The 260,425-nt window shown below is 38.2% G+C and overlaps 1 protein-coding gene and 2 long non-coding RNA genes across 15 annotated transcripts; 1 reads left to right on the top strand and 2 right to left on the bottom strand.

Moving 5' to 3' along the window:
• Positions 1 to 82,520: 82,520 nt before the first annotated feature.
• LOC137862404 (uncharacterized) lies at positions 82,521 to 86,341 on the bottom strand. Its single transcript, XR_011100241.1, has 3 exons — positions 86,229 to 86,341; positions 85,982 to 86,099; positions 82,521 to 83,583 (listed from the first exon to the last, which is right to left on the bottom strand). It is a non-coding gene; the product is annotated as an uncharacterized lncRNA (long non-coding RNA).
• On the top strand, positions 83,399 to 228,238 carry LOC137862403 (contactin-6-like). 13 transcript variants are annotated; one of them, XM_068694462.1, is made up of 24 exons: positions 83,399 to 83,528; positions 111,283 to 111,417; positions 137,038 to 137,164; positions 145,686 to 145,810; positions 161,636 to 161,731; positions 169,336 to 169,539; positions 171,001 to 171,103; positions 179,174 to 179,358; positions 181,841 to 181,977; positions 185,244 to 185,373; positions 186,339 to 186,489; positions 202,006 to 202,133; positions 207,427 to 207,602; positions 207,943 to 208,060; positions 208,877 to 209,035; positions 209,128 to 209,277; positions 212,183 to 212,253; positions 215,030 to 215,264; positions 215,816 to 215,931; positions 217,251 to 217,437; positions 220,449 to 220,561; positions 221,944 to 222,112; positions 222,811 to 222,946; positions 223,461 to 228,231. In XM_068694462.1, exons 2-23 carry the CDS (start codon positions 111,363 to 111,365, stop codon positions 222,909 to 222,911), a joined length of 3,036 nt encoding a protein of 1,011 aa, XP_068550563.1. In that variant the 5' UTR covers positions 83,399 to 83,528; positions 111,283 to 111,362; the 3' UTR covers positions 222,912 to 222,946; positions 223,461 to 228,231. The 13 variants fall into 13 exon arrangements, with proteins under 13 accessions (XP_068550563.1, XP_068550561.1, XP_068550562.1 ...); XM_068694460.1 differs by having other exon boundaries at positions 145,635 to 145,810; XM_068694461.1 differs by having other exon boundaries at positions 145,635 to 145,810; positions 181,841 to 181,982; positions 185,249 to 185,373.
• LOC137862405 (uncharacterized) lies at positions 148,729 to 156,345 on the bottom strand. The gene is made up of 3 exons (XR_011100242.1): positions 156,111 to 156,345; positions 151,720 to 151,855; positions 148,729 to 150,926 (listed from the first exon to the last, which is right to left on the bottom strand). It is a non-coding gene; the product is annotated as an uncharacterized lncRNA (long non-coding RNA).
• Positions 228,239 to 260,425: the final 32,187 nt, after the last annotated feature.

Raw genomic sequence — 260,425 nt, 5'->3', positions numbered from 1 at the left:
AAACTAAAATAAAAATAGATCAGTTTTATTATTTTTTTAAATGAAGTCTAGGGCCACTGCTCAGGCATATTCCTTGAGCTGCAGGTGAGAGGTGGGAAGGCACAAGATAATGCAGAGGGTTGAGCCACAGGGTACTGAAAGAAATTATGAGGACAACTACTTCTTATGCAGCACTCCTCAGGCAGAGCTGGGTTAGTGGGATGGCTGGTTACAGTAGAAACGTTGTGCTTTTTTTGTTTTTCTTCTGAAGTATGCACAACCCCTCCAGTCTTTGAGTTCACCCACACACCTGGGAGCTCACTGGGGAAGTTTCTGCTTTGCTCTGAAGAGGAAGGCAACTGAGGGCTGCCTGGCTCCAGCTCTCACAATGCAGATGAGGCTTTGTACCCCTCCAAGTCCAGCAGCACCTACATGATGAACATCTCCTCCAGCAATCAGTGATCTCCCTCCAAAACCCCATGAAGTAACCTAAAATGTGTATGTGTGCAAATACAAGTCAGCAGCAAGTTGTCCCCAAAGCCTCCACAAACAGCATGGCGTCTTCAGCCATCAGCCCTGCCATCATGCACAGAAACAAACAGCAAATCGCACGGCTTCGGAAGAAGAAAAATAGCAAGGGCTCCCTTGGCAGCAATAAATAAATAAATAAATGTTTTGTGATTTTGTTCTAATGCCTGGGTTATTAGTATTTCACTGCAGTCAGAGACATGAGGTGTCCGGTGAGGGGGTGTTGCTGCTGTGATGCCACGGGCTGCAGGCTGGCGGCAGCTCTCTTGGGGGGGGGGGGGGCTGAAATGGGGACATAAAGAGGGGAGGGTCCTGCTACAGGGCTGCCCTGCCACAGCCACTGCTATCCAAAATCACGCTGTCCAAAAGCACAGCCTGCTCAGTGGAGAAGGCCTGCAGGCCTCAGCACTGCTCCACAGCACGCAGGCCCGGCCCACGAGGGCTTGCCCAGGTGACTGGGCTGGGCCTGGTGCCTGCCACCATTCCCTCAGCCACAGCACACCCCAAATGGCCTCAGTTCTCTGAAACCTGCCCTGTCACCCTATTCAGAGGCAGATCTAGCTGAGGGAGCAGATATTTGTGAGAACCTCCTTTATGAACATAGGAGCAGGAAGGTTTTATTGTATGTGTGCTAAATGGGAGCCCTGGCCCACCCCTGTGCTCACTGCAGTCGCAGGGTTCCTGTCATGAACCAGGTATTTTGGAGCATGACCATATTAAAGAAGGTGGCTGCTTTCATTTAAATAGCAGACAATGTTTATATCTTCCATACTCCTAAGTATTTTAAAAAGTTTATTTGCCTTGAAAAGATTCAAATATTTCTTTTCCAGATCACATCCTAATGAAGAATGTAATAGGTATACAAAGGTGCTGTTAATAGTAACCTTACTTCTCCACTTCTTTTCTGTGTAAAAGAACAGAAATTCTGGAAGGCTGGGCAAGGAAAATGCCCATTGCCTGCAGTCAGGACACTTAACCTCTCTGCGGATTATTTCTAAACTTGTGTCTAGTGGTCTGCTCTGAAAATGAGCATTACTTAATGCAGTTTTGCAGGTAATTGGAGGAGACAAACCTTTCCCGTTTTCTGCTTTTCCTTCTCCGAGAGCTGAGCATGTGTCTGCTTTTATCAGCCACCTCACCCCAACAAGCAGCCCACAGAGATGTGGCTAGGCTGAAGGTGAAGCCTCTGGGGAAACTCATACCTGCTCTTTCCCTTCCTCTAACAACTTGTATTTCTTTTGCTATTGAGCTCTTCACTTTCAGCGTCTCCTTCTTCATCAGATCTACCTTCATAAGCTTTTATATCCTATCAGGATGGAAGGAAAAAAAATACAACGAAGTCAGCTTTTCAGGCTCATCTAAGCCTATGTTCAAGTGCGTGCCTTTCTGCTAAGTGCTACATGCTGTATTTTTGAATATCTGAATGGATTTTGGCCTGCAGCTGGGTTAAGCTTCTAGGGAGAGAGTGCAAATGAGCAAGAACACTTTTCTGGAAAGGAAAAATGAAAAAAAAAAAACCTCCCAATAGGAAGAGAGGTGGGCAGCTGCTATGGCAGGGCTGTCCCTGGCATGGACATTTGCAGCAGGGCCCTCCCAAGGACAGATCCAGAAATCACCCTCGGTCACTAATGTATAATATATCAGGGCAGACGTGACATGACTAGTGTTAACTCAGGCCACTAAAAGGAGAAAATATATATATTCACTTTTTTTTTTTTTTTTTTTTTTTTTCCCTAAATCTGTTGGAGCTAGAGGTTCTACCTAATTTTAATAAGTAAATTTGCTAAATAGTTAAAAACAGAGCACAGAAATGAGATTACCTGAAACATGGCTGGCATTCTGTTGCAATCATTTCTTAAATGATATGTGGAATACTCAAGGTCCAATCTCTTCTACTGTAACGGAGCCTGTATTTGAGTCTGGTTCTTCAGCAACCTTTTGTTCCTGAATATTTTGGGAGGATTCACCCTTTCTGACCAGAGGTTCCACTCCATACTGATGAATGCCCAGAAAAATAGCTGCAGGAAAGGAGTGTTCTTCCTTCAGAAATAGTTCACACCAAGAGAATTGCTGTCTTTCTCTTTACTTCTCACTGCCTCTAACAAGGTGAATAAGGGATAACAAAAGTTTAAATATCTGGAGATCAGCCTCTGATGTTCTCATTTTATTTTCACAATATTCTTTGATTTAAAAAAAAATAAATTAGAAAGGTGGAAAAAAAAAAAAGAATGGAAAAAACTTCACCTATCTCAGCTCTTCAAATTTCATGCATCAATAGAAGCTTCACAGAAGACCTTTCATTTTCAGAAAAATACAAATTAATGTTCAAATCTTTCACTTCCTTTGTTGGGACAGATGAAATGACATTTTGTCAGTTACATATGCAAATAGGTGCAATGAATTGTTTGAATTCGTGATCATCTTGAGAGTAAGTGCTACTGACATTGAACTTGCAATAAGGTATAAAAAAAAAAAAAAAAAAAAAAAAACTCTGGGATAGCAAAAACAATTTTTTTTTCCTTCACGTACAAGCTGTGCCTTTGATCCCAGCAGACAACCTTAGTATATAGAAAAAGAAAAAAAAAAAAAGCTTTAAATTTTTTTACTCAGACCAATGGTGTTAAGACAGAAAGAAAAGGGCTCACTTAGAAACTTGTTGTGTATTAAATTCACAAGTCTAAAGGCAAACATGCCTTTAGCTTCATACTGAGCAGAACGTGCTCTTGGTTCTTTGGCATTTATCACACATTTGACAGTGAAAGAACTACTGAATCACAATTAGGGAGAAGATTTCCCAAGGTCCAGACATTTTAAGCATTTTTTTCTCAACTCCATGCTTATTCAAACTTTATTAAGAATTTTAGATAGGGCTTTTCCTCTAAAGTGGGTCACAGAATGTCTGAGGGTCTGAAAACCTCTTGGTACCAGAATACCAAAGGTTAGAGCCAACTCTTCTATTTCCCTGAGCATTTCCGTTGTCCCCTAATCATAAACCTGTCATTCAACACACGGATATTAGAGTGTGGAAAAACTGAAGCTAAAGGTCAGATCTAGCAGATGAAATGTCTGCTAGCAAGGTGCATTTGTGGAATTGGATTCCTTCCCAAGTGTCATGATGTAGATTAGGAGTAAACCCCTTGAAATCAAGAGACTAAGAGCAGTCTCCAGTTGATGTTGGTAGGATTTGGTTCCACTGCCTCTGTGCATGGAGACAGGACCACGGTGAGCAATACAAAGGTTGAAAAAATAGATTATTTTATTATTCAACAAGATGTAAACATTGATTCCTGCCTGAATGCTTTAATCTTTCTCTCTAAAAGCCTCTTTGTAGGGCTTTCATGACTCAGTTACTTGCTTATAGTGTTAACTAGGCAATGTATTTTCACCAGTGGCATAGCTGAAGCAATATATTTAACACCTTCCATGTAGACTTGTGATACCGTGATTGGTAACATTTCTAGAATGTGATATTGCATAGTCTTTAGATTTCATCCCTCACTGCATATGCTACTTCTCAAACTGAGTAAAGGAAAAATGCTCAGATCAAGCTAGTGAGATCTGTGATTCACATAAATTCGCTTTTATGGGCATTCTGCCAAAGATGTATCTGCAGTCGGGTGATGCAAATAGCTGACTCAGTAGAAACTGAAACTTTGCGAAGTTTTTCTTAGAATTAAAATATTGTGGGAACAAAGAAGTAGCAGATACTGGACTGAAGACTGGGTTTAGCTTCATTTAACCTAACTTCATCCATTTACAAGTTTTGAGCTTAAATTACTCATACTTGCTTCCTTTATAGTCAATGTGAAAGTCTTCTCCCAGGAATAAGATAGAAATAAACCATCCAGAGTCATTATAAGATAGAAAAGTGATTTGTCTGTTAAAATGCTTGACTACCTTCCTCCTGAGCAGGGTAAGGCTTGGACACTGAGTCCCCATCTAATGAATTCAGTGTATTAGGTTCTTTTACAGTGATTTACAACAGGAGCTGGTTTTTCTTTCACCTTTCCTGGCATAAATCTGGATTAACTTCATTTAAATCATTGACAGAACAGCAATTGCTACAATTGAGTACTTTTTGATAGTTAATAAATAATTTTCAAAATGAAAATACGTTAAATGGCACCACATCTAACACAAGAGAACTTACAACTTTAGATTTTGAATACTTAACTGTTTTACCTGGGGGAAAACAACAACAACAACAACCAAACAAACACGTTTCAGATAAATTTAAGTATTTTTAGTATATGCATATGAAAATCAGAATTTCTATTCAGCAGGGAATTATGAAAAGCTAGTATTTTTTCACATTCTAGTCAAAACTGCTGAAGCAGCAGCATACTTTCACAGATGCCACATCTTTATTAAGAATTTAATTTAATTAACAGTTTTAATTAAAAATTCCACTGTTTGGCTAACTGAATGTGAGATAGCTGGAATGATGAAAAATGATACCAATAAATAATTTTAGAACGCAATAAGGCTTCCATGGAACATGCACTGAGAAATTTCTAGGCAATCTCTGTAATTGGGGCACTCTTTCCCAGTGCATTATAGTGACTGTTATTATACATCCTTCTAGGTACCCTCTTCTACAGGAGATAGATCTACAAAATTCCCAGGAAAAAAAAAAAAAAAAAAAAAAAGTTAATTACAACAATTACAACTTTGACACAGAGAAATAGTGATCATTTTTTTTTAATGCATTTAGACAATTATAATTGGGGGTAGTTTCAAGACTGATTTTTGATAAGTGAGGCTCTGTCTAACCCTGTCAAACTTGTGACATACTCAGCATGCCAATGACCAGCTTAACCTTCCAAATTTATTCATAGCACTACATCATACATCAAAATACTTCTTCCTAGAAGTATTTTTCCCACTCATATTTTTCTTGCACAAAATTCTCCGTGGATAAAATTCCTTTTCCAATAATGTGTATAGTGTGGTTTCAACAAATGAAAAACAAACAAAAACCTGTTTTTTTCTGCTATTGGCATCACACTCCTCTCTCACCTCCTATGCTCTTGAACTCATGGCTTGACTGACTACTAATTTATTTATTTTTTTTACATTATACACAGTCTATACTTTTCTCAATGAAATGTGACCTACTTATTGAGTGTCCCATCTTATCCATCTAACAGCGAGTTATGTTTGTTGTGACAGAGAGTACAGTTTGGAACTGTCAGTCGTGTGTGTAGCGGGAGAAAGAATTTTGGAGGAAAGTCTTCACCTGCATTTACCAGTGGTAAAACTCAAACTGCTTATGGAAGCATAAGTAGAGTTTGATCACAGCATGTCATTTGGGTCAAATTCCATTACCAATATTCACATAGAAGATTATTCCTCTGCAAGAAGCTCCTGTGAGATCAAATTAAATCTTTTAATATTGATATTACAAGTTTGAATATAACTATTTCTTTGAGGTAATGCACAGAAGAGTGAAAGACAGAAACTTTCCTCTTCCATAGGCAGGTACCTTGTAGGATGGGAAGAAAAGCTTTGTTTTGATTAATCCAGATGGATGGAGACCAGTAGTAGGAGCCGTGAAGAAAGGTTATGGTATCTCCAGTATTGCCAAGTCTTTGATTGCAGGTTTCAAGCTTCTGAAATCACAATATATGTTTCAAAATTGCATATACTGATTTCAGTATTTGTTTTGTTGTATTTCAGATTCACTTGCTTTACACGTTGAAAATTCTGTTCATAGGATAAGATTAAAAACCTACAGCTTTTAAATTGTCCAAAATTGTCCTATCTGTTATCTTCAGCATATGCTGCAGAAGCTTTCTTATCATATGGAAAGAGTGAGGAAAATAAACTGGCACTGTGAAACAGTGAGGGGGAATTAGTATATCCTGCAGGGTCATTTTCTTCAGTTAATATCTTTTATTATGCCAGCAGAGTGATTCTTTTGCATACTTTACTTTCATTAAAGCTGGGCAATCTACAGTGCAATGCTGCAACACTGGTTTTCTTCCAATGAAGAACAAAACCACTGTCACTCTGCATAAGGGATTGGAGCTGTCCCAGAGGCTCCCTGACTGTGTCCTTGTAGGGTCTGGGTGTGCTGGCCACGATAGCACAGGAGCCTGGAGTCTCAGCTGCAGAGGAGTCACAAACTTGCAAGTCTTCAATAGAGTTTACAGAAACTTCAGTAAAAGTATACCTGTATAAACAGTTGAAGTTTGTCCAATTAATAAATTACTCCCTAAAAAATAAAAGTAAAATACAATAAAATAAAATAAAATAAAATAAAATAAAATAAAATAAAATAAAATAAAATAAAATAAAATAAAATAAAATAAAATAAAATAAAATAAAATAATAAAATATTACAGTGTTTTTGTTTTCAAAATAAAATAACATCAAATAAAATTACCTCACTGTAATTTGTACTGGCAAAGACCTCTGCACTGATCTCTACTCCCTGGTGGAGAATATGTGCTGTTTGTCTACATGGTGATGTAGGTGGACAAACAAAAGTAGAGTGTGATTAACTGTGTTCTGAATAGATCCTGAAGACCCTTAATGATAAAATGAAAGTACTGGGTTGGAAACTTCTGAAATTTGAAGATCTTCACACCTGAGAAGACTTCACACCAGTCTCTTTACCCTGAGACTGAATCTAAATTTAGCAGCATTGCTTTGAGAGAAATTATGTCATTACCTGTATTTCTCTTTCAAACGTATACTTGTCTTGCTAATGTAAATGAATCCCTCATGCACTGTTTCTTGGAAAACATATTCTCCTGAGTTACAGAACTCTGTCTGCCTCCCAAAATAGTTATTTTCTTTCTTTTCTACAGTGAATAGATAATATACATCATCAAAGCAAATTGCTTTTTCATTGAATAAGAATACTGAATCATCAAAATGAGGCACCGTAGTGATGAGTGTCATTAAAACAAAGGCTGTTGACAGACAAGGTCAAAGAAAAGCTTCCATATTAAAAGTCAGCTGCCTTTATGAGAAGCTACTTTTCATATTTGGCCATATATACACATTATATTTCCTGGTAAAACTTTTGGACAGCCAGGAAAAATGTAGGGTAAATTCTCAGTAAGAGGATAAGAAATATGTAGAGGTAACTCATATTCCTATGATGTGTATTTCTCCACCTCCAGAAGTGCAACCTACACTTATGTAGTACAGATGTTGGTACTATGCTTATTATATTCTCATTGACATCCTATTTGTAATGAGACCACGTATTTTTTTTTTCATAGAATTTGATTCAGCTTAGCTTCCAAATACATTTTGTCAATATTAATGTTCAGAGTATATTGCCATCATTACTTAATGTATTACAAGCTCTTGAAAGGAAACCTATTATTCTTCATGAAGAAAAATTTCCAATGGGGAAATTGTATCCCAACTCTAAATATGGGAGATGGACAGTCATATGATATGGGAAATACATCCTCCCATAATTGTCCCATAATTTCAGTAATGATTCTGTGTTTCATTTTCTTTCCGATATTTTTCTTTTTCTTTACCCGAATTTATTTTTGGTTTCAGTCTATGTTTCTATGTTAATATGTACGTGTATGTGTTTGTAAAAGGCAACTGTTGATTCAATAAATATTCACATAGATGAACAAACATGTCAAACAATAAACTGTCATTTGCAATTCAAAACTGTATTGAAATTAAGAATAGATGCATCAGTAGCATGTTCAATTTTGATGTAACATTTTAAAGAAATGTTTTTAAAATCTTATCATGGTAAAAAAAAATGTGGGGGTTTAGAACAGATTTGTTTCTTATTAACTGGACTATAATTTATTATTATTATTATTATTGACCACTGTTCAATTTGAATGGAATTTATCAAGCCAGGGATAATATGCTTTGGCTTCTGCACAAGTAAGACCTAAGGTTGTCTATGTACACGCACGGTGCAAATGGGGTAACAAAAGACAATCAACTTTTGAAGCTGGAAAGGTCTGAAAATGGTGTTTCAAATACATCTCAAGAATCTCTCTGAAGCAAGCACCATACAACTACGTTATGAGAAGCAATTTTGAAAATGTATCCTCGTTGATTAGTAGTGTTACAGAACATGAGAATTCATTATAAAAGAATCTCTTTACCTTGCATATGCAGATCTTTGTCAGTATTGAAAATTTGTGAAGACATACAGAAAAATCTAAAGGTGATTAAAGCCAGACTAGAAGCAATATAAATAGCCCTTCTTGAAAATGATTTTCTTTTACTACAAATCATTCATATCAGAATGGAGAAGATGGCTTATGAGAAATCTTGACATGAAAAGTCATGCTACTCTGCACATTTCTCCATAAAGAAAATAAAGATCAAGCAATGCAATTAACTCTCTTGTGAATGCAGTTAAATCATTTGATTTAAAGGTGGAATCCTCTGCTGGTTCCTGATGGATCAATAGTTAACAACATGACACCAGTATGATTTAGAAAGATTATGCTTCCAAATAATTATGTCCTGTGTACTAGTGAATGGTTAAAAAAAGGATCAAGATATAGTAGTGTGCTTGATGTTTATAAATATTTCAAATGACAACAAAACGGATTGTGGTCCTGAATCTTCAAAATAAAGATATTTATTAACCTTTAAGTAACTGGCAATGTTTTTATTTTATTTTTTTTCAAAGCTTTGTTGCTGATTTTTTATTTTTATTTTGTTTTTACTTTACCACTTTCATATCAAAGCTTTTATTGACTATCAGACTATCATTACCCCGTTCAGGAACTGAACTCTACCACCACCACGTAGCTATTTACTGTCATTCAAAATCTCAGGTGCTACAATCTACAAAAGCTTCATAACGAAGGTTGAATCCCATTTCTGTAACAGTCATGATTAGAAAATTGAAGGATGATTTACACAGGTGGCCCAGCATGCCACTCTCGTCAGGTCTGATCTGAAAGATTTGGGCTGTATGAGCAGCTTCCTGTCCTTGGGCTGATGAGGAATCCTTCACTCCACTGACATTAGGACATGATTTTGAGACGGGAACTGTGTGATGCCTAATCAGCTTGGAATGAAGTGCTGAGGTTTGACTGTACCCATCTGGGTATATATGCAGCCTTGAAACTACTGTTGAATCTGGCACAGGAAAGAATGTCTGGTTTATAAATGTAAATGGCATGGTAATGTTAATCAGTCAAGAAAAAGCTTGGGTGTTTCTGGTGTTCCGTGTTTTAATAGGGTAAGATATTTCATTCACTGCAGAAAGAAAGAAACAGGCAGCAAGAACATATGGAATTAATCTGAATTTTTGCAGCATCATTCACTGTATAGATGTTAGTTTGTCACAAGTCGAGTCTCTCTCATCAGTGCACATGCACTCAGAAAAGCCTCCTGACAGCTTCCTGGGGCACTGTTAGCCTCAGTTATAGGGGAAACAACTACTCTTCACCACTGTTTATTTCCTAATAAAGTAAAACTGTAGTTTTATCATCTCCTCTTTCTCCCCTGGTCAATTTTAATTCCAGATTGTATTCACTGTCTGTTTGTTTTCATGTATTATTAATATCTTCTTTCATTTGCCATCACAAAGATAGACAAGTATATATGGTACATTAATCAAAACAAATAAACAGAAAGAAGTACCCAAGCTCATCTTTGTTTACTCATTAAAAATACAGAATGAGAACTGACTGCGAATGAGATTTGCCTGTTGGTATAAGAGTAGTGACAAAAATAAATAAATAAATAAATAAGTAAGTAAGAAGAAAAAAAAAAAAAAAAGAGAGACAAGAAAAGGATTTGCTGCATGTGCAGAAAATAACACTCCTGTGAATCACAGAGGCTGTGTAGGACTGCACCTGAGGAGATTTTATATCACAATCTTTGATCGTTTGATTTCTGAGCTTTCGTTTTCTTCAAGGATTTCTACAGAAAGCAAAACAAAACTCTAAAATTTGCCAAAGGCCATTTTCTTTTATTATTCATAAGTGGTAGATATTACTAACGATGGCTTCATAAAGTGAAAAAGTTTTCTCAGTCCCATCTGTGTAGTAACGTTTTATGAGAGATATATTACACGCATTTACCTGGTATTGAAAAAACTGCAACATAACCTTAAAATTCACTTATCAGCGGGGCGGAGGGTGGGAAGGGGGGAGAGAGAGAGAAAAAAAAAAAAAAAAGCCATAATAAGCAGCATTTGGGAGGAAGGGAAAAGGGAGGTTGAGAGGAAATGTATAGACATCCCTGTCCAGGGGATACTCATTATACACATGCTCCATCTTAATTCAAGTCATCTAGCACAACTCCATCACATATATCCACAAGGGCCAAGAAATACGTATTCTGCTCGCCTTGGTTTATATCCAGAACAAATCTATTTCACAGAGCTAAGTGTTGCTGGCTGGTCTGGGAATATTTGTTAAATGGCTATAATGTGATACAGTTAAGTTATTTACCACTTGTGACTGGTGAGAAAATTGAGGCTTTTCATAATGTTACGTTTCTACAGAAAAGGAAAAATAAATAAATAAATAAATTCTTTAGGTCTTCTTTGACGTTCTGTATTTTTCATAGGGTAAAAAAGATGCATTAGCATGCCTTTAATGTCATCCGGAAGGGTATGAAGGCTAAGTTACTCATGTGGGAGTGGCTATACAAATATCGATAGCTGCCAATGACCAGCTAACAACACTGGTAAACCATCCATGACCAAATCTTTCCAGAAGGGCCAGAAAACCCACTTGTTCATGTAGTTTATAGCAAAATGTTTTGCTTTCCCTTCAGCTAATCAGCAGTGTCAGAATGGGATCCAGTGTTTATTAATGCAAGATCTCTCCTCAGCCTCACTGTTTGTTGGCCTCTACATTTCACCAGAAAAAAAAAATAAGGTAAACAAATAAACAACAATAAAAAAGAATTTCACTCCCCATAGACATGAGAACACTAAACCACATTATTTCACAGGATACTGCCAGACCCTAAGCATCCACTGCATACCATCATGAACATTTAACGCCATATTAGTACCTCACCTTTCCAGCTAGTAGTATTTTTAGGCCTGATGTGTACACTTAGTGCTTTACTGGTATTGCTTTGTGAATAAAGGCATGCATCAATACACCAATGTCTGCTTAGGCCTTACCACCCCCGTTTTACCCTCGCTCAATGCCTGCTCACATAGTTTGTTTCAATTCATCAAACCAGAAGAGGTGGTAGCAGGTTAAACACTTCTCTAACAAAATGGTTTCCTCTCCTGCAGAATATTGTGTCTTTAACAATATTGCTGTAGTTATGCAGCTTACCCCAGCCAACTGTTAGTATGGTTTTATGCAAATGTCAAAAAATCAAAAATCACACTTAATCCCACAGTCATCATGCCACATTGGGAAACAGCAGCCTGCAGCCTTTTTTCTTTTTTTTTTTTTTTTTCTTGTTTTTAATGGAAGCTTTAAAAGTACTGAATATTTTATCTTATTTATCTGATAATTCACATTTCATCCAGAGAATTTAAGCAGCCGAGATGAAACCAGGGATGTGTCATAAAACAGAATGACATTTTCCCCACTTGCTTCATTTAGGACAGTATATCTGGTACCTCCAACTGCTGCAGCGATCACAGAAGTACTGCAAGCCAGTTTTTACCATCTGTAGGTTGCTGTCACCTTCCCCTTCAGGACACGGGACTGAGCCCAGACCGCAGCAGAGCTGCTGCAGGTGGAGGGGAGCAGTGGTGCCTGGCTGACCCCAACCTGTGAAACCTTCAAGGAAGAGATGTGCAAGATCACTGTGAGGTTTGAAAGGCCACTTTAAAACATTTGAGGCATGTCGAGTACCTGGGTACAAAAAGCAGAATTACTCGTTGTGTTTGGTTAATCAAGCAAAAGCTTTTCTGCAACCTAACACTGTCAGAGGCAGGGATAGTGGTCGGCAAAGGCAGGAAGAAATCACAGGTTTCACCTTTTGAGATAAATTGATTTAGAACAGCAGCAGGCTTGAACTATGATGTTAGTTGTTATGGAGAACTACAGCTAAGCAACCTTTTAATAGAAGATACTGGTATTTTTGACAGAGATCTCCTAGGCTGGTTTGCTCTTACAAAACTACGTGTGATGGCTTCACACGAGTTGACCAAAGCAGGAGAGTAAAGTCAAAAACTGAGAGAATAAAACAGGTCAAGTATTCGTGCCTTGACTGAGAAACAGTGCTTTAATGAGAGAGAACTTTACCAAAGCTCCCGTTTTCTCAATCTGACACTGAAAACAACAGCAGCCTGGCAGCCTGGAAAAGCTTTGAGAGCCAAGTGGAGAAAGCTTAAGGGTCATTTCAAGTCTTCTCTGCAGGGAATGCCAAGGGAATGATTGAATTGCATAACTGGCTGAGCCGAAATGAAAGACGGTTCTTTTGATGAAGAATGCTTTCTGTTGGTTCCCCTATGGGTGACTTGCCCTGCAGATGTAAGTTGTACATACTCCGTTCTCTGCTGAAAGCCATTGACGTGAAAAATCAGCTTTATGTCCGTGATATTCAGAACAAAACCTTTTTCTTTCTTTCTTTTTTTTTTTTTTTTCTTTCCACAAATTGGTGAAAAAATTAAGTAGATGTTGCAACATGAGGCTCCAAAAGGCTAGAAAATACATGGACCACAAGCAAGCTTTATGAATGATCCATTTCTTCGATTTTGGAGCTTCATACAAGTGAGCTAATCTTGAAGACTTTTTATGCCAGAAATCTGTTTGCAAAATGGATAAGAGAAAATCATTGTCTTCAGCTTGAGCAGTTTACCACGTCCCAGTTTAATACCTTCAATCTATTGGTTAAAAACAGTTCTATCCATCTAGCCCTCTCACCCATTTACATACTAAAGATTCCTTCTAAAAGTTAATATTTCTGCTTCAGTTTACCGTTGGCTGTGTGAAAGAACTGAAATGCTCACAATGGTGGAGTCCGAGCATGAAGAGAGTGAAGGGAAACAAATAGATGAGACATGGGAACATAGAGCAAATATCTAGATTCACATTTTCACAAAAAAAAAAAAAAAAAAAAAAAAGCACACAGAGGCTAGCCATAACATGATTAAAAGTTCAGCACAAAAAAAAAAAAAAAAAAAAAAAAAAAAAAAAAAAAATTCCACACCGTTCTCAGAAGACAGAAACACTAGGATTCAGGTAGCCAGCACACCCTTGCTTTGGTAGCCGTGCTGGACACACAGCGATACCATCAGTAATGATATTCTCATCTTTCTTTTCTACCGAGTCTTCAAGCACACACATAAAGGAGCCACAAAACTCACTTCAGGCTGTGTAGTGAAGGCCTAGAGCGCTTTGCTGATGTTTCAGTGAAGTTTGCAGAAATGGAAAAGAGGAGGATTTTAGGAGGGAGGTTGTTTCTGTGAGGAAGGCAGCTGAAGGAGTACAAAATAACTGTGCGATGATGAGTAAATCACTGAAACTAAGTTTTGAAAGATGGCCTCCGATTACATATTCTATATTGCATGTGTTCCCAGCTTGATCTCTCTGGTCATATTTCAGAAAAACGGAGCAAGTGAAGCAGATTAAAATTATTCCCAGAGCCCTTGGAAACGCTAAGCACTCTCAAAAATCTTGCCATACACCTTCTGAGCTGGCAATTTGAATTAGAGCATATTTTTGCCATTGATGTCCAAATATTGTGCCTGAGACTCTAACTGCAAAAGTGAATAATGCAACATGCCCCCGCCCACCGCACCTTTCCTGAATGATATGAGGGATGGTGCCATCCCAAATTGCTGTAAAACTGTCAGAAAGATGATGAAAAAAATAACAATTCTGCATTTGGAGTTAGATTACAAATTGCACAAGGTCTGCAGCCACAGATTAGAGTGAGTAGCTGTTAATTTTATGAGCCCTGTCCCTTGTGTTCACTGACTGAAGCAGAAGCCTGCATGAAATACAGTGTGTGCACAAGGCACCGGGTATTTACTGCTGACAGTAATGCTGACAGGAAAGACTTCAGAAACTTTGCAGGCTCTGAGTGCTTCTCTGAAACATTAAACTACTTCAGTAGAAAGTAATACATAATATACCCCAAGGAATTTCTCTTGATATGAACACTGGTAGCTTCAAATTTTTGTTTCAGTAAAACTGTTGGTTAAGTCAAACGTAACTAGTTGTATTTGCTTTGGCTTTTTTACATAAGAGGATGCTGCTAAAGCTTAGTTAATACTAACTGATTGACCAGCTAATGCTGTTAATACAGCTGGCAGCTGGGATGCAGGTCTGCTATGATTTGGGGTTTAGTATAAAACACTGAACAAGGTTGGAAATGAACTAGATGATTAATGCTGTTTCTCTGGACTGAACACTATAGGAAAAAAAAAAAAAAAGGAAAGGGGAAAATAGAAAGGAAAAATGGAAAAAAAATGGAAAATGGAAAAGAGAAAAAGTGAAGGGAGAAAAGGGGAAAGAAGAAAAAGGAAGGGGAAAAGGGAAAATAAAATAAGGAAAAAAAGAAAAGGAAAGAAGAAAAAAGGGTCAAGGGAAAAAAGGTCAAAGGGTAAAAGGGAAAGAAGAGGGAAAAGGGGGAAAAGTTAAAGGGAAAAGTTAAAAAAAAAAGGGGGGGGGGAGGGGAAAGGGAAAAGGAAAAGGGGGAAAGGGAGAAAGGGGAAAATGAATTGCGGAAAAAAAAAAAAAAAAAAAGAGAGAGAGAGAGAAGGAAAAAGGAAAGGAGGAAAAGGAAAGGGGAAAAAAAAAAAAAAAGGAAAAGGAAAAAAAAAAAAAAAAAAAAAAAAAAACAACGAAAATGAAAACGAAAAGGAAAAGGGAAAAAGGAAAAGTGAAGAAGGACACAAGAACGCCCCCCACTACTTCACAGGAAGGCCCCGGTTGTCACCCGCTCCGTCCCCCCGGGGCTCTCCCCGCAGCCCGCCCGGCCCCGGCCCCTCCCGGCGGCCGCCAGGGGGCGGCGCAGCCCCGGCAAGCGGCGGCTGGGGGCGGGCGGCGGGGGGGGGCTCCGGCTCCGGCTCCGGCTCCTGCTCCGGGCCCGACCCCACTCAGGCTTTCTCCCGGGCCCTGTCTCGGGCCTCTCCGTTTCGGCCAGGCCCAGAGCCGCGGTCGCTAATCCTATTAGCAGCTTCCGCCTTTATTACCTGTAATTAACTGCGGCCGTTTACGGCGTGAAGTGTGTGAGATAACAAGAGCTGGAAACTGGTTAAATCCTGCCTTGCATCTACTGCCTTTGACAAGGGGGAAAGCATTTGTGCTTTGCGTGTGCTTTTTTTTCCCCTTTTCATACATTTCAGACTCATTTCAGACTCTTAAATGTATTTAACAAAGCGTTACATAAACACGCTGAGAACCCCCTGAGCCCCCGGCCAGACAGCTAATGAGGACGGTTTTGTTTCTTACTTCCTTTGACTTCACGAGGGACTTGGAGATGAATCCAAACAGCACGGGCAGACACCACATCTATCAGAAATTTCTCAATATTCATGAGCGTTTGCTTACATGGCTCCAGCCTGCAGATTGCTTATTAGCTTTGCTGACATAAATACAGTTATGGTGGGGTTTGTTTTTGTTGGTGGTTTTCTGATATTTTTTTTTTTTATTATTTTTAAGTGAATAGCCTGGGTGGAAAAACAACAGTATAATTAAAACAAAACAGGACATGTAAGTGTTGTAAACAAAAGGACTGGTGATCTTCTTCATACAAATCTTCACTGAGCTGCCATCTGTTCATTATAACAAGCTTATACTTCTTGAGTATCCACCGTCATTTTAATTTCTGTGTAACACTGAATAAAACAAAGGGAAATTAATTTCTGCATCTCCATGAAGTTCTTTCCTCACAGAAATATCTTTTTACCCCCATTCTGCCTGTCTCAGCCCCCATGGGGTTGAGGTGCAGACTTCCAGTGGGACAGCCTCCTCCAAGCCTGAGCTGTCCCCATACCCTAAACTCACCACAGCTCTACCCAGCATCAGCACTAAGCAAAACCCTACCTCAGAGCAGCTTCATCCCCTTCCATGCCAAATATTGCCTTGCTCCTCCTGTTCCTACCCTTGGTCTAGACCCAGAGAAGCTTTCACTGAACTGTCTCAGACCATCCTCTGTCTTGGTCCTCGGTTCAGTAGCCAAACTGTCTCACCTCCTCTTTCTGTTCTATGTCTGGGATTTTGGTTCCACACCTAGGTGTCGTCCTAATCCTACCTTGCAGTCCCTGTCACTCACTACAGCTCTGCCTGGCTCTGCAGCTGCCGTGCGACTACAGCCCAAGATCACCTCAACCACATCCCTGATCACAGGACTGCTGCCTGCTTCCAAAGGAATACAGTCCAGTTTCAGACTGTACCTCAGCTCTTAACACTGTCCCAATTTAGTCACCCAGAAGCATCACCCAGCCTCACCCCGTTCCCACCTGGATCCCCAACTTCACCCGCTAACTGCAGCCAAAACAACCATCCTTGTAACTGCAGCCTTTTTTATCATCCACTTTGCTTTCACATTACCAAAGCCTTTGGGTCATAGCCAAATGCTTTAATGTTATGCTTTAATTTAAGGCTTTAATTCCAGCATTACTGTGGAACAATATTCTGTAATCTCTATATTTCTCTGACCTCAGTTACTTACAGGAGTTAAAGCTTATAAAATGTGATACAATTTCTTTTTAGCTGATGATCTCTGACTGGAGCAGGTGGGAGGTCATGGTCTGAGTCTTTTTTCACATGGTTTACTGTTGATAAAATTGGATGCTTTTTAAATCAGAAGCAGCAGTTAATAGACACAGGCACTGTATTACGTCCCTAGTACTGTGCCTATATACCTATATTATCTGTAGGTAAGATAAAAGGCTAGTATCCGAGAATTGTTCAACAGCCATGAGATCTCTTTTATCCCTAGAAAAATAGGATGCAGACTGAATTAGAATAATCATGGTTAAAGGACTCTTCTGCTTTTTAAGACAAGGTCAAGATACAACTTGTCAATGCAAGGAGTGCACAATAGGCTTGACTGCAAATCAGAAATTTACTAATAAACAGATAATTACATTGAAAATTCCTTGAAGATCAGGTTAAGACTCCCCATGACAGTAACTGTTCCTAATTAAATTGAACAAGTTGAATGCATTTTGCAATGACAGTAAGAAAAATTAGAATCTTATCTTATATCCAGGAACTGTCCCGGGCTGTGCAAGATGTCAGAGAAAGGAAAGCACAAGGTTTGCTGCATAGCAAACAAGAGGGTTCCTCGTCCTTCGATTTTGGTGTGGGTCATTCTGCTCCCGTTGAAGAAATATTACATAGAAAGATTCCCCTGGGCAGTGGGTCAACACTGCAGGCCTGTCTTTGCTCTAAACAACCCAGAAGAAAGGATTTATTTGATGTTTGGAAGCCAAGGATTGAGAAAACCTGCTGCCCGAGGTCTTCTTTCTTCCATAGGCACTGAATAACCTTTTGGATATCTTCAGCTGAATGAATCTTGCTTGAAGTAACAATTAAATTATGCAGCTGCTGTCCCGTTGGAGGCTGGCTTTATATCTCGTGTCCCTTGTGCAGATTTGCAGTGAATGTCTTACCGCAGGTGTTTTTCCAGGCTGAGAAGACGTTAGAGGCAGCCAACCTCCCGTGACCCAGCCTCAGAGGCCCCGTGTTTTTGCACTGTTTTCAAAGGGCTTTGGAGTAGGGAACCGCATGGAAATGTTTGGCTTACCAGTCTACTTCCAGTTCTTCCCTAAGGAGCTCAGTGGAAGGATAGAAATTCTCCTCAGCAAGCCAGGAGAAAATAACTGAAAAGCAAAAGACTCTGAGGAATAAGAGGTTGCTTTCTGTGAACTAAAACTTCTTTGGAAATTTTGGAAAGTGTGGGTAGACTTGGCTCAGGCTGCTTTTTTCTTTGGAGAACAAGAAATTCAGCCACTTCCACACCTGGGTAATTGAGCTGTTGGTGTCTGGCTGAAGAGGCCAGAGGGGAATTTGCTCAGTGGCAAAACCTGGTGACTACTGACTGTTAATGTTCCTCTAAAATGAGCCCACAGTACAGTTCCTAAGGCTCACGCATTAAATAACAGAACTTACACCACATTATACTGCAGAATTTGGAGGAAGGAGATTTTTTATTTTTTTTTCTTAACGAGATAGACTCCTCCACAATCAAGCGACCATCAGATATATAAAAGAGACAAGGGGTACAGAAACATAGGTGGCAAAGCGCAGAAGGTGACTGACTCTTTGGGAACAAGGTGCACCGCCTGTGATAACGTATCCCATCAGAGAGACAGGCTTCAGGTTGAACACCTCACCCAGTTTGATATAGATGAGGTGAAGGGCACACTACCGGCTGCCTTCTAAAAGGAAAGCATGTTAACAGCAGGTCTGAAGACAAATCCTTGCTAAGCACAAGAAGCTTCTGTTGAGCACAGACGCATTTGCCACGCGATGTAAAATTTCCTGGACAGTAAATATAATTCTAAAAGTTTCGCATGTCACTGTGAGAGTGGGGAAGCAATGTTAAGCTTTTGGGTCTCTGCTAAGGGGCCCTGCTTTCCCTGAAAGCCCCGATTCCCTGCCATCTGGGGATCTCTGTCCACTGAGTATCTTGGAGGAAAATGGAGAGTATTCTATGCTCCTGGTGCAAAGTCCTGCTTGAAACTAGGCAAAAGAGAACATGAAGAAAAGATGTGTAAATTATCAAGTAAATGCATCGACACTAAAAACCATTCTGCCAATGCCGTTTGTCACTTTACACTGAATTTAATTACAGTTAAGAATTTAATTACGATTTTTCTGTTATCCCACTATCTGGTTTTCCCACTTCTTATTTTTTTACTTGACTGATCGTTTTGTTGTTGCACTGATGTTCTCTTTATACTCTGGACTTCAAACAGCTTCATGCCCTAGGGATGATAAATACTTTTAGGCTTGATTACATGTAATGATGGATGCCTCCGTTGCAGGTAGAGGAGGTGGGGAGGGCGATCTCTTACTGTGCCCGTTGCCTTCCTCTGCCAAGCAGGTTTCCTAACGGCAGCTGCCTGACCAGCGCTCACACCTACCTGATCCTTGAACAGTGAAATGTTATTAATTAATGACTTGTTTTCCAATAGTGACTTCTACCATATATTTTGCACACCACAGAGATCTGGCGCGAGTGGATTAACTATCATTTCAGAAGAGACCTGAGTGCCATCTGTTTTTCCTGGCACCAGTGTTACTTGGGAGGTTAGAAAGGTTGAGTACCAAATATTTTCTGGTCCACTTTTCTCTAAATCATTGTCAAAAAAAAAATGATAAGTTTTGAAACACTCTGCAGCCTTATTTCTCTCTTAGAGCACACACGCAGAGGTTACATGTACTTTTCCACACCATGATCTTACGCATTTTTTTCTGTTGTCTGACAAAATCCGTATGTTCCAGGCTCAGACCATCTGTCATTCTCGATTCTTTTGCACAAAAGTTTTTGATGCATTTCTCTCCTGATTGATTTCTTCTATAATTTCACAGGGGGGCATTTGACAGAAGGAGTTTTCACACCCCACCACCCCAAGGTAATGTGCATTCACAAGGCTCCTCTGCAACAAAAGACTGGATGAATAGCTAGCCTTCAGGTCTTAAGCAGAGCTCTTTTCACTTTTCTTCTCTTTTCCCCCTCAAGAACTCCAAGAAAAGTATTTGTTTGCACCCCTGGAAAGCAGTACAGCAGCAAAGGAGTTGTTTGCTACAACTCAGAATTAGTAGTCCCTTGCCAAAACCAAGATAAAGTTAAATTAAAATTTTAATTAAAAGTTAAGCAACAGTGTTTAAAACTACAACCCTCATCTTCACAGGGCTTTGAAAGGACTAGACTCAAGTGGACTAGCTAACAAATATTGTAGATGCTGGAGACCTTTTACAACAGAGCCGTGGGATGCACGTTGGCATAAGCCTTAAGTACCAAGTCTCATGTTTGCTCTCACTCCTTGAACACAGACTTATAAATGACTTTCTCTTTGCTGGCTGACAAGCAGTAGCAACAGAAGTTCAGGGTGTGTTTCAAATGGGAAGAAGACTGTAGAAGTTTGTTTTGTCTTCTAGTAAGTGTTATGGCTGGTTTAAAATAACTATTTCTTATTCTGTATGTTGGTAAAATCATAAAAAGGTTCCAGCACTCCAAGTCAATTGATTGTATTAAAAATTAATGAACTGTGTTGCTGCTAACTTTACCAGCTACTTATGACACAGTTCTTCATCAAAGTTGTCCTCTGCAACAAAAGGATGCAGAAGGTTCTAAGAACAAGGGTTGAAGGGTTTGCATTTTTGTAGAACATGACAATGACAAAATCAAACCCAAGATGATATTTCCAGGGAAAAAGAATGATTATTGGGAAAAAAAAAATAAAAATAAAAATAAAAAAACATTTTAACAAAATGTTCCATAAAGAAAGACATCACTGTTACTGGGGATCTTGAAATGCAAGTGCTTCTCTATGGAAACTTCTTGGTTAGGCTTTCTCCCATGTTCCAGCATACAGAGAAAAGATTTTGCAATAAAAGTCTAATGGGTGAAATGAAGCATGGCAGGTGCAGGGCAGCCAGCCCTAATCTGCATTGGAAGTGGAGACTTGGGAACACATAACCAGGATTTCCAAAATCTGCAATTTCATACCTAAACTAAAACTCTCTGCTGGAATAGTCATTCATGGAGGGAGAACAGGACTTTTTTTTTTTTTTTTCTTGTTTTCCAAATCGTACTTTTTTCCCCACCACAATTTTTCTGTGATTTTCATTTAGTCAAAAGCTAAGATATGAAATTAATTTGAAGGGAAAACATTTAACAAACCCTTCAGTCAGGGTTTTATCGTAGGAAACACACTCATAAAAACACCCAAGAATATGCATTCCTTTCGTGCTGACTACCAGAAAAAGAAGAACCCTGCCTCTAATGCTATAAAAACCAACACCAAGCCTAAATCCTAAAATTTTTTCAAAACATTTTTCAAAAGAGATGTTTTCAAAAAGGAAGTTGAAGTCATATCATGATCCAAATCCAAACTTCTCCAAAGTCAGAACTTAATGTCTACCTTTAGGTCCATTACACAGCAGTAGCGTGTGAAGCCAAGATGTGGAAATCCATCTGCAACTCACTGAAACAGAAGCCATGAATATGGACAAAGTGGATCTGATGTTTCCATGCAAGCCTACCTCTAGTTTCCACGGGTAGCAATTTTGCAGACCCAAGTAATGGAGAGCCTGATTGTACCTCTCCAGAGCAATTGCTGCTAAGAGCAATTGACTGAACCCCACTGTCTCCACATTGTCGTATTTTGCTCTGATTTTCTGCAGCTGCTCTGTAAAAAGTGTGTTTCAGTGTCATCAGCCTCTGAAAAAGGCTGGGCTGTGTGCAGTGCTTGCCAATACTGTCTGACAGCTGCTGTTCACGGGTCTTCAAGTAAACAATGCTCCATATCTGTAATTCTTGACAGCCTGCTCTGCTGCCTTGTACAAAGAGTTGGTCTTTTTTCTCTTGACTGTAATATATATATATACTCACACACACACACACTATTAAACAAATAATTCTCTTGTGTATTCTGCTTCACATTATTCACATTTAGAGGGAATCCAATTCTGTATTTGTTTTCTTGAGCTGTAGCTTCTCTAACTAAAAGGGATTCGTGGTGTCCCTGGGAAGCTTCAGTATTCAGCATTGCTGGACACATATTTTAGGTAAAAGCAACATTTTATTCAATATTGTTTTTCCCTTTTAGGACATTTAAACAGTGGGGGTTTTGTTTGTTTCTTCTTAATTTTCAGGCAAGTGTTTCCTAAATGTTTGTCCCATTACAGGAGTAATTGCACTATAAACACACATTTGGGGAGAACTTGGTACCTGGCATCAGGTCAAGCAGCAGGGAAGAAATTGATTTATTAGAAGTTTGAAAATTATAATGATTTCATACTTTTATCTCACCAAGATTTCTTAGGGAGAGGAAAATCCATTCTGCTAATCCACTTTTAGTTGCTCGCAGCATTTAACATGCACAGTTTGCAGAGTCTGTGGCACACATTAGGAACACCAGCTCATAACTGGCATCCCGGATGGGTGCAATTTCTGTTTCGTCATCATTCCAGCATTATTTATTTTTTAAACCATTAATAAATGTGTTCAGTTTTTCTTTCAAGAATTATGATCATGTTTTTCTTCACTGGAGGCTTACCCTTGGTTTCTGCTGTGTTGCCTTAGATGGCTCACTGTGATCTGCACCCAAAACTGGTGCTGGTGCAATGGATAGGCAGAACATGAACTATACCTCACCCAGGTCTCCACTTTCTATTGCAAAAAGAAAATCTATCAGAAAGAGATATGAGGAGTTTTAGGAAAGAATGAGGGTAAGGCAAAAACTTTTTTTTTCCTCTCTCTCTCTTTTTTTTTTTTTTTTTCCCCAAATATGATACGATACTCTTAAATCAGGACTATTCTCACTACTTGCAGAAATTGCTCTAAGCTTGCCCTCAGACCCATTTGCAGAGGTTTTGAGAAGTCATGATTTTACTGATCTCAGCGAAAGCTGTATTTTTCAACTAAAACCAAAACAAAATATACACACAGTCCTTAACTTACTGTGATAGTGTATTAAAGGTCACAGGCAGTTAAAGAATTGTTCCAGGAAAAATATTATGGATGCTGCTTTGTAAGGAGACAGGGAGACTTTCCATAGATTTAGTTTCTGATAATGTCAGAGATGATCTGCATTTACTTGGACAAACCACTTAGAACAAATTTCATGAGTTATTAGGCATGTTAAGATGCTGATAAGTGCCTAATGGGATTTTTGAAGGAACCCAAGTGAGACAAAAATATATCCTGCCATGGTCTAATTTCCTAATTTTTCAAAGCAGTGAAAAAAAAAAGGTTAGGAGTACCATCAACTACGCACTGTTCAGCCTGTCTGTGCAAATTTACCTAACAACATTTATTAATAAATAAATAAATAAATAAATGCATTTCTGAGCTGGTTTAATGCTGATAACTGAGAAGTGTTGCTTCAGTGCATAGTTTGCATTGCTCCTAACCTCATGTAGCCTTATGTATCATGTGAGTCTTGGTATTTTCTTGCAGTGAATATGCATGGGATTTTTCATGCAATAGCAATAATCAAATAACAGCCTCTTATAAAATAAATTATATTGTATTTGTTCATTACTCATCTTAGCTTCAGTCTCTGCAGAAGAGAAATTCTTGACTCTGAAAGATGATCTCCAAAAGAGAATTAATAGTCCTTAAATCTTTCATTTTGACCTTCTGTGATTTCTAGCAAGAAAGAACATGGAATATGAACACAGCATAAACCTTCCCAGACCAAAAAGAAATAACATGTGACTAATTAAGGAACACTAAAAATTATGTTAGTAACATTTCAAAATTACAGTCCATTAATTTCTGTTAGAACTACGTATTTCCATGTTAAATAAATGAAATCCTCATAATTAACATTATTTCAGTACAGGAGGACTTATAATATATCATGCATGATTATATGTCTGATTAGTTCTGTGTGACATTAACAGTTCAGAGGATAATTTATGATTTTCTCTATCAAAAAGGAAACCAAACTAGTATATATAGGGAATTGTTGAAAGTAAACTCATGATCTGAATTTGAAACAATCTACATTATTTATTGGGAATAATGAAGGAAGGAATGAAGTTTTTGGCTGTTTCTCTACTAGCAGTTGAATTTCCATTGGTTTATCTCTATGTCCCCCAAACTAAAGCTGGCTGGATCTCTCTCTGAACCTAATTTATTATTCCTAAATTCCTGCAGTTGTATGCCAGTGATATGGTGTTCATTTTAATGCAGCAGAATGGCAAATCCCGTTATTTTTAGGTACATTTCTCTAGTGCTACCACCACCAAGATATCCAAGTTCCTCAGTAGTCCCAGAGATGTTAAAATTAAAACATAAAATAAATTATGGACTTCATATACCAGGAAGTTTGTACCATACATAGGATGATTGTTACGTGATTGTTATGCACTGTGAGAGCTCAGGAACAGCCAGATGCAACTCTTCAGTGAAGTGTAGAAGACAACTAATGTCAGATAGGAGGTACCTTGACTGTACAACTTTGAGGTTTTCTTCTAAATCAAAGAGAATTTTTGAAAACGGTTCATCACTAACAAATCAGTAATACAACACACACACAGAAAGTCCCTGGCTGACTATTTGCCAAAGGAAGTACTTCTCCAAGGCCATCCTTCTCACCTCAGTTGCTCTCTATACGTGGGTCCCATCTCACAGTAACCAGTTTTCTGATATGGACAGACCTGCTCTGTAAGTTACTAGCACTGATTCATTTTTATTTTTTTTCCTTCATCTTCATTAAAATTAATAAAAAAACCATGCGTTAACAATATTATCTCCACTTCAGACATGGGCTTTAGCTTTGCAGCTCTAACTGGAGCTAATAGGGTTTGTACTGTTTTAGCCTCCCTGTACTGGAGGGTCAAATAGCGGCATGTACACAGGGAACAGACCTGAGTTCAAGTTTAATCATAAGTATTTGCCTCTGGTTTAATTAACAGGGTCCAGTTCTGAGCTCCCAGAAATGCCGTCTGAACCATCAGCAAAATTATTTTCTCTGACATCAAATTCTGCTGTTGATCCCTGTGAACTGACTTTTTAGTATGTTCACCACATGCGGAGCCATACCCAAGCCAGAGCAGCAGGGCACAGCAGAGGAAAGATTTGTAAATGCCCAAAGAAAGTATCTGGTCTTCCTATTATTTTTATCCACTAACATTTTGCTTATTACTTCTGTTTGTTGCAGACTGAATGGCTTTAAACAACTTTAAGGGGATTTTGTAGTGTTCCATGAACGTACAGTGACATATTTAAGACCCACTAATTCCCTTTTATATAACCTGCACCGTGCAAACAATGGAACTGCACTTCAGTATAAAATCTTTGAATAGGACCAAGATGTCATTTCTGTGCTGAGAGCTTCCTTTCCTATGGTTATGGGCATTTATACTCTTTTTTTTTTTTTTTTTTTTTTTTTTCTGTTTCTATTAAGCTTCAGACTAAGCTCTAACCAGCCTATCTCAGAGATATTAAATCAGATAATTCAGCTTTGCAATTTATGCTCAATTACGTGGGTACCCAAAGAACATCCACGTCTGTGTTCTCTCTCTCAAAGAGAACTCCAGAGAACCTGGAGACCTAAAAGCTCCAGAGTTTTATTCAGGTAATATAAAATCTATCTGGAAAAACTACATAAGTTGTATTTTGCTCTAAATTGTCTGCAGGTTTAAGGTCAGTGCTTTTGAAGAAAATATATCAGAAAGCGTTGTTATGGAAGTCTTGAAATTTTTACCTGGTGTCCCCCCGGAGGAAGAAGATACATGTACATGCAGAATTTCAAGACAACGTATTGGGAACATGGAGAAGAATAGAATGTAATAAAATCTTAAAACTCAGTATACAGTCAAAGAGTCTGTGCTTCAAGTAACATTCAAGTAATCATCATTACCTAATGGTTCCGCCAGAACAGCAAAGCATCCACAAGGTTTGAAATTGCAAAGTCATGAGAAAAAGATTTTAACCTAAAAGTGTACACATTTCTGCATCTTCCAGTCAGCAGGAAGAACAAAACTAATTTATGTTTACAATCACTCAGTTTGATTAAAAAGTCATACTTCAACAACTCTAAAGATGCATTTTCTGAACATCCTCCTTTCCATTCAATTAATTCCAAATGATATTTGTCCAGAAAATGTAGAGCATGTTTAACGGCAATAGAGATAATGCTAAAGCAAGCAATCCGTGGTTAAAACTTGGTCTCACTTCTGTCAGCATTCTTGCAAGAACATTACACCTTGGTTTCCTCATTAATATTGTTCTGCATTAGCCTAATGTAAAACTAAGTAATGTGTCAGGCAGCAGAAATGAGCATGCAAACATAAAGCATTTTACATATGGTAGATTTGAAATGACCTTCTGCGTTTCACTTACCATAAAATCAGTGATTTTCAGCACTAAGACTTAGCCGTGTTCTTAAATGGTGAGCATCATCTGGAAAAATGACTGCTCTTAGAGTCAGAACACACAGGAACAGGGACTGGGGCTGAGAGTAAGGACACTGGTTCTATTTCCACTTGTGCCAGTGATTTATTTCGTGGTTAAATCACATCAACTCAGCCATGACCAACATCACATGTTGCCACTAATGCTAGGAGAACAGGTGTGGATCTCTTCTGTCTCAGTTTTCCAGGCTGCTAAAACAGAGTAAATGGTACTTAAGCTTTATTTGAAAAATGGGGGTTAAAACTATACAAAGTTCTGTGCAAAGTTATTGAGAAGTGGGTATTCCCAGCAAAACCAAAGGGCAGCACTGTACTGGGTCCACCACAAGCACATGAATGTGTTGGATTGCCTTCACACTAAAAATGTATGCTTCATGCCTGTGACTCTCTGACAAAGAACCCAGACCAATAAGACTTGAAGGATGTAGATGGGTGATTCTGATCCATTTTCCATATTTTCCTCAGGACATTCTGTTGGCCATAAGACAGTCAAAAAGCTGTCCTCAAATTTCAAGCACTGCTAGCACAGAGTACTTCAGTCTGGGGAGCATCCTCCATGAACACTTTCCAGGTCGACAGTCAATCGGGGTGAGGACAGCCCCTGACAAGGGAGAAGCTGTGATAGCACTTCAGAAAGGAAAACATGGAGAGGAAGAGGGTGTCTGTAGCTGCTGAGAGTGGTTCTACCACCTCTCAACAATGCAGGAGATGAGCAGAGAGTTTAGCCTAAGGAGTGGCTCTTAACACCTATTTATTCCAGTGCTTCACCACCCTTCCCCTTAGAAAGGGTTTCTTGACATCCTGCAGAGTATTGATCGCCTTTCCAACATTTCCAGGGTTTAGCTAGAAATGGAGCAACATAAAAAAATACCCATTTTAATTTAAACTGTTTGCACCCTTGAGCCTTTTTCCTGGGCAAGGGCTAGGCAGGACTTTTACTGCCCACATGAGCAGTTTCCAGTCTCCTACAAGGATGCTAAAAACCATGCAAATAATTAAACAGTGCAATTGAGCATTTAATATCACACCTGCAAAGTTTGTTAGCCATGAAAATTTATAGTTTAATAATGTAATATGGGTTCAGTCTAATGTGTAAAATACAGCACTGCAATGGAAACAACTGTAAATTTTCGTAGGCAACAAACTTTGCAGGTGGGGTATTTCATGCTCAGTTGCACCAGTTAATTATTTCCATGGTTGTTGTGATCCCAACAGAAGATCATGAAACAGACCATCTCTAAAAATGAAATTATTATGTTTAAGATCATGAAACTGTAACCTTTAGTGGTCCCATTACGGCTAAAAATGTACTTTAGGAATATGACAGAAATCCCAGTAGAATCAAAGTAAATTGCTTTCAGATTTTGATGTCAACAAAAAATATGAATTCATGTCCAGAAGGAAGATTGTAAAAGGAGGAAAAGGATACTCGAGGTTGATGTTCAGCTCAATTTACATGATTCCAGGTCGTAAATCACTGTATCTACCAGCTTCATCTTATTAAGCTTTGTTTCCCTCTTTAATTTTGGTAAAACCTCTTATTCTGGTGTAGACTTACTAGGGGTTTTAGCTCTAGCCTCTCCTCTGACAAACCCCAAGTACACCCATCATGCCATAAAATAGTTTGTATGAGAAAGAAAATGATTGATTCAAAGGCCATTGAAATCAATAGAAGTTTTTCCATTGGCTTGAATCATTTTTGGATCAGGCCTCACTATTTTCAGGATCAGAATCTGGCTTCTTCCACAGTGAAAACATTTATCAGAGTGCAATTTTTCATCTCTGTGTTCAAGCGGCGACTGGTCTGGAATCTGAACTTTGATATCTGCTCCGACAGAAGAGCAAGCCCTGCCAACACCTTCGGTTTACAAATCACTGTCAAGCTGTCAAACCAATCAGGAATTCAAAACACCTAAGACCTTTTAAATGCTGCCAGTGTTCTGTCATGAAATATATTTAAATATTATGAAGCTTTCAGATTCAATGTCATTTCTCATAGTGAAGTGTTACAAGGAATTTCTAATTAGTGTATTCTATTATTCTTCATTTACTGAAACTACAAAAGCCACCATCTTTTAAACCCAACTCTATTATTCTGATTCTAGCTAGAAAAGAAAGGCTTTTACCATGGTGACCATGACAGTTTGCAGACCTTTAGATAAGACCTGATGCCAGGGCTTTCCCTTACGGACTAAAAAGCTAACTAGCTTTCTCAAACGGGTCTTTGAAGTGGATGAGAGAATATTAGCAAGCCACAAAAATGTATCTGCTTCTGTACCTAAGGATAAACACAGATGAGAGGAAATCCATATCACTTAGGATCAAGGATCCTGGTAAAACAGATTTTGGTCTGATCCTGCCAGAGACTGTGTGAAGCTGCTGTAATCTGCACCACCCAAAGCTGTCGGAAGGATGCAGAAACCCGTAAGAGTGACCAGAGCCACCTAACCACGAGCACAAATAAAAACTAAGGTGAGCTTTGTAATGGGGGGGAGGAGGGGGGAGGTTTCTGTGCACCCACGGCTCTGCGGGGAAGCATTTGGTTGCTGAATCCTCACAGAGCAGCTGGAGAAGGGATCTATATTTATGAAGAAGGGCATTGGGGCCTCTGCTATCATGGATGGTAAGGTGCTGAAAGGGCGTGAGAGTCAACAAAGAAAAGGAGTTTGAAACCATGATGCTGGTGACAGAGAGGTATTCCTGATTTAGACAAGAGTCAACAAAATGCCCGTCCACAGGGGAACCAGGTGGGGGAACAGTGTCACTTAAATGACGTGCAGAGCTGATCGCTTCTGGCCTGCTGGTTTCTGTAAGAACAGAATTAAGGTCACGTTCTGCTACAAGTAAATATGAGCGTCAGGTCCAGGCATACTAGAACATACTATTTTACATGGATAATGAACACTTGGGTAACCTAAGCAAATCTTATCTCAATACATTTCATGTAGACAAAAGTGAAGCCCTAACTCAAATTTTACTTTTAGTTAGTTGTGTTCTCATCAGCTTCAACATTTGAAGAGGTATTTGTCTGAGTAGCAACTAAGCAAAAGCCAGCAGGAGCTAAGGAAATAGAAAATAAAACAAATTGCCTTAGTAAAGTCAAGGTGAATGTTTGCCCCTTAGAGCTGTCCACTGGTGTCTATTTGTCTAACATAGTGTGTAGTGTTAGCCATTATATTTGCTGCCACATTCAGCTCCAATGGTAATTGCATTTCAGGGTTTGGTGATATAGTATGATCCATGATGTATCCTTGGTGATATACTGTGATCCAGGATTATAGATGAAACACCTTGTAGAAAGCACTTCAGCAAGTACTCAACTTTAAAACCTGGAGGTTTTTCATCAGGAAGTTGGGCTGGAGTTTACAGCTGTGTAGTACACATGGACATGCAGTGGTACATAGCTTCAGGAAGGTCTACAAAAATCCAGAGGTAGGTAAGTCTCATACTTCAGAGATGAAACACTAACACCACTGAAGTCATTAGGAATTTTACAATTGGTTATAGTTGGACCAAGACTGCACCCCTAACTCTTTTGCAGCTTTTGAAAATATCAGAAATGAGGGTATCACAGGATATTATGAAAGGAGATTTACGAGAGTCACAAAATAATCATCCATGTCAATTAAGTTGTTTCCCCTGGAAATTTCTTGACTGATTCTGCAGTAATAAATCTTGCATATGGAGGGAAATTGGCACACTCTCCAGCAGAACCATCCTGCTGTGTCATTGCTGGACTTCAAAGAAACAAAGGACGTGTAAAATATCTGCCTGGTGATCCATGCTGATGTCATTTTTCTAGGTTATGTCAGAGGTCAGCGTTTCACAGGCTCTGTTATATTCATCAAAGACATTTCTGAGGATTGAACTTTTTTTTTTTTTTTTAAGAAAAATGGGAAAAGCTGTTTCTCAGTTGTTCTCATTCCCTCTCTTCACTCTGAACTTTTGAAGTTCTAATAATGGAACAAAATTTGTAATTACCATCAAGTTAGTTAGTACGTGCTGATTTCTGAAAAGCTACTGGGATGGCCTGACAGCAGCAGAGCACTGATCAGTGGTTCACACCAGAATTAAACTGAGGTCTCCCAGCACCAACTATGCTGTAATTACTCCAGCCATCAAGCCTGTCAATGCTTTTAATGTCCCGAATTGAGAAAGACAATCAAGTCTCATTGTCACCTCTATTTTAGTTAAGGTTAAGACTGTAGAGAAGGTTTTTTTTATTATTATTATTATTTTCCCTCTGGTTTGTCAAAAAAAGTCTGTTTTTAACATTTCTAACTGTGCTAAAGTAAGGAAGATTTTCTGTTCACTCTCATTCGGGGATTAGAGTAAGGATAGATTTTTCTAGAAACCCATCAAAACACTCAGTTGCCCAAAACTGTATGAGATAAAATAAGTCATCCTATTCACTTTTCTTGAATCGCAGGCTGGAGGTTTTCATTCAGTTAAAACTTCCATTATCTCCTCCTGGCTGTACCTCCTGCTGTCTTGTGTTGTTCCACTTTTACTATGGATTTTCTCCAATGCAAAAAAATAAAAATAAAAAAAAATAAAAAATTGATACAAAATGCAGTATTTTTTTTTAAGTAGAAGATTTTGCCTCTACCACCAAAGCAGCAAATGGAAGAAAGTCACAGTAATGTCTATACTTGACAGGAACAGTTTGAAAACATTTTTTTATACTGAACTTTAGTGGAAGAAAGTATTACCAAAGTTTTACAGAAAAACTTCCCAAAATATCCTTAAAACCTCTTAGAAAAAAATTCTTTATTCTTTGTTTTCTTTGTGCTAATTTCTTCCTTCCCTCCCCCCACCCCTTTTTTAACAATTTCTGACATGGCATAGTTGCAACAGTACAAAATGTAATAGGGATATATGCAAATCATTTTACTGTGGCATGACACATCAGAGAGGACATAATTGCCAGAAATGTTCCTTAGTTTTATAAAAATAATGAAAAGATAATGATAACAAAGTCACCAATGGGCTGTTCCTACTTGGTGGAAATGTTTATCTTTCCAGGTCTGCACTTCCCAGCCATATTGCTATGAAACAGCTTGACTTTAACATTGGAGATGGGGAAAAATCAATCAATCAATCAATAAAGCTAAATACTTAATGCAGCAATAGTTTCCAATATTTTTCATTAGTCCACCACCTCTTCTCTGTTGCTTGCATTCGTCTGATCCCCCAGTAACAGACACAGGCTGCTCATCTTACTTTGAGGTAGACTCTTCCAAAATGTCAAGCTGCTCAATTTTAATAAAGTAGCCCATCATAGCTTTTTTTCCACTATCCTAGGGTGTATGGAAAAGGAAAAGTAGGGTAACTACTTGAACATGGCTGCCAAGATCTAAAGGGGATATTGTAGTCACTGAGTTATTCATTGAGCTCCAGCAAAGATCTGTTTCTCAACGTTGTTTCAGGACCTTAAAGTTATTTCTGAAGAAAAGCTTAGAGTGCTGTACTATGAGCCTTTTTTTTTTTTTTCCTGCTTTAATAAATTACTATTTTACACACATACATGGAAACAAAACACATTTCAGCAAAAAGTCCATGATTGATTTTAACAGCTGTGCCCCATAGCAGTGAACTGAACCCGGTGATTTTATTAGTGGAGATACTGGACAATCATTTTTTATATGATGTGATCGTGTCTACAGCCTTCCTGCATTATTTTAATATCAAACACATTCTGAGAAACCAGGCCCTGCAGAGCCTAATTATAAATGAATCCCGGCTCCACAAGAGATGCTCTATGCCCTGTACAGATAAATAGGGAGCTGCCTTTCTGCAGTAGCAGAGTGCACAACCTGAGGATGACACTTGCTGCTAATGAAACAGAATATGCTGGCTCCAAGCCTTCCTCCTGCTACGCAAGTGAACAAAGACATAATAAGGCACAAGGAAATTCTGCGCTCATTGCAAGATGCCAGGGGCACTTCTAGCTGGGATAAGGAGTGTATCGTAAATAAAGATGCCCAGTGGGACTACCTGTTTCCACTTTTCTGTTGATGGGCATGCCTGTATTCTTGCTGCCTCTTCTTATGGTTTCCACACCGAAAATTGCCAACTACTCTGAGGATACTGAAGAGCTGACCTTAAAATTTGCTAGAGATTGAAAGGTTAAATTTTACGCCCTTTTTCATATTTGGAACTGCATTTCATAGCAGCTGAGTGAGGAGAAAATGCAAGCATGATGTAATTTTAATTATTTCTGGTAATTAGAAAGAGAGAGCACAAATGAAGCTACATAACATCCTTTATTTAATGTCTTCGAAGACAAAGACTGTGCTTCTGGTCTCTTTCTAGTACTGTAGCATCTGCGCTTCAGATGAGAAATCCTTAAAATAGCTTATCACATTATGCTCCCCCCAATTCAGAGTGATGAAGGGCATGATTATACTGTATGCAACAAAACTGCGTATTTCAGATATACATCCCACTCCTCCTTATCCTGCAACACGTCTCTCTGAAATCAACAGAACCGGCTCGCAGTGCAGGGCAATCCCTGGGGGTGAGATCATTCAGTCCCCACCACATTTTGGGCTACTGGAATTAATTCTTCCATAGTTACCTTTCCAAGTAAGGAGATGAAATCCTGATTAAAACCCTGCAACACATTATGAGAGAGAGAATTAGACAGACGTCTGTAGTTCTGGGTATATTAAAATTTGTACCATCTCAATTAATTTGAGTCAAAACACTTAAGAAGTTACTAATGCAGAAACTACAAGTTTAAAACGGGGGTGATTGATTGTCCCAAAGCTTCCCACTTACTACGAGGTTTTGGCAAAAGTATTTTTGTTCCAGAATCGCAACAGTTACATTGGAGACAGCTAAACAGAAGGTGCAGATTACCTTAAGCAAGTATTACGTAGATTAAAAGGGGGGGAGTTATTTGCTTTAGATTAATAGCATGAGTCATTGTCCTTCTTAGCTATTCAGTTTTGACTCATTGCAGAGCAGAGGTCAGCTGAGGCAGCCAGTGAGCAGCAAACAAACCAACATCCGCTGTTTATGTAATAATTAATCTGAAAAGTGACAAAGCAGGCTAACAGGCTTACAATATGATGCTGGTTTCATTTGCAAAAAAAAAAAAAAAAAGTATTTTTAAGCACGATTTATTCACCAACCCCCCAAAGACTCATCTTAAAATAAATGCTGTGAGTGAATAACGTTAGCAGTCTTACACTGTGATGGGAAAGTCTGTGGCTATCAGAGACCCCATTCCCACCTTGCTGCATAGCCACCCAGCACAATTTTGGCTTTCAGTGAGGACAGGAGACCTCTTCACTTCTGCTTGCAGAGCACAAGTGGGAAACCTACCACAGTTGACCCTTGCAAAGCCATTCATGCTGAAACCCAATTATAACCATTTAGATATTGCATTGCTATGACAGCTGATGAATTAAAAAGGACTTCCTTTACTGCCTCACCAGTAATTAGCTTGTGCCAAAGGAAAAAAAAAAAAAAAAAGGAAAGAAAGGAAGAAAAAAAAAAGATGAAAAAGCTGGTACCAGGGTATGCTGAGCAGTTGCTTACAGGAGGATGATAGTGAACACAAAGGCAGACTTATCCTTGCCTCAGTATCTTCCCAGAAGTACTATCAATAGCCACACCAGCTTTTCTCTACCAAAAACTTTAACTTCTCCCTCTGTAAAGCAGCTCTGCACCCAGCCCATATTATACAAATCATCAGCATTGCAAAACTTAATAAATTGAAACAATATATTCTAAGTAGCTAAAAAAATAAAAAAAGACATATATGACACATTTTGTTAGCTATTCTATCTTTTTTAATTAAAAAAGTTAATTGTCAAAACTATTGAACTTGCATTCTGCAGGATGCGCTCAGTGATACTCAGATTTATGATGCCTTTCACACAGCATTTAGCTTTGCACCTATCGCAGAGGATAGGTGGCTTTGGCTGTAAAGCATCTTCCATCCTGAAAGACTCGCACTTAATCAGCTACTTAAATATCACCGCCTCTCAGATGAAATGAAGTCTGTGCTCAACAAGCATAAAGCAACACAACAATTTACAGCCCAGTTCTACAACAGATTTACACATAAATAAAATAAATGGGATCTGTAGGAGTGCAACCCTGGCTTCTCAAGATGATTTGGAAGCTTAGAGGGTCTTTACGTACATTCTAATATAATTTTTTTTTGTGAAATAAAACAGATTATTTTTTAACTTCCATGTAGCTAAACAAACAAGATGGGGGACAGATGCAGTATTGACTTTACCATATGCACAAAGGTAAAAAATGCAGATACATCCGTCCATTAGGATTTTATATTGCAGTACCAATTTCAAGTTAGCCATTTTGCACATTCTTCGGTCATAGCCATCAAACCTGGCAAAGAAGTTACAGCCTTCGGAATTTCAGATGTTCCTCAGAGATGTTTCACATAAAAGAAGATAAGACTACAGCCTAACTAGCTCAGGAAACACAAGCAAGTATCTGAGAGAAAGTGGTGTGGGCAGACCTGGCTGGGGCAGCCCTCACAGGATGGATCCAGGAGCAAGGGGAGCAGCAGGGGCCACTGACTGTAAACTTTTCCTTGCATTAAATTGCAAGTCAAGGTCCCAACAGGATCAGACACTCTTTTTTTTCTCCCCTTTCCAGGTACCTCTTTCGTGCCTGGTTGCTCCTAAACTCGCATTGCTGATCTTGTTGTGTAGTTCTTTTAAAAAGTTCTGCAGCATCCACCGTCTGACTCAGGCAATGCAACTTCTTAAGAAGAAAGAAAAAGCTGGATAGTTTAAGCAAAGGATATCACTGGGGATAACCCCATCTCCTGCCAGCACAGACAGTACCAGAGCCAAGCACTCCTTCAGAAAAAAAAAAAATAATAAAAAAAATAGGGGTTAGAGGAGAGTGAAAATCCAACCACATCTTAAAGAAGCCTCACTCCTGCTGAGGATGTTGCAGCTATGAAGACCGAGAGTCTTGAATTTTATTTTTTTAAAAACAGTTTGAGTTTTGCAGGATAAAATCCACAATTCTGAAGGAAATAAGTGAAGTATTATGGAAGTTTTTTTTTTTTTTTTAATATATTATTTTTATTAATAAAAAGAAAAAAGCACAAGAATTGGTGCTAGACAGAGCAGCAACTTTGGGTGAGTCCTCTCACTGAATTGTGGGAGTAGCAATTGGACGGTAATTGCTAATGCTGCTAATTACTGTTTGCAACAGTTTTATCAATATCTGAAACAAAAACAATAATGACGATAAAAGTTTTATTTACCAGGATTTTATTATTTCTGAACATAAAACATGGGGCAGGACATCAGACCAAATTGGTTGTTAGCAGTTTATAGGGCCATGTAAGGATTTCAGGTGCTCATATAATCAAGACTTAAATTGGTAGCATCTTTTTTTTTTTTTTTTTTTTCCAGCAGGATGTGAGCAATTAAATAGAAGAATTAATGCTCTTTTTGTGATTGCCAACAAAATTGCCTTCAGCCTGGTGGAGTTCAGCCCCCTGCTGCCTTGTGAGGCAGGCTGCAGCCCCAGCCACCTCCACCCCAAGGAAGAAGCCATGAAGTGGGCACCCAATGCCTCATCAAGCTTCCCAAGGACCTTCTCCAGAAGCTGTTAATTAAACATTTGAAGAGTCTGACCTTCAGGGCTGAATCAGGGAGCAATCTGCATGCATCAAATACAAATCAGCTGAGGTTCTGATCTCTGCAAAGCTGGTGGCAGGTTTATGATGTATAGACATGCCACATGTGCTTGTAGCATGGTATAGTTTTGTTCATAATTTTTGTATGTGTTAGTGCCAATAGTAAGACATTAACCCTTATGTATTGTGTAGTATTCATGTTCTCTTTGAACAGATGAGAAAAATAAATATTTCTAGTTGTCACTGTATGCTTCTTAAAACCTCTGCGCCCAGCAGAAATGGTCACAGAGTTTCTGTACAGACCTCTTCCCAAACTCACACTTCTTCTACTATTCCTAACTTTTTTTACTGTTTACTCTTTATTATTTTTCCAAGCCTTTAAAGTATTTTTTTTTTTCCCAGTAGAAGGTGTAATGCTGCAATGCACTTAGAGGGCTGTTCCAGCATTAGAGTTCTCTGCCTCAAACTCCACATCGAGCCGGTGCCAGGGTCCAGCAATAACCTGCTGGAGTGACCAAGAAGGTCAGTCTGGTGGACACAACATCGGTTATAATGAAAAAAACAAAACAAAACAAAACAAAACAAAACAAACAAAAAAAAAAAATATATATATTTTTTTGTGAAGCAGCAAGGCAAACCAGCTGTTTCCAGAAAGGACCCTGTGACTCAGACCATAGTGGTGGGATTGCTGCCATTGCCTCCTGTGGACTCTTATGCAGATTCCCCAGTTTATGTCAATCAAAAGTCAGGGTGTCCTTCCATCTGCAAACAGTGTGATCATTGCCTGGAGCAACGCGATGATAAACAATGCAAAACTTTGTGTTTCTGTCACAACCTAGTCCCCAGGGGACAGATTGCCATCTCATACATCCAGGTGGCTCCACTGAAGCTGGCTTTACCTCCTCCACGGCCAGCCAGAAGACTGGCAGGAGCGCACCTCACCTGGAGGGTACAAATCCTGCCTGATTGTGTATCTTATCTCTCCAGAGCAGATGCTTCTCTTTATCTCTGTTTGCACAATTTTCAGTATGACAGGGACCTGTTCCTGGTCAGGACCTTGAAGCACAACAATACTCCAAGTATAGGACAGGATGGAAAGAAAGAGAATATATACAACCAACTTTGGGGTCTTAGACCAAGGTATATGAGAAACAAAGGTTTAGCATCAAGGAAAATGTAACTGTGGGTCAAGGAAATCCTTCTAATAAATAAAAATCATAGATTTTAATAACAAATACAATGAGAGATGTGAGGCCTTCCTTTGCAGTAGCACCAAAGACATCAGAAGTCTTCCTAAAATGCTGTTTTACACAAAGTAAGATTTAGAGATGCATCATCTTAAGAGCAGCCAGCAAATCACTAAATAGCACTGACCTCCTGCCACCCATGCCTGCACTGGCCTTTGAAAAGGAAAAACCTGGATCTGCCTTTTGAGAGATTGCTGCTCTTTAAATGGCTGCTAAATTATGTGATTAAGTTCAGACAATATGCTAAAATGTTTAATTTAGCAGTCATCTCACAGCATATTAATTAAGGCTTTTGGTCAGTTTTTCTCCCTCTAAGAGCCTGAGTTGTAAGACAGGTAAATTAAGTCCCTCGTGAAACTCAACTTTCAGTGACCTGTTCTGGCAAGCCTCCCCGCTGACAATGCTCCTGAAGGCCTACCACAACCTTAGAGATAGCAAACACTGGGTATCAGCACCTGGCCTGCTTGATTAACATCTCCACATGCCCCTCGTGCCATGCATGACCAACGTCAGAGCGCTGAGATATTTCACAAGCACATGGGGGGGCTGATAGCGAGGGCGGCTCCCAGCAGGTGCCACCTGATGGCACAGGGTAGGCCAGGCTCCTGTCACAGGAGCTGGGTCACTGTGTCCTGGGCTGGACTGCCTTCTTCCCTGGCCAGAAATCAGATTATCCAACTGCTCCCGAGCACCAGTGTCACCTCGAAAAGTGCAGGAGTTGCCCTCAAGTTTCCAGGATGCTCTTGCAAGTATTGCAAAGTAAAGCTGCTAAATAGTTGAGACTTCTTCCCCTCTTCTCCTCATTTTAAAAATTCAGTGATATTTGTATTAAATTCATCTTTGCGGGGTGTTACACTAGTCTCTTACTCAGCATATCAACAGTGGGTTTTCTTGCATCTCATCATTTCCATATGACAAGCAGAGTCTTTCAGAATACGTTTCAGTCTTTGATTAAATTTGTCAGACTACCTGCCACCAGGGAAGAGGCTGGCTAGGAGGACCAGATCAACTAATTCACCATCATCTGCTCCACTATGCCTGAAGCTGCTTGGCCACAAAGGGATGAGCAACCCAGGAAGCACTAGTTTGCAGTCAGAGACTGCTCTGATGGAGATCAGGAGTTGGAAACTTCACAAAGTGAGAATCTGGAATTCAGTAAATAGGCTAAATTCCCAACTAACAGGGAATTCTGGGTTCTTTAGGTTGGCTTTGACAGATTTGTGCATTTGCAGCTGTGATTTTTGAAACAAGAAATCTGCCAGTGATTTCTCCTAGGTAGCAGAGCTTGTCCCTGACTCATTTGTACTTCTGTTTGGAAATCCTCTGCTCATTGTGTGAGACTCCCTGGGTCTCCACCAAGGCTGATTAATTACCCCACACTGGGGAGCAGGCAGCGATAAGCTTTTTTGAAGATGAGTGTTAATGTGTTTTCTTGGTTTCAACCACCCTTAGTCAGCCTGGGTCACTAAATTAATCTGCATTAAACATTCACTCTTATGGTCACAATTTCATCATCCATTTAAAGAAAGAGAGCCCTAATAACAAAGCAGTTAATCCTACAGTTCTTCACCTCCTCAGACCTCTCCCAGACAATTCAGCAGAATCCTTATTAGTGCAGTATGTGTCTGCTGGGAGGTGGCTTAATTCATATATCTGCATTGCCACACCGAGTGAGGTAACTGTGGGGGTTTTCTCCCTCTCCAGGAAGATGTGAGGAAGTGAGAAATAATATTGTGAGAAATAATTCCCTTCTCTTTTTTTGTTCATGTCCACTTCATTGCCACAAAGAGGATTGCTGGTTAATATACAGAATAATATATATATATATAAAATCAAATATTTTGTTTTTTAAAAAATAACAAAAAAACAGACTGTTCACTTTACATCTCTGTAGCTGTTCTTTGGAGTGTGTTTCCATGGAGTAAGTGGTTGTAAATACTGGGTTTTCAGCCTAGAGTATAATAAAAAGCATCTTGCTGTGGTAGACTGGGTGCTAGGTGCTATAAAATAAGGATTAGCTAAAATGAGATCTTTGGGTGTGAATACAATCACCGTGTTGCTCTAGAGTCACATATTAAAATATTTTAATTTTGAAATTATTCTGTGTGAGACACTGACATTGTCAAAGTCAGGTGTCCTATTTCAGGAGGATTGAGAGGTTTCAGCTTGGAAGGCTGTTGCCTAATAAACTGTTGAGTCTTCTGTCATTTTATAAGAATAGGGGGAAATGGGTGCAAGCAAGAATCCAAAGCCTGAATGTGTTATCTTGTCTGTTAACAGGCCCTTCTTGCTTCAGTGTTTTGGCAATTTTATACATTCAGAAAGGGTTTCATTCAACAAAACCGGAAGGAAAAATAAAGCTAAACATTATATTTTGTTTCCAAAATACATTTTGGTTTAAATCCTGGATTAAGCCTACTTCAGGGACTGAACGAAAATGAAGTTCAGAATCCATAATCAGCGTGGAATGCAACTGATGGGGACCAAATAAAAGAAACTTATTTAAGAAACATTAAAATCCCATACTTCACCCCGTGAGGCAAGAGATACCATGAGTGGCACTCCTGACCCTGCTGACAGGCATTGCCTGTTGTGCTCCTTCCTATTTCTTACCTGCAAATCAATATTGCATCCTCGCTTCTGCCAGTGCAAGCACACACGTGGAACAGAACTTTTTTCCATGCCATTAGTTGCCCACCTGCTCTATTTACCAATATAACGGCTGCATCCTTGATTTTCAGTAAGTGGATATTCCTCTTTCTGAAGCTAATAGCAGGGTTAGTTCAGTAGGCAGGCTCTGGGTGCTGCAGCATTCATCTGCAGCATTTGTTTAGTTCAGTAATTGTCCCAGTGGGTGCCAACCAGAGTAGGGGCTTATGTCTACCTTCCACTCTCAAGCACTCTCTGTTCAGATGCCCTTGCTGTCCACATGCTGCAGCTATCTGGAGGAATGCCTTTCTACCTGGTTGGTTTTCCCAGGAGTGCAGAGGTGAAGGACTCACTGGCTTGAATAAACTCTTGCTTATGCCATGATTTTTACTAAAAATACTACCGAGAAATACAGCTTTATGAGTTGCAAAAATGCCCAATACAATCAATATTTTGTATCTACAGATTTGCACTATTAATGCAAATCCGATGCATTGTCCAAATATGCCGTACCCCATGCAGGAACTTCCTCCAGGCAAGAAATAACAACTGAGCCTGAGGCTGAGGACAGCAGCTTCTAGATCTCTACTGCAAAACCCATTTCAGGGGACTTTTAGTTTTTCACAAAGTGCTTCAGGTGCTACAAGACCAGAGCATCTCTCCAAGGGCTTGAGCCCAGTGGTGTGTGCTGATGTGGATGTCGTAGAGTTTTCCTCCTTGTTCCCTAGTTCCTGTGAGATGGCCAAGAAATAAAACCCTGTCACAGCAGCTGCAGAGAGCTGATATGGGGCATTCTCTTCTCGGAGATGGTAGTGGTGGTGAGACTAATCATATTTTTATTAATTGCTCTCTTATCTAGCCTGAGTACCTGTTACAAAGAGCAGGTGGCGGGGGTGAGCTCAGCCACGTTCCTGCATGAATGGTGCTGCTTGCGAGACTGCACCATCCTCTTCCAATGGCAGCAGCTGCCACTGGCCCTGGGCCAAAGAGCACAGCAGCCATAAATTGATCTGAGGGCTGGATAACATTTTGTCAGTCTTCACGCATCCCGCAGGATTGCCATCCGAGATACAGCACATCCCCCAAAGCTCTACAAACTTCACTCAGGACATGATGGTCGCTTCATCTCATGGGCACCAGCTTTGTAGTGGGTAACAGAGATGTAATGCCACCTTCCCTTTATCACACAGTTGTCCTGCTCACAAAAGTGACAGACCTGTGTGTTTTTCTCTCCTGATTCTCCATCCAAATTCGTTATGGATGTAGTTCCTTTTTTTGTTTCATCCAACAACAATATACAACAGCTTTTGGGGCGGGAACAATGGCAATCCACAGTGTACAACATGGTACAACAGTTTAGAAATGAAAATTTATCCAGCTGGATCTGTCAGCAGCTTAAATTTCATGCAAACTAGGCAAACAAAGGTTTATGACGACATCAGATCTATAAATTGTATTTTTGATACATAAATCTTCCAGGATTAATTCTTTTTGTGAACTACATGATCTGGGATGTCCAATTCCGATGGCCCCAATGTCTGTTTCATAGGTTTTCTTATAATTTTGATATGAAAAATTAATTGTGTATTCCTTGCAGAGCATGCAACAGCTCTCTTGCAGTGTTCCCTGTCTTTGGCTGACTGCAGAAGTGCTGCCCAGCCCTTGATTCAGTGTTTTCTTTGATCACTGACTGCACAGTGATTGATCACAGCAATTTCTCTCACATGAGCAGAATCCTTTGGCTAAACTTGTTTCAGACACTAAGGGCTATGAATGTACTACAGACTAAACATTAATGCTTTGCTTGTAGTGTTTAAACTCTCATTCAACAGGGTTCAAAACCACTCATATAAAAACAAGCAAACTGTTTTAAGACTTCTGATTTAATCAGTTTCTGAGAAAGAGAGCGCTGTCTTGGTATATGTTAGCTACAGGAGGACATTTCACTACACAATATATCTGAAATCTTATAAAAGCAGTACAGGAAGAAAGAGGTAACGCATAAGAAAGGTCAGTGTATGTATATATACAAGTGTGCATTTGTATCCACGTACAGGCATCCAATAAAAATCTATGCCATACAGCAGTCCAGATGTTGCTCTGTTGATCTGGTTTTCTTCCCAAAATACAATACCCAGAGTTTCATGCACATGCAGTTTTTCCTGTATGTATTTGAAGAGATCAGTTGTGGTCCCATGCCTGACATAGCTAAAGAATCATGCAGCCATTAGTACATGAATTCATATGCCTTTGTGTCTTCTTTTAAAATGTATTATCTAACCCTTCATTTATTTTGCAGTAATCCACACCCCCAGAGCCTATCTAGAGGTGAATTTCATTCACATTCAAATGCAGCTGGGACCTCCACCTGGAAGGGACTGCCCATGTCTTTAATCTGAGTTGTGATTTGGAGTTTCTTTGAGATGTTCAGATCTCCTCCTGTACCATAATTCACACTTTTTTGATTCCATTATGCTAATTTCTTTCATGAGAAAAGGATTGATTCAAATTTTGAATGGAAAGTGTCATGGGAAAGCTGCATGCAGTTACTCGTGCACAGGGAATGGAGAAGGCATCTAAATTCTGAGCTGGTTTCAGCCATAAGATTTCCCATCTTCCTTTCCTAACCTTAACTTACCTATTAGCATATTCATTAAATGTTTTATGGTGTGCATGCCAATTGCAGTGATCTCATGCTGGGTATGGAATCATGAAGCTGCAGTTTCTCTGAGTTTGGATTAGATTATAAATTAAAACCTCAGGGCACTCTGAAAAATGCATGGAGTTTCAAATATCTCTGGGGTGAACCTGGGTTAATTTACTATTATTTTGTATTGCAGGTGTGTGAAAGATACCGTTGTTCAATAGTTTATGTGCAGAACAAGGGATCTCTCTTTTTCCAATAAAATTGCAACATGAATTATATACACTGACATCCCACTGATCTCCTCAATAGCAGATCAGCGAGTGGAAGGTAATTTCTGGTGGATCAGGTAGGAAAAAGTATTAAAAACTCACAGAGAACCAAGGCTGCCAGGCTTCAGGCACCTCTGCAGTGATGAAGTTTGTATGTAAATTGCAATAGTGGATCTCAGCAGGTTCCTGAATTGATGATTTTACCTTCTGAGCTCAGAGCACAATATTGATATTTGGTACTTGGGTACTTGTATTCTATTTGTTAATTCTTTTGGTAGCATCAAAGTTTTCAGATATTTTAGGTCCTGATAGAAAACATTTGATAAGAAACTTGAATAATGGAGCAGAATAAGCAAACTTTTCTAAATCTTATGTGTCCATTGGCTTTGGGTTACCATGAAGGGCATGAGTGATGACTCTCCTGAGTGTGTTGACGAGTAGGATTATATCTTTTCTCTATTTCTCCAACTCTTAAACATGTAAAAATATAGACATTATGGCCTCTCAGATCTGGAATATTTTTCTTGGTGTTACAAAATGGAGCGTGGTGCAGGAGCAAGCCTGCACCTGCTGTATGTCAGCATTTCACAGCTGCTCCTGCAGCACTGTGACACCATGGACATCTCTCTGAGATGGTGTCCATCTGGGGCCACCTCATCCTGTTGGAAAGGCCTTTTGAGTTGGTCCTGTCCTTTGAGACAAAGGAACCAGCCTGCCTACAGGAGATGCCACAGCCCATGGACGGGCAGAGTTAGTTTGCATGTTGGATTAAATGATTCATTTGCCACTCTTGTTGTCTCCGGAGTGCCAACAAACGTGCTTGACCAAATGTAGTTGCTTTATGAAGAAACACAAACTAATCCAATTTTAAAATCAAACAGAACAATTTGAAATCATGCTCATTTACTGTGTAAACACTGACCACAATTAACTAGGCATTCTTCACTTTGGGGAAATACAAAGTTATGGATAGATGGGGAGATATTCTGCTCAGTTCGGCAGTTGCAGGCGAGCATCGTGGTGGTAAGTAACTTTCATTTGTAGAGTGATACTGGATTAGTGGCCTTTAGAGAACCGCTGGAGAAATTTAAATTAGAAAATAATCAAGAGCCTTGGTAATGTGTACATATGGTAATATATAATGTGTTACACAATTAAGTCAATGTTAGTTCAAGGAAAATCTTTGAAAATCATTCATTGCTAATTCAGCGCCAGATTGTGGTACCACATAGCCCCCAATTCAGCCATGGACCTTAATGGCACAATATTAATTTGAACTCACACAACTTGGTGCTAGATATGAAGGGGGAAAGCTTCCTTTTTTTTTTTTTTCTCTCTTTTTTTTTTTTTTTTTTTTTCCCCGCAGAAAAATGCTAAAAATACTATCTTTTTCTTAACTCAAAGCAGTAGCAAATGCCCCATCTCTCAGGTGAATACCTAAATAAAAGCTGGATACAACCACGGTGGAATCTGGAGGGGAACTCACACTGCTGGATGCAGTCATGGTGGGTGCAGGTCCTCAGTGTGACCCCAGGTGGGAGAGGTGGCAGAGGGAGCCCATGGGCGAACCAGGCAGTGTCACAGCTTTGCATATCATGTCCCAACTTCCCACTGCAGATAGACAGTCTGAAAGGAAAATACGCACATTTGGGGTCAAGAATAGCACTTCAGGCAATGATGAGGACCAAGTCTCTGAGAGGATGCTATTTTGCAGGATGGTGTAATACAGCAGCAATCTTCCCCTGGGCCAAAGGAAAATATTCAATCATATCTTAAAATTTGTCCAGCTTGATTTGAAAAATAAGTTTCATTCCAGAGCTGTGCTCTTTTTCTCTCTTTCAGTTGCAGAGGTTTTGTGATTTGTACTAACCTTGAAGATACAACACAAAATATGTGCTAATGATATTCCAATCTCCCAGCTGGTGTTGGCAACTCTTTTACCGCTCTGCAGGACAAGTGCAAGTACAAATGCAAGTACCAGAACCTTGTTGAGAGCAGAGTGTCCCACATTTCAGTCTAACCATTCGAACTACAAGACATGTAATAAAACAGTTTCTGCTCTGAATGAATAATTGAGCTGCTTCTGTGGGGAGGCCTCTAAAGAGCCATGTGGCAGAATGTTTTTTAAGGCACTTATGAAAGCTATCCCACCTGGAAACCATCCCACACACAGAGCCCACGTTGCTCTTCCTCTCAGCTTGGTTTAATTGCTCGTTCTATGTCTGTACATAATCCGAATGGTGAAGAAATATACAGGATACATGAAATGCTGTAATTATTTTTAATGTAGAGCAAGATTTCCAAAATCATGAGATTCCATGAATGTCATTAGGCATCTTTTGTCCGAAAATTCCTTCAATTAATGCAGTAATGCTCAACATTATCAAAAAGAATTTAAGAACACTTTGATGCTTGGTTCTTGAAACAATTATGTAGAACATAAAAATTTCACTGCCTCATCCTCCACCATGCAGCAGGTGCTGCACAGCCCTGCAGAGGGGCCCCACTTCTGGTACACCCATCCCAGGCAGTTCCTCCTTGCTCAGGCAAACCCCTGCTGGCCATCTGCTCCAAGCCATAGAGACAGAGCTCAACAGAAAATAATTTTCACATTCTGAAAAATACTTTGAGGTGAAAAAGAATTCCTTCTTCCTCCTTGAGATGTAATAGTGAGTAACAATACTAACAGTAGTAATGATGATGATGTACTAGTGACAGCACTTGTGACAAACCAACATTTCCTAGTGCAAGATGTGTTGCCAGAAATATCCAGTAAACTTGAAGTTTACCACCAAAATCATGACAGTAGTTGGCTGTCTCTTAGAGGTTCAGTAGACAGCTTGAGTAACATATGGCCTCCTGTTCCTGCTTCAGCACGTAAACTGGGAGTAAGGTCCAGTCTACCTAACTCTGAACCTTATTTATGCCAAAGTTGGTGTCAGAGGAGAGAGATAGTTCCCACTGAAAGCATCCAAAGATGTTCTTTCCTAAGTATAGGCACTTAAATTAGGTAAACAGGGATCTTTCACTGTATCCTCAGAGAACAGCTCTGTTTCCAAGGACTACCTGGAAAACTGAAGCAATCAAGTCAGGGGAACAAATTCCACTGTTGTTCTGAAATGCATATATAATATGTCCTACCTGATATGTGCAGTATTGCTTTTTAATCAAACAGTTTTTAATCAATATGTTTATGTTTTGCTAGATTAAATGTTCCATATCTAGAGTGAAGGTAAGGAGTGTCACACAATAAAGGAAATTAAGTAAAAATAGAATTTCACTACTCGTGTTATGTGCTATTTTTCTATATCACTTTGTTCTGGGGACTTTTAAAACTGGTTTTGTATGGTTGCTTGGGAAAACAAAACAAAACAAAACAGTGACAACAAAACCACATGTACAAGATAAGGCTGAACTAAACAACATAAGCTGGAGGTGGAAAGAATACCCACTACTAAGATTCAGCTGTTCTGTGCTTGAAGAAGTTGTCTCATTCTCATTCCTACTTTTCTGATGGGCATACTTAGGTATTTTTCAGATAATTTGTGCAGACACAAATTATGTGAAAACAGCCACATCCAAAGCAGAGAGCTCTGAAAGGAGTGTTACCGTCTTGTAGAGGAAATGCTGGTTTGTTGGCACTGGGCACAGTCTGCCAGGACTGTACCTTCTGGGAGTGATGTTAGCCCAAGGATGGGGGAGTGCCTGAGTTACTGCCATGCTTGTGGTTACCTGAGAATACAGTAACCATCCATCATAGATAGATGAACCACTTTTGAACTGAAAAGGAAAGCAAACATTCCTAGGAACAACACATGAAGCAAATACACTCTTTATTTGTTTATTTAATTACAATTAAATATAATTTAATTAAATTAATTATTTAATTTAAATTAAATAATTTATTATTTAATACACTCTATATAACTCACTAGATATTATAGAATTTTCCCCCTGCAAAATTCCTATTGAGCTTTTTTTTTTTTTTGTATTTCAGTTTGATTCAAAGTTCAACAATTTGGTTAAAAAAAAAAAATCTCTCCATTAGCTTCAACAGCCTTCTGTCAAGCTCTTATGTCTTTATTTGGTCCTTAAGCATCCTCTGTTTCAAAGTGCTAGACAAGCTTCCTGCAAAGTTTTTAATTCTGACTCACCAACAGACAGCTAGCCTTTTTACACTTAATTCGAGTTACTAACTCAGAGCCTGGAGAAACTGGAGATGGACCATTAACAGTGCTGCACAAACTGTCAGATTTCCTTGCTGAATGGTAAGCCACTATTTGATGGTCTTAGACATTGTATAATTGGCATTTCCGCCTACCTGTTCTATTATTGCTGCGCTTTCAGTGCAAGATGGAGGTTTTCATTACATTGCAACACAGGGAGATAATGAGAGTGTTTGTGCATCTACCACTGCTCCTAAAAGGTGCAAAATTAGAGAACAGATCTGGCTGACACCAGTGGTCTTACGAAAGATCTCTCTGTTGCCATACAGAAGGTTTGTGTTCAGTGACAACAACAAGCAAAAAATGGTGTTGAGGGAAAGTTAACATATCAAGAGAGTGGGGAAGGTTGAAAGAAAAAAATCATAATACGCTATTTATTTTAAGAATGTTGTCACTTTTTTGGCTAACAAATTGCCCGTGAACAGATTATGATGTTTCTTGATGAACATAATGATCTTGGTGAGTAATTTATCAGAAGCTTATCCACATGAAGATGACTTGAGTAGAAATTTGGACATTGGGGCACATGGCCAGCAGTCCAGGACTGGTATAAGGAAGTCAAAGACTCATACTTAAGCAGGAATTCCAGCACTTTGGAATTAGTACAGTGAGATTTTGAGTATGTTATAGAGAAGATGTGTTTCCTTCATGCTCATTAATATCAGTTGGTATCAGAAGCTGCAGCAGCTGCAGATCTGGTTTTGTGTCAACATGCTGTGAGCCTTTGTCCAAGACACATAGACATGCAGATGTACATCTAATGAGATTTGCAAAAAGACCTAAGCAACTAGATGCTTTTGATGCAACTAGGTACTTCTGTGCTTTGTGCAGACCTTTGGAAGCTATCCTGTTTGTGCATTAATGGAATGTCCTCAGTGCTGCTATGGAAAGACATGATGTTTCATGGGACAGTCAAAACAGATCAAAAGAGAAGGAAAAGCCTCTTGTGCATTCTCTATATATCTGGCTATCCTTGCAAATTCCTGAAACTTGTGGGAAAACCAAAAAAAAAAAGAAAAAAAAAAAGAACAAACCCTCATCCCTTACACTGTCACCGCATGGGACAGAATGTCCTCCATCACATCCCATCTCAGGGACATGGGGAAGAGACTGCAGTGGTGCATCCAGGACAAGATGCATCACCTGCTGTTCCTAGATCTGTAGGATCTTTTGACAAATCTTACCCAAGAGCCCAGTACATTGGACAAGTAAGCCAGAGAAAAATCACTAAAGCTGCTGACACATCCATTGTTGTGTATCCATGCCTGCCATATCTCAGATATTTTAGCTGAAATTTTGTCTTTTTTTTTTTTTTTTAATTGAAATATGTTTTTTCTTAGCTTGAGAAACTGAGATCTTGTTCTCTCACAATAGTGGGACCCTCATCAAGGTCTCATCCTTTCCATCCCTAGCTCAGCAAGAGTAATCACATTCAAAATACTTCACAGAGGAGAAAATTATGTCAATGACAGGATTCTGTTCTTAGGAAGCTTTATGTGAATGCACAAAACGTGCTGTGCTTTTGATTTCTGCGTTTTATTTGGTTTATTAATTGCTTTATTACTAAAAAAAGTCTAATTAACAATAACAATGCTTAATTATCTTTTAGTTTGTATGACTTGTGAACTCTCTGTTTAACACTACATTTCTCAACTCAAAGTAACACTGTGATGCGATCTGACATCTGTTATTTACTTCAGCATTATTTCTTTTTTATTTGTGGAGAAAAGACTGCAGACACCAGACTGTAAATTTTCTTCCTTTGCTAAGGCATACAGTGGAGAACAGAGCATAAAGAAGCCCCAGAATATATACGGGAATCAGGATATAACATTGTGCCAAAGGAAAAATTGTGCAGAGGAGGATATATTACAGAGAATCTTATTGTATTAAAGTAAATAGAAAGTTTCAACAGATTTCAGCACTGGGAACTGAAATACTCAGTTTCAGGAAGTGAACAATTTAATTCTGTGTTGCACAAGATCTGCAGTATCTATTTGAAACAGAGCAGGGATTCAATTAAGTGCACAGAAATGTAGCCAAACTAGGGGATGATTAGAGGTTTTCCAAAAGCCCATTGCTGATTTGTGTTTTGGTTTGTTTTAGTCTTTTAGAATAAACAAAGCTTGAAGTCTTTTGCCTCTTACAACAACTGGATTTTTCACATTCATCCAGACTTGTATTACTGCTTCTGATTTTCTGCATCCTGTGCTGTGGTTCCATTTTGGAAGCACTACCAATTTGATTTCCAGCAGCAGCACACTTTGCAGGTAGATCCTTCAGCAAGGCCTCACGCTGAGTACAGTGCTTCTCAATGTGAATACCAGTACCTGGATGTGACCTGGTACCTGAGCACCACTACAGAATTGAGCCTTTCTGCTGACCCTGTTACAGGTTAATAATTCAATTATACAAGATAAAAGTAGAATGTAACTGCAGAAACATGCTCCACAAAGACTACATCAAGAAACAAAAACAAAAGCAAACAGCAGCATGGGAAAAGACTACCTCTTAATAAGCATATTTTGTAGGATCCTTTCTTTCCTCCAGCACAGACACAAAAACAATACAGACCTCATGTCTTGTTAACAGTTCTGCCTGCAGGGGAGTGAAAATGAAATTTCCTAGAGAAGAATAAGCCTCATGGCAAGTTCCTTTCAGGCATATGGACTCAGGAGATTAAAGTGTTTTTTTTTTGTTTTTTTTTTCCTCAAATATTTTGTTAAGTATTTACATAAAGGATTGTCAGATCAGCACTGTACACCCTCTTTTATAGGCAGCGACACCAGCAAAAAAGCTATATGCTGCCAGAGCATGGATATCCTTCCCTTCCACCACTGAATCGATCTCCTGTATTTGCCTTTCTATTTACCTGTCTTCTCAGCACTTTTAGTTGGACCAATATAACACATCTGTTTATTACCACCTCTACTTCATGTCAGAAACTATTTATGAGGATATGTCTTCTCATAAGAGAAGAATAAATGCATTAGACTGACGTGACTCCGTAGTCACAAGCCGTATCTCCCAAGTCATCTGGAGAAAACATAGTCAGCTTTTACTGAGCTTGTGCCCGATGACACTCACAGGTGTGTTTTGCAAGTGACTGACAAAGTGCTGTGTTATGAAGGCTGGAATACAGGCAGGCTTTGTGTAATCCTAGCTATTTATACCACGTCTGGAAATGATTCCTTTGTTGTACTAATGAGCGTAGGGGTATTGCTGAGGCAGGCTGAAGGCGTTATTTTAGAAGCCGTGTGCTTACACTGCTGTGGCTGGCAGCCCTCCCCAGGGCCTTGCAGAGGAGCTGCCTCTGCTGACCACTGCCTCCCCTACCTCCATGCAAAAGAGCACCATAAAGATGACCTCTTTTGAGGAAAAAAAAAAAAAAGAAAAAAAAAAAAAGGTCTACTTGCACATTATGTCCCATATGTACCAAATTATGGACACCACCATCTGATCTGAATGTATTACCATTTTATTCCAAGAGGTATATTGTGACTCTGAGGGCTACAGAGGCATTTATGAATTGACAGTTTCCCAGGTGTAATTTTAACAAAATACTAAATTTTGTCTGTGATAACAAAGTGATTAATTAGTGGCAAAATGAAATAATTTGTTTTCTTATCAGATGCGGCATGTAACGAAAGTACATAATCTTACCCTTTTAGAGCAAATAAACTTTAAAACCGTAAAGCTAATGGAAAAAAATTAGAAGTTTTCAGAGAAAAAGTTAGGAAGAAATTGAAGCATTTGTGCTTTTGCAGAAGCAGATCTGATCCTGGGAGAAGGATGAAAACAGGGAGTGCTTCTGGTAGCAAGGAACTGAGGGACCAATTCCCCGCTTGGTGGATTCCAGCCCCCTTGTGCAGACTTGTTTGTGTTATTCATCCCCATGGTGCCTCTGCACCCCATAATACCAAATTAATATGGTGCTGTGAAACAAACGACAGATTTATGAGGTGCTGAGACGCTTAGGTAACAGGGACCACAGAAGCATCTATCTTACATAAAAGAGAAATACAGCTTGTCCCCGCTGGCATTTTGCTTCTGTGTGGGAGTGTATGAAGAGCAAAGATATGTCTTTAAAAAGATGCATCTCTGCGCTCACTCCTTTGAGCTGTGTGATGGCTGTGCACAGCTTATCGCCCTACCTAACGGCGGGGTGTATCCGTCACCCTCCTTACAAGCTGAGGAATTGCCTTCTGCAGCTTATGATGCCTTCCTCACTCCAGCCCTAGATATATCAGGTAAGAAAGCATCCAGTGTTTTGCCACCCTGGAGCCTGGCCTTGGTAAGGAAAGGTTTCCCCAGACAGGAGACCGGAACGTTCAAGTTCAGTGCTCTGCCCTGAAGCACTGCCCTCGGGGCCCAGGGCCTGGCTCCCCGCATGGCAGCAGACGAAGTCCCTGCTGTTCCTCAATAAAGAGCCATTACAGACAGATATTTTCTTACTCATTTCTTCTTCCCAGTGCCAGGCAGGCAGCTGCTGACCTGAGAGGCTCAGCAGTGAGCCCGGCACATGCTCACAGCAGCGGCAGGAGCCCGGGATGAAGCCCTACCACCCACCAGCACTCGAAGAAAGGCTTCAGCTCACAGGAGCCACTGCGCTGCAGGCCCGAGCGAGCTGCAGAAGGGCCGCGGATTGAACTGTGCTGATCTGCTCTGATTTCTCTACGGGCCTGCTGAGCCTGTTTATTTTATGAATTTTCCTGCTCAGCAGTCAGACTCAAGATCCTCTGCCTGTGCTGCAAGCTGATATTCACATATTACTTCTGTCTAAACAATGCAGGGCATACCTGACCTTCAGGTGCCCGCTATTTTTTCATGTATCGTAGGAAGAGCCGGCACAGTCGCGTCTGCGGTCTTCTTCAAGGCAGAGATACCTGGAAGGCAGGAGTAATGAGAGCCACTGCTCAGCTGCCTGCATCTTGTACCAGATCTAGTCCAATTTACAATATAGTTCTTTACGTGGCCATTTTTCAACTACCTACCACCATGTATAATCAAATTACTTTTCTTTCCCTCATTTGATTTCCTCGGGTAAAAATGCACACACTTCTGCCTGTCAAATGCTAAGGAGGGCTTATTAGGATCAGTCATAAAAAATCTATATACTACCTGCAAATAATTGAAATCCTATTTTCAGCTTTCTAGATGCATAATTCACTGTGCTGCTCGGCAATCCAAATCGCAGCCATTAAAACCTTTGATCCTGAAGGACAACAAAGGAGAAAGCACACTTTCTTATCTCTCACATTGGTCTAGTGGGAAATACGAGGAGATGACACTGGGGTCTTTACAGCCTCAAATAGATAGGTATAAAGCACTCTGACCCACGTAAAGAGTGGGAATGAAATTGAAATTGTTGGAGAACAGCGATTCTCTCATGTCAAATGCTTTCTCAGCACCTAACAATCACACTGCCATAACCAGAGCAGTCTCTGCAGGAAAGCACATAGAGATGTTACCCACTGAGTTTTCTCCTTCAGCATCCTACATAATGTGGAAGTATTAAAAGATCTTTATATATATATTTATACCTGCAGGTAAGGAATTAGCAATCTGAACTCTCACTGGATTGTGGTTCTTGCAAGGCAAGGGAAATTGCATCTTACTGCACTGGAAAATTGTGGTTTCACTTATATTTTCCAGGAAGCAAAGTGAGAATGTGTTCCAAACCTGGATTTAAATTCTGAACAATCTTGAGTGCAATGTCTGCTTACAAAGCCAGTCTGTCCCTGCTGAAAATCAGGCTTCCTGATTAATCTACATTTATTTGTTTATTTGTTTGTCTGTTTATTTATTGTAACTTTCCAGCAGCTCTTGCAAGATGTTGCAGCAAATATTGTTTTACCCCTATCTAGGCTAATACAAAAAGAAATACTTGAATGTAAATTCAATAAATTATTTATTGTACAAAGGATAATCTAACCCAATTTGACAAATAAATATAAAAAATATTTACTTCTGTCAAATTGATATCTGAATCTGAGCTTATCATCACTGAGATTCATAAATATTCCCAGTGCTTAGTTTTGCATTTCTCTAAACTTATTATCCCCAATTTCTCCACCTTCTGTACTGATCTTTCAGAAAGCTGTCGGAACTGCCTTGGTCCCCGTGGGCTGGGAGGTGGCTTCAGTTACCTCTGAAGGACAGTTAGTGATTGTAGGTACAAAACACCACTCGAGTTTGGGCTGTAGACCTGTGCTATCCAGAGCAGAGTTCAGGGGTCTCTGTATGAGCTACTGGGGTCTCTCTGTGGACTGGGAGGGATGTGAACCACCCTCCACTCAAAAACTATTAACATCAGATAATAAAGCTTTTTCATAACATTTTTCTGGAGAATGGCACATCTTTGGTCTGTGCCCTGGGTCTGCAATGCTGTTCATAACCTGCCCTTTTTGAACGCTGCCTGTGCCTTTCTTAGTACGGGTGTAGGTCCCAGGGAACAAATGCTGAGCGTGTGATCGCAGCAAGCAGCACTTCATTTTGTGAGCAGGTTCTGCTCAGCTCTGCCCGAGCTGTGATAATGTGCAGCGATGGAAATGGGGTGAGAACTAGCCTCCCTCTGTCACACCTACCCTCCCATGCACATTTACACTGCTTCTTGTTCCTAACAGAAAAGTTACAGGTGCAGCTTTGGAAAAAAAATTTGCAGTTTATTTTTGTCCTTCTTAAGAAAAGTTTTGGTGACCCTGACCTGAAAATTTACCTTAGCTTTTTACAGATTTAAAAATAGCAATTAAGCAATCTTCATGAGTTGTACAAAATGTTCCATTCGAATCCAAAATTACACACCCTTTCCTACTTTAGGACATACTTAAATGACTTTACAAACAAGATAAAAATACATTCAGAATGTAAACACTGGAGCTAACAATTAAACAGCCATGTGGAATTCATTGCAAAAGGTATGGACACACCTGGTGCTTTACTGTTTTCAGTTTCTTTTCACTGAAACACTCTGGCATAATTTGATAGTTTAATAAAAGCTTTGGACTTTGAAATAGCCTGTGGGATTTCTGAAACAGTCCATAAGAAAGGTTATACTGCAATTTGATGCTCAGGGTAGAGAAGTTAATACAAAAAAAAGTATTTCTGAGAACGCCCTTAAAATATAAAATGGTAGATAAAGCCTGGCAGTTATGAAGGACATGTGCTGAGTCCTTCATCACCTGTATCCAAAGTGCCCAGCTGACTTCTTCTTGCTTGGGAGCCGTAAGCACAGCCCCTGATATGCTCATGTGCCACTCAGCCCTTACGGGGCATCAGGAATGAGTAAACCCCAGGCAGAAAATGAAGCCACCCGAATCCCTCAGCCAGGAGCTGAGCGTGGCCCAGAGCTGGAAAGGCAGATTATAGCACTTGTGGATTTCATTGGAAGCAAGTCGCTCTGAAGAGATATTGAAGACAGAAAAATCCTCTGTTTGTTACAGGTGGCAGGCTTAGCAGCGTTAGAAATAGGCAGTACATTACAGTGGGATTATGAAGAAAATGGCAAACTGCAAGACGAGATCATTCTGAAATTTGAAGGGAAAAAAAAAATAAAAAAATCTGTACCTCTTCCAGAAGCTTGGAAAAGGCCCTTTCCTCTGCGAGCAAATATCTGCCAAGTGAGAGCACTGATCACGGTGAGCCAGAGCTACATAATGCAGCTAAGTCAAGTGAATTTGAACAGTTAACAGCTGGACTAATTAGAGAGCGCAGTATTATTGGTATAACTGATAACCAGGACTAAGCAAGGTTATTTTGCAAGTAATAGATTTGACTTTGCAAAGAACAGTGGATATTTGCAGAGCTAATGAAAACTGCGCTTCCCAAATTAAAGTGTGAGCAAGCAGGGAAAGGACTGGAGTGCGTCTAATTAAAAATGTATGCCGAGGCAGGAAGGCAGAATACAAGGGTAAACAAGAGACAGAGACCAGGCTTATTTGTGATGACTTGGGGTGCCCAGCCCCAGGTGTGCAGCAGTGCCCATGAGGCTGCAGGACACATCCTGCACCACGTCCTGTGGTGCTGCAGCATCCCCTGGCTGAGCAAACAGCTCTGCAGACTCCAGAGCTGTCAGCCCAGTGTCTTTTCCTGAAACCAAACACATTACCGGTGTCTCCAAGAGGTTATTGTACAGCTTACAGAGCTAATACTTAAAGAGTTTGCTTTTTTTGCATGCAAATAAGCTTTGATTTAAACTCATTAGCATTTCCCTCTCTCAGCTCTAGGTTGAGTTATTCTTAGACTCCTTTCTCTTAGAGGAATTATGACTTATTTATCTGACAAAGCGACTACCATCTCCCATCTCATTTTCGTAATCTAACATAACCTTCACAATTCTCCGCAGCCTTGTTTGACAGCTACCTACAACAGGAAGCATGCAGGGGCACCTGCCTTTGCTGGCCAGGACTTTGCCCCAACCTTCCTATGTGCTTTGGTCCTCCAGGTTCTCACAGCATGAGCCCAGCTCTGGTACCAGCTCTGGCAGAAATGCCAAAGGGTTTGGCTGCTCCCAGCTGTGCGCAGCTAGCTATGTCTGGGGTTGCTGCTCCCCCACCTTGGAGTTCAAAGTGTTATGCATTCCTTGAGCCTCCCTGCAGCTTTCAGGATTATTATTTTGCTAGGAGAGGATCCCTCCTCATCTGTCCAGCAGAATATTTACAGGCATCCCCAATGGGAATCATATGCAGTGCATTTTTAGAAGGATATGTAAGATAAGCCACAACGTACATTTGTGTTATAGACAAATTCCTGGGAAAAGTTGCTAACTAGTCTAGAAGGTGCACAGAATAAAGCTTTGCTGACCACTTGCTGATATTTTCTTATGTAAACAACTTCTGTGCAGTGATAGGAATTAGTAAGGCATTTGAAAACGCAAGGCTATCCACTTTATGTCAAATAATGAGTGACAGCAAAAATGTTCTCATTGTCTCAGATCTTACAAACAAGAGATCATTGAAAATTGACACAATTTTCTATAATGAATTTTCAGAATTTTCTATATATGCTGAATAATTAGTGAAATTAATTACCATGAATATTACTGATGCCAGAAACAATATTTAGAAGCCAGAAGCTGGATTCTAAAACCTGGTCACCAACAAGGTTAACAAAAGCATTCAGGATATATAATGATACAATTCTGTCTTTTTAGATTTCAATAAAGAGAAGTACATATATTTAGAGCATATTTAGCTAGAAAATTTGACAAAAGATGCGAAGCCTCATGCATCTGGGTTTAGAGCCACGTATTTAACAATTATGAATGAAGATGGAGTGGATACCATCCTAAACTGGCATATTGCAGACATCGACTTCCATCCAAAGCATATGGTGCCAGCTCCTTGTCAAAGAAAAAATATGGAAACAAAAGGCTACGAGTCTGAAGCAAATGACTTCCTATATCTAGACCAGGAAAAAGTTGGCGATATCCCCAGAGCAAACTCATGCACTGTAATACATGCCATTTGTCAGGTGTGGAAAGTACTAAATGAGCATATTACCTGTTTGCTGGGGGATTGACTGATAACACTAAAGTTGCTGGACTGAAATGCCTGTAAAATCATTAAGTATATCTTGTTTTACTTAACCTAAACTCATTTAAATTGTAAGACTTCTGGAGAGTGATAGTGAGACTACAATTCCCTGATGTGATACGGGAGTCTTTAATGCAAAATGAAGTCTTACCTTATTAAGCATAATTTTTATCATATCAGTTACTTACTTAACAGATTAGTAAATATTGTTTTACTAAAATTATAAATCAGCTTCTGATATGAAATTGGATTATGTCAGTTCATTTTCTCTATCAGCTTTGCAATATTGCAAATAACAAGGATTTCATATTAACATAGAGAAATCGCTAAAATTTCTCTTGCAATTAGACTCAACCTGTCTTTGCTATTGACACACAAACATTGGCTTGTGTCTTCCTAGAGAAAGCTTTGTTTCCAGTTTTAGATATATACAGAACCAAATTTATGTAAACTAAGTAAAACTAAAAACATGAAGAACTTATAAACACTGTATCTGAAGAGTTCAGAGTAAAGTATGTGTCTTTGAATATTTATCAGGGGCATTTAAAAATAATTTCAAGGACTGTCTTTCCATCTAGTGGAGTTGGAAATGTTAAGGTCTTTGGGAATGTTGATTCTTTTTTTTTTTTTTTTTTTTTTTTTCCCTTATTTATTTATTTATTTTTCTGATTAAAGTCACCCAAATTTCACCAGGCTTTGACATTTCGTGACTTCAGCCCAGTTTCACCTGCTTTCCCTTAAGCAGAAGAATCCATGAGTCTGTGGGCCACTGGAAAGGTGACAGCAGTTCACAGAGTGAAAATAAGTGCTGAAGATTATGTATTCACCGAAGGTCAATTTCAAAATAGTTTAAGTCTATCCAGCTGTCTCAAAGTTACTTTAAAGTTGCAACTGCTCCTCATAGTGAGATGCTTGTCCATACCCTATTATGCAGGGATTAGGCAAAGGAAAAGAGCTTTGATAGTATTTAGAGATTGATCCAGTCCCATAAAATCAGGATCAGGAGTGTTCCCCTTGCTCTCCACTGTAGCACAGCTCCTAAAAATCACCCTTTTTTTTTTGCCAGATAGTTGTTAACGTGTCCAGTGTGATCAACTGAAATATATCTGTTCTTTATTGTGCCTCTGCAATTAGCAGGAGGAACATAATATTACTACTGCAAAATCACTGCAAATTAGTTATAGTATATCCAGGAATATTTAGTACTGTAAATTTATGTTGACAGAAGTCTCTGAGAGCAATAGTCATACTCTATAAAATTTAGATATCAGATCCAGGTTTTAGTTTTCATATAAATTACTCTTACCTATTAATGGTAGTATTTTGAATAATTAGTTACAATTTAGCCTGAAGGTCTCAATTTGCATTTAACTAGCAAACTTTTACAAGCAGCACACACCAACAGTTTTAAATGTCACAGCAATGTTTAATCATGCAAGACAATGCATAAAAATGCTCAAAAATATTCCTAACTGGGAATGCAATTATTTACCTTATTGTCTAAACTGTGTTGCCATATATTTTGTCCAAAGAGTAAATCAGCAAAGCAATATATTAAAGACAACTCCTCTTATGCTGATGTAAACTGGGCTGGTTTTCACCCAGAAGAGCTACCACTGTCTTATTTATGCATATTATTTTAAAGACATATCCTCAGGAAACAACAGGTGCCACATAATGGTTGAACCTGATGGTCTTACAGGTCTTTTCCAACCTCAATGATTCCAAACTTCTGTACGTGCCCCTCTCTCCCTGCTCTAACATGTGCCATCAGTGGAGGGAACCAGTCCTTGAACTGTGAACCATAATTAAGTGAAATAATCTTTATTTACTGCATCTTTCAATTCTCCACTCTCTGCTCTGGCTTTACTCTTCCCTGGAGAGCTTCTTTTTACTGCTAACACTACCTTGTCTAGAAGGCTTTATAAATCACCTGCCGAAGAACCAAGGCATCACCTGTAGCTGTTCCCCGCCATTCCTCTTTAGCAGCAATACAGCAATCCAGAACAGTATCTCAGATGCAAACTAGAAAAGAGAAATCAAATAATTAATCACAAGAGTTTATAATCTCATCATACGATTCATTTGAAAGCCAGAGTTAAAAATTAATAACAGTTCAAATGGAGAAATGTCTTATTTCTGATGTTGTCAATCTTCAGCGATATTAAGAACATAAGAACTGCTACAGCTGGTCAGACTAAGGATATATTTAGCACGCTTCTGCTCTGTGGCAGTGATGATTATGAAAGAATTTAATAACATGGCAGGTAACGAATAATCCTTTCTCCTCTTGGAAATCATCACTAGCAAATTTTATACATTTTGAACTGTCATAGAAAAAGCATCAAGACTATGACCCAGGAGACTTGAAGTTGATTCATGCTGCTAACACATTTTCCTCTATTCTCTCTGCACTTATTTCTGTGTCTCTATCTGTAGAAAGGTGATAACAACACTTCCTATACTCCACATGCTTTTTCTATTTCAAACCCTATTCTCAGGATACAGAAGGTGCATGTGAATGGAGAGCACTTCACTCAGTTGGTCCGAGGTCATAGCAGGATAGCAGTCTTATCATAACACGGTATAATAATAGCAACAATAATAATAATAGCTCTTTAAAAAGAGAAATTAAATAGCAGGGTATCGAGGGAACCTATTTTCCTTCCCCCTTTATCACCGCTCTCTTTCCCTTTGCTTGCTCCTTCTCACCCCTTTCCTCCCTGGCAGCCCTGCAGGATATGAAATGGGTTTTCCCACTGCAGACGCGAGCCTTCGCCGGCTGCGCCTGTCCCTGGGCAGTGCTCTTATCTCGAGGTGTTGGCAGGGATTGTAAGACAGAGCTGAGGAACCAGGTGAATTCCAGACTGCAGAAATTACGTGCCCACATCACATCACATGGTTAATAAAATGGAAAAATTGAAGCCTGGGTCCCATTAGTTTTCTCTTTTAAAGCACAGACACCTTCAGTTTATGAATTAGTAAGCCTTTTTCATTTCACAGCCCATAGGGAATTGCTGCTTCCTGCGCTGTTCCTTGTCTTGCTGTGCTTTCTTGTAACTTTTATTTTAACCTCCTGTTTCTCTTCACTGCATTTGAAGAAAAGTTCTACAGAGGAAAATACCATCTTCCTCACGCTCACTGCCAGCAGTTGGCTTTGGAACAGACAGAAACATCATTAAAAATTGGAATTATTTTCAGTTCCCACATTGCTCACTTATAATATTTAAACCTTGCTGCATACCCCCTGAGATGTGCAAGCAGGAGTGGGAAAATGCAATGTTTCTGCCGATCCACATTTTTTTGTTTGTTTTGTTTTTAAGCTTGCAGAGAGACCACATAAGGAGACTCTGGCAACATCTCTGGATGTGTGCCATTTATGCATTTTATGCCATTATTGAAATTTGGTATATGCAAGCATAAACAATATATTTTAAGACCTTTCAAAATGACTGGTAATTGAAAAGGACCTTTTAGTCCAACGGGGATCCAATGCATTTCTCATATATAGACAGTGTTTGTATCAGGAGTCCACTTGGACCAGAGTGAGACTGAATGTCCTAAACTGAATAGCTAAAATACAGCTGTACCTGGCGTTAGTCTGCATGCATTAAACGTATTGCAAATACAATCACTGGCTCAAAACCTGTCATCCAACGTGTAGACAAATGTTGCCTAATATTAGAGGTTTTACTGAGCATAGCGGTGCTAATTCTGTTCCATCGCACACTTCCATTCCTGAGTAAGTGGCTGGATAAGTAATATCTCTAATCATTCTAGTAAGAGGCTCTATCAGTACTTTCAAAATGACTAATAGCATTTAACTCTCAGATTATATTTATAAATGGTTTCCACTTAATACATTGTATAGTTGACTTTAATAAGTACTTATTGCAGGCTTGTGTAGTACAAATACATTGCTTAGGCTGTGATAAAATGGTACTCCCAGGAATACTTACAACAATGAGTGGTTTGGCTAACGATAGAAAACATACATTTGTGAATGCTTTATTTACACAACTCTCTGATTTATGTTTCTTTTTGTTTCTGGAGTTGGGTAAAATACTCCATTCAAAATAGGAAAACCCTGTGGGGAAAGTGTATTGAACCTTTCTTTTTTGGTCCATTATTGAAATGCATTTTTGACTTTAAGTATTTTAGATACAAACCACATCCACAATTCTTTCCTAAGCAAATGAGGCTTAATCTCTCAGTACTGATCTCATTTGTGCTAAGAAGCATCTCAGCTGCTAACGCAGGTAGGGTGTTTAACATGTTCTGCGTGTCAGATTCTCTGCAGAGCACCAGATTCACCTCCCTTCTTGACATTTGTTTCTTATCTCTGACAATTAGTTGTGCTGAAATCACCTTGTTTGTTTTATTATCATGGAACAAAGACAGCTTTGTACTCAGAGCACCGTCTTCAATCTTGTTTGCTGCCTCTATATTGCAACATATTTTATTAACCCTTTGGTCATGCAGATCTTGTATGTTCAGACATTTCTGCGTTCAGACTTTTTTGATGTAAAGGCATTTATTTATTTTTTTTTCCTCAGGATGAGCTCAGGGACAGTGGTGATGGCCCAAGCAAATATAATTTGAATAATGATTCATTTATTTATGGCTTATAGAGTTGAAGAACCTCTTGAGAATCCATCAGAATTAGAGTCTATATAGATGGAAGACATTATCTCTGTTATTACTAAGGGCTAGGCTATTCAGTATTTCTTCAGATAACTGAAATTATTAAATAGGGGGTTGAGATTACTAAGAGGAAACCCACCTAAAAATGGGAATAAATATAAAATGCTTTTATTAAGTTAGCAGTAACAGTTTTACTAGCAAACTACAGTTGCTTTTCATACTGATTATATTTTTTCTCTGTCTGTCACACCTGCTTTTTGTGCTGAATTGTAACTGTTGCCCTACTTGCACAAGCTCTGCTGCAGTGACGTGCATTGGGGATTTGGAGTGGTTCATTTTTAAAGGAGTTGTGTGAAAACCATCTTTACATATTTTGATTCAAAAGTACCCTTGCAAGGAAAAACAAAACATTATAATCTAGACAGATCAGTTATAATTGTTCTGATTTCTGAGTTTCCCTGGTAGAAATGAATAACTCCATCCATTAATAACTTCAGCAGAATAACTCCCAGACACCTCCCAGTTTCTGCATTATATAATACTTTATTATATAAATCTGTTATGCTTTGAGCTGCCGTCTGGGTTTATTCTTCCCTAGATAGGATGCAGTTCCACATACATTCAAGATTTAAGCCTTTTCACTCTGTTCAGGCTAAAAGGTTTTATTTCTGAAGCAGCCATTATCTTGAGAGAATTGATCAGTCTTCAAGACCTCGTTCATTAACACCTGCCTATTAAAGTATATGTTATATAAGACATTTATGTAGTGGTACCGTAGAGCTCAAACTGAATATTTGCTTTTTCTTTAAAAAGGCTTTTTTTTTCCCTTTTTTTTTTTTCCTAGTGAATTATATATGTTCCTCGGAGTGTTGTGGTTTGAACTCCATACTGCTGGTCCCTATAATCAAAATAGCCCCAGAGGACTCCTCTGAAGAATAACTTCATTTGCATTGAGCCATGGTGAGGCTACGTGACTTTCCGGATGCCTTTCTCTCTGTATACTAATATGTAGACATATACACATACATATTTACATACTTATTTACACCAGACCTGCTAGACCTTAAGGTCCTGATACCAAATATCTTTACTTATCATATGGCAAAAACTTTCCTAAAGGAGATGTGAAGGTTCAGCTCAGAAAGTTGTGCTAGCTTACATGTGGCAGCCACCAGTGGAGCAAGTCCTACACTTGCTTCTAGCCTTTCAGCCCTGCAGATTCCAGCTCCACTGACTTTAAACAACAACATTATGTGTAATTTTATTACTATAGAAGCTAAAACTTTCTAACACTTAATATCTTCTTTTTTTCTTTTGTATAATAGTTATTTGACAATAAGGTTTTTTGTTTTGTTTTCCTGATGAGATTTCAGAAAGATGAAATACCAGAAGGTGGAAAGACCTAAAACATTGGCTTGGGGACAAACTGCAAAAGAGAGGTTTCTTCCAAAGCAGAGGAAAGCTCATAGGAGATGAGGGAGCATAATTCAGCATGTGCCAAGGCAGTGCAGTGGCTGGTGGGGCAGGAGATGAGAGCCCCCAGCCTGATGGCCACAGTGCTCACAGGAGAGACCCTAAGGCCTTGTCTTGCCTGTGGAGAACAAGTACCCCTGAAATCAGGAGAAATCATTCTACTAACTGAAAAAAAAGCTTCAGATCAGGCTTGGTGTACAAAGGAGATATCCAGAAGAAAATAACCTTTAAAATGAGTTTTTGTTTTTGTTTTTGTTTTTGTTTTTGTTTTTTAAAGTGATGCTAGATAAGAGTTTAAAGATGACACCTGTGATCCTTCCTTTTATGGAGCTCTTCAGAAAAAAGGATCCTTCATCTGTCCGAAAGTTTCATCTCGAGGAAGTTTCTAAGACAATCACCACACAGCAACAAAGCGATTGCCACAGCTGAACGTTTCCCTCTGACACTGTTTTGAAAACAATTAACCTAAATCTTTCAAAACTTGACAATTAATTCAAAATTGGTTCATTAAAATCACTGGAATTAAAGCAAAAGGGGGGAAAGTATATCAAGGCAGTGCTGGTAAAAAATAAATAAATAAAAACTTTCTTCTGAGTGCTTTGGAGTTGATACACCTTTTTTGTATGCAAGTGCCAAATGTCCCCAGAAACAGGGAACACAAATACCATGACTGAATGAGATCCCTGGGAATGGTGATTTCACCTGGTTCATTTCATGAGGGACCATCCCTGCCAGCTGGATCACACTGCATGTTGCTCCCAGCACCACACGCTGAATTTCCTGAATTTCCATATGCTGACTGATGGCATTTCAGGTGGTAATTTTTCATATGTTTTGTCATCTCAGGTATTAATCTCTGCAGCAGGGAGAGGGATGGGACATTGTTGTGCACTGCCTGTGCCTTGCACATTGCTGACTGCACACCTGGCGATGAAGGTGACACCTGAGGTTTTTGAAATGTGGTGTGGAAAAACAAATATCCAAGAAGTTAAGAATTTCTAAAGGATTTCTAAGACTGAAATTTTTCTGTCAGGCTTAAATGGCCCCTGAATTTGCCTTGCAGAAGGATAGAGATTTTAATTTATAGATAAGAAAAAGTGATGGTGGGAAAATAATTCCTTTATGCTTTTAGATAAATCAAAGGGAAAATTCTGAGAGTTTTGTTTAAATAAAGCCAGGGACATTTCAAGTTAGAAAACAGAGGAACACTAAAACTCTAAAACAAACTTCAAAATGAAAGGAAATTGTGGTGTCATTCACTTATTATAAAGTACATTGCAACACCAAGGAACAGGCTAGCAAGTATTTTGTGGGTTTGCTTCTCAGTTCAAAGCCAGTTTAAGAGTGGCTTATGGACAGACCTGCTTTGAAATCCCTGGGGACCATGTAATGGTTGAACATTGGTTTTCACAGCCATTCCCTGCTCCTTTCCCTGCATCTGTGATGGGGCAACTGGAAAAGCATGGCTCAGATCACTCATTGGGATCCAACAAGAGAAATGTAACTTGCAGAACCCCTGATTTTTTTTTTTTTTCTTAAGACTTCAAACAACTAGCTGTGGAAATAAAACAAAACATGTCAAAGGCAAGCATTACTCGTTGAATAAGGCAAACACACAATGATTAATTTACTTTCTTGTTAAGTTGACAGCAGAGGTCAAGGAAGAAGACAACAGAAAATCCTATTTTCTCAGCGTGGTTGCAGATTGTTTGGGGAGGCCAGTCTGAGCAGTGCAAAGGTAATCACCCATCTGGGCAATGAAATGTTACCTCCAATTACTTGCAGCCCCTGGTCACTCTTTGTATAGGTTCTTCATTGTCATGTCAAGGAAACCATTATGTACATTTTCACCTTTGCAAATATTTCTCCTGAGATGCTGGATTTTATACATTTCTTTTTCCTGAATGTCTTCTCATTCCACTATAATTGCATTCCTCCCAACAGAAATTTTCTTTCAAGTGTTTTGCCTTTTCTCCTTTTCTTTACCATTATTACTGCAAAGTGAAAAAAGAAAAAAAAAATAAAATAGAAGTGGGAAAAATGCCAGAGCTGCCATTTATTTTAAATGGCTTCTCTAATCCATGCTTTTTTTTTTTTTCTTTGCCTTTACGTTCAGTATAACCTTGTTGTTTAAATACTGTATCCTTTTTAAAGCTCGTCACTCTTACACTACAACACTCTTACAATAACAATTAATGTGAAGTACTAGCTGTCTCAGCGGTTCTTAAGCCTGCTCTTCAGCCTTAATCTTCCATCCCTTTCTTCAACTCTACCTGTTCTCCACACTCCATAAAACCTAAAGACTAGAAATAGCATTAAAGTCACACATACATTTTTACATTGAAAATATGAATGTAATATTGGATCATATCATCATGATTTTCATACAGGGGAATGAATTCAACAACATGTTGTAAGAGCACAAGAAAAATCAAAATCTCTACGAACTTTACATCTTTTATGCATACATAAAAAGGAGATGGGTGCTGCTGATTTGATTTTCATTGTCTAACTGGCTTTTATTCAAAGAGGAATGGTTTTATTTAGACAATAAGAAAATACGCTTTTGTGTGTGTGAGATTTGGTATTGTAATTGTCAATGTGAAATACCAGGAAAAAAATAAATATTTCATCATAATGAGCTATGGAACTGGGTAGATTATTTTTGTCACTTCTGCAGTGCAGTGGTAAGGTCTATTTGTAGAGAACCAGAACACTTCTTTGATGTGGGTGATTTTAAATAACTTAATTGCAAGGCAGATGGTAAGAAACAAACAACAAAAAACCCTCATGAAATAAAACAAAAAACCCTGCATAAAGGTGGAAAATTGCTTGAGGAATGCTGTGGTCTCACAGGGAGAAATCTTTCTATTTGTAGCTGGTAACTGCAGACTCCAAGTCTGTGATTAGCCTTTAATGTAGAAGAGGTAATACGATGTAGCTGATGAAAACATGTCAACACAGCATGAGGAAAAGAACAAGAAGGCAACTTTTTCTTCAAATGAAAAGTTTCAGATCTTCAAACACACTCTGTTTTCAGAAGCAACAATTGGAAGAGAAAAAAAAAAAAAAAAAAAAAAGCACAACCCAGCAGCTTTAGTATTCACACTAAAGCCTCTAAATTATTATTATTATTATATATATATATTTTTTAATCAAATTTCCTCAGGCTTGTTAACATTATGGGTTGCATCAAATGTAGTTTTTCACTAGGTTCCTAATTTTACATGCAGTGTGATAACATGGGTGAATCTGGCCACTGGACCAAACACAACTAAAAGGTTTGCTTGTCTTGAAGAAATTAGTGATGCTGTTAGCACATCCTTCCAGATGGAGCATGGCCACAGAGGTGAAATATGTGGTAGTCTTACAGGGAATTTGACTGCTGGAGAGGTCTCCTGAAACATATGAAAGCTGCCAGAGGACCTCAACTCCAGTTGTGCTTCCTATTTTAACCAAGTTAGTGATAATTATTTTATGTACATACATAGAACGCTTCAAGACAGAAGAAACCCAACTATACCAGCAAAACAATGTCATCCACTACCTGCACAAGACCCATCTCTCCTCAACATGCCAAAGCTAGAATTAAAATGCTAGTTGTAATATCTCCTATCCATAGAAAACATAAATATTCTGAGGGGAGAAAAAAAAAATCAGGTTGTGGTCCATTGCAACCAAGAACCACAAACCTGAGGGACTTCATGTCAGCCTGGGCAGGACATTATGGGCATGTTACCCAGAACACATAAAATTGACTGAATATGTAATCAATAGAAAAGACAAGGTAGCGTGTTTTGTTGACTCCAAGAAAACTAGTTTTCTATGTAATGATTGTAAGAGCGGAAAAAAATTGAACTGAAAATGTAAACTCAAATGTATGCCCACAAATCTTTCCAGTGACTCCAAAGTTATTACACTATTAACTGGGCAGTGGGAAGCCAGATATTCTGTTTTTGAGGAATCACAATTATAATTTTAAGGACTTTTGCTATGAGCACTGTTTCCCCTTAGATTCCTTAAGCCCATCTCTGCTTGTGCTGCAGCCTGGGAAAGCCTGAGGGTGACCCTAAGCCCTGCACTAGGAGGAAAACAAAAGCTGCTTGCGCATAAGGCAGTTCTGCTATGTGACCTTTGGCAAGTCAGTTGTGTTCTCCATGCCTCAGCTCTCCCATGATACTGGGATATTGCTACTGCCTCCCATGCCCCATATTTCCCATCTCCTGGGGGGTTCAGCTCATGGTAGTGAGAGGCATCCTTTGCTAGTAAACAGAAACAGCAGGACAAACTCTCACTGATGCAGTCATGCCCAAGCAATTTTTGGCTTCTGAGGATGGCTAAGTTCAAGTAAATGGGAAAAAAAATGATTGCTGGTATTAAAACATCCTCTCTCAGAATTACAGATACAGGCACTTTTCTGAATTTTGTTATAATATATCACAAAGGTCATAAAAAAGAAAATCCTGGCCACTAATTTCCTGCTTTATTCAAATGTAGGTGGTGTCATGGCATTGTGCAAGCACTGGGACTTGTGTTGCTCTGTGAGAAAAGGATAATAATTTTCCACTTTATGAGGGAGGAAGAAAAGTATACACATACTTTTATACTCCCAAGTGTAAAACCTGGACTTAAATGTGGAAGTGTTTACAGATCCCTGAATAGAAATATTAAAGAAGCACAATTATTATTTGGGAGATTATGACCAATAGCAGTGAAATTAGTAACAGCTCTCTGTGGGGTTTTCCCTCTAAATTTCACAACTGCCAGATCCTAATCTCTGGTACGTGTCATGCATTGTTTGTTACACGGAAAATGCTGCAATCCTGCCTGCATACACATTAGCAACTTTTTTTTTCTTCTTCTGAGATTCTCTGAGATATATTGCCCATCTGAGATTAAAATCTAGCCCTAAATCTTCAAAGCAATTACATAGACAAAAAGCAGCAATCTCTTCCTGCCATACAACTTCCAAGGAGTAGAAATCACCAGATCAGAAAACGATGGTAGATTATCAACCCAGAGAAAAGGCATGATATCCCGCAGGAGTGATCAATACATGAACAAATATGCCTACCTTGATCTTGGTCCTCTATAAAGCTGTACGAGTTTGTTTCAGATTTTAATGGAAAGACAATTGGACAATATAGATTTTTTTCCCCCCCAGGAAAAGGTGCATTTAAAGAGCTAAAGCAAAACAAAGGAAGAATGAAAGCAGAAGGAAATCCACACTTGCAGTCTGTTTTTGTTTTCTTCCTTTGTATGAAACAAAATGCTACTGATTTTTTGGTCTCTTTGAATCCTTTTTTTTTTTTTTTTTTTTTTTTTTTTTGAAAGGTGTATTTGAAAAGAAATGAGCAAGCAGGAAAAATGAAGCAGCTCTTGAGATCCTTAAGAATTGGATTTTTGGAATGTATTGTACCTATTTCTGATTACTGGGAATAATATAAAAAGGAATCAAACATTTTTATAAAGAAAAGAATATAAATAAATCAATCCCAAATCACAATATTCTGGCTTTGTTCCCCCATGCACTCAAACTACTAATGACATCTGTAATCACTACATCGGTATATTGGTGTTTATTACTTATTTAAAAAGACAGGAGACAAGATCTTTAAAATCATTGGCAACATCATGATTGCACAATTCCAAAACAGTCAATAAGTGAGGGCTTTGCCTTTTTCTTTCTTTCTTTTTTTCTTTTTTTTTTTTCTTCTCTCATTAACCATCTCTAGGAGAGAATTTCAACTTAGGTATACAGAGGGAGAAACTTTGCCTTCAGTGTCAACAGAACTAGGATTTCACTGAAAGCAATCAATGAACTCTTAGTTTTCCAGGGTGGACATTCAATTATGACAGTAGAAATCATCATATGCTCAAGCCTAATTCATGCATAAATTGTTTAATGAATTTGAATATTTTTCAGTTATCATTGCACAAAGTAAATGATGGATAAACTATGCTCTGCATAATGCGTTGCATGTAATCTAATAGAAAATGGTCTATATCTTCCAATGTCTTGTTACTAATGCCATAAACAGCAGCCAGAAACCTAGTACCTGTGAGAATATGGTTCAAATTCCTTGTAACCTGAGTAAAATTTAATCTTTGCTATATTACAGAAGAAACTGAAGGAATGCTTTGGAAAGGTTTACAAAATATTACAGAAGATAAGCTGGTCAAAAAAGGTTTGAAATGGAAGAATTTTAGATTCTTATCATGATCCACACTTCCTTTATGCTATTAAAAATAAATCCACTGAGGTTAGCAAAAAAAAATGTTGTCTATGAAGTTTGCTTGATTTTAAACAGAAATAATTAAGCACTGCTGTAGTTCTCTCAAGAAGTAAATCCTTCTAAAGATCAAACATCTCCTTTAAGATATAGAGGGGATTGAATGCTACTGCAAAATTCTTCAGTAACTACATTCAGACCATGAATTATTTATTTAGAAAAAGACCCATAACAGAAATAAATTTGAAACAAACAACAACAAAACCCACCAACCATAACACAGGTGCCATTTATAATTTCAGGTAAAGAAGAAAGCATCCCTTAGTGCATACCATAGCACTTAGTGGCAAGTGACAAAGTTACATGATACTACAACATTAGAAAGAGAAATTTAGATTTGCATTTGGATCAAAGAATTGAAATGAATTTTCATCTACCAGGGTCCTCAAAAATCAGCACTGTGCACCATTTACACTAACAAGATGATTATTCCACATTAGAATAGACATTTTGATGTGCATATACATTATTTAACATTATTGAGAGGGAAATGATGCTTAGCTAGACTAAAAACAAGATTATACCTAAATCATCTCTTGTATGTCTACAGGAATGTGTTTGCTGGTAACCTCTCATAACTTTTACTCTGTATTGTGTTCAATATTCATCAAGTATTTTAAAGTAGCTCCTAATCTTTATGTACAAGGAAATAATCACTTGGCTCACAGCAGACATATGAAATACATACTGTGACTGTAGCTCTACCAAAACATTATGGGAAAGCATTCAACAGGCAGCTGAAGGTTGACAGTTCAAGGAACAAGCCATTTTCTTGAAGATTCAGATTTGTGCTTTTTTTTTTTTTCCTCCCATAGATTTCTTCTCCAAGTACCAGATCCCTATTTCTTAGGATGTTATGAAGATAAATACATTTACAAATTTACAAGGTGTTTTGATATACTCATGTATAAAGACCATGAAACATTCTCAGTAACTTCATTGGAATTAAAATTGGTGCTTAATTTCCTTTCCTAAGATTTATATTTTCTTGCAGTTCTTTTTAAGGTTTCCAGAGAGAAAAAGAATTGAAGCTTATAAACCAAAAAGAAAGTGTCTATAATCCTTTGATTAAACTTTGGTTATAATGGTGAGGACTAACACCTGAAAGGAAGGGTTTATTACTGAAATATCATTAGATACTATAACTGAGATACTTAGTGTGTGCTATAAATTTCTCTTAACTGCTACTGCTACTTAAATGTAATCCACATCTAAATCTCACATCTAATCAGCCAACTAATCAATTTATTAATCAGCATTTCACAAGTGGTCTTGACCTCTCTAAGACCACAGCATTTTCAACAATCCTGAAAGGCAATGATCTGAGATTTGGAAAACGCAGAGTTACAATTTTCCCTTGCTATTTTGACCTTGATACCTCCTGATTTGTCAGTAACATAAGTTGGGTCAAGTCCTGACAATCCAGGGACCCTCTGGCAGTCTTGTTTCATACTCAGAAGTCACTGGTGTGCAAATGCACAGCTGGCAGCTCTCTATCAGTGGACAGACCCTAAGGCCAGCAGACATGGTCTGCACAGGTTTTCCATCATGGCTGATGACCACCTCTGTTCAGCCAGCACCTCTCTAATACTCAGTGGCAGAGGAAAACAAGCACTGCTGGGACAGGGATACGGGATACATTTGATGTCCTACAGCCAGGTTACTCCCCCAGACCCAGAGACAGATGGGCCTACAGCAAAGTACTGCAAGAGTGGTCTATTTTATTTTGGGTCTAGGCCAGCTTCAGACAACCTGAGCCTGGAAGCTCATGAAAGGGGAAGAGCCATCCTTGTCAAGTCCTGTGAGAGACATAACTCAGCTGGCTGGAAATCAAGCCAAATGGATTTGATTTCAAACACCACGCTTTTCACGCCAGTGTCAATAGACACATTTGGAGGCTTTTTTTTTTTCCTCTGGGATTGAGAATGATAAAACCTATTCATGACGAGCACTTCTTGAACAATGTGATTCCATATGTAAACGTCCTCTTTGTTTAGCTGCAGCTGCAGCTCTGTCACACACTGTACTCACAAAAGACTGTATTGCGCATCCTTAATGGGATGCTTTACCATCTTTCAGTCCTGCACCGTGCTAATTGCTGACCTGGACACAGGTCTGATATTTAAACAGACTTGCTCCTCAGAAACCAGTAAAGGATAATGAGTCTAATTCCATGAACACAATAATAACACCAACACATTTCCTTCCTTCTTCTGTTATTTCATATTCTAGGTTGTGGTGAATAGCCAATGACTTCTACACCAGCATTGAGTTCTCACAAAACAGCTAATTGTACTCTAGCTCATCATTACTATCATTCCGGGCTTTTAACTTTGTCCATTCCCCTCCCCCCCCCCCCCCCCCCCCCCAAAACACTAAATAGCAGCATTACTATTCCTGTCTTCAGCAGTATTGAGAATAACAGATTGAATGCCACTTCCAGTTATTCGGTTCTAATTTTCTATTAGTGTCAACGGAAGTAGTGTCTGAGCAGCCGAGAGATGAACAACTTCCAGTGACTGAAAGGGTGTGCTGCTTGGTGCCCATGTGTGGCAATTCTGTGGCATCCATCAAGGCAACAGAGGACAGTCATCAATATTGCTGGCTGAAGACTCCGGACTTATGGGACTCCCTTTGTTGTGACAGTAATGACCTCCACGGTACTGACCTTTTCCAGGACAAGGTTTCAACCACAGATCCAAATTACAGACATTTATTACTAGAGATAAAAGAGTAAACCCAGTACTGGCAGTAACAACAAGCTTTTCTCTGCACATGGGGCTGTGTAAGGGGATGTGGCCTACCCTGCCCATGGCCCCGAAGGGGCGCTGCTGGAGCAGGGCAGGATGCACGAGGCCACCCGAGGAGTTGCTGGGCAAGGCCTTGCATGTTACCATCAGGGCAGCATTGGAGAATTATGACCTGCAAGTGCTTTTCTTTTGAAATCTTTGTTCCTCTTTCTGTGTGTACAACTACTGCTACCATTAATAACATCTCTACCCTTCCCAAACCATGCCTGAAACCATGCAGCTAATCACTTTGCCTGGAGACTGGATTGCTAGTGAAAGGCCGCGGTAACCACACTCTTTCCTGAGATAGTTTTACTTCTACACTTCCTAATTTCATTCTTCACCAGACATCAGAAAGTACAAATAAAGATCAAGAGTTTAAGTAAGGAAATTTACCCAATGATAGCCTGAGTGATCATTTTCCCCTGAGTTCAATTATAGGAGTCTGATGTGTTCTTAATGAGGGATTTTTGTACACAGGCTGCACACTGCACTTTCTTGTTTTACCTTTTTCTGGTACCTTTATACATCTCCTGTTGCTTCAACAAGGACAGTATTAGTAAATTAATTATTAGAAGAATATACATAGCCTCAAGGATTATGTACAAGCTATTAACAGCAATATGTAGTGGATAATATATGCTGTTTACTAGCTGAAATAGCAATCAGGCTGATTTAGGTTATCAGCCCTCTCACAGCACAAGACAAAATTAAAATGAGCTACAGGGAAGTTAATTTGAGATGTTTGCTTTTTCAATACAGTTTATGCACCAAGATGAGAAAAAATGGTGCAACAATTGCCATAAGCAAGTTGAAACAAATAGCATTAAGGAGATGGGAACAACTAAATGTGATATGTTGATCTTTATGTGAAAAGTGATCTTGTTAAATCATCCCCGTGTTTTCTTATGGAGGGCGACTGAGGAACTGAGAGGGTTTATCAAGGATTAGTTGCATTGGTATAAGCCAAATCAAGATGGTTGGATTTAAGAGCGGGTGATACTCTGTGTGACTTCACACTGAAGTTGCAATATTTTTTATATACCAGGTAAAGGGCTGACTCTCCCAAAATGTATAATTTTGGGAAATTGTGTAAAAATCTGGGGAAAATTTGTTTTATTTTTTTAGAATAGCAGTGACATAGATTGAAGACATACTATTAAATCTCTGTATTTTAGTACTCAACATTGAAACCAAAAGGAGATGTCTAGAATCAAGCCCAAGAATGTAAAACAGCATATAAGAGGGACAAATGCCTCTTATCAACTCGCACATGCTCTGCCTAGCAGTTGCATGTGCACCTGTTATGGTAAAAGCATCACAATCTGAGTGGATGTTTCATCTAATTGTTTTATTCTAAGCTGTCCTGTATCGGGTAAAACTACACAACAGCCCACAAGACAAGCTCTTATTTCATGCAGGTAACACAGCTAAGCTATAACCTTTTTGACATTTAAGAGGCTTGATCACTGGCAGTAAATGCTTAACAAGCAGAGATTTGATTGTGTGGCATGAAGCCTGCATAATTTATTTTTAATAGTCTGATATAATCCATTGCACAATGGAAAGATGCAGAAAGATTTGGATGGTGGAGAGGACTATCCATTCAAGGATTTACACAAATGGCTATGTGTTGTGATATGCTTTAAACTTGGATAAAAACATATTTTGGGAATGGGCTAAACATTCTTATTGTAAGGAATCCATGAAAATCAGACAATTCAATCCCTTTTTAAAAATATAATAGTGTCTGACCCCAGTAAAGCAAAACTGTCTTATTGTACAGTTTTTTTGTAACGTTTGCTCTTTGTATCAGCCCTGCTGAGTCTGTAAACATCTCTAAGCAGTAGAACAAACACATTGCTGGTTGACATCCATACCAAACTTCCTGTAGATTTTCCCTACCATTTTGATTAAGGCCATAAATGAAAAAAATAAAAAGAATCCACCTTCCTGAGCTGAGACTAGTCTTTCACTAAGACGCCACCTTTGCAAGTTTTATCCTTGAAGGCTTATATGCACCCCTGAAATATATTAGGGGTTTAAAATGGAAAGCCAGACTGATCCTTGATTACAATACCTCTTATTACAATTCTACAAGCAACAGCAATGAGAAATTATCATGTGTGATACAAAAACTAACCTGCACAATTTCATTCTAATCATAAGCGATGGTCTGTTTTAAGAGAGTAGTTTTAATTAAGCTGATCTTTGAGGGGGAAGTTGATGGGATTATATAAAGATCTCTCTTTTTCCCCATAATGAAGGTTGGTATAACTTTACAAAATTCAATTATTTCTATCCAATGCTGCATAAGAAATATTTGGGAAGTGACTGAAACAATTCTTAAAGCAAATTATACCGCTGTCAGAAAACAAGAAATCAGTGTGTCAAAACACAAGGGTATTTCTATACAAAGCATCTAGCAAGTGACTTTATACAGACAATCCCTGTCTGACTATGATATTCCTCTTATTAATTTTATCTACAAATAGGGAGACGTATGTTTTGCGCTTGCCATTTGAAATTAAAAGAAAAAAATGAAAAATGTTTTCAACTGTTATACAAGGAAAGATGCAGAAAAAAGTGTTTTAATTCATCCATGCTTAATCAGCACTGTAAAATCATATGTACAGACTTACAGCTTTTGAGATCTCCAAGTAACTATATATTCTGCAGTAAAATCACACCTATAAAAGTCCATCCACTACTCTCACATGTATGTTTTTAACAAGTGGACTTTATATACTAGCTACCTAAAGGAAGACCTAATATAAAAGCAAGTGTTATACCAAGGACTCCCTACTGTTTCTATTTCAAATTAGATTAATTAGTGATAAAGTTAGAGGTGCTCAAACATTGGTCTCATGAATCCTGTGGAAACTAGCTGGATGGATAAACATACAGAACCAGTTTAATTATTTCTTTACACTGATCTAGTATAAATGACATCAATGCCAAGCTTAAAATGAAAGAAGCAGAATAATAAGGAAGTACTGCAAGGATAGTGGTACTTGAAGGGTTTTTGGTATATTTTTATAACAGCAAACAGAGTTCAATCTAATCTGGCTGTAGTTTATATAAACACTATACATGTCTTCTTAAAAAGATGTCTGTTTTCTCCTCTTAGATGAAAATGGATGTATGTTAAAGCTTAGGGCCTGCATTTTCTTCAAGTGCTGAAATGTGCTGAAAAAGGAGACTAAAGTCTTTAAAGGATCCGAAGATGACATAGAAAAAGTGAATACATTTTCTGTTCCTAATCTACTTTCATCTACTCCTGTCTCTGCAGGAATTGGGATTATTTTGTACCATATACAGGTTTTAATTTCCAAGTACTTTAATATTAGCTATAATACTAAGTCATTTACCTGGTCAAGCGAATATGCGTTATTGTCCCTGTTTGATTCATTTTTAGCATTCTCCAACCTGTGTCTCCCTAATCAACAATTATCTGCTTCCTTGCACTTGTGCTCCAGATGGAGAGAAGGTAAGCAGATGCTTGGGTGAATGTCTTACTGGTGACGGATCTTTCCTTGCTGCAATTCATGCATATCATTACAGATCATTTTCACTTCTTAGGCAAACGTTAGCCTCTAAATTACGAAGAATTGAAAACTCATTATCTTCCTTCATATTGCTTATGCAAATTATTATTATTTTAATATATAGTCTTCCAAATACAGAAATACATAGGAAACCAGAGTCTGGATACGTCTGGCCAACTGAATTAGGTTCATCACCAGGTAGGACATCTTTGTTGGCATAGCAGACACCTATGAAACAGTTTTCTAAAAAAGTTCAACTGCCAGAACTTGCGAGGGACATGCAAGCACCAAGTCACAACACAGTAGGCAATATGTTTCCAGGCTGGTAATGTTTGAAAGTTTTCTCTGAACCTGGTAACAGACAGGGCTGTTACAGACACACACAGCTGCACCCAAACTTACCATCTATAACTACTTCCCACCCTGTTACACTCCAGATATTTGGGCAAGTTAGAGGATGGCAAAAGTAATAATACTATGATAATACCGCCTATAAAAATAAACAAAAGTGCAAACACATCCGTAAGTGGTTATTATGGGTTTGATGCTTTACTGCAGAACTTGAAGAAGAAACCCACTGGCCTTTACGGGGTCATTAGTATTTAGATATTCAAATGTAAATATAGGTGACAAGCTTTAAAGTAACTCACTGTTTCCACTAGCTTTAATATTTGCAATTGTGAGTTCAATTTTCTTCTACTCTAGGCAAAAGTTACCCCCCAACACATGTATATAATTAAAAATGAAAATGAAATAATGGATTTTCAAGCTATTCAAATGTAACTGCCACCTTATGCAGCAACATTTTGTTTTTCTCAGGGGATGTGAAAGTCTAAGAATTATAAAATCATAGAATGGCTTGGTTTGGAAGGGACCTTAAAGATTGTCTAGTTTCAACCCCCTGCCATACAGACTTGATCTGAGGCCACATGAAGTCAACAGAAAATCTAAGAGTTCTCAGCTTCACCACGCTTTTTTTTTCTTACTTTTTTTTTTTTTTTTTTTTGCATTTGTTAATTTTAATGTAGAGAGGTGGCCAATTAGTGTTTTGATGCAGAATGCACAGCTAGGGGTCTTGGGTTAGCCAGACAGGGCTGGTTATATCACACGAATGAAATTACAGAAGTATTATGTACTACAATGGCAATTTTAGCAAAAAGCCAAGAAATTAAAGGTGGAATTATGTCAGGAACAGCTTTCTTCTCCCAGCTTCCCTTAGCCACCCAGAAAAGGGAGGTTTGTTTTCATCTATGAATGTAAAATTGGTGCAAAACTGAAAAAGACTGGGGAAGAAATATCCGGAAAAAACTGTGTAATAAATTTTGTAGCCTGACATAAGAAATAACTGTGTGGTCTGAGGTAGAAGTGGAGTAGGATGCAGAATAACTGCTGAGGAAGGAATGGAGCAGGGCTTCCTAATCAATGCAAGTTGGCAGGAATCAGGTATTCTTCCCCCCTTTCTTCATTAATTCAAGAGGTTAACATTCAATATTAGAGAAAAAATTCCTTAAAGACACGGTGATAATGATGTGTAATATAGGAAATGCAAAATATATGATGTAGAAATGTAAGAAGATCTACTAGAAGGGCCAAAAGTGATTTTATAAGACTCCATTGAATAGCATGGACTGTTACCTACTGGCATTTGGTTTGGCAGAGATATGGGAAAAACTCTGCATTCACTGCAGAAATAAAGTAATGATAGAGTCACTGGGGAACTATAGAAACAAGAACAGATGAGGAAAGACAAATGCATTTAAAATAACCCGTATTAGCTAGTTGTATAGAAGCTGCAAAAACTTCCCATCATGAAAGTGATGGAAAACCTGGGTCACAAGGAGTGGTAGTGACACCAGGAGATGGCTTCCTGCTTGCACCAGCCTGTTAGTCCAAAGACACGTGTCTGCAGAGGGAATAGGTAGCTTCTGCAAGCACTTTTGCAAAACATGATCTCTGAACAATAAGCCAAGTATTAGATACCAGAAAGCCATGTTTGAAAGGAGTAACCTAGTGTGCAGCTACACTAAGATCTTTAAATTGAGAGTTTTTGTAAATTATTCTATTTTAGCTGGTTTTCTGAGCTCTCTGTCACAGCTGAATGAGTACTTCCAGCTGATACCCATTATGAGACATCTACTAGCCTATACTTACAACCACTGATGTCTTTGTAGGCTTCTCCTCCATATAACACAGATGGTGGACATTGATTCACTGACTATTTAGCAGAATTGTGAGGTGCAGTAATGAAAGTTCATTGTAATTCCTGGACCCCATTCTTCTAGTTCTCTCTCCCTTAAAGAAAATCAATGTGAAAACTATCCCACTTATCTGATACTTCACATCCAGGAAGCAACAACCACAAACTCAACTCTAAAAAAATCTTGAAATGCACAACTGGTGTATTCTCAGACAGTTGTTTTCTAAAAACAAACCAAAAGCAAAACAAACACACAGAAGCCTAAAGAGAAAAAAAAAAAAAAAAAAAAAAAAGAAAGATAAATAACCCCAAAAATGCTAGAATACGTACTATGAATAAAAGGTCATATGAGGCTTAGCCACAAATCCATTCTGAAGGCATTAAAAAGTATCACAAAGAATATTGCAACCGTCTTGAGAGCTAAGGCTGTTCATCAGTGGTTGCACTTGGCTATGCTTTCAAAACAGAAACCACACTTGATAACACTACTAGCTGTATCAAAAATGACTTTAATAAAAGCCTTCGTGTTTAGTTTTGCTTATACTTTTAGAATTTCCTTGTCCAATTATCTCCAATCAGGCCTGACAGTTCAGTCCTGGGGTGAAAGAGCTCCCAGTTCCATTATAGATAAGCTCACAGGTATTGATTTGAGCATTTCCCACCCCCAGTCAGAACCAGATATCTGCAGAGGACAGAAAGTTTTCAAATCCCTTGCCATGTAGCAAAAGTGAAACAGCATCGGAGAATAATGCAGATCAAATGAAAGCATAGGAACCATTTAGGCTCTACTCAGAGCATTATTCATAGCTCCAGAGGTCACCTTTGCTGGAAGGATCATTAAGAAGCAGTGCATTCTGTGAGGATTAACACCCACTAAACCTTCACATTTATTCTGGAGACTGAGATCAATGTGGTACTTTAACACGAGAACTAACAGCATCGCTGCGCAGTTTCTTTCCCTCTCATTTTCTTCACCGTGAATTAGAGACGAGTTCAGGGGGCTGTTTTTTTTTTTTTTTTTTTTTTTTTTTTTTCTGGGTTGCTTCTGTGTGCACGTGTGTGTGCGTATGTATGTATAGGCATCTGGGAACCACCTTCTCCTCCTGCATTACCAAAGCATTACCAAGTGCAGAGCACATAGAACGAGGTCATCTACAGCCCTCCTCAGTCACTGCCTTGCCAGCAGTAAAATGGGGGCCTTAACACAACAGATACAGGAGGCAGAGACTGCAGCTCCGACAGAGCAAAGAGTTTTCTAGAATACAAACAAGGGCTGAAGCAGCCTATTTTGATTCTTCAATAAGTCTGGTATGAAAAAGGCCAATAAGCTCAATATTTTTAATTGTGGTTCTTTACACTCAGCAGAAAGGCAGCTAAATGTACACCCTACTCAAAATGCTTACATTAAACCTGCAGATCCCTTTTCCTTTATTCCCCCCAGCACCCCTTAAAAAAAAAAATAAAATGAGAAGGAATACAGAAAAAATACCTATTCTATATCAAAGTATACTGTCTATAGATTATATATTTTATCTGTATTAGAGTACTTCTGTCAGCAATGCCCTGGACTTATAATTACTGCTCTCTAGCCACTTGCAAAATTAATTTCTGGAGTGACTATCATCTCCCTCTTTGATATTAGTCTCTTGCCCTAAAACATTCTAAAATTTTTTGGTAGTTTTTGGTTTTGTTCAACTGTTCTACCAACACCTCTGTCGGAGGGAATGAGCACAGCTCCAGGAACACAAGTTTTGAGGACCTCAGGTTATGGTAGTCCAGGATTTTGGGTGATTTCAAGGCCTCTGTATGCAAGATCAGACTGCTAACCCATGTCTGTAGCATGTACTGTTCAACCAGCCAGCTTGTCCAGCATCTCCATTAACCTCACAGTGCACTTTCAACTTTTATTAAAATGCAAATGAATATTATAAATTTTGGCTCTGAGGTTTCCACTGTCCAACTTTTCCACTGTCCATCTCAGGAAAGATTTTCAGAAATATCACAGGACAAATGCCATATAACTGCTGAAATCTGAAGTTACGCACTCTACTGCTGTACCAACAAGAAACAAAAACTACAAAGGTGCATTCATCCAGCCTTTAGCCTGAAATTACTGTGCATTGCTATTTATTTCAGAGTATGTCTAACAGGACTGAAGGAACATTAAGCTGATGATTTTAAAAGTAACTAACTCTCGGCAGTACACAAAAATGCTCTGAAGTCTTACAAAAACACAGTGAGCAGTAGCTTTAGGTAGGGACTTTCTACAACACCACAAGGAATGCCTGTAGTAGAGCCACTAATTATATGCAAACCTTTATAGTTAGCAACTCAGGCCCAGGAGTTTTGTCTCTGCAATGATTACCAGAGAAGCCCTGCAGAACTCACCCTCAATCTTGCTTGAGGAGTGCCTATGGATTCATAAAGATGATCAAAGATTTTACAGCAACCAAAATCCAATGCACAGCGTAAATGCCAAACAGCCATTTAGGTTGTTTAATAGATGAGTTTCAAAGCAGTGGATGGCACTGCTTGAATAAAGCACCTCATGGGATGCAATCACATTCCTTTGTTCAAGAGAGTTTCATCTTGGTCCTTAAATTTTGCTTCTGTGATCGTAGGGACTAGCTCAAGGACAAGTTGCTGTTTGAGCATAGCAGAAAGAGTCTAGATCATATTAGTCCTTGATCTAATTCACTTTAAAATGTTGCTGAAGACATCTTGGATTTATCTACTCTGTCTAAAGTAGAGATAGAAAAACTGACACAGCCACAAGAAGTCAGCAGTAAGCTGGAAAGCTCTATCTCCTTCTGAAGGCACAGTGACAGCTCTTACAAAAAAACGCATGTATCATCTGAAAGCATCTCCAATTTTTACAGAGAAAACGGAGGAGAAAGTGTCTTCCAGGCCATTTCTCAGCAGAGTTTTTGCAAGAGACACCTTGGTCCAACTCCTGCTAATTCACTTCTGTCTTCTAGCCTATGCTCCAGATTCTATCTGCTGTCTGGTTTATAGACCAGATTCTATCTCTATTATTTTTAGCCTAAAACAATGTCCTGAAAGGTACACAAAGACTTTGTGCACTTCGTATTGAGCTCTGAAATCTTTGGGTAGCATCAGCTTCTGGGGTAACTACAGCCCAGCCAGGGACAGCCGGGATTGCTTGAGCCTCTCCCTAGTTTGGTTTACAATACAGCAGCAATTGCCCTGCTCTGACACTATCAAAACCACAACAGAAGTAGCAAGAAGGTTTAATGGCTGAAGGGATTTATCTAAGTGGCTTCTGACTGCTGGAAACATGGTAATGTTATGTATGTTAAATAGGGCTTTTTGATCTGTATTTAAAAATAGTAAAAAAAAGAACAACAAAAAACTGTTGGACAGGATTATTTTTTTTTAATTATTAAACAGAATGTGGCAATTCTTCAAAACCATTTGGAAAAAAAAAGTCAATGTCAATGAAATTTTATTTTGGAAAAATAATAGGCAAAAATGCAACATTTTGTTAACATTTAAATGTTCTATCTTGACCTTTAGGAGCAGTCTGTTCTGATATTCAATTTTATCATCACTTTGTGTCATTTCTAAAAGATATAAGCATATCTGTAATTGAGGATACTATACTTCAGAAAATGTAATTCAGAACTTCACAAGTTTTAATAACAAAACACACAAACACAGAAAGACGTTCAGAAGTTCAAAGTTCAGACATATTTAAGTGTTAGCCTTTCCTGATTGAAAGTATTAGAACTTGAAATGAATGATCTACCTTTAGAAGGGTCATTTCTGGTTGTTTCCATTGCCAGTCAGAAATTGGAAAGATTTAACAGCATTAGTTTCCCCAGCTACTGCGAAGTCCTGTTCCTGGTCTTGTTTAATAGTGAATGCATAAGCAAAATAGGTTCTTTTATTTTTTTAATGTATATAGAAAAGATTAGACCTTTAATAAACTTTAAAATTAGCAAGAAAAAGCTTGGGTTAGCCAGTTTAAACCAACTTCTTGTCTATTTACTCTTGATGCAGCTTAGAAAATGCATTCCTATTATTTAAAATAAAAATTTAATGAGGAAATACCTAAAATTCCATTTCAAATTTTATTCCTAATTAAAAATAGGACTAATTATAATGTCTGTCTACTTTGGAAGGTGCTGCAAGGCTTAATTAATTGTCAGTAAAGCTTATTTGAGATGCTCATGCAATGGAAGTGTAAAATTGTTTATGTTAATCAGGACAGCTATGTCAGCCTTGATTCTGGAGGGGGATACATATCGTAACATCCCCACAGTGTAGGATGCCCTGCACTTGGACACACATCCCACCAGTTCCTGTTGTGTCCTGCCACCTCCATCTTACAAGCAAAAAAAAAAAAAAGAAAAAAAAAAGACTAGGACAGCTGAGGCACTTCCTAGGTCATGGGGAAATTCCTCCACAGATGTTGGGTTGGACCCAGCTCTCTTAACTCAGGTGCAAAGAACCATCCTCCTCTTCAAACAAAAACTTTTCCTAAACCTCATCTTTTAGAAGGGATAACGTCTTCACCTTCTCTCCTACATATACCATAATTTTATCTGTCCTCTAAGCTGCCTTGTCAGCACAGCCACCTCCAGTAAGAGCAACCTGCCTGCAACACAGCAATGCTTTTGCATGGGCTGACAAGTACAGCAGCTCAGCCATGGGGCAATGAGCCACAGCACCTCAACACATCCAGATTACACTGATGGGAAGGAAGGAGCAGCCTGAAATGACTGGTGTGCTGGCAGAGGGGAGAGCACCCAGGTGTAGGTGGGGCGAATTGCACCCAAGCAACGAAGCAATGAATTGTCCATGTGCCACTGTGGGTTTTTGCCACCTACTTTCCACTTCCTCTCTACTTGCCATTGCTCAGACAGGCATGCAATTAATCCCATTACAAACTAATGGATTTACACCAAGATTACATTAAAACGTGGTGAAGCAACGCCTGTGACACAATTGCACTTTTCTTGGCAGAAACATTCCGAAAACTGCTCTTTCCACTTCTTTCCCCTGTGAATACAAATAACTTTTGCTTACTAACAGAAAGGCATTCCCCTGTCTGAGCTTTGCATTTGATCTCTGCTGAAGCAGTCTCAAGAGGAAAAATGGGAATCTAAGAAGGTTTGAAGTTTGTGTGTAATCAGGATTTATGTCTGTACTACTTCAAACAAGTCCTTTTTTTTTTTTTTTTGAATATGCAAAATATGATGGGGTAGTAAAACGTTCTGGGAGGACAGTCAGTGTTGGGATGCAGTGACTGTCAGCTAGCTCGCATCCTATGGGCTTCCTCCTATGGAGCTCAAGAAGCAATTGTGGGACCCAGCACTAAACAAAATTATTTCCATTCCTATTTTAAACACAATACTGAGTAGTGACCCAGTTATCAGGGAGAGAGGTTTTCTGATTACCTGACAGGAGCTCATATTTGTACAAAAAGAATAGCAAGAGAACATTTAATCTTTTATGCTACTAGTACGACAGCTGTGCTTTCACTCTCTCAGCTTGCTTGAAGGATGATCAGTGCAGAGCTAATTTTTATACGTTTAAGATTTCCAGATAGGAATATGCATGAACTATAGTAGCTGTTTATCTGCTTCAAGCACTAATTGTGTGGGTCCTAGCACGAGTGCAGCAGGAAAGCAGTGTATTTCACGGTTAATACCAGTGAAGAGACACGCAATGCTCAGTGGATAAAAGGCTTGTAGTCCCAGCTGGGAAAATAGTTCCATTATCTCCCAGCTGCATAGACCTTCCATACGGCTCCGTTCTGCCTCGATGAACACTGTGCCTTGCTGAGAGCTTGAAACAGTTCTGCAGAAAATTGTAAAGATCCTGAGACATTTCACTGTTAAGATCTGTAAGTACAGAATTGTGCTGTCTACTGCAATGTGAATATGCTGGGGGAAAGCTGCCTTTAAGAAAAAAAGAAAAAAAAAAGATCAGTAATTTTCATTAGCATAAGGGGGTAGAGAAATAAAGAAGTGAATTTTCTTCATTATGTTATGTGTCTCTAAATGGCTGATGATTTAAATGTATACATTCTTGGAAGAGAAAAATGTATATAATGAATTTGTATGCATGTGAGGTCTGAGTCAGAGCGGGAGACTGCTAGTAACAGACACCACAGGTATATTTTTTGAGAATATCACAGCTCTGTGCTGCAGTAGAACGGACAACACAGAGGATGACAGTGCTAATTTTGGCACTTTCATATGACTTTCTACAGCATATTAAAAATGAGGTGGGTAATGAATGATCAATCTAGTTTTTACCAGCTGAAAGTGTAAAAGCAATAAATATAAATCTTAAGGAATTTTAAGCAAGTCTTTATAACAAAGTTTTTTCCTGTTGCTCATTTTAATTAAAAAAAGAAATAATCAAGGTTACAGCATATACTGAACTTTGGTTTTGCATTCAAAGACCTGCAAGAGTTTTAGTTTTGGTGTTGTCATTTACTTATTGTGTATGACACAGCCTTAGAAGAAATGTGATACTTCATAAAAAGTTTTGAAAGTCCATGGCTACAGAAGCAAGAAGCTGCTTGACTAGAGCTTTATGTTAAATTGTATACTCCCATAGTGCTTTCTGGGTGAACACCTTGAGTCAGACAGTTGCTGCATGTCTGACGGGTCTCCTCCAGCAGCCTTTGCACAATCAGGCTGAACGCTAACAATTTCCTGCAGCACTTCTGCACCTGAATGATTAAACAAGAGGCAAACACTCTGCAGCCTATTTAAATAAGTTAGCTGTCCTTTTCTCAAAACTGCAGTCATTTCCAAGTAACTATTATAAGTTAAAAATCAGATTATTTATGTTTCTGAAGTAGTACTTCCTCCATCCCTTTATTCCCCCCCCCCATCTTCCCAAGAGAGGGGAATTGCCAGACTTTCCACATCCAGTATTTGGAAAGTTCTGCAAGTTCACTGAGTTGGGGTGTGTGTGTGTGTGCGCATGTGTGTAACTAAAGCCTGCAGTGTTTGTAATTCTGAGCATCACCCCACCACAAATAACCCATCTTCATCAGCCAGCTTTTGCTTTGGTGCTCCAGAGGCACTATGTCAGTGTTTCACGTTCCATGAGTCTCTGCTTCAGAGGTTTTATGACACTAAAAAGTCCCAAATCAGTACCTATATGAAGTTAGCAACTATCGTATATCAAATTTTACTGTGTAAAAAAGAAAAATAAAACACACCAATGTATGCAGCTATAGTTTTCAAATGCTGGTGAGGTACAGATTGCCATGTATTAGGAGTGTTACTTTCCATGCTGGGGATAAAATTATAAATAATATATAATGACTTAAGTGCTTTAAATCAAAGTTGAGACATGTCTCTTTTCTAAGTCTGATCGTAAAGCTGGAAGAAAAGGAAAGGTTTGTGGTGCATAATGGGCTACCCTAAAATTAATTTCTTGCTGTTGAAGCAAATATTTCCATCACAAAACAAGGTGCCAGCATCCCCAAGGGGACTTGAAACACAAAGTTGTATGTTTGCATTATGTGGGCATGAAACACTATTTGTATTTGAACAGAAAATTTTCATTAGAAGGATGTTTGTCTCTGTCTTGTGAGTACATAGAAATATATCAGCTCTTCAAAATGACATTCAAAGATTTTCCTTTCCTTTCCTCCCCTCCCCAAACCATATTAGCTGTGTGCTACTACAAGACAATATTCCTTTTGTTTAAAATTGTGACTGAGTTTATTCCAGACGATTGCTTCTACCAGCCCCTGCCCAGAGCTCAGCCAGATGCTGCTTGCAGCCCTGGTGCCAGGCTCACCCAGGGCCCAGGACCCCAAACCCACCCCAGCTGGCCCCACATCCTTGCCCAGTCTGCTGCAGAGGTCCAGGCTTGCAGCAAACGTTCTTACGGAGAGTGAACTCCAAAGGAAGAGGGGTCAAAAAGCCCTTATTCCTTCTTAACAAAGGCTGTACTCAACATGGATTACAACTAGGTATACATGCACCTTTATAGCTTAGCCCTCCAGGTATGAACCAGGAAAAAAAAAAGGAAAGGCACAAGTCACTTCTGATGTGGTTTTTCAACTACAGTTGCCTGCGCTGGCAGTTATCTTTGGGATACCAAAAAACCTGCATTGTGAGGACGCACCAGTATGTAGATGGCCTTATTTCTACTCATAAGCTAAGAGCTCTTTGCAAGCCTCTCTTACTTACGCAGTCTTTCTACAAATGCAGAACATGTAAGTTAAAAATCACCACATCATTAAAAAGAGAACCAAATAACTTGGAGTAGCTTACCTATAGGAAACAAAGAAAACCCTACCACAGTAGAACAGGACACAATACTTACAGTTCTCCATCTTGGTGGCAGAACAACCACGTGCAACTGGTGTGAAGCAAAGCACCTGAGCTCTTGAAGACCCTATCTTAATGCTAGGAGGCTGCTGAACAGGCCAGCTCAGTGCACACTAAAGGATTAGAAAGAGATTTTTACATAAAAAACACAGAGGAGAACTTGGATATATCAATTTTTAAAGTTTTGGGATCTTTAGGCTGAGAGGAAAACCTTGAGCTCTGCCATCTCTCTAAGCTCTCACCTCCAAATCCTCTGTCCCAAGAAGCTCCAGGCAGGCAGACCAGACCCCACCCCAGGGCACTTGCAGCTCCTTAGCACTTGCTTCTGCTTTGCCTCTTGAGGACAAAAGGTGTTCTCACAGGTGTTCAGGGAGTGCAAAATTAATTGTCCCAGTGTAGTCAAAGAGATAATTAAAGACTCTTAACAGCCCACTCCATTTTCAGTAATTTGGTTTACAAAACTACTTCTTTGATGTTGGTGGTGCTTTTTTTTTTTTTTTTTTTGGTTGTTTGTTTTGTTTTTCTGGTTTTGTTTTTGCTTTTTGTTTGTTTGTTTTGTTTTGGTAGTGGTAATGGTGGGGTTTTTGTTTTGTTTCCGTATGAAATGCTTCACCAAGATCTCACTGCTAGGTTAGCTTGGGTAACCCACATCTGCCCAAGCCTAAAGCGAGGGTGTCTCTCTATCAGACAGGCCTGTAGGTGCTATCATCTCTGTACTGACACTTGCCCACATGAGTTTCTTTGCATAGTTAGATGCTGAAATCTTTTTAGGATTATATCCCAGGAAATTTGATCAGCTTCAGAAATTTTGGGAAGAGTGGCCTAGTTGCCACTGCTCCTCCACACCCTCTTAACTCCATCTGGGCCCAGGGACAGGCACTGCCACCAGCCTGGGCCCTTTTTGGAGCTCAGCACAGGAGGCAACGAAGGGGATCGACTGACAGACAGTGTGAGTAGCTCTCCAGGTTGCCCTGAGGCTATGGGGCTGGGGCTCTTTGTAGTGGTTTGGGTTTTCTGCAAGGGAGAAACTCCCCAGAATATAGGAGAGCAACTGAGAGACAGGGACAGGGAGGAGGGAGAGTAATTTTCCTCACTTAGACCCTCTAATATATTTCTAGCCTATAAAGACAAGAAGAAATGGATAAAGACGGTCAGAAACGCAGTTTGTTTTATTAAAATTCTTGACAGCATCTGCTGTAATGCTCTTGTTAAAAGAGATAGAAAACAGCAGAAAGATGAGAGAAACAGTGTTATGTCCTTGCTGTTTACACAATGTAATAATACAGGAACTGATATAATTGGCTTCCAGATAACTGTTTTTATTAGCTATAAACAAACGCGAGTGACCCAGCCACGCAGGTACACAATAACCTTCTTGGGCTCCCATCACAGCTCCCAGATGCCTCTCAAGGAATTAAAGATGCTACCTAATTTTTCTAAACTAAGTACCCACCTGGCTTCAGGACAGCTTGATGTGACTACCAATAGGATCCATTTTATAAATAAGATTCCTCAGATGAAATCTGAAGACTGTTTCATATTTTTTCACAAACTGTGCTGTCCCATGGCCACAACCAAAGCATGAAGATCCCAGGTCCCTATCTACGGCAAAGCCATGATGTGGGAAAGGGTTGGCTGGAAAACAGTGGCTAATTTGCTAACCTGGATTGGGTGGATTACACTCTGCTGTTCTTGCTCAGGAAGGTTTTTGTAGGGTCAAGATGACCAAACCCTGGGAGAGGTGGGCCCACAGCAGCCAGCAGTCTGGGGTTAGGACCCTCTCTGGCCTACAGGAGATCACTCTTTAGGCAGAGAAGAAATTTCATCACTGTTGATGACCTAAACTCCTGCTATTGTGAAACCTTGCTCCGGCAGTTTTCCCATATATTTAAGAAATCTTCCCGTAGAAAATATTGTCAGAGCCGGTACTGTATGTGAGTTGCTGCTATCACACTGAGCTATTGAACACCTCACAGTGCTCAGACTTCACTGCTAACTGACTTGGGGAGGAACAGATTTTAGAGAAATGCCAGGGTTCAGCTAATGAGGAAACCCCTGAAAGCCTGGTGCACCATATACTTCACCAACGTAAACCCATTTCTCCCAGGCACTGTGTTCAGCACTGTGTGGTGCCTTTGGTGAGAGAAATGGGGATTAAAAGCACTGAAGTTTCTGCAACTTCATCTCCTCAAACGCTTTCTGATAATCCTACCATGAAATTACAAAACCAGCAGGACCAGGGCAAGCCTCACTATAAACTGTGCTTCCTCCATTTGTAAAGAAATCCAGATAAAATGTGGATTTGTGTCCCCTGAAATAGACCCCTGTTCCACATGGGCTCACCAGCATCCTGCATGGGCTCAGTTTCCCATCACTCTGCTCCGTTGTCGTGGTTGTCAGACTTTGGGCTTGTTTGCAGAATCCATCCCTGCCTTTCTAGCATCTTATGGATCCCAATCAGTCTGTCCTTGAACAGGGTAAATGAATAAAACCAAGCATGTTATTTGCTCTGTGGGACTGTCCTCTGCAGAGAAGGCGTACGCAGCCTTTGGGGAGCCATGCTGTGTGTCTGGGCTCATCTCCAGCGCTGTTGCTGATCGTCCTTGGTGCCTCAGTTGCACTTCTCTGGCCTGTCTGGTAGCCACTGCTATTACAGAAACTGTTTGTAATGATTGCTTTAGAGTCAGATCAGCCCTGTATGGTAACTGGTGAGCACTGCGTGGTTTGCTGTACCGTGCTGTAGCTGGTCCCTGGTACTGCAGCATTTAAGCTCCCCTCAAACTGGTGATGTTCTGTTAATTTCCTTAATTCAGGCACTTATCCCCAAATGGTTTCACTTTCCTTTGGATGATAATAGCAGGGAGGCTCTGTAACCAGCAGCAGAGCTGGGGGCTGAGGAAATTCTACAAAATCACCTCTCTCCCAGAAATTGTTTTGTCTGCCGGCTTAACAGGAGCACTCGGGCTGCACAGCAGGTTAGAGGTTTTACCCCTATTATACTCACTTAAACTGCCACCTTTTTCTCAGCACTGACATCATTAGCTATGACATGTTGCTGAAGCCTCTCCACAGAGGTGACCCAGTCCTTGCTGGAGCTATCAGGCAAAGCTAAAAGCCATATATATATATATATATATATATATACATTTAACTCTCTTCTTTCCAATATTGCTCACCCTGAAGCTGTCAGAGGTTCTGGTCTAACCTCTCCTAACCCACTGCCCTAACCCCTCTCTCATCCCTCTGTTCCACTATATCCACGAGCTAGGTCTGGGTTTCCAGTCCTGACTCAATTTCCTCACCCAAAGATCCATATTAAATAACAATATTAAATAACAATATTTACCAACTGCATACGTATGGCTGTATGACAGCCATGTAGCTGTCTCTTTGGTGGGAGCGTAGCCACAGGGGAAAGCCCTGCCAGAGGGATGTCTTCTGCTGAAAAGGAAAATCTTCACTTCAGATAGGAGCACTTACTCATTTATTTCTATGCACAATTTTACGTTAAGCAAACAAAGCAAAGCAAAGACTCTTTCCACAGTGAGAGAATTCTCATAGGAGTGAATTTACTGTGAGCACAGGCTGCCTGTGCTGTACTGAGCAGGATGAGGCCGCCCTGGGATCCCTGAAAACACCTTCCTCAGACAAGGCTGGAGATGTGGTGTGAATGGGGGATCTTGCACCCTGCACAGGTCCAGCTGGCTGAAGCGCAGACCCCAGAGCTGCTGTGGGGTCTGTGCTGTGTCCCCCACCTGCTTCTCACTGCTCCGGCAGGGCTCCTGGCTCTGGCAGCCCCCACTGTCACACCTTTCTTTTCATCTTTCCTGGCGAGGGGGGAGCTGAACAGAGGGCTATGAGGATTTGTCTCCTTTTTCCCCCCTGTTTCTATCTGTTAATGGCATCATTCCTGCCCTGTGCTGCCACCATGCCCCAAGCACCATCCGTGCTGCAGCAGCAGGGGTTTTTTGTGCCCTGTCACTGCACACCTCCCTGCTTCTGTCTCCGTCCAAGACATCACCTGGACTGTTAGTAGCCGCCTGCAGCACAGGAGAATCCTGGCTTATGAACCTGCTTTCAGTTGCTGCAGTTCTAGCCAGGAATAAACTGCTCTTAACCTAAATACTCCTCTGAGGACACTGAGCTTGGGGGAAGAAACATAACTGTGTTGTATCTAGTACAAGTAGGAATAAGAAAGCCCAGTACATACTGTGTAACTCCAGGAAGACATCAGCAAAGGGGTTGTCAGGGGGAAGACCAGCTTTGAAGACAGCGAAGCAATAATGGCCTCTTTATATTGCAGTAAATGTAATGCTTTCAAATAAAACATATACTACTGCAGCTACGGAGACTGTAAAGGCATCCAAAGCAAAAGCCTTGTCCGAGTGTGGGCTGTGGCCTAAAACCACAAGGAAAAGTGAAATTCCAGCAAGTGGAAGCCCCCTTCATCTCAACTCAGGGGGAATGAGAGCAGGTGGGAGCTACAGTGCTGTGGGGAGCCACATGGCACAAAAATCATGGGGTCATTTACATGGTAAATGAAAAATGATAAAAACAACAGAATGAACTAGTTTGGGTAAAGCTCACCAGCGTGCTAAGCAGCCTTGGGAGGACATTTTGATCATTGAAACCTGGCATAAAATGGGTGAACTGTGAGCAGGTAGAGAGTCTGTGGTTAAATTTTTGGGGAAAATATTCTGCATTTTAAGCAAATCTACTTAGGTGAGCCGGAGTCTACCACTAAATCTCAAAGAATGTTTGATAACTAGAGACTTCAGGAAGACTATTGGTATTTTGGGATGCTCTGAGGAAGGCTATGGGGAGTGCTACTTGGTATTATTCTGTACTTCAGGTATTTCAGCATTAATTGCACAGCTTTACTGAGAGATTACTAGTTTTAAAGTTAGCCTTATTGTTAGGCTAGGTGTTGAATAATGGATGATATTAAACTTTGGGTTAGGGATTCTGAAGACTGATTCAGAAGACATAGGGAAGAGATACTCTAAGTCTAACTTCTGTCAAAAAATGGTAGGATAAAAGTTATGTGTGAAGCATACGAACTGACAAAAGGCACCTTAATCACTGATTCAGGTAAAATATAAATAACTAACCATGTCACGATTATACCTCTTTGTCTGGCTGACTTTCTCAGCCAGATTGATTCAGAATCCACCTAAGCCCTGTAAGGAATTAGCAGGAAAACGCTTTGTTTGACAGTGCTGAGGTTGTTCTGGCAGCCACCAGCAGTACCCAAAAATAAACCCCATACACAGCCTAACCAGGGGCGCATGGTCTGTGCAATCATAGAATCACAGTGAACTTGTACCCACAGATGCAAACGTAGTGTTTTGAGACCAAAACACAAACCAGAACAAAATAAAACAAAAAACTCTCAAAAACAAATGAACAAACCCCAAGAAAATTTTAGAAACAGACTGTGAGAGACTCAAGCATTTTTTTCTTTTTTTCCAAAGATGCTCCTAATCCCCACTTACTCTGTAATATGATGTTGAAAATTAACAAGCAATAATTTTCTTGGAATTGATTTGTGTAAGAAATTAATTGTGGTAAGGAATATGATTTGGGTAAGAAATTACTTGTGTATATGCTGAGAGGCAAAAGCAGTGCCAGCTTGTTTTGGAAAATATCAGGCACCTCAGCTGTAGCTGTGTAGGCACCAATGGGTCTCACTGCCCAAATTGCTGCTGTTGCAGCACTGGCCACAGATGAGGTCAGCGCACTGAACTGAGTTCAGATAAAAAGGAAAAACTAAAAATTGCAAGAAAGGATGAAAAAATGAAAATCCCAAAGATGTCAGTTACTGGGGATTTTCAACTCCGTCCTGCTGAAGGCTATACTACAAATTACTGCCATTTGTTTATACACAAGGCAAAATCAAACCCAAATTGTTGCTATGTATACCATGTGTACCCATGTGCTGACTGCTACCTTTGGATGTTTTAAAAGTATCAAGGACACATAAGTACAAATGTCACTGAAATAAAACCAGGTGGGATCCTTATTATTAGCTTTCCTTAAAGTTCACATTTCAAAGCTATATTGGCCAAAGGTACCTGGAGGTAGAAAATAGAAAATTAATTTCAGAAAAGACATCAGTAAAAGTACAGTTTTAATTTTTATACATATTTCAGGGGCCCTTTTATGCATTAGGTTTAATGGCTGTATACAGTATTACTAATGCGTTATTGCCTGTCACAACTTTTATACCATCTCATTTATTCTGAACAATAGAGCAGCCCGTGCTGTAGTTCATCAGACCCACTGGTTATTGAAGTGGCTAATTGCACAGGCTGCGCCTGGTGATCAGCTCTCGGCAAGGCACAGCCCAGTGGACAGGATCAAATACAATGAATGTGATCGCACTCAAGGTGTTTGTAGTTGAGAGGTTGCGTTCTGCCATTGAATATCACTGAAAAAGGTTTATAAAATATCTTAGTCTTATCCTCCAAAAGGTGTGTGAAGTAATTCTGGCTCAGACGTACAGCCACTAGTGTCCTCTGGATTGAGTGATAGTAGTTAACACCAGTGATACCGGACTCGTTTGTGCATCACCTCCTTTCTTTAAGGATCAGTAGATTTTATTGCATGTCTATGTAAAGAAAGTACATCCCCAGCCCTTCTTCTTCATATATATATAAATATGTATTTAACTCCTGTGGTGCAAATGGCAAAGGGAAGACATCTCCAGCTTCACCATGACCCACATTTACTTTCTTTCCCAGAGAACTCCACATTTCATAAAACAGATACTTGTGTAAAATGAAGAGCATGACCTCTGATATTTCCTCCACAATTTCGTGCAGCTGTATCACTCATACAAACAGTAATCCACTAACACCTCACAGTGAAATGTGGCAATGTAACTTCACAAAATTGTCTTGCAATTACAGCTGGGTGTCAGAAGCTGTTTCTTGGCTTTGTGGTGAACCTTGGTGCTAAATTCCTTGCTGGAGCTGATTTGCAAGGCTTTCTCGATCATGCAAGGAAGAGTTCTAAGGTGAACTCTAGGCTATTTCCAGGAGTTTGATTGCATTGTTCAGAGTTGTTTCTGTTGGCTACACTTTTGAAAGACTATAATGGAGATTTCTGTTTCCCTTTTATTTTAGTGTTTTGGAGAAACAGTAATTCTTTGCTTTTGGGTAAAATTCAAATCAATGCAAACCTCATAAGCCAATAAAATTTTATAGATTGTTATCCAATATGTAATTTGTTACACAATATCTATGTGGCTTCTGTTTATTGAGACATAAAGACTTTACTTTTTTAAGGTAGACTTTATGTGAGAAGGGCATAAGAAGGAATAACCTTTCATGCCTATTGTGCCATAAACTAAATTACCCTTAACCTAAATCATTTATCATGTTGTGGCATCCTAATGAGACCAAAATAAACCAACACAAACTGCCTGAAGTTTTCTGCAAGGGACAACTTTTATTTATTCATCACCATTGTTAGCTTGTACCCTCACAGGTTGGCCATGTGGATTTTACAGAGGGTAGCATGAGATGCTCTGAGCAATAACTGAAGGAAACTTATGAGGCTATAAACCTTGTGAAAGGGACTTTTTCACCCTTGCATCACATATCACAGGATGTGAGTGTAGAAGAGATGTTATAGGATAGTTACGTACTTTATTTTCATTTTCTAGTAGTACCTTTCAGCTGGATGTGACTAATACCAGAGAGGCAAGGCGGAGCTCATTTCCCCAGCACTTCTGCACGTCAGGGGGACTCGGGTACAGGTCAGCATGGCTTTTGTGAATTGGATCAGGAGGGCTGGAAAACCCTCCAAAAAGAATGAAACCTACCACACTAGCGAAATATACTGTAATGTTTTGTATTTAGTACTAAGATGTTATTTTCTAATATAAAATTTCTCTTTGCAATGTACATTGACCTGTAGGCAACATTGTTTTAACTTTTTTTTTTTTTTTACCTGTATAGAGCCAAAGGTAAATGAGCCTTTTTTTTTTTTTTTTTTTCCTTTGTTTATTTGTTTGTTTGAGACAGATGCACAAACATACAAACATAAAAGGAGGTTTTGCTCAGTAGGTCCTACTTGAAGTATGAGTATGCCTACAGGTACACACACACAGAGCATAAACCTATTTGCTGCAGTATGTGATTGTATCATAAGCTAAGTGAAGATCCTAATCTTTAGAAAGCTGATCCAAATCTTCGTGAAGTCAGTGGGATATATTTCCCTGACTTTCATAAAGCTGAATCAGACCTTGTATGATGCTTACTGGCCACAGTATGTGATTTACCCTCTGCATGATGTAATTATAGTTTTGTTACATTCAACTGTGTACAGAAATGGAAATATGTGTTGATGATCTTGCACACTGATGAGGACTGATTTGCTTATTAAGGAAATAAAAGTTAAAGATAGTGGATCAATTCAGACCTAAAACTTGCACTTTACCCTAACAGATGATCATTTTTTTTCAAAGAGGAATGGACCAAAAGGGGGGTGCAATTCATCTATTTGTTGCTCTTAGCCTAGAACTGGTGAAAAAATAGTTTGCTGTTACTATGTAGTAACAACATTCTTTTAGATGTCAAGAAAAAAAAATAATTCACTGTTTAAATCATCACCAGTAAATGTATGTATTCAGGAATGAAATGCAAGCCCATCATCTTCTCCTTATTGTCTCTATTCAATCTCCTAAACTCCTGCTGAACCTAAAACATATGCTACTAGAGAAAACCCAGGACTGTGAGATGAGGCTGAGTCAACAATCAGAGTGGCATGCAGTATAACCTCAGCAGAAGTTATTAGTGCCCACATGCAATTTATGAGGGCAATCAAACATGTGGATGACAAGAAGTTGCGGAGGAGCTGCAGTATCCCAGGAAACAATCTGCATTTCTAAGGACATAACTCTGGTGAAAGTATGATTAGCATACAGAACTGCAGACACTTCACTTCAAGATCCTCCTCAATGTCTTTTCTTCAAAACAGGAAGTGCATTTAAGTCCATTAGAGGCTGAACTCCAGTTAGAGGTTTTACAAATACAACTCCAAGGAAATGTGCAGAAATGTATTGACAGAGCAGCTTTGCAGGTATGCAAAGCTGAAAGCGATACTCATACAATAATTTGTCTGCAGTCATTGAGATGGATTTGATGGGCTTGGAAAAGCATCAGATTGTGGCTTTCCTGGTTTGTTTATTATATAGTAGTTCTAGAGGTTCGTCCATACATGTAGTTTCAAACAGCACAGAAACTATCTTCAAGCTAGGCTGCTACTGTTTTCAATGTTGCTTTACAACCAAACCTATCAAGCTTTCCTAAAAGTTGCAGAAAAAAAGAAAGAAAAAAAAAAGTTTCCTAAGTCTCTTGAGCCTTAGGAAAAGGATGCAGAAATACTTCAAAATGAGACTATTTATTGTAGGTTTTGGATTCCTGTTGCATGGAAAAACCTGAGATGCGGAGGGGAGGGGAGAGTGGAATGTGTCCATGGAATGTCAACTGTTCAGATTTACCAATCAAGCTACTCCTTCAGAGAAAGGATCTTCTAATATACAGTTCCAGAAAAATACCTAAATATATAATTGCATTTTACATGCAATTGGTCCTGCAGTGGTCCTGCAACTACAGCAAAGAATGCACACAAGGATCTGGAACTGTGCTAAGTAGTAACCTCTACTGTTAAGAAACAACCACTCTATGAGCTTAGCACTAGACAGACCCTGAAGCAGAAAGTTTACAGTCTAAAGATTCTTTAAATTCTGTGTTTTCATTGAATAAGTCCTTGTGCTTCTCTTGATGTCCTCTGGACAGAAATATTAGCTGTATTAAAAAGTCAGCCTATGCTTTTACAGATAACTTGCCTTTTGGCACCTCTACAAAACATAGCAAAAATTTTGGTTGTTGACTTGATTTATTTTTATTGATGTGGAAAATGTAAATGTGATTCATTATTAAGAAATGCACTCAAGGATTTACTGTGACAGGATGTATTTTCAGGTTCTAAACATACTTGCAGTTGTGGCTTAAAGCAAAGGACAACGTTTCTAAGAGACCTGCAGAAATAACATACTTCAGTAGTAACTAAAGCATGCTTAAAATAATGTACTTTAGTAGTAACCTCCAAAAGCAACCCTTGCTTTTGGTAAGGGTTAAGGAAGTGATACTGGGATAAGGAAATATCCTCTTCACTATTTTTTGATATTCTTGAAGTCTGTTAAAACAACAATAGGGACAGTTTACAACAAACAGTTTGATGCAAGTATGAAAGCAGCAAAAAAGAGGTCCCTTTTATATCATTGTCAAAAGAAAAAGATTGCTTCTTGATTTAGGGTCCTATATAACTGTGTACAGCTGTGAGAGCTTGAAGAGCTGCATGAGGGTTATTATATGCAGGCATGGATTATTCTGACATCTAGGAGAGGATTTTGGAGCATCTTCAGTTGTTTCTACTACTCTACCTCTATAGCTGAGTTTATTCTGCAGAGAATGTTGATCCATATTTTTGAGGGTTGAAACGTGATTAACGTGTGCGTATAGACATCGGTACTTGGGGTTTTGCTTGGCAAGCGATGTGTTCTTGACTGGGTTGCCAGTGTTTTTCAGAGATGCTAGAAGTCTCTATTGTATGGAGAACGGTACTCAGCTAATTCTGGGTGTTGCCTGAGAGCAGCTGGTGAGGAGGGGCTGGGAGAGGAGCTGAGCAGTGGCCCTGCACTCTGTGATTGAAAAACTGGGCCAACATGAAGGGAGAGGGATCATGCAGTCACCTAAGAACAGTACAGAGAACAAGATCAAAGCGAGAAACTAAGTTTCTTTAGATCGTTGCGAATTAATTCATAATAGACTATATTTGCAGTCTGCTCTTTAGCACTTAAAAGAAAAAAAGAGTGTAAGTCTGCTCTTAGATCCACATGGAAGACTTTGCCTGCAGTACTCCATTCTCCTTGCATGAGAGTAATCCTGAGAAACAAACAAACACAATCCCATCCCCATCAGCTGAATGTCATGAGTCACAGCAGCACTACCTACTCCTGTCTGAAAACAAAGCTGGGAAACTGTGATCAGCCACATAAATCTTGGAAGAAAAATTGTCCTAGTGCATTTCACTTATTCTGTAACAACACAAATACAACCACGTACAGATTAAGATAGTAGCAACTGGTTAAGAGGTATGCAGAAATATTTAGGATAGAAAAGAGACAAAAGGAGAATGAAAAAGGAATGTAGAACAGCTAATAACGCAGGTGGATTCTGACCATTATCATTCAATTACACAACAGTAGTATTCAAAACTTTAGGATTTCTTCATTAAAGTTATTTTTCTTGTTAATTTGTGAGTGCAGTGCAGGTTCCCTAGCACCTAGTTATATTTTGGGGTACTTAATCAGAAGAATTATTTGCATAAATACATTGCAAAAGAAATGCTCCTCAAAATGGCCTAGAGTAATATAGCTGTGTATTTAAATCACTATTTATTTATTTATTTATTTATTGTATTCTAACAGGACATTTGGCATTGTGCAATTTCCTCTCAGTTATTCTCTCTGATTCAAACAACATATTTTGGTGTATAAAGAGAGTCTAAATGAAAGTACTGAACAAAAGAGTAAAAATGAGGCTTCTCAGAGCATTGATGTTACAAGAAAACAGCTTAAAGTCCTATTAGCTTTCAATGTACAATCTAATAGAGGAGAAAACAAAGCAGAAATGGAAAGGAGATCCTGCCTAAAAATAAATAAATAAATAAATAAATAATAAAAATAAAAATAGCTCTATGCCAGTCAAAATCTCTTGCTAAATATTTATATGCAGTCATGGCCAGGTTTGATGCAGATAGTTTTCATGGGCTTTCACAGTTCACAATTTTAGAGTGATACATTTTAAATAAGTGCATACATTAAGGCTAAAGTTATCCCAAATATTATCTCTCTCCATATTAGAAAATCCAGAATAAAATCATTACCCTTATCATACAGCAGATAAATGTAAAAGCTTTTATTTTTATTTATTTATTTTTTTATTTATTCTGAAAGTGTCTTTGGTTCTCATTCCTGGCTGGTGTAAATTAACATTTCCCCATAAATCTCAAAGCTATTCCTACTTACACCACTGGAGTATCCAAACCTGTTTACCTGTCAAAAAAAATGAGAACACCTCCAGAATAGTAAGCTCAAGCTCAAATCTCTTTAGTGTATCCAGGAAGAGAAAACATGTATAAATACTTATTACTATTCAAGCTAACATTTTGCTTTTCTAACATATTCTGAATCTATATAAATTGACTGCTGCATATCCAGCAGATGCAAATGTACTGATACTTATATGTGTGACTCATTTGGAGTGCAGTATAATTATCAAGACATAAAATCAGTTTCTAAAAAAATCATCTGTTATGTGCAAAACAGGAGTCCGGTAGTAATTAACGTAATCAAATGTATTAATGTTTCTCTCTTTCTCTTACTCGCTTGCTGACACTTGGTAAGGTCTGCTTTCTGAATGAGCAAATCGCTCATACATGAACCCTAGGAAACAGGATGGATTGCAGAAGAAATTCATTAATAAACAAACAAGAATCAATTAATCTTAGGTGTAGAAGAACATCATATTTTTTAAGCAACATGGTACAATTGGTATATATGGTGTGAGCTGACTTTGAAGTAACTTTGAAGGAACCTAGATGTGCCAATGGAATTCCCAGAAAAAAAAAAAAAAAAAAAAAAAAGGCATATTTAATTGTATGAAAAGGGAAAATAGGCTGGTCTTATTTTAAATGTGCCAAGTGATTCTTTAAAATAAAAAGAGCCTCTAACCTTGTGCTTATATTTAGATCACATTAACATGTGCTTCTCCTTATATATTCAGCCACATAGCTCATGTTTTCTTTACAAATTGCTAATTTAAATAGAAAAATAAAGTCTATAAGCTGTACTGTGCTTTGAAACATGATCATCATCTTCTAAAAATCCAAACAGCGCTTAATGTCTGATATGTGGCAAGTTGTTAAAGAAAGACATGGCTATTTATATTTCATTAAATCCTAATAAATCATTTATCTTCTGAGCCTTAATTGAGAGTGGCAGGCCTTCTGTTCACCCAGATCAGGCTTGGTTGAACAGGGAAACATCACCCAGTTTCCATCTATTTGCCCTTCCTCCTCTCTGGCTTATCCAGTGCATGGACTACAGCTCTTGCATGGGCATTGCCCTTTACATGTTCGTACTTGTCTCACAGTCATTGAGACAAAATACTGCAAAGCAACTATCTCTGGTAATTTTTTCAGGACTGAACATACCATCTAGGACAAATCAGCCAGATTTATGATATTAAAACCATAAGCTGAAATAGAAGACCCGTGCCATTATTTCACTGGGGAAAGGCTTAGGACTCTGCTTCTTGCTGCTGTGTGGTTTGTTCCCCCCAAAATTCAGATGAATAATAAAATAAAATAAAATAAAATAAAATAAAATAAAATAAAATAAAATAAAATAAAATAAAATAAAATACTAGTAATAAAAAGTCATAACTTTAAGGTGGTAGGAATAATTAAAAGCATAATTACCAGCATCTCTGTTCCTGGAGTCATGGAGTCACTTTTAATCATTAAATGATTAAAACTAGGACAATAAACTTCATCGCAGCTAAATGACAACTGGGCTCAGTTGGCCCGACATTGGCATGGCTATTATGAATTTTTCCGTAGGTTTGTTTAAAAGACTTCCCCTTCTTTCCATTTTCTGAATTCCATCAGCATCCAGATCTGTTGCTCAAGCAGAACAGGTGAACAAGCATGTTTGTTCCCCATCTAGACACTAGTACAATCACTCTGCTATTCTACTCCCTGTCTTAAAAAACGTAGATTATGATGAATTAAGTCCGATTTTACATAGAAACCAGCTTGATTATGTTCTTCTTTTCTTCGTTATCAAGGAGATTCTAAATAATAGCAATAAACAGAAATAACATCAGCAAGGAGGAAGGGAATGGTAAGGATCATCATTTCATGCTGAATCATTTACTTGTTAAACAATAAGCCCTGAAATTAACTGTCCCTCCTGACACATATGCATGCATATATGCATGCAAATAAAATGATTAGAGACTTCATCTTAGGCAAAAATAATGGCCATGTATGGTTCAGCTAATCTTACAGTCACCCTGGCATTACTGTCTTGCCTGGTTCCTATTTATATTATTTATTATTCAACATAGTCTCATTGCCAGCTGGTTTAAATTCATCTAACCTGTAAGTATTTGTGTCCTCCGAGGTCAGCACAGAAATAGTCCCAGCCTCCTTATTTGTTGCTGCAGAGAAATGCATGGCTATTACAAAATCTAAATATTTCCTGACAGCTCTCTGGGGAAATCTGAGGTTAATAATTTACATTCATGGTGTCGTTAATACCTTCTGCCAGGCTGAAGACCACTTGTTAATAACTTGGCAGATTTCCAGGTTCCTGTCCAAAATTAGCTCTGTTTTCACTTTGGGCTTTGTTTACAAATATGAACACTAATCCATGAATTCCCAAGGCAGCAGTGATAGGCACACTCCCTGCTCCCCTTCTGAAGGAATTTCTCCAGGCCCCTGGTCCAAAAGAGTGTTTCTCCAGCTCTTCCAATAGGAACTGACTCCACCGATGTTCTGCTCGACCACACGCTGACTTTGGGAGGAGCTTTTGGTGGGTTGGTGGGTGTCTGTGCACAGCGTGCAACCCCACTACGTTGCACACAGGAAACCATGGGTTCTTGCCTTGAGACTGGCTTCTACAAAGTTTTAGCTTTCTTTCCTTTTCCTACAGCTTTTCTGTGGTATTTTGTTTAGCTGGGAAAGTCTGATTTTTATTTTTTATTTTTTCCTGACAAGTTGTCCCAGGATTTCAGTAACCCCAGAAGGAAGCCCAGGAAGCGGCCAGGGGACACTCAATGCACCATGTCTTTCCAAGTGTCACATTTAATATTGAGTCAAAACCACTCATGATACATGTCATGTCTTGCTTTCTTTCATACCTTGTGCCTGACATACTGTGCATGCAAAGTATTTAATTCCTCCCTTCTCCAAAATAGGGAATATGAAAATGAATAGTTTCTTAATAAACTATCTGCAGCAGTATTTTTTTACGTAGAAAAAGCTGCTAGCCAGGTGCTGCAATGATGAGCAACTGGTGCTCGTTCTGGGCTTGGGAGCCCAGCGTCTGAAGCTGGCTGGCTGTAATTGGGAGGAATAACAAACAATGAGCAACAATGAAATGCAAGAGAGAGAGATCATTTCAGATGTTAGAGCAATAAACTGCAAATGAGATTCTGTGCCAGTAAATGTATGATCCATCAACAAGCCAAGAACAATAAAAAGGGGGACTCTCCCAGTGAACAGTAAATTCCTGCTGCATGCTGATCAGAGGAGATCTGTGAGCTGTTGCAGGGAAATCCCCTTGCCCTTTAGCTCAAGGACTGGGTGCCAGAGAAAGGCATCGCTGGGTGTTGGAGCCTCATAACTATGCTTCTGTGTAATGCAGTAGTTTGTCCTCAGCAGGAGCAGTAGGAACCAAATGAGCTGACCTGAACCTCCACGCACTGTGTTCCCCTCCACGGCCACCAGCCGGAGGTATAGAGGCATAAGGAATGCAGGAGGAAGAGTTTTTCTACTGAAGGCTATTATTCTGTTTGAAAGGAGAGCCCCATAAAGATATCACAATACCTCTAATATGGATTTTAATAAAAAGATCTGTGATATTAAATATGAAGCAAGCAAAAGATTACAATGAAAACTCTGAATAGCAGACTTTACAGTGGCACAAATTAAAGTGTTCCTGTGATATAAGGCTCATATTGAAACAACTGCTGCCTGCATGAGATCTTGAAAGAGGTGAAGTCTTCGAGATATCATTGTAAAGGTTTATCAGCAGTTCCTTTATTAATATCCCCATCCTTGAAGATACCTACACAGTATCTTTTGAAGACATTCTAATTTTGATCCCATTTTACTGAAGAAATGGGAATTTTGCTTCTAACTTCAATTGGAATAGAATCAAGGTTCTTATTATTATTAAACTGATAATATTTGGAAGGCTGTTTTCTAGAGTTCTTAAGCTTTTACTCACAGGTATTATGTAGATATTAAACTTTGTATGCATGAAGAATATTGCATGCTTTTAGCATTTGCATAACATTTAGACATTTAGTTTTAGTGTTTTTGAATATGTTAAAATAAATACAATAATTAGTTCACAAGTTATATTTTCAAGTTTGGTAAATTTTTCAGATCTATCCCAGTATTTCATAATACTGGGATAGATCAGTCCACACACTTTGACCAAATTTCTACAGTCTTTCTTATCAGACTTTTTCTGTCAATGTTTGTTCAGTAATTACTATGGACTGTATTGAGTGATCAGTAGAGAATCTTGTAATTGCTGGAAACTATCTATATGATAAAAACTTCTCAACTCAAACTTACATGGACACTGTTCTCTTCTGTATTTTGCAGAGATGTCTGAAGATTAGTTTGAAGCTCCCATGTCATTGAAACTTATAGGACATGTGAATGTCCACTCCTACATATATAGAAGTTAAATGATAGCAGCACTATTTTATCTGAAGAATGTGTACAGCCATCATATGTCCCTTGTAGTTCTGTCAGTTACAAGAAAAAGAGATGGGAAGTCCTACACCAGGATGGATAACCTGAATGACACCTGAATTTCAAAGTCATAATCCAAGCCCTTATATAAAGCTCATGTATGGCTTAAATTTCCACCATGTTGTAGTAGATGTTAAAATCCTTCTATAATGTCTTTATTTAACTATTCTGATTAGTAGGTTCTGCATGGAAACTTGGACTTTCAACAGGTCTAATAATGAATACTTCTTTGGTATATACAGCATTATTTAATTGCTTAATAATTATGATTGTTTCTGGTTTTCATCTGAGAAGATTTTGATCGCAGATGATAGTCCTCATGCTGATACAGGGGCACAGCAAGGGATGAAACTAAAAGAGCAAGAGCTCTGTCTTGATAAATGTAAAAAATAGCTAGGTGACTAAACCACTGTGCCGAAACTAAAACGGCATTAGATCTTGTTCCTGTCATTGTGAGGTCTTGCAGTCATCCAGATGGGGGAATGACTGAAAAATTTGTAGGTCAGTCCACCCTCTTTTAGTGAAAACCTTCTGTGAAAGGTTGGGGAATAGCTGGATCTTGACTCCCTCTGGAGATGACTGAGGCTATGACTGTGTTACACAGCTGGGCCAGGAACTTAACGTATTCTCAAGTCTAGTAACTTATGTAATATATATATATATTATTTTTTTTCTGTTTTCATACATACTGCATACTATACAACACAAGACTTAAGCTGCAAACAGAAATGTAAAAGAAATGGAAAATTGTATTTGAGTTTAATTCTTCCAGCACGCATCCAAGACTGGTGTATCTGCAAGTGCAAAGAGATAGCAGGTCAATAGCACATAAGCTTTTGGCAAAGCACTGTAAATATTGCCTACAGAAACTTCGAAGCTTGAATTAGTTTTGCCTTCCCTCAGTTGCTGGAAACATGGCAGTCATTGCTAAATACTGCTATCACTGCTGCAAATCTTTCTTTAAGGTTATCCATTTTGCCCCAGGAAGCTTTTGTGGCTGACATTTTTCTTTCTATCAAACAACATAAGATAAATAATTACTCTGCTTTGCCTCACTCTGCTTCTTCCTCACTTCTGTTTAGTTTATGAAAAGAATTGCAGGCTACCAATCCACAGTCAAAGACACCTAGGCTTATCCTCGTTACAAATTTACTGTATCAAACACATTTTCCTGAAATCAGAAGCAATAATTTCTTCTTGAAGCAGAGGATACTTAGCACTGAGACACATGTAGTGAAACTGAAGTGCAATTGTAGTGGGGTATGAGTCCTTGTGTTTCTTGATATCACATTTTAGGATCTTAAAGTTGAGCAGCTTACTCACTGTAAATGGATGCTGATCCTTGCTACCGCCTCCAGTGATGAATACTAATCTTCATGATATATATTTCTAAACTACTTTAGCCAATACAATTGCTTTTTACATTACATAGGGTAATGTGGGGTGACTAACTAGCAGAAAACAATCATTCACTGAATAATTTAAAAGATGCATACAATGACTTGCCTCAATTAAGTGTCAAATATTTTTTACTATCCTCAATTTGGGCAGTCTTACATATAAATAGCATTCCAATAGGTAATCCTCCTTGTGCTGGAGACTACAGAATAGAAATTGCTATAAAGTAAAGGGTCGACTCTGAAACCATACATTTTCTTTAACTGAATTGAGCCACAACATGTTTATATACAAAGCCAGGCAGGATAAGTAGCTACAGATGTCATGCAAAATGAAATAAATAAAGAGGAATACAATTTCTGGTATTTTATTTGTAATGAAATCAGGGCCTGTGGTTCTGGTAATGGGCTAAGCAGTTCATTTGAATGCCATTTACTGTTCTGGGCAGTGTTAACCTGAATTGGAAGAATATTTTAGTTTTATCATTTCCCTGAAAGATTTCTGGAGATGAGTCTGGACTGAAGCCAACACTTGGCACAGCTCAGCATTGTTCTTGAAAGGCTGCAGGTGTGAAGACATACCCTGAAGGGAGGTATATTGGCTGCACAAGGGCACCCTAACATTCCCCACGCAGATTAATGCGTCTCAAAGTAAGAAACCAATAGACCAGACAGGGTTTATAACGGATAGAAAACCCTTCACCACTCTTCAGATTAAAACAATTTCTGCGTTAGTTTTATCCTACTACACCACAATTAAATATTTTTGTCTTTATTTATCATACATATCACTGCAAAGAGTAGAAATAACACTGTAATCTCATGTTAAAAAAGTTACTAAAATTGAGATGATTGAATCAAATTATACCTTTGTTTGTACTATGTATATACATACAGACTTGAATACATATAGACACATACATATGTAAAAAGCTAATATGTCTACATCTCCTAAGTTTCAGGGAAACACTACCAACAGTGCTGAAGTGTGAGTAGCAAAATTTTATACTGCCCAAGAGAAAACCTTTTCAGAATGATTGCTGGCATTGCATACAGTGTGTAAACTGAAATAAAATAAAATAAAATAAAATAAAAATCGTAATAAAAGTACTAGTAAAAATACTTCAAACAACATGGACCATATGCAATAACTGTACCTTTACTGTGCTTTCCTAAGGATTGGTTAAGCACAAGGACTGTGATTGTATTACAAAGCTAAATTCATTACAACTTAAGCATGCTACTGTTGAAAGACATTTTTATGCTGATATGTCAACAGCTCAACACACTCGGGTTTGTATCTTTCAGTCTTTATATTTGGGTTAAATAAGAGCAAATCCTCTCATTGCCTCTTTCCTATTGAGACTCAATTACCTACAGTTGTGAATGCCCATGCAAATGGTTGTGCTGTTGCATGACATAGGTGCATATATTCACAATGTTTTGATGAAAGTGTATGCTCCAACATCTTCCCAGGGCACTGCCACAGCAATGCTAGCAGGATGCTAACTGCACACAGAGCACATGGGTACTTTCTGCAGTGCATTTTTAGGACAGGAGGGCTTCTGTTTCCAAGCAGGTCCAGACAGTTTATGCTTCCATTGCAATCCTCATTGGACAATATTCAAAGACATGGTATAAAGCTTTATAAATGCTGCTTTCAGTGAAAATGAATCTATATGAAAAATCAAAATGATTTTAAAAATGTGAAAATTCTGTTACCTTTTGTACTCATATGAAAAAAGAGTAAATCCTCAGAAGAATCCTTCGTCATGGGATGAGTAGGTTCAACTGACGGAGGAGTGGTGGATCCTTTTTGACAGCTTGCTCAACGCAAACCTTTTGCCTTGTCCCGTTATTATTCAGTAAGCCAGTTATGCCCATCATACATGCTTATTTCAATATCATTGAATCCATCTGTGGAGATGAAATTACCCATCTCAGACACAAAAGTAGAGTCCAGTCCATTACCCCTCATATACCAATGTGGTGCCTTAAAGTGGGGAGTTTAAGGAATAAAAGCATCCATGTTGTCATATGCTACATTGATCACAATGTCACCTGAAACACAATGAACTGTTAGGATTTTGGAAAATGTTTTGAAAAGATAAGACTTGACCCACCCCCCCAAAAAAAAAAAAAAAAGAAAAAAAAAAAGAATTTAAATTACAAATAAGCTACAGTATTTTCTGTTTCTCTAGCAAAAGTAAGCTATAGGAGTCAGGAATGAAAAACAAATGACAATTCAAGTCCTTTTGTGAAAAAGGGAATATAAGAGTAATAAGTAATAAGTAATAAGCAATAAGTATCAGACACCTTAGTTAAATAAGTCAGGTACTTTTCTCCTTTGAAATATGGTTCAATAATTTTAAATAAGCACTAAGTACTACAACAGCATAGGTAAATCTTGCTGGAACCTGTAAAGCTGGTCTTTTCTGCTTCTGCTCTGGTAGTTACAAGTATTTGCTATTCAGTCTGTTATGGATATCTGGAAAATAGTTTGAGTGCAGAAAGCGCCTCAGGGATAAAAAGTTTGAAAAGAAAAATGTAGCTGTATATCATTGGCATTCATGAGAAAATTCACATTAGATGCCTTCAAATCAGGTGCTCAGGAGACAATATAGAGATCAGGAGCTATGGTGTGCCAAGAATGCAAGCCTAGCTGGGACAGACTCAGCTTATTTCCTGGCAGACGAAGAATACAAAAGTATGTAAGGCCAAATTCAAAAGAAAATATAGATGTGTGGAAGCTGGTGGGAGGGACAGCTGAGGCTGCAGAATAAAAAGGCTATGCATGCACTCCCTGGATTATAGCCTCTTATCTCCACATTTTTATACTTTTCCTCCTACATGCGTTCCACAGATCTCTTTCTATAGGTAGTTACACCAATATACGGGCTCCGGATTGAAGCTCCTCTGCCAGCATCACTGTGGAATTTTGCCCCCAAATCCCTGTTGTTAGTCACTGCTTCTTTCACCAGGTCAAAAAGTTACTCCTTCTGCAAACATAGCTACATTTTGCCATGGGTAAAAATGTCAATTTGCTTGAATTTAGCTAAGAGCAAAATCTCATCATTCCCACTGCCTGACAACTTTTACCTTGGAAAGATGTCAGTTTGCCACCTGAACTGACTCCTTTTTGCTTTTACAATGATAACAGACAGTTGTGGCAGAAATGTGAAATGTTGCATATTTTCATGAAAGCTCAGATGACACTAGAATTGCATTTTATTCTTTGTCAAAGACTTGATCTTGTAAATGTTTTGTTACTCAAAAAAATAAGCAGTAGAAGAAAGTATAGGTCTCAAAACCTGAAACCAAGGCAATACAGTACTTTAAACCTCTGTTCAAACTATGAACTAATGAACAAAATATTAGTATTTATGTTACTTCATTAAATATATGCCAAACAACTTTCATTAATAAATGAATCTATATCTTATCACTTCCAGATCTAATTTTCAGGAGAAAAAAAAAAAAAAAAAAAAAGCGGTATAATTGTATAATTGCAAGCTTAGGAATTAGGAGAATTAGGACATATGCTAAAATAGCTTTCCCTCTATGTTTTAAGTGCAATGCAAAATGCAGTGCAATATAAGTGCAGTGAAAAAAAAAAAAAAAAGTTATTTATCTCATGTTTATATCTCCTGCCCAAATACCATGTTTAGATTCAAATTATCAATATTCCCGATATCCCAAAATAAATGTTGTGATGTTGTGATGAAAGAAATGATTTTGTACCTTTTCTCTCCAGTAACATTACCTGCAGCATTTGCAATGGGAAGCAGGTGATGCACGGCTTGGCCAGGCAGTGCCATAGTTGGCCAGTAGGTTTCCCGCAAACTCATAGCAGCCACTTTATTTCCACTGCAGAATTTCTGTCTGTTCATCTCAGGTTTGCACCTGTATGTCCCACACATCATGTTTGGAAGTCTCAGCATTATATAGGTTTCCTTCTCTGACACATGAAAAGAAAAAGTGGCAGCTAAAAAACATCTGTGTGTTGAGTCCTTTCCTAGTGACTTGTTTTCTCTCATGGAAAAAATAAAATAAAAAATAAAAAATAATGATGCTGACTACTTCTGTAACAAATATATTTGTATAAATTACACCCTGTTGACAAATGGATGTGCAATCAGTATTTTTAGGGGAAAATGTAATGTTTCCCACATGATCATATTTAACATACTTTGTTTTCCATCTATCTATCTAGACCGATGGTTCAAACTGTGACATAACAATTATAATAAGTGATAGTGTTACATCCAGAAAACAAAGAGTATGATGGCACGATTTATCTTGTTACATTTCTTGATTTAATGCCAGTTTGGGGTTTCTAGTCTGAACCAGATTTTTCTTATGTCATAAATATTTCATTTTTTTCATTTATTCTTGATTTAGTTTGACAGTAAATAATCCCATGGAAGCTGCTGTTGGAAAGACGTTGTAAAAATTATTAAGTGCCTGCTTGCCAGTTAGGTCCTTGTGTTTGTCAGTGAAATAAGTAAAACAGTTGGGTTACTTACAGGAAATGTATATATATATACATACATATATATATATATGTATATCTGCAGTAATGCCCCAGATTTGCAGCCTCAAAAGGAGCTACAGTTCTGGAGATTAATCAATAGCCTACAGAAATATGAATAGTTTCGGAAATATATTCTGGATACTGTCAGCAGGAGGTATTTGCTTCTTGGTTTCAAAAGACTTACATACAATTGAAAGAGGGGACGAGTAAACAGATTTATTTTTTTGGAAGGAATTGTCCTTGTAGGAAAGGGCAAATATCTTGGAAGAGGAGGCATGTGATCAGTTAATTGGGTTGTATTGGTGATTTTCTGTGACTCAAAATATTCCCCCCTGGAAAGCACATGAGTAATATTGGAGTGTTTAAGTTCTATTTCTTTTGAGCCATAATTAGTGCCTTTGGCAACAGTTGCACCTTTAAAAGGGATTTCAGCAGGTGTGTGCAAAATAACTTGCATGGTAAATACTTAATGACCAGAAACAGAACGTGTTTGCGAAAACCTGAGGAAAGGAAGTTGGGTGGGGGAAGAGTGGGAAGCACTGGGAAATGCTCGCTGCCCATATCCAGGAAAACAACAAGAGAAAAACATGCAGCACAGGAGATGAATGCAAATAGAAACGCCAAGGAAACACAGCTCATGGGAATGTGCAAAATTCATTGCAATAACTTCAGCAAAACAAGGGTAAAGCATTGACAAATACTGCTTCTTATCTGCTGATGCTGAGAGCCCATTCACATCCAACAAGGTGCTCTGTCAGTAAATGGGCACTTTGAGCCTCCTCTCCCAGAGGTGCTGCTGGACACACAGGTCGTGGTTGTTTGAGGAACCTTCCTGCAGACAACAGATCCCTCCCGTGAACCCAGCATTAGAAAAAGGATAAAACTGGGAAACAGGAAGGCAGGGACATGAGGAAAAGTCAAAGTCACAATATTAATATAAGACATGGGAGGAATTAACATGAAACCTTAGCAAATAAGAAAAACTCTCCCTTAACTGACAAACAAAACCAGATAACAATTGCCATGTCTGCAGTATTGATCTGGAAGGGTACATTCTGTTTAGGAAGGACAAGTAAAAAAAGATAAGATTTTTTTTTTTGTCTTAAATATCTGTGATGTGTACACCAGCTTTGAGACAAATATTGACAAACAGAAGAAAGTGTGTGAAATAAATATGATCCAATTCAATAAGGAAAAGTACAAGGCTTCACACTTAGGTAGGAATAATCGATGCACACGTTTGGTATAGGCAGAAGGTTTAAAGAAGGAGTTAGAGTGGAGCCTGAGCTGAATGCAAGTTGGTTTTTTTTTTGTTGTTGTTTGTGTTTTTTTTTTTTAAAGAACAATCTTCATTTGGGGATGTGAAAATAGCAAATGGCTGTTTGGCACTGGTTCCTCAGGTGAGCGACTGTGCCCAGCTCTGGGCAGTGTGCTTAAAGAAAAGTGCCTGCTGTGCTGAAATAATCCAGAAGAGACAAGGTAAAATAATGATTTAGGATAAACAAAGTAGGAATCCTCTAATATAAGATAAAATAATACTTTCCAAACATGCAAAAGCTATAGAGAGAAATCCGTGTCTATTGATAATAGACAAATAAAAAAAGCTAGGAAGAGTTTTTAAACTGACAACATTATCAGAGTTTCCCAAGGAAGTTACGGACAGTCTTGTATCATTGTAAATCTCTGAAGGATGATAAATATTTGCTAAGTACATTTTAGGTGGATTTAATATTGCTTGGAGCAGGATTGCCTGTTAAAACTATCTTTCTCATTCACATCAGTACTAAATTCGAGGGTAACCCTGTATGATTTTTTTCACACTGGTATGAAAAATGAGACAAATGAGAAGAGGCTATGGATCCCTAAACATGGCTCATAAATGCAATTTCTCAGGGGAAATTTTTTAGCACTTAAAGGGTTTAGAATGATTTTATGATTTTGTAAACCCATTTTATTAAGTAATTTCTCTTTTCAGCTCTTTTATGAACTGATTCCCAACAGTAAATTACAAGTTTACCCTTTGGGAGTTAAGGCCAAACACATATTTTTTTTCCTGGTTTAATACATCATATGTTGACTGAAATGTCAAAGGAAATTAAAGCAAATTATTATGTAAATCCTTGTGGGTGCATGTTTTATATCTGAAGAATAAACCTGATGACAAAAAAAAAAAAAAAAAAAAAAAGTGTTTTTGTTGTTGTTGTTGTTTGGTTTTGTGCAGTACATCTAAAATATTATATTGCTTTTTCCTCCCATATGAGAGCTCCTATTCTGCACCAGTAACTGCTTATGTTACATTACATTCACCAAAGGAGCCTCTCCTGGATTAGAAGGCAGACTACTATAAGGCAAGAAACTTCATGAAGTGTGACTACCATTTAGCAGGCAAGAAGAGTACTTGCGAATACCCTGTCTCCTAACCCAGCCGTGTTTGGTGAATGCACCAAGCACAGATTTTGCTTTCTCGCTTGGAGAAACTTGGTCCTGTGCTCATGTTCTCTGTGCCATAAGGAGAGGATGGATGAGTCTCAGACATTACATATGCTTTTCATGGAGCTCATTTCCAGCTTTGTATCTTTTTTGGAATTAGTTTTGTGTTGGGATGATCCTGATTTATTGTGTTATATGTGTCTGAATCTTCAGTGGTGCAGAAGAACAGGATTTTACACAGGGAAATTGGGGCATTTGTTCTGAATCTCTACTTCAATTACCCAATATCTCTTCCTGTTTTTACAGAATATCAAGGTAGTCACAGGAAGACACACTTTACTTTCTGCTGATTGGATGGGAGGAATTTTTGACCTTGGAAAGTGGAGATGGTGTTGCTATGGAAACTAATAATTCTGCTGCCATTCATGAGCTGCAGCACAGGTAAAATGTTCCACTATTAGTGTTTGTGATTGATAAATCTGTATCAGTATCATAATTCTTCTAGAAAGGAAGCAATTACCAAAACTAACAGTACTTATTTGCATGAACAAGCGACTAAGGAGCTTTTCATTAGAACATCTTTTAATTTAAAAAACCACCAGTTGCTGTCTTTGAACCAGGAAAGCATGTTTCAAGATCATAAGAAACTGTACTTCAGCAAATAGCTTTAAAAAATATTCTAAGCTGTAGCATTGAGAAAAAATTACAATTTTCACTTTGCTAACAGCAAGCACATGCATGCGCATGCATTTCTTAGCCATACTGTAAGAAACTCCCAAGCCAGCAAGTTTAAAAACCAGAATACCTTAGTGAGTATTGTGTGGATGGTTTAGTGCTCACACTTAAAGGAATATCATACCCTCAGAACGCCTCTGTACTGGTAAAGTATCTTTAAATCACATTTAAATTAAAGACAATTGTAAATATTCATTGATGAAATCCAGAACCTGTAAGAATCCTAAGCACTTTCAAAGCAGAAACGCCAAAAGTGAAAGGAAATCTTGCTTCATGCCCAAAGCAAACGGAAATATTTCTTCTGCCCTTGTCTCCAGTTGGCATGGTGATGGACCCTTACACAACCCCTGCTGTCACTGCTCCAAGCCCTGGGCATCCCCTCTGTTCTCAGATGGCATTCAGGGGAGAAAGTGTGGTTGGAGGAAGCAGGACTGCTTTCTCCCATTCTCCTCCTTGAATATCCCTTGTGCTTAATTAGTCCATCAACTGGTAGCTGACATATTGTGAGGTAAAATGTTCTTTTCTGCCTGCCTGGGCTTTGTTCACCATAAGGGTTTGGTGTTCTGAGTTCATTTGTTTTTTGAACCTTTCTTTTAATTCAAAAGGTATAACTTGATAATCCTGCTTCATAAAATCATATAAATGGAATTAACTCATGTGACTCAATACAGACTCATCTGAGACCAGAGACCAATGGTAACTGAACTCTTTGAGGTTATAATGAATTTGGGGATGTACTGACCTTTCACACAGTCTGTGATAGAAACCATGACAACTGTCTTTTGTCTGTAATTAATGTACTGAACTCTAAATATCTGGTATGTTACTTGTGTACTTATGAAGAAATTGTATTAAAGCAACCTCAAATGATACTTAAATTAATTATGTACAGTGTGAGTCAGCAGCTGTTTGAAATGAAGAAACTACAGAAGCAGAGTGCAGACTGCAGTAGTATTTTAAAATACAATTCAAATTAAAACTGATAGCATTTTGTTTAATAGATTCCAGGTGAAAATGTAAATCTCGGGAGCTGACATTCTGTGAAATCAATACTAAGTGGCTGTTTCAGTAACAAACAGCCGACATGTTAAGGACTTCATATTAAAATGCTTGTATATATTTCAAATAAGCAGTCACTTGGTTAGGCCTAAATATGCTGAACTAAACATAACACCAAGTTTAGGAACCCAGTCTTCCCTTTAATTACCTTCAACTATAACCATGTTGGGTGCCCGCTGCACCACCATAGTGTTTATCAACCTTGCTTCCATACTTCTCATACGTCGTTTCTTTATTCACCTAAGTAAAGGACAGTAAAGGACTTTTTTTTTTTTTTTTTTTTTTTATGTATAGGATGCCCTTATGAGTTCTTAATTGCTTTTAGCAGTTTGTGTGCAATAGATGGCGATCCTGAAATTTGAGTCACTGGAGGACCAGCACAGCTTAGTGATGAACAAGATATTCTTACACCCATGTTTTATATTTCAATATATAACCTTTTCCTTCATTTCTTTTCACTAAGCTTTCATTTTAAAAAATTTCTGTCATCTTCATCTTTCTTGTCAGAGGATCATCTTTTAATGAGACAAGTGTCCTGGGCCAACTGAGTTAAAATACACTAGGAGCTCACTTTTATATTAATTTGTTCATTTTTTTAAGACTTAATAGATAAAATTTAAATGTTCCATATTCCTAAGCACCAAGAGTAGACCACAACAGTACCTTTGTCCTGATCCTGCCATCAATTAAGGTGCCCACTGACTTCACCTAGATAAGTTAATTTATACCTCAATATAAATTATCTTCCCTGATTTCAGTGGAGGTATGCTGATTTTTACTATATGGCATTCTGAAATATGCTTGATGGTAATAGTCAAACTTGCACTTACGGGTAAAACTTCTTTGATGGACGACTTGCATCAATATAGTGGTTGATAGAACTGAGTGGGAAAATTAGAAACTATGCTGTGGAGAACAATCTTGTGAGCTGAGACCTGAAAAATAACTCAGGTTGTTGGTCAGCCATTTCTTCCTTGTCTCTATCTCAGTTACACCAGCCATGTAGAATAAAAATGATATGGACCTATAAATTAATTTTAAATCTAAGGATTAAATTTGCTGCATAGCAGAGCTAGATATTATTGCCCCCCAAAATGTCAGTTCAATTACTCAAAAATCAAATTACTCTCTATATTTCAAATCTACGGAAAGCTCATGTATAGAGCATTACTCCCTACAACTCTTATTTTCCAGCAGTGGTGTTTTTTTTTGTTATTGTTTTTGTTTTGTTTTGTTTTGTTTTATGTGACTTAAAAGGGTCTTTGGGGGTTTTCTTGCAAGTGCCTTAAGGGATGAAATAAAACAAAGTAATGTATGCATGCACAGTGACACAGTGAGGGAACAGATTAGACTTTTTTTCATAACCCATTGCTATTTAAATGAGATAATCTGATCTAAGCAGAGCACCAGAGGCGAGAAGGCTGATGAAGATAAACACAGAGATCATTACTTTAAATTCTGTGTATTTGTTATAAGGATGCATGACAGCCTCCTCCTTACAATATAGTTGAAATTTAAACATTGCTTGATATTAACATGCTAAGAAAGAGCACTCACTTTCTGGATTAAAGATTTAGATGGAATTTTGAGAAGCTGATATCAACAGAAAAATTGTCTGAGCACTCAGGAAAGAAAATAAATGTTTCTTCACAAAAAAAGGTGTCTCAAGCTTTCCTCCCATGGCTGCCCTCAGCTCACATTCTGTCCTCTGGAGCTACTGGGCAAGGCTTGTTGCCAGCAGTAGCACTGCAAGAGAGAAAGCCATTTTAAGCATAGCCCAGATGCACATTAGGCTGTTATTTAGAAATGGGAGCTATGCCTGGATCTGCTGCAGGTTGCCCATGCAACTGTGTGTGACTCATCTGTCTGTCTCTCTGGTTCTTCCATTCCCTCCTTTGTCTATAGGGCTATGTTCAATGTTGCAATGCAAATAATAATTTGATCATATATATGTTACAAAAGCCTTTCACCCATCCCTTTCCATTACCCAAGTTAGGAACATAGGATCTTATATAAGTATGGATTGGAGATCTTCAGGGAGAAGAGAAACAAATGCTATTTGATCTTCCTGGTGGCTGATCTAAATATATGATGCTGGGGGAATGAATAAGTCTGTTGGTAGCTCCCTTCACAGCATCATAGCTACAGTCCCACTCTGGCATTGATTTCATTGCTTCAATCTCAGCTTCCCTGTTTCCTTTTGTCACTTCTCCTAGGCTCCTTCCCATTCAGGAAGAGGAGGAGAGCTATCTCCCAAACACTTCTGCAATTTTGCTCTTTTTCCTGGAATGCTTATCCAAATTTTGTGTCTTTCCCATTCCCAAAGGCTGTTGTGATTTCCCTCTTCTCTGATTCTTGGTGGCTTCTGTGCTTCAAAAGTATATAATCTTCAATACAGATATGGCCTTTGCAACTGTCCTTTGCTCTACTGGTGATCTCAGAAGGAAGCAATTGGAATTTCCAGTGTTAAAGCTAATGAAAAAAGAAAGTGTCAGTAAAAACTGTCAGGCACTTAAAATTAGCTATAGACAAGATAAGTATTAAAAGGCAAACCAGTTAGTCTGAACTTTCATTTTGGAAATGAGGCAGTAATTATATTTTTACAATCTTTTGGCTTATTGGATGAAATTCAATTGAAGATGCAACTGCAACCTCCCGGGCTGTATTTTGGCCCATCATTTTGAAACTGCTAAATTAGAGAGAGAAATTTCCTGATGTAAAGTGTCCTGATACTCCTTTGGGTCACAGCATGATGAATATTGAATACATCACATCCCACGCTCTGCCTGCAGTCTCTTGCAGATTTATTGTTAGCATAACAGCACCTTTAGGAATGAAACAGCAGACCATATATTTTAAGACAAGTGACATCTTTGCTATTTCTAACAGCAAACTGTGGAGATGAACTAGTCCAGCCTGGAAATGTTAAGGCACTTCTGAACAACCAGAGGCATTCAGAGACCCACTGATGAGTCAGAGAAAGAAAATAATTAGGTTTCCCTTGCACAACATGGAAGTTCTCATGACTTTGGGAAACAGTGACCCTGAAAATTCTATTTCTGTAAATGAGTCCCAAGCCTCAAGCAAGAAAGGATGACTGCTAATGTAGTGAGGTCCTGGCAAAGGTTAATGTGGGCTTTGGCAGATGGGAGAGAAGGTGTCTCAGGTGTGACCTTCATTCTCATCTTCCTGTGGTACTTCATTTGCCTTTCCCCTTACATGCGGCAGATCAGTTGTCCGGGTCTGAGGTGGGCCAGTGAAATCCCAGCTAACAGCCAGTACTCTGAGAACTGCCATATGTGCACAGATACAAAACCAGAGCCTTCAATTAATACTGAATTAACAGGAAAAATATTAGTATCCAAAAAAGGATGTGAAAACGTGCAAGATAAAGGAAAAACTTGACATATGGTAAAGGGAAAATAAGTTACTTTTCTAATCCATCACCCAGTTTTGCAGACACAACATTTAGAAAATATTAGTATCCAAACGTTGCCTTAAGCTGGAAACCAGGTGAGTTGTAGACAGCGAGCTGCTCTGTTCCTGCTCATTTCTAGAAGGGCTTACACAGACGTGGTCTTTAATTTTAGGAAGGAAAATGAAGAATTATTTCCTTTTCCCATCTCTTATCAGAACTACAAACTGCTACTAACTCAAGGGTAAAAAGGAGACAAAGCAAACCAGTATGTGAGAAAGGTGAATCTCTGACTTCAGCACAAGACTATGTAAAGGATGGATCCTCTCGTGACTGGTGCTCAGGAAGCCTGTGAGCAACTTCTGGCTCTGCCACTTGCTGGCTGCAAAGCAGGAGGATTTTACAATGCAACATGGAATTTAAGATAGCTATTTCCTTCATTGCTCAATTCCAAGAGGGATATATTCAAAACAGTTTGTGGTTTCAACTGCTATGGTAATGAAGCACATGTAGAAAGGAACGACAATGCAGCAGTGATGATAACATCAGTAAAGAGGTGACAAGTGACATTAGCAGCAGCGAGAAGGACTCGGCGTTAGTATTGGTACGTCTCCACAGATTTCAATGACAGTCTTATCATTTGTTTTGAGAAAGGAAGAATTAGGGCAAGGCTGAGCATTTTTGAAAGCCTCACCTATCATATTTAAGGATTGTAAGGGTTTTTGCAGCTTTGCAGTAAAAAACAGAAGCCCACCTCCCAGGCAGTCTTTATTCAGTCAGACGTATATCACTGCGATGTTTCCCAAGTATGCCATATCACGTCAAACTGACCTGCTGGATATGTCAATCATATAACGTTATATAATGTGGGCTAGATTCAAGTTATAGAAGCATCTTCCTTATTATACTTCCTTTCCAAGAAAAAAAAAATGTCTTTTTTGAATTCCCTCAAGTGCATGGACATATGGTGAAAAAGAGGATAGAGCTCAGATGCTTCTTTGAGGGTCAATACACTTTCAAATTTCAGGTTGCATTGATTTAGCTGTCAGAAAGATGTTATTTACAGTTCCTGAAGTTAAGTGGAGCATGCTAGAATTCATGGAAGTCATTACTGGAACTTTATATTTTCTGTGTGGCTCCAGAGTAGAAGTGTTTTCTACAGTCTGCAAGGCCTAACCCATTTTTATAGTGGTTTACATAATTACTGCTTCGTAATCTCTTTGATTAGTTACTTCACATGAAAGGAAATAAGTTCTTTTTCTATATTGTGAATTTTACATGGTTTCTTTCTGTTTCATATCAAGTCATTTAATCTTTGTATGCAATGCTCATTAACTTCGTAAAATAACATCCTGGTGCTCTCTCTCTCTCTCTCTATATATATATATAGATAAACTTGTGTGTGTTTGTGTGTGTGTATGCAACAGCTTCAAAGAAAATTCAATTGCACTTTATTATCAGTGCCAAGAAGTTGAAATTAACAGGTGATTAAACACGGAAAATATTTTGAGCATTTCCTTTTGAGGGGAGTAGAAAATTAAAGTAAAAAAAAAAAATAAAAGCACAGCCTTAAGATGGCATAATAACGTATCACTGACACAGTTGACTAAAATTAGACACATCATTGTTTTCAAGGCCAATTTAACTGAATATAATTCCTACATTTAATGTATATAATAATCTCACCATTAAGCTGACATTAAAGACATTGTTTTGCAGAGGTCACTATTAGACGAGGATACTTCATTAATGAATGTGAAAGTAAAACCCCAAAGCTGGATTTTGAGATCCCCTGTGACAGAGTTGAGGCTGTGGCAGCTTGGTCGGGTGTATTGTTACACTAATCAAATAATGGATTCTCCTGAAGTTTAACAATCAATTCCTTTCTAACATCACAACCCATGCCTCAAGAAAAGCACTAGCATGTAAAAGGTTAGGTTTTAGTGTGGCAAGAGTGGCAGACATGTCCTACATGAAAAGAAGAGAAACCCAGCTGTAAACTGTAACTTTCCACTAGCAGAAAAGGGATGCAAATGGATAGACAGTACGAATGATAGGGATTTAACCTGTTTCTGGAAAACAGGCCTTGGAAATGCGCAAAATGGCTAAATCTGCTTTACTTAGAAATGGAAACCCAGATCTAATTTCCATATGGCTTAATATTCCCACCCAGCAGATCTGCACACACTGACATTGGGTGAAGACCTTGCTCACTAACTTTTAAGAGCTGTAACCATATCTGCTACTTCCACGTAATCACAGGCTGATCATCCCTTCCATTGTTTGCAGAAGCTTGAAAATAAAATGTCTCTAGTTATTGATTTGCTACTTCTTTTTCATTTAGCAACTATTGATTGCTGTTTATGTGTGTGTGTTTCTTGTTGAGCAGAAATTAACACTGAAAACTTCTTGGAATTCACTGCATTCATACCTACTTGGCATTCCTGGGGGAAATTTGCTATCACAATCATTGTACCTGGGCTTTTTAAAAAAAAAAAAAATATATATATATATATATATATTTTTTTTTCTCCTCCAATCTCCTAGCAGAAAAGAATTTATAAATTCAGAATCTTTTTTTTTTTTTTTTTTTTTATAATAGTTTTTAATTTATTGTTATTGTTGGCATTTGTCTGGGACAAAAAATGGCTTTGTCACAGAGCTGAGTTCACAGATTTATTTCAGATAATACCGCTTTTTTCAGCTTGGGGTTCTTATGCCTACTTTATAAACAGAAAACTCATAGGGATGTGGAGCATTTCTTTTTTCTTATGACTATGTGGAAGAGAAACTCTTTGGATTATCACTAAAATTGCTTGCTGTGTGTGCATGGGAAGCCAACTCTGAGACATACGCTGATCTGTAATTTGAGAAAAATATGGATGGATTAGTCTACTGGGGCCATGTGTAGGGACTGGATGAATGAAAATTTCTGAGGTAGAGATGAGACATTTTTTGAACCATATTATATCCAGATCCTATGGTTTTCCTACTTTGGTGCTATCAGCTCCAACAGCAATTGAAATCACAAGCTAAGTACACATTTTCCATGAGACTAGATTACAGTTCTGAACCTTCAAATAATGAAAATAGATTCTTATTATTTACCTTGTGTTCATTTTTCATCCTTCAGAATTCCCCTTTTCTATATTCTGTCATCAAGTATTAGGGTTAGACTGCAAACAAACAAACAAAACAAAAAATCAAAGTGAAAAGCAACTTTTAATTCACATGGAATTACATGGCTTCAGAAACTGCAGAGAAAAACACACCTAATATTTCCAGATTTGTGTTAATAATTCTACTAGTTGACAATATACTTATCACAGTTACCATTCAAACAGAAATAAAGCTGTCTTCTTCTGCAGTAGGTAAGAGTGGAGTAAGAGAGTGATTTCTGAATACGGAGGTAGACTTCAGACCAAGAGGAGACCAGCAGCCCACATTTCTCTGGGTCTTTCTGCTTCCTTAGATCTGTGTAAGGTCTGTCTGGAGGTGACAATCCTTGTCCTCATAGGGCAGCTTAAAGATGAAACTGTCTAAAGCCCTATCAGCTTTGCATCAGGAGGTAAATCTATAGAAGTTAATCTTAACCTCTACACTTTTATGAGTTTGATTTTTAGACCCTTTTAGGATTTTAGCAGTAGGATTTTTTTTTCCTTCACCTGTGTAGCATAATACTATGGTATTGTGTCCTTTGTTCAATATTAATATATGTTTTATTGTTCTACTCTAATTACATTCTCGTTATTAAAGGGGCAATATGTTTTCCTCTGACAGATCCTGCATCTTGTTGTTACTGGATCTTGGTTATTCTCTGCCATTGTTATTAATAATTTGTAGCAATTGAATTGGTATTAGAATATTACTCTGCTAAATCACTTTTGCTGCTAATTAAGGCACTATCTGTGATATTGTTTGGCTCTAAACACCATGCTCCTGCTATAATTACCTGAAAGTCATTCGTTTCTACTTATGTAAGTCAGGTCTTTTAATCAAGCCTCCTGTGAGCTTTGCCATGGTGTGAGCTGCCGTCAGTAGGAATGAAACGTTCTCATGGACAAAGATATTTTTGTAATGACAAATGCACCTTTCACTGTACTCCTGGAAGGCCTTAGAAATGGAATAATTGTACTTGATGGCTCCAAACTGGGCACAAAAGAAGAAGGAGGGTTTTGAGGGAAAAGTGAAAGATTGCTGAAGCATTCCAGCTATTCAATATATGAGCAAAGAAAGTCACCATATCTTTAAAATGTCTTCTCTTCACAATATACGTGTATGTAAGATCAGATCTATCGTAGTGTGTTCTCGGGATAATATTTTCTCTGAATAGGCAACATCACTTCATTATTTCCCTGGGGACTTCATTCACTTTTGCTCCCAAGCAGAAGACACAAAATGGCTGCCCTTAGTGGGAGCCATTAGTGGGAGCTCACATTAATGGCTAGGGGACTTACTGATGTACGTCTAAAGTAAGCATAACTCCCTTTTAGTGACAGCACATCTGGCATAATCTATATTTTAAACATTTTAAACAGATCCTTGAAAGTCAAAACCACTGTTTGTTAGTGTGTAGTTCATCCTGAATTCATTTGCCTGAGTATAAAACGATAGCAGATAGTCAATGTGCCAGGGCTGTTCCTCACCCCCCCACACACACACTTTACATGTGCAGACCAGTGCCATAGTTAGGTAGAATTTGATTTCTGCATCTTCATTAGTTCATTTCTATTTCCGACATGAGCAGACAGAACCAAGAAGGCTGCAGTACTGGCGGTTTTTCAAGCAGTGACAGCCTAGACTGAAGTCACATCTCACCTGCTGGCAGTGTCACCCTGAGCACCCTTGTCTTGCTGCCAGCACCTGCTCAAAGGAGCGTTCAAAGGCAAAGGATGGCTCGTGCTGTTAGCAGCTTCACCTTTCTTTTATTCAGCCCATATGGGGACTTTTGTGAGAGATGTTCTGTCCCCTTTCCCCTCCCAGCTGTAGCAGCCACCTCGTGTCTTGCAGAGGAAGGCTGAAGCAGGCAGGGGCACGTCATTACAAAGCTTTGGTTCATGGTAGGTTGTTTTCACACATCAATCTCTTGCCTATGGGTATATTGTTTATAACTTGATTTCCTTAAAAACTGATGCAAAGCTCATTATCATTTGAGATATAGGAGCATGTTATAAAATCAGAGAACAAACCTTGTCCTTTGGCTTTCTCTTTGCTGAATTGCTGTGTGCTCTTGGACAGATTTTTGTTTATATTGCTTCACTGCCTCAGCCAGGCTGCCATTCCTCCCAAACTGTAGCTTTGTCTCCATCTAATAGACCATGGACCAAACTCACCCTGGAAAATGGCTTTGCATTTTAGAGTAAAATCTATCCAAACTTTGACTCACGTGCTTAAATGGCCTTTCCCGCAACACAGGAGCGGTTAACGGAACACAATTGCTTCATCCTCTAATATTGTCTCATTTCATACACTTACACCAAATAGATTTTGATGATTGATTACTGCTCTTACAGCTTATATATATAAAACAAAATTATACTGGAACAGACAATGTGAAAAAACCTGCAGGGGTTAATCTCTGCTAACATCTTGTTGAGCACTAATCAGATTCATAGTTCACTCATATTAGTCTAAAGCTACTGAAATCACTGACTGTATAGTGCACCAAATCAGAATATAACATTATAACTTCAACTGCTGTTTCTAATTAGATTTATTATGCTTTACACTGAATGTAGTAGAAATAAAAGAGTTTTCTCAACATCTTTCTTGTAAACATTTGTGGTATTCCAAAAGAGAAATTGTTTGCTCCAGGCCAGAGAAAATGTAGTTGTCTATGCAATAGATATTGAATTCATATTTGTCTGACAAGTGACCTTATCAGCTATGACTTGTCATCTTCTAATTAGTGTACATTTATTTTTTTCACTAAATTAACCCCCAGCCTCTCCTAAAGATAAACGGATGTTATACAAAATTGTGTGCAGTGTTGCAATTAAAATGGTGGTGTACATGTACTCCACAAATTTGCCTTAAAGAAAGGTACATCTCTGTAATATATCAGTCTGCCTATGAAGCTGATAGGCAGTCTAAGATTAACTGCAGAATGCTGAAATTTTACTGTGAAAGCCAAAGACTAGGAACAACTCCATATTATTAAAAATATTCCAATAGAAAGCAAACAACAAACCGTGTTTTCTTATTAATCCTGGATGTTTGCTTTTAAAATAAACCAAAAATAAATACTCCTCATAAAATCTGAATCCACATGAAGTTCATCTGGATGGCAAGTTCATTTTTGTTTCCATATGTATTTTCAAGATTTTCTATGACAATGTTTAAATTCCCAGATGTTGAAGGATTTATCCTCACAAGATCTCTGAGTGTGTTTTGTAGTGATATTTACTTTTACAAAGCCTCCTCAATTCAAAAGCATTAAATTGGCTAAAGTAGGTAAGAAACAAAGGATGAAACTCAGCTATTTGTCAGCTACACGACAGTATCAAAAAGACCTTTTCTCTTCCAAAACAAACCTTTACATATTAAATGCAATGTAGAATTGCATCAACTGTCAATGCTTACACCTGTCACCTCCAAAATACCTTTCAGGCACTGGCTCCCAAGGACCTGGAGCATTTTGGGAGAGAGTTGAGCTCAGATTTTTCAGTCTGACAAAGCAGCACTGGTGCCTCTGAGCTACTCCAGGTGACTGGTGAAAGCTAAGATCTCTGCTTGGTCAGCACTGCCAAAATCAATAATTTCTGGAGATGTACAGAAGTAAAACTTGAGGAGCTGGGTAAGCTTTCATATAAATAACCTGCCTGTCTACAATTTTTAAGCACCTCCAGGAACAGATAATTGCAGATTAAAAGATGTGAAAATTTGAATTTAATTCCTTTGCAAGTTAAATTACCATGTCCTTAGACACCTTTAAATGTTACAAATTAACCATGTTTTACAAGATAAAGAAACTGACCTGAAAGTTAAGCATCTAACACCTGTATGACAAAAAAAAAATGAAACTCTGGAAAGAGAATCCAACTTGATTCACATTTTTTTCCCTTAAGACAACTTGTCCCTATTCTTTTAACTAAAAAACATTAAGACACATGATTTGAAAAATCAACTGAAATTCATATTTTTTTTAAGGAAACTTAACCTGAGTTAAGATTTCTTGTTGCAGTCTGATATATATAAAATACTGTACTGTGCATAAACATGGCTAATTTATGGGGAGAAGATGAGTAAAGAGCATTTTGTCAGCTCAAAATTGGATGTTCACTGCAGGCCAAAATAATAAACCAACAATATTTTATAATGTACTGACATTTAACTAAAATGTCTACACAGTTTTCGAGATAATGGAGACATGAAAACACTACCAAGCAGGCAATAAGTGCTTTGAAACAAAATGTTTTACGTTCCATGGGTAGCAAATATTAAGGAGAGGAAATCTGTAGCACTCCACTTTCTTCCTTTAAAACTCTGCACTCCAAACCTACCTAAATTAGACCAGGATCTGTCATTGATTATGTCATTCCCCAGAAATATGGCCTTCAGACCGTTTGTCATAACTCCATTGGTGATACTACACCGCAGACGTATTAAGTATCAGCCCAGATGATACAATTTTCCAGCTCCTACAAGCCAAACAAATATGTTCTCTGCCTTCCGGGACAAACGTGCCTGCAGATGGATGACACCAGGCTGTGATGTATGGGCTGAAGCTTTGCAACCCCTCACGGACTTTGACAGTGCTTTTCCACCAGTACAATCAAGGCCCTTACATTTACAGGACACACAGTCATTCAAATACCTAAACCCCACTGAAATCAGGGGATCAATTCAAGTTTGTCTTTGCAACTTGAAACTCTCCACTCTCTCTATCTCTTCTGATGTTTTGTCTGATAATATTTTAACTCCGTGTTATCTAATGCTGTTTGGTTTTCTGTCTCTGTGTTTCATAGACTCTGTGATTCTGTGATTCTATGAAATGCAGAGACAGAAATACAAAATGCATTTTGTCTTTGCATTTATGACATGTAAATGATTGCAGTACCCCTGTACTCTAAGCCCTGCCTGCCCCTGCACCACAGAGCTGTGAGGAGCAGAGGAGTGCTCTCCTTCCTTTGGCACGTTACAGAATCAAGCCACTTTCCTTTTTTCACATCTGCTTCAGTTTGAATTTCACCACTGGCACAGATGAGATGACTAATCCAATTTCTGTCTATGCAGAGAGTCCTCTTGCAGTCCTTTCTGCACATCTACTTTTTCCCTGAATAGTTGTCATTTAATGCCCCGTTATCTTAGATGGCACTCATTTAGTGGTTTATTAAGCAGTAATTTAGCAGGCTGTTATCAATTCCTGCTGTAGCTAGGAAAAATATGCAATCCAAGTATGCAAGATTTGTGCAGAATTACAGCATTTTTGTGATTTTTGGATTAGAGAAAAATTACAGAGAAGTAATACATATGAAATGTTTTGCCTGCATTTCATTATTGTCCCTCTGTGAAAGCTCCCATCAGGCTGCTCAGAATGGAGATTGCCCTATCTCTATTTCTGCCTCCAGCCCAAGCAGTGACATTGTACAAAATTGTGCAGGACTCCATGGAGTGAGTTAAGCAAAAGGAGTTCCTAAACCTGGACTGGGTTTTCTGCTTGTGTTCTGACCTTTCTGGAAGGTTTCCAGGTGGGGAGAATGCACGAGACTTAGATTAGTTTTTGTGAGCTTCTTGAAAGGAGAGGGAAAATGGGGCGTTTAAATGAAAGTATAGGCAAGGGTAGAAACAAAAAGGTGCCCTAGGCATTAATTACAGTAGTGTCGAGGGATCTGTGTAAATCACAGCAGGAAAAAAATTGGTTTTGCAAAACAATGTTGATGATAACAAAGACAAAGTCTTGATTTGAAATTACAGCTTTCAAGTTCTGGATAAAATAGAAACATTTTCTTTAGTAAATCATTCCTGTTTCTTCAAATTGCCGGATTATGACAAGTATTTAAAATAGAGGTAAAAGAAGGCAAGAATGAAGATAAAGAGATGCCAACCAGCTAAACTATCAATGACAATCAAATAGATACCAGGGAAGTGTAGATATAAATGTATTTTTTTATAGAAAAGCTGTTCTGGTTCTGTTTTCCCTCTGGAAACATAAGCATTGGAGACACCAGAGGACAAATCATGCAAACTCTCCCCAAGTGGCAACTGATCCCACGCTTCACAGGCTCTCCCGTGGAGTGAGTACCTTGGGAAGAATGAACAAGGACCCCAAGAAAAAATCAATGTTGGATTCTTCTCTTTGTAATATCATAGCATTGGAATGAAGACTAAGCCATCAGAAAGGGAAACGGACTGCCTGAATGGTGTAACGTAAAGGCTCTCCACCTTACCATTTTTCCCTAGGTTTTTCAGCCTGCCGGTATCATCAGTGACATTTCCCCCCATCCACTCCTGGACCCCAAGCTTAGCTGTGGTCGACTTGGCCCTGCCTGCTGAGCCCTTCCCCTCCTGTCTCTGCTCCAAAAGAGAGTTCAGTGCAGCCCCATCAGCCTGCATACTTTTTCTCCATTCAGTTGTGTTTTGTTTTGCTATTTATGCTGTCATTTTGCTGAGAATAGATTGGAAAAAAAGGTCATTTTTTACTTGAGTGGAAAAGAACAGTAATTTGACAGTAAGACATTCCTGGCTTGCCATACATCAGAAATGTTGATATTAGCCCCTTTAAAACAGACACTAGGGACAAAAATTGTCTGAGAACTCAATTGCTAGCTATTACTTTCCAAAACATAAGCATTTACAAAGTTTACAATGTTTCTTGCTTCTGCTAAAATTTAGGATGCCGTTACTGAAATGGCTTTAACTTCATTTGTGTTTGCTCAGAGAAAGATCATCATGAAGATATTAAATAGTCACAAAAGATGATGGCTTCAAATAGTGTCTTTTGGCTGATCTATAATCATTTGCTTTGGCAATTTTATTCAAGAACATTAGCACTGATCGCTTATGCTGTGTTCCTAATTATTTCTGAAATATTGTGCTGTTGTTCATGCTGAAATGCATAACGAGCAAAGCGGTAGGTTAGTTTGAAATGCAATGTTCTAACTGGTTTTTAATCAATGAGTGATAATGATAGCTTGTGTTTTGACTTTTACTGTTTAATTGCCAGTAATAAAGCAGAACTTTGTTGATGATATTTAACAGAGTTCAGTTTCATTTATCTCCATTTATTCTATTTATTGTAAAAGTGCCTGAGAGCTTTCAGTACTTGACACAATAACAAAGTATACAGTGCAAATTATTTTTAGGTTGTCCAATATTTTCCACAATGGAAGGTTATAATACCCTTTTGTGGGTAGCTATTGCACTTCACTTTTTTCAGCAGGTGTTCAAAATTCAGTACATGTCTAATGGTGGAGATTCCATGAAATCCCAACAAGATTTTTTCTGAGGTACAGACTTTTTACACCACTATTTACCTTCTGCTGCTTATGATAAGTGTTCATGGAAATACAAAGGAAAGCAAGGAGATATTTCTGCTTGACCTGTGACTTTCTTGACTGGCTAATAATCAATTTTGCAATAGACAGTACCTGATATTTAGCCAGGAAAGACCATTTTTTAAGTTTAATTTTAAGTTCAAAATTTAGTTTCAGTCTACTAAAGGAGTGTCAATACTGTGACAACAAGCATATGAAAATCAGTCAGTCAACCCAATATATATGAAAATAATACCCTGTTTGATTAATCTAATTTAAATCAGGATTGTCCTGTGGTTTAAAAAATAAAAAAAATAAATAAATTATAAATATCTCTTGCATTCCTCTTCAATTATATGTAAGAAAATAAAGATCCTTTTAATCTTGTCTGGCCTGACATTATCTTAATTGCTTAAGATGATTTTTTCCTAGGATTTGATTCCCAAATTATCAATCATCTGTGAACAAGAAGGGAGTGGCAGTCTGGGATTTCATTATTAAATCTTCCTATGACCTAAAGATTTTTGCCATGGTGGTAATATCGGCTACAAAAATAAATTCTCTCAACATGATTTTCTTTTATTATCTTCATGATCTCTATTATTTTTAAGTATTATTCCGGAAGATAAACCTTTCTATCTACATGCAAAATCATTTCTGATGTCAAGTTATTACAGCTAGTTTCTGCTTTATTCATGCCTGTTATTTAAGCCTTAGTGGGAAAAGCTAACATCTATGAAGCAGCCATTTCATTCCAGTTATTCAAAGTAAATAAGCAAAATTTAAATAGCATGTACACACAGCTTAAACATCCACCTACAATTTAAGACCCCTATAATGGTGATTGTATCAAGCTTTCTACAAGGTCTGGGACTCATAATAACGAAAAAAAAATACTACTTCACATTACAACATGTTTCCTATTGAACATAAATGGGAATTACAAAGCATGCCCTCTGGAAACAAAAGAGGAATCGTTGTTTGCTTTAGTACATTCAAACTATTTGCAAACTAGCCCTTTTCATCATTTCTTTTTCACTGCAATAAGGCTGGATTTTTGCTACTAAGTATCTGCCTGAAAATAATGCGGCTGTCATTGATATCCAATAGCTATTGTACATAGTTTTTGAACACCAAAGTATTTAGTAAACCAACTATCGTTTACTATACATTATACAGCCAATATGAATAGAAGAGCAAATAGATGTTCTTAACAGTTCTCTTCCCTCTTTCCCTACAGTATAGGTGTTGTGTGCACATATTTCCTTGTAAGGATGTATATGTACTATACATCTACTTATGCAAATAAATATGAATAAATATATGTTACATAGCACAGTCTTAGAAGACTAAGAACAAATGGGGATTCTGTTGCTTATATTCTGTTCATTAGGGGTTGATCCAATGCTCACTGAAGTTTATGAAAGGCTTTCACTGACTTCAAAGCACTTTGGCTCATAAGTTGACTCTCTAAATAGGGAAAAGAAGAAACTTGATGAGGCATGAAAATATATCTATCTACTGCCAGCTATAAAAATGTTAGCCAAACTTAACACCCTTCAAGATGCTGAATATTTTCTATACTGAAATTACAGTCTTGCTGGGAAAAAAAAAAAAAAAAAAGTCCTTATAAATTCAGTTGTACTTGATTTTTATTTTTCCAACAGATTACCCAAGTTTTCTGCCATCAAGTGGGAAGAGGGGTGCCACAAAAGATTTATGTAAATGTTGTTGGAGGTTTAAAGGCTCGGTTCTCCCAGAAATTTCAGGCTAGCCAAGAATGTGGAGGGGGCAGCAAGCAGTGTAATAAAGCATTTCATCCTAAGTCCTTGAAACCACTCATACAGTTTATCCTAACATCGAAAAAAAAAAAAAAAAAAGAGAGAAAAGAGATACAGGGCTATTCTTTCTCTGAGGCTTGCTCAGGATCTAGAGGATGAAGGTGGTGGAACAATTTCTTTTTGTCTCTATATGTCTCCAGACACTGGTTGGGAGCATGGGGGTGCAATGCAAGGTGCTTAATGAAAAGACTGAAATGAGTCTGAAATAGAGCTTAAAGGTAGGAAGAATTTTACACAAAGCTTTTTTTTATTATTTTTTTGCCTTTTTTTTTAATTTTTCCTTTCCCCATTTTAAGTAGCTTAAACTCTGTAGCTTGCCAAGTTGTTATGTACTCTTCCAAGTTACTACTTCACTCTGTTCCTGTTTCTACTGTGCATCTATTAAAAGTTGCAAATGGTGTTTTGGAGTCATCACATAAAAAAAACAGAGCTGACCAACACCAGCAGTGGTAAAAGTTATCTGAGCTTGATTAATCACTGTCCTCTTAAGACAGTAAAACAAAAGCACAGTTACATTTTACACACACACACAATCACACACAAAGTTACAGAAGAACAAAGTGCTGGATTTATTTAACTGGCAGGATATTAAATGACATAGCTGTTATCTTTTCCTGTATTGTAAATTATTGAATTAAGCCTTCAGTCAGTTTGGCAACAGTGCCAAATGAATATTACAGCAGTACAATGCAGCAAACAGTATCTGTCATCAAATCTAGGCCTCACTTATAACTGAAATTACAGTGAACAAAATGCTTGTGCAGTAGATTGGAAAAGGTTCATTATTATTTATTCATTTTGCCTAGTAACACAAAAACTAATGAAATTTCATTGAGAAGAGTGCACGTCAAGATTACTATATATCATAAAGACACATCCCCCTAACTTTACTGTGGATATTTGTCTCTGTAATTAGATGTCTGTTCCACAATAGTTCTGAATCTGAAGGACATGGCCAAGTTCATGACATAAAACAAATCACCTGCACAAATGAAAAGGCTTCCTTTATCTTGTCTATATCTTGCACAATAGCACAAAAGCCTTTAGAAAATCTTTCCATAAAGACCATGAAGTCATGCACAGTTAGTGATTCTAACATTGTTACTTACACATTTTTAAAAAAATAAAATATCACATTATTAATATAGTTCACACATTGGTATATTTACAGTCTCTATACCTATTCAAGGCATGGTATTTTTACACATAGCTTCACAATGAATTGTTTGTAAATCTGTGTTCATCTTTAGCCAAAAGTGTAAATTAGTGAAGCTCCATTGAATGCTATCCAGTGTGCACAACTTATGAGCAATTTTCTGACACTGTAGCTTGAAATTTGGGACTGGAGTCCTTCGGGAATATTTTGGTTTTGTACTGAATTAAATTAATATCATATAAATCCAAGGTTAGTTTGATTGTAATATTCAATATAATAATATGAGAGACATCAAATTTTGGCATTTAGAGATCTATCATTAATTATTTTGTAATTAGGATGTGTGTATCAGTTAGACCAAAATACAGATGTATAGTAAATTCACTGATACCCAATTATATTCACAAAAAGTTAGCTTAAAGAATTGGAGTAACACTTGTTATTATAATAGAAAAAATGTTTACTATTATAAATAGTAAAAAATGCTTGAAGCATCTGATTGTGACAAAAAACTTTTGTCAGTATGTATATTTAATTGAAAAAGTCTCATAATTCAAGAATATGATAACTTTTGCATAATAGTTATTACCTGTGAAATATTACATCTAATTTTACATATAAGGTTCAGGTAATCTTAACATTTGTGTATAGTAGTAATTAATACCATATTTTACACATTTATTCTTTGTTTTTACACCAAAGTACCTCAGGAAAATGTAGTGTATAGCCTGCGTGTTGACATATTAGTCTCTGATCACCCTACCTACACCATACAGGCTACCATATATAAGGAAATATATTGGAATATTTGAATATTTTTTCAAAAAATAAAGTTGAGAGGATACAGAATCATTCTTCTTGAAGATATTTAACTTTTCTCTGCCATTCACCAGGGCTATGTTTCTCATATCACTTGCTTACACTCACTATTTTTTGAATGTACCACTAGCCTACTGAGGCTGTATCCCAGATGAAAGGACTGCCTTGCACTGTTGACTGTCATTTTATAGACAGCTTTATATATAACATCTGGGCTCAAGCACCAAGCTTCAATTCATTACCAAGAGTTTTTCAGACTTCAGTAGGGCCAGGACTTCACCCCATGTGCCACCCTGACGCCTACCCTTTCTCACCACTTCAGAGAAAGCTAAGTGTCTTTCTGGTTTGGGTGTCTGATGACAGAGACAATGTGGAATTTCACCACTACTCCCAATTTGACTTTTTCAATAGAAGCTGAAACTTGAAAGGAGCCCAGTGTCTCTAGAGCTCTGTACATCAGTGTCTGAAGGGAGAAAACACATGAAAGTTGAAGGCCCTTTGGGAAAATCCTAAAGGTTTTAGGTTGCTTCTGCCTGCTCAAACCTATAACATCTTTTCTAATCTCCCTTTCTCTGTATGTAAGTCTCCTGGTTCACTCTCTGATTAAGAACTGAATGAGAGGGTGAGGAGGGATGCCTGCCTCCCATTGCCGATAATACTGACAGCCTTCTATCCTTTTTCCAGAATGCTTTCATGGACCTTTTCTCTTTCTCACTTTTTTTTTTTTTTTTTTTTTTCCCATCTTCTCTTTCACTGTTAATATCTTATTCATCGCACTGATGTGTGTTACTCTAAGTTCATACTTTCCCGCTAGCGAACAGCATTGCATCCATTACCTCTCATTCTGTACCAGTCATGCTCCTTAAAGTCCTTGAGCTAGCTGGTCCAGGCTTTGGGTGAGGAAAATAATCATTCCATTCAGCTTCTGTCAAGATTCAATCAAAAGCCCCAGTGTTATTTGCAGAGAAAGACAATCACATTTAAAAATCTGTGGGCTCTATAAATTTCCCTCTCTTCAAATTAAAATTTACTGGCGTCTTAAGTTGTGAAGAAAACTAGATGGATTTTGAAGTCATTTGTATTTTTCATATTTTTTTCTACTTATGCTGTCACTACAAGGAGGAAGTCTCTAACTCACCTGCCCCATCCTTTTTGCTAGAACTGACAGGTGTTTTACTATGAAGCTGATTTAAAAGAAGCCTCTTAATCAGGTGTCAGCTTTGGCCCATAAAGTCATATTAATGTTTTGGATCAGATATGAGGCTCTATCTAAGGCACATTAAGAAAGATTCATTAGAAACTCACTACCCCTGGAATTTACAGCCTTCCTGGAACTTAATAGCCTGGATAAATTTATCCTTATCTGGTTTGCTTATGTGAATTATAGCAGTTTTGCATTTAGAATCTTTTTAGAGTGCAGGTTTTATCATTATTCTCATCTCTTTTTTCTTATGAAAGAACACACTAATATGCTAGATATATATCTGCCTAGGCAGCAGCAAACCCCTTTGTGCCTATTGCATGACTCCAAGTGAGGAAAGAATAGCCCTGGTCCATCACTTTCTTGGGATTCTTCTGGCTGTCTCTTCTACAGCACTCAGAACAAAGGACTCCTAATCTCTGATTAGCTCCAGAGAATCATGGCAACTGAAATAATCACAGGAACTGAAAATGCTGCATGCTTTGGAGATCTAAGACCAACAGAACTGGACATTTCTGGTCCTTAAACAATAAATACTCTTGAGTTTGTCTACTTGGAGCAGATTCAATCAGGAAAAAAAAAAAAAAAAAAGTCCAACATGGTCTATTTTTATTATTTATTTTACAAATGCAGCATAATGTCTTCCGAGACACTTTCAGTTTCACCAAGCAAAAGCTCTCCAATATTACTGGCCAGTTCTGGACAAGAAAAAAGGTCCACTTCAATGGTTTGCAACGTTGGCCTACCAAGTTATTTATATGTATCCTACAGAGTGGGATACAGCCTGAGCTGCACTCTGGCTGTATTGCCTGGTATTTCCAGTGGAGCAAATGCATCATGAGAAACTAATTATGAAGCCAGTCAGTGTCATACAGCAGGAAAGAACAGTGAATACGATTTGGGTAAAATTAAGTTGATTAAGTGTAGGCTCCAGATGTGTATTCCATTCTCCATGTCTGGGAGAGACAGTGCATAAGCACTTTAATATTTATTATGACTGACAGAAAATTCTTTGATTACATTTGATATAACTATCGGAGCCCAGTATAACTAACCACTGCCCATAAAGCAGTGAGAGGAAAGCACTATGATATCCTCTGTTGATACATAATTATGAAAAAATAGGCTCCCTCCTCTTCTGCTGGCTGAGTTAATCCCCACATTGGCCAAAGACAATATCACATAATGAATAAAGGAATGTTGTTTCATTTTCATACTGTAGATTTGAATTCAGACTGGCATAATTATGGTCTTTATGGAGATCAAACTGATTGGATATCATAAAGAAATACATTTCATAATAAGAGTTTATATTTGCCTTCAGTCACCATGCTGAGGACACAGACACAAGTTTTATGTATGGAAATGATACATTTAATCAAATATTCATATTCTAATTGATTTTTTTAAATATATGAATTATTTAATTCCTAACAAAAGCAAAGAGTACTAAGATTTATTTGTCATACATATCTCTGGATAAATCATGGTGACTTGTTGTGAATCTGGAGAATGAGGGAGAAATATATGGCCTTTCTCTACACCAAATGCAAAAGGATGCATCAGGAAATTAGAAATGACCAGTCTGACCTTTCATATAAATAAGAGATGGACTCACAGTATACCATTGGCTGTAAAGTGCACATCATTTCTCACAAACATGATGGTATTCTCTGTTGCAGATCAGGCAGCAAGAAAAGGATATTAAAGAAAAAAAACAAAATGATAGCATGACGCCCCTTTTACGAAAAGTAATGGACAATATTTTTTGTGATAGTGGCTGCAACATATCTACCATAGAGGAGCTGCTAGGATACATATAAACAACTATGTCCTTATTCCACACTGTTCTGTATTAAGGACTCTGAAAGCGATACAAGAACTAAGACTTTCAAAACTCTGCAAGTGACAAATGACCCTAAATTCCATTTAGTACTCATAATGAGAATTTAATCCAGATTTATCAAAATTTTTACACTTTTATCAACTAAAATAGGGATTTTCACATATACCAGGTAACTCGACACAGTTAATTGCAGTCCCACATAGCTAGATCAATTTTGAAAATGGAACAAAGATCCCAAAGTCATTTCATTGTTTTATAAAAGCTTTTCACTGGTTGTTGTGGGAATGTAACAAGAACAGGCTAAGTAAATTAATTCAGAAGGGAAGAAAACTCATACAAGAGAAAAGACAAGTCAAAGGATCATTTGTAGAAACAGCAAGAAAAGATCCCTCAAAATTTGTCAAGTGAGTAAAAATAAAAGAGACCTTTAACTACATCCAGCCACCATTTCTGAGAGTAGCTCTGCTTCACACCTCATGGTTTGCTGAAGAAATTGACTTCTTCTTCCCACAATAAGACTCCCATGAGAAGTATAAGAAATTCTGGTTTGCTTTATTTATATCATTTGATTGTGAAATCATGAAAGAGAAGAAAAATAATTTGGGGTCTGGAGTCAATTCTGGGAGATGTCTCATCTTTCTGATTAAACTGTTGGTGCTATAGGATATGAGCTATTTATTTTTCCTACAGTATCTTGCTCTATGGCTAAAGTCCCCTGGCAGAACAAGAATATAAAGAATAAAACAATTATGAATTTAAACTCTAGATTGAGCTAAGGGGTGAAATGCGTGCTTATCTTTAGGTATTTCAGCAAACCCACCAAAAGCAAACAGTTAAGGCAATATCGTCTTGAATATAGTTGAGTTACAGCTTCTTTTATTGGGTTTCTTTTATATTTTCTGAGATTTTCACCTGTCTGCAGAAGTTATGGATAAGTCAGGAAATATTTGGAGCCTACTCAAAGTTTGCATATAGCCTGCAAAGTTCAGCAGAATGAAAAAGTTATGGAAATTGATACTTTTTATGTGATTTACTGTATTTTATGCTCTGTTATGTCACTTATAACATCACATATAATATTCAGCCAGGTTTAATATTGTACCTTCAAGCCACTAGCTCATCTCAGCTGTTTTACTAGCCTGACTTTATATCCTAAACTGAAAGGATGTATTTTCTTTTTCTAGTATGCCCACGCTATTTCCTCTATAACACAAGATATTCTTAAAATGAGATGTGTCTATCCAAACAGCTATTGTGGTATAAAACAAATCAATCTTTTTTGGACTGCTACTTTGAATTTTACTCCAATTCCCTTGAAGGCTATTTCTCACTGGTATCACTCATGAAATCACACAACTGGGCTGACTTTCTGAGTTTCTGAAGGATACACAGTGTAAGCTGGGTAATAGACATGTAGGAGTAGGCATCTCCATTAAGATACACACAAAACATTATGGTTATAAGGTGCCATCTTTAAAAAGGATTCTGGTCAAAAAAAACCCAAAATATACATGTATTAAAAAAAAAAAAAAAAAATATTTGATCATCTATATCTAAAGTTTTACCAGATGTTCTTTGCTTTAGATCCTGCAAAGTAGAAAAGTTTGACTACATTCATCAGTAGAAAACAATTTTACTAATAGAAAGATGGGGTTCCGATTTTTTCAGGTTTAGCTGAAAATATTTCAGAAATGAAATGGATATTAAAAAAAGAAATAAATACATTTAATAAAAAATAAATAAAATATTATATTCTTATGACTTCAGATGAGTCAAATTATTCATACAGTTCCACAAAAAACATCAGTAAAACATCAAGTGTCACAAAAAGATGGGAGCAGACAATGGTGCTGACCTGGCTTTTTTTTCAAATTTAGAAGTAGGTTGGAGTGGTTGAAAAGTACAAAAGCACATGAGTATGTATACAGCTGACAGCCAATACAAAGGATCTGAGTTTTGAAGTGCATTGTGTGCAGTCACTTATGGCCCTGAAGAAGGCACTTGGGTTGATGTGGTGCCAGTGGCTGGAGCTGATCTGGCTGGGGTGAAGCTGGGGGAACTGCCTGGGGGCACAAGCTGAGTTAATGCATCAGGATGGCTGATTCTCTTTAGGGATGCAGGAAGACACTCTGCTGGTGTCAGCTGAACAAGACCTATTTGCAGCAGCTGAGAAAATCCTCTAGGAGTTACAGAGCTATAGAGCAAGAAGGTTGCACTTGGCGATCCATGTCTGAAATGAAGACAGGAGGTGGGGTGAAATAGTGACCCGCAGGAAGTGTGTTGTACCTTCCTTCTCTCATTACTGATGAGCAGATAAAATAGGTGAATAAAACCAGACACAATTACTGCCAACATTTATGTTTCTTCTAGAACACAACTGTACAGCTACTAATTTTTGGGTTCAGCTCTCTTCTTCCCAGCTACCTGTGTCACTGTACTGCAAACTTGCTGGATCTCTTGAATTTGTGCATGATATGTGAGAAATGGAGTATGGTCCAGTTGCTAAGCTTTATTGAAAGCTTTGAGAGCATTTATTTGTTCTGTCACTACTATTCTGTGACAAATCATTTCATCTCCATGAAAGTTTTTCTGCAAAAACCTCTGAGACTGAGGAAAGAAATCGGTCTTGCCCCAGCCCACGTGTCTGTTGCGCCCTTGTGTTTTCAAGCTCTAATTAGACTGTGTGCATCGCCAGGGGGAAAATGCTCTAGTGAAAATACTTGATGAATTTTCAACCTTTATTTTATGCTACCACTCTTTAAATAGAGAGAAAAAAAAAAATGTAAACCTGAAACCAAGCCAGCTAAAGTATACAAAAACAATATTAAACCAAAGGAGGTAAAAGGCCAAAGAAGAAGGAAATGATCAATTTCCTTAGCTTTTGATGTGACCTTCTGGACCCACCACCAGAAAGAGAGGCCAACTGGCAAAGGAAAGGAAAGCCTAGGACCACAAAGCTGCCACAATGTGCCTCCTGGTCTAGAAGATATTTGCTTGTCAGCAGGAAGTGCTCACTATCCCTCATGCTGTTTGCTCTCACAGGCCATAGGGCTGTTTTGCCAGACTTTTAAAAGACAAACAGTCTATCTTTCAAAGGATGACATGAGAATGACAGATCCACTTCACCAGGTGATCAGGGAGGTACAATCTCCAAACACACAAAGCCACAACACCGTTCTTTTCTGCTTCCAGTCACAATCTAAACCACAAGTATGAGGTAGATGGGGGAGATTTAATAGATGGCCATATAATTTCCATAGGAGACATGCAAAGAAGCTAGTCTTCACTGTCACTTGCTTAATAAATCACCAACACCTGGGATATGTGATTTTATTATCATTCGGGTTTGAAATATTTCCTACTTAACAGCAAAATGTCTGGAGGTGGACTCTGTGCTGAATATACAAGCAGACCTTAACATCTGACCGAAAGAAAAAGACACTAAAAGACACTTCTATGTATAAGGACACACTAAAGATGCCTAATATCTTAAATTATTATTTTTCTTTTTCAGGGGAAGAAAGTCTACATGGTCCTATTTTTATTCAAGAGCCACATGATATCACTTATTCCATGGGCTCAGCGAATCCAGAAATCCTACTGAACTGTACAGCTAAAGGATATCCACTCCCTTACTACAGGTGAAGTCAACTTTTGAAAAGTCCCATCTGGCTTTAAATCTTTTAACAGTTTTATTTAGTCATAGAAGGTCAGGTGTACCTCAGTGTGTGGCAAGTGCTCATGGCAAGAGTGACAGTAGCTAGAAAGCGTGGTTCCACTTCTAGGCTTTGGGACTGGGTTTGTTTCTTTTCCTCATTGATTCCCCACATCGAGAAACATTCAGCCAGCAGCCCAGGGGAAAAACTTGTCTCTAGTGTTTTGAAGTTACTGAGATGGGAGTATAGTACTTACTAGGACCTCAACTTTGTTACTTCCAGGACAGAGAGAGAATCTTTTGACAGCCTGCAGGCCAGGTGTAATAGGTGATGTCATGAGAAGAAGATCCTGCAGCTGAGGTTGCATATAGTACTGGTCACATGCACATAAAACTGAAATAAGGTCACATTCGTTGTTTTTATTTCAAAAATAAAATCTCTCCCTATACATTAAACTACATAGGTATGGCATTCCATCATTTGAAGCCTGCTTGTTAGAAATCTGAGAAGAGGAAGAAAGTGAAACGTTAAAAGCTACATGAGTGTAGAAAATTTGAGGAATGAAGGAAAAATATTTTTGCTAGTCTATAGTTAAGAAAATTGACACAGTAGAAGAAAGCACATCACTGAAAATTGTCCCCATAGTATTTTAAAACCTACAAAATTACTTCTGAATCCACAGAACAGCTGTGAAAAATGGAAAAATGGAGATGCTGTGCATCTGTATTTGCTAAAACTTTCTGTACATCTATAAATGCTAGGAAAGCAAAAGAGCAACATCCTTGCCCATTTCTAATTCTAAGATTTCATGTATATATTTATAGTGTTTATCTAAAGAAACAGCAAGGCACAACTCTGATAACTAGCTTACAACACTCTGCAGGCTCACTTAATAAAACCTCAGTACACAGGAATGTTTGCTTATTGAATAACTATGGAGTCATCTTTTAAAATGCAGCTTGTTGTGCCAAGGATTTGGAAACCTGAGTCTAATAAGAGGAAAAGCTGTATATCTAGGGAAAATAAATAAATAAATAAATAAATAAATAAGTCTGGGAAAAGTAAAGTGAAAAACAAGTAATTCGTTCAAGATATGAGAAAAAAAAAAAAAAAAAAAGTATCCTACCAAATACTTAGACAGCATTTCTTCAGTAGCTTTTAATTGTTCACACAATTCCTCTGTACTGTACCACTGCTAATTATGAACTTGGCTTTTGTGCTTCATGTATAAATATTTTTCCAAATATTCTGCCAGTAGAGAAATGCTTTATCTTCTTTTCACAATGTAACTTCTATTTATATAAGTAGAAATCCTCACCCAGATCCCATCCCATTCATTCTTGCAGTTTTCAACATGAACATCCATGGTTTCATGTCATCCATCTGTTTCATATCCAGTTATATAGGCAGCTTCTTCAATGACCTGTAAAAGTTATTAATTCACGTATTCCACCCATGAATTCCACACATCCAAAACGAGTAGTAACAGTAGATTTCATTAGGCATGTGAGCTATGAAATCTCCTGCCATCAGGCATCCATTAGTCCTATCTTCCCTTCCACTTTCTTATGCTTTCTTACTGTCCATTAACTAGATTCACTTTTTCTTTGCCCTATAAGGACATTTTGCAACACCTCAGTTACTCTAGAAAGACCAGATCAACATCTGGGGATGTATCCTGAACCCTCCAGGTCAATTAGAAGTTACCATACCATCACTGCTGCTGTTACAAGTTGGGAGTTTTTCACCATTATTTGAAAGGAACAGGAAGCCTTCAGCATATTTCTTTGATTTCAGTAGTCAGTTTTATCAGATAAGAATCAAGCCCATATATTTAAAGTTCCAACAATTTTAGATAAATCAAGCGCAGTATGAAATTTTAATAATATCCTTTGCTGAGTGATGGAAAAGAACTGCAAGGATTATAGCAAGGCATTTCTTTGATTCATAACTACAGAACTGCTACAATAGGAATAAGGTTATACCCAAGCTAATTTGCTATTTAGCACCTTTTTGCATAAATAAATATGCTGATTAGAACCTTTAATTTAAAGAAAAATGCTTAGCATTTTCTGGATAATCTTTTTTTTTTTTTTTTTTTTTTTTTTTTTTTAATGTACTGTATTACATTCTTCTTAAAGACTCATTAAAGATAGTAGTGACCTTTTGCAACTTGATTTCAAAATCCTGTGTGTCTGGCAAGCACAATACAAGAATTGTATAGGATTGAAACAGGCATAATGATGAAGTGACAAAAAATGAGAGACTCTGATTTTCTCTGCTGGAAGTAACAGAGAACATAGATCTGATTACAAAGGAAACAAAAATAAAGATAGAGAAATGTCTCTAAAATCTGTGCATATGTTGGGAAATCTAGATAAATATCCTGTTAAATACCATCATAATAATCTACATTCTCATCTTCTCTACAGTCTTTTTTTTTTTTTTTTTTTGTAATATCAGTTACATTATTTCTACTCTTTCACTGTGCAATAGTGGTGGTAAATACAACTTTTCAAACTAGATTTATAAGTAATAAATTTTAATTATCTTTTCACATGCTATTCATGAGCATATCACTGTTCCACATTTTCTTTCCATTAAGTCATTCTAAATCATTCAGTTTAATAGTTAAATTAGCTAGCCTTCCTCTGCACTGGGGGGAAAAATAAATAAATAAAAAACAAATAAATAAATAAATATGTCACCTGGAGCTTGTCAAGCAAGTGTTTTCTGCAGTATTTTGATATTTCTCATTCAGTCTCATTCAGTCTCAGGTGTTAGTTCTAATTCATTACATTTTTTTCTGAACTTAGGTTCAGTATTCTGTGTAATCATGTATGCTAACAATTTTATGCAAGTTTGAAATCAATGTTTTATTTTTTTTTCCCTCTCAAAATCTACAGAGAGAAGTCAGTTGCACAAATGAAGAAATCCAGGGACAGCATAAATGCTATTCATTATAGAGCAATCTTAATATTTCAGCATAACTTACAAAGATGCAGTAAAATAAGACAAAGAGATATAAATTTAATCCAAATCAAAGTACCATTCAACATAACTGTAACAATCAAATAAAAGTGAAGGGAGCAGAGGCACAAAATCTACATTAATTGCTAATGTAATAAAATATGTTTATAAAAATTGTATACAATTTTAGAGTAATTCCCCATAACTCCAAAAATACTTTTATCTTATTCATACCCTTGAAAAAACAGTGACAATCCTTCTGTACCAAGTATACCAAGAATGGTATACTTGTTCACTAAAATACTATCCCTTGACTCATTGCAGATTCTGCTTCAAAAATGAAGTATAACTAAAAATCCCTCCAACCTCTGTTGTCTTGTTAAGAGTCAATAGTTTTAAAACTTTCTATTTTCAGGCTTTTCAGGCTTCTATGCAAATAGTAAAAAAATAAAATAAAAAATCAACTGTGTCTCAGAAGATTTGGCAGGTCATGTTCTTTTAGACTGTAAATAACTTAAGAAACATGGAACATGGAACATTTAATGATATCTTAAAAAATAAATAAATGAATAAATAAGTATTTTATAGCAGCACCCTGAGAAGATAATTCATAGAAGATAATTCAGAGAATCATGTGTGCATATAACCATGCTATACATGCCTTTTTATTTTATTTCTATATGATTTTATGCAAACTAAGATTGGGTACAGTCTATTTATTTTTACATTTATGACTTATTTTTTCATATTGGTTCTCTGAGATACACAATTGAAAAATACACATAAAATCCAGTTAGTAATGAGTTATGTGGAATTAGGAGTAAGTGTGGGAATAAATAAGAAGTGCCAAACACCTTTATGACTCTTGGGGTCATAGATGCTGCTAAGATGTTGTTTAGAAGCTATTAAAGTTTCATGATAGGCAAAGAACAAGGTAGTTGGAGGAGAAGGAGATCACAACCTTACCCAAAACTCACTGAAGTACATTGAAAGTACAGTTGATTCTAAAAATCAGTTATGGTGGAAGTCTATAAGAAAACAGGGCAGTGTAAGTGAGACAGTCAGTCTGGAGATTGATCCTACCTCACTTCATATGTGCCTTTCAAAGTCAAGACTCTTGAGATCCTCATACTCCAGGGAACTTGGTCATTGATTGCTTATTGTAGAAACTCTCTTTAGTTGGAAAAATGAAGGAAAACAGCAAGCAGAGTCTTTTAAGCCCATGTAGAGGGATTTTCCTTTATTAAGTTCTATTCTTGATGATCCTTTTTAATTTCCAAAAAACCCTGCTGTGCTTGCCTCTCCCTTATTTGTACCAGAGAGAATTCTACTTGAAATGGTCAGGTTGGAAATTATCATTCCATTGTTCTTAAGGAGAGAATGAGCTATGCCTCCCAAGTGTCAATCAGCCTTAGGTAAATATTTCTTCTTTTAAGTAGAGCTCCACTAAGCATTAAAATAATAATTTGAAGGATCTAAATTAACAATCTCCATAGAGATTACTCTATCAAAAGGGGATTTCCGCCTCAATAAAAATCTGATTTAGATATCAGTTTTTATTGATTTGCTCAAAACAACCATGCAGAATGATCAGAATAAATGTATGGGGTGGTTCATACCAATCAAACATTGTTTATTTTATTTTGTTTTGTTTTGATGAAAGCAACTTTTCTTCCTTCTGGTGGCTTACATTTGCTGGGATATTGTGAGAAAGGAAAAACTCCTCTCCTCTGTATCATACAAAAAGTAGTTCAAAATTAGGGAAGGAATCAAGTAAGAACTTCCAGCTATGATGACTTTGGTACAGAATCATGACACAGCCATGCATTCTTTGTCATACTTCCAGAATTTTACATGTAGAGTTGGCGAAAGTACTTTTCTTTCAGCAGGAAATTCTATTAGTCCTAAATGTATCTTTATTTAAAGGCAAGCAAAAAGGATTAATGAAATATTGCATTTGAATTTTTGCATGTTGTCTCAGTGGAATCTTTTACTAAATTCCTTAATTTCTTCAACATGTCTAGTTTTCTTTATATATATATATACTAAAACTGATGCACCTTGATATTTCATTTCCAAAACAGTCACATCTTCTGAAATAAAAGGCTTCCTTTTTCTAAAGAGTTTCTATGGAACATTACTCTTTTCATTAATTATAAAAATGGGATTCACTTAATTATAGCTACTTGGCCATTCCATAGCATTGTATAGTATCCTTACAGACGTGATTACAAATTTCCTGGTTAATTATTCATTTCTCAGAAAACATAATCTTACGTCAAAAAAAATAATAAATTCTTTCCTACTGAAATGTCAGAGATCACAGATAACCAAATTTATCTCATTGAAACAAATTTCATACTCTGAAGTTCAGTATTAGCCCTGTGTTCACCTGTTATTTTGTAGTGAAGCACTGGGTTAGAAGCTGGATGTCTTGTGCCGACACATTTTTCCCACAAAGCAGCATTCCAGGCTGAGGACTCTCTTCAGCTCTGATGCATTTACTTGAACACGGGTCAGTATGTAGGTGGTAGCATCTAGATCATGGCCTAGAAGAAATTCTACTCGGAGAGAACAAGGGAAGTTTAAACACCAGAGATATCTCCGGGCATACAGCTTGATAATTAATATATGTGAAATTAAGCATATTGACATTTCTCATACAAGTCTCAAGAATATTTTTTATCTGCAAATATTTCTAAAATTTCACCATTTTTATGAGTGTGATGTGCTGTTGCCTTTTTTGAACGTTTTTAGCTAGTTAACAAATTCTCCTTTTCTGCTTGGAGACAAAGATGGTTTGAATAGCAAATCATAATGGTATAAGTATTAGGAAATCATATTTATTCTTACATAAGTGGAGCTGAAATGATTTGACTGCAGTGTTTGCTAGAAGTAAATTCCCAATAAGTCCAGTATCAAATATTTAACATAATCCAGTGGCTTGGAAGAATGTTTTTATACCATTGTATTCAAATATATAGGCAAAGTATAATGGAATAAATTGGCGGTGAAAATTTTAAGAAGAGAGGACAAGAGAAAACAGACCACCTATTGCTTGAGATCTTTAAATCTCAATAGGATTGTGGAGTTCCCACGTATAAGCTTCCAAAGCTTTTAACTCAATGAGGAATTTATTAGGAATACTTTATGACTGGTGTTCTATAGAAAAAAATCTTAAAGCAAAAAGATAAACTATTCTATTAATGTATAGAACATATAGATTGGGGTTTTGTTTGTTTGTTTGTTTTGTTTTTAATGTTTAGATATTTTAATGTGATTTGAGAAGTGTTACATTTATTGGGAACTATTGAATTCATCATCAGAATCAATGGTTGAATGAAGAATTTCAAGTGAAGATGTAGGCAATCCAAGCTTTAACATGTTAAAATTTTCTTTATAGAGCTCTTCAAAGATTTCTATGTTTTAGACAGCATACTGCAGAACACACAGTCATTAAATCATTGTCTATCACATGAATTCATTAATTCTATTCTTTTAGTGATGTAAACATATTAATTAGGAAAAAGCCCACACCAGGAGATGAACCCCTGATCTATATGCACAGTTTAATAATCATTGCACCGTGGTGATTAGAATGATTACGGGGATACTGTGAAGAATTCATTTGCAGCAACTAAGCCAACAACTTTACATTTGTTTTGAAAAACAATTATAGAGCTTAATTGGGAGCCTTGTAATGATGACAGTAGTTATTTCAGTGATTGATTCTGAAATTAAAGAGAAATGGCAAATTAAATACCAGAATATCCTATATTAGAAAATTGAAAGGTCTAGAGAGTATGCACTGTATGTAAATTCTGAAATACAGCAAAATGCTGGCACTGACACAGAACACCGCTCCATAGGAAAGGCTCATTGAGGGGCAGTGGCTATGATTTTTCTTACCTTGGGGAGAAAAAAAAAAAAAAAAAGTGGAAGCAACCAAAACAACAGCAAAAAAAATAGACCAAAAAAAAAAAAAAAAGGAAAATATGACAAAGGAATAGAACTGAGGTGCACAAAGGTCAGCTGCAATGGGTAGGAAGGGAGAATTAGTGATGGTCTACTGCTGCTTCTAAATTTCTTAATGTTAATGCATTGATGAAAAAGGAGGCAGAGATTGGCTAAACCAGATAAATTATTTAATCTTACTAGAATTTGTTCACAGAATTCAATTGATTTCATATTTTAATCAGTCATTTTTCATCCTTGAAAACAAGCATCCCTTAAAAGGTCAGGATCTTTGTTTCCTCTGTACAAATTTGTCAAGATTTCCCTTGGAACACGGAGTTGCATTTCACAGCACTATTTGAAAATCTCCTTCTGACCATGTAAGAGAAATTTCTCAGGGTGTCAGAAGTAAAGCATTGTGCTGTATATCCAGGTCCAATCTTCCAGGACTGTAGTTATGGTGCAAGTTTCCTCAAGTTTTTATCTGTTCAAAGTAGTCTGCTACACTTCCATCCCTGTCAGTAAGTTCATAGTTCATCTCTGCACATAAGAAGAAATACACTTTTTTTTTTTTTTTTAATACTATGATCCTTCAGTTAGCTAACAAGGAGACAATTCTCCTCTTTAGAGGACTCGTCAGCATCATGCTCATTTAGGTCAACAGAAGAAATTATTCAGGCTGAAGAGATGGTGATGGTATGAAATTAGGAGAAGAAAAAAAAATCTTAGTTATGTAGTTTCAGGATTTCTAGCAGTGTAATTTGTGGCATAAACATGCCCAGAGCTTGTAGATGTCAGTGTCTGAAGACCTTCATTTTTCCTTTGGGCCTCATGTGGGCAATGAAAATTCCACCCTTATATGACTAATGGTAAAGCCACAAAATTTTCCTAATCAAAACAGATAATAATTATTTTCTTTGAAATAGAAACTTTATTTTGACATTTGTAAATAGCTGTGTAACGCTGCAGATACAATCTGTTTTCTACTAACAGACTAACAGAGACAAATCGTGCTTTAAAAAGGCAGCATTTTCATCATTAAACTATCAGGCTTAAAATTGCTGTACAAAAACTTCTTTCCCTGCTTTCTTCTGTCCTTTGAAGTATAATCCTTCTTGATTTATATTGCCACATCATTTCTGTAACTAAATTTCTGACATCATTTGTAAGGACTGTAAAACACATTTGGATACCATCTATATTATAAAAAATAAGGTAGCTTCAGTCAAGAAATATGCTGTAATCCCAGTTGGATGGATAACTTAGTTTGTATGAATAAGTTATAATTACTTTTTCTAGACATTTGGTGAACACTGGTGACTAGCAAAAAAGCAGTAAAGATTTTTCAAAGAACAGAATTATTGATATCATCAAAATTGATATAAGAAGCAATCTTGTGTGAAAAATGATATAATTTTGTGATATTTAACTACATTTTTATCGTTACAGGTATGTTACAGCACGCTACTTAAGATAAATATGAATAGGATCTGTAAATTATAAGCATAATTTGATTTTTTTCCCCTCAAAGGTGGAAGCAAAATGGCACAGATATTGATCTTACCATGAGTTATCACTACAGGTTGGTTGGAGGCAGCTTGGCAATCAATAACCCACATAAAAAACAGGATATGGGAACATACCAGTGTTTGGCCACAAATTCATTTGGAACAATTCTGAGCAGGAAGGCAAAGCTTCAATTTGCATGTAAGTTGGGAAGATCATATTTATTAGTACATTATTTTCTGATTAATTCTGCAAATGAATGGTAATATACTGAATAATTAAAGCACCATTAAAGATTCTGTTCAAAAGGTTTGGCTAACTTCAGCAGTGCTTATTTTTTTTTCTTTAAAAAAAAAAAAAAAATCCTAGTAAATATTAATGAAATAACCAGACATCTGAGGATTGCTAGCCCTCAGGAACAGGAATAACTTTCTGAAAATTGAAAGGTAAAGGAAGATGAATGTAATTATTTTCACTTAATAAAGGTGTTTCTTTTTAAGACAGTGTTTTCTTTGCTACATAGCAGGTAGTTACAATTGTGGGAAGGAACATGTCAAAAAATTAGTCTTTCCATTTTCTATAACATAATAATATCCAGCAGAGTCATAAAATTTTTGTACCTCCAATCGCCACATTGACATTTTGTTACATTAACAGAGCAAAAAACAGTCTCTTTCCTTATAGATTGCAAAATGATGCTTCTATGGCTCTAAAGTGTTTCGTATTTCAGCTCAATTGGATAAAGCCCATTTGTTGTCTTGAGCCAGTTTAAATCTTGTTTTAGGTTTGCTCTCCATTTCACTTATTTACAGCTTCACAACCTTCTTCACAATATTTGTATGTGGTGACTGAGTTGTGTGGATGTCCCAAGGAAACAAACAAACAAAAATAAATAAAAAACAAAGGAGAGGGAAGAGAAGAGAAGAGAAGAGAAGAGAAGAGAAGAGAAGAGAAGAGAAGAGAAGAGAAGAGAAGAGAAGAGAAGAGAAGAGAAGAGAAGAGAAGAGAAGAGAAGAGAAGAGAAGAGAAGAGAAGAGAAGAGAAGAGAGAGAAGAGAAGAGAAGAGAAGAGAAGAGAAGAGACCTACCACCAAAAAAAAAAAAAAAAAAAAAAAAAAAAGTGTTATTTCCATTCCATTTTCTTTGATATAAAAGTCTGAGCTGTCTGTTGCTGGGAGAAAGCAATTGTTTTCAACCTCATTAATAAAACATATGTCTAAAGCCAACCTTGTGTCGCTATTTCAGACACCAGCAAATGTATTAATTATTAATCTTGTTCCATTTCTCATAGCAAATCTCATGTCACAGGGGTTATACAAAGGAGACATTAGAGGTCACAATGGTTCACAGACTCTCTTTTAGTGGAGCAGATCAAATGGTATATCACTAGTATCTCATTTAATAATGTTTTATTCTGAATTTCTCAAAGAGTGTTTGATTCCCAGGAGCGGGTCAAATGGAAACTAAAATTTTGATTAATTATTTTTTCACTTTTTCTGAAATATTTCTGCAAGCCACTTTTTCTATATGGGATTTTTTTTTTCAGGACTTGGAGATAAAAAAATATTCAGTGAAAGAACAAATGCCATTTTAGAAAGAAGCAAGAATAGATGGACTCATAATTATCTGTGGAATCTGTAATCCACAAGGAAGCAAAATAGGCCAAGATGGGATTCGGGAAAAGACTTAATAGAAAAGGAACACCTTCAAATGAAGACTCAAAGGAAGTATAAGAAAAGTAAAAGCAAAAATTTTTAAAGGATTATCTGTGAAAGACAGAAGATGAAAAAGCTCCAGTGATTATTCAGCATGTCAGATTACTCTATAATTTCATCTTTTTCTGAACAAGTCTAACCCTGACTCAAGATCCTGGAAGCACTTTGGTTTACCACTCATATCTCTCCCAGCCAAGAGAGAACCACCCAGGTGCACCAGCTCTTAGGGTCATAAACAGCTCTTCTAGCCAGTGGTCCTTTGAGTAATACCTAATTTCCCTTCCTTCCCATGGTTCACGCATGTTTACTTCTGCCTATAAGTGGTTCATAAATGGAAAATTATGGAAAATTGTCTTATTTTAACTCTGTAAGGATAAAGGTTTGGAGAAAGCTGAAAGAGTAAAAGAAGGGAAAGAAAGGTTACATGGGAAAGCCTCAGTGGTGTGGACATTCCTCTGTCAGGATGCTGTTCCACGTTTGCCTGTACAGCCACAAATGAATACCTGATAGCCTTTTTTTTTTTTTTTACAAAGAGAAATTAATCAAGCTTTTCAAATTATTTATTTATTTATTTATTTTTGTACAGTTGGACCAGCAGTTTTATAGCCTTTAAAAAGCTTTGTGAGACTGAGGTTATTAAGGCTCTAAACACGGGGGTGCACCTTTCCACGGAGAGCAAGGAGGTTCTCCAAGGCCTTCTGGCAACAGCCAGATCCCTGTGGACAGGGATCTCCACTAAGACATGCAAATCTGAAAGAAATCACGTATGATTTCTGGCCATCCTGAGGCAAAGCATATTCCAATGTCATTCAGTTGATGACTCTTAGCAACTACAGAAACTGTTTGCCAGAAAATGGACTTTGTCAATGGCATTAAGTATTTTCAGATGTTAAAGCTAGGTCTTCAATACTCTGTGCTGGTAAAGTATTCCCTCTGAAACACTTAACTCCCTAATAGCTCAATGTCTCATGCCAATATAGAACAATCAAAACAGGCTAAATATCAAACAGTTCCTTTACTTAGCCTTCACATCCCCACAAAGACACTTCCCAAAGTTACTGCAGGGAACAGTTCACAATAACGTCAAGTCTCATTTGTCCACAACAGCAGAAAAAACTATAGCTATCATCTTGCTTTAATCCTCTAGCTCTTAACAGCAACCATATAGTGGTAAATATATCCCATTTTACAAAAAGTGTATTATTTTTCCATTGCCAGTGACATGAGTTTACATCCTTTCCTATATAAAAGAGATAGGACAAATTGAAACTTGTCATTTGCATTTGCAAGCAAAAATCCAAAGGAAAATGCTTCAGCTCAATGATATTACTGTGAAACTATGAGTCTTAACTTGTCTTACCAGAAAAAAAAAAAAAAAAAAAAAAAAAGCACAGTGCATGGGAAATTCTATAATGACCTGATAAGGACAATGGAACAAATTACCCTGAAACAGTTATTTCACAGTTAACATTTTACTGTTTCTTATTTTCATGTTGCCACCTAATTTACTACTTTAACCCCATACTTCAAGCTATATCTTAAAATCCAGGCAGGCAGGCATGTTGAGGTTATGACACTTCCATTCAATACCTAACAAAATGGGACTCTTCCCTGAATAGGCTTGGCATGTTATTGCAGTCACTGTGATAAATAATTGAATCAAGCCTATTATCTGAGTAACAGGGTGCATGTGTATTTGTCTTCTTACTACAGGGTAACTTTGAGTTGGAATTTGAATTAATTATACCTATGAAAACCTACCGTACATCTCAATACGTGAAAAATACTTTTTCCTTTGTTCAAGATAGTGAGCTCTCCGAGTAGCAAAATAAATGCTGTATGAGATTAGAAATATGTCTTCAGATTCTGCTGGAGTTTCATGCTTATCCTCTATTAAAAACAGAGCTGTCAAATGAAAGCTGCAGGAGGAATATTGTACAGAAGGATGTGGCATAGATTATTAAAGCTACAGGCTGAAAATGAGAGACAGCATCAGTGAGAGAGAGAGCAGAGCAAGAGCACATAAAATGCATTAGCAGGAAACATAGGATGGCAGCCCTATGTTATTCGTACTTCCCGGTGAAGGTTTGTTTTGTCATAAATAAAGTTGAAAGCTCCCTATAAATTCTGTGCGTCTCTGGCTACTCAGCAAGCAGTACATTTTGAAAAGCTAACACGTGTTCTGCAAGAACTCGAGCTGCTGATCTGGATCTTCAGTCTGGGTAAAAAGCAGTGGTGTCAGATCCCAGCTGGTGAAGCCAGAGCCTGTCACAGAAGTGGGGTCCTCCCCCAGGCATGACCACTGAGCTTTGCTCCCAAGTCACAGCCCAGCACCCACACAATGCTTCCCCCATCTCTACGTTTGTTATCAACAGCACTAACCCATGGTAGTCCTTCAACTCCATGTAGAAGAAAGGTCAAAGACAACTCCCCACGTCACCAGACACGAACACAGTGGCTCTGGGCCAGAGGCAGAGACAGCAGGATCACAGCTGCATTCAAAACTCATGGAAGAAAAATAAATAAATCAGGTTTAAAGCAGCATTTGGATACATAAAACTGGGATTTCTCCTATTCCATGACACCAAGATGTATATACATGCATTTTGATGAGGTTTTCTGCATAAATCTATTTTTATTAATGCAGATCATCTAAATTGCATTTCATGCCTTAAAAAAAGACAAACAAACAAACAAAAAAAGCTGTTATAGAAAACTGCTTAAATACTGCTTCAGACAGAATACTATCCCGGGCACACAAGGGATTTGTTTTAATTATTTAATCTGTTTTAAGTAAAAGTAACTGTATGTAAACAATGGGTCTTGAGGGAAATCCCCATAACTAGCTGCAGTAAAACAGACTGTCCAGGCTGGTTACTAACTCTTGTAGTTCTCATACATGTCTATAGTAGAGACATTAACAAATACATAGCAGCAATAAGAAGTGCAATTAAACAAACTGGAAAAAAAAAAAAAAAGTACTCCACCATGAAAAAGAATCGTATGTGAACCTAATCCATAACTATTCCAGGCACAACCCCAGACAACTGAGTATTTATTGAAAACATTTTGGTGGCTGGGGATCTTAAATGAGATTCTTAGACCAACAGTTTTACCTTTATTGGTCGTCGGCTGTCGTGGTTGCAGCTTCTCAGATCTTGGGTCCCCTTAATGGATTCTAAGAAACAATGATAACAAATTAAATTCATTAATAGAATTAGGTAATTTGTTCTGAACCACACAGGACATGAGACCACTTTTATTTAAAAGTTTTCCACAGTGTTACAGGCTAACCACAAGGAAGGATTTTTCCTTGGCATTTTTGGGCTGCAGCCATATTCTCATAGTCTCCATTGGGGAGGGATTTCTGCTTGGTGCTTTTTCACAGTGGCATTTTTGAAACATGTACATCCTCTCTCCTCTTGGCAAGTGACAAGGTGCTCAGAACAGTGTGCATAAGACTGATGGTGCTGGAGCACTTGGAAGAAATCTGAAGTTCCCAAGTTCTCTCAAGTGCTTTTTGTCAGATAGACAAAAGACATGGTTTTGCTGAAATAACAACTTGAAGAGGCAATAATTCCTCCTGGACAGAGTTATTCCATTCTGAAAAGAAAAATAATAATCCATCATCAGTATTTAACCATTTTAGGAGAAAGATTAAAAGCAATCAAGTCCATTTAGTCTTTACTAGATCATGACAGTCAGGGGCATTTGCAAAGCCCTTTTAGAGTGACTGTCTGCGAGATGCTCAGCTACCATGAAAGCCCACTTTTCATCTGATTACTTCATCATGTTATTTACCTTTGACTGCACACAAATTACACAAACATCACAAAGCAATACAGCATGCCTCAAAATGTCATAACCCTTTTTACTTGTAGCATATGCTTTGAAACAGAAAATGGAAAAATCAATACACTTAAATCAGATCAGATAGTCTGAATTTGCAAAGTCTGGGCAAGCATGAATTTTAGTCTAAATGGCACATGCTCTTCTGCATTGGTTGTATTGTGGCACTGTGTGTGTCCAGAAATCCCCCTGTAACAATTGTATTTGATTAATAGGTGTGCAAGATGTTGTAACTACCACCTTGAGTAAAGTTCTCTCGGTCTTTAAACTGATTGTTAATTCATCACTGCATGCAGGCTGGCATACCGAGCAGGCTGGCTAGCAGCTTGTATTGAAAGAGTGAACACTGCAACTTCTGTCTTTTCCAAAAGGGAAGCTTCTCAATTTAGTACTGACAAGTGATGCAGGGATGGCAAACTGCTAACTGAAGAGCAAGTTTTCCCTGACGGAGTGTGTTCCCTTATCCTCTATAGGGACACCTCACTTAAAGTCACAGACCTGCTTTAATTTAATAGCCTACAATTACAATGTAATAGTTTAAGCCTACCTTCTTTCCTGAAAGGGTTTCCTTACACATAGTGCAGAAGCACATCACAACTTGCAGATAGATGTGTGGAGCATCAGGCAGAGAAGAGCGCAGCCCCTGCACAGCCCTCCTGATGATCTTGGCAACACCTTGCAGCCTGTGAGCCAGTGAGAACAAAATGCAACTTGTCTGGAGGATGGAAATGCTATTGTCACCTCTTCTTGTGTCACTAAATGGGCTTAGAGATCAAAATTACCTTCTGAGCTCTTTACCACAATTAAAAAATCCAATGTAGCTGCAGCAGCAGCACCTACCTCTCTCTGCATATGGGCAGGTTGAGTGCAAGTTTCTGAATAAAATGAATTATAGCAAATATATCAAGAATTCAGTTTACTACTTGGAAATAAAGCCCATATTTTGTCAGAGCTCAGCCTGTAGTAAAAAGATACTGAACCTTTATTTATCAGCTCTGATTGCTATGGACACATTCTACTAGTGCTCCAGCACTTTCCAGCAGCTCCCCATGGTCTACATCAAGAGCCTTAATGGATGCTCTCCCTGGAGCAGACCTGGAAGCCTCAGGCTTTTTATTTTTTTATTTTCTTCCCTCCACCCACATCCCACCACACACCTTCACAATTCTTCTGCACAAAATTAGGAAAAAAACATTATGAGATCCTGCTACGCTTTGCTGTAAAGTGTCAGCCACCTTGAATTTAGGCATTGTGTTTCCTTCAAGGCTTCTTGAAGTAAAATATTTACAGGGAATCGACTCTAAGTGGTGCAGCTTACTTGCACAGAGACCACAATGATGCAAGAGCTCACTATGTTCAACTCATCTGTTTGTCTGCCTGTTGAAATTTCTAGTATTTACTTCTTCACAGAAGTCTGTGCACATACAAACTCTCACAGGCTCAAAGAAAAGTGGGAGCCATCAACCAACATCCAGCAGTGATGAAGCAGGAACCTTGGCCAGGTTCCCTCACTTGCTGACAGTATGAGGCAGCATGACAATAGCATTTCTATTTTAAAGCTACTACAAGAATAGGATTATGCAAACATCCAGATGTTCCTGAAGACAGAAAGAACAGCTTGAAATCTTAAACCCATAAAATATGGTTATGTCTACATAACAGGCATGACAGGGGCTTAGAATTAGGTGATCTTTAAGTTCCCTTCCAACACAAACTATTCCATGATTTTATAAGGGGGTTTTATTTTCTCCATCATTCCCTAAAAGTTTGAGTCCTCTCCGTTCTCAGATCTTATCTAATGAGAATCGACATCAAATGCAGTCACAGCCTCCTCTTTCTGGTTAAGCATATGAACTAGACCTGATGGCTGCAACGTTCTGCTTTTATTTAATGTCACACCAGACCAAGCAGCACCAGATACCCAAGCTGTTTTTTTTTTTTCTCTCTCTGAGAATTTAACCACCATAAAATGGTTCAAGCCAGTTCAAGGCTATGCTGTATCTGCACACTTTGTTAAAGCTCTTTCATTCCATCAGGTTGAGTTGCACTACTGTCAAATTTTTAGTTGCTTAAGCTGTTATGCTTAGACTATACCAGGCTTTCACTCCTTTCAGGCAAGAATTCTTCATCTATAAAATGGAGACATACATTACAGAGATGTTGTCAGGGGCATCACAGGTAGTAAGATAGTCAGATAAAGTAGTAATAGGGAATGCATAAGTATTTGAAGATTATCTTTTAGTTATATGTTACTATTCTGTAGTTCCTATAAAAGTGTTTATCCTAAATCAGCACTCTGCAAGTTGTATTGGAAAAGCAATATATGTGATTGAGATATGGTAGGTAACAAAGCATCTACAGGTCTCAAAGCTGCTAGATTCTGATTCATAAAACTTAATATTTTTGAAGGATGAAACTAGCTGTAGTTTCAGTCTAGGTGATTTTCTTTTTATCTGCCGTACTTTCATGAAAGACAATATGACTTAAATTTCAATAAGTTATTGAATGAAACATCCTTAACATGCACATCAGCTTCCTTATTCTTTGGTCTGACAAAAATAAATAAAAAAAAAAAAAATTAGAGATGGAAACTTGCGAGGGAAAAAAAGAAAATGAATTAAATTGTTTGGAATAAATGACTCACTCCTTTGAATGAAAAGTAATTAAATTAATTTATTAGTTATTTTTGCAGTGAAGGTTGATCCTGTTTAGCTCAAAAGCTTTAAGGCATAAGGCAAACTTCTCTATTCTGTAGCTTGCGCTCAAGGAGAAGGAACAGTCTGTATCACTGGTACTTTACATGGTGTGAAGGAATAAGGCCACAGACACCTTGCTCAATAGACTAACTACATCTGGTACTGAGAAAGCACTGAGCTGTAAATCTTCATTTCTAAATGCTACTGGGGAAAAAATAATAATAATAATGTATACCACACCTGAAAAACCCACTTAGAAGATTCACATTCTCACATTCAAATATCCTTTACATCAACCACTCAAGTAAATCTTGAAATTCCTGTTCAAAGGAGGTCTTTGCAGCAGGAATGAGTGAGATAAAGCAGTGCTGTCTGGGGACAGCAAAGTAAATCTGGGACCCAAAGTAATTCTGCAAGAAGTAATTCTGTGCTGGATCAAGGTCTCTGAGGGGCTGGGCAGGAATATGGGAAGGGCTGAAGTATGCACGGGCATGCTTGTCACACTCTTTCAGCAGTGCATAAAGCCCTCTTCCTTGCCATTTTTTTCTTACTGTATGTATTATGAACATAGATTTTTATCTTGCTAGTAGAAATGTTGCAAAATAAATGAAAATCCCGAAGCAGGACTGTGGGGTGCTAGGGTGGAAGCACCCAGCAAGACCCTAGGCCTCTCCGCAGGCTTGGAGCTTGGTGCTGGCCCAAGGGAAGGGGCAAGGTAACGAGTTGAAACCAGGTCTGTGTGGGAGCTGGGGCAAGCACAAATAAAAGAAGCCAATTTTGGATAAGAATTAGCACCTCTGCCAAGAGGTGGTTTGACCAAGGCCATCTCCAGGGTAAATCAGTCAAATCCGTGCAGCTCTGGTAGGGATAAATCTGGCCTGTGAGATTTAGACAGGAGAGAGAAATCTGCTTTTAAGAGCACTCCAATCTGGAGAAAACTCGTGCAGACGGTGAAGTGACTCTGTGATGACAGGTGACAAATGAACTCTGCCGTGACAAGTGAGTAAACTGTTCAGGAATAAAATATTAAAAATGTATTTCTTTTGTCCCCCTCCCTTTGAGAGGGTCAGATCCTCAGATCTGCCTCTGGTCTGCAGATGGATTTTAGGCTAAGAACCCTAAGGCTGCATTAACACTTAATGCTTGGTGCAATTCCTGCGTTCAGTTCAAAACAAATCTTTAATATTTTATGCTGCTAACTCTCTAAGAGGGGAAGAATAACAAAAAGCAGATGTAGACCAGCAATACAGCTTCATAGCATATGTTTCTTTGCACTGGTTTCTTGGTACACGAACAAAAACCAAGTCAGGATTCCACCTCCCCTCTCTTTAATTTAATTGTGACCTTCCATTTTTTCCTCTAGAGAAGCTTGATATTACTTTGTAAAGGGCATTTTCACTCTTTAATTGAAAAAGACAATCAGGCCGTGGCAGAAATTATTGTTCCCCACCTTGAAAATTAGTGCCTGGATTGGCTATTCATACCATTTAAGCTGAACTGAAGACCTGGGGACAGCGTGCATCCTAATGTGTAAATTACAGGTCCGCTCCCCTTAGAAGCTCTGAAGCAATTTAACTAAATAAAGGAGCCCTGATGAAGGTCTTTAGTTGATTATGCAGCTTTGGAAAAGGACAAGACATGGATTTTGTGCATTTCGTTTGGGGTTTTGCAGGCTCTGTCAGGAAAGCCAGGCTCTCCTGACCTCCTCTGGGGGAAAGGAGAGGACAACTTTCTCTTTTAACCAGGATGGGATGCACCACAGGTGTTCAACTGTGGTGCACCACAGGTACTCAACTAGAACAAAATGAGAAGCACAGCTGATTTTTAACCTGTCCTGGTCAAAGGAGACATTCAGGTGTCCACAAGGCTCACACAACTGAAATACCTTAAAAAAAAGTCCTACAGCCCCTGAGATGCTACTAGCAAAGCAGAGGCTGATGCACATTTCAAACAGGGAAGGGGCACAAGAACTTGTTAGGCGTTTAATGGAAAATGAAAGTATTTAAAAACCAGGAAATGGGAAATGCTAAGCAGCTTTCAGACACCTTAATTAGAGATAACACCACTCTTAATCTTAGAATTGAATTCATAGAAAATCAATTAGAACATTTTAAAAATTGAGATTAGATGGTAAAGGGAAATGATTAATAGTATTGACACTATTATCAAGACAAAGGAACTGTTAGAGGATTTGTTTAGCAAGTTTGGTACAGTTCTGAAAGCTGACAAAGAGTTTACTTACTAAGGAAAGTTGAAGAAAGTGAGACTAGCCATTCCTTTGGGAGGTATTTGGAGAACGATATCTCCATAGCACACGTTATTGGTAACCAAGCTAAAAGAGATTTATACTAATCTCCTAACAAGCAGTTCAGTACAATACTGAGTAGAGACAAGAGACATGGCTGGATTCACAGGGGGTCTTCCACGGTGATCTGAAACAGACGATCACAAACTGTTAGCCATGTGCACAGTCTGTATCTAAAACTATTTTAAATGAACGTACTTAAAAGGAAAAAAATCCTAGAATTTTTAGATAATTTAAAGGATCCAATTAGGATCTAGTGTTTCTATTTGTATCTGTAGCACACCTTATACCCCTCAATCAGGCATGGAGTTCGAGCCAAGAACTACCAAAGGATCCCTTAATTCATTACAGTCAAGTGAAAGTGAAGGTAACTAATTGTCAGCCCATAACACAGGTGTTAGAAATGCTTATAGCAAATCATAACAATGAGCTGCTTTTAAAAACTGCTGAGGTTGTATTTTTTATCACATTGTGCTGCAAGAGAATTTCTGTTGTGATATATCACATCCAGCAACACTGATCACATTGCAATATATCATATTCAATAAGAGAAGCAAAAGAAACAGGAGCAAATGCGATATATCACAATTTGACATAGCCCCACAGAAATTTGAAGAGGTTTATTGATTTGTCCTCAGGAGCATAGCTAATTTCTAAAGTGCTCTTACATCTAGTGCCTTCGCATTCATTGCACATTTCAATAACAAGTAATTACAATTATAATATTTGGGATTATGTAATGACAAAACATTTATGAAAAAAATCAAAAGTTCAAGAAACCATGAAATTACATTAATTCAGATGAACTGTTAGTAATTATGCAAGGTGACAAATTAGACTTTCTCTAATTGTCTGTAACAATTTCATATATTAAAATACCCCAGCTTCCTTGTTTGCTGTTCAGTAATGCAGACATGTCCTATGCTCATTCTTAAAGCAAACTGGTTTGGAAATGCTACAGCTATTCTTGAGCAGATTAAGGAATTTGAAACACATGATCAGGAGGTTGAAATGAATGAGTTGTTACTTATGATTACTTTTTTGCTCCGTTGGTACATTTTCATTTTTAAAAAGTAATTCCTTAATCCCAGAAAACTGTTCATGTTTTCACACATGCTGTTGTGCAAGTTGAATATACCCCTCCAACACTTTTAAGGCAGCTTTATGTTTAGAAGAAAAAACAAAACAAAACAAACAAACAAAAACCTACAGGTGTGGATAATAGCTGGGGGGGCAGAGGGAGGAGAGAAATTAGAAAAGTTATACATTTGTTATATGAGCAACAATTATCTCAGTGTATGTCAGTGGTAAGCTTTAAAAAAAAACAAACTCATACTTTTCAGGTGTGGCTGAACCTCTGAACCTATTAATTAACAGAGGTAATTTGGCAAGAAATATTTATGTTTATCTGTAACATTGGTACATGTTTCTAGAGATCAGCATCCATCACTTCAGGTAAACACCACACCCATATCAGTGTTTGCTTGTCTTCTTTCATCGGCAGCTCAGTACTCGCTACAGTGATGGTCATCCTCACCAAAGTGATGCTCTTGCCACCTTCGGTTTTTATTATAATTAAATACCTACATCGAAGACTTGCAAGCCATACCCTCCACTTGCATAGATCAGCATAATTTCCTCAACCTCAGTGGGGTACTTACACCACTGAAGGGGACTTACACCAGCTGTAAAAAAGCTCTGGCCCATTACTCCTCCCCATTCCTGCATTCAGAGGTGGAGCTGCATGCGTCCACTTCAAATATTCTCACATTAGAGAAAGCTTTGTCATTCTCTGATTCAGTTTCCACAAAATACCAGATGTTTTGCTTGCTTTGAGCACATATCTTTCTTGCTTAGGTCTGCAAATGTTCCCAGCTGCAGAGGATGACTTCTTGCCACACACAGCTGAGTCCATACATTTTCACTCTTCACTGTGAAGAATCACTTTTTCACCTGTGCATTTTTCTTAGCCTGCATGACCTCATTATCACATCCAGCTGATTAATTGTGCTGTATCAACAGTAACCTGACAACACCTATGATGTTGAAAATATTTTTTTTTTGTTAAAACTTGTAGCTGATAGAGCAGGGCAGCATGAGGACACTCATAAAGTGGGATAAATACAGACAAAGAATAGGGGAAAATATGGAGGAACTAGGTGATAATTTATTTATAGATCTCTGCAGAAACACTGAAGTTAGCAAATATACCATCTGTTAAATAGTCATAGTATTCCTAAATGCATATTAGCAATGTAACTGTGTGCCAAACACCTGATCTAAGCTATCTTTTGAAACTCTTTTTGACAAGCAACATTATGCTTTATTAGGTTATGTCATGTTATGTTATGAAGTTATGCCAGGTAACAGGAACAGGGCGAATGGACTGGGTTTGCTCTGTTGGTGTAAATGCCTTCTCAGGACAAAAAGATGTGGTTTTGAGAAGCAGCCAGATATTCAGAGTAACAAGAGCAGAGTAAGCTATTACATTTATATTCATCTTCAAGTTCTTTTTTACACTTAACACATTTTAGGTTGCAATTAATCACTGGAAATACAGACACACACTGAGGAGGAAAAATGGAAGCAAAATTCTTTTGGGCAGAAAAGACTGCTTCTAGCCAAAAGAAACATTATTCTTGATGGTCCACACCATTCCTCTGTTTATCATCCTGGGCTACATACTGAAGACAGACAATTCTGTTACTCATTATTGAATCTCTTCTGAATGAGTTGTCATAGTATTTTATGGGAGATGTAGCCTGCCTGAAAAAGGGTCCCTTAAAGATGAAGAACAAAATAAGAATGATTCCCATAATGATTTTACTCATTTTATGTTGTTTTGTTCTTTCAGAGATTTTTTATTATTATTATGCAATTAATCTTTATTCAAGAGATACTTAATACATTCATTTTATACAATTATCTATCAAATCCAACTTCACTTAAATGAAGAAAGATCATTCCTGTTGAGATCTATTAAATCTCAGGAGGTGGGAGTTGCTTAAAGATGCAGTATGAAGTCCAGAGTCAAGCACTGGAATGGTCTGTCTAAAGGAAATGTCTGTCCCTGGGGGTCTTTAAAAACAGGTTAAATAAGTATCTCTTAGGAAGGATATATGTACACTCATACCTGTCATAGACCAGATGAATAGATTAAATGATCAGCCTCCGTATCTATTTTTCTATACCTGTGATTCACTAGTAAGCACAACAGGATGAAAATCTCTCCAGTACTAGGAAAGGCTGAGCTGCTTTGTTTAACTGAGCCATAAATGTGCTATGAAAGCAGGCTCCTGCATACAGAATTTGATACTGTGTAGATTAGAAAGACAATGCCCAAATTTTCCCCACATGTAATCAAAAGTAGTCCTACTAACCATAAAATAATGCAACCCATACGACATCAAGTACTTCTAGTTTTTCAGTTTTTCAGTATTTAAACCAGGAATAATAGCTGTTATTTTAATAGAGGAACATGGACAGGTGACAAAGTTTCTTAAGTGAATAAAATGGTACGATGACATATTGTGACATTAAACTAAGAATTGCTACCAGCTACTTATTACTTTCCAGAATCTGTCCCAATTTCATTGTAAAGCTTTCTATAGCAAATTCTGAACTGTCATGAAAACATTTGCTACTGTGGCACTGGACTTCCTTTTCTTCCTCCACCCTCCCACCCTGTCCCTTTTTTTTGCCTTTCTTAGGAACTGCACAATCTGTGTTGTATTAGCAAATCAATGACAGGAAAGTGTTAGGAATGGGAAGTATGAATATTTTTGTTGCTAGAATCTGAATAAAAAGGTCTGCACATTTTTTATTTTTATAATCTTTTTTTTTTTCTACTTAATATAACTTTTCCTTCTTAGAAACCATTTAACCAAAAGGGAAGAAAAAAAGGAAAGTTGATTAATTTTCTCAGACTGAATTTTCAGAGCAGGTAATAAATCCACACATAGATAGGATAAGTAAGGAGCTTTTACACATGAATCAAAACTCTGGCTAATAAGTCATATTACATCCATCCACCATTGCTCTCCCCCCCTCCTTCTGCCCATCAGTATTAAAGAAGGGAATAAAACTAATATATATATATATAAAACTTGGACTATCCAGACTGCAAGGCAGAGATCTAGCTGGCAGGCAATTAAAAGAACATCAGAGTTTAAAACACTTTCCCTGTGTATCGACAGGTACCATCTATTGTGGCTATGACAGTGTGAGGAGGTGCTACAGCTGCCTAATTCAATTCAGTCACCTCTGAGTAGACAATGTCTTCATAGGAGACCAATATAGAGGAGATGAAGAGGAGGAAAAGAAAAATTAGCTCTGTAAAGTTCAACTAAGGGGGAGAAAATTGATATATTGACATAAATAGCTGAGCCTGTACAGGTAGTAATCATTATTGCTTTGACCAACGAGAACTGTTTCTTTCTATTGAACTCTGGATCAGGTAGTTGCTCAGCTGATGAAAAGTGGAACAGCTGCATGAAACAAGAATCTGTAGCAAGGTAAATAAAACAGGCTTAAGGCAGGCAGCACACCAGCCTGATATCAAGAGTTCTAAAATGAAGCTGATATTGTTTATTTTATTAAAACATATTTTGAATGTATTTCCCAACACGCTCTGACAAAGTAATAAGTTCTCATTAATGTGAGAACTGGATCAAAAAATAATTAAAGCACATTATGGTATGTCTTGTAACTGAAATATTATTTAAAAGAAATGAGACTTATAAAGACTTCTACATTTTAGTGAAATGTGAGAAAGCAAAAAAGACTGTGTTAGATTCAGTAAAAAATAAATAAAAAATTATAGCCATAACAATCACCTATGGGAGACAAGGCATCAACATTTTACACAGATCCCCTAAGCCATAACACAATTTTCTATTGAAAGCATTCTCATTTTCCCCTTTAAAACCAGTGCTAAAACTGATTTGAGTCAATTAAAACATGCCAAGTTACTGCAGACAGCTTTAGGACAGAACAGACTCATTAAAAATATGACATACTTTTATCATCATTGAAACACTGTGAGAGTCCTGATAATGTTTAATTATCATTTGTGTACATAGAAGTGTGCACCTGTTCTTAATTGCTATAAAAAAGGAAACAACACATTTTTTTCCCTATTCCTGCAGATTAAGACTAATAAAATCTGATGCTAGAAAAAGAAAAACTAATATGCTACCTTTGCAATGGGGGATTGTAATACAAACTCATTTGTGGGGTATAAGTGCTTTATAAATAGGTATTTAATTTATTTTGCCAAAGGACAAGATACTAGGCTGGATGAGCTATTTTTCCATACAGTATGTCAATTCACATGCTGAGATTTTATTATACTATTGAATATATATGCTCTTGAGTTATCTAGAAGCATAGCATAGATTGGACTATAGTTAGGAATAAATCTGACAGGTCATAACACAGTTGTTTTCTTCTTCTCTTGCAAGATCTTGAAAATTTTGAGACGAAGACGAGAAGTACAGTGTCAGTCAGAGAAGGACAAGGAGTGGTTCTGCTCTGTGGTCCTCCACCGCACTACGGAGGTATGATGAATAACTAAATTGTGTGCAATCTGAATAAAGATCGGTTCTTACAGCTCAAGAGAAGAAGCCTATACACTTCCCCACCTGATTAGCACTAGAATTTATTTGTGAACGAAGAGTACAGGTTTATAACAAATTTAGATTTCAATTTTTTAAAGGAACATTGGGGTTTGAACTTCTAAAGGGGCCTTTTTTTATTCTACAGTTACTTGACATACTAGAACGTGCCATTGCTTTGTGTGTGACAAGCAAAGTACCAAAGTCTGTCATGAGTGGCATTAGATTGACATGAAAATTGGTATTGTTCTTTAATATTGATTCTCTTCTTTCTGATATCTTAAAGTCATAGAAAAATTTAGTTTGGAAGGGACTTCTGGACCATTTTTCCACCTCCTGTAAGCAAGAAGCTCTTGAGAATGATCTTTTGAGATTTCCTACCACCAACAACAACTCTTGCAAGTTCAACACATTCAAAAATATCTTTTGTGAGTGTTTGGGACCCAGATTCAAACTGCTTCTTATCCTTTGAGTTGGGAGCAAGAACTACGGTTTCCTAATAACTAGCTAAAGATGATTGTGAATTTCACCCTGGAAAAGCAAATGTACATTAAATGGGAAAATATCAACAGCAGTGTTACGAAATTGTCTTACTCTGGACTGAAAGAATCAGCAGTTCTGAGATGAAGAATGTCCTGTTTTCAGTGGGAGTGACTACATATCCACAGTAGCTGCAGTATTCTTTGTGCTAGCACAGTGTTTCCTCAATTCTTCTTAAAGAAACAGTTATAAGACAAATTCCCATGAGAAGAAGGTAAATTGTGATCTATAAAGAAGATGCAGTATATCAAAGAGGTAGAGAAACCCATCAATCAATTTAAAGCCCGCAGGTCTTGAACAGAAAGGAAATGTCAGTTCACTTACTGTTTACAGCTGTATGAAAGGGGTATATAATCAAGGAGATAAAGTGAAATCTGGTCCTTAAGGGCACAAAGAGCTTGAAAGAGTTCCTGAAATGTATCAATGGGACAAAGACAATACATCCATCCTTGAGTCAGTAAGCTATATGTCTTCCTCTTGCTGACAGGTAAAATTATGATTTGACAAACAGGAATGAGAAGAAAACATTCAGAACAAATAAATAGTTAACATGTGAGCTCACTCCAGATTAATTGAACTGACAAAATTATATCTATGAAGAAATCCTCTGACACCATGTTTAAGCTGAAGATGCGAGCTGTTGACCAATAGGCATGAAAAATACATTATCTGAAATAAGTCTCTAGAGAACAGAAACTGAGCTCTTTTGTCATCCATAAACACTGTATTTGTGATCCAAAATTATATGCCATAGGAATGAAGTCCATGGTATGAACAATGATAAGTTGTATACTATCCCAGAATGCTTAGGAAATTTCTACAGAATTGTATAAAGGATTGTGTGTATATATACACATATATATAGATATTATTGAAACCCTTGCCTCTGACTCAATTTCTACAGGAAAAGGACCATTAACAGTAGCTACAGCTTCTACTGAGTACATTGGAAGAGCTCTGTAAAGCACTTCAAATGCAAGAATTAGTAATTAAAAATTTGAAATATGTACTGTACCAACAAGAAAACAGTTACCTTTCCTGTAATACTGACATTAGTAAAATACAAGCTGTATACTAATCTATCAAGGAGGAAAATTCACTTAGAGTTTCCCACCCAACCTAAGAGATGCAGTCTATAACCAGTGCAGACTTTTCACTGGTACGAACACTTATGTGGAATCTGAGGTTAACAGACTGGGCAGAAAAACACCCAAGGGCCATGGAAGATGGCTGCAGGCCTTCAGACATTTCTCCCTGACACCAGCTGCCTGTCTGCTCAGCATGACAGACCCAGCTCTAACCATATACTCCATACAGGAAACAGGAATGTGTCTCTAATAGTTGGGTCTACAAGACTTTTTTCCACTCTTTTAAATAAAGAAGAAAAAAGAAAAACTCTGTGGGGCAGTTGTTTGGTACAATTACTATAGCACTGCAGGAACAGAAAGGAATAGCTGAAGTCTCTCCCCTTCCTCCTAACCTAGGAAGCTGGGTAGCTGTTTCTTCTAGAAACAGGAAGAGAGACAGAAAGACAAGGGCCTAAGAAAGCAAAAAGTTTTTATCTTAAGTCTCTTCCCCTATGACATGCCTGATTTGGAATAGGCAAATGGAATGAGAGTTCGAAGCAGCCCACCTCTTGCTGCAGAGAGCAACACAACTCTAGGAGCCCAAGCTCTCCAGCCATTTCCTACACACAGACAGAAGTAAAGCTTCCTGCAGGCTTTCACAGATATCATTAGACTAGTCAGCTTTTTGTATTACGTTGTTAATACTTAAATATCCTGATTGTGAAGAAACTATTTAAAACTCAAAGTTTATTTGATATCTTTTACATATTAAGGTACAATTACTGTATTAAAAAACCTTGCAATTAGCTAACAGAAAGCACTCACAAAGCTCCCTCCCACTGCCTGACCCAGCCTAGTGCAGCCCCTCTATTTTCTCCCTCAGCCCCTCCTTGCCTATTCATGCACCAGCTGCTCCTCAGCCTCCGCTGTTGTTATTTATGAGGCTCATTAACACACCTTATAAAGTTCAGCATCTGAATTTCCTCTGCTTGTTAGTGAGGCTCTGGAGTGTAAGGGTGGGGAGGTAAGCTCTATTTCTCTCACTAGGAAATGTCTCTTCTCTAGCTGAGGTTCCTTAGGTCAGTGTTTTTTTTATTATTATTATTTTTAATATAGGTACACACACATTGTGTAGTCAGTATATAAAATTTCTTTATTACTTAAAAGAAAAGGGTGCTTTGTATAGAGTTAAGAAGTAGAGAAAAGCATCTAGGAGGAGCAGGAAAGTCTGGAGAAGGTCTTACTGCTGTAGCAGTGCATGAGCTTGACCTGACTGTGATTAAGAAATTGGTGCCTAAATAGTAATGCTTGACACAAGGCTGTGGGGTAGGCTGTTATTCATTTATTTTGTTAGAAGTGAAGTCTGATATAATGCCTGTTTCCTTCAAGCTGGCTCCCTGCAGAGCTTTAAGAAAGTTGCTAATCTTGTTAGGAGCAGCAGGATCGCTCATATATTTGCATTTACTTGTGCATAAGAGCTGCCAGGACTTGAAGTGGGGATGCTGACTCTGTAGGCTTTTTTGTGTTGCTGTTACTACAGTGAGGCTGAAATAAAAAGAAACAAATCAACTCTGAAGGAAGTCAGAACTGTACAGCCATCCTCAGTGGAGGAATACACCAAGACCTTAGCCAGCAGAAGAGCATAGGAAACTGGTATAGGGAGAGGATAGGAGGAGACAAGCAGGGCTATGTGATGTGAAAGGGTCTTTGACTCCTTCATGTTGCTTCTGCATTTTATGTTAAACAGTCGTCTGATAACGTGCATAATATGAAAGCAGTAGTTTGAAGCGTATTTCCCTTCATGAAGCTGAGTTCCTTGGTCATTAGTTTAGAGTTGCTTTCTGTTCCTCTTTCTCCATGCTCCTATGAATCTTTAATCCTTCCCTGCCAGATCATGCAGGAGGGGGAGCGTCTCCTCCCTGACACCAGCCTGAATGAGCTTTTCTCCTGCAGAACCAGCAATATTGATTTGAATTTGCTTGGGCTGAGAAAAGCACTGAAATGTTGTATTCCCTAAACTAGTATGTAAGCTGTGATTATCAGCTGCTGTTCTTTCCCAGCTGTGCTTGGAGAAAGGGCTCACAGCTGCCAGGCGTGGGCAATGCGCTTCTTCTGCCTGCTGGAGCCCAGGACTTGCCCAGTGTTTGGCTGGAAACTGAGGTGGGGTTAGTATCTTGGGGCCCCTGAGAAGTGGAGGGAGATGGACACCATACAGTCACTTGTCTTGCATTTAAAATAAATAAAATAAAAAATAAAAATAATAAAAAAGTAGGATAACAGCACAAAAAAAAAAAAAGCAAAACACCACAAACCTATGCTCTGTCATATGCATAATGAAGTCTATGTTGCTGTAATTATCCCTTCAGTGACATGTAGGCCTTTTGAAGTAAAGGCAGTGCTGTGCACTCCAAGGCATCCTCTTCCACAGAGTCAATAATAGCACTGGGATCACTGTCTAGAGAGAGTAAATATTTTCCAGTGTTCAAAGCTTAAATATGTTAATTTGGGCTGAGACCAATCAGCTATACATGTGAAAAGGAGCTACAGCATAATATTTATTAGGCAGTAGCTGGATAGAATTAAAAAATTAATTACCTGAAGGTGATTAATGTTTTCTAAGCTCATCTCTGAGGCTAACATAGGTGTAAAATTAAAAAATTGAAGGTAGAAACTATAACAATAATACTTAATTCTCTCTTCCATTTGCGTTTTTATGAACAAAATCCTGAAATTTTGTGGTGCTGTGAACATTATATTCTGTCATTATCTGTAGGCCTAGGAAATGGGGTGTTCTCAGAGTATAATGCTGTCATAAGGCTAGCAGAATTTTTTGTAACCTAAGGGTGTCATACTCTGTTCGCTTTCTACCTTTGGAACAAGTTTAAAAAAAGGGAGAGGAGGGAAATTCTGTTTATTTGGCCCTTATTTAAAGTACTACTGAGCAGGGGCTGACCTTAAATTGCTCCAACATGTCTCTCATTGTGCACAGTGGCACCTGTGATCAGGGAACCTTTACACTGATTTTGGCACAAATAAGTCTTAGATGAGGCATAACCAGGAGTAACAATGTTTGCCAACTGTCTTTTTGCATAATCTAATCTAAGCTTTGGAGTATATGTATTTGTTTCAGGGTAGCAAAAGCCATTTTCTAAGACACTTATATAAAGGATGAATGATGCCATAAGAGCTCATTTTTATTCCTTTCAAGCACAGTGGGGTATAGGTAGATATATTTACACAGTTTTAGCACATGAGGAAAGGACTGGCTAATTGTACGGTCCAGTGAAATGTTTTCTGCTTTATTTGTGAAGGGGGAAAATATAAACCTCATGTATTGCATAAGAAACTAATCTTAAGCAAGAGCCCCTAGAAGGCCTTCCTTCCCTAAACATTTTTTTCCCTTCTAAACATCTACATAGTCTATCTTTCTGAAACTTCACAGGTTAAGTATAGTGAAAAGAACAATTGGACTAATTGGTCTTTTATAGAAAAACCTCTATTCCCTTACTTCAGGCATGTTGATTCATTTTCAAAGTCATATAAGAAGCAGTTACCCCAGAGGAAAAGTTGCAGACATACAGGGTAATGCACAAAGGAAAAATGAAATGGAAAAACAAATCATTGGTGCTGATAATGGCTAAGATTTGTGCAAGACTTTTTCTGAAGCCTTTTCATAGTGGCCTCTAAAATTCAACAGTTCTGGGACTGATGAGGACATTGAATGTGAACTCAACAGTACTGTTTTTCAAAAATCCTGTGGCTAAATGGAAAGCAAAATAAGCTTTAAAAGGTAACATTTTGTTCTTCACCAAAATAGCTGGTGGCAGTAATTTTCAAGTTCATTTTAGCTAGACTTCATTAGCAGGCAACTATCTCCTTTTAAAAATTTCTCTTCTATGCCTCTGCTACCTTCTGTTGAGCATTACCTTCACCAGACTCTTCCCAGCTGCTGATTTACTTATGCAAATGAATGTGACCCCACAAGTGATGGCATGGGCCTTGTACTCCTTTTTTTTGCTCATCTAGAAGGTCTGCTACAAATCTGATTTATTCAACTTCAAACTGAGCTGAACTCATTTCACCCATTAATTCACAGACTAACCTCATAAAGAAGCTCTGTCTAGCATAAAGCTGGCTTTGGTGGATTTTATTAGGGTTCATATACCTTATCCTACATGAAGAATTCAGCTGTACCACCAGGTCCTATGGCAGGAATCTAGATTTGGATTGTATAGTGTGGGATGACTTAGAAGTCTTTCATGGTGCCCTGTTGCAGTGGGTCAGTGATTTCCTCTGCCCTTTAAGTGCCGGCACCAGAACAGGACTTTGGGAAGGAAACTGTCAAATTCATTTTTCTTATTTTTCCCCACTTTTTAGTTACCTTCAGTTTTGAATTACTTGGGCTATCCTGTCATGAAAGTCCAACGGGTGTCCAGCTATCAGTGGTTCAATCACTCAGAGCAGTTTTGTTGCATGGAAGTGTTTCCAGTAGATAATGCAATATGCCTCTGGAAGACCTGTCAGGATGTAGCTACATCACTTGTCTCTGCAGGCTGATTGACCCTATGGCAAGCCCCCCTGGTCTCCAGAACTTGATATCTATAAAGAATAGATGCTTTATTCAGGTATCTTGGGCATGTGAACGCAAAAACATGGTGCTTTTCTTTTCTGTGCTTAAACACATGTACACCCATGGATTGTATTATACTGCTCTAGGAACAGTTGCATCTTCTGGATTTACAGTACATCCAAAAAGCTTTGCATTAGGCTGTAGTAAAACAGGGCCTATTTCAGGATTTAGCCAAGTACAGAGAGTGTCATTGATTGCTCCCTGGAGACGTGTCATTTCTAATGAGGGACCTAAAACGTTAGAAGATAACATAAAACTCCACGAAACTACTGGAGTTTGCAGACTTATTACCATACTGTACCCATGTCACAACTGAGGGAGGGGAAAGAAATGTAAATAATCTTTTTCAAATGGTATTGTTGATGGGGGAAATGTGTAAAAATGAAGCTGTTGGCAGAGTGCTGTTAGCTTATGAATTATACATTTAATTAAGGGGAGCTAAACTGGTAGATTTTGAAACTTCTGATTTACTGTGCCTTGCTAAGACAGAACTTCAGTCGCGCAGCCTGCTGAATGCCACGCTGGGTGCTGGCAGCAACTTGGAGCAGCTAGGGAGTGGGGTATGCAGGAAGCCTGGGGTACCCCTGGCAGCACGGCAGGCTTGGCCCTTCTGAGAAGCAGTGTCCTTGGATGGTAAACTCAGAGTTCTGCCCTGTCAGGGCGGGTTAGTCAAATAAAATAAGCTGGCTAGATTATAGAGGTACCTATTAAGGTATGCAGCGTGAAACACTATGGAAAAAGGTGGCATAAAAGGGCTAGTTAAGAAGCGCAGAGCAGCTGCAAGTGTGGAAGATGAGAAAGATAGAGAAGAAGGAACAAATGTGCAATAGGAGCAAATATTAATCTCCAAAATATTCATCTGCAGCTGAGTTCTTCCCCTCCCTGAGAATCTGATGATAAAGCTCTGTTACCTGTTTCTTTTTTTCCCTATATGCAGAGTGGAAAATGGAGCCGTAACACTGTGTGATCAGCAGTTGGCTCCTGATGTTCAGAGGGAAAGTGCTATAAATAGAAATTATTTACTAAACCAGCCTTCTTATGGCATTGCAGCACTGCCATTCCTACTTAAAAACAGGCTGAAGCAGGCAAATGGAAAGTAGCAGGGGACAAAAACTTCAGTGACCTTCTGAAGTGGCTTGAAATGAGTTTAAAACTGAAGCAATGCTTATCTTGCCTGTGCTAATTTGTGCATCCCCTGTGGTCTAGTCTGTAACTGACTCGCTCTATCAGCTGGCAATATTGCACTTAAATGCTAAGAGGAAGCAAGCAGCGCTGGAAAGGATGTGTAATGTGTATCTGGTGTTTTCCAGGCTTGTCCTACGCATGGATCTTCAACAATAATCCCTTGTATGTTCAGGAGGATAGCCGGCGCTTTGTTTCACAAGAGACAGGAAATCTGTACATCGCTAAAGTAGAGCCCTCAGATGTGGGCAATTACACCTGCGTTGTGACCAACTCTGATGCAGAGCAAAGTGTGCAGGGGCCACCCACTCCTCTCATTCTCCGCAGCGATGGTAAGCTATCCTGGCATGCCTGGCTGAAAGCATGCAGCACAAGGCTGTAACCAGTCCACCTCCAGTTAGCAGTAATTTGTGCCTGTATTGAGGCTTAAATTTGGTAAAGCTTTCTGAATTTATAATCTAGGTTTTGCTCAAATCTCACTTCTAGAAAGCTGTTTCAAAGTGAGTTGTTAAGGTGAGAAACTCACCTGCACATACACAAATACCTTTAGCAATGCTTTGAATTAAATGCTCACATTGAGAAGCATGTACCTGGGAAAGCATTACACAAAGTTGGATTTATAAGTTTGCTCACCTCAATTTCAATATACTTGCACTGTTTGCAAACCAACGGTGACAAACAGTAAAAAAAAAAAATAAAAAATCTATTCAATGTTATGTTTGTAATAATAATGCACAGTAGTTTTATAAACAAAACTTTTGCCAAGAGACTGCTGTTTTATTCAGCAGTCAAGTCACCTGCAACAAAGTATAATTTCCAAAGCTCAAAAGTTAATTATTTTGTACAAACAGATCATAAATGCTTCAGATCTCTTCTGTGTGTTTTCTTTCTTATCATACTTCTTTATTCTTTTTCTCACTTGTTAGTTTTAATCTTCTCCTGTTCACTCTGCTAGCCCCTGGATTGGGTACTAAACATGCAGTCTCCAGGAAACTGAAAAATAACATGGAATATTAGCTGGGTCCCTGTTAATATAAAATAGGAATCATTAATTTTCTGTGTGGGATCTCGTGTAGGATACTGAGGGAGAATCTCATTTGTATTCATTATTCTTGTTTCAATCTAAAAGATTCATACACATTTAAGAATTTTGGCTAAAAAAAAAAAAATATTGGCTAAGAAAAAAAAAAAAGTTTTAAAGCAATCCCATACCTGTTGCAAGATCAAATGCCCTAAACTGATACTAGCTAATCTGTGGTGTATCAAATGTTTGATGTTTTTGAATGTGATCATTACATCCAATTACATCAGCCTTTCTCAAGCCTGAAGTTCGCACTTGGCTATGTTAAGGAACTTTATGCTCCATAATTATTTCGGACATGGAACCCAGAATTTTCTCTTGTACTCAGAACTACCTGGCATCCTGAGAAGTGACCACTTAGTTACCAGAGTCATAGGCACTGGTTATTAACAGCTAACAAGAGGTCTGAACCCTGAATTCTCACTGAAATGTTAATGCACAAATATCAAAATTGCACATCCAGAACTTGTATAAAGTTATGTGCTTCAATTCTCAAATGCAAAGAGCTTACACATTTCATGTAAGCTTTCAGCATGGGGTTGGATACCAGCCAGAAACCCTAAGGCTACTCCACAGACATGGTGTTGATTTCCATGGGTGGAACATAAGGCTCTAACAGTATTAATGATGTCCTTTCTTTTACACTGAAATTCTGTTGTACTAGACAGGTCTGAGGCTCAACTGGAGTGCTAGCTGTTTTGATGTTCAACAGGTGTGATGGGGGAGTATGAACCAAAGATTGAAGTACGTTTTCCAGAAACAACATATGCAGCGAAGGGTTCATCTGTTAAACTGGAATGCTTTGCCCTTGGAAAGTAAGATTCTTGGTTTTCATTAAAATGTGGGTTCTAACACTGTTGTACAGTGAGAAATAACATTTCTAACTGGCAGGTAGAGTTTTTTGGTCAGCATATGAATGTGAAATGTTTTTAAACTTATTTTGGTTTGTTTCTGCGCAATGTGTTCCCAAGGAAATGAGAAGCCAATAGCAGAACTGAAGCTCACTTGGCTGTAGTTGGAGCTGGGGTGAGGAGAACAAAGGCTCTATCCCCTGAGTTTTCTCTGGGGTGAGAACAAGACTGAAGTTCACAGCATTCATTGATCTAGCTGCACAGGTGCATCAGGTCTGCATCACAATATGAGTATGATTTTTTGTGGTACCTCTAAGATTGAAATTTCAGAAAATGGGCTTCTTCAGGAGCACAAACTGTCTGGAATGGGTCTAATGTGTCTCTCAGCACCCTTTTCTCAAAAGAGAGGCTGAGGGGCCTTGGGATGCCCTAACAGTAGTCCTTCTGACTAAAACCTGTTGTACATTGTGCCTGGGCTGCTTACACTGGTGTACTCATCTACAGAAGTAGTAGTGTGCTCAAACTAAAAAAAAAAAATAAAAAAATGCAACTAGCCTATGAAAACTGTTTTTTGCAATAAGTGTCTGTTTTTCCATCAGAAATCTAAAATAACCTTTGGATGTTGACCTCTGTTTAGTTTAAGTTCACTTTGACAATCCTTTTTAAGGCTGTAAGCTTTTAAAGTGTTTAGAGCTTTCCCAGAGGTTAAAAGCCTGACTTGCAGACAGCACAAATTAATCAAATGTTCCTCTGGAACCTATGCTGAGAAGTAAAAAATAAAATAAAATAAAATAAAAATAAAGTAAATAAAGTTTAAAAAGATGGGGAATGGTCTTTCTGTACAGATGAGATTTGAGTATAAATCTCAGGGCTAATTTTTATTTTAGGAGAGAGAATATTTCTATATAGTCATAATCAAAAGAATATGATATTTTTTGGCCCCAAACAAATACCAGACTGGCACAGTCCTGCTAAAGCTGATTTTCCTTTCCAAATACTGTCAAGCTACTTCTCTTTAAATACCTCTTTAATTGTGTGTGAGTCAGTGCAGGCTTTACATCTCAAGTTGTCATTTCATATTTCCATCTGTTGCATGGAAAGCATTTAACAGTGGTATATTGACTACATAAAAGCATTTCAAAACCAGTAAATATGTACAAAACACTGACTCCTTAATGAAGGGGTAAAGACAGGTCATGTCAAAGCTTGCGTGATGCATTAACATTTTAAGAACCTTTGGGAGGGAGGAGGAAGGTGGTCTGAAAGGACATGTGGATAATGAAATATCTCAGCAAGCACAGTACGTACTGTATGTGTAGGTACACAGTACCTACTAATGCTGTGCCTGGAAAATGGAAGGGCTGAGAGGGTTAACACAGCTTTAATATACACTTTAATATACATTTCTCCATGTGTAGCATGGCAGCTGAAACAAGTGCTGGTATACTTCCCTGGAGTTTTCACTAAGTAAATACTAGCGATCCAGGAGCAGAAATCTTTTCCACATTTTTTTGATATCATTCTGTTCCTATGTACATAGTCTAATGTATACGTTCTGGAGAAGTGCTGTGTGTGAGACTCTTGAGAGGAGTGTTTAAATTTCTCCTCTCCAGATTTTTGGGATAGGTTAGATGTCTCATACTGTACAGGACTGTTTCCAGTCTCTTGGCTCTGAACAGAATCTTGGACCACATTTTAAATCGGTGAGTGAGTATTCTAGAGCTGACATTTGTGTGTGAATAAACCAACAGAAACAGATTACAGGTGAAATACTCTTCACTTATTAGATAAGACTGGCTTTTTAAAGGTATGTAGGTGATTAGTGGTATTGTTAAATCTGTTTCTTACCTCCAGCTGTTTACAACTGTAGTTAGGCACATATAAGTGCAGCAGTGTGGCCATCTGCACCTTTAGATGCCTAAATTCCACTAAAACTCTAGCCTCTACCATTGTCTGTTTATGTTAAAATCAATTCAGCTCAACATTTGTTGAGCTATACCTCTGATCTGCCACAAGCACTAACGGTTATTATCTCTCTTGGATTTCAGAACTGCTTTCCCATTATCCATAATTTTCTATATTCATACTGTTAGTCCACTGGTTCAGACAATGCTGTCAGCTGCTACCGCTTCTGCACCATGAATAACAGAAATCTTTCACATCTGAGGCAGATTATAGGCAACCTGCTGTGGTTTTGGTCTCCAGAAGTCTTAAATGAAAGTACTTTCATGGTATTTAGAGAAATAGCATCTCTCTTCTATATGGAATAGCAAATCATACTCTTGGACGTTGCTCAAAAAATCACTTCCACATTTAAACACATGTACAAAAGGCCAGACTAAGGGCTGAGTTTTAAGACCTTTTACCTAGGGGAACTCAAAGCCACTTAACTGAGAAGTACCTTCCAGCCAGACTATAGAACACACAGAGGTAGTTGTGTTCCATGTACCTCCTGTGGAAGCTTTTTGAGAGCTCGAGGGTTACTGGACTCTTGCTATCAAGAAGCATTTATGGTCCCTCCCATTGCAATCTGTTGCGAAGCTCTCTTCATGCATTTTACATGAAAATGTCATAACTGATTCACGCAAATTGTCTTCTAGTATAGTTATAAACACTTTTTTATTTATTTTTTTTTTTGAAAATAAAGGGGGGGGGGGGGAGAGACACAACATGACAGGGCAAAGAGTTGGTGTTCATGCCTGGGAGGAAGAGGGTTTGAAGGCATGGATCCCACAGAGCTTGGGCCAGTTCTCCTCTAAATCCTGCAAAACAGACCACAAATAATGGAGAAGCTTTTGAAAAGCACGTTAGTCCTCACTGTGATGGAAATATGACTGGGCAAAAAGGAGGGTAAGTAGCATGCATCTATATGGTGATTGGCATGGAGAATCCCTGGAAGTTTCTTCCAGTCATTGGGAAGTGCCCAAGGCCAGGCTGGATGGAGCTCTGAGCAACCTGGTCTGGTGGGAAGTGTCCTGTCCATGGCAGGGGTTGGAACTGGATGATCTTTAAGGTCCCTTCCAATCCAAACCGTTCTATGAATTTAGACCAAAAATACACAATTTAATTCTTTGAAAATGGAAAACTGAAAAATGAAAATACTAATGTGGCTATTTCAAATACTGCAGCCTGTGGCAATTTAATAGAAGAGATGAGACTGTGTTCTGCACTAATTTAATTATGTTGGCAGTGTTTAATACTATGCTAGTATTAAGTCATGTTTTGGATCAAGCTATATTAATCATGCAATATATCTAAATTATTGTTTGCTGTGTCTTAGGGGACTGGGTATGATGGAAGGAGTTGCTTACAGATACATTCAGTTGAGTTACTGTACTTTTCTATTGATTTCTTCCAAAATAACCTTTCTGTTGTGCAAATAGGAATAGTTTCTGAAGTGAAAGTAAGTGAAGTAGTTTCCATATCTGATGCACATATTTATTAAGCTGTGCTTGTGTTTTACTTCTAAGATAGGGAGATAATCTGTTCAGAATCCCTGGAGATGTGATTTTGCCAACCGAGGCTGTAAAGGGCACATATAAATAATATAAACCAGAATTTCTTTTAACCTAGAATATATTTTTTTTTCTAGGGGAAGATGTTAATCCTTCCTTCTGTAAATGTCTTCAGAGAAGTTTTTCTAGAGTTAGTGAACGTAGGTAATTACACAGCCACGAGAGGGTTCCAAATAACCATCTGTATTGAAGTTGCATATAAGTACCAGGTTTCACTTCTTCATTAGATGGTTACTCCAGTACATTCTTCAAGATTTTATGCAGGAGGCTGTAGAAGTATCAATTACAGAATTCTAAATGATATGTATGATTCATTTTTTCTGCCTTAAGTGGTTTGCTACTTTCAGCCCACATTTCTGATAGAACGAGTATCTTAGTATTTGTACCTTAAGGGATGAGCAAGCAGCTCTTGCAAGATCCTCTTACATTAACGTGAATGGCATGTGACCAGAGCAGAACGAAAGGCAATATCAGGTTTCAGAGAATTTTATCTCTCTGGTGTTTCCCAAGTAATACATCAGAATGATTAGGAGTCTGAGTACTTTAATTATTAGGCCCCTTGGTTCCTAACTCTTCCTTGTGTCAGTAGTTGATGCCGACACGATAGCAGTTTTCATACCTCAGCTCTGTGACAGTTGTTTAACTAGGCATAGCCTACATTATTGAAGCTGGGATTTAATTTTATTGTGAGGTGTCCTCAGATGCACAGGGCGAAGAGGTGGCCCAGGTGTGATGCATCAGCTGAGTGTTTGCTGCAAAAGGGTGGGACCTTCATCTCTGTGTGGGGTGTAGTGCTGTAGATGAATTAATTTGATGTTCAGTGTGACAAGACTTGTCACCAACCAAAAAATATTTTCCATCTCATTTTCTTTCCAAGTTAGTAACTTATGGTTTTGTGATTCTGCTGTCTGTATGGTAGAGTATAAATTAAATTAGTAGCTGAGCTCAGTACTTCTAGGTGCTCTGAAGGTTTCAAATAAACTACAGATTTATGTACAAAGACACTCATATTTATGCACTGTTTTATTTACTCAGGTGAAAGCAAGACTTGTCTGTGAAATGTAATAAATTTGAAAAGTATTCTCATTGTTTAGATATTCAAAAACTTCTTAGCCCCAAGCAATTATCTATTCTAATTTGGTTATTTTAGTAACTAGAAAGACCCCCAAGTTTCAGGAGAGCCCCAAATCTGTATGGGAAGATATTAGTCTGTGTAAAAATGTCAGGTGCTGGCCTTCAATAGGATGATTATGCAGCATAGTTCACAAGGCTGTAGTTGTTAAACTATACTTTGCATACATTTACCTACAAGAATACAAATACCTAAAGCATCAATTTGTTCATTAAAAAAAAATAAATCATTACAGTAAATTCTATGTTCAGTCTTTTTAAAGCCATTCATTTATTTTATTTTTTTTTTTACTGTGAAAGGTTTTGTATGGCCTGCGGCGATAGTTGTGTTAAGAGATTTTGTTATAAAAATGTAAACTAACATTGGAATGTTAGTTTCTGCCAAAAAACTGCCTTCTGCAAAACGATGATTAAAGATGTTTAGAAGCCTAAGGTGAGGAGGTATCAGCAAAGGCAATGAAGAAGTGCAGACCTTTTAAACTCCCTCATGATATCAGAGGCCCTGCTGTGGGTGGTGGCATGCAGCTGAGCTCTGGCTCCTCCTGCAGCCTGCTCGTTGAACCCATACCTCAGGCTGCTGAGGAGCTGCTCTCTTGACAAATGAATTCCCTCTTTTGATAAAATGAGGCCACTTGGTGCAAGCATCCCCAGAAGAGCAAAGTGCTGTTAAGTATTTATTGCAAGTATGCATTTAAATACAGTAAAGCTGATAACCCAGACTCGGTTTTGTCATCTCGCTGCAGTTAGCGTCAGAGGCAGTGCATTTCCTTCGCTCTTGTTAGGAAGGATGGGGCAAACAAGGAGGAGAGTTTGCCTTGAAACATCCCCAAGGATATCATTATAAGTATCTGGCGAGGAGAAGAAAAACAGGACAGTGGTTTCAATGCCAACCTTGGTAAACTTGACAAGTTGACAGAAGGGGCCCTTTTCCATAGAGCCCTGCCTCTGGCCTTGGTGTCAGTCAGGCTTCCTGCATGCAGAGTCAGTGCTAAGAAATAAACTTAATAGAATAGGAAATATTTAGATGAAACATTTTAAAGCAGCAGGGCATAACTGAATGCATCTAATTGTCTGTCTTCTCCCACGTGATGTTAGCTTCTTTTAATCTGTTTCATATTTAAAAAGAAAAAAAAAAAAAAGAGGTGCCTTTAAAGTAAGCAGTCAAATGCTCCTGGCGTTTAGGGTGCTGCAGGATTCCCTTATACAGTAACTATACACCAATTATTTAATATGCTATAGCGTTTTAAAGCCAGCCACACTCTTCCTGCATGTCATCAATGGTCTGTGTCAATCTATCGCAAGACTGCAAAATACTTCTGGCTGTTTTCCTGACTTGATCACAGCAGCAGTGGGACAGACCTGTTCTGCACAAGAGCTATGTTTCTTTTAAATGACTATAAAGTAACTTGGTTTGGAGAAATTCTGCATGAGTAATGTCACGTAAGGTTTGGTGGGAATAGGCAATGCCTCAATAGGTGGGCCAGTGCCTTTGACGAAGTCTAGTCCCCCTAAAGTTCCTAGTAGGAGACTAATATTAAATAAGTTTGCATCTCATATAAGTTCTAGTCTCATAGTGAAGGACAAATAGTGGTGGTGATGGCAACTACTGCTGTCCAAAAAGATTGGGTATTTAAACTACCATCTGTAGATCCTGAACCAAAATGGGAAACAGAAGAATAAAATCTGTTCTTTTCAGCTCCTCCACTGGTTAATGCTGTCTGACACATCCCAGTCTCTCAGGTGTGTAAATTGCTCAGCTGTGTTGGAGGGGTCATATGAGAGTCAGAATTTGTGTGTATATGAATATATACACACACACATCCGTGCAGAGCTAACTCCAGAGTCTGAAACATATTGCAGATGGTTACAAACCACTTTCACAGGCAGTTCAGTTATGATGGAAAATGAGGTAGCTGGAGAAATTATTATGCTGTGTAAATAGCTGCTAGACATCCCTTGGTTAAATCTGTGGCCTCAGGACTGATTTTTTATTTTATTTTTTTCGTTTTAAGGAGCACAGGAAGGACTGTTGGGGGCTCCCTTGCCCAGCTGAGCTTCTGTGGCAAAGAGTCTCCCATGTGCAGCCGTTCTGTCTATGAGCTTAAATGCACGACTACGCACGCCTTATGGCATTGCTGTTCCTTGTACATCAGAGTGGTCCAGCTGTGAATTGCCCTGCACTTAGTCTTTTTCTGGTGGCTGTGTATTTGTAGCTGGTTAACATCTGGCCAGTTATTCAATCCACATAATTTGCCCAGTGCCTGCACTTCTGGACCAGGCCCTTCTGGTTTTGGGTGGTCTCATAACTATCCTCGGCACACAGCCTCAAAATGTGGGAGCTACACCTGAACTGACAGCCGTTATTGTCTCTTCTAAAAAGGAGTAAATGCTTTGTACATCAGCGCTGTGGGCCAGAGACCTTAGGGACCAGCAGGCAAGGGCAACACACGCTTCTGCTTTCCATGAAAGTTATCTTTGAAGTTTAGTACCAAATGTTTGCTATTGATGTTACTTCCTATGGGAAAGTGGGCAGCATACAGAAGCCTCTGTAAGAAGCTGTTCGAAGTGTAACTGCTCGCCTGCTTAGAAAAAGCAGCTTACTGTAGTTTTCAGTAACAGAAAGCAACTGTGAAATCCAAGACTATTAATATTTCAAAGCGTTCTGGTGATATAATAGATCATGAAAGCGAGGCTTGTACGGTTTGCGATATTACCAGAAATCCAAGAAGTATTTATAGCCTTCTTCACACTTGACTATTTTTTATCATATAGAATACATTGATCCAAATATAAATGAAAATGATAGAAAGCTACAAAAACATGAAACAAGAAATATTCTTTTGTCTCTATCTCCTTTCAGCCTCAACGTCTCATACTTTCCATTTCCTTGCTCAGCTGTCTTCCTTCCCTCCTCTACCCTGGATCCCATTTTTTATACCTAGATTTATTGTTCTTTTTAGCTCCTTTGAATTCTTGTCCAGTTTTTCCTATTTTGAGGTGTGAGAATACCTTTATTGCCAGAGGGAACTTGTTTGCTCTGAAAACCAGTCAATAATTCAGTGCTTCTGTGGTGTTTATTTGGACTTCCAGAGTTGTCCCTTCACTGTAAGTGTTAAAAGGCAGGATTGGACCCTCAGAGTTACTGTGGGCAAAATCCAAATTGGCTTTACGAGCAATCAAAGTTGATTGAGGACTTCACCCCACAGTTGGACTTGTGCCCCTAAATAAGTTAGGTGAGTTATAAAACCTCAGTCTTATGAACCTCTATATGTCACTCCTAGAAAGTGAAGTGATTTCTTTTTTAAAATATTCTGTAAAAAGGATTTCACGTCATCTTTTCTGCTATAACAAATGCTCTCTTTTTCTCTAATGAAATATAATTATTTAGTCCAGTCCCTAGTATTAGCTGGAAGAGGTCTGATGGAAAGTCACTGACAAAGAAAATCAAACATGACCAAACTAAAGGAGTTCTTGAAATCCTGGATGTTCAGCAAGAAGATGAAGGTTTTTATGAATGCGTTGCAGGAAACATTCGAGGAAGAAACATTGCAAGAGGTCAATTATTTGTCTATGGTAAGCAGATTGATTAATTTCTTCATTTATTTTTTTCAGAGCTTGATAGAGTTCAGATATATTTTGTATATCAAGTCTATTAGCCCCTTACTGGAAATATGAAATGTAGTTCAGGTTAAGCTGATTAAAAAATGATTGGAGGTCTGCAGTGACCTTCACTGAATTACATCCTCAGCAAATAAAGATATTTTGCATTAAAACTCAGATTGAAAATGTGGGCTGTGCCGTGATGAAGTTGTAAAGGTTAATACAAGGCAGAAAAATCCCTGGTACATTTACATGAAACATTAACGGCGGGCAGCGATTTACTCTCAACAGCTCACAGCAGTATAAAGCTGGCCTAGATGCAGATTAGGGAAGGATTCATGAGATTTTGGTTCATATATGTAAAAGATTTTCACCTTTTATTCACCTTTTATTCTAGCTGAACCTTGTTGCTCCATAAACAAATGAGGGCAAAACTGGGGAAAATCATCTTCCTGCCTCACTTTCCTTCTTCCTCTTCCAAAATGGGGAATAATACTTCTGTGAAACTGTTCTCTCATTTGTCTTCCCTTCCTACACATTAATTTCCTGTGATCCATGGTACACATGATGCTCCATTATAGCCAAGGTGAATTATGTTCTGTTTGGTCCCGTTTTTAATACCCACAGAAAGTAACATATTTGGACATAAGAGATCTGGAGATCTTTTTGTTGCCTTATGAATCTTTCAAAATAAGGGAAAATAAAATATAGCAGTAAGATGACAAGTACAAAGAGCTAGACTATAAGCCTATAATTAATATCTGTTCAGACCTTGGCAAGTTTTTGTTTTTAAGGAAATCTCTTCTCATGAAATAATACAGGCTTTGCTAAACTCCTGCAGCCCTGGCTAAGATCAAGATCTATGCCAGGAAGAGAGCAGTCTGCTGTTGCTTTGAATGTTTATTTCTTTGCTGTTATGGGGGTTGTTCTTGTTTTCATTGCCCACTAATTTTCACAGAATGTCAATCAAGCAGTTCCATTAAAATTAAGTTCAGTAGATTACCTGTGCATGATTGATAACAGCATAGGCAATTACAAAGTAATGATCAGTTAATGTAATTTGAAACAATGTGCTTATTTATTGCGCTTTGTAAATTAATTAATAGTTGTTCATAGTGAAATATATAAACAGCACTTGTGAAGCATTTGCACAAGGTTTTATCATATTAGGAGTGTGTTGGGATATTACCTATTTAATTTACTTCCTCTTAATTTCTGTGCTGCTGTGGTTTTGCTTGCTGTGTAGGCAGCTCGTCTCTAGGAAGTAGAGTTTCTTGGGCACTGGCTGCTGCTTTGTTTGGTATTTAGATATGTGTCTTAGGCTCAGAGAGCGATGAAGATGACACGTAATTAGAATCACTTAAGCACTGGGGGGTTTATCCCATATACATGTGCTTTCCTGTTGCTTGAAACAGGTGTTTGGCATTGTTGTAATCTAATGTTGAACCACTTCAGGGTGCTTTGTTGGGGCACAGTCATGAGCTATCCCCTAGGGTCATGCTATGGAGGGAAGTTTTTTTAGTACCTACTTCTGCTGCCTCAAAGGGTAACAATACTCTTCCCAAAATAAAATTTTGTATATGAGAACAATCTGTGTTTATACATGCTCACACATGGAGTCTGCAGAGTTGACTTAATAACCCAGTGAAGAATCTGTAAGGGGATTCTGAGACACCAACCACATATCCTAGACACGGAGGGATGCAAGCTTGCAAGTAGCTTTGGTGTATCCCAAAGCCAAGTGTTTGTTGGTCTTTTTGTCTAGGTTTCATTCACCTACGTATTGGCAACTGTTTTAACTGTTGGTCTGCTTCATGCTAATTCCTGCTCAACTCCATCATTCAGTGCTTAGTTGTGTGTTTACAGAACTTGTGTGGGATTTTTTTGCAAATTTTGCTTTTATGCAGCAATGAATTTGTTAATGTGCCACAAATGTTCAAAAGCTGTTCTGAATAACACTAATTCCTTTGTGTAGTACTTGTTGTAAGTTACATCTTACTTTCAACATGTGCTAGGAAACCCTGGTCTCAGGTGTGTGAGTAAAACAGAGGGGTAGCACTTGATATCTGTGAGTTTGATTAACTACTGAATAATAATTTGGATATTTCTCCTTTTGGTACAGAGATCAAAGAACATGAAGAAGATGGCTGGCTTTCAGAAAGTAGGGGTCTTATTGCTTTCAGAAAGCATGCCCAGAATTTCAGGCATCTATAACAACTGCTTGTGCAAATCTTGGCCAAAAAACTGAATAATATCTAAACTGAATTTCCTGACTGCTTCCCAAGTTAGTCTTGAAGTTCTGTGCTAGAAGATTTGTTATGTGGAATTCACTTGCAATATATTATGAATGTGTTGGTCAACTACTAATTAGCTTTTGTCAGTTCATTAATTAATGGTAGTGTAACTCCAGCAAAATCATTTCTCCTGCTTAAAATGGCTTGCGTATTCTTTTCAGCACTCCCTGAATGGGATAAAAAAATCCAAAATGCCTTTCTGTCTCTCTATGACAGTTTGTTTTGGGAATGTAAGGCAAAAGGAAAACCAAGCCCTTCCTACAGCTGGTTAAAAAATGGCCAGCCTCTCACATCAGAGGTAAGGTTCCTGTCTTGTTAGCTTTCTTGTTCATCTTGGTTTTACAAGGTTTAGTCGCAGTATTCACTTTACAACACTACCTTTTTCATAGATTTATTATGCTTAATATATGAAAATAAATAGCACAACCTCTTTGCAACACAAAGCTTCTACTTTGAATTCATATACATTGAAATGTATAGTATTGTCAGTTATGATTTCTTACAGGGCATCTGAGTGCTACAAGACATGACAATAACATGGATGAGTTTAAAAATAGCTATTACAGGTAGTGAAAGAGGACTCCGTCCAGAAATAGAGAGCACATCTGTAGACAGTCTGTAGTTTGGGAAGTCAGTAGGATGCCAATTGACAATGGAGGAGTATTTCAGAGCAATCTGGTCAGCCTGTTAACCTGCACTTTTCTGTGGTTTCGGCTCTTAACCTGTAGGCAGAATGGACCTTTGGTCTGATGCAGTATGGTCATTTTTATGCTATGTTAGTACTTTAACTGAATTAGCTCTGAAAATCAGTTAATATTGAGTTTAATATTTATATGGTACTATGTAGAGGAATAACAGACATAAGGAAACCATATAAAGTTATAAGGAAATGGAGAACATGTGGAAAAATCTCACTTAAAGGACAAAGAAGGATGATAGTGGAGAGAAGTAATAGAGTGGTAGGAGTGGGGTACAAGAGGGGCAGTCAAATGGAGTTTCAAACACTTAAGCAAGCAAAACTTATGCCATTAAGTTTTTGAGAACTTGGCTTTGGTTCTTTCAGGGCAGTATAATTATTCTTTTGTGATGGCCAAGCTTTGGCACATTAGTCTTCTAAATATCTGTGGCAAGATTCAATGTTTATGTACTGCTAAAGCCAACTTTCCCTTTTAATTAAGCACCTATGCAGTATCTATTGGGTGTAAAGTGGCATGGCTTATCTGTAATGCACTTTTACTTGGTATGAAAAAAATAATCCGTGATTAATTTCTATCTAGCAAGAACATACAGAAGCACTTTCGAAACATATAGGTTAAATTAACACCTACTGGGTTGCAAAACCAGCACTTGTTTGATTTACTAGTGTATATTTGAAACAATGGGAGAAAGGTCCAATCTTCCTTATGATTTTCTTCAGGATTAGTCCTCAACAGAGTTCAACTAGCATCTGAGAAGGCTAGCTAGAATTTACTTCGATTGCAGTTTTTCAAAACCCAAGTTTTACTCATATTGTCACCTGTCCCTAAGCAAGATTATCTGGTTTCTCTTTTTGAAGACAGTGATATTTAGAGTCTGTTGCTTTTCAATTGCATCGTTTCAATAAAAAAAGGATAATACACTCTACAGAAACATTTTCAACCAACACTTTCACAGTACTTACAGTGTATTGTAAATGGAATACTTCAGGCAACAAAATGCAGAATGTCATTGCTCAGTGGACAAAATGGATATTTTGGAGGTGAAAGTACAAGAAAGGTATAATAAAATATTAAGTCTGTCACAGCACCCTGCTTGTTGGAAATATCATGGGAAGAATACCTCCCAGACGCTTTCCACCTTGGGACTTCGTCTAAGGATATTGTCTGCTCTCTGTCAAACCTTTTCTCCCTGGCCACCTAGTTGGTCATCTCTACATTATTCCTGTGTGTGTACATGGTGTGTTTTATTCTTCTCTTTGTCTATGTAGCTCAAAAGAGCCAGCTGAGAATCGTGGGGAATTTGGCATGTGTATGAAGTGTTAGTGTTGCTTCAGAAGGGGGTTTTGTATTCAAAGGAAGTTTGTAAAATAAATAAATAAATAGAATGTACCAAGAGGATAGCAAACAGCCTGAAGGTAAAACTAAGTACGTGGAATATATCTGTAGCAAGAGCCTCAAAAAATTAACAGTAGATAAGTAATGTAATGTTGTTAATTAGTTTGCAGTGCACCAGCCATATAACTGCAGGCTGTGCTCATCATATTTCCAAGCTAAACAAGGTTGGACTGGGTCAGTTTTTGGTTGATAGACCTCCAAGGAAAAGCCAGAGTACTAAAAAACAGTTCCTTGGCTCAACAGGCAACTCTCTCCCCTCTGCAGTACAGCAAGAGAATTTCCCTGACAGGGATGCAAAGAGCTTACCTGTGGCAGCTTAGCAAGTTAGGCTGGACGCATTCAGCAAATCACAAATGTTTTAGGTGCTTATAGGTGTTCTGCAAAGGACTGTACTATTTAATGTAACAACGTATGTTCCTCTTACTGTTTCAGAGGCAGTAGAGTCACACTAAAATAGTAGCATAATAATAATAGTAATATCCCTTCTCTGATGTGCGCTTGGTGATGGAATTCCCTGTTGTTCTTTTCTTCCACACCAATATGTTTTGGAGAACATATTCTCTCTTACTTCTCAGTGTTATGTTTTGCTGTGGAGCTATGATTGTCTCCAGAAGTTAGCAACGGTTAATTTGCAAAATATTTAGATTAAAGTTATGTTTACATTATTACGAAACATTCTTTATTTCTTAAGATAAAGCAAACAAAACTCCTTTTAATGCACCCAGAAAAAAAGCTGTGGTCCAAATTTACATACTGTGCAGTTTCCTCTATTTCAGCAGAATTACATCAAAGCAATATATGGTGAATACAAATTCAAGCCATGAAGAACATGTTTTTTTTTCTGACTTGAATAGTTACCTGTGGGTTTTCAATAGGATTTTAAGTGTTGGTTACAGGAGAACTTTCAGTGGATCATTTTTCTGTGACGTGGAGGTGATGATATTTTAAACTTCAGTTATTTGAACACCTCTGTCTCCCGCGGAGTCTTTCTGATCATCTTCAATTATCATTGTTAGATTTTTCTAATATAAAAGGAGGGTAAATCATCTCTCACCATGCCCCTGGAGAGGGATGTAGGTGCTGCTTCTCAGGAGCCATATGGAAGATGCTCCGGGTTTCCAGCATGGTGCAGCCGTGCCTGCCCTCCGGTAGCTGCTTCTGTCTTTTTCGTGGTGAAGCATGCCCAGGTTCACAGCTCGGCAAAGCAGGCAAACACATGTCACAGCTGGAACATCTGGGGAAACCTGCCCAAGGCAATGACTCTGCAACATGTACCTTGAAAAGCTTTGAAGAGTTAGGGTCTGAAAATACATCCATCATAATTGATGTATGCATTGTAATTCTGATGAGTCTGTCTAATGTGATTTCCAAAAATATCTCCACTTTGAATTACCAGCATGATACCAAAAATCTTTGGGATTGTACATTTATTGGCTCTGTCAATGTTTTTTGCTTGTTTTTCTTTTATCAGGAGAGAATCCAAATATACAACGGAACTCTTACCATACCGATGCTGAATATGTCAGACTCTGGCCTGTATCAGTGTGTAGCAGAAAACAAGTATGATACTATATATGCCAATGCTGAATTGCGGGTGATAGGTGAGTAAATGTCATTAAAATGAAGACACTGAGTATAAGAGGACATTGCTTTCAAAAATCTGAAATTAAGAAATAACTAGATTAAATTCCACCTGGCAGTTCAAGCACGTTCATGTTTCCTTGCTTGTGCTTCAAGAACTATGTGGGAATGTTTTTGGATTTCATGGCTGGTTTAAGGGCAAAATCCTAATCTCATTTGTAGTCTGTTTTTCACATGCACTCAAGTTTAAAGAATACTATTTTTCACTTAATATTTTGAGTTATTAATAGCTATTCTGAAGTTTTAAAAATCATTTCAGGAAGTGGGAAAAATAGTTCTAACATTAAAGAACATGGCAAATGTTTATATAAAAGTAAATAACATACAAATAATCTAAATGATTACCAGAGAACCACATAAAATATAAATTTTTCACGTTATAAGTGTTCCCCTATCAATATGAAAATATAAAGGTTGTTCTACAGCCAAGTACTGCTGAAAGTGGTAAAACACTGACTTCAGGAGTAACTAACTGTTGTAGGTCTTAAGGAGAATTTTCCCATAAAATACTGCACATCTGTGCATACACTTTGAGTCAGTTAATAAAGAGAAAATTATTGATAAATTGTAAATGCATGTTCTAAACTCTGCAGATGAATACCTGTGGCTAGGATCAGGAAAAGTGTTTATGCTGCTGATGAAGCTTTGCTCAGGAACCTCCTTTGCAGACAGACCTCTTCTCCCAGTCTGCGCAGAATCCTGAGGAAGGATTGTGTGACTGGAGACTTTAGAAACAGCAGCATAAATGAGACTAAATGAATTCTGTGCTTTGGTATTAAAATATATTTTTCACGTTTGATACATCCACTCTTGCAGAAAGCTTAAAAGCAAAGCAATTATTGGATTCACCTACTACGTTACTCAGAAATTAGCTAGTTCATTTAATAACTTGTCAACTGCATACCATTGTGCTCTTTATTTTTAGCTGCGGCCCCTGATTTTTCAAAAAATCCTGTGAAAAAAATCTCCATTGTTCAAGTTGGAGGTGAGGTTACAATTGGTTGTAAACCAAGTGCTTCTCCCAGAGCAGTTATTAACTGGAGAAAAGGCTCAGAGGTGCTGCGGCAGAACAAAAGGTACTGTAATAAACTAGTTGCTGGATTGTTGGGTGTTCTGTTTTAATATAATTTAAACATCACTGAAACACAACCGACTTAGTATTGCTTTTGACAGCTCATTGACAGAAAACTTTGATGCCAGAGGCCTACTCTTCTTTAGCAGTGGCCATACAGTTCTGCAGCTATAAAGCTGATTGAGAACAAAGACAAACCGAATACACCCGGGTAATTGTATGATACATAAGCTCAAGTTCATCAACAGTTAATTCACTGGAATACTATCAGAGCTGACTGTTTACCACATGCAAAGCCTGAGTGAATCAGCTTCATGTAGGAGACATCAGTGGAGGCTTCAGAGAAGTGGAATATACCCTCAGGCTGCAGCATAATTGCTTAGCAGCTGTACAGGTTGTACAATAACCCGTATCGAAATCACCCTACAGATCCCCTGTCTTTTCTGTTTAGGCAGGATTTAGCCACTGGACCAACATGCCAGTACGCTCCCTAGCCAACTGATATGTAGTTGCATGGTCTTAAGCAGAACATTACTGACATTGGGTCTAACACAGCTGATAGTTTATTTGTGGGTTGCCACAAACTATGCTTAGTACTGTATGCCAATGCCAGTTACACAGTAAAGCATTAACTCAAGTCAATAAGTTGCTTTTAATGCAAGACACAGTGTGTAACCATGATTCTATTTCCATGTGGAAATGTAGGTAGATGAGTGAAATGGACAAGTGTCTAAGAACTATAATCTTTATCTCTTTCAGTTCATGAATATAACAGCAATACAGCAAACAGTATACGTTGTTAATAACAGTAAATTTGAGTAGACGTGGAAAATGCAAAGCTGAGAAGAGGTATTTCATGTAGGTAGTTGCAATAAAACAAAGCTATGGGTAAACAATCTGTGCCAGAGTCTGTAGAGAACTTTCCATTGATTTTTTTTTTTCCATCCTGTCAATAATGCCAGTTTTATTTTCTATTTAACTGCTCAGTTATTAACTGAAAATATTTTCCTAACTAGTGCTCAGTCAAATCTTTTATTTGCATTTTTGTATGGTCTATTCCACAAAAAAAGCCTATTCATTCCTACTGTATGGAGTCTCAGTCTACCCCTGTAGGACACAAAACATTCCCATTATGCAGTTTGCCATGGGTAAACCTTAACACTGAGTACAGGAGCAAGAAGGGCACCATCTAGAACTTGCATTGTAAATCACTGAATTAAGCTTAGACCTTGCTACTTCCAGCACCATGGTATTCCTCATCTGATCTGCTTATAAAAAAAAAAAAAAATATTTACATACTGCATGCCATATTTACTTGTACTTCTGTATTAATTTACTAACAATTATAAGCATGCTGCAATTTTTGAGCATCCCAGAAGGCCTTCTGCTGCTGAGCAAAAGTAAACAAAAGGAGCAAGATTTGCACTGAGGCAAATGCAAGGGATTTTAAACACTCCATGTGCAAAACAATATTACCAGTGTGTCCACTTCACTAGTGTGAAGTAGAATTTGAGGCTTTTTTTTATTATTAAATGACAAAATAGATAATGCCACAGTTTTAAAGAAGATAAAATAAATCGTCTATATGGTATTTTTTTTCCAGAGATCTTTGATAGAAAGCAGAAATGAAATGAGGATCTGTGTAGCTGTAATTTCTCTTCACAGCTAATTAAAATACTAAAATCACACATCTTTGCTCATAAAAAAGAAAGAACCTGCTCTGTCTTTCTGTATGTATGATTAAATCCTGACATGTACCATACAGATGCTCTGTTTTAACTATGCTCTGTTTTAACTAAAGCTTTCCTTATATCTGCTCACATTTCATTATGCAGCATTTATAGTCTATGTGGATTTCTCTTCTAGGATTTTAAAATCTGTTTGGGCTATATATGCTGGGGGGGGGGGGGGGGGGGGGGGAAGGAGGGTGTGAAGGGAAGAAATACCAGTCCCTTATGGTTCTGACAGCAAAACTGTGATGGACGTACTGCAAAATAAGTCAAACCACATAGCTTCCTGAGAATGATTTGGACAAATTCAATCTTTTGTTACAGAAATAGTGCAACTAGACCTATTTCACCCTAAGGGAAAAAGGATGTTCATTCTTTTTCACCTTCTTCCTTTCACTTGTGATAATAGGTTATGATGGTCATGCATGCATAGTTACTGCTGTCCCTGAACCTCTGAGCTATTAATATCACACAACACTGCTTTATATTAATGTCAGTTTAAGTGTGTAAATATAGATGTGCTAAATAGGAAAAGTTAATTAATAGACTATGCATCTTATTAATAAAGGCACCATGAAATACTTTATACTTGATTTCCTCTGGGGTTCTTCTGTCAAGCCTTTTTATATTTACAAAGCTGCAGTACTTGGGTGAAGGTCCTCAGCCTTTGAAGATGTTTTCTTCCTGCCCCATTCCTCTCTCCCGTCTTCTCTGTAGTTCAAAACCACCTTTACCTGAATCTTCACCTATTTGTATACTCTAGCTGATGTAGAATGTTTTATTACATTTGAATCATACACAAGTCCTTCAAAAAAATTCCCCAATCAATATTTTATATTAAATGGGAAAGCAAACATACATATATCAGGTCTGCTTACTGTTCTTCTTCTCAGTGTTCCTTCTACATTGAGTGTTCTATTTCATAGCTCTCAAAAATAATTGATTTTCACCCTAATTCATATGGGTCATCTTTTGTATAGTGGGCTTTATCTTTGGCTGGTGCAGCTGGCCACTTTGGAGTGGCAATGTGAGATTATCAGCTACAGGAATCAAAAGAAATCCCATGGTTGGCTAATCCTTGTTTATGTAATCCTTGTTTATGTCTTCTCTGTCTTCATGTGATTCCTCTAGTCAGCTTCTACATATTGTCTAGTACAGCTTCAAGATTTCTTTTGGGAAACTGACCTCCTCCTTTGAATCCAATTTTTGTGAAATAGGCTTTTGGGAGCAATGCCACTTGTCCAATGGGCTGCTGTCAAAGTTGGAAGAGATTTATTTGCCCTTTGCCAAATGCAAGACCTTTTCTTGGCATGTGCTGTGGATTTTAGCTAATGTGGAGATTAAATGCAGCAGAGAAAAAGAACAAACGTAATGCTATGAACTCCCAAGCTGGGGATTTTGACACAGATAGGAGCTATTTTTCTGTTATGTATTCTCAATAAATCCAGAGGGAGTTTTCTTCATCTCACACCTCACTTTTATCATCTTATGCACCCACTGAGGAAAAGTGGAAAAGAAAGAGTGGAAAGAATTCATATATTAAAGCAAATTTGCAAGTTTAGACTCTGATTTTATCATGAATGTATGTCATATCATCTTCAGTGGATTCAGGATGTTTTGTTTTTATTTTTTTTTAAATTGATATAAACATTTTAATAAATGGGAATTAGAACCCTATTTACTTACCAGGGAGAGGTGCTGTTCCCTCATCATGAACCAAGGATCCCTAAACACTGTAGTGAATGCATATAAACATATGTGATTCACTCCACTCAGAATTTAAATGAAGATAGCTGAGGGAAAACAAAGAAATGAGGTAGGCTGAAAAAATGCATTAGTCATATGCAGCACTTTCCATGCATTAATAATCAGTAAAAAGCAAATATTCATAATTTAAATTCTTTTCTGGGGACTGGACAAGAAGTATGTTTAGGGGTTAATAAGATATGCTCAATATGTTTTGGCTCCTGGTCTTGCCTGTAGGACAATCTTCAACCCCATCTCAGTGAAGGATGGTAATTGATTCTCTGCCATAAACAAAGCTGCTCTACCTGGTAAGTGTGGCATGGGAGAGAGAATTTATTTTTTGTATTTTACATTCAAGTTGCTGCCATTTCTCAAAGGAAATATGGCAGAGTGATTGAGCACTGAAATGAAAAGCTGTCTTTCAACAACCTTATACAAAGAAAAGTGAGCAGATGTTTTGATTGGAGACTACCACTAAGGGTTAGAAAAATTATCTGGTAATTGCTGAGGTCTCACAGTTGCCCCTTGGAGGCTCAGGCTCAGGGGGATTTTCTCCTGCTACCAGGAGAGATGCAACAACCCAACAGGTTTTGATAACCAAAGGGTCACAGCTGTATGTTGCACCTCGGCAGTCTCCTGTGCAGGACCACTCTTCTACAGCCTTCTGAGATTGCACAACTGCTGTCCACTTCTGTTTTTCTTCTGCTGCTCCACTGTTTGGAATCAGGTCTCTTCCCTGCTCCATACACACCCCCCAACACCAAAAAAAAAAGTTTTTAAAATGTCCGTCTTCTTGCAGACTGCTGTTGGAATTAGAAAAGGAGGAGATTTAAAAAAAGCAGTTAATTGGTAAACATGAGAGTCCCTCGATCTACCCATCAAATAAAACATATAAAGCATATTGCACTGTGAAATAGCATTTCAGCTTGAACCAATTTGAAAAGAAATGTGTCAGGGCAGTTCAACAAACTGCAGTGAAACATTTCAATTACCAGAATGTCAGCATTGTTTGTTTAGCTTGTACTGAAACCTTCCAGAATATCCATTATTTTAAATAAATAAAAAAAGTAAAAGTCCTGCTTGGGGAGGAATCATGACAAAATGGATTGAAAATCCCAAATTTTGTAGTAGTCTACTAACAAAGGAGAAGATTGATGTCACTTAAGTTTTATTTAGCTGAAGTCAATATGCAGTCTAAGGTAGTTATTTACTTTTTCTTGGCAGGCACCTCTATCTCAAATGAGATGCCTAACTTTTAGATGAACAAAGCAGGGGGAATGAAACACCTACAGTGTTTGAAAAAAAGAAACCTCTACTGAAGTCGCACTAGTTGAGTTTCACAGGCAAAGAGAAGCTTTGCTTGTCATGCTGGTTTGTGCCACAAACCACCCTGATTTATGCACCCACTGTTTGCAGATAAAGATAGTAGAGACATTTGTATGCTGGTAGCAAGTTTCATATGTGAAGTATTTTCTTATGCTATTCCAACATTTACCATCCTATTCCCAGCTTTCTACAGCAATGTGGCGAGGTGAATAGGAATGGGATATTAATATTACTATTATTTTATATTTTAAGTCCAGTTTTCGAAGCCTGGATTAAGTGTATTTCCATTTTATCCTTCTTGCTTTTCTACCACAAGAAGCTTTGCATAGCTTTGATGATATGCCTTAACCCTTCTATCTTATCAATGTCTGTGTGCTTGTAAAGAAGTTCATTTCCTATTTTAGTTTTTAAATAGAGCACTTGAAGTGTGGGCATCAGCAATCAGAGCAATTCCAGATATCTTAGACACCATCGCTGTAAGTCAACATGAATACAAATTAAGCTTCTCCCTTGATGAATTTCTAATTTTGCTTAGGGAACCAATGGAATTGATTCCACATCTGCTAAATTTGATTAATCACTTCAGTTCCATTCCTTGCTAACAACTAAACTGACAGAAATCAAAGACATGGATTTACCTGTCTGCTTTCTGTGTTTGGTCTGAGTTTGCATACTAAGATATGAAAACTCCTGCAAAACCTGAGCCTACTGTGTAGAATTGCTTTGTTTTTTCATTTCTCAGGCCATGCTAGTACAATGTATTTGTTGCTAACTGGATAAAACCCATCCTTACCTTCCCAATGGAATGCTGAGAGCTGTAAGGAGCGTTCTGTATTCTAGCTAAAAGTATCTCACGTTCAGATTAGAATGGTCTTCCCTTTTTTTTATGAATGATAGCAGAAAAGATATTGCAAAAGACAAGTAAGGGTGGAGATAATCTACTTCCTGAATATTTATTTGCCAACAGCAGTTCTATTTTTCTGTTTTCACTGTTGCGTGTAAGTATAAGTATACAAGCATTTTCCCAGGCTTACTTCTCGATAATGTCATTGAATCTAGCAGGATCATAAACCATGACAATACTCACTGAAGAGTGAGTAAAAATGAGCAGGAATGTTTGGTGATCCAGCAAAACTGCTAAAATTGGCATTACAAAAAAAAAAAAAAGTTTTACAATCAAAGGAATGCTAGAAAATACCTGAGACTGACCTGAAGTACCTCCGATCTTTCCTTCTTTGTGTTTTTCATGCTTCTAGTTAATTCTGTCTTTTCCCCCAAGAGGAGATGGAAGGCAGGGGAGGAGAAAGCTTATAACTGTGTGAAAGATGAGGAAGGAGATACGGGGGGAAGGAAGAATGAGAACAGAGGAGGGGAAGAAAAAGAATATTTTATTTTTCTTCTTAATCTTATTTTCCTTTGTTTTCCCTCTTTCTTCTTCTTCTGTTATCTTTCCATTTGAACTCAATCCACTGTAAAGTAATGAGAAGGCAGGAGGGGCCCCCCATTGCTACTTGACCCCATGAAACTCTGGCAGGCAGAAGACAGAATATTAGTGCAGAGGAAGACATAAGAAAGGGCTTTTCTATTTATTTTTTTCTTCTCTCTCCTTAGAGAGTTTCATAATGGAACACGCCAATAAACTTAATTTCATCATGTATTACTGACTACTTAATGTAATACTGTTTAGCACATCAGATAACGTGAGCATCAAGTAAGCAAATGAACCATATGTTCTCATGTTTAAGGAAGAGTGACAACCTGCATGATACTGGATTTATTACAGTTTCCCTTCTGTATGACATCTCTGTAATACAATTTTAAATTGTTCCTAGTCAACTCCTGGGAACCTTGTTAAGGTGAGCCTTTCCAAGGGGCTGTCCTACATGCTGAGATGTCCCAAGCAATCTGTCACTCTTCCATGTCATATGGAGTTGTAATAAACTAAGCCCCAGTGAGTGTCAGTGTTGTGCCCTCTCTCCCTTTTAGTTCATGTTCTGTCCCTGCTTCATGCACATATTCTGATTGATGTTTAGGATTTGATCCAAAGCCAGCTAATCTCACTGGAGCTTTTCCATTGACTTCAACAGGCTTTGAATCAAGGTTCCTAATTAGGAGTTCGCACAAAAAATAATGAGAGAATGCAACCTTCTGTGATCCTCTTCTAGTCCAAGTTGTACTGCCATGCACATCATTACTGTTGCACTTATTCTTGTGTGTATTGCCATAGCATACAGAATTATGAGCAGTGGATGAAAAGCATGCTGTGCTGCACTGCACAAACAACAAATAAAAGATTCCAGATGGAAAAAATTCTGACCTAAAAGTGATGTGAGAGGCAATGGCTAGATCAGGGTGTGTTGGGGATGTGATGTAAAAAGACGCAATAGGATGTTATTGATTGGCATGATAAGTAAATGGGTATCTCTTGCCAGTTATGCTCTAGATGTGGTGAATGAAAAGACAAAGAATTTCTGGGATTTTTCTGAGTGTGAAGAACTACATGAGACTGAAAACAGGAAACAGCACCTTGAAAATGTGGGTAGTGCTTGGCCAACATGAAGGATGTAAGAGGATACTAACACCTCTGCTTTAGCATGTGCTCGAGCTTGAATACATGGGATGTTATTGGAAATCAAAATTTTTACAAATAAATACCAATACTTTACTATGTCTTTTCTATGAAAACTAAAAATATTTTCAAATTTTCTATGAATGACAGAGCTGCTTAAGAGACTCATACAAGAGGTAGCATATTAGTCATACATAAAAATGACAAAATATTTATGTTCTGTGTTACTTCGAGAAAGGCTGTGGGTCTAAGGCTTGTGTCCAACCATTATAGGTCAAGTTAAGCACAAATTCTGTAGACAATCTGGGGATTGTCCCAGAGTTTCCTGCAAACCAACAACTAGCCAAGTCAAGGGGTACAGAAAGCTGGAAGTAATGAGACCTAAAGACACAAGAGCAAGGAAATGTACAGAGATAAGAGTGGTCAGTGTGGAAGGTGAAATGATCAAAGATGAATGAAGTCAGGCTAAGGAGAAGAGCAGAGGAATTCAGGGGATGAGCTCAGAGAGAACATCGATGGCAAAGCAGCAGTGAGAGCTTCTCACTGGAGAACGGGGATTTTGGTCCTTCCTTTTTTGCTCTCTTAGGAATTGTTTGCCCAAGCTTGGGAATTTGGACTACTCATTCCAAAATCCCTTTCCTGATTTGATTGTTAAAAATTAATCACTTCAACATTAGAATACACCTACAGCAAGAGCATCTCCAGTGCTGCACATCTAGTATGTGTATGTGTGCACGCGAACGTGCTGGTTCAGGGTTTCTAAAAACAAATCAGCACCACGCTGTGTACCTGGTGTCACTTGCTGCTAGTATATATGGAATAATTTAAAGTTAACTGCAGGTTTTATTGTACTTTTATTTTTGAAATATGTTCTGACAAGCAGATAGGGAAGAAGATTTCTCTAAGTGAATTAAACTCCCACACACAGGGTAATTCAGGGCCTTAAGTACTGTTTGAATTCCACTTAAGTCCCATATTAAGGTCTTAGTTTTACATCTGGAGTGAATTTGGTTGTATGAATGGCTGCCTCTGAACTTCTGATAATATCTGAATCATAAAAATAATGATTAATAGTGGAATTTGGTTGAATAGTAGTAGTGTGGGCACACCATCTTGTGCTGGAAGAACTTTTCTCTGATGTATCAGAGCTGTAAAGATCTTATAAAAGCAACAGAATTTGTTGGCAAATAGAAAATATGGAAACCTTTTTCTCTCACAATTCAGGTTATTTTCTACTTGGATTCTCACCACAGAATTTTGCAGTCTGGCTCCTGATCCTTTCCTTCTTAGTGTATTACTTTACCACTATATTTTTTTTCTACTATGAATGTTCACATTGACTGGTGTACAGCTAGATAAGTGTCATGTTTTTTTATGCCCTGTCCACAAAGTAGACTTGTACCTTTTTGGCTGGACTTGCTAAGGTATGGCTCTTGTCTCAGTCTAGTTTATATGAAATCTCATGACATCAGCTGTTTAGATTTCAGATAGGGTGAGGACAGACACATGGGAGAGAAGAGCCATAAGTGGGCCATATCTGTGAAATACGACATGAGAACAAGTTACTATGGGAAAAGGCAGGGTAGTGTTTGTTTTTTAAAAATTATTGCAATGATTTAGAAAGCTGAAGAGATTAAAACATTTGGGGGCTGTTATCTTTTGTTTTGGTCCATTATCAAACTAGCTGTTTGTTTGGCACGTCTTTCTTTCCTGTATGCATAGAGGTGCTGCTGCCCAGTATTCCACAGCTGCAAGTTTTGAGACATAATACTACAATAGGTTTAGGCACATATCTACAAACATGGTGTTTTTCCTACTTTTTGCTTTGGCCACCATGTAAAGACATTTGCCTGCCTCACATTTATCATGAGTATATTAAAGACAGCATAGCAATTATCACAGTTTTATGTTAATGAGAGTACAGTCTCCTGAAAATATTGTAATTTGTCTCAAAGCTTCACAATGGAGTAAAACTCAATTCGGATGTCTGTAGATATTTGCATAAAATAAATATTTGTAGTTCCAAATTGCAAAGATTCTATGCAAAAATAACGTTCATTTTTAGGTACATTTAGAAATTTGGGGAAACAGGAATAGTGTTTCATTGACACCTTTTACCATTGTTAATGGTATTCTAAGATGTTATTTCTAAGATGTTTTAATAAGACTATTCAGATAGATTGTGTAATTTTGTTTTGATCTAAATAGTTAACACAGAGTTTAATGGCATTTATTTTATTTCCAGTTAATTGTCAATCAACTCTGAAGCTCATTTATACCAGCATGCAGATAAGGAAAATCTTCATTTAAGCATAGTTTATTAAATGGCAATAGTATTAGCATACAAATTACACTCAGAATAGGATAAACAGGTACAAAGATCATTAACATATAATACAGACAGTTGGATCTCAGATGGGACTCAGTGGGACCTTTTCAAAAATACCAGAGCTGTCATCAGCAGGTACAATTCATTCACTCAGTCAAACTTTACTCGCATTTACATCTGCATAAATCAGTAGGAATACTGAGTCACTTGAGATCTGTGCTCAAGTGGCTGTCCCTTGCTTGCTTCTCCTTGTGCTTTTTAATTCAGCCTCTCTCATGCTTACCAATCTTCGCAAAATTAGAAAAGTCAGTTATTGTCTCAGCGTCTGCTAGCATACCTGAAGACATTTATAAACAATAGCTTTTCATAGCCTGTGAAAGCAACGGTGGTTTTGCTCTTGAGCACTAAAGTGAGACTGCGAAGACATGGTTTCAAATAGGATTTCTCAGATAATAAAAATTACTTTGCCTCTGATTTCATCAGATCCAGCATACTCCCTTTTTATCTGCACAGTGCCGTGATGATGACTTCAATAACATTATGAGGTGTCAGACACTTGATGTTAGAGGCAGACAGGAGAAAAGAAGGGTGAATCTTTATATCAAGTATCAGGGTTACTTTATTTTGAAAGGAATTATTTTATGCCCTTGAAAAGATAACTGTACTACTGGAAGTACTGAAATCTGCAGACATAGGTTTGAATCACCCCTAGTATTACACCAGTGCAGCTCAGCTGATTTTGATGGAGATTTCAAAGGCATTTGCTGTATTGAATTAATGTAATTGACATCCATGAATTAAAATTGTACATCTCTAAAACAGATAGGCTGAACAATACAGCAGTGCACAAAACACTTCAAAATCTAATGAGTTGACACCTCTTTCTTTTCTCAGATTTTATTTTTCTATCGGCCTTGCTAAATACATATTATTCTTTCATGCTCTTAAGATCAAAGCAAATAGCCATCAACAATCTTTTGTTCACATGAGACAACACTTTCGGAGATGGTTTGTTTGGCCTGGTTAATTAAAAGCTGTACCTATCATCCCTGCTTGATTTCTCAAGTTCTTTACTTAAAAAGTATGTGTGACAATTTTAATGAGCTCTCACTTCTTCCCAGTTTCATGTCTTCTGCAGAAACATTGCAAACTATTCTTTTGAACATTATGCAGAGTTTTGACTCCAGCAGATCTTGGGTAGCCTGTTTTCCCTTCTCACATAGCACTTATCTTCCACATTAATGGAGTGACTCAGAGAGGACAAGGACACCGATCAATCCCATGAAATTACCAAGTTAAAAGCGAACAAAAGGACATCACTTACACTGTTCTTAAATGGGGAAGAACTTCTCCCAAGCTGGTATGTGACTGATAGTTTACGGAGACTCAAATTTCTTTGGATCATTTCCTGAAATCAGTCATCATCCTGCTCAGAAAGGCATCACCTCTGGAGCCAAACCCTGGACTGGGGCTCCCTTGGCTCTCCTGGGTATGTCCTCAAACTGGGCTTTGACAGCTGTTTTATACCTGCATCATCTACTTGAAGTGAACTTCATCCACCATACCCAGCTCTCTGTGGGGCTGGTTCCCAGGCTGGTTACATATGGAATGGTATTTCAGAGCATTTCCAATCAGCTCGTGTGTGCTGGAACGTTGTATGAGTTTATTTCACCGGATTTTCATCTCTTCATTTCCTTATGGTGTCTTTACTTAATTGAGCTATTTACCCAGAGGTAGCACCTGCATAATTCAGGCAGGAACATCAGCATCAGCATGAGCCTGATAAGCACTGAAGCATTTTGTAAGTTGGAGATGCCTACGCAATCCCTTGCTGCAACAGGACTTCATGAACAGCTGTGTCCCAAGTAGCTCCTTTCATTCTTCTTTCTCCTCCTTTACCAGCGACATATTTATCAGCTCCACTGCAGATCTTTTGATGTTTGTCCCTTGACAAACACTCATTTACTTATGGAGTAAAGTCCTTTTTTTTTTTTTTTTTCTGGCAGAGAAGACATTCTACTTGCGCTATACTGGGCAAGTTAACTTTTCTGTCTTGTCACAGTACTTGAAGTTACCTTGTCTCCTGATGCAAATGGTAAGAATTATTATCTATAGGCTTTGTGCAGTCTAAAATGTTGTGAAAAGTAACGGTTTTCAGCAAGCCTTTCAGCAGGTGAGACATGCATTTCACAGCTTCTTTTTAAATCGTTTGTAAGAGCTTGATCTGAAGCCCATTAAAGCAAATATTCCCATCGCCGTCAGAATCACAGTATTTGGAAGATAAATGGAAGAGGACAGAGTGCAGCCCCTCCGAACCCACCCATGGCACAAAGTCACGGCTGTGAGGAAGTTTATGTCAACTTTGCTGTTCCTGGCAACTGGGTCGGTATTTCACACAGCTTTTTTCCATGCATTTGAAATGCATCATGTTGATTTTCTGCTGTGTTCTGCCTTCTCATCCCTCTCCTGAAACAGACCTTGGTATATCTGGAAATCACTTTTTTTTTTCCCCTTTAATTCTCTTTTCTGCTAGCTAATTACTCCGGATCTCATTGTGTTTTTACATAAATTCTGCCCGAGTGTTGTATTTACAGCTAGCTCCCTAATTGTCTTTAGGTAACGTGACCTCTGTTTTAAGCAGCTCTGAAGCTTTTGTTAGCTCATGGCTTGTCTTTGCTGAGCTCTGTTTTGATCTGCTGAAAGAGCCGGTCCAGCCCCAGCCTGCCCAGTTGTGGAAGTATTACTTCAGAACAGCATTTCTAAAGATCAAACATTACCTCATCAGCCCTTGAGTGGGTACAAACCCCTCTTAGTAAATAAATCACGAAGCTGTGAATTATTCAGATCTCAATTCCTAACAAAGAATACATAAGGAAAAAAAAAAAAAAAAAAGTCTAAGCTAGATATCACTAAACATCAGTGAAAAAGCCATAACCAGTAATCCTTAGAGGACTAAGCACAGAGCTTGTGCATTCAAAGATTCTTCCCTTTATTACTGTGTATCTTTAAAGACTCTTTTTTTCCTGGATATTTACTTATAGTGGAAGCTTCCGGGGACTAGGATTGTCCGGTTTTGTCTCATGCCCACTTCTAGATTCCAGTCTGTACGTGGAGCTTTTAGGTACAACTGCAGGAAAAATAATAGGGCATCAATATTTGATGGTGAGAGAGACACTAAGTTGTCTCATTATATCTTATAATTCAGGTATACAATTTATGAGCATTTGCTGATCCACACTTGAGAATCTGTTGGCACCGTAATAAAGCCAGCATACATTAGCTAACCAGTCAATTGAATCAACTATTTTATCACCAGCAGTTTCTGATGACAGTGTTTTCTTGCGGCTGGTACAAACTGGTGTGAAGAAATGCATCATTAATGCAAAGAACATTGCAAAGGCAGAAGTGAAAAACCTGTAAGTGTTTCCTCATATTTAAACCCACCTTTGAGATATTGTCCTCGGGTGTCTCCCCACACCAAGGAGATGCACTTATAACCTCTGGTTTCTTGCTTATTCATCCTTCCTTGTCTGAAAATGTTGTATGGTTGATACATCATTACGTTAAAAAGTGTACTTTGTTGATTTGTATTTTGCTTCTCTCTGACATATTTGTATATATGATATTAATATATGGATATATTAATGTGGATATATGATAGATTATTAAACCCCAACTTATTTTCTCATCATACTACAAATTGCAGGCAAGCAACCACTGCAGTACCTGGTGATTATTGCCAAGGTAACAAAGATTTTTCATTCAAACCTGAATCCTTTCCCCTCTCAGCTCCACAGCCCAGTGAGAGACACATGGGCACCCTGGAGGAGCTGAAAGGGCAGGAAAGTGTCCTTGCTGCCATGCAGATGTCCCAGTTCAGGGCTCCTTGCTCCTAAATTTGCCCCTGAGCAGGGGCAAGTCTTCTACAGAGTCAGGACTTTACAAGGAGAGAAATGAAGGGACGAAGCAGCATGCATTGTAGCTGATGACAAATGGACATTGCAAGGTGAATTCAATCAGGACTGAGGCACAGTAAGAGCATCCTGCTGGTTCAGCAGTGGGAGCAAATGGGGGGGGTGGAGCACACGACATCCAGAACATCACAAGCCCAGTGTCCTGCCCCCATGGTTGTGCTCCCCTCCATCCAGCATCAGCTGGACACCTTGTGTCTCTGCTGCAGCCCCTGCTTTGCAGCTCCCTGGCAGGGCTGCAGGCCGGGTTGGCCTCTGTGTTTCAAAACAGGGTCAGAAATCTGAGTCTGGCGCTTCCCTCTGTCAGCTGCGAGGCTGGGAGAGGGTAATGGGAAGCAGAACAAGGCCTGATGTGTGTTACGCTTGTAGCTACAAGCTTATAAATACAAGAGTGGAATACAGCAAGATGCTGTGATGGTTTTTGTGATTTAACAGCTATGATAGTACTGCCAGCTTCAACTTCTGCTCTTGTTATTGTTCGTTTCCTTTAATAATTCATTACATCATCCAATCTTATGTTGTCAGTAATAAATATTAAATACCCAAGCTGTGATGCATGAATTAGATATTTTCTTTTTATAAAAGGATTCTTGTATTAGATTTAAATGTCAATTAAAAGAAGAAAATAAAAGAATAATGCAGTGCTTCTGTGAGCACTGGAATGAATGAAGCCTCTTTTCTCTTGGATTTATGACTTACATCTGGATTTTGACAGATCTAGGAAAGTGCGGTGTCTGAGCACTGCTTTTCCCTGTTAGGTGCAGATTCTCTGATGCCTGCTAAGCAGAGTGCTCACGGTGGCCACACTGGTAGGAGGGACTCTACATGGAAACCCTAATCCCATTTTCTTGAGACTTCAAGGAACTTCGTGACTTTCGGCCCACTGTCCTTCTGAGCTCAGAAAAAAATAACCAAAATATCTAGCAGAGGCAACAGGTGGATGGAGGAACTGACACAAAATAAAGAAAATCTTATTAGATAATATTATTTTCTGTCCTAAAGTTCATTGCCCAGATAAATCACTTTTCATTTTGAGACTCTCTACTTTTGATAGATGCCTGTTCTGTGTATTTGTGAAGGAAATCCCCAAACCCTGAAGCTCTGTCCTTGTGTGTAAAAGCAAAAAGGTTCCTGGCATGCCACGAAAGCCTACCTAAAGAAAACTTAAGCTGAACACTGCACTGGCTTATATCCTAATGTAGCTCATTGACAAGAAGAAGCATGTAAACAAGCTTAGAAATTAATTTTGTCCATAAAACCCAGGAGTGGTTCTGAAATTACTATTAAATGCAATTTACCCAATCCTCAGCAAACTGGTGTGAACAGCATAGTGACTAACAAGGTGATTTGAGGGCCCTGTGAGACAGCGGTGTATTTGATTTGGCTCCTTGGCTTGTGAGATGGCATTTCAGCATCTCAGCTAGTCTGCTAATGTCTTTTAATAATCCTGACAAAATTGCACAGGCAGCTGGCCTCAGACATAACATTAGTATAGCATCAGAACATTGAGATCTGGAAAAAAAGCTCCCTATGGTAAAATATAGCACAATTAGGTAACAAGTTGGGTCTTCCTTCATTCTCTTGAGACTCCTAATTTTACTGCAAGTGAACTAGATAAGTTAATGGTCAATTCCAGTATGTCAATACAACTTTCCCAATATAGAAATCAATAACAAGGAGAGGTGAAAATTAGTTGATACATATTCCCCATGCTGTAGAAGAGAAAAAAACATACTGGAGGCATTTAAATATTAGAAAAAAAAAACATTCAAATTTTGTAACAATTCCTGTAACAGAAGTATTTTTTTCTTCTTTTTTTTTTTGTGTGTTTGCTTGTTTGTTTTCCCAGGATCGTCTTCCTGGAGGATGGCAGTCTCAGGCTCTACAACATCACCAAGTCAGATGCTGGGGTTTACACTTGTATAGCAACAAATCAGTTTGGAATTGCCAGAAATTCAGGGAGCCTGACTGTGAAAGGTACTTTAGTATTTTTCTTTGGGCTTTATGAATATTAGAAAGCATTTTTGCTGTTGTTGTTTTTTATTTTTATTTCACTGGGATGCCCAAAACTGTGCCAGTCAGTATTCCAATCAATAGTGACAGGTTTTTACTTGCAGTTTACAGCTTAAAATGCTTGCAGCAAGGGAAACCTCATGACCACACCAGCTTGATGATCAATTTGTTTATCAGCAAGGTCTCCCAAGATATCAACAGAAATGTACAGTAGCATTAATAATGATATTTGCACTGCAATACCATGTTGATGTCGCAGACATGGGCTGCACTGTTGCAGTTTGGTGGCCCCTGTGCAGTGTGTTTACATGAATTTATTCAGCTCATTTATAATTTCTATCCTATCTGAGATTCAGAAGAGACTTTAAAGTTGGGGTGTAAAAAAGAAATAAGACACTATGAATTAATCTGAAAATCAGGTGGATTTATTTTCTTCAGCACAGATACATGTTGCACAGATATACATTGCATATGTTGCATCCCCACAGATCTGAAAGCCACCCACTCCTCCTCTGCGTCCCAGCTGCTGCATGCTACTTTGGCAAAAAAACTCTAAAACAAATCAGAGCCAAGTGAAAACTATTCTTTATGTCTTCACTTGGCTTTTGACTCTGAGTATTAAAATGTCCATCTTCCACAGCCCTTCCCCAGCCTAATTGCTGCATTAACAATAAAGTAAAGAATCTTTTAGAATATCTTCTCTGCTTTTAGACTATTTTGTTTTCCTGGATATAGTCTGAAAGTATTTGATTTTTTGTTTACATTTCCCTACATTTTATTTTTGCTTCACTTAAACCATTTTGACAGTTAGCTATAGAACCGTGTAACTAAGCAAGTCTTTTTCTGAAGGAAGAATGAGGAACATCCTCTTTGCACATTACCATTATATTCTTCTTCATAATGAATATGGACTAAAATTTAAATTCTCTCCTTCCAAAGAAAACAACTTGTCTCTTTGAAAGTCTTTAAAAGTGAGCTCTTCTCAGTATGGGTGGTTATAAAAAGCCAAACTGTAAATCCTCTAAGCCAAAGTGGGAACTCATGAGATACTGGATAGTGTAACTACAAAGTTAATACACAATCCAGGAAGGTGGGCACTGGCAGAAAAGGAACTTTTGTGCAAGGTCCCACGTGGGTGGCAGTCCCTGCTCGCTGCAGTGGGCATCATTTGGGCACATGGCTTTGCTCAGCTTCACCTGGCCTGGTCCCAGCGCAGTGATGCTCTAGAGGGTGTGCCTTCCCTGCAGTGTTTTCACACATTTTTGAAACTCAGATAAATGCATCATGGAAGACATTAAAGTCTATTACATCCAAAGCAGTCCTTTGCTTCAAGTTTTTGCTACGCTGATGGATGGTCTATCTCCGTTAGTAAAAAAGTGTTAGAACCAACTTATATCTCAGGTGGGCTAGTCCAGAGCTGGAGGACATAAAAAGAGATACTGTTTGTGTAGCTGTTCCTGTGAGCAGCATGTGAAATGAATGTGCTCTGTATTCTCTGATGTTTTATCAATTAGGGGAAAAAAAAGAAGGAAAACAGAGAGAAACTTAACATGTTTTCTTTCTCTTTGTTCCTTCATGATCTTTTCAATGCAGATGTTTTCTTATACATGTATTCATATTTGTTGATTTTAAATGAGAAGAACAAGTTAAAATATGGAACTTGTGAGATTATAATAAACATATTTATCAGTTTTGCAAAAGAGCTAACATTAAAAATGGTTGCAGTTACAAGAAGAGCATGTTATTAAATACAATTTGTAATTCTGTCTTTTTTTTTTTTTTTTTTCCCTGTGACTTCAGAATGTTTACTGTAGCCTGCAGGAATGTCCTTCTTCCTAACCTACTGCAGCTGTCTAAAACTGCTTCATACTCATACTATGAAAGAGCAATTAGCATTGATGCAGTGCAATGTGTAATCCGAGATGATGTTACAGCACAGCTAGCAGTGAATAAACCAAGAAGTTTAGGGTTTAGGCAGCTCTGACTTCATTAAAGTTAGATACCATTTCACATACCACATATATACATCCTAATGAAGCAATATGGGAAAATCACATTAAAAAAATGAAAAAAATATTTTGTTTGGCATTTACAAAGTTTATTAAAACACTCAGTAACAACATGGTATAAAAATGATCTTGTTTGCAGGGAACATTTGTTTTTGTTTCCCCTCTGGAGAAGTTTTGGCTGTTCAATTATAGGCCTCATTGCTTCAGCATTATTTTCAACTGAAATGTCAGAACTTCGAAAAGCATATCTAATGTGCAAATTAAGTTTATTGCTGCTCATTGAGTTGTTTATTCTTTGTGTGAGAAGTCTTTATTATACCTCAAGCACTCACAACATCTTATCTATTTTCTCCTCTGGAATGGGATTTGCCATATAATACATGTCTGAAGTTGCTAAGCAAGATAGATAGATAATGTAGATCCAAGAGCTTTTAAGAAGCTTTTAAAAGTATTTGAGGTAGTAGTCTTAAAGACAACTTCATAAAAGAAGCAGAAATTATCACACAAGTGAACCACTCTGCATCAGTAGTATTACTGGATATGAGTAGGCTAGAACAGGAGATACAAGAGGATGATAATCTCATAATAAAATGGATTTTTTTTTTCTAACACTGCTAAAAAGCACACATCACATACAAACTCAGTATAATTCCCAAAAGATCAGTCTTCAACATTTATTTGGTGGAGGCAAATAGGTTCCTAATAATAAGGAAGTGCAGTTCTTATGAAATTAGAAGCATGTCATTATTAGGATTTGTCATGTTAGAAGAAGAAACCTTTATGTTTTGTTATTCCAAAATATCAGTTCAGTAGTGAGTTCCATTGAATGCATTTCTACAAAATATTTATACTAAGGTTCTCATTCAATAGGTTTTTAACAGAGAAATGATCTCTGGAATTTTTAATCTGTCCAATAACATTACATAACAGGATTGCATTTCTATTATTTCTTGTCTTTTCTATTATTCTGATCTATATTTCTGATCATTTCTATTATTCTGATCTTGATCCTCTCTTTGAAGGTGTGATCAAATAGTGGCACAAAAATATTACTGACCTTATGAGGCAACCATAATAATATTGGAACTTTCTGTTGAAGAAAACTCCAAAAATTCTCAACCAGTTTAATCACAAGAAACTAATGGCCCCTTCCCGTACAACAGACAATGGACTCTGATAGAGTCTTAAAAACTTCACAATTAAAAAAATTTACATCATTTGTTATTTTTATTCTATAGGTTTCAGAATGTAACTATTGAATATGATTACAAATGATGTGCAACCCTAATTGTATCATTCTTGCTTAGTTTTTCTTCAACTTTTCCATAGAAATAAATGGATTTTTCTACAAAAAAAAAAAAAAAAAATCCATCATTGCTACAAGTAATATAATTTCATAGAATCATGTTATTCATGTTGATCTATTTCAGTTGTGAGAAGAATAATGGAGGAAAAAAAGAGTGAGAAAAGAAAACTTTGTAGAAGTGTTCTGTAGTTCCCAGATACTTTTCAACATTTATTCTATAAAAGTTACCTGTTCTTCACAATGGAATTACTTCACTTGAGATTTATGGAGTCAAGCTCTTTGCCAATGTGTGCTGAAATCAGTGGAGTTGTGCCAACAGAGAATATGGCCCTTGAATCATCTGGAATTTATTGTATGTGACACTCTGCTTCCAGGGAGAAGAAGAGATTGCTTTAATTTAATGATCAAGTATCTTCCAGACAGTCATCTGAGTCCTTCACATCTCTGCAGTCCTTGACTTCAGACAAACCGATGGTGCTGCCATGATGACAGTTTTACATAGTCATGAGAAGCAATCAGAGTAGACAGAGAAATTTGAGAAAGTGTTCCAAGACTGAGCTCTAGAACCCCTGATGCTCTCTCTAGACAGACAGCTTCTTAATGATTCTGGAACAAGAAAATATAAAATAAATAAATAAATAAATAAAACACTAAAAAAAAAAACCAAAACACACTTTATGTACCTATAACAATAGAAATCACACAAACTCTTTGTTGACTTTCCTTGGATAATGGTACATGATGTCTGCAGCAGGTATAACACTGAAACCAGTATTTTTTATTTTTTATAAGCTTTTAAAATGCTGTCAGAAAATGTAACATTCTAACTTGTTGCTACTTGACCAGTGCTATAACAATCACTGACCTAGCATAGCTCAGATGCCAGGAAGAAGCTGGTCAGGTTATTGCCTGTGTATACATGTATATTAATCAGTTACCACAATGATGGTAACAGTTTGAACAAAAATGTCTTTGACGGTGAGGCGTTGGATGCACTGTCATGCACGAACATTTTGGAACCATAACCTTGGTAACCAAAATCCTGAATTTTCAAATAGATTTCTAACACGCAGGGTTAAGCCAGAATGAACACAAAACTAATACAACTCCTGCAAATTTTCTTCTCCTCCTCTCACATTATTTTCAGAACGCATTAATATTGTTGAATAGATTCTGCTCTCATTTTATTCATATGCCTCTCAGTTCTCACCATTTTATAACACTTTCATGCACAAAAGCTTTATTCAAGGGAATTGCTTACAACAAAGTGGTTGTTATCTCTAATCTATCTGCCAGTCATAACAACAAAAGTGAAGTCATATAAATCCATTTCTTTCCCCTTCAGCAAACTACTAGTTCCCTTAATAAGATCTGCAACTTTGTTTCCCAGTGTAAGGGGTTAAAAAAGATTACACAGATAGTTTTTCTGTCTGTTGTGGTATTTTCTCTGAAGCTGTAATGTAAACACCACAGTGAGGTACAGCTAACATTAATATAGATTAAGGATCTCAATGCACATAGTACACAGAGACAGATACTGATTTTGCGTTTGCTGCAGTTTCCTGCAAGGAGGGATTTTCAAGTCTGAAGAACTGTGGGCATATTTCTAACAGTCTTACTAATGAATTCTGCACTTTTAAAGCCAAAATCATATCTATCGACTGTGGGTTTTACAAAGTAACATATGACTAATTTAGCATGTTGCCTCTGACATCTGCTTGCTCTCAGAGCACACAGAGTGCTCATTGTATTGATACTGCAAAAGTAATAGGCTACACATGGGTAAGAGTGTTCTCAAATCATCATCATATTAGAGATAATCTTCTTTATTATGGAACATTTGGGCCAATTTTACATCATTTCACAAATGGCACAAAACTCATTCAAGATCTACTATTTTTATAAGCATTTTAATAAAAAGGATTTTTTTTTGTCTCCACAGAAAAGACTGTAATTACTATTCCACCTTCTAATATGGATGTAACAGTTGGAGAAAGCATAGTCCTTCCATGCCAGGTGTCTCATGACCCTTCCCTTCATGTGGTGTTCACATGGTCATTCAATGGAAATAGTATTGATTTTAAAAGAGGAATGCATCATTTTGAAAGAATTGGAGGGGTAAGTTTTTAAAACTCTTTAGTGCTTAATGAAACTACTTGCCACAGTCTTTAGACCACGTAAGCATTTTTCATAATTCTTCCATCGCTATTGATATGCATGGCAAATCATTGTTTCTTTACAAGGGCTGCAGCCATTTATTTTTCTTTCTTAAATTTCATAAAGTCACTTGAGTTATTTGTGAAGCCATAATAAAAATGTCCGCATGAAAGAAACTGATGATAGCTATGAATATTTTAATTTAAAAGCTGAATTTTTTATTAATATTGAGCAATTTATAAAAATGTCCAGTATGGAAAGCATGTTGTGAGTGATTAGTTTACTTTCTTTGCATCTCCAGGAATCTGTTGGGGATTTGATGATAAGAAATATTCAGCTACATCATTCTGGGAAATATGTGTGCATGGTACAAACAACTTTAGACAGTCAATCTGCAGCAGTAGATATAATTGTAAGAGGTATGTCTCCTAATGTAGATTTTATATCCCCTGAAGGAATTAGTATTTCTTTACATCAGTTGTTGTTTAAAAAGTCCTAGGATGGTGATGCAACATTTCAGTAACACCATGGGAGATCTGTACAATTGTGCCATAGCCTTTTTTGAAGGTAAGCTTTTCTTGCCTTGGAGTTCAACATGGTAGGACATGGGGAAGGCCTCTTCTTTCAACAGAATGGTGTCACCTACCATTGCTGGGCATCTCCGGGTTACAGTGCAGGCTGGAAAAATCAAAAGAACAGACCCCCTTCCATTCTTTGGAGATAATATGAAAGATCATTTTCTAGATCAACTAAGTGATAAGATTGAGGTTTTAGCTAATCCTTTTACTGCCAGCAGCAAGAGAAATGCTGTGATGGGAGCAGATCCTGTTACCCCTAACAGATATCAGAAATCTGTCTAAAGCACCATTTTGCATTTTTGCTGAATGTTTGTTCCTTGTTTTTCATTAAATTTCATAGGAACTCTATAGATGTTGTATGGTTCAATGAAAGACACACTGGGAAACTTTCTTTGTCAGTCTCTCTCTCTATATAAATTATTATTATTATATCTATAATTTCTTTGTATTTTTCTTATTGGTAACATGAAAACATTCATTTTTCTGACTTAAAACCCCTTATTAATTAAAAAATGGAATACATACATGAAGCCATTATTTAGCGATTGTGCTAATTTTATGAAAATGCACCTTCATGAGTAATGCCACAGCTCAGTCCATCAGTCTTTTTTTTTTTTTTTTTTTAATACATTTGTCTTAAACTTATTTTTGAATTAGGCCCCCCAGGCCCACCAGAAGATGTTAAAGTTGAACATATTTCTAGCACTACTGCTGTGTTATCCTGGAAGTCTGGAATAGATAATAATAGTCCAGTCCAGATCTACAGTGTTCAGACAAGGACTCCTTTCTCAGTTGGATGGCAGTCAGTTCCGACAGGTGAGCAATTTGAGGGTTGTCTTGTATTGTTTGCATATACCATTAATTAATCCAAAAATACATTTTCATTGACATATTCATTTTACTTGTAGTTCCTGAAGTCCTTAATGGCAGGACTCACAAAGCAACAGTGGTTGACTTAAGCCCTTGGGTTGAGTATGAGTTTCGTGTGGTTGCCAGTAACAGCGTTGGAATCGGGGAGCCAAGCAGACCATCAGCTCTACTGAAAACCAAAGCAGCAGGTAGGTCCCTGGTTTCTCCTAATTTATTATTTTTTCTACACAAACACACTGCTAGTTCTCCAGTGTGAGAGGTCTGTGGCAGAAGAGTCTCTCTCTTGCAGGGTTGCTTCTATATTTGCCTGGCATTGTAACGTATGGCTCCTATGTCTTCTTGACAGCACACCTGCAGTACTTGATGTGAGGGATGCTTGAACATGACTTAGAATTACCCCATGCTTTTCTCTCCAGTTCAAGATCACCTGGGCCAGCAATAAAGGCTGGAGCTGGCCCATACTTTTTTACATCCCCAAAAATCCTCATGCCTGAACACAAACTTTCATTCAAGCAATTGTGGAGCAACTTTTGTTTTCTTCCAATTATAACTACATTTATATACTGCTCCAGGACTTGAATAGAAAATGATAAAGCCAGCTCTCTGGCATTTCCTAGCACAAGCACATAAAGCTTTGCTGCAGAGGTTGTTTGATATCTGAGCGTTGGTAGGGACAGGATATTGGCTTTAACTGGAGGAAATAAATTACAACATCCAAAGCCCAGTGAAGCTAATAGCTTCCACTGACTCCAGGACAGGATCCTTGCTATCAGTCTGTCTAACCTTTACACATTTATCTTCCGGGACTTGGAACCTCATGGGAAGAAGGCTCATTCTTGGATGACCAACACTGTCAGTCCTTTGACCTTATCTGTTTGGTACAATTTATTTGAAGTCCAAACCTTTGCTTTGTTTTTATGTTTCTCTCAGCCCCCTGTTCATCAACTCTCTCCCCCCTATAAAATAAGCAGTTATAGGATGGAAGGCACTGAAAGGGAAGCAGTTTTTACAGTCCACTTTCTCCTCTCCTTTTATCTCATTTGCCATGCTCTGAAGTTTGGCAAACTACATTTCAAGACAGAACTCAAAATACAGTATTGGGGGGATTCACAAGGCTACAGCTAGAAAAGAAACAATAAAATTAATAATATTTACCATGGCAATCGCATAAGGAACATTATTTCCTTACAGTTCTGCCCAATTTTTGTTCACCAAAACAAACAGAAAGACTGACGTTAGGTTTTAGTAACTTAACCCCTTCACTGCTGTCAGTCATTCTGCTTCAAAGCACTGCTATGGGGTGGGAGGAATAAAGGCTTGTCTTTAATTTTTATCAGGATAGGAAACTGGATGCAGCATTGAAGTGAGGAGAGCAAAGACTGGCAGTGAAGGGTGAATGTGAACTTAGCTGTTTTAATAGCTATTTTGCCAGCTAAAATCTGAGCATTAGTAGATTTGCGGATGCAAATGAGCCACTGTTCATTTCATTAAAATAGAGCTGAGAATTAATTGAGCCTCTGTTGGTGCAGTCAACTGTAAATTTTTGTCTGTTTCTCAACTATGACCTGGATGAGACTCTGCTGAGCAGTAGGACAATTTTTTTTCCTATGCAAACATATTAAGTACTGAACACATTTAACACATGAACTAATTGAGCATCAACTGGTTCATGAAAGAGTGAAGTAGTAGGCTTGAAAATCTGCTTTGTTATTTTTTATTTCTTTAATGTTCTTTCCAGTCTTCGATTATTTACCTCTGATGTGCACAAAGACATGGATTGTGAGTTACAAAACTAAATACTTATACTAAACTCTCTCCCTCAAAAAAAAAAAAAAAAAAAAAAAAAGGCTAAGTCTATTTTTACTTGCATTTACTTTCCTCACTGCAAAACAAAATTATCTTTAAATTTCTACGTTTCTAGAGAGAATGCAGTTAGATAAAGATTTAAATGTGAGTTTGAATGTAGAAGTGACAGCTGATTCACATAAGTTTCTGTGAGCATGGAGGGCTGTTGCCTTTATTGTTACTCCTGCAGCTGTACCAACACTGGGAGAAAAATATGGGGAAGGGCAGGCAGTCATGGCAAAACTTGCCAAAATCTCTGAAAAAACTTCTGAGATATAACTGTCCTGTCCAATCTTCAAACTTGGAGAAATAGTAGCAAATGTTTGGAGATGGCAAAGAGAACAAATGCCCTCATGTATATTTTTGGGCTCTGTAAGTTAGAGAATTGTCTTCGTTATTTGTTCATGTCTCTGCAGTAACAGGAAAAAAAAAAAAAAAAAAAGACATCATCCTTTCAAGTAAATTTATAGAAAATTATATAATAGGAATAAAACTTCTTTAAATCCCACCCATTATACCACAGCCCATTTCCCCATAAGTATAAATATTTATAGGGTAATGGGGTGACTGTGTTTACTGAAATATGGAGCAAAAAGCAAGAAATAATGCTATTTTCCTTGCCTCTCCACCAAGAGCCATTTGACAGATGAGAAGCCCCTTCAGCTTGCAACACCAGCATGTTATTTGACCTTGACCATGGACCTATGGGGCCATACACCTGGAGCAATGCTGGGGAAATCAGGTTCTAATCAATGCACTCCTGGCCACTTAGAGTCTTGGGAGAAGGAGAAAAATTACAACTTTTGAATTTCCTAAGCAAAGCATACAGCCAATTAAAAAAAATTAATATATTGCTCCAACAACATGTTTACTGAACAAATGCATAATTAGTAAATCAGTAGTGTTGCAGCTACAGTCTGAATGGAACATCATTTTGCCAATTAGTTGATGAGGCATAATAATGTCAGATACTTGATGCTACTAGCTTCTTTAATTAATTTTTTGAACCAGGGTACTCATGTATCAAATACATCTGTGGCTTCAGCCTTAGAAACTTGAAAATGTGTAAACATAATTTCAGTTCATTTAAAATGCACCGTTATATAATATAGTCCCTGTTCTACGTGTTGAAAGGCAGAGTAGCTGCATGTGAGAGGAGCTGGGAGGAAACCCTTTAATCTTGCAGTGGACGAGGCCCCTGGCAGCAGCAGGGGGTTGCTGCAGGCACCGATGTCTCTTGTTCTCCAGTTCCCGTGGTGGCACCAACGAACATCAGTGGAGGAGGAGGGAGCCGTTCTGAGCTGGTCATCACATGGGAGGTAATTGTTAGCTCAATTAACCTAAGCTCTTTAGTGGGGAAAAGTCTAGGGTGAAATCACAGCCCTGCTGAAATCCAGAGGCTTTCAGTCACTGGCTCAGGCTGAGCCGGGATTTCATCCTGCATCTGGAGAGAAAGCAGTCTGTAAGATGCACAGCAAGTTTTCTGTGTTATAGCAAAGCATTTATAAAAATAAACAGTTTAAGAGGCATGTTATAAAGATGTTTAGAAGTCTGTATAACCCTCTTATCTCCATTGTACAGGATGTGCTTAACACACTAATCTGCTTGGCCATTTTCTGCATTAACATTTTTCATACTTTTGTTTACATGTTTTTCATTCTGGAACTCTGTGCTGACAAGACATATCCTATTATGCATTAAAGGAGATGAGCCCTTTAATTCTCCAACACTCCAGCAAAAGGAGAGAATACGCAATTTCAGAACTATTAATACCACACTAGAAGTTGCAATGAGTGAGCACGGGTCACTGCAGAGAGCAGAAAGCAAGCGTGGTGAGAAGTAGCCTTCCTTCTCCAGCTACCCACCCGTATCTCTGCAGGCACCACGACAAAGGCAGGCGGCCTCGTGCAAAGCCTCTGCAGTGATGGGCAGCTGCTCCAGCCCCCGTGGAAAAACTGACCAAAACACAGTGTCCACCTGTGCTGGACAGTGGAAAAAATGTTTGTTTGGTTGGTTTGTTTTATTTTTTTTTCATTGCTGCTGAAAAACGCATATGGTTCACGTAGGTAAACATCTCACCTGGCTCTGAAGACAACTGTCTGCAGCAGGAGCTGTCCCAGGCTGTCAGCATCACCCATCTGACAGCCTTACCCATCCTATGGACAGGTGTGAATGTCTCAGACCTGCAGACAATCTCTGGTTAATTCTTAATTTGGACCAGGGCTTCAGAAGCACAGTGGTCCATTCATAAGTCATGGAAAATATTTATTTGATTAAATAATAATGATAAAAAAATACTTCTAGTTCAGCTTACGCAAGGAAAGCAGTCTGCTCTTTCCCCTGACTTCATTCTTTTTCCAGAGGAATAGCCAAGCTTCTGTACATGGTTTAAAAGAAAGGAAAAGAAATTAATTTAAACTACAAGTAATGTTATTTATCAGCTAAGTGAGTTACCTGTGTTGTCCTGTATGCTGATAACTTTGCCATTTAACCAACCTTTTGAGGGAGGAAGGGAAGTGACAGAAAAAAATGAGATCAAAAGAAAAAGTCCCCACAAGATAAATAATACTGCCAATGCTTTTCCCCTTGCATGCTCCAAATAGAGTGAAACTTCACTTTTACTGAACTGAATTTTCCTCCATATGCATCTTTCACTGTTTTCTTTTATTTTCTCCTCTACTGATCTACTCTTTGGGAGCAGAACATGAAAATTGAAAAACAACCTGAGAGATCTCAATCAAATTATCCTGTTGGACTTCATAGTGTGTCCTGAAAAATAGTCAGAAGAAATACTAATTATGCCAGGCTAACAACACTGAACTAGGCTCTCCAGCTCTCTGTGATGAACTCACTAAACATCTTGATTAAATCTGAGGTCACAGAAGCCTCAAAAACAAATTAAATGCTCTAGAAAGTAGCTTGAACTCTTATAAATCCCCGTTGCACCCTCATCTCTCACACTTAAATCTCTCAGGACTGGATAAGAAAAAGATTGGGTAGATTGGGGAATTAATGTTTGTAAAATACTTAGAGAATGACAACATTTGTTATATATGTCAGATCAGAGTTATAATTTGACAAATATCTTACTAATAAATTAGAAGGAATTTATGAAAGGAAGAATACATTCAGTGCCCTGAAATCTGCCGATGTATTCCTTGATTTATTTTTCATTTTTTTACCTCCCACCTTCTCAGACTGTTAGTGCTCCTGATAGTTTCTCTACAGGGGAGAAGTTTGGAGCCAGGAACCATTGCGAGAGCTGCAGTTCAGCCCCTTTGATTTTCCCTCTATTTCTGCGCCATTTTTCATAGCTGTTTTTCCTTGCACCTGGCTTTGATGCAAACATCTAATATAAATGAAGTTTTGCTGATAAAAGCTTCCTTTTTCTATGTACTACTAATCTTTTTCTTATTTCACAAATGTTCTCTTGCTTTGAGAAACCAACGTAGAAGTGTTGTTTTTCCCAAGAAAAAAAACTATAGTGTTGATGTAATTGCCTGTTCGGTATGAGTCATTAATAAATATCTTGACATGAGATTTTATTAATAGAAGCCTTAATTTTGCCATGTTGACTTGCAATAACATTTCTGTTCTAAACAAACTTAAATAAGAAAATGTTCATGCACTCAAGACTCTCACTTGTGCTAAAAAATATGTAAGTGCTGTACACATACACAGGCAATTATACAGCTGACATGCACTTCTATATATACACTTTTGCTCCTTTTCCAACTCCTTTCTTTTAAAATAATTTCTTTAAAATTAACATTCCTACACCCCTTGGGGGGAAAAAAAAAATCAGTTACAACCTGTGCTGAGTGAAATGCTTTTAATTTTGAAAACTTCATGCCTGGAAGAGAATAACTTTAATGGAGCTGATCAGATCTTTTGTTTCTAAATTGATTGCCTCAATAGATTTATTATTTTGATTTTTATTTCAATATTACATTGACTGATGGAACAAACATTATTATCTTCTCTAAGGCACAGTCAACTGAATCAATACTACTAAAATATACTGAGAGAATGAAGATTCAATTAAAAGAGTGTATACTTGCAAATGCTTATTGACTGACTGCCTTGTCACTACAGCCAGTTCCAGAAGAACTGCAGAATGGGGAAGGTTTTGGCTACATCATTATGTTTCGTCCCCTTGGCTCAACAACCTGGACAAAAGCAGTGGTGGCTTCAGTAGAAGCAAGCAAATACATTTATAGGAATGAAAGCATTACACCTCTGTCTCCTTTTGAAGTGAAAGTTGGTGTCTACAACAATGAAGGAGAAGGGACCCTGAGCTCCATATCCATTGTCTACTCAGGAGAAGATGGTAAAGCACATTACTCCTATTGCTGACTGTGTAGAGTCCATAGGTCCCAGGTATGATAATTCAGATCTCTATAGGGATAGCCAGAAGTTAGCTCAAAGCTGCTTATTGCAGGTTTTCAAGAGACACAAGACAGAGGATGGGAAAATGAAGTGAACAAAAGCAAGGGACAGTTTTTCATAACTGCTTTAAGTAGATGGCATATTTCAACAGACTTGTCCCCAGGGAGCTCCCACTGAGTGGGCTGGGAAAAAACAGGGGACATCGAAAACAGTTTACCCGTTAGAGGGCTCAGATCACTCCGTGCAGCTGACCTCCTCTAAATATTTGCCCCAGATCACAGGTTATGATTGATTTTGAAAAATTACAATTTTGCTGGTTCTCCACGGTAAACAGGCAGCTAAGCTAGGGATTGACACCAGGGTTCTTGAGCCGCTGCCTGATGCTTCCACCAAAAAACTTGTCTTTTTTTCTTGAATCTCTTTAAGTTTCTGAGACAACACCCTTTTAATACCACAAATTTTCTGCCGGCTGTGTTTTCTCCCATGACCCAGAACCACAGATAGCACCAGCAGGGACTTCGGCACTGAGCATTTCGGCAGCAGAGGTGGAGGTCTCCTGGCAGCCCATCGCGTGGAACAGGCTCACGGGCAGGGTGTTGGGCTACGAGGTAAGGCAGCTGGTGCTGGGCACCTTACAGACATCCCATCCCCAGCCACTTTCATATTCTGATTCCTCTTCCCTCTCTGCCAAGTCAGCAGTTGATGGAGCTCTTCACCTGACTCTCATTAGCAACATTTCACCTAATCACAAGCATTTGTAGACCCAGACTATAGTTCTATCCCAGCTTTTTTTGTAATGTAAATTAAAACTTCAAGATTAATCACATGTGAAGGCCACAATAAAAGGACTTGTGCTTGATTCCATAAAACAAAGGTGATCCTCCCTCCTCAGACAGCTGTCTGAGCGCAATGGGGCAGTTGATCTTTAGGGGACACGCACATGACCCACAGCAACACTTACAGAAGAACATGCACATCATTACCATCCAAAGCTTCTGCTGTGGCATATTTGAAAGGCTTTGGGCTTCTCAATTCTGTTCATAGTGAGCAGCTGCTCATGTACTAGTAAGTGACAGGCTGCTTGCCCTGTGCGCTGGGGTATGCCGCTGGCATAATGGCATGAGCCCAGGGCCAGATCCAGCGACAGGCATTTCAGGGGCTGAGACAGGGGAGCTGCAGGGGCATGTGGATGCTGCCAGACCCCAGAGGCACTCACCCTGCCTCTGGCTTCTCTCAGGTCCCCAGCACAGGGTGGGAGCAGAGCCCCAGTGTCAGCTGCATCTGACATCCCCAGGACAGAGCAGCAGTGCCTTCGGGGCATGGGGATGTGGTGAAGGCTTTATATTTCTAGCTGGAGTACTTCAAAGTAATCTCAAATATGATTCTTGGGCATTTTATTTGCACAGTGAATTTTCTGTAGATAAAATAAAGCAAGGGTAAACCAAGTCAGAAATACTTTAATTTCTGTGCTTTCATTACATATGTCTAAAGCAAGGTAGTAGGAGACACATACAACACACAAACCTTCCAAAATAAAATGCTAAATGTCAAAATTAGAAGCAGGATACAAAATAATTAAAATCCTCTTAGATGATTGAGATAAATAATTCTTTGTATCATTTAAGTTTTTTCATGAATGTTCAAACCATAAAACCAAGCAAGCTTTTAAAATTTCTCACGTTATCAAAGTTTTCCTTTTGGACATCTATAAAGCTAAGGATTTGATTTGCTTTCTTAATTGGTATTCTGTCTCTCAAATTTTATTTCTTCTCTATAAATATTCATGCTTGGTTTTCTTTCCTGCGAGTTTTGAATATGAAAAATCCTGTATTCCTTGAAATCTTCATTATCAGTTTGTCTGCTTCCCAGCCAATTCCTTAATTGATTTAAAACAATTAATTGCCTTTTCTTTGTTTTGGCTTTTCAGGTTTTATATTGGACCGATGATCCCAAGGAAAGCACAGCTGGTAAAGTCAGAGTCAATGGGAATGTAACAGCCAAAAATATCACAGGACTAAAGGCTAACACGGTGTATTTTGCAACAGTTCGGGCTTACAACACAGCAGGGACAGGGCCCTCCAGCACCCCAGTAAATGTCACTACTAAAAAGTCACGTGAGTATTCAATTTTGTACAACAAATGTTGCAAGCTCCCTGGTGGGATAGTGACATTTCAGCTTACCGTGACTAGCTCTGCTAAATGTTGCAATATCAATGGGATCCCAAATTTCTTCATCAAATGAAGCAATGAAATCTGTGACTAGGAAACTTCTCTTCCCTGATAACAATTTTGTGGTCACCACTGAGTTTACTCGGACTGTGAGCCCCCTCTAGGTACTGGAACGCCACTGTAGGGTCTCTCCAGAGCCATCTCTTCTCTAGACTGAACAACCCCAACCCCCTCAGCCTGTCTTCATAGGAGAGATTCTAGGTTTGTTATGTGTATGTGCTAAGGTAATTCTCTACGCTTGCAAAACTGGATAACAGAGGTATTTGTGTTCCTCCAGTGTAGCGAAAATTAGGAAGGATTTCCTTTTGAATTGCAGCAGTGTGGCACTTGCTTTCAGGAGATTTCAAATGAGATGCAGAGTCAATAAGGGAAAGATATTCCACAGGTCAAACCACAGATTTGGGTACGAGAATATGGCTTTCTTTCTTTTTTTTTTTTTTTTTTAAAAAAAAAGGAAAATAAAATAATAATAAAAAAAAAAAAACTTAAATTCTCAAAATGCTTCTCTAAAATCTCTAAATTGTGCAGTACAGACGGTAGCATATGTGAGACATTCTCATAAATATTATTTAGTCAGTAATTGTTTAAATCCGCTATGTACCCATATGCCCTAAGTTCTTCTCACAGACAACTTTCTAATGGAAAAGGAACTAATCTCTGGAAATCATTCTCTATGTTTGTATGTATATTTGTATGACAGAAAAAATAAAGACACAGCAGTCAAGAGACAGGACATATAGGGAATGAATTTGCTTTTGCTTTACATTGTCTTCATCTTCTGTCAAACTCAGGATGGTGCTAATGGTTCATTTAAAAATTAAAGTCCAAATAACCCATTTAATATTTTAAAACATATATTAAATTTTTAAGCTCTCATTTCTGAAAGATGCAGGCACTTTCAATATGGGAAGAGGTAATACATCAAGAGAATATAAACAATGTATATCTACAGTGGGAGCTTTAGCTTCAAGCTAATAGATCTGTCTTTGTACTCATTGCCAAAGATTCCTAAAACATTCTGTACATGGCATTATTGTAAAGACTAAGCAAAACTCAAAACTAAAATAGGCCTTCTGCCAAATAGGAGCAATTCTGATTGAAGCTTACTTGTCTAAGATCAATTTAAGGTCTAAGTTGATATTCTGGTTTGAGTTTACTACTTAGGAAAGTAGAAATGATGTCCTCCTTCCTTGAGCATACTGCTCCCACTAAAAACAGTTATGAGGCTCAGCTCTTCTGTTTCTTTATTTATATGTCATGGTTTTCAGAGATTTCATCACTTTTTCTTTTTCTTTACAAATATATATCTCAACAGAAGAAATTTGAAATAAGTTACAAGTATAAACTTAGGCTCAGTAGAACAACAAAAAATGTGTCACCTACAACATGAGAGTAACTTCATTAAATTAATAAACTTAAACACATACTTTTGAATTGTTCTATGAATTGTTCTTGACAATGTTGATTCTAATAAGTTAGTTGAGGAAAGGATCAGTCATCTTAGATCTAAGGAATGGTTCACTGTGTTTTGCTTTATAGAATCATTTATGTTGGCAAGGGCCAAAAATGCTATCCATTGCTGACTATTCTGGCTCCTGGTGTGTAGAGGAAAACCAGATAATTTTGCTTAGGAAGTCACACAGTGGTGGTTTTTCAGCCCAAGGTCTATGAATTAAGATGGTTTTAAGTGCTATGTTAAAAGGCTGAAAATTTGCTGAAAGCAGCAAGGAAGTTTTTTTTTTTTTTTTTTAAAAAAAAAAAAAGTAAATATGTGGTTTTAGGCATATGAATATATGTAAACACCTTCAAAAATGAATATTTATCCAGCACTGACTTATGGCTCCTGGAAGGATACCTGCTTAGGTTCACCTGGATGGCCCACTAACTAACTTTCCCTACCAGCAGGATGGATTAAGCTTCTTCACAGTCAGGAAGCAGACAAATATAAGAGACACAATCAATTTATTCTCTCTCTGTAGGAAATTAAATAGATTATGCTGTATTACCAAATCAACAGTGCCTTCTTAGCTATGTATGCTAATCATCAATATATAGAAACTGCAGGGAGAAATGAAGTATCCCAGAAGTTTAACATTTTAAAGTCAGGTCTGGGATACTCACAACCCAGAAGCCCTATTTTTGCAGATATCTCCTGTCGTTTCTTAATTCTATTCAAGTCCCTATTTCCTTTAATACCTCCAGCACTGTCCTCCCAGGCAGGGTCCAGTAGGACACACCATGGAGATGGAGATAATGTGTTGTTCTAAATATGAGACAGCATTAGCTCAAAGGCACAGTTTCAACTTCACATGTTCTCACAGGATTCAATTTCTGTCACTTGTAGGCAAATTTTCAAAGTCCTGGCACTTAGGCATAAAAAGCCTTTGAAAATCTACTCGCGGCCTATTATGCTGAGAATTTATAAAATCCTGCAATGTTTCATGATGGATCACATGGAGACTTTAATGTGTAACTCTTTGTAACCTGCACTCGTGGTTGATGAAAATATAGCCTTTTGTATTCTGCTCTTAGTTTTAGCTTTTTTTTTTTTTTTTCCCCTGAAATCCATGCAGCAAAACATTCTCTAGTCCATTACAATATAGATAGAAACAACACAGTGCTTAAGCAAAATCTATCAAACGTAACTTGAACTGTCAGACATTGTCAGGCTTTTCCTAATTTCCAAAATGAACTCTCACAGTAAGTGGTTCTGTGCTATGAATAGATCTTTATTCTGACTAATATGAGAGCAATGATGGACTGGAAAATATTTTTTACTCTTTTAGACTTGAATCAGCCATGCATTTGCTACTTCCATGTCAGCGGCTCATTCAATTACACTATGCAAATTAATATTTAGTTGTATCTTGTGATTATCATCATCTGTTTTTTAAAGCACCAAGTCAACCCCCAGCAAATATCGCCTGGAAACTGACAAATTCCAAAATCTGCTTGAACTGGGAGCACGTAAAAACAATGGAGAATGAATCAGAAGTGCTAGGCTACAAAGTAAGTCATTGCTTTATCTCATTAATCATGCACATTTTTTATAATAAAAGGGCAAAAAGTGACTTGTTGAAATGTGACTATTCATTACCTGGAAAAAGGTGACTTTTCTGGAGTTTTGGGACAGTTGGATGACATTTACACAGAACATAGAAGAATATCTCATTCAGAGTAGGATGCCTTTATCCTAACACAGGGGTATCCTGTCCCTAGCACTGGAACTCTCTCGTCCCATTTCCCTTGTAATCTTACTTGTATCAGATTCTTGCATTCACATCTTTTTGACAAGAGCTTCACACATTTGTAAGAAATAGAGAACAGTCTCTTAAGAATTAAAGAGGCATAAAATACATTTGAAAGTCCTCACTCTCTGACAATTCATAAATGTATCTTTGAAAATAGATAGGAAGACACTCACATAAAGATCAATGTGAGTGAAGTAAAAAGCGCTTCTATAAATCCATTTTTTAAGGAAAGCAAAATTTAGTTTAAAGTTTGTTTGCAGTGCCTCTGACCCTGACAGACTTCAGGAAAGACTTTTTTATTCATGAAGGATGGTAAAAAGGTTGTGGAGAGCACTTACATGAGGAAAGGTTCCTAGGATCAAGATCCTTGCATTGCTCAGCATTTTAGTGTCTATGCAGAGTTATTTATGCCCAGGGAGGAAAAGGATAGAAAAAAATATATATTAAAAAATCTACCTTGCAATCTTTCTTGAGATCATATCCTTTTAGATTCTAGTGAGTGTGCTTGAGTAGCTCCACACACTGGGAAAAACAGTAAAACTAGTCTATTAAGCTCTTTTCCTTTGTGTCTAACATACCTGCTTCCAGGCTACACTTTCCTATTACATTTTGATGTGGAAAGAGTGCTTTAAGTGCTCACTGTGTATTTATTGTATGATCCCTGTTAACTCTCTTTCTGCTTTGCTCTTCAGTTGCTCTTTTTAGCATAAATATATTAAAAGTTTGTTTTCACGAGATTGCTAGCAAGGAAGAAAGGCTTCTTGGAGGACAAAGCCGTAGCCTGCAGGATCTCCACCCAGACTCCCCAGAGCACTTGGGCATGGGGCCAGGGTGGCCAGTCCGCACCATGGCCCAGAGATTCTTTAGTGAAAAGACCCATACACAAGCAGTTCCTGAATCCCTCAAATTTAGTTGCAGAAATGTGCTTCCTAAGTGGAAACCCAGGTGCTACTATCCGAATTTCTGTCCTTTCTTCAAGTTGTAAAAACGTTTTTCTAATGGTATTTAATACTCTGCAGGGTGCTGATGGAATTCTGAAAAGTTTGGGACATGACAGAAAGTATTCTCAGCCATTTAAAAAAATCCATTAAAACTTAAATAAATGAGGTAACTCTTGTTTCCTAACCCCTTTTTATTTAGATTTTGTACAGACAAAACAGACACAGCAAAACTCATATACTGGAGACAAACAACACTTCAGCTGAACTTCTGGTGCCATTTGAAGAAGATTATCTCATCGAAATAAGAACAGTCAGTGACGGTGGGGATGGCAGCAGCAGTGAGGAAATTAGGATTCCAAAAATATCAAGTATGTGAGAATTTTTATCCTTCTCTGAATATTATTGCATAATAAGAAATGCGTGTGCCTCTAAGTACAAAGGATTAACAGACGTTTTGTTACCGTACTGACTTCCCTCTCATTGCTTTGTAATACTGGATGAAAGTAGATTAGTCTCTGGTTTTATCATGTTCATTAGTGGAGAAACAATTTCCCAACACCCATGTGTGATCTTAATCTTTAATGTATGTCTCCATGAGCCCTGGCCTGGAATGCTTTGGGAAGGACAGAGAAATAAGCTTTCTAGCTGAAGTTAAACCTGCAGCTTTCAGATTCACCACAAATTTTAATCAGATCTGGAGCTGCTGCATATGCCAAGACAGAGCCTCTCAGCTCTGCTCCATGGCTGAGGTGTGGGTACCCAGGGTCTGGTCTCTGCTTGCATGAATACCTTATTATCCATGCAAAATGCAGCACAGTTTTGTAACAAACTAACCAAAATCCTCCTGAAAGCAGCTATTCATGTAGAGACTGAGAACATGATTCAAAACCGTACTCCCTGGGATTGCTGCTGCAACTTGAAAATGAATAAATAGAAATAACCTTTGTGGATAATGTTTCATTTTGAAAGTTTAACAAAGTATACTGTTATGCTAGACTGCATAGAAATACATATTTGGACAGATATTTACTTATGTCAGAGATTTTTTATGCTTATGTCTTTACAGGTTTAAGCTCTGGAGAAATAAATTTGTCCCAAAGAGTGCACTATACATTGACATCTGGGATCCTGCTGTTGAGTTTTGTCCTTAAGTACTCTCTCCCTTGATGATTAAAGCAATGTTCAACCACGGACTTTTAAAAGTAAACTGTCTGTAGATTTTATCTTAATACTTTACCAGAATGAACATTTCCAATAAAGAAAAATAGTGGGCACTGGGGACTTGGCGGGGGGGTTGGGGGGGGGGACAGAGATTGTACACTACTAAGAAAACATAAATATCAATACTGCTGAGAAAATGTAAATATCAATACTACATAAATTTAAAAAAAGCTTTGAAATTCATGGATAAATGTATATGCATTAATTAAATGGGGTGGTGCCAAATATAACTTGAGATTGTTAGGAGACTGATCTCAATTTTTTTAAAACAGTAATTCTTACTGAAACTCCAGTGTAATGGTATGACAGATGTGAAAGACCTGTGCCAAGATGTTGTAACTGAGTAAAGACTTGAGATTAGTTGGGATGTGGATATTATTTATCTCATGTTCTTCATTGTAACCTGTTCAATACAACAACAACAACAAACTTTCAATTAAATAAAAGCTATTTGTTTATTTTTTTTCACTTTTTTTTTCTTTTTTTGTATTACAGGGAACAACATAGAATGCATTATATGAAATGTACTACACTATTTTCTTCTGAAAAGGAAAACCTAAATAAAAGGAGTCGTATGGACCAACCCAAAGCCATTGAATTCAATAGAGAAGCTTTCAGTGGCATCAGCAAGCCTTGAACAAATGGGACAGTACCTTTTATAATTTGAGATACATATTCTCAAATACATTTTAAAAGAATGTGTCTTGTGAAGACTGTTCTGGTTAACAAAGATAGCAGAGATACTGAATACCTTTTTTTAAGGGGAGATTGAAATACATCTGTCTTCCAGCAGGTTCAGTTACTCTCTCAGCTGGTATTGTTATTCTTTGCTGTAGCCTGGAAGTGTAGATTCATCTTTGGGCTAGGTGTGAAGGTAAATGAGAAGACCATTGATTTTCATCATCTTGAAATATAAATAAAAGCATCTAATTAAATCCTTCAATCTATTGAGTTATTAGAATGTTAAATGAAACACCAGAGTGAGCATGGCTTTCAAGTCAATAGATATAGCTCAAAATGTGAAGTCACACTGCTGTGTATTTTAACAGCATCCTATAAAAGGTATTTGTTGTCTCATATCATACTAGGGGATGAAAAGATCCCCTAGTAGTGATGTGATCTTTTTCATTCCCACTTTATTCTGAAGTAAATTTTCTTTTCAACACTGTCAAAGATGTGTAATCTCACCTTTGTAACCATTTGGTACCACAATCTAATGAAGTTCTTCCCTTTCTCTCCATTTGAGAAGGGCTCTAATGGGGATGGCATTGTGTAAGCACACCAATAAGCAAAGTAGTTTCATCTATGCATGATAATTCTCCAAAGAGTGTAATAAAACACATTTCTTGTCCATGGCTATAGGACCCAAGTAGGCAACAAGAGTCTTAGAATGGGGAGTTATATAGGAAGTTACCAATACTTCAATACCTGAGGTTACTGACAGGACTCATGTGCTTGCCTTCCTGGGAGAACTCCACACACTCAGATATAAAATGAAATCATAAATAATAAAAACATAGCAAGAGCATGCTTTATGAAACAATGTTCAATTTTGATTTAAGCACTCCAGAGAATGAAAAGGATATTGAATCCCTAGGACTACGTGTTTCGCTAGGAATTGTACCCACTGTTAAACGTTTGCTTTTTCTTTTGATGCTATCAAAGCCAAAAGAGTATGTGTTTCATATTCTTGTGGCTACAGAGACTAAAGAAATTATTGTAGAAACTTGGGCAAATATTACTCACATCTGGTGATATTTAATAATCCTTATACTGAATTCAACAATGTTTTTCAAAGAGATGACCCCTCTGGTGGAGCTCTAACAGAGGTTTTTGCATCATTGCATCCCAGCAGGTCTCTAAGAGCAACTTGTCACTGCCATTGCAATTCACTTACAGAATTTTTGTATCTAGTACGCAATGGGTACATTTTGTTTCAGTTAAACTGAATCTAATATTCTTATATTTTATAACATAAATGTGATCCTTTCACTAAGTTTAAACAAAACAGCTCTTTTCATTCCAGCAAAGAAAGATTTTCTTGTGAGCAGTCATATGCAGCTGAATAGAAGGCCTGATAGATGCTTAATTACAGGGAGGCTCTAGAAATATAATGCCACTTTTAGAAGCCTGTCCTCTGGGATTTCTACAAAGATGCTAATCACAAGAGTTATTAGGAAGAGGTTTAACATAGCTTTCAACAGAAGAGAACAGTTTAGAAAGAAGTGGATATGGTATTTAAAATCTTGATAATGCCCTAATGAAGTAAAAACATTTTTCCTTGCAGTGACAATAAACAATGAAATATTTCTTCACATTTGTTTTCATTTCTGTATACATGACTAATGTTCATTACAAGGTGCTTTTCTCTCTGTAGAAGATGTATTTCAGATTAGTCTCTTCAATTCTCCCGTGTTTAACTTCATAATTTCTACCTTACCTTTGTTCTGTCATTCCCATGGGAGAAACCCTTTTTAAGTGAGGGAAAACCCTAAGAATAGGAAGGTTGCTAATTGAGCAAAGCTATTCTCTCGTTGAACTTCCTTAGAGCTGAAGCACAAGTGGATTTCCAAGTGACTACTTTGCCTTGGGACTGCCAGTCGAGGTATATGTGCAGGCACACACACAGGATGGACCAACATCAGGGTGATAATCAATGGTCATTATATGTTACTATATGTTTCCTCTGCCTCGAGCCACCAGGTGGACAGGGTCCATCATTCAGCTTTGCTCCTCCATTGTGGCCAAGTGCTCTCCTCTCCTCTGCATGCAGGAGTCAAATGTTTGGCACCATAGCTACTAAAAACAAGTGAGACGTGCAACTTTAGCAAACAATCTTTTCATTCTTTCCCTTAGGAGATGTTTACTTCAGCAAACAGAACTTAAATTGATCTAATTCACTATTTTGTTCTGCTGCTGTGCTTCTTAAAGTAGATTTGTCTAGCATTGAAAAACTCAAACCAGAGTAGAATGCCTTAAATCACAACTTCTAAGGAGTCTTAAGAATAATACATTTAAACAAAGATATGATGATAGCCCCCTACTCTCCCTAAATAAATTAAGTTCTCTAAATTGTGGAGACCTCTCCTCCTCCTCTTTAACGCCCCCATATTTTTTTGATGTTTCACTAAGTCAAAATGATGTCTGAGTCAAGCTGGAGTAGTCAAACTGCAGAATGCTGTAGGAAAGGCCAGGTGGCCAACTCTAATCATTTAATTTAATGTCTTTAGAAAATATTATTAACACATCTGGTGCTGAAACAGCAAGGGTTCAGATGACTAACAGCTTTCATGAAAAAAAAATGCAAAAAGAATTTTGTCACTCATTGCAGGAAAAAAAAAAAAAAAAGGAAATAACCTCGCTCCCAAAACCAGGATTCAAAGTGAAAACAATGAAAAATGGAAAGGAAAGACAAAAAAACAACCCCACCTAGAGGTGCCCAGTACTGGGAACCACATTTCAGAGCACGGGACCAAATCACAGACAAGGCTAAGTTTTCCAACAGCTGGAAGAATAATGCCTATTTTATTTTGATGACCTAAGCAAAGTAGAAAAATCTAAAACCAGTCACAGTCAGAGATTTTCATTTAAAATTTAATACATCAACAAAATATTTATCCCTGAAAAAAAGCAATTTTTAGTCTATCCAAATGTTTCATTTAGTTCCAAATGCAATGTTTCATTGTGACTTAAGATCATTTAAGCTTTCTTTAATGCCTCGCCCCTCTTTATAAAGCAATTTTTGAATATGAATGCCAAAAAAAATAAATAAAATGGCCCACATGTGCTATTGCACCAGCCCCTAAATCAGCATTACCCTGATGTGCAGAAGCACCCTGTGTTTTGTGCAGGTCATTGGTATGCGGCGCTAGCGAGGACTTGACACAGAGCTCTAAATCACACTTACGTATAAATACATTGCAAAAGCAAAGAAAGATTTTTATTAATATCTGACTATACTGCAGTCACAGAGAATTTCCCACAATGATTTGCTGTGTGAAAGCAAGAATTAATCTGCTCAGAGAGGCTTTGGCAGGCGTGGGGCTGCCGTGGGCCGATGGCTGGGAGCGCTGCCTCCCTCCTTCCGCCCCCACAGGTTTCATCCATTCAGCTTTCAATTCACACATCCAGCTGCTCTTCGCTCTTCCCTTGGCTAAAGCGAGAGCAGATCTTGCCTTACCCTGAATATCTCTGATGCCTTTCCTCCACTCCTACATTTCCAAGGCACCATTACTGGCATCTCATCGCTACTGAATGTCAGTTACCTTGAACTTTGGATAGCTTGCAAGTGTCTGTGTGGATGCAGCCATGCTATAGCCTTTGGGTGTATGTGGTTTGAGGTATGGAAATATTTGCAGTGGACTACTGAAATTCTGCTACAAGGATGGTGAGAACCTCCGAGCACAGGCAGTATGGAAATGAGCAGAGCCTCGCAGTCTTTGCATTATTTATCCCAAGGAGTGGCTCAGCCTACCCCAGCCGTCAGGCTGAGATGATGTCTGTGTGCTGTCTTCTGCCACTGCAAGTGGATTGCTGGAGTGCTGCCACTTACCCAGGGATTCATGTGGATGAAAAATATCCAAGAATGCCATTCTTTTACATTTGCATTTGCACATTCATACATAGGCATTCAGAAATATCCCTCTACCTAAAAAAAAATGTACACAAGGTTGCAAAGGCTTGGTATATAAGTATAATGCCTCTGGTCATCTTCAGCATGTGTATAAGGATCTGGCATTTCTCTTGCTCTGACTATTATCTAAACAAAAACTATGAGTTTTTTTCTTTTTTTTGGGGGGGCGGGGAGGAAAGGGAAGGGGAGGCAGAGGAACAGTGCTATTAAAATAGCTTGTATAAAGTCTTTCTTGGAGAAATTTACCATGTAGAAAAGGTCACTTGGACATTTTGACAGCATGGTATAATAAAGGCCTCTAAATGGCTTCAATCTTTTAGTTTTACTTTTTTATTTATTTAATATGAACTTCCTTTTATCAGTTTCTAGCACTTAGTACTTGAAAATATGTCTAATGTAGCAATTATAATGCCATATTAATAATGCTGTTATGTATAATTTCTTTGCTTAACCTATTCTATGTACGACAATATTTTCCTGTACTGAAAAATGTCTCCAAACATTTATCCTTAGAGAATGAACTGGAATAATTCTGACACACAAAGGGCTACCAGAAGTGCCCCTTGCAAGTTTGTCACAAGGCGTGTTCAAGTCCTTAGACATTTTGCACTTACAGACTTCCACAGACAGTGTAGATGGGCCAGGATAGACAAGGCTGTTGGTGTAACCCAGGTTTTCCCTTCTGAGCAATGTGTCCATGGTCTCTGAAAAAAAATAAATAAATAAATAAAAGAGAGAGAGAGAGAGAGAGAGAGAAGTTTTTTTTTTTTTTTTTTTTTTTTTTTTTATAAATAAATAAATAAATAAATGTAATTGAGTGCCTGCTGGGGGAGCAAACGTCTTACAGCTGTGGGGCTGTAAAAGAACCAAGCTGCAGCTCAGTGTCCCTCCTCTGCACACCTCTGACACCCAGCCCAGCCTTCCCTCTTGGGGTAATGCCTGATGAGGAGTCCCCTGGGGCTGGCAGGTCTGAGCTGAGGGACATTTCCTGCAGCTCTCCAGGCACCATGGAGTGAATTTTATGTGGGATTGTGTGAGCACTGCTAGCGTGGTTTAATTGCATTATTCTGCAGCCCTGCTCTCCCAGAGATTTTAAAGAGAAACAACACAAATCTTTCACTTGTCCCACTGCCCTTAGTAGATTTAAAGCCTATGCAGTTTGAGTGGGTTTGGAATTTATTTGAAAGCCTTCTTACACAGGTACAATTTATCCACAGAGATCAGCAGTTTACATCGTATTGATTAATGTGGTTATTGATTTATTCTGCGATTGTACTGGCCTGGTATATACAGGCCTGGAATGTGCTATTTTCCAAGAGTGATTGACTTCTTTCTTTATTGACTAAAATGAGCTGATAAAAATCTAGCTCTGGCTGAGCTAGAACTACTTTTTTGTGTTCCTGCTTCTAGCAGAGAGAAGTAGGAGACAGACGTTGATGCAGAGTGGAGGAAAGAAGTTACAAGGTTTAACTCCTACTACATTACCCTGTCTGAGCTAAAATCCAGCCCACAACCTTAGCAAGGTGACAAGCTGGAAGATTTGGATGGTAAAAAGACAGGCAGAATTTGAATTTTCAAGTAGTGTCTTAAACTGCTTGTCACTCTGCTAACTTCAGCAGGTGAACATATTTTTTGGAGCTTATTGCTGCTCGCCGATGGTAATAGCTCTGTCCTATTAATCCAGCAAATTCTGGGGGCTTCAGATGGACTGCTAATGAGGAAAGGCTTGAGGCTTGCCAAGGTCCCTCCAAAGGGGCGAAATTAGTTTTTTTTTTTTTTTTTTTTTTTTTTCTTGCTTTATTAGGAAATGTGCAGATTGCAGCAAATAACGTTAGAGCACCATGGAGCTGTTTGTGCCTGGCTCTGGGTGCTGCATTACAGCGCCATAAAGTGGGTCTTGCTGCCATTCATCACACCTGCTGTGAAGCCTTCCCAAATTGGGGTAAAAAGGTTGCTGTGACCCTGCAACGCATGACCAGCCACACCACAGCAGTTCTTGGCCTTTTCCCTGTCAGAGCTGCCCTCTGGGCCACCCTGGCTGAGGAAAGCCACAAGCAGACCCCTCCAAACGAGCACCTGGGTCACCACAGCAGGGCCACCCCACTGCTCCTGCAAAGCATCCTGGCTTGCTGCAGTTTTTCTATTTAATTAAGAGCTTGGAAGACCAAATTGACTTCAAAGGCAGATATTCTCATAGGTAAATTCTCTCTGTTTTGAGGCTCTTTGTCAATCTGGGCAAAAACTTTCTCTCCAACTGTGCAGTGAAAGACCCACCGTAAATGCTGTCAGCTCCCCTGCCACACACACACCCTAGCCATCAAGGTGTGCCAATGACCGTTTCTCTCCGATTTCACATGAGCCCCACAAAGCCAGAAGCATCTTCATACAATATCCTGATATAGCTAAATTACAGCAAACATACAGAAATGCCAGTGGGATGGATCAATTCTTAAAACACTAGGGAAAAAAAAAAATCAGGTGGGCAGCTGTAGCAAAGTTCTGCTCTAGCTGGCAGTTGCCAGTGTTTTTCCCACTTGTTATGAATAAATAAATAAATAAAATGAGAAAGCAATTATCAGCTCTGATCATGCAGAAACTTGGCAGTTTAATCATTATTTGATGTTATGAGTTTGTCTGTAAAAAAAAAAAAAAACAAGGAAAAGGAAAAGGAAAGGGAAAAGGAAAAGGAAAAAAAATAAAAAGAAAAATAAAAGAAAAAGAAAAGAAAAAGAAAAAGAAAATAAAAAGAAAAAAAAATGCAACCATTTGACTGAGTGGGATTTCATAACAGCACTTTTGCTCACCCAAGGTCAGGAGCAGGGCAGGCGCCCATCAGGGCTTATGTCCCATTAAGGGCAATGTTCCTCACCGCCACTCCTTCGACTCAAAGACTTCGATTAAAGAGGCCACTTTCCTTTACACTGCTGGAATTGAACCTAAAATAAAGTATATTCTTCACTTTCCCGCACAATGACAATTGGCTGTATTTGTGCTAGAGCTGGTTGGAAAATGTTTCATGAAACAGTTTCCCATCAGCAAATACCGCTTCTTCTGAGCAATACGTTGCTACAGGAACATGTTGATTTTTGATGTTTCCAGAAGATATATTTTCCAGTGACTCAGAATTAAACTGAGTATCTTTTTTTCTTCAGTGTCTCTGCTTCCCTGCTTTCTCTTTCTTTTGATGCATACATTGTTTTGCTTCATATGAAGATTTTACTTAGTAGTTTTGCTGGTTTTATAACGAGTGATGTATTTGGTTCATTGCATCCTCTCCCACTACAGATGTGCACAAGCACAGACATCCACCTTTTGTTACATTAGAAAATAATAACATTTCTTCACCATTACTGGAAGTAAAGCTGACTTTCCTATACTTTCAAAAAGAATAATTCTGAATAACTTTTGAACTATTCCAGTTTTCATTCTCATTTACAGATGTAAGAAATTACAGAATTATCTATAAGATGGAACATCTTTAATCTTATTTCATGTAATTTGTTCTGCATGAGGTTTACAAGGCAGTATTATTGTCTATATGTATATATGCATTGAGTAGCGAAATACAAAAAGTAGAATGATTATAGCTTGAGACATAGCTTCTGTAAAGAATGTCTATAAACACCCACACTGTTCCAGTTCAGAGATGCTCTCTAATAGAGATATTCTCCCAAGCTTCTGAGTCACACAAGACTTTTGAAATTTTTTTCCCAAAGTCTAAACCACAAAGTAATCCTGGTTAATACACACACCTTTCTCCCCATTTCTAAGTATCTCAGTCATCTTTTAGAAAAGAAATACTGTATTCTGTGCCTATTGTGTTGGTTGGCAAAAGATGAACTTTATATCTTTAAATAATGTAGCTGAAGAGAAGAATTAAGTATTGAAGAGAATAGGTTGGTTTTATGGATTTACATTAGGTTTCACTCTTTTCCTCTGAGCGAATATATAGCTCCAAAATTGCTCCAAAATTGGGCTGCCTGGTGGCAGGTGCATCCAGCACCAGCATCTCCTGATGCATGAAGGAGCTGAGTGCAGTTAGTAAAAGTAAAATTAGAAAAAACAAAGGTTAGTAACTGTGTTTATATAAATAGACACGTATACATAAATGTATGTATATAAGGAACAGAAAATAGAGAGCTGTATTATGAAAAGAGTAATACATTTTTCGTTTTACCTCTTTCCCTGAGAAGAAAAATCAAAAGAGTGATTCTGCAATAGCAGGCAGTGTATAGCAGCACACATTGGTATGTAGGGCCTATAATAATTTATCTAATTTAGCTATGGCACTACATTCATAAGTATAAGCTCCCAGTCATTTCTCTATATTAGGGGATGTATGTGCCTCCCCATTTCCCCCCTCCCTCCCCAGTCACTGGGAGATTTCTTCTGTAAATACATCCCTCTATAAATACAAAGCTGGCTCTCCAGCCTATTAACTGTTCTGGGGAAATAAAATGATAACATGCCTTGCACTTTAAAACTTTGTTTATAAAACATCTTAATAAAACCACTAAAAGGCACATGTAAGTTACAGTCATGGCCATTGCTTACCATCACACCAGCCCAACAATATATTTATTTATTCTAAATAAAAGATTTCAACTACAGTATGGTCACTTTGTTGCAGTTCACAACTTTAAATGAAATGAGCACTTATTGATGCATAAGCACTCCAGGCTATGCTGGTACATATCTTCGCATTTAATAAAATTAAATATCCCTGGTTGAATTACGCCATTGGTTTTTAATCAGTATAATCTGCAGTTCTTAATAGGGCTTTCAGCAGCACTCAAGGTGGCCAGGACCCATGTGCCTCTCCCAGCCAAGAAGAAGCTGGCAGGAAGGCATCCATCCGCCAAGGAAGGGAGATTTCATCTTGGGAAACACATCCCACATCCTCTACTGCTTTATCAGAGAGATACTTGATTTGTGTGACATTCCTTTTGAGGCCTAAATACAATAAAATACCCACATAATTTCTGAGCAAAGTTTTCATGAAAGCAATTTGCCGCTAACCAGATATCTGCAGGTAGCTCACAGAGGCTCTGAGATGGAATTGTGGATGCCTGCAAGTTTTTAAAGAGCTGTCAGAAACGTAGGTCCCAGTTGGGGATGCAACAAAATGTTTTTGGTGTTATCCAGTTTTTATTTTTTTTTTCTGCTTTGATGCAAAAAACAAATATTTCTATATTTTCTAGCAAATAAAGTTTGTTTTCAAGTGTGTTAACACTTACATAATATTTTGCATTTAGGTAATGCAAGATCAAATAGCCATTTTAAACAAAAAATAATTTTTAAAAGGACAGTGGGAGCATTTCTTTGCCTGAGTACTGAAGTATGCTTTGTCCTTTTTCAACCAGTAACACATTTTCTTCCACTTTATTCACTTGATACAATTCTATTTTTGCAAGGAAAAGGCACTGCCAAATCCTCCATCCTCCTAACCAGATTTTTGTAGATCTGTGTACACTAAAGCATTTTCAGCCAAAAAAAAAAAAAAAAAAGGCAGACGAGGCTCTCCAATGTACTTTGTGGCCGTGCTTGGCCCATGCAGGAGCATTCCTGGGTGGCCAGAAGAGAAGTGTCCGGCCTCCCTCCAGAGCAACATTTGTTCCCTGAGCTGTGCTTTGGCTGCTTAGACTCAGTTTTTGTTTCTACCATCCATATGACAACTGTTGAGTGGAAATAGTTTTAAATTAGAGGATTCATTTACCCAAACATAGCTAGAAAAATATCCACAAATATCTCCTACATATTTTTTATTCTGCAGAGATTAATGTATGAGAAGAAGTGATTAATTCAAGCTTTACTTCACAGATGATCTCTCAGGCCTAACAGCGTACGCACGCAGTCAATATTTTGCAAATGTTTTGATTAATAAATCTTTATATAGCCCACTGCAACTTTGTAGATTTAAATTGATGCTTGCATTGCTCGGAAAGCATACTGATTTTCCCTGCTTGCTTTCCTGACTCAGGGTTGTTGGCCTGAAGTGAAGAAAACAAAGCAAACACAAACCCTGTTACTTTTACCACAAAACCCCTCTGAGGAAGAGGAGTGTGTGGAGGCTCTCAGTAGGAGCTGACGCCACCACCCCAGGCCGCCCTGCCTGCTCTGTGTCCCCCCAGCGGGACATCTGCTGCTCACAGCCCAAACACATCTGCAGGTGCCCAGCCTCTGAAGCATTAGCAACTTCCATTCCTTTCATTGTATCTGCAAAATACACCACAAGGCCAGCAGCACTCCATCAGCACCCTCAGTAAGGGCCTGGCCTAGGGGGGTGGACGGCCCTTGAGCATCCGTGGCGGTAGGACAGGCTTCTCTGCAAGTCCTCAAGTTAAAGATCTTTAATCCTGGAGAATAAGTTCCTTCTTGCTTTGCTATTTGCTTTGACTTTTGTTTAATGCCACAAGCACAGAGTGATTCACCTCCTGTTTGTGAGGGTTTTCAAGTAACCTTTGAGCACGCGGGAGGCACAGGTGGGCTGAGCTCACTGCAGAGGTCTGGGTTTGGCATGGGCCTACCAACCCCATCTCCTCTGCTGGGTTTGCACAGGGGTCACCACCACCCTACCAGACTTGGACACTTCTGTTGAATACAGTCATCATACCTATATTTAGACCAACACTGTTAAAGTCTTGTTTTTTATGTAATATTCCTTTCTTGATAAACTTGGTCTGGGTCATGGACAGGGAAAGTCTTGTGGGTTGCTTCTGTTAGGGAGGGAAAACGAGCAATTGCTTTCTTCAGCAATACCCTATTACTTAGTGAAATAAATAAAAAATAAAAATAAAAACCAGAGCTGCTCTCTGACGCACAACAGGTTCAAACACTGGCAGCTACTTTTTCTCTTGGCTCCATCTGTTCCTCCCATAGGTCTAAACCTCTAATCCTCTTCACTTCCTTCTTGATCATATTTTTACCTCATGAATGCCTTTGGGCTGCATCTTGTCTCTTCTCTTGCCACTTCTATAAGTATATACACTAACATAGACTTGGATATATATGTCCTCAACCTATAATTGAAGAAACTTCCTATTTTGGACAGGGCAGTACCAATTCATTGTGTTTTCCTTGAACCATTTATGTTTTCCTGGAACATCACTGTGGCCTCATTGTTGACACCTCTTTTTTCCATTTTTTACTGACTAAAAGAAGGTCTTAGCAACCTCTTCCACCTATCCAGACTGAAGCCTGGCTATCACATCCAGTGCTTTGTCTAAGGTTTTACCTTAGTCTGTTCCTTTATTATACAAATATAACAGATACCATAACTCTGCATTTAATACATCCCTGAGAAAGAGAAGTATATTTAGACTATACAAATACTGCAAAAGGTGCCATTTGTTGTAAAGGAGACACCAGGAAAGCACTCAAGTGTCAGATAGAAAGCTCAGTATCATTTTTTAATAGTAATGGAGTATATTAATGAGAAAAATTTGGATCCCAGCATAACTCTTCCAGCAGATATTATCATTATGTGCATTTCACATTATTACTAATTTTGTATTCAGCATATCAGGACCATTAATTCAGATTTAGTCTGCAGCTGAATAAGCCAGATTGCTTAAGAAAATAAACGTCTCTATTACTTTTTATAGTGTTGAAATTAATTTACAGTTCCAGATTGTGATAACTAAAATTGAGAATTAAAACTATATTTGCTACCTGAGATTTCCCAGAGATTAGCATTCACAAGGCTGTAAAAATATTAACTGCTTTAAATAATGCTTGCAATATTTCTAGGGTTATAAAGCATCTTCCCGTATCTCATTTTAATTTATTTAGCATCTATCTCTTTAAGCCTTCCTTTTAGCATATTCACACTGCTGGAAGATTAGACTGAGATTATTGCATTAAGAGAAATGCTATTTACAATGATGGCATGTAATACAATATGTATTTCCAGGGGCTTTGAAAGGCATGGAAATAAAATTTTTAATGATGTCTTTAAGGGCTCTCAGGCTGCCTTTGTGCTACCAGGAAAGTCGAGGTTGAGTAGAATTTCTGAAGCAGAATGGCATCAAGTCAACAGTAGATAAAACCTTTATAGGAAACAGGGAACTCAATAAAAACTCACAAAAAGGCAATGTAATTTCCAGATTAATCTCTGAGAACCATAAGGAGTGCAGAAGAGTGAGCTAAGGGGAATCAGGAGCAGCAAAGCTGCTGTGGTTGCTCAGAGCCGGAGTCTTCAAACATCGTGAGATGTTTCTCTCTTTCATTCCCCTCTGAAATACTCAATACCTTCTCTGTCAATGGCATTCAAAAATCACAATTTCTCCACCACACTGTCAACAACTTTAACAGTTATGTATGTAGGGCTTTTTGAGCCTTCTGCATGTACACAAGCCAAGTGCTGACTTGAACACTGCCTATCAGCAATGGACCTCTTTAAAGGAATAAAAGGCTGAGCTCCTTATGCAACTGGTTGATGCAAGCAGCTGGAGCTTAAAGAAAACCATCAAACTTCGTAAAAAAATTGGGTGAGTTGGACACAGTGTCATTGCAGGATTAGGTTCTGAGTCAATAACATCTGTTCTAATACCTCCCTTGTAGAAAGAGGAAAATAGGATTTAAATTTTAATCCATAGATTGAACAAGAAACAGAGTAGCAGATTCATAGCTAGCAAGGTACAGTACTGCCTTGGAGGTTTGAGTAAATTCTTACTTGGTTGTGATATTTACTGATTTAATGAAATATCTGCTTAATTGCATCAGTCTCCAAAAAGTCCAGAACCAAACAGCCATGTAACAGTTGATCTAACCTTTTGCTGGATTGTTTAAACTTTAATTTTTATTTGAGTGGCATAGAAGCAGTAATTGGAAGGATATTTTGTCAAGGGAGCTGCTCGGAAGAGCTCTCAAGCATTATTAGAACTATGTGTAATGGTAAATCATTTTGCAGAACTCCTGCAGTAACAATTTTTTAAAAGTTCATCACTTGACCATCCTTCCAGATAGAGATCATTTCCTTTGGCTACCACTGGGGAAGAAATCACATTCTCAAAGTGTTTTAATTTGCTTACCTTAATACTAATTTGTATTAGTTCACATCAGAATTCCCTGCATAAGTTATCTTAGGACAGTAACATCTCAAGCTGAGATTTCAACAGCTGAGTTCAGAGTCTGAAACCACAGAAACAGAACTTCCTTCAGCTGTTTTTGTTTTGTTAGTTTTTTAAAGAAAAATATAGTCTTTATAGTTTTTTAAAGAAAATATTGTTCTACTCTTCTGGAGACTAGACGCCAAATGCCTGAGTATCATTTTATGAAAATTGCCCTTATATCATGTGTTATATCTCCAGTATATGTCTTATATCTCCAGTGTTCCATGGCTCTGCCTTTGCAATAATGGTTTAAAATGGAAACGTTTATTTTTCCCCAGTTTTTAGTAGCTACAGAAGAGGCAGGGGGCTAATTGCCAACACTGAGCTGCGAGGGCCAGATCAAGAGGAAAAAATGAAACTAAATGTTTCAGAAAATAGGTGAAGGATCCTGCTGTGGCAAATTTGGATGATTTAGTCTAGTGCTGTGTTGTTCCTCCTCCCCATCTATAAGTTATAGTAGACTCATTGCTTTTAGAACATTGAGTTGGAACTAGCAACTGCACATAAACAGACGTAATCAAAGCCAGACAAAAAAAAAAAAAAAAAAAAAAAAAAAAGACTTTAAAAGTTTGAAGGGTTATTTTCTCATTAAAATCAATACATATTTACATTTAAGTATGTATAAAATCCAAAGATGCAAATACAGAGATATATTCACAATAGAAATGTATTTCTAATCAGTAGAGATACGGCTTCAATTCCTATTGCTCTTTCATCGCAGGTAGGATATCTGTTTAAAGAGAAGTACCCAAAATAGGACACTGAAAGAGGAAAGGACTGAGTTCAAAATTATTTTCTTATTCAGTTATGCCTCCACATCATCCTAAGATCTTGGTATGTGAAACTACATGGAATACATCATTTGAGAAGAACTTGTTTTCATGCTATGGTCTAGTACGAAGCTCAGACAGAAACTAATTACCCAAATCTTCAGGTGACTCAGAGGAGAGAAACCTCGATCTTGAAAACCATGAAATGCTTCAAGGCCTTGAAAACCATGAAATGCTCAAGGCCCAGTTGGACTGGTTGAGTTCCCATGCATCCAAGATCACCCAGTGCTGCTGCCCCATGAACTCTGCATCACTCCCACCCCAGCACTGTAGCCAGTGCAGAGCTGCCTCCTGCTGACTTGAGTGGAAAACCCTGAATTGCCTTCTTGCATCAATTTTAATAGAGCCTAGAGCCGTAGGAGAAGACCAGCACAGTGCTGCAGGACAGCCAAAGGTCTGTTTACCCCCTTTGTGTTGAGCAGCCTGTTAGGATGCAGGAACAGATGGAATTTGGCTCAAACGCTCAACGCAGCATACACACCCTCATACTGCTGAGGTATGTTCTCAACACTGGAACAGTGGAAGATAGCCAGAAATGGTTTAGTTTTGTCATCTAGCAGAAAGCACTAGGATCATTCCAGACTCAAAAATTACATAGTTAAGACTATGCAGTAGCACCCTCCTTCCCCCTTGCTGGGGAATTGTGCTTTTCCATGGGTGTCATAGCAAGATCCATTTAATCAGATACCAGAAAGCAATGGGCAATTACTGAGCATAGCATTGGTGGCATAAATGAGATTAAACACCCACACACATCAACAAATTTAAAGCAAATGGAAAAGTGGGAGAGATCAGTCCTCAGGGCACACTGGAATCTGGGTTATTTTATGCTTTTCCTTTTGCCTTTCCAGAAAACACTGAGTAAAAGGTCCCCTTCATTATGGTCGGTTTGAATGTAGCATCTCACTGCAGTCATAGAAAAAGGCAGGCACTAAGAAGTTCTCAGAAGAAATAAAGAAGTTGAGAAAATCATTTTATTGCCTGACAGAAGGGGAGGCTGCCTTAATTTTGTTGTCACTGGGAGTCTAAATGTATAAGGACAGCTGCTGTGCTCAAGCAACAATGCAATCAGTTAATGCTTTCAGCAGGGAGACATTAGCTGCTTCTCCCTCCTGCCAGGCAGGGAGAAACAAAGTTTACAAAAAAAAAAAAAAAAAAAAAAAAAAAAAAACTTTAAGACATTTTTTCTTTCTTTTTTCCTGTGTTTCTTTGAATGAAGGGAGGACAAGGACCACACCAGAAAGGAAAAAATATTTCAGGATGCTCACATTGCCATATCTTGGCGTTACTGTTCTGATGTGTGTTTTGGCCATAGCACATTTTCTAATATAACTACAGGAAAGCCACATAATGACAACCATTTAATAGCATACAGTAAGGATCAGATAGTTTGTCACCAAAGCTACTTTTATTATTGACCAAAAAAGAGATCAAACAATAAAATGTTGAATCAGATATGAAATGAAGCCATGAAACCAGGAGGAAGTTTGCCCTACATAGTGATCAAATTAGCATAAACCAAATGAAGACGTTTGCTATTTTTACATTCCCATTTTGAAATGAAAGCAAAACAGAACAAACAAGAAACTAAAACTGCTTGTAAACTCTACAATGCTTTTCTGCCTCTGAGCTGCAATAATGAAGGCTCCTTCTTCTAAAAGAACAACCTTCAGTAGCTACATATTTTTGACCCTTACAATGTTTTGAAGTGATGAAAAGAAGAATCAGAGCCTCAGCCTTACCTTGGCATAATGATCTATTTTCAGGCATTTCATGAACAACATCTAGAACCACCGACAGCACAATAAGAAAAGGGAAGAGGGGGGAAGAGAGGAAAGATATTATAGAAAAGAGATGAAACAGTTATGTTAGGTACAACCACCAATCCATTTCACATTAGTGCAATGGACCAGTTTAAGAGAGGGATGCACTGGGATTTTAAGGAACTTAGTTATATTTTCAGATCTGCTACAAAATTTACTGCACTCTTTTTCACTTCACTTAGAATTGCAAATTTCATACTTCCATCTACATGGACCTGGGCACTATCAGCACCATGGTAGAGGGTACTGTTGGGGTCATCAAAGATGTCACACTAATTTCTTCCACTGCTTTCACTCCCACACTCACACACTTTCATGCTTCTACTCATATCATGCATATCTGTCCTATGGAAGTTTAATATTGTTCCAGAGAGAAAAGAGTGAACTGAAAATGAATACTGGTAATGTTAGAAACTTTTAGGATTTTGCAACATTAAAATATGTTTAAAAGATTGAGATTAGAGAAGTATGTGTGATAGACACTTCAGTTTTCCCCATATTCAACTGTATTGAACAGTTGATCCCTGTTGCTCAACCCTTCTCTTTTTAATAACCTCATCAGGGAAGCCTGCATAGGGCTTGCAGGCAGGACCTGGCTTCTGTCCTCTGCTGAACTGACGAGCCAAAAGATCTGAGATCGCTCCTAAACCCAGATTTCCCAAAAAGCAACCTGAAGACCAATGTTTTATACACAATTTGACAATGCAATGATAGGATCTTTTGGTCAGCAAGACTGAAATGCAGTAAGAGTATGTTAAGAAGGACAGTAAAGAAAACAAGGTATAAATGGATAGCAACAAAACCATCTTAAAGGAAACAGGAGAATGTTCATTTTAGAACTTTAATGTTCTTCGTCCACTACCAACTGAATAAAATAATTTTTCTTAAATTGCTGTAAGCTTCAGTCTTGGTCTTGTTCATCATTATTAAATGCTGAAAGTTTAAATATTTCATATAGATGAGATGAAAAGATTGTAAGAGAAACTGAATAACCTCCACAGGCTTCAGAAAGCAGAGAGACCAAAACCACCCTGAAAGGAAATGAATACTAAAGCTACATTGTTGATTAAATCCCATATTTATAGCGTTTGTCTTAATTTCAAAGATTTATTGAAAAGGGATTTAAAGAAGATGAATTAATTGTAAGAAATGACAGACTAATCCTTTCTTTGGGACCAGTGATTATATGAAGGTGTATTGAAAACAGCAGAGAGAATGCTAGGTACTCTTGCTGGACAGATACTGCAGTTCAGTTTAGACATTAATCTGCAAAAGTGGATTAACAAAGTCAGATGTTTAGGCATTTTCACAAGGGTTTTATTCAGTCTAGGGAACAACATCTACAAAGAATACACTTTATAGCTCTGAGAAGCCACCAGGGAAGGGGGATGGAAAATAGATTTCAATTCATTTAAAAAGATTAAACATTGCCATAAAGTAATCTAATTAGTTTTATTCATTGTTCTTTTTGGGATGTCTTTAGAGCTGGCTGTTTTATTCTGCTGCTGCTGTGCTCCATTTGCCCCCTTGGAAAAGGCTCTTCTCTGCACTGGTGAGGCTCCAAAATACAGCTTTGAGGGCATAAGAAAAGGTCACTATAGAGATCAAATGAAGCCATATAATGAGACTCATCTTTAAAACCTCTCATTAATTAAAAGACAAAAATCTGAGCCTGGTCATGTTTCCAGTCAAAATGAAGAAGGTTTTGCAGTCATTTCAATGTCTGCCTGATCAGGTTTCTGATAATATTGATCAAACATCAAATGCAAGAGGGCAAAATGGTAAGTACAAGAGTCAGAAAGTCAGTAAGCAGTGAATGTGCTCTTTGGGTATTGGTATGCTGGTATGATTAGGTAAGCTAATTAAGGATGATCTTCAGAAACTTATCATTCTTAATTTGCTATTACAATGATAATAATAAATTACTGTGTGTTTGTCAAAGACACTTCATAGCATAGTTTCCTTTCAAGGACAGGCTTTATCCAGGCAGTTAGAGAAAAGGTATAGAGGAGCACCAGTCTTGTGTGCAAACTGGAGGGGATTAGCTTAGAGAGGACTAAAATGAGCAGTTGTTTAAGCATTCTGGAGAGGATTCTTAAGTCACTGAACTCTAAATATATATATATATATATTTTTTTTAAAGGAGCTAGATGAAGATGCAAATAAATGAAATTGAGAGCATTTTGAAATAGAATGTGAGTTTATAGACAATATAACACAGAGTATTTTTTATGAAAATCAGGAAAATATGTCAAAAACAGAAAGAAAATTAACTATGACCAAGCAGAAAATACAGTCATTTACTGTGAACAGCAGATATTAGATCTGAAGGAAAAATAATCTATACAATTCTCTTTTCTCCTGAATAAAGCTGACACACCATTTTGTCTGATAATCTGCTTTCCCATGATGCAACTGTATTCCAAATTAGATAATATAATCACTTTATCCTGTTTGAAATTATTGTGTCACATTCCTGTGAACAGCTCAGGAGGTGGCTCAGATCAGAAAAAAATGAAAGCATGCCAAAGGCAAATGAAAGGCTACCAATCTATTTCTTTTAATTAATTAAAGCTTTTTCTTATCTTTGTGTGTTCAATATAATATAACAATTTAAGATAATTTTTTAAGCAGAAATGACCAAACTGTATATAAAGCCTCTTGCTGTGTTCAGGTTTTGTTTTTCTGTGGACAAATACAAGAAACATTTTTCAATAAAGGTGTAGCATTTTTGCAGTATCTTTCTTTCAACTGAGCTCTGAAGAGAAGCAGCACTCTTAAAGTGTCTGTTTCAAAGACCAAGTGATTCCTATTGAAGGGGATTGTGGAAGGCTCTTTTTTACTTCTGATACAGAAACATTATTTGTACTTACATAAACCAAGTTACACCTAGAAATTATCCTCCAGTTCTATAAAATCTCCTAGATGGGGTTTGGCACTACCATCAGCTTCAAAAAAGGCTAATAGTGACAGAATGGTTCTTTGAACACAGATGGTACTTTATAGTTAAAACTCATAAAAAAGGAACAAAAGAACAACGTTTTCACCATTTTTTTCTTAATCAATCTAGTGTTTCTGAAGCTTTCTAAAGAGATTTTATTTAAATGCCTTGCCTTGTATAGCATCTTTAATAGAGCACTGCTAAGGCTAAGACTGGAGAGGTTTAATTATTATATCCTGCCATTAACCTATGTTTACAACTCTATTTGCATTATCTACGTCCAGATCCAGTTCTGAAATGAAGTAATGGCAACATTCTATTGACTTCAGCAGGTGATAGAGCTTTCATTCCTTTGGAGCTGATTCAAATTTTGGCATTTTCTATCTCAGTTCTTCTGTCTATACAAAACAACAAGAATTTTTCTTCTTTCAAATAAGAGCTAAGGAATATACAAATGAGAAGATATGCCAACTTCGGTTTCTCTCTTCTGAGGTTCTTTGAAATTATTTCCCTTGAACTTCCATCCTTAAAAGAGCAGATGACTTTAAACAACCCTTAGAACTCTATAGAGGCATCTGTAAAATATTTTCTCCCAGGCAATCAAAGGCAGGAGACTTTTGTTTCTCAAATCCTATGATAAATAAAGAACTCTGACTTAATATATATATATACATAAACATAGAATCATGTTAAACTCTTGTCATCTTGTAGAAAGTCACACTTGACTTACAGTTTGGAAAGACTTTCAGGGCATACATCAAAGCCTGTTTATTTTCCCAGTCTTGCCAGAAAACAAGGCTCTGAGGGGAGCTTTCATGTACAGGGGAGCAGTGTTTTACAGTGGTGGTTTAAGTATTGAAGGCTAAGAGCGTCTGAGATGTTGATATGATGCTGGCTGCTGATAACCATAGCCATGATAACTGCTGGTAATTGTCCTGAGGAAGTCAATGAATCATGCATTGGTGAATTAAGGTATCAGTCAGACTTGCAACAAAAGCAAGATCTTGGTCTACTGAAAGTATTCTGTGGATTCGTACCCTCAATTAGTGTTCACTGGTGTTGCTAAAGACCTGACCTTGAAACATATTTCAGTAAGGATTTCTAGCAAAGTATTGAAGGTGGCTTCTTTACATCACATTTGAGAAAATTAGAAAACAAGCAATTTAGAATTCCTAAAAAAGCATCATCTGGACCCCTAAAGGGGACACTGCAAAGGACTGTGCTTTATCTTCATAGATGAGTTCAAATTACTTGTAGATTTATGTTGATTTGTTTATCCCTTACCCTTGGTAAGAATCCTTGCCCTGCAGAGCCCTGCATTAAAAACTAAATGAATGCTACTTAAAGTTTAGTCATATTGATTTGCATTTTATATGAGACAGTAAATTAAATTTATGCTAATATGATACATATATTCTTCCCTGAACCATTAAAGGGGAGGTGGGACTCCACAGTGCAATAGTTTAAATAATTATGGCTATCAGTCACAATTACTCGAACCATTGTGCTGATCAAAATTCTTAAGATCTTGCATATAAGACCCTCAAAGTTCCCCAGAAGTAGCTTGGAATAATATCAGAAGAAACTAAAAGTAAAATCTTTTAGTTTTAAAGGGTTTTGACAGGTTCAAGTCATTTTCATACTTTCCAGAAAAAGTGCAGGAAAGAAGTGACAGAAGATTTCTTTCATTTAATTTCATTTCATCATCCTATAAATAAGATCTCATAAAATCATACATTAAAATCTAGGAAACCTTTGTGAAATAATGGTGCTTTCTCCATGAGCACAAAGACCTGTGTGCAAATCCGAGAAAAGTCCAAAATGCTCGAAGAGAAACAGATGCCCTGGAAAGTGGTTAGTGAAGGAAATCTGTCAGAGACCTCGCATAAGAAATCTGGACATACCTGACCAGAAAGCTGCTTCAGGGCTTGAGGTGATCTCCACTTGTATGTTTCCATGAGGGATCCTGGCTTCACATCCTCCATGTGAGTCATTCAAACCAGGGAACCGTCTGAGAGAAGCAAGAGGCTGAAGCACATCTCCTCCTCGACCCGCGAGCCTCTCTGCAGAAGGGCTGTCAGTTCATGACACTTGTGATGACAGATCTGTGATGGGAACAGGTCTCCATCAAGCGCAGAGGAAAGCAGCCAACTCATTTCACACTGGGCACTCAACACCCGGGTAGAAGTGCTTCTCTGTCATTTCCAGACTTGTCTGTACACTTTTATATAAATACTATATAAATACATACATTTTAAAAATAAATTACCTAGAACTGGAGGATCCTACAGCACATTACTGGAATTGAGAGTATATAGTTCACTTGTATTTACACCTGAGTTCAGTTAAGGAATCAATGATTTTTGGTATGAATAAACTAGTGCCTCTAGTTTAGTTGGCATTATCTTTCAAAACATGTGGTTCATAGAATGATGTGATAGATCCTTTGAAATGCAAAGGTAAGACCAAGTTATTAAAGCTCCTTTTTTTTGCTCACAGTATATTTAGTCTGCAATTGCCTTTGATTTCCAGTACCAAAGCAACGATACAAGCACAACAATAGAGGTCACAGGGAAGAACAGCCAAAAACTGCACACAGGCAGGTACAATGGTTCATGGTTCATCAATCCAAAGCAGTGACCTCTGCAGAGTGACAGGCAGAGATATCTGCATCCTAATTCCTCCATCCCATTCACTGCAGCGAGGATACTTTTTTGTGGTGACAATTACTTGTTTGAATAAGGATCTTGTCTCAGCATGCTGCAGTACAGATTTCTGTAGTACTTTGCATCCTTATCTTACTGCATCGATTTTGAAAAATAGCAAGGGAGAAGGAATGGAATGGGACAGATGCCAGTGCAGAATTCCCAGGTCTGAAGTGCTTCCAGTTGGTGCCTCTGCTCTCCCCTTGGGCAGCTCTAATGATGGTGTGGGTAGACAAATGCAGCCTTAAGCCAAACCTTTAGTTGATTCCATCTGGGGCTAATGGACTAATGTAAAAGGAAAGAATATCCTGAAATGGCAATGAGTAGACACAATTCCAAGTAGTGGGAAGACTGAAGAACAGTCTGCAAAGCACTGCTGAGCATTGCATTAGATGGTGCAGACCTGCAGTGCTGCTGAAAGATATCTCTGCCTTAAAGAAATGGAGTTTTGGAGAAGGAGGAAGTAATAAACTATCTGGGTATAATATCACAGACTTTATACATTTTAACCAAGACTCTGAACTCTACATTGTACACTTTTTGCATGTCAGCTCTCTAAATTGCATCTAAATCTTTGTTCTCTGACATTTAGCATCACTCTGCTCTTGCAAAGGTTGTTGCATTTTTTTTTTTTTCCCCCAATGCCTTTCTGACCTGTCTTTAAAGTCAGCACTCCCATCAGTCTCAGTTGACATACAGAAAATAGTGACATATTGACTTTTACAAGAGGTGACACAACATGAATGGATGAAAACTTGGCACTGGATTTTCCATATGAAAGGAAGTGTCAACAAAACAAACCAAAGTCCCCACATTCATCCAGTTAATGAATCGCCATTGTCTGTGAACACGCATATATTCGATGCTCCATGGAATATATCTCCTGAGAGAAACTTAAGAATCTCGTTTTAAAAAACACAGATTGAACTTCTATAAATGTGAAAGCTAATTTCTTAATGCATCCTTAAAAATAAGAAGGAATTCAGTTAATTGATTTGTGTCGTGTGCTGCTCTGGAGAGGAAGAGTTGAGATGAAAAAAACACAGCTTGCTTTATGTTGAAGACTCAGCCCAACATTTCTTCTCCTTAGTTACAAAAGCCATAAAGTGTCCTTCTCCTCCCACCTTTTTAGGAGCATAGGATAACTGAGGCTACTTTTGGAAGGCTAAATAAAATGGCTGACCAGGACTGGCTGAAGCATTCAGTTTACAAATTACAGTGAAAAGTTGCAGAAGTGTCCTGAATTTCAAGCACAAAACCAAGGCACGTCTAGAAAATTTTCTTCCCACTGTCTTAGCTGCTTTGTAGTCCCAAAGAGCCACCCAGTGCTGTCATACAGCGAACAAATCCACAGCAAGAACACTAATTGACTTCAGCTGATTAACAACTGACAACTGCTCAGTGGCACACTGACCAGAAACTCTTAGCTGGCTCTGAAATTACAAATGCTAAAATCTACCAGAACTGTCATTAACTAGATTTTTTTTTTCTGGCAGTCCCAGAGCAGGGGTCAAAAAGCCTGCCTCTCCCTGGATGAGGGAAGCAGTAAACTATCATGAGGAGCCACTCAATTTTACTGCACAGTTGATATCTGGCCTCTGGGAATTGATGTAAATGCGGCCTGCATAGACAAATTTCCATAAGAACACACTCTCTTTCAATACTTGATACGAGCCATACCATATACATGTTATTTCCATTCAAAAGTTATCATGCATAGAATTATTTGTTATTGTATAGTAATGTTATAATGAAATAATGGCTGCTGCAATGCCTTGAAGCAATGGGGTCATTTAAATGCAACTGTCAGATTAAATGAAAAGCTACATGGTGCTTCTAAAACTGCAGGACTTGTTAGATTAACATTCCAATCTTCTGAACTGAATAAGGAGATTTGAGAAATGAATCGAATATAGAAAATTGGATGAGAATAGCAGTTGAGTATTTATGAAATATCATTTTCCCCTTAGAAATATAGCCACTCAGAACTGAACGTTTACTTTCCTCTCCCATTTCTAAGTGTGGGCACAGCAGAAGGACTCCAGCTCAGTGGCCTGGTGGCATCTGGAAAAGCTCCGGGACATTTCTGTGGCATTCAACCATCACATCGCAGCAACAGAAACTGCAGTCTGCAGCTGGGGACAGCAAATGTGACAAGTTTTATGATTAGGTCTGCAAACCTGCTCACACTTTTTGCCCATCATTTTCTGGAAGCAGGGCAACCAGCTGCTTGCTGAGTTCACTGCTTGCAATGACTGTGGTTGTGCATCCCTGTGGGCACTGCCATGGGGACAGAGGGAAGGTGAGGACACCTCACCTCTAAATATATATATATATAATTTTTTTTTCCTCCCCCTTCACAATGCTCTTTTGCTTGCTGCTTTGTTTTCAGCACAGGGGATGAACGGGGCTAGCATTTGGCCCCCAGAGGTTATCACCAAGACTAGATTTTGTCATTTATCTACCTTCCAGTTTTAATGAATCGCATTTGTTAAAACTGGAACAGAAAGGGTAGAAAGAAACCCTGAACAACATCCCGCTTATTATTCTTTTGATCAGCCTGGCCCTTTAGGCTCATTGGCATGGATTTGTTTCCTACAAGATCAATAGCAAAGTCACTTATTCTGCAAGGAGAGCCCTTCCCTCTGCAGGTGGGGAGGAGAGGCATGCTCCCGACTGTCCGTGCACCACAGAGCAAAACCAGCGCCAGCGGCACCCCTGCCACATGTACACCCTGCACCACAGCTTCCAGACAAATTTAACAACTAAAAGAAGAATGTTAACTGTTTAATATTTGAAGAGGTGTTTAATATTTTAGACAGTAAAATTCTTCCTATTGCTAAAACCAATATTGAAGCAGGATGGAAGCTACCTGCCAGGACTCTCTGTCAAAGAAATCATTGAAAACTGGTGGGGGAAAAAAAAATAATATATAATAATATATATATATATATATAAGCTGTCCATCCAGCTATGCTGCAGGTCTTCAAGGGCACTGTGCATGATGTATCCCTGGGAAGATGCTCTGTACCACTGAAGTTTTCCTCCAGAGACTTTGTACATCTTCCAGGCATTGGAGAGCATCACCCTGACAGGACAGCCAGCTACAGGCTGCAGTTTCCTTCTGTTTTACATCTTCTCCTTCTCAGGATGATAAAATGAATTCAGCATTGAATGTTCCATGTGATACCAAGAGCTGAGATGAAAATAATTCCTCTGGTCTTTTACACTTAAATATTATCTTCAGCAGTTTTCCTGATAGAGGAGTAAACACTAGTGTTAAAGAAACATGCATTTAAGCTGATTTTGGCTCTGGCAATGAGCACAGCTGCCTTCAGGTAGGAACCAGGCAAGAAGAAAACATTTCCTACATCAGCAACATGACATATTCTGTTCCTGCTAATTCTCTGCAATATTCCACCCTCTTTAAATTTTTAAACCACTCAAACAGTCATTCTGACTTCTCTTTCATACTTTTCTGCAATTTCTTTACCTGTTGAGTGTTGTTTTATGTTGCATGAACCCATCCCAAGGCTCCAGCAATACCTTGGCAGCCAACATGCGCCTGCTGTGAATGTTTCAAGAAGCTGGCCTTTTCTAGTTACAAATCAGCCCAGATGAGCAGGGACTGCAGTGCTTCACAGCAGCACAGGACACAGTTGTTTATGCTTTCCTCCCATTGCATTCTTCTACGAGCTTGTTATATATATGGCATCAAAGTCCATTTCACTTCTCCATTCACAATCTACAGACAAAAGAGCAATTTGAAAATGAGTATGTATACCTTGTTCTTTGCAAACTGTATGCTTCCCTCTAATTCAGTTAGCTACAAAACCTAGGGAAATGCTTTTAAGTCTCTGGACTCATTAATTGATTAGAAAAGTCCAAACATTCATGAAAGAATAGTAGTAGCTTGTGATAGCCAATTCACTTGTCAATACATGTTCAAATCTGCTGAGATTAATTCTGCTTCTGCAGTTAAATACAACTGCTTAATTCTGTTTCTTCAGTTCTACATAAAATTTTGGTTCTCTCTGAACACAAGTTTTATTTTTACTTTTCTTTTGTAGCTATTTTTTAACCATTTCACACACTAGAAAATCTATTACACGTTGTGAAGTTTTAAAAGCTCTTTGGCCACAAATATCACATTATGAAGAGTAAATACATTTTCTGAAGGATTTAGTTCCCTTAGTTCCTAGGGAACCACTCAGAAAATAAAAACAAAAACAAGCACACACACACGCACAAATAATAAATAAATAAAAGCAAAAACATTTTGGAAGTTATTGAAGTACATCACTCTTTTGAAAGGAAGAAGCAAAAGGGAAAGAAGAGATGGAGGCCCTCCATTAGCAGCCTGAGGTCCTGGCAGGCACTCGTGGCTGAAGAACCAATTGGGACATACACTTGGCCAGTGTAGGTCCACCAATTTTAATTCAGGGAAAAAAGTGTTCCCAGTATCAAAACTTAGGAAAATACTGAAACATACTGAAAAAAGAGTTTATAACTACCAGCTTGAAACTTAAGCTCAGTGCTCTAATTAGTTGCCTGAAGTTAGATGGCATTAAGCCTAGTCCAAAATCTTGGAAACAAGAATATGTTCTCAACTCTGGTAACCCTGAGTGGTCATTCTTAGAACCAAGTCACAATGTAGCTTTCCACTTAAAAAATCGTTATCTGTTTTGCTGTTTTAATTTCATGAACCCAAGAACATCTGAAAATGAGTGGTTACCTTCTAGCATTACAGTTTAGTGGAAACCTAACTGTTGGATGCTTGCAAGCTTCATTTCTATATAAAAGCAAAACGAGAACAGCAGTAAGTGGTTTCATGTTAATAAACAAATACACAAGACGAGATCAATTAGTCAAAATGATGTGACTCATTTGTCATTTACACAGCGCTGCAGAGAAACTCATCCACACAAGGATTCTGTTCAACATCTGAAGATTTGGCCTTGTTTTGTTCACTGCTCTTGAAAAGATACGTTTAAAATCAAACAACTCAACAATCTGTGTATCCACTCAGCCCTGTTAGAAAGAATCAAGGGTAAGGTTGCTCCCTGTCTACTGAATGTATTTTCTTAACATCTGAAATAGCTGCATTAGTCATCTTCACTTTGTCCAAATCCCTCTAAGTGAAATACTAAATTGTCCTTCAGTGAAACTCCTCTTTCTGATCTCTATGGTATCTTTAGAAAAAGAAAAGCAACAAAAATAAAAACCCTGAAGTGGAGGCAGAACAGCAATGGATATTCAAGTATCTAAACTGCATCCTCAATGTTATGCTCCAGTAGATTTTCGTCTAATTAATCCATGTCAATAAGTAAGATCTCTCTTTGGACTTTCTTCCCAATACCTGCAAATAATGAAGGCATCATAAAGCTTTATAGTATGTACAACACATTCTTTCATTTGTCCAAATCAGCTATTTCTTTTCATTAAATAAGACACCTGAGAGCTAGATGGTTTTGGCCTTGCTTTACTGTGTAACCTTCCTTTCCAGAAGTGGCTCCATGAGCTGAATCAATTTGGTTTCAAAAGGGCAAAAGTGATAACAGTGAGCCCAATTCCTTCCAAATCTTTCTTGTTCCTTCCAAAAAGATGAGCTTACTCATCACGTAACCATGCTGTAGTCACCACAAGATTAGCCCCTTTGTGGTATCCCACTATACTTTTACGGAGACTGAGATACTGCCTTTAGCTCGTGTAACTTCATTTCTACATAAACACTGAACAGGAGCAGAAGCAAGCTGTTTAGCTTAATAAACAGATACACAAGGCATGATCGGTTAGTCTAAATGATATGACTCACTCATCATTAACTCAGTCCTACAGGGATGCTCATCCACACAAGGGCTTTGCTCATCATCTGAATATTTATTTAATCACACATGATCTGCTAAGCATCAAACCTGTGACCCCCAGGCAATGCTCTAAATCAGGGACTCGCCGTGCTTCAGCCAGCAGCATCCACACTGATTTTGCTGAAGGACGAGATTTAAACTCATACTAATGAAGCTGCAGAAGAGCAAGAGCATGAACAGGAGGCTGCTCTGGTGGTGTACAAACTCTGAAATGAGAACAAATTTATTTATTGGGATGCATGGCAGCACAGCCACAGATTTCACAGAGCAAATTGCCAAAAGTAAAACTGCCTCGGGTGTCTTTCAGATCTTCCTGGGGATTTGCCATGGAAGTTTATGTACACAAATGTCTGCCACCATGTCATGTCACCCACTTGTGCCCTTCATGAGGACAGCTGACATGATGACATTAACACAATTGACAAGTATCTGCACTTCAGAGGAAGCTCCCTCCTGTGCTCCAAGCCCAGGCAGAAGACCTCCGGGTAGTGGGATAGGAGAGGGTCCTACATTCCATGTAGGACCATGAGGACCTGCAGCACCAAAACACTGGCCCTGGAGTACATGGCACGTGTCCTGTCTGTGGGACTGCAGCCACCCCAGCAGTTGTTCCTTAGCAGAAGGAGGTTCAGATCATCCTTTTTTTCCGTAAACCTGCTGTCAAAATATGGGCCTTAATGAGCAGACAGATGAAAGCCAGGAACAGCTATTGTCACCTATATGAGTCTTGGCCCACAGAGCTAAATGACAGGTGTGATTGCAGTAAAACTCAGTGGGAGGTTTGCCTGAACAGAGAGTGAGGGGAAACCACAGGGTCACAACCTTATTATTTAATGTGCTGCTTCGATTTTTCTTTTTTCTTTTTTCTTTTTTCTTTTTTTCTTTTTTCATTTTTTTTTTTTTTTAATTCCTGAGAAATGAACTTTTTTTTCAATCATGCCAAGTCATACAGTCCAAAAACATCCATTTTCACTTTCAAGCCTGTTTCCCAAGACTGGAGGCAGAACAGGAAATTTCATTTTTAAAAAGTGATAATTTTATATGCTGGAAAATATGACACTTATTTTTTTAAGGAAATCTTTATGAGTACGCCAAATCCTGTGAAAATCTTAAATGCAGAGAATCCACATGTCCCTGGATTTCTGTTGCCCCAGGCTATCAGTCTGACATGTCATTAACACACAGGATAACAGTATGTCTTGCATAGGAGCCTCAGCATCTAGCACACAATTCCCTCAAAGCCTGTAAAGCTAAATGCCGTTCCCAGGAGGCTCACTGCTAATTGCACAAGTGGCATTGCAAACAGAGTGCGGGTTAATGGAAAGGGACTTTGCTTAGAAGTTGATGTCTCCAAAGGCTTCAGAGCTGTCCTGGAAATCCAAGCAGATAGCCGTTGTTCCATGGGACCACAGGTCTGTTTTCATCATCTCACTGCAGGTGAAAATGGCTTGCCAATAATGACACAGAGGCTTTACTTTTATGAGACTCCATGCTCTAAAACATAATGTGTTAACTGGGATGGGGTGAAAGTAGCATTACTCACTGTTTGTAGGATATCTGCTACCTTTTGTTTCATCCATATGAATTCACAATTTGTATTATACCAGCAGTCAGAAGACAAGGCATGCAAATTTTAAGATTGACCTTCATCATGACAAGGCTCCCTTGATAACCAGCTCTACCAAGAAGCGACTTGACAATGCTGTAGAAATGTGTTTTAAGATACCTTTAAGTATGGCATGACCTGTAGTCACCTATACATATCCACAGGACTCTTTGCCTACCTTATTTCCTTCACACCCTGAACGTGTTCAGTTCAAACCCCACGCCAAGCTGGGTGAGGAGGCCACACATCATCTCCCTTTAGAGGTGTTTGGCTGTGCTGCACACAGACATCCAGCAGCATGCCCAGCTGGCTTTCTGGAAGAGTGATAGTGCAACCCTGCAGGTAATGACCAGCACAGCTGAGCAGGCACTGCTGAATGAACCACAAACTGTCCTGACCTCTCCTAGTTTGGACACACAGTCTGCAACTCCTCCAGACAACAGCCCTGGACAGACACATGCTATCTAATGCTAGGTAGGAGTGCTTAAAACTGCCCAGCTGACACCTCTTGGAAATAAAATCACAGTTGTGTTACTGTGAAGGAGTTAAGAGAAAATCTCAGGCTGGTGTTTACAGACAAAAGCAGTAACAGAAAATAATTATAGACTACAGCCTGACTAAGGGCATTATATAATAAGAGAGATTTATATAGAACATCTTATTGCTATTCCAACAATAAGAAAAAGAACATGATTGATAGGGAAAATTTAAAAGGCCAGAAAATGCTTTAGGAAGATGGAAAAAAAAAAAAAAGTGAAAAATCAATACACTAAAATGTCCTCTTCCACTCCCTTTATGCTCTCAAAACAACATGAACATGGTTCTCCTGCTTTGACATCTAGAGCAGAGATGACAGCAAACAAGGCAGAAACTACAATACTCTTTGGGACCCACCTTGAATTACAGTACTAATAAAAAAAATCATTTTGACTATCTCCCTAGCAACACACTTGCCAACTGCATTAAGCCATTAATTGCATAATTGTTCAAGCACCACAGCCTATTTTTCTGGCTTTGAGACTATCAAAGGAAGAATAAGAAGTCCTGCTAACAGCATCATATAGTTTTAGTTTAATTAAACATAAATGCAAGGAGAAAAAAGCGTAGCTGAACCCACATGGGGTAAGCTGTTGGGATGTGATATTTGTTGTGATTATTCCCATGCCCCTTTTAGTCATTGCTTTGTCTGGACTGGTATTCCAGGTAGAGGTACTTGCTGGAGAAATTCCTGACCTTATCTAACAAAGTTTTAACCTTCTGCCCAATAAAACAGAGAGATTTTCTAGGGTCAGACAATTTGTGAATAAAGAAGAAATGATCAATCAGTAATTAGGGTGGGATTATACATTCTGGTAATTCAATATAGTGGGTAACATAGCCTAGGGAAAAAGGATAAAAAAATATATATATAAACTCCCAGACAAAAAAGATAATTGAAATATTATCCGTTATATTATCATTTTTGTCTCCCTTTAATACAATAAAATTAATTTTGCCAGGTTTGGAAGAGCTCTGCTGGCTGCAGGAAATGATGGTTTTGTGACTACGTCAATGGATGTAGAAATGAGTTCAGTCTTCAGTCTTGTTACAGGTTCATTTTGTGACCCTACACAATCTCTGCAGGCTAGATCCCGTCAGCAGCACCTGCCTCACTGCAGTCACCAGGAACAGATTTTAGGTCCAGGCCACAGAAAGACTACGTAAGGCTTGTATCCTGGCATTACCTTGGAGATCATTTTGTCATACACCAGAATAACAGGAAAGCTAACTGGACTTAAGAGTTTTCAGGGATCTGTCATACATACTGCATTGGGAAAAAAAAAAAAAAAAGTATAGATGTATTCTGACAGATTATAATTCTGTCAAATATTCTCCGCACAGGCCAGCAATGGTCTAATTATTAGATAACTGGCAACCCGTTTAATTCACCTCAGAGAAATCTCACTTGTTATTCCTTTGTGCTTCAGTCCTCTTTGTAAAAGTGGGAAAACAGCATTTCCTTCTAACCCTTTGTTGTTTCCTTGGGTTGCATGCACTTCATGCCACACAATTTGTTATACTGTGTGTCTGTACTCTGCAGTGAGCAGTGCTGAGCCCTGACTTAAGGAGAAGCACAAGGTGGCCCCAACTCCTCTGCAGCGGAGATCAACCAACATTTGGCAAAGTGTGAAAAAGGATGAGGAACAACGTCAGAGACTCTTCTGGTTTTACCACCCAGAGGTGACTCTGAATTGATTGCTCCTCAGAGGGGAGCTGGGCTGGAGCCCCTTATTATTTATGTCTAAATTTATAATTATCTCTCAAGAGCAGCCAAAGTAGTCATAAACCTCTGGAATCTCCTGAGACCCACCATGAGCTCCTGTCCTTATTGGGGTTTCCCTACAGGATCTAGACTAAATTCTTGCTTGTGGTGCTGAGGGAGATGTGTCACTTCACATATGCAGACCCAACTTCTCCCCCTCTTGGGTATTTTGTCTTACAGGGCAGCCAGTTTTTTCCAGGATAGGATTAATTTCCATCTCTGTTCACATAGCACCTACTGCAGTAGAGCTGTGAGCACCGTTGGGTTTATCACAGTACGGCAGCACCACCACAGAAGCAGCAATAGCACTGTGCATTAAAGGACCATCTGTCCAAGTGCAATCCATTCCCCTGCCCACTCAGCTCCACAGTCTGTCAAAATCATCCAGGTTGAAAAAGGAAACCAAAAGCCTCTACTATTAAAAGTTCTCAAATTAGCTGGATCATTTTGACAGAACTGGGTTGAGGAACGATTACGTCTGCAGGGTGGAAGATCCAGAGGGGCAGTGACTTCAGCCGAATGGTACCATCAGATCTTTGGGCCAATGTGGAGCTGGTAAGCCAGTGTCACAGCAAACAGCCCCAGGACTCCCAGTACATGTGGGAGCTGGGAGGAGAGCACTGCTTTGCCCAGGAGCTGAGGTGGAGAAACTTTTCACTTTGTCCAACTCCTCCATTTTCCTGTTGTTTCATAGAAGGGAAAAAGCATCTTTGATTTTCTACAATGCTAGATTCATACCCTGTACAAGCTAAAGCAACTTGTTCATTTTACTTGGAGGCTTTTTTTTTTTTAATTTATCTTTTTCCTGAAAAAAATATAATATATATATATGTATATATATATATATTTAAAAGGCTGTTAAATGTGAAAAGGAAAATAAAGCAATGAAACAGACAGATCCCTCATAAGTGAGCACAGATCAGGAAGTTCAGCGAGCCAGCTTATCAGTTCTGTTTTGGGGACAAACATTCTGGACTTTCATTACTTTCTGCCACCATGGGTATTCTTTTTTTTTTTTTTTTTTTTTTTCCCTTTTGAGGGACATGCAGCATTTTTAGCTTTCATTTCCAATTTTATTAAAAACAATTTATCTTTACCTTTTCTGTTGAACAATGTCAATCATGTTTTGCAGTGCACCGGCCAGTGCTGCTGCCTTGTCCCCATAGTATGCACAGAGGCAGAGTTCTGAGAGGTGCCTAAGCCCCATTGACAGTTCCTGGCAATAATGTTTGATCTCTTCAGATGGACTGCAAACTCATTTGTAATCAAAAAGCAAGAGACACCTGGAACAGTAACTTATTAATTCTGAGCTATTTGAAGCAATCCTCTAGTGGTTTTGAATAAACTGGAAACAGAAGAATCGGGGAAGTCCAAAGCTGCTTTTCATCTCCTGTGAGCCACATGAAAGGATTGCTCTGAAAAGAAGGACATTTTCACAGGACCAGTTTGGATTTAATACAGACTGTGGTGTTCAGTGCTGGTGGCCACGACTCCACATTGCAACTCCTTCTGCTGCTGCTGGGCTGGGAAATGCTCCCCAGTTCCTCCATCGCTCCCCATCCAGTCCTGCCAGATGTCGCTGCTTCCACGGAGGTAGAGGTTTGCCTCTAAAAATCAATGCACACAGGTCTGTCGAAAGGCTTAGCTAGAAACAAAAACCCACTTTGCATTTTAAAGAGAGACCCGGTCTGGAGGCTGTTTGAGGAATTTTGCTCTTTTCAAGACAATTTAAATCCACTTGCACAAAAGGGAATATTATCCCTAGTACTAATGTCTGAATGACAGCGCTGGAGAAAGGTTTCAGGTGGCACCCAGCAAGGCACTACGCAACCACTAAAGGCAGAAGGGCATTTTTGCAGGCAGAAACATCGATGGTCTTGGCACTTCTCTCTTACCCTCTCCGCTATCTTGGCTCCTTGTTCTTGTCATAATGCAAGGGCTGTGCTGCAAATTGGATCAGAGAATGATCCGAGTTAAAAAAATATAACCTGAAGGTTTGTTGTGCTTTGAGTTTCTTAATCCGGATAATTACATCTGTCCTGTTTGCAGCACAGCCCCCAAAACAAGTGCAATCTGCACCATGGAGACTGCAAGCTGCTTAAAGCAGCTTTGCTAATGGAGAGGAGGAGTGTTTGTGCAACTTCACCCTGCATTTTGAAGCCACATTAAAACTCTGTGATCAGTGCAATTCTTAATTATTTGCACTTCAGTGCATTATGCATATACACTCATCAGCACTTGAGACGTTTCCGTCATCTGCTCACTTGTCAATTTGAGATTTCTGAAACTGAAGTAGTCTTCCCACACCAAAGCCAGTGACTTGTTAGTAAGGGGGAAATTTGGTCTCCTCTAAAGGAAATCAATCATGACTGTGGTCTGGAAAAAGGGAGACTCACATGATCCTGAAGTATAACTTTTACCTACATATACAGATTTCAAATTCCATACAGTCTGCAGAAGTACTGCTTCCCCCCCGCCCCCCCCCCCCCCCCCCCCTCCATACTATCCCACAACAACCGTAGTTTATCAGACTGTTTCTGAGATACCGTAGCATCTCAGGTTACAGATGGCCTTGCCTTTTTACCATGAGCAACATCATATCAGCCATAATCCCTCTCTGGAAATAACCTCTGGTCCCTCCTGCCACCTCCTACCTGGCACTGGAGGGACTAAGCCTGCTGAAGAGACGTGACTATCTCACAGGGTAAGGCATGGTCACGAACTACATGAAAACAGCATCTTTCAGGTTTTCTTCTATTATTAGTGCCTGACATGTTGCCAAGACTTCTCTCTACCATGTAATTGTTTTGGAAAGCCTTTTCCTGAATATGCATACTGAGGGGGAGAACAGAAAAATTCAATTTAATTCTGTCATCATAAAGAATTTTTTTTTTTTTTTTTTACATCCCAATTCAGGAAAACTCTTTGCCAAATATGAGTTTTCCTATTAACATATGGGAAGGTTCCCATTCTGGAAACATCGCTTAAATGTAGCTAGACAGAAAAGAAAATCTATCCTAATGGTGATCCACCAGCATTGATCTGTTGTATGACATGTAGGGTAAGTCGCTTTGTATGAGGACAATTATTTGCAATTACAAATTAAAAAAAATTAAAAAAGCAAGACCTATCCTGTACTGTGCTTGCCTCTCTCATTTAGCTTGTAATTGCTTTTATTGACAATTTCTTCTTACTTCCCTGGAGTAGTGAGGTTATTAAGCAAATCTGTCTTTTTTGTACAAAATGATAATTTAACTGATTAAAACAGTTTCAGTGTCAATACACTTTCATATGAGATTCTAATCCTGCACACCACACTGGGAATTTTTTCTATGTAAAGACATCTCAGACTGCATAATGACAAATAGGGCACTATTGGCTTTTTTTTCTTTCTCAGATTTTGCAGCCATCTCTTTAGAAAATTACAGCTGTTGTCATTAAAAATGTAATACATCTCCCTACAATAACTGCTGTCATAATATTAATTTTTCTGAACAAGCATTATCAGTTTTACAGTATCGCTTGCAGATTGCACAAACACCTAGTGGCACATACAGATGGTTCAAGCTCTCTACCTCCAGCCCCGTGTTTAGGACTTTCCACCAGCTGCCTGGGAGCCCTTGGAGGCATCTCTCCAACAAGGAGCACTCCGTTCAGGGACTGTAGCCACCTGAATCCAACTTCCCTGGCAGTCTTACACTAAGGAGTAAGGCTGGGGAACAAAGACTTTCAGAAACATGGTGATTTGCCTAAGGCCACGCAACAGCAGAACAAATGATTCCAACAGCTTCTGCACTGCACAACTGCCAAAATGATGGGTAGCAGGGAAGAAAAAACAGTTCATGGCAATCCTGCCACCCTCCTTAATTTTAGCATGCCTTACCATGAAAAGGTCCAGAGATGGTCAGAGCATGGAGGTGCCCAGCTTTTCCACCCCCTGAGCAAGAAAGCCCAAAGCAGTGATAGGGCACTCAGCCATGTATTTAGCCACCCAAAACAGAGCAGTATTGCCCCTAACTCTGCACAGCAGAGACTCCAGGCCATGGCAGCAAACTACAGCTTTTCTTCTGTGTTTGCTGGTCCTCTGAAGGAAAACTGAAGCAGAAGTGACAATGCACTTTGAAAGGAGGCAGCTACCAGAGCCCCTCCAGCAGAGGTGTTGCTAAGAGCTTCTCACACCATCACATGATGTGGTTCTCTAAGATCTGAGGTGGCATGTCAATCAAGCTTTGTTAAAAAACTTAGAGCAATATTAATTCCCAAAGCCCCTATTTGCTCCCTAGAAGTAGGGTTCCTGCCTGCTCAGGTTTAGGTCACACTGACATCAGTACTCTTATCTCCATGGTTGCACCACTGCTGAACTTCAACCTGACAATGCCAACCAAGCACACCTGGCAAACCAAGTGCTGGTGGTCTTTGATGAGCCACAGCACTTAGAAGCAGGATCAGGACAGGTGTAGAAGCCTGCCCAAGAAAAACACAAAGAGTTGTCAAGGTTCTTCTCTGTGTATGACAGTCAGTGTAGTGTCCTTCCAACAGAGGCGGAGCCATATCCACAATTCCTGTTTGGAAGTTGCAGTAGTTTGATGATGTCTTTCCAAATGCTGGAAAGAGCATTTGGAAACATTTGGAAAGTATTTTGCAAAGAGAAGGAGTGATTGCCTACGTGGTTACCCCAGTTCTAGCAAAGTTCACAAACAAGGGAAGGTGCATTAGGTATGCTCAATGAGTTTCATTCCAAATTGAAAACATTTCATGTCTGGCTGTTTTAATTCAAGTCATTACCTTACTTATGAATTATCTGAATTTAATTTATATACATTTTCCTGAATTTCTGAAGTGTTTTTAAACACTCTTTCAAATTCCTTTTTCTTTATCTAAGTGTATCTCATGTCCCATTTGTAATGGTCTGCTGTATTCATTAGATACTGGGAACCATCTGTTAAAAATTTGCCCAGAACAAATCCAGTTTGAGAAAGATAAGGAGGCATAACTGTGACTTTCTCTGAGCTAACAGCTAAAATTTTTGTGAAAGGGTTTGAATCAGATGCACTTGAGATTTTCACCTTATTTTGAGAAGAGAGAAGCTCTGGTTAATTAAAATAAGAAGATATTTCCTTAGTCTCCAAAGAATATTTATAAATCACATATGAAATTGGAAGTAATTTATCATTGATGCTCTATGAAATTCAGCTGTATATCCATCTGGCCATGGTGCTTTAGTAGGTAATATTGCTTGCAGGGCACTTTTTATTGCTTATCTCTCATGGGGGTTATCTAAGTATTGCCTCGATAATGCTGGCAGCTCTATTTCATCCAAAAAATAATAAATGGATCACTTCTGTTTCTGCGGTATGTAATTCGGAATGAGGAAAAAAAAATCTTTATTCATTTGTTTCTCTTAACTTTTTGCATATAACCTCTTATAAAGTAAAATCCACTGATTTTGTTATACTCCTTTACAGAAGCACATGGCTGTGGAGGGCTGCTGGGACCTTGAGATGCTTTTAGTGCAGAGCCCAAAATAAAATAACAGAAGAGTGAGGCTCACTTAAAATAAATAAATAGATAAATAAGAACCAGACAAAATTTTAGACCAATACAACCCTGAACTACATTCCTTAAGCTCAAATTTAAATG

Source organism: Anas acuta, chromosome 11 (assembly GCF_963932015.1).
Source record: "Anas acuta chromosome 11, bAnaAcu1.1, whole genome shotgun sequence".
Classification (NCBI taxonomy): domain Eukaryota; kingdom Metazoa; phylum Chordata; class Aves; order Anseriformes; family Anatidae; genus Anas; species Anas acuta.
Note: the sequence above shows the minus strand (reverse complement) of the source record. Positions and strands in the feature narration are given on the sequence as shown.

Bases quoted from the DNA above. Each gene is read 5' to 3' on its own strand.
- LOC137862403 (XM_068694460.1), top strand. From the start codon at position 111,363: ATGGTGTTGCTATGGAAACTAATAATTCTGCTGCCATTCATGAGCTGC. The intron at 185,374-186,338 runs GTGAGTAAATGT...CTTTATTTTTAG, and splicing joins TGCTGAATTGCGGGTGATAG to CTGCGGCCCCTGATTTTTCA. The intron at 209,278-212,182 runs GTAGGTCCCTGG...CTTGTTCTCCAG, and splicing joins ACTGAAAACCAAAGCAGCAG to TTCCCGTGGTGGCACCAACG.